The sequence below is a fragment of the Acinonyx jubatus genome, chromosome C2 (assembly GCF_027475565.1).
Source record: "Acinonyx jubatus isolate Ajub_Pintada_27869175 chromosome C2, VMU_Ajub_asm_v1.0, whole genome shotgun sequence".
Lineage (NCBI taxonomy): Eukaryota > Metazoa > Chordata > Mammalia > Carnivora > Felidae > Acinonyx > Acinonyx jubatus.
In genome coordinates, this window is record NC_069384.1 from 7,943,119 (window position 1) to 8,231,476 (window position 288,358).

General features: G+C 42.9%; 2 protein-coding genes, 1 long non-coding RNA gene and 2 pseudogenes across 9 annotated transcripts; 4 read left to right on the top strand and 1 right to left on the bottom strand.

Annotated features, from left to right (window-relative positions):
- The first annotated feature begins 248 nt into the window (after positions 1–248).
- On the top strand, positions 249–3,347 carry LOC128315111 (uncharacterized). Of its 2 annotated transcripts, none has more exons than XR_008297538.1 (2): positions 249–689; positions 828–3,347. It is a non-coding gene; the product is annotated as an uncharacterized LOC128315111 (long non-coding RNA). The 2 variants fall into 2 exon arrangements; XR_008297539.1 differs by having other exon boundaries at positions 249–440.
- On the bottom strand, positions 2,085–152,176 carry DYRK1A (dual specificity tyrosine phosphorylation regulated kinase 1A). Of its 4 annotated transcripts, none has more exons than XM_015063163.3 (12): positions 152,158–152,176; positions 97,766–97,851; positions 42,836–43,032; positions 36,440–36,559; positions 34,246–34,434; positions 29,966–30,113; positions 25,555–25,841; positions 22,852–22,998; positions 20,420–20,560; positions 11,208–11,514; positions 10,362–10,486; positions 2,085–5,423 (listed from the first exon to the last, which is right to left on the bottom strand). In XM_015063163.3, the coding sequence occupies exons 2-12, from the start codon at positions 97,773–97,775 to the stop codon at positions 4,803–4,805; spliced, it is 2,292 nt and encodes a 763-aa protein (XP_014918649.1). In that variant the 5' UTR covers positions 97,776–97,851; positions 152,158–152,176; the 3' UTR covers positions 2,085–4,802. The 4 variants fall into 4 exon arrangements, with proteins under 4 accessions (XP_014918649.1, XP_026897417.1, XP_026897416.1 ...); XM_027041616.2 differs by lacking the exon at positions 152,158–152,176 and adding an exon at positions 150,709–151,052 and having other exon boundaries at positions 36,440–36,532; XM_027041615.2 differs by lacking the exon at positions 152,158–152,176 and adding an exon at positions 150,709–151,052.
- A 47,042-nt stretch (positions 152,177–199,218) lies between these two features.
- LOC113594454 (uncharacterized) lies at positions 199,219–199,303 on the top strand (annotated as a pseudogene).
- A 3,486-nt stretch (positions 199,304–202,789) lies between these two features.
- LOC113594460 (uncharacterized) lies at positions 202,790–202,969 on the top strand (annotated as a pseudogene).
- A 25,990-nt stretch (positions 202,970–228,959) lies between these two features.
- VPS26C (VPS26 endosomal protein sorting factor C) lies at positions 228,960–277,680 on the top strand. Of its 3 annotated transcripts, none has more exons than XM_027041618.2 (8): positions 228,960–229,169; positions 253,725–253,868; positions 255,029–255,178; positions 262,513–262,593; positions 265,982–266,056; positions 270,844–270,994; positions 271,235–271,387; positions 277,462–277,676. In XM_027041618.2, the coding sequence occupies exons 1-8, from the start codon at positions 229,113–229,115 to the stop codon at positions 277,548–277,550; spliced, it is 900 nt and encodes a 299-aa protein (XP_026897419.2). In that variant the 5' UTR covers positions 228,960–229,112; the 3' UTR covers positions 277,551–277,676. The 3 variants fall into 3 exon arrangements, with proteins under 3 accessions (XP_026897419.2, XP_026897420.2, XP_053076532.1); XM_027041619.2 differs by lacking the exon at positions 277,462–277,676 and adding an exon at positions 273,968–274,679; XM_053220557.1 differs by lacking the exon at positions 265,982–266,056 and having other exon boundaries at positions 277,462–277,680.
- The last annotated feature ends 10,678 nt before the right edge of the window (positions 277,681–288,358 follow it).

Here is a 288,358-nt window from a genome sequence, read left to right on the forward strand (position 1 = left end):
CCGTGGAGGGCGGGGAACTCCCGACACGAAATTCACACGCCTGAATCCCCACCCCTCCGACTTCTCTGGAAGAGGACATCATCTCAAGGTGGGAAACCACGAACAACAAACCGCCTTCAGGTCAGGAGACCACTAGGTGTGCAGTCACAGGTTTCCGCCAGCCGAAAACTTTCCCACGTCCGAAATGGCCGAAGACCCCCCCGCACCCCCCCACCCCCCGGAGTCCTGGTGTTCGCGGACCCGGGAAATCTGAAGAGGAGTTTCGCTCTCACAAAAAAGGCCGTTACCGTGCTACCACGGGTCTTTTTGCAAACACGAGCGGCACAATGCAAACTTCCGGAAAGCGAGGGATACTCGCCCCTGGTTATCCCGCGTGTGCTGAAATCTGAACGTTTTAGTTGGCGACGTAGCTTTCTTTTTGTCTTTGGACAAGATTTAGGGTAAGAAAGTGGAAACAAATTAATGACGATAAATACCTGGTGCTCACCGAAAGTCGTGCAAGAGCACCCTGGTGCTCACCGCTCACTTGGAGCAACCGAACTCGGGCGGGACACAGGCTGCGCGCCCACCAGCGAGAAAGACACACACACACACACACAAACCGATGGTCCACTTACCTTGCTCAAAGGAGTCTGCACAAAAAATATCTAGTGCTTGAAACACAGGGACATGTAAAACTACGAGGCCAGGTGACCCCCAGGGGGACGAATGTCGGACACAGGGTACTGCTATGCATTTTGAGGGACAAAGAAAATAAGCTATTTTCTTCGGGTCTCTTTTCTTGTTCCTTGTCCTAAAAATTACTTACTGTTATGTTTTCACCCTAGGAAATGAAGTCTAGCGAAGGAGATCCAAGATTAAGAAAATGAGAGCTTCTGCTCTACTCTGACACCAAGGGCTTCTCAATGCAGGGGCCACCTGCTGTCCCTGGGAGGGTTCTAAGACATCTGAAGACCATCTCAGGATACCAGAATGGGCCCTGCCCGCCCGCCCTGCCCAAGCCTTACTCTTAAAATTTCACACTGTCTTCATATATGGCACTAAAAACCAACCTCTGGTATCTGGAACAAACCATCTGACCTATCAGTTCTGGTCACCACTACAGAACTGGACATAAAAACGAGTACTGAGCTTGTATTCTGAGAGCAAAGCAAAGGCCAAAAGGAAACTGGAGAAGTGCCCTGGAAAACATTTGGCATTTGCTATCCTGTCTTTGTATTTTGTTTATGTATTTTTGATCATATGACTTACTGCAACAGTCAGTTTCACAACACAGGAGCTGAGGAGGAGGGTACAGGGACAAATGCAACAGGCATTTCGTGGGTCTTCTAGAATTACCGCAGCCTTAAGGATTTTTACAGGTCTGCTTAGGATTTTTGGAGTCTGATCCCATCTAAAACGTGCCACTTACCAAAGTTAAACAAAATGCTCAGATCCTAAGAAAAAAACTAAAGCCAGGGTTTTTTTTTTTTTTTTTTCTTTCTGATGAAGTCTAACTTTGTGCGGCCAACTTGCCTTTTACGGAATCACATTTAACTTTTTAAGTTTTCTGCCTTCCTGAAAGCCACCCTCATATATACTTACATATTAATTTGTAAAAGGAAAAGACTTTAGGTTACACGTTAATTCACTGTGGCAGGAGTTCCACACTCCACACAACAAAGTCCCTGATTCGCCCCCCTACGTGGATCTGGGGAAGGAGGAACGAGATGACGTGTATCTCCTCGTTTCCCAGAAGGTCCAACCCTATTAAAAGAAAAACCACTGAGCCCTCACATCCATTCTAAAAACTGCAAGCTATTAGCACTCTGAATAGGAGAGAAACTGAATATAGTAATCACTCATATAAAGAAATGATTTTGAAAACCAAAATGATCAAAACCAAAACCTCCAGTTTTCACTTTCCGGGATTTGGGAAGCCTAGGTCCACGCCACTACCATTTCCTTCTTACACATTTGACCAAACTTACACTCAGTATACCTACCAGATCCATTACCTGGACCAGGTTAATTGCATAGGAAGATTTTTTTTACTATGTTTACATCTTTCTTAATTTTAAAAAAGCATAGTAAAGAGTCTGAGGACAAATTATTCAACTGTTTATCATACATAAGACCGCATGACTATGATACAAAGGGGGGTTCTTTTTCATTTAACGTTACAATATACACAGCAAGTCCGGACCAGATCTTACAATCTGCACACAGGTATTTAACCTTTTCCATGCTGTTTATGTTTTACAATGCACAGAAGTCCTGTAACCAAACCGTGTAGTAAAGCACACAAAACTGGACTGTAACATAACACAGTATGCAGAAGCATTGGATTTTATGATTTCCTTTATGTAAATAGCGGTTTAAAAACTGCTTTCGTTTTTGGTGCTTGCTAAGATGTGGCAACCAGCACAGAAAAAAATGACCTGACCCATATAATATCTTCCCCTTATAGTCCTAAACAGCAGTAACTACTGATTCCTTTTGATATTGCTATACTCAAGATGATATCCTTTTATTCACTGTAAACTTTTATGAACTACCAAGTTCAAAAATCATCCACAGGCTTGACATTTAATTACAAAATAAATATGGATTTCCTGATTAACAACAAAAAAATTTTGTGGATTATAAAACCGGTATTTCCAAGTTTCCATTCACATTCACATAGTTTTAAGCCTTTCTTTTTGTCACTGTTTACATATAAAAACCTGCTTTTTGTTCAGAAAAAACTGACCTAGTCAGCCACATGGAATTGACCAATAAAAAGTAATGTGGTGTTCTGCTGAGTTGTTTTAAACAGGGTTATCGGCAGAGGTAGATTACTGCTTCTTTCCTAGGCTTCTTTTGATCCTGGACAGATAAATTACTTATCTTCATTCTCCCAATTCAACCGCTCAAAAGTATAACACCCTAAAATTGGTCAATTTAAAATGGGAACACAAATTTAGCAACTGCCAGACTGTGTTACATTAAGGCAGCATAATCTCAAAACTAGGCACCTGTTAAACACCAGCCTGTTCACTTCAGGTCACGCATGAGAGTTTTGCTTTACTCGTGCTGATATTTTGGACCTGTTGGTGCAATCAAGGTCTTGCTTTCAAGTTTACAAGTAGGTTAATCAGGAATACAAGCATCGACTGCTGGTTCCATAGCTTCTGGATCCAGTGTCCCTTTACCTTCAGAAGCCTGAACACATTTAGAATGTAACAGATGCTGTCATCTTGAATTAGATGTCAATCGATTATGTTCAGAACACAGATTGCTGTAGATGTATTGGCTATGGATTCAACAACAGTTCCAGTTTTGTTTAAGCAATAGTACAGCCATAATTTTCAACTGACATTTAAAAATGGTCTAGTTACACCTTGTGTCAAAGTGCAGGACTGCTACATTATTGGTTACAGACATCTATGTGCTATAAAAACAGCTTTGGTACAATAAATTATCAAAAAAGAAAATAAATTTTTGTAAAATTCACAGCATAATTGTGAGGCAAAAAAGCAGTCACATAAAATTCTGCATTTTTTAAAAATGTTCAGGATGAACAGAAGACATCTTTGTGCAGAAGAAATGGTGGAGATACCACGTGCCGAGAAAAAAAGCAAAAACGAAACAAAAAAAAACAAAAACAAAAAAAAAAACAAAAAAAGTAAAAAGCAGGAAGGGACACAGCTGTAGCTATTTCCATCAAAGCAAACCACTACTTCTGTGACCTTCAACCAATAAGGAAGTCAACTTTATGACACACGCAAAGTGACCTTGCAATACCTTACAATTAGTGGGTCACAAAAGTCTATTTTAAAAGAAAGGCCTCTTGAATTACCCATTCTCTGTGTTTTCAGCATTAAGGACTGTCTGCAAAAGCATGTCCAAAAGTGATTGCATCTGAAATGGTAGGCTCTTCTAATTTCGAGTCCAAATCCATAAGGCCAAAGGTTATCCCAAAGACCACCACTCAGACCTCCCCAGGACTGGCCACGACTGACCCGTTGATTGCTTCTCAGTGCACCTCGGTTAGGAGACCAGTCACGTTCCATTACTATCTACCGTGGCCTCTCCAACAGGAGACCCACGGGATCCCATGTAATTGCTGCTTTGCTCCTCAGTAGGTTCAGACAGGAGAGTTCTGATCCCCGCCACTTAGCATGCTCACTGTGCCTTACAAACAAACTCCAAAACAACCGTCCCTTCCATACAGCTGAAGGTGATGTTTGTGTCAGCTGGAGGTCCCTCTTCCTTACAGTACTGCGTTTCCGTGCCCAAGTGTGTTTAGAGGACTTAAAAACCCAAATTTCCCACCCCCCACCCAAAACAAAACAAACGAGGGGGGGGAGGGGGGTAAAGGGAGGAAAAAGGAAAAAACAAAAAGGAAAAAAAACACCCTCGTGGGGCCCTTTATGCAAATTATGTGCAGTGCCTTTTTATTTTAAAATTAGTTGGCAAATGACCAAGACCAACATCTGAACATTAACTTCTGTGGAACAGAAAAGACAAAAAAACCCACTACAGCTGGGGTGTGGCAAGTTAAAATGGGGGAGGCGAAAAGAGGACACCTCTGCGCTCTCCGTGACGACGGGTTTGTGGACATGGCTCTTTGAAAAACTTCATTGTCCCTTTGCAATCTTTTCAAGTTAAAAAAAAAAAAAAAAAGAAAAAGAAAAAGAAAAAAAAAGTCAGCTTTGCCCTCTTGTAGCGGTTCAGTGTGTTAATCTCCTTCTGATGCAAGCAGCTTTGCACTTTGTTTTTTGGAAAAAAACACCACTTCTATAAAAACACACAAGAAACAAACTCAAGTTTCAATTTAGTCACGAGCTAGCTACAGAACTCTGTTGCACACAAACTCCTGTCATGGGGGACTCTTCTCTGTCAGCTCCTTGCCTCATCGTCAGATGTCCCTCAGTCATGTAATGTGTAGAACCTGTATTAGCAGAAAATTGGTACGCTGAATGTCCAGCTAGGCCAGTCTCTTGGCGGGGATTGGAGTAGACGGTCAAATTAACGTCCATAGCTCCATTCTGTCCAAAGTCCAAGGTGTTAGCAGCCACCGGGCGATTCTGGTAGGCCTGGTTGCCTTGATTACCGGTAGAGGAGGAGGACGTAGAGGAAGAAGTAGTTGAGGAAGACAGGGATGTCATGGAGTGGTGACTATGGCCAACCTCCATAGAATCCTGGGTAGAGGAGCTATTCGTTGGAGAATTGTAGACCCTTGGCCTGGTCCGGTTACCCAAGGCTTGTTGTCCGTGGTGGTGGTGGTGGTGGTGGTGGTGGTGATGGTGATGGGAACTATTTCCATGGTGATGATGCAATGCATTCTGTTGAGGGGCTACATGAAAGGTTGTTTCTTGAACGGGATGAGTTTCAACAGTAACCTGTGTAGGAGCTTCAGTGCCTGACCAACCAAGGGGAGCAGGAAATTGTTGACGCACCTGTAAGAAGATTTTCGAAGCATTTATTCAGAGTACTGTTTCCAAGCTTTACTTAATCTTCAATCGAAAGCTAGGACACCAGCATTTATGTTAATTAGAGAGAGGGGATTTTTGAAACTTTTAATGTGTCAGTTCTAGAACACAAAATCCCGGGCTGCCTGGGTGGCTCAGTAGGTTGAGCATCCGACTTTGGCTCAGGTCGTGATCTCACCGTTCGTGAGTTCGAGCCCCGCCTCGGGCTCTGTGCTGACAGCTCGGAGCCTGGAGCCTGCTTGGGATTCTGGGTCTCCCCCCTTCTCTCTGCCCCTTCCCCGCTCACACTCTGTCTGTCTCTCTCTCTCTCTCTCTCTCTCAAAATTAAACATTAAAAACAAAAAAATTAGAACGCAAAATTCCAAGTTATGTTTGAGTGAACCAGTATTTCACTGTGAAAGCTGCAATTTTTAGCAAGCTATACCCATAAACAGGCTCATGTATTTCACCGGCCACTTTCTTTCCTGGGATGCATTGTTTATGCCCGGGATCAGCAAACTTTTTCTGGAAAGGATCAGATAATAAACATTCTTGACAGGTTCGAAATGAATTCCTGGCTTTCCCGTAAAGCCCCTCTTCTTTCCATCTTTCCCGTTTCAGTAAGAGCACGCTTTTCATCAGCGGCTCAGTAACTCCTGCATCCACACCGTCAGCAGGCACCAGGGAGCGTGCCTTCGAAACGGCTCCAGCCTGGCCGCTTCCCTGGTCTCCACCACCATCCCTTCTCCCAGGCTCCTACCGTCCACCGCTCACCCACACTGCACAACCGCCTCCTAAATCAGCTCCCAGCTTCCATCCTTGTGCCTTTTTTCCAATCCATTCTTCGTAACAAGAAAAATCTTCTCAAAACACAAATCCAATCACTTTCCTATTTAAATTCAAATCCTTTAATGATTTCTCCGTGCACTTGTTAGAAAAACAAAATAATGCAAACTGCATAGGTGGTCTGCCTCGGGGGCCACCGTTCGCCTCGCCAACCTTGTCCTCCAGCCATCCTTCCTCTTGCTACCTGGGCTCCAACACCGGGTCCTCCTCCTATTCCTCCACCCGGTAGTCGTATCTTTCCAACGTCTCAGGGCATCTGTGCCTACTGTTCCTTCCTGCCTAAAATGCTCTGACTTCTAATTTCTGCTCGGGTGCTTCCTTCCCATTTCGGTTTGAGTCTTCTCTGACCACTCTGGCTAACACTGCCTCAACTCCTGTGGCAGCAGCTACCAGTTGTCCACAGGGCGGCACTATACTTCCCAGCCTCCCCCGTCCTCAGGTATGGCCACGGGACTGAGTTCTAGTCCGTACAACACGAATGAACGTTTTGATGTTTTTATGTCATGGCCGGACCTGGCCCACCAACACCTCCCACACCCCGCCTGGTGGATGCCAGCAGACAGCCAGGCCCTAAGGGCCGGAGTTATTCGCCCAGGACACGGGAGACAGCCATGCCACTGACCGCTACCCAAAAAAGAGACTCCATACTCCCTTTGGCTACCATATTTTGTGGGGTCTATTATCAGCCTGGCTCACTCAAATCCTCATGCATCCCACCCAACAAATCGCCATCCTAGATCACATCCTGATACCTTTCATCAGCAGTACTTGCAATTTCTGTTAATTTGACTCATTTTGTTTATCTACTCTGTCCTTATGAGCTGGAAAATATGTCTTTTACCAGGAGCTGACATAAAGCGTTTCTTTCTCAGCAGAAGTGGTCTGGAGAGTCAAACTTTAAGATACACCACTGAAAACAATCCAGTAGAAAAAGAGGCAGAAAGTTCTCAGAAAATACTGATGGCTCTTAAACTACAACACTACTCAAATTCATGTATAAATAGAAAATAAGCAGGGTTGCCTGGGTGGCTCAATTGGTTAGACATTGGACTCTTGATTTTGGCTCAGGTCATGATCTCACGGTTTGTGGGATTGAGCCAGCCCCGCATCGGGCTCTGCACTGACGGTGTGGAGCCTGCTTGGGATTCTCATTTTCTCTCTCTCTCTCTCTCTCCTCTCTGTCTCTTCCATAAAAAGTAAATAAACTTAAAAAAAATTTTTTTAAAGAAAAAAGAAAAACAAATAAGCAAAATAAAAATATCTTCTGTCCAATACCATTTTTCATTTCAGACTGATCAAAGGTGATCACCCCCCACCTCCCTGATTGTTTCTCCAAAGTCTTGCTGGTGGAAGGCTACACTGGCAAAACTAAATGGAGAGCAACTGACAGCAATTATAAAATTTACAGATCACATCGCTCTCTGACCTGCGATTTCACATTTAGGGGTTCCTATCACAGGTATACTTAATGTGTATGAGTGATAGGTCTGTGGCATTCTACCATCATCTGTAATAGTAAAAAAGACTGGAAATTAACAGGGGAAATGACTTATGGAATATCTAAACACGGGAGTATCATGTGAAGAAGAAGGAAGAAAAAGTTCTCCAGGTACTGATGTAGAAAGAGCTCCAAATATATATTAAAAATACACATAAAACATATAACAACCCCCCCCAAAAAACAAGCAAAAAAACAAACTCAAAACATCAACTTGTGCATGGCACGCTATCGTTTGTGTACAAAGATTAGGAATCTATATCTGTATGTGGATATGCATACAATATCTCAAAAAGGATACAAAAACCAATAGCGACATTTAAGTGAAGGTCTGAAGTGTAAGTGGCAGTGACCAAAGCCGAGAGAGGGGAAAAGTGTTCCAGGCTGAGCACAGAACATGTGAGAAACAAGAAAGAACGTGGTATATTCCAAAAAAATGACAAAAATCCAGTAAGACCAGAGCAAATAAAGAGGAGAAAGAATGCCCTGAAAAGGACCAGACCGTGGCAATCACTGAGACCTTCGCAGGAAGTCTAAATTCCCTTTTAAGTAACAAAGGAAAAGCCAAACACTGGTTTAAAGTAGGGAAAAGCCGCATCAGACTGCTTTACTGAATGTTCATGTGCCTGCAGAGAAGAAAATGGCGTTGACTGCTGAATGGAGTTAGATGCTGGAAGACCAGGTTAGAACATTTTTTATAGTAAGGCGGGCTGGAGATGGTTGTAGCAATGGGATGAAGTGAAGAAAATAAAAGTACATTTAGGATACTCAGAATTCACACAATTTACTACTTGATTCAACTGTGGGATAAGGGAAAAGACGAGTCAAGGATCAGCTCCCCAACCTAACCCCCAGGTGTAAGGCTTGAACAAATGGGTGAATCTAGGGCCATCTGTACGAGGAACACAAAAGAGAAACAGAGGCCCAGGGCTCAGGAGCAAGGCCCAGGTCAGAAATGAAGCTGGAGGAGGGACCTGTGCCAAGACGGTACTGACGCATCAGACAGGGTGGGCGAGGTCAACCGGCAAGTGGGCAAGCCTTGGGAACATCCGTGTCTACAGGGTGGGCAGAAGAGAATCCAGAAAAAGAGACAGGGAAGGAAAGGCCAGACAAGTGAGGGAAACTCAGGGGGCATCCTGTCAAGGGAAAAAGAGGGAAAGTGCTTCAAAGGGCAGGGAGGAGCCAAAATTGTCCACGTGGGTGAGGAACAAAAAAAGACAAGCCTCTGAATGCCCGGCACCGGCCTCCTCAGTGGCGGCCGCAGGTGACACTTGCAGCAACGGTGTCCCCCACCGGAGCAGACCGAGGAACTCTTCACGGGCCCAACACAGCCACCACAGGCTAGCACGACGTAGGGCCAAACAGACACCAGACAGACACGGGCCAGGAGGAGGGCTGGCTCCAGCTGGGAGAGACCTGGGGGGATCAGATGCTGACAGAAGAGAATCAAGCAGATCCAGGAGCCAGAGGCTGAGCAAGAGGTCAGTTTCTAAAAAGAGTAGAAGGGGCATTGGAAACAGTGCCTACAGAGAACGGGGGAGACACGAGGTGATGGTGCCTACAGAGAACGGGGGAGACACGAGGAATGGCGAGCCCGCCTAGAAGCTGGGCACTAGGAACTGGCAACGACACCGACCATGCCAGCTTGCTGCTTGTGGTCTTCTCCCGCAGCCCCAGCCACGAGAATGGGGCGTGATATTCAGCAACCTGTCCTGACTTCACTTTTACCAAATGATACGCCGGCCCCTCGTCACACAGCACCGTGACACAGTGCCCAGTGGGAGTTAGTATTTTACAAAGAGTATTTCATAAATATTTTTACTACCAACATCTGCTTCATCCCATTAAAAATACCCGATTACAGCCTCTTCTTTAACACATTTCAAAAACAAACGAGGGGGGCCTGCATGGCTGTCGGTTGAGTGCCCAACTTCAGTTCAGGTCACAATCTCACCGTCCGTGAGTTCGAGCCCCGTGTCGGGCTCTATGCTGACAGCTCGGAGCCTGGAGCCTGCTTCAGTGTCCTGTGTCTCCCTCGCTCTCTGCCCCTCCCCGCCTCAGTCTCTGTCTCTCAAAAGCAAATAGATATTAAAAACAAAAGCAAAAGCAAAAAAAAACCCCAAATAACCCCAAAACAACATGGAGGTGAGAGACCACAAACTGATCCGGAATCAAGGACCATTAGCGACCAAAGATCACAGGAAGCGGTCGGAGCACAGTAATGAAGAGCACAAGCCAGGGAAAGTTACTGAACCCATCAAGGGTCAGTTCCCAAAGTTAAAAGGGAAACTCGAACAGTGTTAAGGCTCCAAGTGCTACTGTCGTAAATGAGATAAACACAGCGAGTAACAACTGGAACAGTGGCTGGTATGCACCCAAGAAATGTTAGCTGCTTCTACATAACGAGGGAGAAAACAGCAAAGACGTGCTTCCTTAGTTACGGACAGGGCACAATTCCCTACACACGTGGAAGCTACTGAGACCCCGTGGGGTAAACGGCACGACCATCGGAAATGCGCTTGGCGCCCACCACGGCCCCGGCCGGCTGCTGCGGGGCCGGGCCTCCACGGCGGGGAGCTCACCTGGGGACTGTGAGTCTCACAGTCCATGGCCTGGACGGCAGCTGTGAAGTGCCCGCCGCTGTGCCGGTGCTGGTGCGTCGGGTCTGACCTGGCTCTCCCACTGTTGCTCGTCCCCGACGATCCACCTTCGGGATCACAACACAGTACTTGTAAGTCTGAAGTTAACTTTGCTCAAGTATGTGTTCCAACACTCACTTAACACCGAAGGTACGGCACGAACAAAAAGCTGTATGAACCTCAAAGCGTATCAGGAAGTCATCCAATTCTCTAAGGTCTTTCACACCGACCAGTGAACTAATACACGACAGTCTGGTTTGGGTTAAGTTAGGGGAAAGTTCAAGCACGTGAACAAAGTATTTCTACTTAAGAAACCAAAGGAAAACTTTGGCTAAGAGGGGCGCCTGTGGGGCTCAGTCAGTTGAGCGCCCAACTTCGGCTCAGGTCATGATCTCGCAGTCTGTGGGTTCGAGCCCCGTGTCGGGCTCTGTGCGGACAGCTCAGAGCCTGGAGCCCGCTTCGGATTTTGTCTCCCTTTCTCTCTGCCCCTCCCCTGCTCATGCTCTGTCTCAAAAATAAATACAAACATTAAAAAAAAAAAAAAACATTTAAAAAAAAAAAAGAAAGAAAGGGTTTCGTTTCCAACTGCCAAGCAGAATTTATCACAGGTAATTAAGTATCAGAGCTTGGGGACAGGTGAAATGTTTTACTAACTACAAAGGGTAGATTTAGGTAAAACAATTCCTCCCTATCCCCACAACCAATTCTTCAAAGACTTTACAGTAACCCCCACCTTGGAACAAAAATAAGAAACGCTTCCAGGCCTCCCCGAGTATCAGAAGGACCGACCTGAGCTGGAGGACGTGCTGGAGGTGGTTCCGGAGGACTGTGACTGCTCCATCGCGGGACTCGTGGACACGCTGTTACTTGTGTTTGTACCTTCGTCAGCTGTCTTCTTGAAAAAACTGTGCTGCAGGGCATAGTAAGGTTGAATTCGAGTTTTGGGGTCATAATCAAGCATCCTTAAAATGAGGTCTTTGAACTTCAAGTAGTCAGCCACGGTATGACCCGATTCCCCAGCACGACGCCCACCAGGTCCTCCTGTTTCTACTCCGAGAATATTATGAAGTTTACGGGTTCCTGGTGGTTTATACTCCTGAAGAGAAGAAAGATAAAAAAAAAAAAAAAGCTTTCTCTAAATGTGACGGAGTATGTAAAAGCCTGCATAACTTCAAATATGCTTAGATATGTTATATATTGAGACCTTTATTAAAAAGAACGCTTTATACTCAGATTCTCTGGATTTTCACACATTACTATTCCAAATGCGCTTGTTGTTGGAGAAATTCAAAATAATTTCAAGACCAAAAATGACTATAAAGACCACGTAGCCCAGGGGTCAGCAAACAAAGGCCTAGCCTGGGCTGTTTTTCTATAGCTTCAGCTATGAATGGGTTTTATATTTTTAAAGGTTGTAAAAACAAACAAACACAACCACATAATATGCAATAGAAGCCCACAAAAGCCTTAAGCTTTTACCTTCTGGTGCGACCGCTGCTCCGGCCCAGTGGTCTGAATCGCTTTTCTGCCTGATACACGTGACCTTGGATGCACTTCCTTTCCTAACAGTGGCTCTCCAAAGCTGTGGTAATCACTCCAAGTGAAGATTCACTGGTTTAACCCTACACGCTCAGATTTACCGTTCTCATTTCGTTTATTTATTTATTTATTTTAATTTTTTTTTAACGTTTTATTTTTGGGACAGAAAGAGATAGAGCATGAACGGGGGAGGGGCAGAGAGAGAGGGAGACACAGAATCAGAAGCAGGCTCCAGGCTCTGAGCCATCAGCCCAGAGCCTGACGCGGGGCTCGAACTCACGGACCGCGAGATCGTGACCTGAGCTGAAGTCGGACGCCCAACCGACTGAGCCACCCAGGCGCCCCTCATTTATTTTTTTAAGTAATCTCTACACCCAGTGTGGGGCTGAACTCATGACCCCAAGACCAAGAGTTGCATGGTCTTCAGGATGGGCCAGCCAGGCGCTCCCCCACCACTTTCATATTTAGATAAAGAAATTAAAAGCATTTAGAATATGCTGAGTAATAAATTAACACGTGTTGAGATTTTTCTGAAAACTCCTTTTTTAATAGATGGTGGTAGAACCCTTAAGATGCTTATGAATATTGAACTTATTCAGAATGGCATCACCGATTTTTGCTTCTAGTGACAATGCAGAAATTCGTAAGAGACCACGGCTCTCCCTCTGAAAGCAAAAACAAGCCAGCAGGTAGGCCACAAAATCATTCCATTTAAAAAACCCATCTGAGTGCCAAGAACTAAACAAATCAGAGTTGACTGAATTCTAGAAAATGAGAAGCCCTTTCTAGGAGAGAAGAGACCTAAGGTGAGGGAAGGGGGTAAGAAGAATCCAGCCCAACTCTGAACCAACTCCTGGCAGTGTGGACAGGCCCAAGGCGGAGGGCAGGCGGAGAGCCCAGACATGAGGCCCCAGGGAACTGAGCAGCAGGACGGACAGACTGCCTGGGGCAGCAGGGCTGCAGAGAGAGCACTCAGGTCTCCACAGACACTGCTTAAAACCTAGGAAGACAGTGGAGAACAGAATCTAGGTGGAGCGAGCAAACAAACAAAGCAAGGCCCAGATTCAGGTCAGCTACAAAGGAGATGGACTGAGTCCCATATGACGGAGTAAGAGGTGCATCTCTTTCTGGAGGGAGGGTTTACTTCCATCACAACTGTTCTCAGATACAAAGTCCAGCGTGCATTTAAAAAACTACAGACACAAGAAATTTTAAAAAGATGGGTCCATAATCAAAGTGAAAAAATTAGAAGACCCACATAAGTAAACCACCCAGATGCTGAAACTGGCAGGCCGGCATTACAAATAACCATGATAAACAAACAGGTAAAAGAATTTAGTTCCAAAGGTGCACATGTGTGAATAGATGGGGGGGTTACAGAAGACCAAATGAAACCTTTCCCTGAAAGGTAAGTGGAAATGCGGAAATGTTAGAACTAAAATATGCAATATCAGAAATCAAGAATTCACGTAATGGTTTTAACAGCAGACTGGACTCAGCAGAAGAAAAAAAAAACCAGTGAGTCAGAAGACAGAGCAAAGGAATTATCCAAACTAAAACAAAAGAGAAAACAGCATGAACAAACTGGAGACCTCTGAGATCACGCGGAGCCTGTCACACACATTTCAGTAGAGGACCAGAAGGAGAAGAAAGACTGAAGCAACAGATACTGGAAAAGATACAGTCTTAGGAAAAACTGACGAAAGCGATCAACCCACAGACCCAAGAACTTAGCAACTCCAAGGAAAATAAATACAAAGAAAGCTATACCTGGAGACATAAGAGTCAAATTATTGAATAACTGAACAAAAACAGAAAACATTAAAATCAGCCAGAAGGAAGGGGGAAAGGGAGAAACATTACATACAGGGAAGGACACTTAGAAAAGCCACTGGCTTCTCTTTAGAAACAACGTGATACACAAAGCAATGTTATAACCTCTTTTCTCTTTTGCTGAAATGTCAACCTAGAATTCTACATCCATGGAAATGTCCATTATCTTCCTTAAGAAAGTAAATAAAGATATTTTCAGATAAATAACTGCTGAGAGACACCATCAGCAAAAGTTATTCCCTACAAAATAAAAAAGTTAGATGAAGTTCTTCAGGCCGGAAGCCAAGAAGGGTGGGAAGGAATCAAGAACATACATAGGTAAACAGAAAAGACCTTTTTAGTATCTTTATTTTGTGTGTGTTTCAAAATTTCTTTAAAAGTCCCTTTTTTTTTTTCAACATTTATTTTTTTATTTATTTTTTGGGACAGAGAGAGACAGAGCATGAACGGGGAAGGGGCAGAGAGAGAGGGAGACACAGAATCGGAAACAGGCTCCAGGCTCTGAGCCATCAACCCAGAGCCTGACGCGGGGCTCGAACTCACAGACCGCGAGATCGTGACCTGGCTGAAGTCGGACGCTTAACCGACTGCGCCACCCAGGCGCCCCAAAAGTCCCTTTTTATTTAAGCAGTCGATGTGTCTGCTGTGAGGGTTATAACATATGCAGAAGTGACGTATGATGCCACGTGCACAAGAGGTAGACAGTTAGACAAAAGGGCATGCTTGATCGAGTGGTGTTATGTGAACGTCAACTGATGCATTAAGGGTACATATAACACTAAAAATTACACACAGGGTAAGAGCTAAAGGGTCAAGAGAGGAGATGAAATAAAATACCAGAACACCAGAAAGTACTCCACTGACCCAAAAGAAGGCAGGAAAGAAGGAATGGGGGGAAAAGGTGAGACAGAGAACAAATATAACAGTTAAAACCTAAACTTCCGAATAACTAAATGGGTTAAAAACTGAACGTGAAAAAAAGAGACTATCTGACTGGATTAAAAGGCTTGACAACTAAATGTTGCATACAAAAGCCGTATTTCATATATAAATACAGACAGATTTGACGTTAAAGGGCACAAAAAGTACAGACTATGAAAATGTTACGAATAAGAAGGTTGGTACAGATAGTGTAATACAAGTCTGACTTAACAATTAGAAATATTACTAGAGATAAAAAGAGACATTTCATCATAATGAAAAAGTCAATTTATCACAGTCACAACAATACTAAATGGGTACACACCTACTAAGAGAGCTTTGAAACACATAAAGCAACGAAAGGGAGATTAAGACAAATCCAGAATTATCACTAAAGGTTAACATTCCCCTCTGTCATTGATAAAACAAATATCCACAGGCAGACACATGTACACACACATATAAAATAAGGATATAAAAGATATGAAAAAAAAAAAATCGAACAACCTGACCTATACTGACATCGGTAGACCACTACACCAAACAACTGTATAAAATGCAATTCTTTGCAACGGCACACAGGACATTCACAAGGTGAGATTACCTGCTATATTCTAAAACAAGTCTCAATGAATTTCATTTAAAGGAGTGAAATCATGTTTTCTGACCCATGATGCTACTGAATTAGAAATCAGCTAACAATAAGATACCTAGAAAATCCTCAAATATTTTGAAATTATACAACAACATTCTAAATAACAATGAGTAAAAAGAAATCACAAGGGAAATTAGAAATGTTTCAAAATCAATGAGACTTAAAATATTTCAAAAGTTGCTGCATGCAGCTAAAGCAATAGTTAGAGGGACATTTATACCATTAAATGCTATGAGAAGAAAGTTTTAAATGAATGATCTAAGGTTCCACCCTCAGAAGCTAGAAAAAGCAAATTTAGCCTAAAGTAAGGAGAAGAAAAAGAAATAACAGAGAAAAGCACCAGTGAAATAGAAACAAGACGAAGCAACAGTAAAAACAAAACAAAAGACTGGTTGTTTGAAAAGACTGGCAAATTTGACAACCACTAGCAAGAGTAATGGGAGAAAGGAGAAAACAGGAATGACCGATATTAGGAATACAAGAGAGACTTTATCACTACAGATCCTCTAGAAACTACAAAGATAATAATGAAATATTAGGGGTCATTTTATGCTGACAAAGCCAACAACTTAGATGAGGACAAGTTGCTTGAAATCCATACCTACCAAAATGGACTCAAAAAAGAAACTCCAAATAGCCACATATTTACCAAAAAATGTGAGCTACAATTAATAACCTTCTAACAAAGAACATCTCCAGTCCTGATAGCTTCATCGATGAACTCTATTAAACATTTACAAAAGAAATAATGCCAATCTTATACAAACTCTTTCAGAAAAATCAAGAAAGAATACTTCCCCAATAGTTTTATGAGACCAGCAGAATCCTGGGATCAAAACCTAATGAAGGCATTATATTAAAATTTTAGACAAATATTCCTACCAATGTAGACTAGCAAACTGAACCCAGCAATATGTAGGAAGTGTGGTTTATCATAGGTTGAGCTTAATATTCTAAGAGTTATTGATGTATTTTACCACGTAACAGGGAAAAAACCATATGATCATCTCTACAGGTGCAGAAAGCATGTGACAACATTCAAAACCCACTCATGATTTAGAAAAACAAACAAGCAAGACACTTCCCTAAAAACACAGGAAACTACTCCTTCAACCCGACAGAGCTACAAGACACATACACAACGAACACCATACTTAAATAGGTATGCTTTCCCACAAGATTGAGAACACGGGGAGATGTCCGTTCTCACCAAAACTACTCAATACATGGAGGTCCTAGTCAGTATGATAAAACAAGAAAAATAAATAAAGGCATACAGATTGAAAGAATAGAACTGTTCATTTGTGGAGGATGTAAGTAGAAAGCCCTACAGAATCTAAAAACAAATAAAAAACTAGAACAAATATGTAAATGTAGCACGATCTTAGGATACGAGTTAATATACAAACTCAATTCTATTTCCACATATTTTCAATGAGAAAGTAGAAAACGATACTTTAAAAATGACATTTTAATGACATTTAACGATACTTTAAAAATTGTATCAAAAAATCAGAAATTAAATAAAATGAACTAAAAATATGTGTGAAATTTCTGCACTAAACCCTACAAAATGTTGTTGAGAAGAATGAAAGACTAAATAAATGGATAAACCATGATCACAGACTGAAGACACAATACTGTTAAGATGTCCATTCTCCTGGATGGACCCTTAATGCAATCCAAACAGAAACTCCAGCAAGATTTTTTTTTTTTTACAGACTTATAAGCTGATTCTAAAATCTCTACATAAATAAAAAGGACCTGGGGAACAGGGAGGGGAAAAAAAAAACTGAAACGGAAGAAAAGATGCTGGTGAATTTACACTACCTGCATTGGGGACTTCCCACACGGTACGGAACCAGCACTGTCGTACCGGCTCAAGGACTGATAAAGCAATGTAACAGAACAGGGTGCAAATACAAGCCCGCACAAAAAAGAACAGTAACTGAATAAAAGCACCCAGATTGACGGGGAAAGGCAAGTATCCAACAAACGATGCTGTAACTCTAAGGCAGGCATCTGGGGGTGTGAACATCAACTCCTACACCTCATTCCATCCTTAAAACTTAATTCGAGATGAACCCCAGGACTAACCATAAAAGCTATGATCAAAAAATCTTTTAATAGAAAGCACAGAATACCCTCACAAACTTGAGGAAAGCAAAGATTTCTTCAGATACAAAGCCTTCACTAAAAAAAGTTGACAAATTTGATTTCATTTGAAGATAGTAAAATTTCCCACTCATCAAAAAAACACCACTAAGAAAAGAAATAGTAAACTACAGTCCAGGGAAAAAATACGGACACATGTATGACGAAGCACTTATATTCATTATGTGTAAAACAAAAACAAAAAAAACTCCAACTCAGTTAAACAACTCAACAATAAATGAGTAAAAGACTGGAAAGATGGTCACAAAAAAAGCTCTACGAACGCTTAAAAAGCACATACCATTAGTCATGGGGAAATAAATGCAAATGAAACCGCTACGTACGTTCGCCCGTCAGAATGGCTAATTTCAGAAAGAGAGACCACGTCAAATGGGGAGGATGTCATACAACTAGAACCCTCATACTCAGTAGGGAAGTAAAATGATGAAAAAATTTGGAGAACTGTATTTTCTCATGAAGATCAACACACATATACCCTATGACCTGGCAATTCTACCTCTAGGCAATGACCCTAGAGAAATGACAACACATGTGTACAAAAGATTTATGCAATAATGTTCCCGGAGCCCTTATTCATAATAGTTCCAAACTGGAAACAACCCAAATGTCCACGGACAGGTACATACAGATAAACGACAACATTTTAATTCGATAGAATACTATGAAGCAGTAAAATGAAATAACTGTTGACACACACAATAGGCATGAATTTCCAAAAATGATGTTTGTTAAAGTGAAGGAAACAAAACAGTAAATACTATAGGACTACATTCATATGAATTTTGCCTATGAACAGGCAAAAGCTAACCTAGGACGAGAGAAATCAGAAAGTAGGGGTGGGATGACAAAGGGTCACAACAACATTCTGTTATCTTATTCTAGCTAGTGGTTATATTATTGTATCTAAACTATACTTCAACAAATCAGCATCTTAATTCTTCATCCACTTTCCCCACCAAAAACACATACACAGAGTATAGATATCATTACTAGGCAGCTAAAAGGGGCTCTTGACACATAGGTGAGAAATTGCAAGTAAAAATAAAATCACTGAGAAAATAAACAGTACAAAGATACCCAACGACAGCACACGCAATGAGTTCATACTTATGGTTAAACTCCCGAGTACAGCCTTCATAAAGTAATCGTTTGGTTCTGGATTTGAGTTTTTGGTTGGTGCAAAATTTACCTATGTCCGAAGACAAATACTTATTTTATACTTTAAGTTTCTTAAATGAGTTGCTAATTGCAACTAAGGGAAATCTCATAAAACCTACAGTTAAGTAAGAGGTATTAAATACAGGTTAAGATACTTTCAATTTTAAGAAGGGAAAAGATTTATCTACTCTTTTCTGAAATGCCCCCCCCCATAATTTTGTTAAAAAGTAATTATAGCTCAGTTTGGGAGAAATGACAGGTTTCAGCCCATAGTAGCTTCACTGTGGTTTTATAAGGCAGAGATGTGCATGGGATGGGATGAATGTTTTCTTTAGAAAAAAAGAAAAAACTGGCAGAAAAAAAAAACAACAAAAAACAAAAAGATTCCAAATGGAGAAAGCAGTAGCCGCCTGTACTGCGGAGAGAGAAAACACAAAGGAGGTTTCATGCCCTCCAACTCTATTTCAAATCGACTGGCTAGAGCTACCCTGAATGCTGGTGAAGCTAAGGATCCCCAGGCTGTGCTCTGGTTCAAGGGGAAAGGGGCCATGACTGAGAAGCTCGCTCCGTGGATAAAGGCAAAAGGATTCAGGATGCTTGTGTGGTGTTTGCCATCCCTTCCTTAGCGGGAGGAGGCTGACTGTGGCTGCCAGATATTGCCCTGCCTAGAGCTCAGAGAATAAGGCAGAGTGCAGTAAGTTACAACCAGGTATGCAAGTACAATTACGGATGTATTTTTAAATCTTCTAAAGAAAATCGTTTGGTATTAAAAGCCTACGTGAAGGTGAATTAAAGCCAAGAACCATCATCTTCAGTTCACTGGAAAGGACACCTGGTGGCAGCATCGCTAAAATGCAAGGGGCAAAACAAAGTGGCGCGGAAATCGTCCTAAGTGGCAACAACGTGTTTAAACTACAACCCCAAGGTGTCTGGTGCAAAGATCACACACCATTGGGTATTGATACATCACGTTCATCTTACACCAGAGACAAACTAGATTACAAAACACATGATTATTTTCACATTTATATAAAACAAAAAGTAGATCAGGATGCGAAACTGCCATCGTTCACTTTGTTAAACTGACGCAGTCTAGCGATCTGAAACCAGAAGAAAATTACTACAACAACCTAACATTTTGAAAACCTTAATTGCAAGGGTTTTGGACTGACATCCCTGCCGTCCATGCCACCGAGCTAGGAACCAGAACTGAAATCTGCCGAAGGATTACGGAGTCGGTTGATATTCTTGCCACAAATCGCCCAAGTCAAAAATTCTTTTCTCCCGTCGGAACTAATTGTTTTGAAAAAGCCGTTTACTGCAATCCTGACCTCTACTGCCCACAGCTGCAGTACTGTTTACTGTGACGTGGTTATATACACTCACTGTGACAGACAGAGGCTGAACTTTTGGATTCTACTGCTGAAATGAGGCACGGTGATTTGATCAGCTGTGTCACACGGCAGACATACGGTTTCCAACATGAAGCCTTAACTCTGCCCATTAAACACACACTCGTCCATACAGACGGTCCAGGGCAAACTATACCCAACTTTTGAAGAAAGCAGACGCCTACGTTATTAATGAAATTGTTAACGGAGACACTGATTTCAAGTAAATACAAAGTGAGCTACCAACAGCTGCGGTGAAATAAGTAACACAGGCTAAATAAATATATATGTAAAAATATAAATAAATAAATCAAGTTTCCCTATTTTACCCGTTTTCCATCTTTGGTCTTCTTTAAGTTCCAAGTGCCATCTGGCAACTTCTCAAAGAACTTTCTTGCTTTTGGTGCTTGGTCAAGAATGTGAGCAGGTGGAATACTCAGAACTTCCACTATTTTATTCATCTGATCTACCTGTATTAAAAATAAAAACAAAAACGCCTGTAACTTCCACTGTAGTACATCCTGCTTCTCCTCACCAGTTCATTCGTTCATCCATAAATTTTATTATTTTCTTTTTAATTTTTTTTGTAACGTTTTATTCATTTTTGAGACAGAGAGAGACAGAGCATGAACGGGGGAGGGTCAGAGAGAGAGGGAGACACAGAATCGGAAGCAGGCTCCAGGCTCTGAGCTGTCAGCACAGAGCCCGACACGGGGCTCGAACCCACAGACCGTGAGATCGTGACCTGAGCCGAAGTTGGATGCTCAACCGACTGAGCCACCCAGGCGCCCCTCATCCATAAATTTTAAACAGAGCATCTTGTGCGTGTCAGGCACTCCTCTTAGGCATTGAGCACACAATAATGAACAAAAGAGATACAGTCCCTGCCCTCCTGGAGCCCACCATTCCACACAGGGCAGGGCAGACAATTAAATGAACGCGTAAAATCAAATAACCATCCAAAAAAAAATCCCACAGGCTTAATAAAGTGTGGACCAAATAAAGTATATTTTTAAGTGCAGGTTCATTCACTCAAATACCAAGTGTCTCCTGTATGCTAGAAGCCATGCTCAGTAGAACATAGCAGTAAACAAAACAGATAAAAAAAATCCCTGCCAACAAGTTCGTATGATAGGGGAAGAGATCACTAATGAACAAACACATAATGAAGTACATTATGTCAGATGACGACGAAGAACCATGAGGAAATTCAAAGATGGAGGGTGAGAAGGGGCACTGCAACCGAAAGCAGGGTGTCACCAAGAAGAGGGTATGACAGCAAAGACCCAGGCAGGGAGGGAAGGAGCCACACGCTCCCTGGGGAAAGGGCATTTCAGGCACGGAGAAGCACTAATGCAAAGGCCTTAGTACTATGGGCCTGTGGCTACTGTTTCCAAGGGACCACAGAGTAAGGCTGCGTGCTGGTCCAGAGAGAGTGAGGGGAGGCAAGGTCGTAGAGAGAGCGCTGGAGTCACAGGCAATGGGGGATTCTTTGAACCACTCAAAGAACTTGGCTCTTACAATGGGTGAGGTGGAAGCCACTGAAGTTTCACATGATTTAATAAAATACAGTTAATTGTATCTCATTATGTTTTAGTTAGAATTAATACAATTGAATTTAATACCGTGTAAGCTCATGAGAAAGATCCTGATTTACAGGATAATATTAAGGATAACAAAACAATACCAAACACACACTATGCCAGTTACTGCCCAGGACTAGCTCACTACTCCTGTAGTTCAAGTGAATTAAAAGGATGGAAGGGACAAGTTTCCGACGCCATATTAAGAGTTGTATAGGGGCGCCTGGGTGGCTCAGTCGGTTGAGCGTCCGACTTCGGCTCAGGTCACGATCTCACGGTCTGTGAGTTCGAGCCCCGCGTCAGGCTCTGGGCTGATGGCTCAGAGCCTGGAGCCTGCTTCCGATTCTGTGTCTCCCTCTCTCTCTGCCCCTTCCCCGTTCATGCTCTGTCTCTCTTCTGTCTCAAAAATAAATAAATGTTAAAAAAAAATTAAAAAAAAAAAAAAAGAGTTGTATAACCCTGTGTAAGTCATGGTCTTTCTTTTCTTATTTATAAATGCATGGACTGATCAAGATCTGTAATGGTTAACTTTTCTTCAAAACACAAAAAAACCCACAAGGTTTTAAAGCCAATGGAAGTCCAAATCCTCTGACTACAAGAGAGCATGGCCTCTCCCGTGCCCTCTTAGGCACTGCCTCTGACGTTCCAACACCTTCTGAGAACAGACCGGAAACCCATGAATTAAAAGAAATACATATAGCCTGTAGCTCTAAAATTCTATAATCGTAATTCACCCTAAATTACTCAGATCAAATCTCATCAAGGCTGCCAGCCATCACTTCTTAAATTCTAAATCGTACCCTCAAAATTTACAGCAATGTTGACACTGTTTTCATAGTGGCCCTCGAGCCTTTGTTACCTTTTTCTGTTATATTATACTTAAAATCTGTAACATTTAAACCAAAATGTGTAACATTTTCTAATCTAACTTATTGTTCTCCTTATTAGCAGATGAAAAGATCTCGCGTCCCATCTCAAAATCCTAAACTCACCATTATAATAATTGAAAAACTTTTTAAATGAACAATATAAATTCAAAACTGACCCAACATTTGAATATTTAACTTGATTATAAGCAGACGTCTTTTCCTAAAAAAAATTTTAGGATTACACAAAGATTAAAAACAAAAGGGAATTATGAAAACAGAAACAGAATTTAGAAAGCAATCATCATATACCTCATTGGCTCCACTGAACAGAGGTTCTCCAGTGTGCATTTCAACCAAAATACACCCAAGGGACCACATGTCGATAGCAAGGTCATAAGGCATTCCCAGTAGCACCTCTGGAGACCGATAAAAGCGACTCTGAATATACTGGTATATCTGAAACATATTACAGTATCAGATTAAATTCCAACATAAGTTTTGTTTAATTGTGCTCAACACTGAATTAAGAACATTTATCTGGTATCAACAGAAAAAATAATTGGCTACCTCCTAAATTGGGGTTCCATTTACTGATTTCACCTTTATGCTACAAGTATCATCTAAACAAACATTTCAAGAGAGTGGTTAATCACACTGTGAAATGCAAAACATACAATTCAAGCCCTTTCATTTAGTCCAATCCTAACTGGCAATCAAGATACACCTTAAAACAATTATGTTTTGTTAGAGAAAAGACATTATTGAGAATAGGGTCTCCCTATTAATTAATTACTCTTTCCTGCCATGGATAGCACTTGGTTTGCCACTAATTTAAGGACTAAACTGTATTTTAATTAACCTACAGAATGTACTTCAGCATCAAGTCAAATAAACTCAGTACAATGTAAATGAAAATTCAGACATCTATTACTGTACTGGTTTCACAGATGTATCTGAGAAACACCCCCATATAAAATGCAACCGGAGGTCATTCCTGATCAATCACTTCTTCTCTGCCCTGTCCTCCTCCACCTCCATTTGAGAATTCTTAGGGAAAAAAATCTTGAAATGGATAATTTTCAATGAAGTAATCTGAGAATGTCTCTAGAGACCAATTCATTTTCAGCCATCATAAATTTGTATTTAGAAACATCAGGAAAGCAAACAAAGTTTTATTCAAAAAGAGAAAGAAAGAAACAAAATCCTCCTAACTAAAGCTCTTCACACTTAACAGTCCAATTAGGTGGCCAGCGGCGTGGTGCTTTCTCACGGATGCTTTTGTGGCTCCCACCTAAAACTCTAGCCGAGTCCCCAAAAACAATTTGATGCCCCATAAGCAGATCAACCCCAAACCTAAGGCCTTGTCAGAATGAAGAAAGTGAAATTCAAAGGGAGAGGTAAGAAGTATTACGTTTCCAAGTTTGTGGAGGGCCAACAGCATCGGTAAGCCCCAACGACTCCCTACATCTCAAAGGTCTCATTTCCCAGCTTACGTCTGTCACTCGTCTATTCGGTTTGGTCAAAGCAGCGGCTGGGTCATCTACAAGGTTGTGCACCCAAATCCCCTGCAACATGCCTGCCCGGCCACCTTCTGAGACGGAACCAGTAAGTGCAGGGCAGGGCAGGGCCGGGCCACTGGGTGTGCGTCTCAGGAAGGATCTCTCACTCTCACCTGACACGCTCACATAGTTTAAACCTCACGGAGCTAAAGGGATAGTTGTCTCAATTTGGCTGGAGAGGCACAGTAGTGTTTGATATTAGATCACAACACAGGATTTAGGTTTAAAAGGTGAGGGCGTAGAAATTTTCCAAATCTAAATCTATTCAAATGACGTTCAAGATGGGCATGTATTTCCCATTCACAATATACTTCATCCCCATCAACAATTACGCACATCTCTTGATTTTCAGAGGCATCTGAAACCCCAAACTTTGCTTCCCACTCCCCTAAATCTCAATCAGTGATCTACAGAACACTGCTACCATAAGACAAGTTGTAGAAAGTAACAAAAAGCCTGATAGTCCTGTTAACTGGCTATGAACCTCCACGATTAAATTAACCAGCCATGCTTAAAACACAAAAAGACTGTGCAACAGAAAAGTTCCACAGGATAAGAAATCCAATCGGGAAAAACAAAAAGCGGAAAGCCAACATGAAATAGTATCTGAAAGTCAGTTGTGGCCTTTCCTTTTCTCCCCCCGCTAAGAAGTGCAGTTTCAATACTTTCAAGTAAATAGGAACAGCGTCTGAAGTAAGTAAAACATCATCAAATGGGGATCTGACTTCCTTTCAAGAAGAGAGCAACCTATCACTCCTACTCTATATGCAAAACCCGCTGTTAAGGGTGGCTTTCATTAACGCTAGAAAGAATAGCAGGAAAAATCTTTCTTCCATCAGCCAAATCTAAATCCATTTATTGCTACAGACAGGTCTGTCTTCAGCAGTCTGAGAAAAACCAGTTTGGACATGTGTCAGAATGTATACAGGGCAAAAAAGATTTAAACTTATTTATCAACACAAGTATACTAACCAACTGTGTAATTTCTATACAAGATCACCATGTGTAATGTAAAATTACCTGTATTTTTCTTAACTTACCAGTTTTTGGAGAAACACATTTATCTTGATCTTTAGAGAAATATTTCATAGCAAGGATTCAATGCTCTAGTATTGGAATAGCCCCAAATTTATACTAAAACCTCTACTTGGAAAATACACAGATCCACGTAATATTTAATTCGCTCATCTCCTATTCTCTCTTTTAGGCACACAGGTCATTTTTTAAACCCCATTTTAAAAAACCAATACCTTCTCATTCAAAACCTAACTATTTGCATTTGAAGAGATACTTCCCCAAAATAGGTTTCAACACAATGTGATTCAAGCAGCACATTTTAAAGATAACCATCCTGTGATTACCTCTGAATTGTATACACATTAATAACATCTCAAATATCCACCTACACTTTTACCTAATTCTACTTTAATACACAGTCCTGAAATATACTTACCCTCTGCCCCAACTGACAGGAACTGCCAAAGTCAACGATCTTGATTGCACTGCGTTTGGGGTTACAAAGAAGGATATTCTCAGGTTTTAGGTCACAGTGAATGATACTAAGTTCTGGAGTCGCGAGGAAAAGCAGTGCAGTGCACATCTGTTGTGCAAACTTTCGTGTTAGGTTCAAAGAGACACCTCGAAAATTGGTGTTCCTCAACAAGTCATAGAGGTTGTAGGACAGCATTTCAAAAACTAAACAGAGATGGTTTCGAAACATAAAGTGGCGCTTCAAATGCACTGAAAGAGGAAGAAAAAGTTTCATTTTAAATTATATATACCAATAAGATGAGAATAATGTATGCATGCATGAACTCTCAAACAGTCTAACAACATTTCCACGTCAAATGTAGAGTGAAAACCAAGTTAAAATTTGGAGATCGGCATTCTGCACTAACAGCACATTCTGTAACCAGTCAGGAATATCTAGATTGTTCACCTGCTAATTAAACAGGTGTCGTGCCTGCCAATCAGCAATATAACGTGAGAAGTATCACCAAAATGCTTAGTTTAAAAAAAAAAAAAAAAACAAAAAAGAAAGAAATCAGGTCTGAAAACACACATAGCAAACTGACAAACAATACTGAGAATACTTCAGCGACTTTCTGCTCACTTCTATGAGAAAGTATTTTTTACTCCCTGAGAGCCCAACCTCACAACTTCATATAAAGCCCCACCCACTGGGATCTCCAGGTTGTGACCATGCTGCTGTAGGCGGCTCTCAGGCTCTGATATATATCCATATTCCACTTTGCTGAGCCTTGGATCTCACTAGTAATTTCCTGTAACAATTGTCAAAGGAAGGCACAGATCTTTTTTCTTTTAGGCAAATACAACAAGTATGTGAAAAGCATGCTTTACAAGAATTAGAGTTCATAATCAAGGCATTTGATTATGTTCATCAAACTGGTACATGGGTTATCTTGTGCACAACTGAAGGTTTGGGAAAACTTGAAAATAAAGCTCAATCACAAGAAGAAATTGTAAGCAGGCTCATGAATGAGAAAAAAAGAGTACAGAAGCCATTATATGCGATCAGTGTTGACCTCTAAAAAGGCTTAATACACACTAAATTGCTTCAAAGATTGTGCTGTCAGTATTAACACTGACTGCACATCAGATGAGGTCATTCAATAAAGTGCTGCCCCCTTCACTATAAAATTCTTATATATACCAAGCTGAACACTTGTTACTCAACTGGAATGACATAAAACAACCATCTGTCAAGGTTACCTTCATTTTGGTCTCTTAGTTTCATAAAAAAAACAGGTTTCTCTACAGATCTATCTGGAGTAACTATGACGGTATTCAATCTCTGGTCCCCAAAAATGGGGGATACATTGTGTGCTCCTGAATGGCCTCCCCAGGAGCAGGGCCCGTCAACATTGGTTTCACATCATTCTTGATACAAACAATCCAAAGCTGGGATAAATAATACAAATGCTAAACGGCTCTATAGGAGTCTACAGTACAACTCAACACTCTGAAAATAAAAAGAATCCTTAAAGGTTACATAAGAACGTATAACATCTGGGGCTCCTGGGTGGCTCGGTCGGTTAAACGTCCTACTTCGGCTCAGGTCACCATCTCCCTGTTAGTGGGTTCGAGCCCCACATCAGGTTCTGTGCTGACAGCTCAGAGCCTGGAGCCTCTTTTGAATTCTCTGTCTCCCTCTTTCTAACCCTCCTCTGCTTGCGCGCTCTCTCGCTCTCTCTCAATAATAATATAAAAAATTAAGAAAAATTAAAAAAAAAAAGAATGTATAATATCTGCTCTTAATCAGTGAAGCGCATAGGTTTAATACTATAAACAGAGCTCCATGGGCAAGAAGACACCCCAGCAACATGGTCAAGAGTTTTAATTTGATGAAGCAGTAGCCACAAAAAGAATGTAGAAAGTAACTGATGTCAAAATTCCAGTGTAATTACAAAAATTCCTTTAAGAAACTCTGTGATTACAAAGTTCTTCGAATGGAAGATCAATCCGCTTGGTTCCACCTGACTTCCCAATTCATTACTCATTTACTGAGTAACTACAATGGGCTGAGCACTAAAGACATTGTCAAAGAAAGCTCAAACACAAGTATATTTATGTATCTTTTTCACCGAACTTTGGGGATACAGTTGTGTTACCTTTTTAACTGAACTTTGTTGAGGGTCAGCAAGACTTTGCTCTAAACCTAAAGTGAATTTTAACTAGACCCATGACAGATACCAAATAATCCACGTGAGCAATTATGCTGCATGGTAAAGAAGACTTTCTTTTTTTAGTCTCAAAGACCTAGGACTACAAACTATTAGAATAAATGATTCTTATCAATCACTTCAAAACAAAAAGAAGTTACTGACATCACAAAAGAGCAACATGACTTTGAGACATCTTAAACTTTAAGTGTCAATTCTCCTGGCAGGGCTATGTCTAATTGTAAAGTTTTTGCTTGTTTTCCAATACAGAGCCTCAGTTTCTTGAGACACTGTGCATTCACCACCTTCCTAAATAAAAACTTAAAAAAAAAAAAAAACGCATCCCAAAAGCATCTATAATAATTGATGCCATTAATAATCATTAAAGTCAGTTTATTAAAAACAAATTGACAGCCATTATTATATACACCTGAATAACTAACATTTATTGAATGCTTACTGTAAATTTGCCATGTTTTCTTTCCGTAAGACAGAATTCAAATGTAATGCCATCAACATTTTCTCTACTACTTAAGCAAACACTCAAAACACAAAACACAAGAGTGAGGAGGAAGATGTTCACAGATTATAAGTCAAGTATCCTTCAAATGTCCTTCTTGAGCTTCTAAGCCCTTTGAATGAAAACAGGCTCAAATTTACACGTTATAACTGACACTGAACAGTAAATGATCAGTGAGTATGAAAGGTTTTAGGGGCACCTGGGTGGTTCAATCAGTTAAGCATCTGACTTTGTGGCTCAGGTCACGATCTCACAGATCGTGGGTTGCAGCCCCGCGTCAGGCTCTGTGCCGACAGCTCAGAGCCTGGAGCCTGCTTCAGATTCTGTGTCTCTGTCTCTCTCTGCCTCTGTCTCTGTCTCTCTCTCCCCCTCCCCAACTTGTGTTTCTCTCTCTCAAAAATAAATAAACAAACAAAAAAAAAGGGATTAAATAGACATGTTATTACTATGGATTATATCAGGTTTTCTCTACAGAGAAGAAATTAAGAAAAATTAATAATATTAAGGTCATTTTACTGTAACACTAGGGAATGAAGGCGGTTTCATAAAGGAAATCTGATCTTGGTATCTGAACCTTACATCTTTAAACATTTTTTGTTTCCACCATTTTGGGCACACTAAAGAATCATAATGTCCACTTATTCATAAAAAGATATTTATTAAATAAAATCTAACCTCATGTTTATCAAGTCAGGCCAGCATTTCTGGAAATGAGTTGCTATGTATACATGCCTAGAGAAACTTCTATAGTTAGTTGATCCTAAGGTCTCAATCTTAAAACTTGATGGTATTTTATATTTACTCTTGGTAGCAATTTGTTTCTTGGCACATAGAATAATGGGATCTTACAATCCTTGGCATCTTAGATTTGACTGAGAACAGTATTAAACAAGGTATATTCAGATGTTGTTGGGCCCATATATCAACTGACTTCACTATTTCCAGAATTTTTCTCTTTTTTGTTTTCAGGAAAAACACTGTAAGACAAGGAAACAAACACAGGGTCTAGATTCCAGCAGAGGTAGGTTCAGATGCTAGCTGCAGAGCCCCTGGGGTCCTGGGTATGTTACACTTTGTAAACACAGTCTATAATCTAAGGACCCTACCGCTTTCCTTACAGGACTACTCTATTACAGATGATGGAAGAAAAGCACAAGGAATATGATAGGAGTTCAAGAAATAGTGGCCATTACCTCTTTTCTGTTGTAATAAGTCTTAACAGCATCTAATGCTGTCAAACTGACAGATAGCCTGAGGAGGAGTCTGAGAACTTGGCTCAGACATTCCAAAACTAGTTCTATTATTGTAATATATTTGGCTTACTTCTAATTTCTGAGGGTAGGAGAAACAAAGTTGCTAAAAAGAGGACCCCTGGATAAAGTGCATCATTACAGCACACAAATGGCACTAGTAAGTTGCAAAACATGATACTATTCTTGTGTTTCTAAATTATACACCACGAGGAATGCACATTCCCCAAGATTTAGAATATTACTGCCAGATCGAGTAACCGACAAAAATCTATGCCCTCCAACAGAAATAAACAGTTGAATTTTTAACCTATCACTTTAAAAATTAACATATTCTCATTCAAAAACAACCATGAACTCAAACTTCTGGCCCATGTGAGGGCACATGGCTTTGTGTGCCTGTTTGTTTACCTATGTAGTATTTCATTTCAGTGTCATGTTTGTTCATGAGCTCAAGAAGTCGCACTTCTATCTGGGCTTGATTCAGAAAAGCCTTCTTGTTCTTTATTATTTTAATGGCAACCCATTCTTGCTCCACACGATCATATGCTTTTACAACCTAAAAGAGAAAAAAGATAAATAATTCTCTACTAATGGCAACAACTGCACGACATTCTACATTTAACTTTAATTGTATATTTACCTAATTCTCATTCTTCTCATCTCCCTAAGATGAGGTCCTGTTCGTTTCCATTCAGTCTCATCCATTTACTACTTTACAGTCAACTTTAAGTCAACCTTTTCAGTTACATTTCTTTTGTATCCTTACAGTATTTCTAAATATCCACAATATTGCCTTCTTAACAAAAGCCAGATTTCTCCAGAAACAAATTTACATCATGACAAGTGCTTTGCTTTTTTACCTTTTTTACTAAATGACACTATAAAACAATTCTCCTAACCTTTTAATGGGAGAAAAACCTGGTTTAAATCTCAAGTATATGTGTAAATTATTTATTTTTTAAAGTTTTTTTAATGTTTATTTATTTTTGAGACAGAGTACGCATGAGTGGTGGAGAGGCAGACAGAGAGGAAGACAGAGAATCCGAAGCAGGCTCCACGCTGTCAGGGCAAAGCCCAAAGTGGTGTTCAAACTCACAAACTGTTGAGATCATGACTTGGGCCAACGCTGGACACTCAACTGACTGAGCCACCCAGGCACCCCTCAGGTAAAATATTTAAAATAAGGTTCTGAGTCATTTGAAAAATGCAGAAAGCTTCCTAACCTTAAGTTAGATTTTCACAAACACGGGTATATAACAAAAGAATAGGTTTACTTAAAAAAAATAAATCTAATACAAATTACTCAGAAAGTTCCATGATATAAGGTAAAAGCCACAATTAGTGGATTTTGATAGTTTTAAAGTAGGAATCAATGCTAAGGAAAGTGGAGTGTTCATAAGCAAATCACCATGTACACCTCTCATCTTAATTTTACTCATTTAAAAGGACTTTCACACTACTAACAAAGAGAGTTACATAAAAATTAGGAAATCGGGGCGCCTGGGTGGCTTAGTCAGAAACATCCAACTCTTGATTCTGGCTCAGGTCATGATCTCATGATTTGTGAGATCAAGCCCCAAGTCGGGCTCTGGGCCAACAGGGTTGAGCCTGCTTGGGATTCTCTCTTTCCCTCTCTCCTTGCCCCTCGCCCATTCACGTACTATCTCTTTAGCACACACACAAAATAAACATTTAAAAAACTCAGGAAATCAATACATTGATAAAAGAGAACTATCCACAAATCAGAAAGAGCAATCTGATTAAATGCTAATTTATATTTATAATACATACAATCTGAGTAGGCAAGAGTTTTTATACATTTTCTAGCATATTCAGAAAGCCTGGAGATAGATGTAGGTAGAACTCCAGGTAATTCCAATTTGGAGGCTGAGTACCACTAGAGGAGAGGAAGAGAATGGAATGTATGAAGATTTACATCAGTCAAGGTTAAATATATCGTCAATGGTATATTACAAATGGTCCAATTAAAATCAAACTTGGAGGGGTGCCTGGATGGCTCAGTCGGTTAAGCGTCCGACTCTTGGTTTCAGCTCCAGTCACCATCTCGCGGTTTCGTGGGTTCAAGCCTCACATCAGGCTCTGTGCTGCCAGCTTGGGATTCTGTCTCCCTTTCTCTCTGCCCCTCCCCCACTTGCGCCATCTCTGTGTCTCTCAAAAAAATAAATAACTTGTTAAAAAAAATTTTTTTAAATCAAACTTGGAATGAAAAATGCAATTATTTCTGGTTTCATCCAATTCTAGAAAAAAGAGTATCTACTGTCTTTAAAATCGGAGGCTACCCCTATAAACATCTGACCAAGCGGTTTCGATATTCTTCTGTTTCACTGACTATATTGACGGCACCAAGAGTTGCAGTTCTACGCCCGGATCCTAATGGTCTCCAGGACAAAGGCCACTAACGGGCCCAACTATTTACTGACTTAGCAAATAGTTAACCGGCTAAATGCTAAAGCAATGGTTTCCAACCCTGAATTACACATTCAACAGGCAGCTTGAAAAAATACAAACGCGCAGAATCCAGCCACAGAGATTCTGGTTTAACTGGTTTACAGCCCAGGTAGCAGTCCTTTCCCCCCAACACCCCCCCCCCCCCCCCCCCGCCAAAGCTCCCTGGGAAATTTCAATGTGCAATCAAGACTCCTAACCATTGGCTAAAGAAATGAAGGAGCACCTTACTTGATAAGGATCTGGCAGAGTTCAGAGAAAATCTGATCAAGTCAGTATGGAAGACATTACCTGGTGAGTGACGGGTCCTGAACCTGAACACGCGTGAGCCTAAGGCAGGCATCAGTCTAACCTGATGAGATGGAGTTTGAGGTCAACGGGTCTCAATTTTCAATCATTTAACTATGCTCACTTGCTCTTAGGAATTAAAGTATGAGAAAATCAAAGTGAAGGGGAGGAGAAAAACATCACTCTGAACTCAAAGACTACATATTTAGGGAAAACCAAAAAACCAAAATGGAAAACGAAGTTTAGAGAGTCAGCTGTATGGCACAATTTCCATGGTGAACAACACAGGGGTTAGAAAACTGTCCTACTGAAGGCAGATGCCCAAGTAGCTGGTGTGATTTTCAAGGTGGAGCCAGCAATCCCTGGATCTAGGGTGCGTGCGGCCTTACTAAAAGCTGGGCCTCAGACACGCCTTTCCTTAGGAGACCCTGAGAGAGAAGGAGCTGCTTCTGACAAAAGAAGTAATACTTCATAAAGAGGGACTCCCCCAACACTGAGAAACCCCTAACTCAAAGAAAAAGAGGTTACAAATCAAGGAGAAGGTCCCTGAGTTCTTTACAAGTACTGCAACTACTTGGAATTTGAAAGCGGGAAGGGGCAGATACTATACACAGGTGGCACCAGGGCCTTGAAGAGCCACACTGGAATTACAGAGGCCTCCTAGCAACCTTGTACGTATTTCCTTACAGGTTTAATAGCTGAAGATTTTTCTGGGTCTTTTCTGGGTGGCTGCTAATGGCCCACAGTACATTTTTTGTCCTAAGTGTGATCAGACGCATGCACAGGCTGAAAAAAAGATACTATTTTTCCTTCTCTCAGAGCAAGAATGGGTAAATAGGAGCACACGGGTTCCATAGTTTTAAAAGGCCCCAAAACAAAACAAAACCATTTTTCTTTAAAGGTGGTTCAGGAAAGTCATTTTGAAACCCATTCTATCCTCATCACTGAAAAGTCCAAAGAAATGTTTGAACTGCAGGTTAGTGATGGCCTCACCACACAAAGGGCGTGAGGCAAAGGAGACTGGGATCAGCAGTAAATCACACCTCACACCAAACAGAGCTTGGGGACTCAATGAGATAGGACTAACAAGTGGGAGCAGCTAGCGGGGCAGGTCCACAGCCAGAGAAAAAGTTTCTTCAAAGTGCAAGGACGAAGGTGTGATGGCTCTCGGTCTGAGCACAACTGATGCAAGAGACCGCCATATTTAGGGTTTTGCGCTCTACGCTGAGGCTGGGTGGGCAGGTGAGGACGGAAGGGCTGTGGGTGGAGACGAGGCCAGGAATAAAGAGAAACACCGAGTTCTATTGGGGAACCCCTTCCTCTCTTTTCCTGCTAGAAGCTGCTAGAAGCTAGAAGCTAGAAGCTGCTGAATGATCCTTTCCATCACAGTCATGGTATCAGCCGTGCTGGTACTGTGAGAACGGGAAGAGGAAACCCTGAAGACCATGTGCCCACTTCAAGGCCTGATAACAGAAGGTAAGTTGAGAGAAAAACCAGGACACCGTCCCTGGCTTTCCCAGCCTCTAAAAAAGTGGCAGGGCACCTGCTGTGCCAACTGAACTCTTTTCTTTTTGAAGAGGAGTATCAGATAGGAAGGTAATTATCTCTTGCATCCATAGTGAAGAATCATCCAGAGACCATACACAATCCATATGAAAGGGGCAATACTACCTGTTAGCGATTCCGATCAACCCATGTATCAGTAAGGTAAGTACTTGATAGCTCTGGAAAGTAAATATGGGAAGTCTAATGGAGTTTTTAGAGCTGATGTAGTTTTACTGCCTTTGAAGGACCATGATAACCCCAAATACTTACATATCTGTTGTTTACATCTATTTACAGACATTGAAAGTGTACTACTGAGGAAAAGGCATAACAACATGATTCACTAGGAAGCTCTAATTTAGGAAATACAGCATTTTCCATTAAATTACCTGTCCAAAGGAACCTTTGCCTATCAAGGAGTCAATTTCGTAACGATCCATCCACTTCTCTCCGTTTTTTACAATATAATCATAGTTATCATCATCATAACCATCATTGTAAACCTTCCGCTCCTTCTTATGACTAGAATCGTCTCCCTGGCCCTGTTGGTGTCTTCGCTTCTTTTTTGCATAGTAAACCTGAAATGAGAATGTACCGGTGTTAAGTGTAGAATTTAAATCTTTGGGGGTGAGGAGGCGCCATGTGCACGTGCATGTGTGTGAGATATAGATCAAGAGTATACGTGAGACAAATGTGCCATCAGGAAGAAACTGATGAATTTTTATTCCTTAGAACAAATACAAAAAAATGAAATAAAGAATTTTCTATAGTTGCTATTTGAATTACGTAATGACACCGATATATAACCACTGAAAAACGTCTACGGTGAAATTCACCTTTAAATTATATTGTTTATACATCTTATCAACAGATGCTAAGTGACTAGTCAAAGTATCCCATTCAAGAAGACTAACAGAGTCTGATTTATATTGACTTCTTAAACTAGGATATAACTTGTATACAATGAGATGGCATAGCTTGTACGAGTGTAATATGAGGGATGGGGGCAGGGAGGGGGGTGTGTGTGTAGATACTGATGTAATCAACACATGCCAAACCAAATAAAGAGCTTTTTCATCCTATCAACTTCCTGCATCCCCATTTTATATTGGGTCTTAAGACAAAAGGTTTTAAAAATGAAAATTTAGATGGGTGTAAACTAAAATTTTCCTAATACAAAAGGCCGTCTGAGACACTCCGGTTTTTAAGCCTATAATAACGTAACAATTAATGAAAGCCGGCCGCTCCTTGCCCTTCCCCTTCCCCATACTAAGGGCCGTAAACCCTGTGGCTGATCACAGTTAGGTTCTTCTCCTTCTATCTATTTTTCTTACAAAATTGTTTCTAAAGCCAGTTAAAAAATTACAGGTAGACTAGGCAATAGTTCAAGTAATTGGTAACTAACTGAGGAAATTATAAATTACACTGCACAGAATAACACCAGAAAAATTCTAGTTTACAAGGTGCCAAAATGGTTAAAAACCTGCTTCAGCAAAGCTACTGGGAAACTCTGATTTCACCACAGGTTAACAGCAGCTTTGTTAGTAATCTCCCAGATATTAACAAACTGACATTAATGAACTGTTAACAATTTTCCAGATAATCAAAACTAGTTTGGCACATCTTTTCTAACACATTGTGTACAAAATCCAACGCAGAAATGTTCATCATTGAGTGCATACTAATCTTACCTTGCCACACTGCCACAGTAATACAACTATACTGGCATTAAACAGCATCAAACTGATATAAACTGTACACATGCATAAGAACATGCTTTTAGTTAAATGGCTCCAGAGCTGGAACGGGGCAAGCCTTTAGTATGAAAGGAGACAGGGCTCACATGAAGAGGAAAGGAAGCATAGACACATCCACTCTTCTCCAGAAAAGCTCATTTCATAATTAATTACGGAGCTAGAGCTGCGGCTAGAAGCAGATGGCAATCAAGCCAAAGGTCTAAGACACCAGAAAAAGAATTTTTGGAGCCAAAGGGCCAAGGTGATATGAGTAATTCCAAGTGCTATGTTTTTTACTCTATTTACATCCACCAAAAACGCTTTCAAATATTTACAATAAAGCCACACACATAAAAATTTAAAAGACAATTTAAAGCCACAGAAATAGAGACCTATCAAATAAAGTAGGCCAAATGCCTGTTAACTGGGTATTAGATCTCACTCTGAGTTTCCTGACATCCATGGCGAAAACAGAAAGACATATAATAATTTACACAAAATTCTAACATATGCATAATTTTACGGTGTCATTATTCCCTCCTTTTCTCCTTTCTTGCTTTAGAGAAGAGTTATTACAGAAACATGATCTCAGCATATATTAAATACAACTTGGAAAAAAGGGAAGTCATCCTACAATTGTCTTAATTTTTTGCAGTCCTTGTTAATATAGTTTTTTCTTTTACACAATTATATTACCTATAAATCATTAACACTCTGGTCTACACAATAATCATCAATATTGTAATCACTGGGAATAAAGTTTAGTATATTTAAAAAAGGCCACAAAGTAACTTTTCTTCCCTGCTCTATTGCAAGATATGCTATTAAAAGAAATCAGTCATCTTACCTCATTAATATGCTTATATGTTTTGATCAAGTCAACAGAAAGTTTTCTCAGGGGAGCAGTTGCTGGATCACGGAAGGTTTGGGGCATCCGCCTCTGTAACATGACAATATCAGGCATCACCTTAAATAGACAGAAAAGACTAGCACTTTAACTATACTGTACTGGTATAAATCCCCTCTCTTCTGTAACCTGTGTACAGGTATTAAAAAAAAAAAAGACATCTACATTAGAAGATCATGCATTCTCTCTCAGTTATCTCTTTCGCCTGGATTCCAATGAAGACCACTGGAACAAAGAAGTGAAATTAGAAGATAATGTGCCAGCTGTGGCTTTCGATCCCGTTCCCCAAATTAAAGTGGGATCACAGACACACCCATGAGTCCAGGAGACACACACGCCACTGCCCAAGAGGGCTTCTCCATCATACAAGGAAAAAGTTCTTCCGAATTATTCCTAAAGCCCGATCTGGTTGACAAAAGGCAAAGGCAAAGACAAACCCAACTTTCAGCTTCCTAGGACATGGTGTCGGGACCCGCTGGCACCACAAAGCAAGGCGGCCACGGGGCAAGACTGGAGCCCGGCACTAAGGCGTGCAGCCCCCCACACCCTCGACCCTGCCTTCTGACAAACACCTGCCCTGTAAGCAAGGCGGAAACCTGCGTTTGTTTCTTTAACAAAACATGCTCTCCCGGGTAACACGCCCCAGCTTACTGTCCGCATTCCCTCCCCGCCTTAGCACTTAGCACCACCTGACATACTATATTTACGCATTTACTGGTTCTAGTTTTTTCTCCTTCTTCTCCCATTACAAGAAAAACTCCATAAAGTCAGGGATTCCTTTGTTCAGTGGTGTATTATTCCCTTTGCCTAAAACAGCGGTGGGCACATACGATATGTTTCATAAATACCTGCTGAATAAACAAATGAATCCACAATACTGAAATCTCTACTTACAATTACACTAGGAGGGGACCCCAAGTAAGTTCCAGAGAACACTTTAAAGCTCGTGAAACTCTTTTAAAAACTAATTCCAACCACATTCTATTAACAACCTCCCCACTCGAATCCTAAACGGTGTCCCTTTTATCCTGTAACAGGTAGTCAGAGTTCGGCTGTGAGCTTCCTGCTAGATGGGAGGGGGACCAGAGCAGGGGCATCCTCCGTACATACATCAGGAATGCCTCCACTAGTGTGCCATGATCCTGGACTGTGGTCCCAACAGGGCTTCTTGCCATCAACAGATCCTCAAAACCGATGACGTGCATCAAGGTACCTACAGTCACCATCACCAGCCATTCGCGGATTCCTGTCTAGCTCTTGCAGACAGCGATGCCACAAAATCTAATGACTGAGCCAGATCCCCTGGCACAGCCCCTCTCCAAGGACACTCAGGTCAAGGTGAGGGGCTGAGAGACAGCAAATGCATCATACCAAGGCCTCACCGAAATGTCTGGCGTCTTGGGATAATTAACCACGTCAACCCACACCAACAAAACAGAGGGTTGGTCTGTAAGGTGATGGTGGACTTAAGAGTCACCATCCCCTTGGTAAGACAAGATGGGAGCGATCGTGGCAGTTTTCCAGGTGCATTTTCTCTAAAACTAACATTAACATTGGTTTCCTCTGCCTCTATACTCAAACTCTAAAAAGCTATTATCCAGAGAGTAATTTCACTGAATTACTGTAGTAGGCTATTAATTCATTCTCTGTCCTCATGATCTTTCCCTCCTTAAAGTTCGAAATAAAGTTTAAGGGGGTAAAACTCTCTTTGGTGGTTAGAACTATTTGTCTGCAAAGATGGCAGCAATTAATAAGAAAATCCAAAGTACTTAATTTTTCAAATATATGTTGTTTTATCTTGCTAAATATAAAGAGCAGGTACAGTGAGATGCACAGGATATTTTATTCTTATACTGTTCCTTGGAGATGTAATTTAATCGAGTAACAATACTGGTAATAAGCATGTCAATTATTTTTATGTGAATGAATGCTATAAGCAGTTAAGATAATGAAAAAGGTTTGCCTTAACATATTTCCTTCTTTATTTTTTAAGACCCTGGCAACGTTTTCTCATGCAGGGAATTAACTCGGCAAGACCATCCTTGGAGCACTGGAATGCGGCTAAACCCCACCATGAGATCTTACAGAACCTCAACCAGTGAGGTATTTCGTTACTACTCTAAGAAAAGTTTGGCGGGAGGCGTAGCTGCGGTTAGAAACAAATGAACGACTTAAGTAGTTGACAGTAAAATAAGAGAAGCAAGTACTTGCTCCACGCCCTGTCAGAAGCATACACAGATTTCTGCATCGCTCATGGAATCCTCTCAACGATCTCCTGAGAACGAGCAGTGTTCTTGTCACCAGCTTGCAAGTGGGAGACCGGAGTCTAGGATGTGAAATGCTCGGCCGGAGTTCCGCAGCTCGTAAAGGGCACCTGTGAGATGGGAACTGAGACCGTGCGAAGTCCTGGGCCCTGAACCACACAACACTGGGCCAGGAGCTCCTTCCTGGTCAGGGGAAGGCCTCAATTCTACCCTCTTGGCCGAGTCGCTTTTAGGCTATTTGTAGGGCAACATCACGGAGTTGTACTTAATAAATATCAATAAAATAAGCATGTGGATTTATTAAAATTAGTTATACACAAAACTGTGACTGGGTTCTTTAAATTTTTAACTTGTCCATATACAATTCCACTGGTGTTTCAAACATGGGACAAACAGAACCAGTGACTCCATCTTTCCAGGAGCAATTATGCTCACTCAAAAACACCAAAATCACACAATCAAGACAACAATTTCAAATGTACAGGACATACAAGAAATTCGACAAGTGATGGTTTTCCCACACTCGACAGGAGTGTGCGCTAGGTGCTTGCATTTTATAAAATATCCCCAACCCCTCCACAGTTGGCCAACTCTGTCTATGAGGCCAAACTGCCCAGCTAATTCTAAATACCGTGCTTTTCTTATATACTTCTTGCAAAAGAAGTTAGTACTTTGGGAGCATCTGTATATGTAAACCAGAGGTATTCTGCCCACAAACAATCAGCCTTCAGACCAGACTGCATTTCATTGCTTCAAATGGCACCTTGTACAAGCAGGTGCTCAAACTATGTGGAAAGAACAAACCAAGTAACACTCCCTCCACTAACTTTCACGGCGATTTCAGGCTCGGCAGCCAAATCTTCTGTGTTCTGATACCGTGCTGCCTGCTAGAGCACAAACCCAAAATTAGGAAGTGACTTTTCCAAACACTCGGTTACGCATCTATGCTAGACTCAAAGCTGAATCCTGAGCGTTTGACATTTTTTCTCCCTTTCCTGCTTCTTGTCACAAAAGCCAGGAGCACAGAGAGGACCGGAGCGAGCTCCCTTCTTCCCTGGAGCCGGAGAAACCCACACCCCCAGGGCTCATAGCTCCTGGACCCCTCTGGGCAAAGACACAGATCACAAAGCTCAGGAAAGCATAGTGTGCATCTCCTGCTTAAATCAGTTCTGAGAGCCCAAACTGTTTTTTTCCTGAAAAGATTACACAGCGTAAGCTCCAGGACGTTACTTAAAAATTGTCTTCTAGCTTAATAATACCTATTCCATCCATTTTATTTATATTTACCTCATAGTTTCATATAGAATGAAGAACGAGAAACCCACATTCTGCCTTTCTTGCTGTTTTGAGAGCTACTGAAACAGCTGAAAAGCACACGTAGGGCATACCTTAGTCTAGTCTGAGGACTGTGCAAGGTATGTGAAAATTCTAACAGCACAAAGGGACTCAGCAATCCCAACACCAAGCATACTTTTCTACAATTGCTTTTACTGCGTTGCTCTTGCTTCCTGAATTTACCTTTTGGACAAAACTGTTTAAAAACCTGTATAAAACACACCACTCACATAACCAGAAATAAAACGTTAAAGTTATTCGTTCATTTCAACTTACTTATATAATAAGCCTTAAAAACAAACAAACTAGGATGTTAACAAGAAATAACAGAAATCAAATAATAAAATTATCCAAGTTTACAGCCAGAGGTAAGTTTAGAGCAGTGTAGTCTAAGGTCCCCATCATACATTCAAGGAGCAGACAGAAGGGCCACCTCCTGCAACTATGTGAGTCAAGACCCCGGGCCCATGTCTTAGTACTTGCAGACCATATGCTACACCAGCCCACAGTTTCAGTGTTTTACGCTTCAGTTATAAGAAAAATCTCTTCTCGTCCGCCTGATTAGGTTCAGAAATTTCTGGACTATGGTAGAAATACCTGGCTGAATACTGTTATTTAAAAGACAGCCTTTTTGGGTCGCCCGGCGGGGCTCAGTCTTAAGCGTCTGACTCTTGGTTTCGGCTCAGGCCGTGATCTCACGGTTCAGGAGTTCGAGCCCCACACGGGGCTCTGCACTGACAGTGACACTGACAGCAGAGCCTGCTTGGGATTCTCTCTCACTGCTTCTCTTATTCTCTCTCTCAGAATAAATTTAAAAAAATAAATAAATAAAAATTTAAAAAGACAGTCTTTTTACATCATATGCATCCTTTAAAAACATTCTGTAACTAAAAAACAGAAATATTAAGTGAATTATTTCTGGCTTTAAAATAACCCACAAATAAGATGTCAGTTGTATCTCAAAACAGGTGCTGTGCGGACCGAATTACCTACTACAATTACCTACTACAACTAAAGGACTAGAATTTTTTCTAGCCCTCCGTAGATGCCAGGTGTCATACAACAGAAAGGGCACCGTGTCTAAGAAGAAAGAACCTGGGCTGCACCCCCAAGTCTACGGCGTCAACACCTGGAGAAGTCACAGGTGGGAGCTCAGGCCCTTCAGCTGGAAAACAATAAAAACAGGCACCGTGCCTGGCAGGCTGCTTTTGAACATGTGAGAAAGTGAATCCAAACATACTCTGTTTCTTAAAAGCACAGGTGATTCCTGAACAACGTGGGAGTCAGGAACACTAGCCACGCTCCCTGCGCAGTTGAAAATCCACACGTAACTCTTGACTCTCCAAAAATTTAGTCACTGATTAGCCTACTGTCAGCCGGAAGCTCTGCCAATAAACAATTAACACATATTTTGCATATTATGCCCTCTGTTCTTACTATGAACAAAGTCAGCTACAGAATGGAAACCGCTACTAAGAAAATCCTAAGGAAGAGAACATACATTCACGGTACCAGGCTGCACGTATCAAAAAGATCCACATCCAAGTGGGTCTGCGCAATTCAAGCCCATGTTGTTCAAGGGTCAGCTGCACAATGCAAACGAATCGCTGTGCTCTTACTATTTTTTGGATGTACCACAGAGCTGTCTTCTGGTACACACTCGCCAAGTTTGAACACTCGGACCACATGCTCCAATTCTCAAACACGCAACTTCTCAACTTACTGCGTAAAACAAGTTCTTAAGTCTTGCCATAATTCGTCTTAACTATGAATGTTATTCACATGCTATATATATTTTATGAATGTAAAGCCAGCTCAACTGTTGACAAAATTCTTCTTATAACACATACAAGGGTGGCCCCTCATCATGATGTTACTTAACTGAAGCCAGGTGCTCATTAAAACCACATACTATGGAATTAGAAATAAATAATCCAGTGTAAGAAATATATTGAAATTTCCCAAGGTTCTGATCATCACTTGATATATTAAAAGGCCTAAAAAACAGGGGCAACCCAAATTCCTAAGGGCCTTTTTCAGTGGTCATCACACCCTCCATCTAAGTGGGGAAAGAAACTTTACCACAACTATAGTCAGTACAAAAATTCTCCCCAAACCAAAAATCAATGTAGTGAATGCAGTTAATTCAGGAAATATGCAAAACACACACGTATATGTGTGCATACCAAGAGATTTCTGCGTTTATTCTGTTATACTGTCCATTTTATAAACAACTGCTGAAATCTCTAGTCTGAATATTAAAATGACCAGTGCGGTTAATTTGCATTACATTTTTCTCTTCTCTATCTTAAGGAGTTTCATATTTATTGCAATGCCTGCGCGCTGAAGTTGTTTATAATGGCATAAAATCCGCTCTGCTTAAGTTTGGAATCTGACCTGTTTTCCTCTAACTTATATTCTTCTCCTTAACCACCTTTCTATAAAAATAAGCTCTCAGTTTCTTTATTTTAACATTCTTTAAAATGAACTTTTCCCCCTCCCTATTACAGAAGGAGAGAATGTGGCTATGGTTGGTTTATAAGTGTTTTTTAATCGAGTGGAAGAGAGAGAAAAAAGAAAAAGCTGACAAACTTGAACGCAAACTTCCTGACATCCTATCTCGTCAATCCAGAATCTCGCGTATGGCACGAAAAAGTGAAAACCGTCAAGCCGTTTTTGCCTATTTACCATTCTACCACACTCCCAGCAAATCACTTCTGAAACATCACGCACTTACCTGGTTAGTGAGAGGTTGCTGAATCTGGTCAGAATAAGATAAGGCAGAAACCTGTTGGTCACTTATGTTTGGCTGGCGACGGTCACTGTACTGATGTGAATGGGGCATCTGTCCAGCCATCTGAAGGCCAGCAGCATGGAATGAAAATGACGGTGCGAGCCGAACAGATGAAGGTTTGCATGCTGAAGTCTCTCCTCCTACGAGAAGACAGTAAGTGAGGTTGAAAGGATGTATTTATATCCCAGTGTCCCCATCCTTTGACCTAGCTGACAGTCCTCTCCACAAGGACCTTAGGATTTGGGAGTTTCAGTAATAGTAAAAGTTTTTAAAACCACACACTGCAAACAAATAACTATACTCAACACAACAGTTCTAGATTCAATGGGATAAAATACAGTGACTAAGGTGTCTATAAATCTGTGGTAAGAGAAAATCTTGTCTTTTCATAAACCACTAGGAGTAACAACCCTTAATACTTATTTTCACATAGGAGGTTTCCATCGAGAACTTTGAGTTAAGTAAGTAATCTTTGATTTTCTGAGAAGGGCCTCTCCAGTGGATCAGCTCCAGAGAAACTAACTCAGACGAGATCGGGCGTGTTCAGGGTGCTGTGGCTGTAGACACAGAAACCAATTCAAAGGAACGCCCCTAGGATGCCGCTTCGCACCCACCGGGTGTACGCGATCGATATTCCAGCATCCCCCAAACCAAGTGAAAGATCTGTCCTCAACGTGCTCACCACCGACACGGGTCATTAACACCTGAGCATACAAATACACAGGATGCTGGGTTCCTCCAACTCTTCCGACACAGTCCCGAGAGGATCCAGACCCCGCAAGCTCCCCGCGAGTACAAACGGCCAATAATCATCCCACAGGTAAGGCTGGGATCACAGTCATGATTTTCACGGTAGAAATGGAAAATGAACACTTGGTCCATACAAGCATTGGGTAGCTGGCGAATAAAAGTTCATTCTTCCTTGAAAAGAAGACGTTTCTTCTTAAATTTAACCACACTTGTAATCTCAGACGAAAGCCAAAAGGTGAAGCGCCGAACCCTGGCCAACAAACCGAGGGCCCAGAATTCCCGTGCTGGCCTTCCTGAACAAACCAGCTAACTCCAACCAGACGACAGGCCATGTCGTTCAGCACCTGGGTACTTTTCCTCAAGTACTGTTTTTGAGACCTACAACAGCGCAGGCCCCACGGTAAAGAGCCCGGACGCTCGGCCAGGCTGCTGCACTTTGGAACCTGAGCTCCACACTCCTCGACCACGTGGCCTTGCACACCTCATTTCGGCAAACGTGCAAAGGCTGTGGGGACGGTGTGTAAAATACTCAGAACAGCTCTGGCGGCTCATGAATGGCCCACACCGGCCACGATGCTGCCCTGTGTCGTGCAGTAATGGCTGGTGGGAACAGCACCCGTTTGGCGGGGCGAACAGCCTCTTCCTTGACGGTCGCCTAGACTCCCCAAACTGGAGAGAGCAAAGCTCGGCGCCCTCCAAACACAAGTGCCACTTCTCTGCTCCACCAGAGCACACGGCACCGCCTTCCACCCAGTCACCCGGAACCAGAGCTCCTGCAGTCAGAGTTCTCTGCCCCCAGAGACCAGCCTCGGGCAAACAGCTGCCCAATCTGGCTGCCTCCACCTCCCATAGAACATTCAAATACAGCCCCTCTCTTCATCTCCATGAACCCCTGTCTCACTCAGAGGACTACAACAGATCCCCACGAGCTCTTTTTTGTCTTTATTCTGCCCATTTGCAGCTCTGGATCCCTTCAGTAAAATGCTAGAGTGACTCTTCGAAGCAGCAAACCTCGAGTCCTCTCCCCATTACTGAAACTGGAACATAACCTGCCTTGGCACGGCTCTTAGACCTTAGCTTCTGTCCCCTCCGTTACAGCCTGAGGTCCTTAACTGACCCACAGGGCATGATCAATAAATAGTTACTGAATAAGTGAAAGGACAATGCCACTATCATGATAGATGGGGTGATTTTCTAAACATTTCATTACTCATACTAAAAAAATACAGTCCATCCAGATACATGGAACAACTCTGTTCAGCTAAAAAACAAAACAAAACTGGGAATTTAGCCTAAGGATATAATCGATGACGTGCACAAAGACACGGAAGAATGTTTATCCTGGTATTGTCCGCAACCATTTAAAAAAAAAAACAAAAAAACACGGAAACCTAAATGTCAAATAATGGGGGGAAAAGGAGGCTTTACATCTACATGACAAAAATACAAAAACCAAACAAACTGGGAAGGAATATAAATAAATTTAAATATATATAAATAGGATTAAGTTCTTTGATATATAAATAGCTCTTATAAACAGTAAAAACACTAAGGCACTGAAAGGCAAGTTACTTAACCACTCTAGGTCTTAACTTCCCTATCTATGAAACAGAGATATTACTACACTAACCCTATTCCCTTAGGTTTATTATGAAGTTTTCAAAAAATAAGACACAAGAAAGCACAAATAATGGATCTTGGTACTTTACAAAATACTAGCTTCTGCTTCTACTACCAGTGTCATTATATACTAGGTTTAAACTCACTTATTGCAATATAGCAAAAAAAAGGATAAAAATCATTAGTATAGAGCTTAAATAATTATCAATTGAACTTGTTAAAGGGGAGAGGGGAGAAACATGGGCATCATCCCAGAAACCCCCCACATCACTCTCTGACCCCTCTCAATCAATACCCAATTCTCTCTACCCCAAAGTTGCTATCTTGACCTCCAAACCCAGATTAGTTATAACTTTATATAAGTGGGTTTGTTCACTTCATGTTGTGCCTATAAGCTGCAGTCTGGTCACGATCGTTACTTCGTGGTAACCCATCTGTCCTACTTCCGACCGACACTTGGATTATTTCCAGTTCAGAGCTATTATGAACCACGTCATTAGGACGAGTCTTGTTAAGGGTCTTTTGGCACATACAGAGATGCTGTTCTGTTGCTCTTCTAATTGCTGTAGTTTCTAATTTCTGTAGTGTTTTTAATTGCTCCGTTTCTCCCCTGGAAGTTTATGAAAGCCCCTTCTGCTCTGTTCCTTCACTGACAGCTGGAACCCTCAGTCTTCCTAATCTCAGCCACTGCTGGAGGTATGTGGTGGCTCTCCACCAACACATGAGCGTGTACAAATTTCCTGGTGGCTACGAGCAGCTTTTCATCTATTTAAGGCCGCTTAAAGATCCACTTAGGTTGCTTTTCCATTTTTCTATCAAGAAAGACTATTCCTGATACATTTCTAAAATTTAAAACATCCTATTTTTAACACATATTAGGTACGAGCCCTTTGTCGGTTATAAGTGGTCTGCATGGTCACTCTCTTAAGGGTGTTTTTTTGATGAGTACAATCTACTAATTTTATCAACTTTTGCTTTAGAATTCGTATTTTTGGTGTCCATTTAAGAAATGTTCCCTTATATCCAAGTCATCAAGAAATGCTGTTATCTTCTAGCAGGTGAGTTTTCACCATTCACATCTAGATGGGCAGTGCTCTTGGATTTGATTTCTGTGCATGTGTACCACAGGAATTCGGCTGCATCCCCCCCTCCCCCATAATGGACATTCAACTGACTCAGGACCAATTATTACAAAGACAAACTTTCCCTGCTGCTCTGCAAGGCATGTGTATCATAAATCACATGCCCGTGCATGCTTGGATCTGGTTTTGGATTCTCTACGCTATTCTACTGGATACAGACCTACCTAGATTTCTTTCAACCTTGTGCCAGAACCAGCTTTACAAGTTTTAATATCCAGTAGAGAATTCTGTACTTCCTCAACAATGGTTTGGGTTATTCGTAGTCCTCTCCATGTCCGTATATGGTTTAGAATTAGCTCCCCAAAATCACAAAACAAATAAACCTATGTTGGCATTGTGGTTGAAACGGCACACCGTCTCTCTTCAACAGTGCTGCTCGACAGAATTTCTGGCCATGATGAATTGATCGGCATCGTGTAACAGGCTGCCATAGCCACTAGCACTTCTGGACGTTTGAACGGTAGTTTTGCCTTCCCATTCCTTATTCTTCCCCCCACCTCATTCTTCTTGCCACTGTCCCTCGAACCCGGCAGTGCTCAGAGAGGGACACAGGTACTTACTTTCCTGTCTTATTCCCAATCTCAGAAAGTAAGCTTTCAACGTATCTCTAGTACTGCGGTTGATGTAGGTTTTGTTTTTCCTTGATGACCATTAACAAATGAATCAAGTTCCTTTCTAATCATAGTTTGCTAAAACCTTTCCCTCACAAATGGATGCTAAATTTTATTAAATGCTTCTTCTGCATCCATTGAAATGACATGAGTTTTCTGATCCCCTGTTAATGTGGTAAAATATACAGATTGATTTTTGAATGTTAAACCGACTATGCATTTCCTGGAACACAATTTGGTCATAATCATCCTTTTGTGATGGACTCACTGATGAAACCATCTTGACTTGGAATTTCCTTTGTGGGTAGTTTAAAAGCTAATAATTACTTGAAAGTTGTATTTCTTTAAGAGGACTATTCAAATTTTGTATTTCCTGGTATGTCTGGTAAACTGTATTTTTCTAAGAGTATGGCTCCTTCGTCTACATTTCATATGCACTGGCATCAAGTTTCATTACAGCCTCTAAGCTTTTCTATCAATGTAGGTGTAAATCTAGTGCTATCTCCTTCAACTCAGGACTGGCTAATGAGGCCATCTCCTATCTTTTGAGTTTGCTAATTTTATTAAGTATCCTCTCGTATGTGGGTTTTCTATTTCTGCTCTCGTCTTGTTCTATCAGTTAGCAAGAGAGGTGTATTAAAAATATCCTGGGGCATTTGGGTGGCTCGGTCAGGAACCGTCTGACTCTAGACTTCAGCTCAGGTCATAATCTCACGGTTCATGGGTTCGAGCCCCATGTGGGGTTCTACGCTGACAGGGCGCAGAACCTGCCTGGGATTCTCTCTCCCCCTCTCTCCGCCCTTCCCCTACTTGTACTCTCTCTCTCAAAATAAATAGATAAACTTAAATAAAAACCTTTTATCATCATAAACAGCCCTTCTTTATTTCCAATAATGCTTCCCTTTTTTAATATGGCCACACCACACTTTCTCATTCTTTGTGTGGTATGCCTTTTGTCCACTTTTCGCTGCCAACTTTCCATTCCCTTACATTTTAGGTTTGTCTCTTGCAAACAGTATGTACCTGGGTTTCATTTATGTATGTACACTTATAACCCTTCTATCTACTCCAACTATTTCATGTTCCTTTCCTACCTTCTGCTGGACTGAGATTTTTATACCTCCCAGACACACAAATTATTTTATTACTTTTTAGAGATCTTTTTTTTTTTTTAATGTTTATTTTTGAGAGAGAACGAGCACCTGTGTGGGGCTGAGGGAGGGGCGGGGGACAGAAGATCCGAAGCAGGCTCTGTGCTGACAGCAGACAGCCCGATGCGGGGCTAGAACCTATGAACCTTGAGATCACGACCTGAGCTGACGTCGGATACCTAACAGACTGAGCCACCCAGAGCCCCCACTTTTCAGTTATTTTATATATTACAGTATAGATTACCATCCTTGACTCATCAAACTCTCATTACTCCTTTAATTTGTATACTGTTGTTGCCTCGGGCATGTACACACACACATACAATCACGAAATATCAACAAATCATCCAGCATGAGTACAATCAGACTCAAGGATACGCTTTGAGGAAGGGATGGACAATTCTGTGACATCCAGATAGCTATGAAAGAAATACAAAGAAACTGACAGCTGCTGCTTGATTATTGTAACTATCCTCCCAAAATATCTGTTTCATTTTCTCAATCTAGATCCCATCAATTAGCGGATTAACTGCGTGCATTAAATTCACCAAGCACCGAGAGATTAACGTGACACTGTTTGGAGGTGACAATGCCACCCATGATCTAGAACAGTACTTCACAAACATTAATGTGCTTACAAATCGCCTCTGAATCTTGTTAAAAATGCAGGTTCTGATTCAGTACATCTAGGGTAGGGCCTGAAGGTCTACATTTCTAACAGGCCACCAGACGATGCCAAAGCGGCTCCAAACATCATCTAAAAAACAATTGCTTAACTTAATGAAAGAAAGCTATTTCCAACTAATCCAAGTGGCACATAACCCAAACCTCAGCTAGAATTGTGACTATACAATACACCATAGGGCTGGTTTCCCCCCCCCCCCAAGAGATTTGCCTTCCTGGTTAATTATTTGGGGCTTTTTATTATTATTAAAACACTAATACACACTCCTGTACGTAAGGGTGGTATGTTAGGTGACAAAGAATCCAATGTTCTTTTTAAATTTTGCTGTAGGTAATCAAAACATGGACTAACAAGAAATCACTTTATGTTTTTCACTTGTAGTACTTTTTTTTTTTAGCTACTTACTATACCATCTATCACAACTACTAACAGTCCCAGTGATGGGGCCTCGTAACTATGGTCTGTATATAGGTGTGTTTGCCACATGCTCACTGTCTCCTTTCTGAGTTCAACTGTTATGCGTGCAATGCAGAAAGATACTCAAGTTTCATTTCCTGCCACAAGTATTTAAGTTATCCATTCATTCATTCATCCATTCTTCTCCTATGACAAGATTCCATTCAGGAAGACAAACTAATACGAGAATTCCTTCTTTACCTGATTTTATAATCAGGCCCATCGCCACGGTTTTTAGTCTTTCCAAAGTTTCCCTCTTCCCTTTCTTTTCTTTTATGTTTATTTTTGAAGGAGAAAGAGAAGAGAGAGACAGGACGCACTAGCATGAGCAGGGGAGGGACAGAGAGGAGTCAGAATCCAAAGCAGGCTCCAGTCTCTGAGCTGTCAGCACAGAGCTCGACGCGGGGCTTGAACTCACGAGCTGAGCTGTGAGATCATGACCTGAGCCGAAGTCAGATGCTCAACTGACTGAGCCCCCCAGGCGCCCCTGCATCTTCCCTTTCAAGTCAAATGTTAAAAAGAACAAGGACTCAGTTCATCCTATGATGTTAATAAAGTGTTAGGCTGACCCGTAGGAAACTGCTAATCTTAGACCTCCTCTGGCCTACAAAACAGCCATTTAATATGGTTTAACGTGACATCTGTCTATACCATACTATATGTAATCCTTGTCCAACTAAACTAAAAATTAGCTTTAATATTTTAGGCTCAAGAATGTGTCAAAATACATGCTGTAGTATCAAGTCTTATAATATTTAATTCAAAATTATCTTCATAATCATTATTTGGAGTTCAGTACCAAAATAGTATTTTAAATTGCTGCCAAATAGTATAAAAGTATGGAAGCTGGAAAAAGTATGCAAGTGGGGTCCTGTGCGCATTTTTATATCCTTCTGAACTATATGGAGCTTTTTTACCATAAGTATGTTTTTCAATTTTCATAAAAATTTTGTTGGTAGTTTACAGGAAGGAAGGAAGGGAGGGAGGGAGGGAGGAGAAAAAGGAAGAACAACTAGCAGTAGCTTTCTCATTCCATTCCAGTTACGATGTTTCAGCAAACACCTAAACCAGGGACCATAACACTATAGAAATTAGCGGTGATTCTTCAGAGAAGCATTCCATGAACAGATCTGAGAGACTGGGAGATGGCGAGACTCAAACAGGCAGCCGAACACAGAGAGCACACATCAAAGAGAAAAGCCTAGGAGAAGACCCTCGGCAAAGAAAAAAGCCATTTATTTATCTCGGATGTGAGACCCACAAGTAGCTCCACCTGTAGCTAGCTTGAATTTCTTTTGTTGTTAATACGTTGATAGGGGACCATCCTTGTGACATCTTAAACCACATTTGATTTTAAAGAGAAAGTACGGTATTAAAGACCAAAAATAAACGAAAATAATCCAAGCTAATTAAAACTATAACATCCACAAAATGTGGAAACTCTTAGGAGGCCAAGCTTCTGAGACAGACTCCCCTGAGAAAGGAGGGGAGGGCAACCAAGATTATGTAGGAAAATGTGCCAAGATCACTTGCAACAAGGCACACCCATAACAAAGGAGAAGAATGTTAAAGGAATAGCTGACTGCACTTAAATGATGGCTACAAACACAGGTCTGTGATAAAGAGGGTAACTGGATAGGAGTCCATGAAAAAAGTTTTATTCATCAAGGTATCATCAGTACCAAGAACAGTGCCTGCCACGTGGCCTGCATTCAACAAATATTTGTTCAGTGAAATAATGAACTGAATCTATCAGGAATATTTAGAATATGAAGAAATGGTTGAGAAGGGAGAGAGCTGAAGGGAGTAAGGATGGAAGAAGTATTTTTAAAATGAGGGGCTCATGAGTCAGAAATAAAGAATAGTCTAATCACCGCACAGGCTAGAGCTGTTGCTCGACAATTTCCCTTACTCGTTTTTATATCCCGAGCACATAGCACACTGCATGGCTCCACGGGTGTTAAAGAAATACATATTAAAGTAAAACTATGAAAATAAGATACTGTCAAACTACATTAGGGCTCCGTAAATTATCTAATGATAAGGAAAAATAGATTTTTTATTCCCTTCTAGTTAGTGGACAGTATATGTCATGACAAAATGAGTGTACATACATAACGTGTACACACACACACACACACACACACCTGCTTTAACCTACAAGCCAAAATAGCATATTCAGTTGTCTACAAACACGACAAATTTGCTCATGTAAGATCCAAATAAATGTTGAAATTTTTCAGTCTGAAACTTTAATTCAATTGTGAAGAATAACTGTGGGATAGGGATAAAAACACGTACTTTTAAAAGCCTATCACATCAATGCCTCGTAACTGACCTACCTCACGCACCATGAGCAAAACTGGGCAGCTGCACAAAAGCACTGTTTTCAGACCCAAGACGACAGGCCGTGCAGATCTGTGATCCCTGAGAAAAATGAAACAAACCTGGGGGGCCCCACACTCACTCTGGCTTTCTATCTGGAGACAATTTCCACAGTCCAGTGTGGGGAGAGGGGGCCCAAACACAACAGAGGGGTCTTGCTGAGTGGGGAGGATGGAGATGGGAGGTCCAGGCTGGAACTGGTAAGGCAGGCCACAGAAAGGAGGGAGCTCTGCACAGAAGGAGCTCCATTACCCTACACCTAGAAATCCCCTTGATTCTTTGGCCAAATACTAAGCTGCCCAAGTGCTGGGTACAGGTTCCTGCGGGAGGCGAGGCAAAAAGCATGCGCCAGGAGCTAGGAGCTGAACAGCTATTAGAACTCGCACAGCACCAGGAAACGTAAGTGCTCCAATCGGCTAGGGTGGAGAAACCCAAAAACACCACGGACATTTAAAGCAGACTTGCCCCACAAAAAACATCCAAGCTTCAGCAGTAGAGCCATCCTGGCTGCCTTCTGCCTGTCCCAACAGACACTGAAACATACCTTCAAGAATCAAGACAGTGTGCAGCCTGCCAGGGCAAAATTCAACACCTTTCAAAGGACAACAAAACCCAGAAGCTCAACTACCTAGTATTTCTAATGCCTGTATCCAATCAAAAATCACTAGATAGAGGGCGTCTGGCTGGCTCAGTCAGTAGAGCATGCGACTCTTAATCTGAATTGTGAGTTCAAACCCCATGTTGGGCATGGAACCTACTTAAAAAAATTAAAATCACTAGGCACACAAAGAAGCAGAAAAAGGAGGCCTGCTTCAGGAGGAAAACAAATCCACCTATAGATCCAGAAATGACAGAAATAATGAAATTGGCAGAGGAAAAAACAGGCATACAAAGGCTTCAAAATAGAAGGAAAATGTAGACAAAATAAGAAAAAACAGCAAAATCTTCTAAGTTTATTTATTTAAACAATCTCTACACCCAAGACGGGGCTCCAACTCACGACCCAGAGATCAATAGCTGCACACTCCTCTGAGCCAGCCAAGTGCCCCCAAACAGCAAAACTGAATAAAGAGAAAACTATAAAAAGGAATCAAATGGTAATTCTAGAAATAATAATTGAAATGGGGATGCCTGGTTGGCTCAGTTGGTAGAATGTGCAACTTTTGATCTCAATGTCATGAGTTCAAGCCCTACGCTGGGTGCACAGATTACTTACAGAATGAAAAACTGTGAAAAATTCACTGGATGGATCAAACAGCAGATTAAACACTGCAGAAGATCAGTGAATGTAAAAACGATGCAACAGAAATTAACCTAACTGAAAACAAGTACAAAATACAATGTAAAAAAATAATAATAAATGAGACAAGCATCTAAAACCTTCACAACAAAATCAAGCAAACATTCCTATCTAGAGGAAGTATTAAAAGAAAAGGAGAGAAAAATTGGGGAATGAAAATTTATGAAGAAATAACAGTTGAAAATTTTCCCAAATTCAATGAAAAGTATCAACCCACAGATCCAAAACCAATCAACCCAAGCAGTATAAAAATACACAGGAGCATCTGAGTGGCTCAGTCAGTTGAGTGCCTGACTCTTGATTTCGGCTCAAGTCATGACCCCAGAGTCGTGGGATCAAGCCCTGGGTCAGGTTCTGCACTGAGCACGGAGCCTGCTTGGGAGTCTCTGTCTCTGTCTCTCTCTCTGCCCCTCACCCTGCTCACGTGTGAGCACCCTCTCTCTTAAAAAAAAAAAAAAAAAAAAAAAAAAATGCATGTGCACACACCCACACAAAGGCACTCAATTGTTAAAAGCACTGATGAAGAAAAAACCATAAAAGCAGTCAGAATGGGGGGAAAATACACATTCACATACAGAACCACTGACTTCTCATCAGAAACCATGCACACCAGAAAAAAAAAAAAAACAAAGCAACATCTTAAAATGATAAAAGAAGGGGCGCCTGGGTGGCTCAGTCACTTAAGCGCTGGACTTCGGGTCAGGTCATGATCTCACCGTTATTGAGTTCGAGCCCTGCACAGGGCCCTGTGCTCACAGCTCAGAGCCTGGAGCCTGCTTCCAATTCTGTGTCTCCCTCTCCTTCTCCCTCTCCCTCTCTCTCTCTGCCCCTTCCCAGTTCACGATCTCGATCAATCTCTCTCTCTCTCTCTCAGAAATAAATATACAGTAAAAAAATTTTTTTAATTAAAATGATAAAAGAAAAAAACCTTTAACCTACAATTCTGTATCCACCAAAACAAGCCTTCAAAAGGCGGGCAAAACTCTTCCACAGACAAATGAAAATAAAAAAAGTCTTCAGTAGCAGACTTGGCACTCCAAAAATGTCCACAGTTCACAGAAGGAAAATGACACCAGACAGAAACGGAGATCCACACTAAGGAATCAAGACCAACAGAAACGGCAGATACGTAGACAAATAGTAAAGATATTTCTTGTCGGTAGTGTTAAGAGAGAACTCACTGTTTACAGCAAAAATAACAACAAACTGTAGAGTTTACATCATTTACAAAAGTCATGCAGATGACAATCACAGCACCAGGTATAGGACAGATCAAAGGCAAATACACCACCGTGTAAGTTAAGGGTGCACATGCTAAGCTCGCAAGCAACCACTAAGACGGACCAGATGGACAAACAGACAACTGGAACACACAAAAATCTTACTTAACTCTACACTAAACGGGTCTTAACCCTTTCAATTACCGAAGGCAAATTACATTCTTGCAGCAGAAATAAGAAGTCAAGAACTTATTTTTAGGAATAGCATCTGGAACACACACAAAAAAGATGAAAACAGCCACCCAAAATATAGCTGCTGGATTCCGTAAATTATTACACCATACAAGGTATAACATGTAATATGTTTATATTTATATGGCCCCCAATATTCTAAAATTATAAAACATTTTTAAGTGGTAAAAATAAAGAAGCAGATAATACCTCCTGGTATTTTATGGGTTATCAATAATCATGAAAATTCCAGGTAGAGAAAGCAATATTTTTTTTCTTACAGTACCCAGAATATAAACATGTTTCATCAGTAATCAGCCTATTTAAATAAAAGTTTTCCCCACTTTGTCAGAAACAAGGTGTTAAGTAACCTTTGATCCTTTAATTTCTAGAAATAAGGTGGGGGAGGGGCCTTGAAACAAAAAACAGGTAGACAAAGATACAGTGTCTCTAGACATAAACTTAACAGGTGAGATTAACCTCTTAAGAAATCAAGTCCAACCTCTTGGAGAAAATAAAGATCTGTGACTGTGTAACTCAACCTGGTGGCTGGTTGGTGGCCGGTGGTGTGATCGGAAGCCCAAGGTCTACCTCCTAGTGCAACGGGACTGAGACGTAAACCCCACCAGGACGTCCCCCTTCGTCCAGCTTTGTTCACTGCTGAATCCCCGGGACTTACAACAGTGCTCAGCACACAGAAGAAGCTCCAGAAGGAAGTGCTGCCCAAGTGACTAAATGAGCAGTTGAACATAAAGAGCACAGACAGTCATAAACATAAATGTGCACCCGCCGTTTGTAAAGTGAATCTGCCACTAGAAAATTTAGAAATCCCAGAACAAGATGGAAGGTTATTAATACGCTGCAATATATTAAACATAGAAGTTGCAGAATTTTAGGTACGACTACCTGATACATGATTTTAAATAACTGTGACGAAACTTTTGGAAAACTGAAAACAGATACTTTACCAGAAAAAACATATGTGAAAGAATGTATTCAACACGACAACTGAAGTAGTATCGGTCGCTTGTACAAAGTGTTCACAAACATGCTGTTGAGGCAAATGCCGTAAAAAAGTTTATCTTCATGACTGCAGTCACATGATCCTTGCTGCCTTATAATTGTCTTAAATTTACAAATACTGTAACTACCCCCCCACACACACACCCCAATCCTTTGGGAGAACATAGAAAGTGAATTTGTTTCTAACCGAAGTTTAATTTTAGATGTTTCACTGGACAGCCTTGCAGAGGGGCAGAAAAAGATGCCTCCTGGACTAGCAGAATCCAGGTAACAGCACAAGGGAAGAGCTAATGAGCCAGGACCCGCTGAGGCAGCCTTTTCAGGAAATATCAGTGCCATCACACCAAACCCGTGTGTTGGTCACATATACAAGAGCTGAATTACGGGAGTTTCTTTCCAGCCAAGGATTAAAATAACATCATCAGGGGCGCCTGGGTGGCTCAGCTGGTTGAGTGTCTGACTTTGGCTCCGGTCACGATCTCACAGTTCGTGGGTTCCAGACCCACGTCTGGCTCTGTGCTGACAGCTCGGAGCCTGCAGCCTGTTTCCGATTCTGTGTCTCCCTCTCTCTCTGCCCCTCCCCTGCTCATGCTCTGTCTCTCTCTCTCCCTCAAAAATAAACATTTAAAAAATATATGTATAAAATAAAAAAATAAAAAAATAAAATAAAATAAAATAAAATAAAATAAAATAAAATAAAATAAAATAATAAAAATATCATTAATTCGACGGGTAACCAATCAGGCTAACCTGAGACCAAGCCGCTAAGAAAAACATCCACAACCACTGTTGAGAAGATCTAGAAGATCAGGGCACCTGGGTGGCTCAGTTGGTTAATTGTCTGACTTCAGCTCAGGTCATGATCTTGCAGTTCATGAGTTCAAGCCCCATGTCAGGCTCTGTGCTGACAGCTCCAAGCCTGGAGCCTGTTTCAGATCCCGTGTCCCCCTCTTTCTCTGCCCCACCCCTGCTCACACTCTGTTTCTGTCTCTCAAAAATAAATAAATGTTAAAAAAAAATAAACAAACAAATAAATAAAAGATCTAGAAGATCTACACAAGCTGTGACACTAGCTCCACCAAGCATCCAGACGAACATCAGAGAAAATGGGCAGGTGACCGAGGCCCCGACTAGACGGCAGGTCCAAAAGCCAGCCTCTTCTTTAAGGGGAGGAGGCACCCTCTCACCGCAGCCACTCGGGCCTTCAGGAAGTTCAACTTCCATAAACACTCCTAGTGTTTTACAAAGATGATGTCATTCGAATCGACAAATTTATTAGTCATATTCAAAGAACGAATTCTTCCAAGCAAGCTGAGAAACTATGGCTCTGACCACATGGTGCGGCTGACCCTGAGATTCTGGCGTGGCTTCCAGTGAGAGGAATGACACCAGGGACCCTCCCCAGCTCAGCACGATCGGTCTCAGTCTCAGAGCGGTCTCTCACACAGGCCCCACCAGCTCAGGGACCCTTACTTGTGGTTTGGCGACTCCAGTCACCTGCGCCAGGTTATCGCAGCGGTCACCGGCACGCCAAACAGCAAAAGGGCAGCCAGACTGGCAACAGCATGACAAGTGCATTCGACGAAGGCCACTCCCTACTTGCAGTCAGAAGAAAGGGTTTTCCCTCACTTCTCCCAGGTCAGTCATCTGTGGGACAGCTAAGGGGGAACACTGGAACAATCCAGACAGGTAAGTGCAGGTTCCAAGCTGTTCATAATCACTTTTGTCAAACCTTCTGGTCCCGGGCCCTGCTTTCTACATCCCTACAGATTCCTCTATAGCATGCAAATAGCACATTCATTTAGAACACAGAAAAAAATGAGGAATCCATCCGGAACATTCATCTTGCGATCCTGACATACACTGGACTAGAATTTAAGCCCTCCGCTCGCCTGCCTTAGCACAAGCATCAAGTGCAGCATGGCAACAAACAGGTCCCTTTCCTCATACATGAAATAGAATTCGTCATCTAGTCCAATCACGTAAATCCAAAGCACAGAGGCCTTCCCTTGTACGATGCCATGGATGTGAAATGTTACAGACTGTTGCCAGAGAAAGAAAAGGCTGCTCAGCAGTCTGTTGAGAGCTTAAAAGAGGCACTTTAAAGAACGGTGGTTAAAATCTGTTTCTTTTTTTCAAAAAAAACTATACAAAAACACAGTAAAATGCTATTTATCTAGAAAAATGTTAGAATGTTATGTATACACCCACGTGCACACACATGCATATAAAACTTGAATTACCCAGAGATGGGCCCTCTCCCACCCTGTTCCAGTTTTCTTCAGATCTCCTGACCATAACTTTGTCAAGGCCTACGTAAGGCACACTAAAGCTGCCTTCCAAAAACCTGGAAGTACAGAAAGAAGAGAAACTATATATTACAATGCATCTAAAAGCTGAAATAGTATGAAGCCATTAAAAAGCTGAACACAGCCTGCTTAGCTGCCTTGCCCTCGAGGAGGAGCTGCTGTGCCCAAATACGGAAAGAGGCGGATAGAAATAGGCAGGAACGTCACCTACCACAGGCCGCCCATCACCTTCGACTATGCCACAACCACGGCATTTTAAGAAATGTCTGAAGATGCTACTAAGTTTCAGGCACAGAAGGTTTCTTTGGAAAGAAAGCTGCCTCAAACGTTCCCTGATCTTTATACCACAAGCAGGCACAGCAACAGCAGCCGGGGGGGGGGGGGGGGGGGGGGGCGGGGGGGCGACCCAAACCACAAAAACTCAACCCAACACATTAAAAAAAAAACTTTCCTTTCTCCTATCCCAAGCAGAAAAGAGAACCATACACACACCCCTCACTCTTTTTTAGTTCTGGCTAAACAGCTGTAACATACAAGATATTTTTAAATCTAGTTAAGTACTTGGGTACCTATATTGAATTGCAGCATAATACTTAAAATTACCCGATGAGGCAATCATTTGGCTTTGTGATTCCAATTAAAACACTGTATATTTACGGGATTTTCCATTACAAAATGGCCAAAAGGCAAGATATTCATCTGACCAAAGACACTTTAAAAGTTAGGCATTGAGCAAACTGTTAATAACCGTTCAATAGAGGTTATAAAATTTAATAACATAAAAAAAGGTAACCAACCCTTCACTAAAAATATATTTATGTGGCAAATAAATACATCATTTTAGGGCTCATCGTTAGTTTTCCTCCTTCCAAGTCTGCTGTGCCAAAGTGCTTAAAACTTGTACCTGAGTTCTATGCCAGATGGAAACAGTACGGAACCCGTTACTGTCCAAAGTATTCTACAGTATCCTTAATACATTCTCTAGTAATACAATTAACACCGAGATATGCCCCTCCCTTCAGAAAGGACAAAAGATGCAATTCTCACAAACAAATAATAAGTATATGAGAAAAGTAACTGGAAGTCAAAAAGTCAATCAATAATAAGTAACAAGGAGACTTCATTTTTACCTCTCCAACAGGCAAATTTTGTTGAGAGTACCCTGAATAGTAACTGTATGGATAAAACAAGTTTCCATGACCCTTTACTGGAATACTCTTAAGTAGTCAGAATTTTTAAAATGTAATGAAAGTAAAGTTAGTAATATTCACTGAACTTTCAGTCCGTGCCAAATACTGTTCCAGTATGCCTTGGTACCCCCAGAAGCTCTATAAACGGGGTGGCATCATTATGGTACTCGTTGCATTTTACACAGAGAGAAGCTCCAGTCAAGCAGCTGGAGACGGGCCCCAAGTTCCCAGGTTCACACGTTAAGAAAGCCAGACTGACTGCGTCTCCAGAGAACACTCTCATCGCCACCCTGAGCCAGGCCCGAAGCCAGGAGTGAGCGGAAGAGTGCTCAAGAGACATGGAAACCCCTCCTAAAAAGTGAGACTGCTGAAACCCTGCAAAGGAGCGAAGAAAAACTGAACCGGCGAGGAAAACAGGGGCCAGGAAGCGGCACCCAGCCTGCGTGCCCCTTCCCAAACACACCCTGCTTGAATTCAAGTGAAAACGGACCAGTGGGTGGCTGTGGCAGAAGAGAGAGGAAATTACACAGGAGTCTAGAGAAAACGAGTAGACTTCACATCAAGTTTCACAAAACAGAAAGGCCAGTTCTCTAGTGTCTCTAGTTTTGTAAAGAGCCCATGCAAATGTCCCGTGGGAGAAGGCAAGACTAGGGAGCGGGCCACACTCGGGCGCCAACCTCCCTTCGCAGACTAATCTTATGACACACTCCCTCCCTCGGAGGCACCCCCACACTCTCTCAAGCACACCCCCCTCCTCCTCTACTTCCAACCTGAGTGCCTCAATCACTTTGCCCCATCCACTTTCACTTGTCTTGCAGGGAGTTCAAATGTCGCCTCGACTTTGGCTTGGAGAATACAGACAAAGGAGCAGGTTAAGGACAGAAGGGCAAGCCGGGCCCAAGAGTCTTCTTGCCAAGCTAAGGAATTCAGACTGTGTGAAACAGGTTAAGAGAGTGCCAGGGAAGGTGTGCCAGGAGCGACACAACTCCAGTTGTGGCTTTGGTTCTAGCCATTCACATTCTAGAGTGTCGAGATGCAATTTTGCCACTTACTGCCTAGCTACTGTGTGACTTTGGGTAAGTTAATAAAATCTGCGCATCCCTTTTCCATCTGCAGAATGAGTTAATAATAGTGCTTGCACCTTAAGATTATTATGAAAATTAAAGAGCTAATGTTTAAAGTGGTATCTGGCACATTTAAGTACTCAGTGACTGTTCTATTATTTAAGCTGATCATAACAGAACTGGTGTGTAATAGGGGCTAGAACAGGGAGAGCCCACAAGCAGAGATCAATCAGGGACTTATTTCAACAGTTCAAGCACAGGACTGTGGGAGCCTTCAGGAGGGAGGGTAATGATAGAAAAGGAAGGAGACATATGAACAGACCCTCGGAGGTAGAGGTGATGGGACCCGAGTGCTCGTCTAAATATGGAAGAGAGGAGACAAGCCAGATGCAAAAATGACTCAGAGGTTTTGAGCCTAGGTGACTGGGAAACCAGCGATGACGCTCAGAAAGGCAGGCAAGGGTACTAAGCTGAATGACGATAGTTCCTTAAACGTATTATGATCTGAACTTTAAAGACTGACTCCTAGTATTTCGCACTTTATCAGGCATGTGATAGTTAAAAAAACTTTGTTGAAAAGAGAAAGGAGAGTGGGGCGCCCAGGTGGCTCAATTGGTTACGCATCTGATTTTGGCTCAGGTCACGGTCTCATGACTTGTGAGTCTGAGCGGGCCCTGTGCCGACAGCACGGGGCCCGCTTGAGATGCTCTCGCCCTCTCTGCCCCTTCCCCACTTGCGCGCGCGCGCGCTCTCTCTCTCTCTCTCTCTCTCTCTCTCTCTCTCTCTCTGAAAATAAACTTAAAAAAAAAAGAAAGAGAAAGCGGAAAAAGTACAAAAGCATGAAAAGAGAATGAAAAAGGTAGAGCCAAGAAAAAGAAAACTGGCCCTGGGAGCAGCCCGTGTAGCAGCTACATGACCGTGGTGGGATGCCCCACGTCCAAACAGCCCCTCTCCGCGGGAGTATCATCACTCTTCATCTGGGGCGGCTCCAAAGTACATGCATCACTCTCCTCTCCTGTCTCCAGAGCACTGTCCTGGGGAGCCTCTGTTTCTGACTGAGTAACCCAACCTGCTCTAAATGCCTGGGCAGAAAAAGAGGTTGAACGCCCCTGAATGACCACATCCACAGTCGCTTCCAGCTCCGGCATCACGCGACATGCCTGAGCAGACCACCGTCGGGAGTGTACGAAGATGTCACGCTTCCCAGTGAGATGAGCACTACGTATCTATCTACACACACGGAGAGGCACCCAACTCCGCGCAGTCAGGAGCCTACCTCCACCGTCAATACCAGTGATTTTGTGGTCACTGGATTTCCATCAAGTCCTCTAGGTTTGGGGCGCCTGGGTGGCTCAGTCGGTTGAGTGTCCAACTTGACTTCAGCTCAGGTCATGGTCTCATGGTTCGTGAGTTCGAGTCCCGCATTGGGCTCCATGCTGCCGGTGCAGGGCCTGCTTGGGATTCTCTCTCCCCTCCGTCTCTCTGCCCCTCTCTGCTCATGCTCTCTCTCAAAATAAATAAAAATAAACTTTAAAAAAAATAGTAAAAATAAAGTCATCTAATCTTACCTCTTAAGTTGTTTTGCACACCACACTTTTTGACTCCCTGCACGATACCACACAGGGACATTGTGCCAATGACTTAAACATTTTAATATTAGAACCGTTGATGTTTTCTATTAATCCTACGGATATGTTCATAATTTCTATTTATTACAATACTTTTAAAGATGATCCTTAAAAGCTTTGTTTACAACATCAACGCCTGACACCGTGAAGCCGTAACCTCAAAAACTGGTGTTACGTTTCTCTGCCTCGCTTTGTTCAGATTCGTTACATCCAGTGACCTCCACGAGCATCTAAAACTACTACAGAGGTGCTCCCATGCCTACGTCTCCCCCCAAACAGAACTTTACCTCCCATGAACAGTACGCCCCGTAACACGAGACACTATGTAAAATGCTGTTTAAGAACCCAATGTATGTAAGGGCTGAGGGATAATGTGGGGGAAATAATAACTGCTCTACATCCCAACATGTACAGTACATAATTTTATAATGCCAAGTATCATCACAACGCTGAAAATCAGATTGGTTAATTTTTAACACAGAAAATACTTCTTCTCATAGCTGAATGACACCAAGGTAAAAATGGTGATACGTGCCAGTAACACTTCTTCCTAACCTTCCACCTAAAAAGATGTTTTCCTTTCTTTTACAAATGTTTTTCTAATGACATACATCAGTTTTTGGTACACAATATAATGATTCGGTCTTTTCTGTTTTTAAGTCGCTAGAGAAACCACTTTTGAGGCTTTTAAAATAACCCTCCACTCTCTAATACCTAAAATGAGGGAAAGGAATAGTTATAACACAATCCAATCAGTTTATGCTAGGGGCGCCTGGGTAGCTCAGTTGGTTAAGTGTCTTGACTCTTGATTTCAATTCAGGTCATGATCTCACCGTTCGGTTTGTGGGATCGAGCCCACTGGGCTCCACACTGACAGCACGCAACCTGCCTGACAGTCTCTCTCTCCCGTCTTTCCCTCCCCTGCTCGTGCACCCTCTTGGCTCTCTCTTCCTCAAAATGAATAAACTCTATGCTAAACGAACTGGATTTGGGCCTCTTAAAATGGAATCAAAGAATATACCTCTTCAAAGGAGAGGAGACAGCAAGACAACTCTCCTCCACTACCGGGGCTGCAGAATCTACTCCCGACCACCTCCTCAGAAGCGTCCTCCATCAATTAACCCCTCTGTCTCCTGTCACCTTCCACCTCTCTCTCCCCGGTTCTATCAAACACAGAAACAGGCCCTATGTCCTCACTATAAAAATAAAACCCTTCCTCGAATCTACATGCTCCTTTAACAACCAATCTATCTTCTTCTAATTCATTTACTCACTCATTCATTCAACAAGTATTTACTGAGCCCCTGCTATGCTCTAGACCTGAGCTGTCCAATACAGTAGCCACTGGTCACATATGGCTAATGGAGCACTTGAAATGAGACTAGTAGGAATTGAGATGTGTTGCAAATGTAAGACACACACAGGATTTCAAGGACTTGGTACAACACACACACACACACACACACACACACACACACACACACAGAATGTAAAACATCTTATAAATAACTTTTAATTTTGAAATACTGTATTTTAAATATATTGGGTGAAATAAAATATATTACTAAGGTTAATGGTACTGTCTGTATTTGCTGTTTTTTAAACTGTGACTCCTGGAAACCTTTTTTTTAATACTTATTTAAAAGAGAGAGAAAGAGACACGCACAAAGAGACAGAGTTCATGCATGTGGAGGAAGGGCACAGGGAGGGAGGGAGGGAGGGAGGGAGAGGGAGAGGGAGAGGGAGAGGGAGAGGGAGAGAGAGAGAGAGAGAGAGAGAATATCCCAGGCAGGCTCTGTGCTGTCAGCACAGAGCCCAACGCGGGGCCCAATCCCACAAACCACGAGATCATGACCTGAGCTGAAATCAAGAGCTAGCTGCCCAACTGAGTGAGCCGCCCACAGTACAGTTCTAGACAATGTCTGTGGCATTAAGGACATAATATGAAGATGAGCCAAGTCTCCAGCCTCCGAGAGCTGGTATTTTATTGCCAGTGATGGGCGGAACCCTCAAACAACAAACGAGTGAACGTGAGCATTTCAGAAAACGGTGTTCTGAAGGCAGTAAAACCGAAAAAGAGAAAGTGGAGGGGGGAGGGGACCACACAGCAGCACAGGCCTCTCCCCCTCCATCCCTTACAACAGAGAAGGCAGCCAGGCTTCCTGTCGAGTCCGACCTCCGCAGACCGCCGCCAGTGGCCGTCTGGAACACGCACGATCACAGATTCCAAGGCTCCAAGGCTCCAAGGCTAAGCTGAGCTTCAGGTGGAAGGCACGCTCGCTCCGTCAGCCGCGCCCACCACGGCTGGGGAACAGGCACGAGGGCCAAGTACGACCCGCTTCTATCTGCCAGCGGCGTCTCCCATCCATCCACACAGGCTAGAAACCTCTGCCTTGGTCACTCTCTCACTTCCGCCTCCCTACGCGCCCGCACGCACACACGCAATCACACCACGTTCTGTGGCTCCAGACTCAGAAACGTCTCACAAAGCTATCTGCTCGCTTCCGTGTTCGGTCAACTACTTCTCAGAAGAAAGTGAGACAGGGGTCTCTCCAGTAACTGCTCCTTCTCTGGTCTCCGCGCCTGAATTCCCCCCAATGCCGTCACCTTCGTTTCCTCAGAAAGTTTCAAAACCTCCAACGCTTTCAAACCCCAGAGCTTCCAGGTTGAGGCGTTTACACTTCTTGTCTCACGGACCGCCTTTCTCTCATCTGTTCTCTCGGCTGCACTGACGCTGCTCCCTGTCAAGAGGTTCTCCTCTTTTCTGCTCCTAGAAATCCTGAACTCACACTTCAAGACCCAGATCGAATGTCAGCTTCCCTAAGGAATCTTCCCAGAAGCTTGGAGCGAACTGCTCCCCGGCTCCATTCTTCCCTGAGTCTTCTGCCGTTTCCACAGCAAGCGTGCTCTGTGCCCAGAAACGGCACCACCTCACAATGAGAACCCAGAGGGAAGGTCTGGTCTCAACTGCGCACTCCCCTAACGACAGCACTGCAAAGGCTTCACGCGGCCACACGATAAACGAGTGCGTGCGTGAAGCCGACGACGGCCTCTGCATCCCCTGCCCACGACACTCTCACCCCCTCGTCTGGAAGAGGCACTCCTCATGGGTGCCCTACCGCCCTGGGCTGGACTACTGAGAGCACCTCACCCAAGCTCTACGCAAATGATTTCTCTGCTCACCCACTGAACTATGGGAAGGCTGGGATATCTCACTCATCTCTACTAGGCGAGCACATAAAGGCACCCAATACATGTTTACTTAACGAGTGGATGAATAGATCCTATGAGTTATCGACTTCCCCGTCGCAATTTACATACAGAAGAGGCACCTGCTACCCAGAGAGGTTTAGGGACTTGTCCAAAAAGGTCAGTGGCCAAATCCAGACTGGAACACAGTCTCCTATCATATACCATAACATGGGACCGTATCCCCTGATGGAAAGGTCCTGAAGTGTTCGTCATTCCTTGGTCATGCATAATCTGGGCACTCACCACAGTTTGCGGGTATCATGAAAGAAAAAATGAAACAAAACAAAACTACACCACCGACTACAAAAGCCAAACGGCAACAAAAATTCACTCTTCCTTACTCCTTGGTAACCAGGGCTTGCTGGTAACCAGAGCTTGAACAGTCAAATGTTCCCGTTCAGTCAGAGTTTAGAAACTTGAGGGGTCACTCCTGCAAGATGCAGGGACACTGAGAGCATAATCACACAGATACTCACCGCAAAGTGCCGGGAATGGCACCCCCACCAGACGGGCCTCTGGCTCAACCCTGGCTGTGTGTCCTCTGCTGCCTGGCTCTTTGGTTCCTACGTCTTTTTCTAGCATAGGCTCCAGCTTTCTAATCAATTCTGGGGCAAACGTATAGCCCTCCATGAAATTCACATTCTTCTACCCAAGTTTAACTGAGCATCAATTTCTGCTGTCTGCATCCAAGAACCTTGACTATCACATATAAATGAACAATGAACCATCACCCCCACCCCCAGAAAAAGATCATGGTGGGCGGGGCAGAGGGGATGTTATTTAGCAGAAACACGGGAGAATGAGCAAAGGAACAATGACAGTTGTAACTACATAGCATAAATCAGTGTCTAACTATGTTTAGTCACTTGCCATATGGACTAGACTGCTCATCAATAACCAAAGGCATTTCTTTTTCCTGACTGATGCAACTCGCCTCATTCAGCTTCCCTGCAGCTAGCCTCCCCTGCAGCTAACATGGCCCTGTGACTAAGATCCAGCCAATCAATGGAAGATCAACGTAAGTGATGTGTGGTGCAACCAGGCCTCACCCATAAAAATCTCCCCTGTACACATGCTTTTTCCCAACCCAGTAACTGGAAGCTAAAACCCAGGGTGATGACCTGTGGATACTTTATGTATAGAACACATGAAAAACCACCACCATCCCTGAATAACTGTAGAGAGCAGGACAATCTTCCCCTGGGGTAGAAGTCAGTGGGCTGTTACATGAGTAAGAAATAAATGTACAGATTTAAACCACTGATATGTTGGGTATTTTTACTACATCTGGTAGCCTACCAAAATGAATACAGATATTAATATCTACCTAGAAAGGCTAGTATATACTTCAATATTCTTTCCAAGTTTGAAAACACTGATCACACGTATGCCACTTACAATTAGTAAGGGTCTGCACTAATACAAAATTACCTCCCTAAAGTTAAGAAATTTGTTTTTGATTTTGAGAGGGTAGACTTTTTCTTAGAGAACAGGTACAAAAGCAGAGGGTGAGACAGAAAGACTGACATGAGCCTTCAAACCAAATTAACCCCTGTTACTGATATATATCTGTTTTCAGTATCTGAATTCAAAAAATCTCAGTATACAATTTGTTTTTCCAGAAGAAATCATGACCTATTCTAGAAGCATGTTCTTATTTTCTGTAAGTTTTCATAATGAAAACACAGTTATAGTATAAAAAGTGCTACGTACTCAACAGCTTACTTGGGGAGTTTTAAAAATACAGAAGACACCCTAACCTCTAAAGATTTGGACTTTCTTAGGTCTGAAAGGGGACCAGACATCAATATTTTTCAAATACTTCCCAGGTGATCTGGTTACAGGGCCTCTCCATCAGAACAAGAATTTTGAGTCAGATTTGTAAGATTTAAAATAGTGATGATTATGGGACACCTGGGTGGCTCAGCTGGTTGAGTGTCTGACTCCTGATTTCGGCTCAGGTTACGATCCCAGGGTCATGAGATCAGGCCCCGCATCGGGCTCCACGCTGAGTGTGGCACCTCCTTAAAATTCTCTCTCTCTCCTTCTGCCCCTCTCTCCCCTGTTCGCATGCTCTCTCTCTCTCTCTAAAAATAGTAATAATAATACGATAGCGATGATTAATATTTGGTATAAGGGATAGTTTTAAAAATCTACAGTGTCTACTCATCAACAGAGAAGTTTCTATTAAAATCCTTTCTGCAATATTTTACATTAACAAGTAACAAATACTCAACTGTGCAATCATTATTCTTTGCATTTTGAGGAACAAAGTAAACGAAGAAGTCACAATGTGAAGATCAGAAATACAAATTTTTTTTGAATTATTTGGAAGAAGGTAATACAGACAGAAAAATCCATCTCTTAACAGCTCTTAATAACTAATACTTCTGAAAAGTGGGACCCTAGGGAAACAAGAGCAGCTTTCATTATCTACTTTATACATGCTTTTATTACTTTATCATTTTAACGCGCAGCTTTTAAATCACCATACACAACTCACACTTACTAGAAAACATCAACAATAAATGCTCTCAGAAAACATAAGAGACTCCCCACCTCAAAGCAAAATTAGTCACCCCCTACCTCTTGATTTACCACAGCGATCCATCCCAAACCCAGTGGACAGAAACTACCCCTTCACTCCCAAAGTTCCAACCATCTGTCATCACTGCTGGCTACTCAGATCAATTTTTATTTTCTAGCTTTGAAGCTGAACCGTACCTTCAAGAACAATGGCTGTCAAGGTCTTGAGCAGGGGTCAGTCAATTTTTTCTTAAAGCCAAAGTGTGAATATTTTAGACTTCGTGAAGCATAAAGTCTCTGTTGAAATTAATCAACTCTGCCCTTGTAGCACAAAGGCAGCCACAGACAATACCTAAACCAGTGAGCGTGGCTGTGTATTTATCAAAAAGAGCAGCAGGCTGGATTTGGGATCTTGAGGCATCAGAAGCAGTAAGGTTAGTATGAGCCCCCTGAAACTATCGTTCATACACACACACACACACACACACACACACACACACACACGTGTATATATTTATACATTACACCTAGTTACATAATAGGAAATATTGTAGTTAGGTAGGTAAATAAAACACGTGTTTGTGTTATTGTATCTTTCACCCCATCTATAATACAAAGTCCTTAAGGGTGGAACTGCTGCTTCATTCACGGACAAATCTTTGGTGAATGAGCATGTAACACTCAAAAACCATTACTGCCTGACTCAGCTCATGAGACTCAGAACACAGATTGAGGAGGGGGATACAAGAGTTAACTTCTGCTATTAGAAGACTAGAGAGATTATCACACGTAAAGCTGTGCCCTCTCTTCCCCTCCTAAGCCATCGCTGTCATGAACGAGGAGGACAAGTGCTAACAAGGAGGCATGGTCACCTAGACTAGTATCTACTGCTAGAACAGTGATTCTCATCAAAACCATGCACAAGAATTACAGACAGAACACCCGCAGGGCAGGAGCCCCTCCCACCTACCCTGGACACTATGCTTCAAGAGCAGGAAGTAGGGGTGGCCACAGTGCCTACAGCATACAACAGGCACTGAGCAAATATGGTATTAAGAAGCATAAACAGGGGCACCTGGGTGACTAGTCAGTTAAGCATGTGACTTCAGCTCAGGTCATGATCTCACGGTCCGTGAGTTCGAGCCCCACGTCGGGCTCTGTGCTGACAGCTCAGAGCCTGGAGCCTGCTTCAGATTCTGTGTCCCCCTCTCTCTCTGCCCCTCCCCTGCTCATGCGCGCGCACGTGCGCTCTCTCTCTCTCTCTCTCCCTCAAAAATAAACATTAAAAAGAAAATAATTTTTAACACACATAGTTCAATGTATTTTAGAAAAAAGTTAATATGCCTTTGTTTTTAGAGATCCTACAATACTTGAGATAAATAAAATGAGGCAGTGCAATGTAATCTATTTTATGCAAAATGAGTGAATTGAGAGGACAAGTGCTCGGGAAAACTTTTTCCAACTTTCAGTCCTAAAATGTTCTTCCACATTAACTGTTGAGAAATATGGAGACTACGTACAGGTCACTAGCAGGGATTTTCAGCAACAAAATTTTCCTGCATATCTTTGCATTCTTTTCCTAATGTCTAAGACATTTCTGATAGCAAAATCTACTCAAGGTTTTAAAAGCAAAGAAGCCCTTACCCCCAAATGAACAATAATGTTAAGACTGCCAATACTGAGGGTTGCCTGGGTGGCTCAATCGGTTGAGCGTCTGACTTGGGTGCAGGTCATGATCTTGCTGTTCCCGAGTTCGGACTCCGTGTGGGACATCTGTGCTGTCAGCTGGGAGCCTGGAGCCTGCTTCCGATTCTGTGTCTCCCTCTCTCTCTGCCCCTCCCCCACTTACACTCCGTCTGTCTCTCTCTCTCTCTCAAAAATAAATAAACATCAAAAAAAATTAAAAAAAAAAAAAGACTGCCAATATTGACACTAAATTCCCACCTCTTCCTTGGCTTTGTGACAAAATGGACAGCAATTACAAATCACTACTTTCCCGTCTGGAGCTGCCTGGGCTTTCATACACACAACTGTCATTCCCCTACTCCAAGTGGGAAAAAAGTGTAAGTGGTTCAGGATACAAGAACAGATTTTCAAGATCTTATGCATGACTGTGATTGTCACTATAAAATGGAATAACCCACAGATAAATGTATTCATCTGACACAAGTCAAATGAACCAGAAGTCAAGCACTCCCTTGGAGAGAACACCCCTGACCTTCCTCACAAAACACTGCACCTCCCCCTACTGTCTACTTGTTTAGCGGTTTGCTGTGTAGCTCTATCCGTTAGAATGTGAAGTTCCACGAAAGCAAGGGCTAGGTCTTATCTCCTAGTATATACCTAGAACCAAGACGAATTCTTGGCACAATAAATGCTCAATAAATATTTGTTGCTTCTATCACACACCATTTCATTATTTTAAACCAACTGACATCTATTCCTTCGTTACTAACTGATCAAAAATAGTTCCATTATCTTCAGGTGTACATTCTGTACGTTGTCGAAATCAACAGAATTGCTTTCGATTTCTTACTTTTATTCCCCTTCTGTAAGTGACAAGTGAGGCTGGTGTTCTAGTTGTCTGATAGTATTACGGTTTCTTTATGAAAGACTTAACACATTAAATGAGCAGCCTGAAAGAAAAATATCAGAGGCAAGCCTAGATGACCACCTGAAAGCACCATGATTACTGCTCACGTTTGAATTCTAGCTCCGTCACTTACTACCTACATCCTTCGGTACCTTTCTTAGTTTTCTGTGCCCCAGTTTCCTCATCGGCAAGACAGAAATGATCCTCCCAGTATCACCTGCCAGTTCTCTAGCCCTTTCGCTCCTGCTGTGAACACTGGCAGTGCATCACCTACCCAGGAAGCCCCGCTCTTGATTCTATCATCCGTCGCGCTCTCTTTCATGGTAAAGCAAGGCCAACATTCATCAATTCACTATCCGTTTCTGAATTTTCTGCAATGTGAACTCAAGGAGTTGTCCCTTATTTCATCCACCTTCACCACCACCCCACCCCAGAAAGAGAATGCCTTTACCTGACACTTCCCGTTTCTACTAACAATACTCTCCCACCCGGCCAGGAGTCACATCATGCTTCTTTAACTCTTCTTCATTCCCTCCCCTGAAGGACTAATCATTCTTCAAGTTCTGTCTAGGGTTCCTTAGGAAATTCCTTTGTACGCATCTTCTCTGTTCTCCTATCTCATAACTCTTCACAGAAAGTAAATTCCTTAAGGACAGGAAGCAGATCTGATATTTTCAACAGGTCTACCTAACACCTACTAAAGGATTCTGTACTGAGTAAGCTCAATGAGTACTTGTATAATAAATTCATGCATGTCGGACCTGCTGTGATCACCTAACTGGTTCCCTAACTCCAGATTCCTGAGCCTCCAACTCTTCCTAAATGTTTCTTAAAATGCTTCACTCCTACAACTTGTCTGCTTAGACACACTTCTTAATATAGTCAGTTCAAGTACCCACTAGTTATAAAATATTACAGGCGGTACTGGGATGGGAGCAAAGAACTGGAATCCAATTCCAAAAATGAGTCCTCTCCAAGTTGTTCAAAAAAATTACAAGTCTGTGCAAGAAACAGCCATGTAAATACTTATAATAAAAGGCACAATAAAAATGCCTCTAAATATGATTGATTAGAATTAGTAGGGTCTTTTTAAGTAAGATAAGCAGAGGAAAGGAAAGCAGGCAGCCTAGGAGGAGTGAAAAACAAAACACTCTAAGAACATAAAAGTGGTAGTTCAGGGGAGGCAGTTTAATTACAGGTTTAACTGTGTCCCCTCAAAATACATGTTGAAGTGCTAACCCCAAGTACTTCAGAATGTGACCTTACTTGGAAATAGGGTCACTGCAGACATAACTGGTTAAGATGAGGTCATTAGGGTGGGCCTTAATCTAGTATGACGGGTGCCCTTATAAGAAGACGACGTTTGGACAGAGGCATGCACAGAGCAAGTACCTCACGTGAAGATGAAGGCAGGGATCCAGATAACTCAGCAGAAGCCAAGGAATGCCAAAGATTGCCAGCAAACCCTGAAAAGCTGGGCAATAAACACAACCACCAGGCTAGCAAGCGAAGCATCAAGATAAATTACACAGGGTAGTATCTTCACAGGAGGGAGGAATAATTAGATTAAATACTTGCTGGTCTCACCTACAAAATCTCAGAAGTGTGACTCAAAAGACTGAATTATTTTCAAATAACCTATCCCAGAAAAAAGGGTCAAGAAAATCTGTAAGAATGTAAAAATACTCAGCACTCAACAAAGTTAGAATTCACAAATGTCTGGCACACAGTCAAAATTACCAGGCATGCAAAACACCAGGAAAACGCAACCCATAACAAGAGAAAAAAATTCATCTGGAATCAACACAGCTCTTACAATTCGCAGCTAAAGACATTAAAACAAGTATTATAACCAAATTCCACATACTCAAATAGATAAAGGGGAATCACAGAAAATGATTTTTTAAGACACAAACTAAACATGTACAAATGAAAACCACAATGTGTAAAATTAAAAACACTGGGTGAGATTAATATATTAGACACTGCAGAAGAAAAGATTAGTGAACTTGAAGACACAGCAATAAAAAGTACTGCAGAATTTCAACTGACTGCTCCACACCTAAAATAGCTGTCAAAACAGAAAAAAGGACGAAAATAAATTTAAGACATTCCTCAAGTTCTGGGACAACCTCAAATACCCTAATGAGTATGTAACTTAATTTCCTCATAAAAGAAGGTAAGCAGAAAAAATGCTAAATGAATTCACAGCCAAAATATTCCAATTTTGAAAAAAATTACAAATACAGATCCAGAAACTCAACAAATCCCCAGATCCAGAAACAAAGAAAGCTACATCAAGGTACATCATAATCAAATTGCTCTGCTTAAAACTGATGATAAAAAGAAACTCTTAAAAGCAGCAGGGAAAAAAGAAACATATATATATATAGAAAGGAAGGAAAATGAGGAAAGAATTCTTATAAGAAACAATGCAAGCAAACAGAGCAGCACCTTTAAATTCCTGAAAGAGGGGCACCTGGGTGGCGCAGTCGGTTAAGCGTCCGACTTCAGCCAGGTCACGATCTCGCGGTCCGTGAGTTCGAGCCCCGCGTCGGGCTCTGGGCTGATGGCTCAGAGCCTGGAGCCTGTTTCCGATTCTGTGTCTCCCTCTCTCTCTGCCCCTCCCCCGTTCATGCTCTGTCTCTCTCTGTCCCAAAAATAAATAAACGTTGAAAAAAAATTTTTTTTAAATAAATAAATAAATAAATAAATAAATAAATTCCTGAAAGAAAAAAAGTTATCACCTAGAATTTTTATACCCACTGAAAACATCTGTCAAAAACAAAAGAGAAATAAAAACACCTTCAGATATACAAAAGGTGAAAGAATGTGTCCCTACTAGGCCTGCACTACAAAATATGTTAAAGGAAGCACTTATGACGAAGGAAAAAGAGTTCAGATATAGAGAGGAGCTAAACAAAACAATGAAGAACACAGGGAAAGGTATCTACAGGGGCAAATGTGTAACAGTTTTTCTAGTAAGTTAAGTCTCGTTAAAAGAGAACTATTAAACAACATTAAAAATAATGTAGTGTGGCATTTGTAACATATGTACAAATAAAATCTAGTTAAAGACAGCTGAAAACTAGTAAAAGATAAATGAAAGCACACGATGGTAAAGCACACTACATGTGAAGGGATGTGGTATTATTTGGAAGTACACTATGATAAGATAAAAGGCAATCACTAAATTAAAAAACAAAGAGTTAAGTAAGCCAACATCAAATCATAAAAAAAAAAAAATCAAAACATAAAAAATAACTCAGTTAATCCAGAGAACGCAGGAAGAGGAAGTGGGGAATAAAGAACAGATGGGACAAATAGAAAATATACAGCAGTGTCATTTAAACCAAAACATACCACATCAGTGACTTGTTTTCTACCTTAATAGAAAAAATCCAAATGAAATTCAAAGTGAAAGAATAAAAAAAATAATGAACATCCAGAGTAGAAATCAATGAAACAGAAAACAAAAACAACACAGAAAAGTCAATGAAACCCCAAGAACTTCCATGAACAGAAGATACAAAAATACTAAACAAAATTATAGTAAACGGAATCCTACAATCTAAAAACAGGGGACAATATGGGGCATCTGGGTGGCTCAGTCAGTTGAGCGTCCCACTCTTGATTTCAGCTCAGGTCATGATCTCTCATGAGATCGAGCCCCAGCTTAAGATTCTCTCTTTTCCTGGGCATTTGGGTGGCTCAGTCAGTTAAGTGTCCGACTTCAGCTCAGGTCATGATCTCCTGGTTCATGAGTTCGAGCCCTGTATCGGGCACACTGCTCTCAGTGCAGAGCCCACTTGGGATCTTCTGCCCCCCCCCCCCGCCCCCCTCCACCCCTACCTTGTCCATGCTCTCTCAAAAATAAATCAACATTTAAAAAAAAAAAAAAAAGATTCTCCCTCTCCTTTTGCCTATCCTGCTTGTACCTGCATGAGCACCATGCTCTCTCTCTCAAAAAATAAAAATAAATTTAAAAAGAGACAATATATTATTACCAAGTGGCCGTTATTTCAGAAACAGTTTGGCATTCAGAAATCAATGTTATTCACCAAATTAACTTAAAAAAAAAAAAAAAACCACACTGGTGAATCTCAACAGATGCAGGAAAAAAATGTGACAAAACCCAACAACCATTCTCAATTAAAAAAAAAAAAAGACCTTTAGCAAACCGGGACTTGAAGGTATCTTCCTCAACCTGATAAAGGGCAAAGACTAGCACCACACTCAGTGGTGGTGACTGAATGTTTCTCTGTTAAGATAAGGAAAAAGACCAGCCTCTTTCATCACTTCAATTCAACATTGTATTCTATGTTCTTTATGTATTCTACATTCCATGGAAGTTCCAGCCAGTGCAGAGAGGCAAGAAAAGAAATACAAGGTAATCAAACCGGAAAGGGAGAAGCAAACTGTCTCTAATCACAGACAACAGAATCATGTAGAAAATCTCATGGCATCTACCAAACAGCTATTAAAGATAAGCGATTCAGCAAGCTGGGCGCCTGGGTGGCTGTGTCAGTTAAGCACTGGACTTCGCTCAGGTCACATTTTCACTGTTCCTGAGTTCGAGCCCTGCGTCGGGCTCTGTGTGGACAGCTCAGACCCTCCAGTCTACTTTAGATTCTGTGTCTCCCTTTCTCTCTGCCCCTTCCCTTCTCATGCTCTGTCTCTCTTAAAAATAAATAAATATTTAAAAAACATTTTTTAAGTGATTTAGCAAGGTTGCAGAAAACAAGATCAATATACAAAACTCAGTTGTATTCCTATGTACCAGCAACTACAATCAGAAACTAAAAATTAAAAACCACTTATAGTATCAAAAATATGAAATACTTAGGTATAAATATGACAAAAATGTCACTGAAAGACCTGCACACTAAAAATTAGAAAAATTAGAGAAATTAAAGAAAAATCGAATCAGAGGGAGAGTTACACCACGTGCATGAGTCTGAAGAATCCATCCTGTCAGGATGTCAACTTTTCCCAAAACTATCTACAACTCAACACAATCCCAATCAACACAGAGTAGTCACAATTTTAAAAAAGAAGAAAACTGTAGGACTAACACTGATGTCAATACATGTTACTAGGCTATAGTAATAAAAACTACAGTATTGGCATCAAGATACACTAACAGATTAGCAGAACAGAAAAGATGCAGACCCACGAATGATTTTCAACAAGGATACAAAGGTGGAGAGAGAACAGTCCTTTTGCCACATGGTTCTAGAATAACTGGATATCCATTTCCAAAAAAAAAAAAAGTGATCTTTTAGCTACCCCTTGCAGAACCATAACAAATGTTAACTCCAAATGGATCACAGACTTAAATGTAAAACCTAAAACTATAAAATCTGTAGGTAAGGGGGAAAAAAAAGAAAACCTTTTAGATCTTGGGACAATTAGGCAAGTGTTTTCCAAAGCATGACCCATAAAAAGATCAAATCAATAAATTATACTTCAGGGGCGCTTGGGTGGCTCAGTCGGTTAAGCCTCCGACTTTGGCTCAGGTCATGTTCTCACAGTTCATGAGTTGGAGCCCCGCATCGGGCTCTGTGCTGACAGCCTGGAGCCTGGAGCCCACTTCCAGTTCTTTCTCTGTCTCTCTCTTTCTCTCTGCCCCTCCACTGCTCACGCTCTCTTTCTCTCTCTCAAAAATAAATAAACATTAAAAAATTTTTAAAGACATAAATTACACTTCATAAAAATTTTAAGTATCTGTTTTCCAAGATATTTTTTTAAGAAAATGAAAAGGTAAGCCATGGACTATGAGAAAATCTTTGTAAATCACATTATCTGATAAAGGACCTGTATCCAAAATAGATCAAGAATTCTCAAAGCTCCACAGTAGGAAGAAAAGTCAGACAAAGATCTGTACAAACACTTCACCAAAGACAACATATACAGAGCAAACAAGCGTGTGCAAAGGTGTTCAACATCATTAATCACTGGGAAACACGAGTGAGATATCACTACACAACTATCAAAATGACTAAAATTAAAAAGAATGACCACACCGACTCCTGAAATCATTGTTTCACTACATGCTAACTAATTTGGATGTAAATTTTAAAAAATAAAAAATGAAATTAAAATAAACTCAAATAAAAAAACTAAAAATAAAAATGTATATGTGTGTGTGTGTGTGTGTGTGTGTGTGTGTGTGTGTATATATATATATATAAAAAAGAATAACCACACCGAATATGGCAAGATGTGGAGGAACGAACCGAAAGGCCCTCCACAATGCTGGTAGGAATGCAAGCTGACACACCACTTTGGAAAACAGTTTACCAGTTTCTTAAAAAAGGAAGCATACACCTGCCATATGATCCAGTCATGCCATTATTAGGTGTTTTCATCCAAAACAAATAAAAACATGACCATGCAAAGACTTGTACGTTAATATTCACGGCAACTTTATTTCTAACAACCAAAACTGTAAAATGAACTCAATGTCTTTTAAACAAGCGAATGGTAAATTTTTGTGATGTATCTACACAACAACTACTCAGTAATAAAAGAAATGAATTACCGACATGTACTACCATCATGGATGAACCTCAAAATGACTGTGCTGAGTGCAAACCAGACAAAAAAGGCCAACCAGACAAAATGATTCCACTTATACAAAATTCTAGAAAAAGTAATGTGTACTGACAGAAAACAGACCAGCCGTCACCTAGGGATTGGGGGGAGGTGGGAACGAACAAGAAGCAGAACTACAAAAAACTACAAGGAAACTTTTGAGGGAGGAATGGATATGTTCATTATCCTGGTGGTGGTAAAAGTCTCACAGGTGGTACATGTGGATTTAAAGCCATCAAATCGTGTATTTAAATAGGAGGAAGCTTATTATATGACAATTATAACACAATAAAGCTGTTAAAAGAAGCTGTAGCCCATCCAAAACAGGACTTTTTATAGGCACACCCTCTCAAATCTGCTTCTTCGACAGCACATCCCATCTCATGTGATGGCAACTCAAACTTTCCAGTCACAAAGATCAAACACCTGGAAATTATTCAATGTTGTGTTTTAGTATTTTAAAATCAAAGAAATGTCTATTCTGAAATTTGTCAACATTCATAGAAGACATGTCTTCGTAAAACTGAAATACTGCTTTAAAAAGAATTTAAAAATCCACTTTTTTTTTTTTTTACAAGAGAAACTTGAAAGACCGTGCCATCCATCCTTCATGGCCCTCAATAACCGTCTCTTTACCATCAACCTTAGTCAACAAAATGTTCTGAAAGGGCCTCCACCTTCAACTAGATAGCATCAGCCACACCCTACTGACTTACACTGTCACCTACTAAAATCCTATCCATTACCCAACACCATGGGAAATACCACTTCCACCACGAATCTTTTCCTAGTCCTGATCCAAAAAGGATTACTCCCACTTCCGAATTTCCACTTCTCTTACAGTGTGCATACTCTGCCATGTGACAAAGTTGTGTACAGACATACCTCAACCACCATTCTAAATTCCCCGAGTCCAAGAGTCTATGTTCCTTCAACTATGTAGGTGAATGAAGTATATATGCCTAGGAAAGCATTTGACAAATCAAATGTTAATGTTTAATTGCTTTTATTCTTTCCAAGGCTGTAAGACTGTCCAATGAGCTTATCCATCTAATTTAACTAGACTCTTAAAGACAGAACAAGTAAAGGGGTAAAAGTTCGTAGACTTGACAGACATCTAAATTCACACGAATTATTTTTGGTGCCATCTTGTATTTCACTGCTTTAGGGCCAAAAGGGAAGGAGGAAAAGAAGTTAAAAAGTCCTATGCTTTAACCAACAGACACAAAAGGGAAAAGCACTGCTTGCCACCAAACAAAGTGAAGAAAAGCCAAAGAAAATGAGAGCTAGAACACTACAACAGCAGCTCTTATTTTAAGGGAAGGACAACCAGCCTGCCTGGAAGCCCAGGCATTGAAATATCTAAGACACTGGGGGCCCTTGATCTATCAGTGTGACCATCTATATTGGACAAATGAAAAACACCAGAAAAATTACTTTCATTCAACTGCTATCTATTCTTCACACTCAAGTGTTCTTCTTTCCTATTACTCTCCAGCTACTTGAATCCTAAGCCATGTTTAAAACCTTAACACAGGTGGTTCAGTCGATTTTGGCTCAAGTCATGATCTCAGTTGGTGAGTTTGAGCCCCGAGTCAAGCTCTGTGCTGACAGCTCAGAGCCTGGAGCCTGCTTCGGATTCTGTGTCTCCCTCTCTCTCTGCCCCTCCCCTACTAGCGCTCTCTTTCTCTCTCTCTCTCAAAAATAAATAAAACATTAAAAAAAATTAAAACCTTAACAAGTTCTATGGGTTTCCTCTTTAAGCCTTCCCCAAACACTCAACCCATTCCCCATGTCCCTATTCTTAAAATGCCTGATTTTTTGTTTCCTGTACTCTTCTGGATAAATCCTTATGGCACTTTCTGTATGAATGTTTTCAATTTTATCTAACTTCGCAAGTATTTACCAAGTATTTATTCTTTACCTCTTAATGTTCCTTGAACAAAGCACTGAGTTTTGTATTTCCTACAGAATCTGCCACCTACCAGCACCCGATAAAGACTCAATGTAAACCAAAAAATATATATAGTACAAGCAACAGTTAAAACATCTGACTTAAATTAGAAAGGCAGTAATAGCAGGAGGTGGTGAATAACACCTGATCTTCCAACTGAACAGAAGAACATGAACCAGGAGTTCGAGTTTATGCTATTTGCTAGATTACATGGGCAGTACAAGACAAATTCTGCCCCAAAGCTTGCAGCAATTTATGAAAAACAAACATGTACCTTTATGAAAGGTTAACATCATGAGAAAAGTCAAGTATGTTACTTATTGCAATGGTACTATTTCTCATCTGGAATAAAAAATGGTCAATTTTATTTAACGGGGTTTTAGAAAACCTGTGCATAGTGCTGCTACCGGAGTTATATTTTGAGACAAAGCTAAACATTTCCCTTTTACGCTCTAAAGTATTTAATTAGATGAAGATTTTATACAACTTAGCTTCTGTGATATAATATACATATTTTGGTTACAGGTATTTAGCAGAGCAATTAAATCCTTATTTCCACTTCTGTTCTAAAATCCGCCTGCCCGCAGTGAGTGGGAACTGCTGCAGATCATTAAACACTCATTTATCAATGTCTCTCACCGGGCAACACAATGCAGCAGAACAGCACACAGAAACCATCCAGAACCCCAGCAACAGCGGCTAATTAGCATAGCCTACCACTAAACCGACACCATATGATTGGAAGTGTTAGTGGGAATGCTAGCCAATCAAACTAGGTTATGCAAATAGCCTATTTTAGTTGCCAGGGCAGAGCTACTTCCAATTGTCCAATAGGAAAACAAGCAATAAACAAGAAATGAAATTGAGCTTTGTCACATTTTCAAGTTGCTGTTAACACTTTCAGGTTTAGAGCAAAATTAACAGCAACTGTAAAGGATGAGAATCATATTTTACCTTCCACTCCAAAAGCAATCCAATGGTAATACACACAGAATACAAAGTAGTGTATTTGTTATCATTTTAACTTTTTACTCTAAAGATGAGTTTTTCTAACAGAAGCTGCAATCAACATTTCAACTTTTCCCCCACCTAGTCAAAAGCAAGCGTTATGTAAATGTCTTTCTATACATTTAAAAAGATTCTCAAACATTACATTTTTGAGGAATCCTACAAAGCATATTTATTCTATTATGGGAAGGCTAAATGAAAGGTGGGTATAACAGAACACATGGCTTGCTAGAAGTCTTAAATTTTATCAGACTGAAGAAAAATAATATTTTGCTTCTGATTATGACACATTACGATATAACTTCAAAAATAATTTAAAAATAATAAAACCCAAATTAAGTATTAACCTATAGGGCTTAGGATATGCAAATTGGGACCAAGTAAACAAGACTCTTCGGAACCAAGTTCAACTAAGATATAAGCATAATATAAACACGTTATATTCACATGTAAATTTTCTAATAAGGAATAAAACATTAAAGAAAACCTCTGTCAGTACATACTAACAACTACAAAGATAATTTTAAAGAACATCAGTGTTCAGACAATTCTTAGTTGTTGAGAGAATTTCTTCAATCTCACATATTCAGAGAAATGCTTTGAAACATGTCAAGGAGACACAGTTCCCATTTGTGCCTTATAATTCTATCTTCATAAAAGATACAATTTTATTTTAAAATAGATCAACTTGTCCCACCTATCCTAGCAATTATCTCCTTCTAAATGGAGTACAGATTCATCCCATACCAAGGAAGTTAGTGATTTTAAAATCTGTTTTTCCGCACAATGTCTGTAAATGTCTCCAGAAAGACTTTCAGCATTTGAAAACTACACTGAATTAGGACACAGAGCAGATTTTGAGCACGAGACTGAAAGAAAACAGCATGTTGGCCCTATATCACTGCATATTATCTTCCCCTTTAAGAAAACTGAAGCCACTTCACCATCTTCAAGCACCCACCACCCATAATTGTCTCCTAACTTCTTCTCATGTTCTCTCCACTTAGAGATTCTGGATGAAAACCACTTAAACTCCAATAAAACCAAACCAGAGTCAGCTTCTTGGAGGAGAGAGATCAATTACTGAACTTTAAAGGTGGAAGAAAGCTTAAAGATCATCTAATACTAACCTCTCATTCTATTAAAAAAGAAACTATGCTTTTTAGAAAAATAGTGCATAAAAGATCCTATCTATAGATGAAAATCAAAGCCCTCTCAAACCATCTTCAAACAGTATCTATGAATAATCAATAGATCAGTCAGGTATCAATAAGCATCTTGGTTTACCCGCACATACGAAAATTATATTTAAATATAAGCTTTCAAAAAAGAGTAGCTCGGAATCATTCCCCATGCCATCACCTACAGCATCTACTAATCAAGGCTTAAGAAAAGTTTGAAAATCACTCTCAAACCCAAAGCATTTAATCCATTCCCTGAAAGACTCAATGTCACTTCACTTCAACTTTAGGCATCATCTGGTGTGTTTAACTACTTGGAATGCTTACAAACCTCCTTTAATAGTAAGGACAAAGGCAAGAAGAGAAATAAGAGAAAATTTTTAAATCAATTTAGCTCACATTTTTGTCCATGAGCCTTTAACATTTTGGCTAGTTCTCCCAGGTTCAGGCTTCTCTTATTCCCTCCACATTGGGAAAGCAATCCTAAGACTAGCTTCCAATCAACATCAGTAAACAAAGCATTTTCCATGTAAACAGGAATGTTTCCTAGTCCACCTCTTAAACATTCTTCATATCATGAAACTTTCCTGTCCTTGAAGGGGGAAAAATTAAAACCTTGGCACTTTTATTTTCTTTAGTGGCTTAGGGACCCAAGGAGACATCCTCTGCCTGGTTACAGGTACTCCAGGATAAAACACCCTGAATTTAAAATGTTTATCGGGGCGCCTGGGTGGCGCAGTCGGTTAAGCGTCCGACTTCAGCCAGGTCACGATCTCGCAGTCCGGGAGTTCGAGTCCCGCGTCAGGCTCTGGGCTGATGGCTCAGAGCCTGGAGCCTGTTTCCGATTCTGTATCTCCCTCTCTCTCTGCCCCTCCCCCGTTCATGCTCTGTCTCTCTCTGTCCCAAAAATAAATAAAAACGTTGAAAATAAATTAAAAAAAAAATAATAAAATGTTTATCAAAAAAATTTTTAAGCTACTTAAATTGTGGAGTTTAGTTTAGGAAAGTGTCAATGACTAGTACTATCAGATTCCAAAATTAAACACTTAAAATGTTTAAAAAGTTAACTCACTAAATAAACCTTCATTACTAAAATATATTTTAGAATTCAATTCCTACTAAAGGAAATAAGTTTTCTAAGAATAATTTAATCATTAATTTTTTAAATACAGTAACCCAATTACATTCTCCCCTATATGGTAAAAAGAAATATATTTAAATAACTTCTCATCGATAACTAATGATGCTCAATATATATAAAAAGCCTCCAACCTCTCAATGTCTGAACAGGCCATTATTAGGCCAAATAATAAATCATCCACGATTTTCTGAAATGACATCATACCATAACGATTTTGTATTTTAGGGAGATATACAATGTAACTTTATAATTCTAAAATATGGCAAGTAGATTAATTTGAAGCCATCTAATCTGGAAAAATATTCAAACATTTTTGGGCAACTACTTTAATCAAGTTTGTAAAATCTCATTCCATAAAATGAGCCTGCCACCATTCTGTTTTGCTAACCATCTTTTACAAAAGATTAAGCCAAGTATCTGTCGTCTCCAACTTAAGAGGAATCTCCATGCTTTCTTTTACCCCCTCCTTCTCATTAAGTCCACTTATAAAAACAGAAGGTAAACTTTTATTTAAATCTGTATCAAAGACATAAATTTTTAAAGCCTGGAATATTCTTTACCCTTGTGGATCAACTATTTCAATGTGGGGTATGGTTTCATCTTCTTCCTCCTTCCCCTGATGAAACAAAAAAAGACTCCTAGAACATTATCAATACTCGTTATTTTATATTAAATGTATTTTTGCTCCCTCATCCAAGTACTGTGGAAATATAAAAGTTGACTGATCAGGCCTTTATTTAACTGTTACATTAACGCATATCGCTAAAACAAAACAAGATTCTCACAAATTAAGTTGAGGGTTAAAAACTCATTTCGCTTTGTGCTTATCAAGGCAATAAAAGAGTTTCATCTTTGTTAAGTGCCTTCACCTTAAACTGTATTAAATATTTACTTGTCAATTTCCATGTCATGTGAAAGCAAGAGGACAGATTTATATTTATTCTTATTTTAAAAATGAACAATAAAGGGGCAACTGGGTGGCTCAGTCAGTTAAGCATCTAACTTCGGCTCAGGTCATGATCTTATGGTTCCCGAGTTCGAGCCTCGGATTGGGCTCTGTGCTGACAGCTCAGAGCCTGGAGCCTGCTTCGGATTCTGTGTCTCCCTCTCTCTCTGCCCCTCCCCAGCTCACACTCTGTCTCTCCCTCAAAAATAAATAAAAACATTAAAAAAAAATTTTTTTAATGAATATGAAAAATTCAGTTTATTTTTTTTTAGTAATCTCTACACCCAACATGGGGTTCAAACTCATGACCCCAAGATCAAGAGTTGCATAGTTGGGGCACCTGGGGTGGCTCAGTCGACTGAGCAGCCGATTTCAGCTCAGGTCATGATCTCCTGGTTTGTGGGTTGGAGCCCCACACGGGGCTCTCTGCTGTCAGTGTGAAGCCCATTTGGATTCCTCTGTTCCCCACTCTCTTTCTCAAAAGCAAATAAACATTTAAAAAAAAAAAAAAGGTGTTGCATGCTCTTCTGACACAGCCAGGCACCCCTGAAAATTTCACTTTCAAGAGCTTTGCATGGGAAGCACCTGAAAGAGAAAAGCAGTCATCCTCCAAAACTCAAGGTAATAAAGAGAGGCCATGTATCTGTTCATGGGGAGGTAAAACATGTGAACAGATCAGGGACAGAGAAAAAAGTGCTTCCAAACAGAGCCCAAACCAAAAGTCACAAAGGCAGAAAATGAAGTACAGGTATTGACTTTCAACACGGCTGCTTCTCACATGGGCAAGTTTAAGTGCTACACTTAAAGTATACTACTTAAAGCAGGAATGTTTTCCTGAGACCCAAAAGGCCACCTACTTCTTTATACAGTTGACCTTTGAACAAGGGTTTGACTGCACAAATCCACTTATACATGATTTTTTTTTTATAAAGAGTACTGTAAATGTATTTTCTCTTATGATTTTCTTAGTAACATGGTCTTTTCTCTATCTTACTTTAAGAACACAGTATATAATACATACAACATACAAAACAAAACATGATAATCGATTGTTTACATTACCTGCAACAATTCTGGTCAACAGTAGTAGTTAAGTAGTTAACGGTAGTAGTAAAGTTCTTGGAGAGTCAAAAATTATACTTGAATTTTCGACTGCATCATTCGAGGGTCAACTGTGCTATCCGAATTCACCAGTAAACAGAGAACCAAGGCCATAATTGGAATAGTGCTTTAAAAAAATCCTCTTAGACTACCAGCCAGAAAAGAAATCAACACCACACCTAGAAGAAGTTCAGCTTCCTGAGATGGGAGAAGAGGGTCCTTTTAAAAAAGAAAATCTAGAGCACTAGCTAGACTGAGCATACTTATTCATATTGTCCATAATATCCACCAAAATGGTAGTAGGGAGTCACAAAAATAAAATCAATTAATTAAAGCACAGAATAGGGACTTGACAGTAAACCAAAGATTCTGACAGATTTCTTCAGGACAAAAGGCCAATGGGATCATACCAACGATCAAAGGAATGTCAGCCCTCCAGCTGAAAGCTGGCACCAGAAACCACAGTGGAAGTGGTAAGTGCCATCCTGGGTGAGAAAGGAAAACTGGAGAAAAAGAAGACAACTATCTGCCACATGGTCACTCCTCTCCGGGTGCCTCTAGGAAGTACCCACTAGTCAACACACGGGGTCTCAGCCACTGAAACACAGGCGCCCCCAGGCTAAGGCCAAAGAAAGACCCTGTGAGGATACTAAGTCACGTGCCTAGGAAGGGCTAGATGGGCAACCCAGCAGTCCATACTTCTCACTGGGGCCTCCTCAATCTGGCAATGGACAAATGAGTCCTTCTTGCCAAGACCCCAATTCACACTTGCTGAACTGAAGCCTGCAGGTCCAATGGCTCACCATAAACACCCAACCTGTCTGCAGTCCTCTCACAGGGGGAGAAGCTGACATGGCAGAGGAAGTGAAGTTCTTGAGCTGGGCAACAGGGGTGCACAGGTATTTACTATTAGAATACTATTAAAAAAAGGGGGGGGGGGAGGGTCATGTATAGACCAAAGGTGACAAGTGTCATAAACAATTACTCTGCATCTGAGGCTTTTAAAAAAGTTCTTTCTGGTGAAAATTCAATGCATATCAACTCATACAGTATCAGACAATTAAATCCTCTTACAAAACCAACCATTATATTGCCAACACCACACCTCAGTCCCAGGGTTAGCATCTCACCTACGAGTGGAACAAACTTAGTGACACAATATTTACATCTCCCTCTCTCCACTTCTCCAGGACAGTTTTTTGTTTTCAATTTCCAAAAGAATCTCAAAAACAAAACATGGGATTCAATTCTAGTTAAGGAAAGGTGCGTAAAAGTGTATATATACTTATGTACATACAATGTAAAAGTGACCATCTGGTGGGTAAAGTCTGTGACGTAGTTAAGAAATGTAACAAAGGTCCTAAAACCCTCACCGAGTATCTTGGGAAATCAAGAGAAATTGTCTAAAAGTGATGGATCAAGAAAGAGAGGTTTAAATCAGTTTTATAAAATTTTAGTCATAATCAACAGAAAAAAAACTTTTTTTTTTTTAATGTTTATTTTTGAGAGAGAGAGAGAGAGAGAGAGAGAGACAGACAGACAGACAGAGTGCAAGCAGGGGAGGGGCAGAGAGAGGGAGATACAGAATTGGAAGCAGGCTCCAGGCTCCAAGCTGTCAGCATAGAGCCCGACGTGGGGCTCGAACTCACGGACCACAAGATCATGACCTGAGCTAAAGTTGGATGCTTAACCAACTGAGCCACCCAAGCGCCCCCAGAAAAAAAACTTAGAAGACGACAAATTGGCAGGAAGAAAAGCAGCACAGAGAGCTATTCGATTTCGTCTTTCTGGGAGGACAGTCATTAGTTTTTTAAATAATAAAACAGAGCTATAAACACATTACTGTATTTAAAGTTACAGAAGTAACCAAAGGAAGAATTGAAAAATTCAAGCTCAGTCAGTTAAATGTCCAACTTCGGCTCAGGTCATGATCTCACGGTTCATGGGTTCCAGAGCCTGGAGCCTACTTCAGATTCTGTGTCTCTCGCTCTCAGTCCCTTTTCCACTCAAGCTCTCTTGTCTCTCTCTCAAAATAAAAATAAACGTTAAAAAAAATTTTTTTAATTAAAAAAATAAAAATAAATGAAAATAAAAATTTAAGATTAAAAGCGTTTTTACCACTAAGGAGAATAAGGAAAACTGATTATTTTTTCCTTTCATAATGAAGTACTAGCATACGCATGTAAACTGAGTTAATTACTGCTTAATATAGAGGAAAAGTACAAATATGAATTTTTAACATGTCAGCTGAACATAGCCTAAAAAATACTACTTCTAATAGGAGGAAAGAACGCTGGTTGTAACGAGCAGGTTAGAGAAACAGCAAATATCCAACACATTTTTTTTTTAACTTTTATAACTTTACAGAAAGGAGATCTAGGTTTACAATAAGATAAATATTTACATTTTCAAGTGTCTGCTTTTTGGAGTACTTGATTCCATGGAGTGTATTTCGGGGATGGTGTATAAAAATGGGAGATAAATCTGTGTTTCTCTCTAATCTAATCTCTAATACAGAGATCCATATAACGATATAGATGCTACACGTTTTTTTAAATTTTTTTGTAATGCTTATTTATTTTTGAGAGAGACAGAGACAGAGTGTGAGTGGGGGAGGGGCAGAGAGAAAGGGAGACAGAATCTGAAGCAGGCTCCAGGCTCTGAGCAAACTGTCAGCACAGAGCCCGACGCAGGGCTCGAACTCACAAACTGTGAGATCATGACTTGAGCCGAAGTCGGACGCTTAACTGACTGAGCCACCCAGGCGCCCAAAGATGCTACACGTTTTAAAAACACTAGCATGAAGGATATACAGGTCTTGACCAAACTAAAGAAAGACTACAAAGTAGCCTGATGTCAAATATCAAAGGAAAAGGAAGACAAAACCTTTTAGAAAGAGGTAAAATCTTAAATTACACACCTTTGGAGAAAGTAATCTACAATATCCAAATCTTAAACCGTAATAACTTTTTACTTCGGCTTTCTTAGTTTGGGCTTTCCTTTTACAGCTTGTTACTTCTTAAAGTAAACCACAATTTATTCAAAAATCTTTTTAAACAGTGGCCAAATCTACCCATTTTCTAAAACTACAAAAACTAAACTTCATCAAATTATTCCTAGAACCAAAACACATATTTTATTTCACTTGAATTTACAATTCAAATCACTGTTGTTAATACACATTCTTCACAACTCACACTTGCTTAAGAACAATGTTCCTTTTTAAAGCAGCAGTTACTTCCACAGACTTTCCAGAAAAGCTAATACAGATAAGCTTATTATATTTTATTGAAACCAAAGAGTGAATTATTTATGAAACTCTTGGGAATCTCTTTAAAAGAGGAAATACAATCCAGAAAATAAAAGGTCACCACCATCAACAGATTATTAATGGGTTTGTTCTCATTTGTTCAAGAAATATTTGAGAATCTATTATGTCCCAGGTGTTACACTAATAAGACCTAGTTTCTCCATACAGAAACTTTAAAATCCTGTATAATGATACTGGGAACAAAAATTAAAAAGACAAATGCAAACTGGAAAATGTCTGATTGGCAGTAACTAAGTAACTGGTTAAGAGTCTAGAGTCACGCTTGCTCCCAGGTTTGAATCCTAGCTACATTCACAGGATCAACCTGGGGCAGGCCCCCTAATCCCTGCTGGGCTTATCATGCCTCTCTCAGAGTTACCATGAAGAGTACACGCATTAAAAAAATGTAAATTGCTTGTAACAGTTCTTGGCATTACAATAAAGCTTCAATGAGGATCTCTTACAAATTAAAACAACAACAACAACAACAACAACAAAAACCTCAAAAAAATACCAGCAAAGAATATTGAAAGGAAACTCACATATGAATAACATAAAACATAACACATGAATAACACAGAACATACTCGGTCTCACTAACATTCAAACATGTGCAAGGGAAAATAATTAAGTTACTGTGTCTATCAAATTAACAAACATTTTGAAATCGCCAGGATTCTAGAGCATGGGAAAGTTCTGATGTGTAACTGGTAGAAGTGACAATTGTACTTTAAAACATATTTGAAAATATGTATCATAAGTCTTTTAAAATGTACATATCCTTTAATTCAACAACTACAACTTCGAGGAATTAGACCTAAGGCAATAAATCAAAGAGGAACAAAAAGACTACATAATAATGTTCACTTAAACATTATTTATGAACTAATTAGCAACAATGGGGAATAGGTTAAATAGTAACTAATTTGTAGAATACCAATTAGCCATTAAAAATGATGCTATAAAAGAATATTAATGATGGAGAAGTGTTGAAATTGTAAAAGACTATAAAAAGTAAGTAAAATATGGCCCCGATTTTGTTTCTTAAATATGGTCTAAAGGAGCCACAAAGCACACGAAGTAAATCTGAATGTTAGGATCACTGGTGACTTTCACTTTCTTCTTTAAAGAAGTTCTACCTGAACTTGAGTTATTTTTAAGTAACAGTATGTAAGCTGGATTGTGGTAGTGAGAGCTGCACAAAAGTGCTAGTTCAACAAAAACTCAAATTTACTCATAAAATGAATAAATTTTTATGGCACATAAATTATGTCTCATGGAATAGTTACACACACACACGTGCGTGCGCCCCCGCCCCCCCCCCCACCTTCTAAGAAAGGTGAGGGGATAGGAAAAAGTCCCTGCTGTCAAAGGAAGAAAAAAATTACAAACATGTTGTGTCTTACTCAATGGGGAAAAAGAAGAGCTTAAGTATTTCAGGTATCTTTCAATTTTGAAGGATATTGTTGAAAAATATAATAACTGCAACAAGATATTCATGTAAAAATGGATGTTATACATTCATCATTTCATAAGTATGAAAAAGCAAAATGTTAATTTTCATCTATCTTGGTTCCAAGAATAACACCCTTTACCCATCAGTTTTTCCCCTTCCGCCTACCCTGCTCCTGGAAATGCTTTCTGCCTAATTCCACAGTCCAAATCATAGGCCACAAAGTAGCATAATCCCAATAATAGATAAAACAGTCCTTCAACACAAATTTTAAGCTATGTAAATGAGATATGAATTCGAACGGACTGTTAACTCTGGTAATACAAGCCTAACATAAAGTTTGAGACATTAACGTGTAATTTGAAAAGACATCCCAATTTCTCAAATTCAGGAGAAATTTAAGAAAATGCAAGCCCCCAATACACATAAATAGTACGGTAACGATTGGATGGGGTGAGAACACTAATCATAAAAATAAGAGCACATCTCCTGGGCATGCGCTATGTACACACCATGTACTCTGTGTATTACAAGGTATTCTTACCATCGTTATGCTTCTAGTTCTCCACAAGAAACAGGTTTAGAGCTCTGTACTTTGTTCTGATAGTTAGTTCTATATTAACATATTTCTGGCATAGCCAGCCCCAAACCTCTTCTGTTTTCCTTCCCTCTCATTACGTGTCTTGAGTTGAAGAAGTAGGCCCCGCTGATTCCCCTACTTAAAATCCTCACCAAAATTTAATGAGTAACGGTCTCCCCTAAACTGTCCTCTCCTCCGAGCATCTCATTTGAAGTACTACCCTTTTACTCCCCATGAAGAACTAGGAAGCAATCAGCAACTTTCTTCTTTCATTTTTCCAGTTATTTGAACTGCACCTTCACTGCAGAGAGCACGGGCATTCTAGAACACACTCACAGATAACCATCATCCACTTTCAGTTCCACAAGCATCTGTTTAACGCTCCCCTTCTATCCATGTCCCTGCAGTCTTTCTGGGTTGCCCAAGTTTATTCTCCAGTAGAGTCCTCAAGAAGTGCTCAAAAAGAAACCAAAGTTCCCCAAATTCATACCTGTGTTCCTAACACTTTGTCTGTTTTTATAGTTTAGTCCATTTAGCTGGATATAAAATTCCAGGCTTTCTTTTTTTGTTTTTGTTGAGAATACTAAAGGTTACCCCACTGCTTCTGGCATAAAGTGTTACTATCAAAATCAAGTAATCTAATTATTCTTTCCCTTTATTTTTTTTTAAATCCTTAAAAAAAATTTTTAATGTTTTTTTTTTTTTGTTTTTTTGAGAAAGAGAGAGAGAGAGAGACAAACAGAGCACAAGTTGGGTAGGCACAGACAGAGGAACACAGAATCTGAAACAGGCTCCAGACTCTGAGCTGTCAGCCCGGCGGCCAGCGTGGGGCCTGAACTCCCGAACCACGAGATCATGACCTGAGCCGATGACAGATGCCTAACCAACTGAGCTACCTAGGCACCCCTATTCTTTCCCTTTAATAATGACTTTTGTCTTTGCCTAGATACCCCAAGAATCTTTTTTTTTAATCTTTACTTTTGAGAGAGACAGACAGACAATGTGAGCGGGGGAGGAACAGAGAGAGAGGGAGACACAGAATCCAAAGCAGGCTCCAGGTTCTGAGCTGTCAGCACAGAGTCCAATGCAAGGCTCGAACTCACAGACTGCAACATCATGACCTGAAGCAAAGTCAGACGCTCAACTGATGAGCCACCCAGGTGCCCCACCAAGAATCTTTTAAGTCCAGTAATTTTTAAAAATAGGTCTACATGTTGGGTCATTTCTGGACCCATATAACACAAGTATACAACATACCTTTTCAAAATGTGGTGGCAAATCCTTTTTTTTTTTTTTTAATTTCAGGAAATTTAACTTTTAGTATATATTAAGTTTCATTACTTTTGTTCTTCAGGATTTCTTATTACCATATGTTGAAACCTTACTGCCTGTCTTTAATAACTGTCACCTTTTTCTAGATGGTTATTTTTCTTCAGTTCTTTTTTAATTTTTTTTTTCTATTTATCTCCAGTTCGCTAAAGAAATTCTTTATTGTGTTTGTTCACTCTTGTGTTCCTTCTAAATTAGGCTTCTAGATTTTTATTAATGACTTTCTCCCCGTTTCTTCAGTTACCACCACATTTCTAGGATTTCTATCCGGATTTATATTCATATTCGTATCGCTTTCTAAATTTGGGTTTGTTCTAAAACACTAGGTTATCGTTTTCATTAGCTTTATGGACATTTCTCGCTGTCACGCTTTCACTGTCTGCACAAATATTACTCTGCTCCTTATTCCTTTCTTCTTACAAAAGCTCTGTGGGAAATATGACTGCAATCCTTGCCTGTTGCTCATTTTCATGTAAAATAAAAAACATTTATTTTTACTTTTTTTTTTTTAAAGTTTACTTATTTGTTCTGTGAAAGCAAGAGAAGCCATGAGCACGGGAAGGGGCAGAGGCAGAGAGAGAGAGAGAGAGAGAGAGAGAGGGAGGGAGGGAGGGAGGGAGGGAGAGAGGAAGAGAGGGAGGGAGGGAGGGAGGGAGGGAGGGAGGGAGGGGGAGAATCCCAAGCAGGCTCCACGCTGTCAGTGCAGAGCGCAATGCAGGGCTCAAACCCACGAACCATGAGATCCTGACCTGAGCCGAAATCAAGAGTGAGACACTTAACCAACTGAGTCACCCAGGCACCCCTAAAATAAAAAAACTTAGAAAACTGAAGAACTTTTCTGGCTTTGGTCCTTTTAGGTCTCCATGAAGGGTACTGAAATACAGCCTCGTAAGTGAGATCTCCTGTGTGTTCACCTTCCCTCACTTCATCCGACCTTTTTTCCCTTTGCCCCACCGTCGCCATCCTGCTTATTTTGGGTTCCGTTCCCAGCAGTGTCTCCTCAAGTGCAGGGCTTTGGCCAGGAAAGGAGCTTCAACTGTCTTTGAAAGCTCATAGGCACCAGACGGCTCTGACCCTCAGAACTCGCCACACGCCCCATACACCCTGGAAGCTTGAAAACATCTTGGTCTCCCCTCCTGTTCTCAAACTTGCTGGCCCCCCTTTCCAGGGGTTTTTGCTGGCGATCCAGCTGGAGATCTCCTGTTCTCAGGCCCTTCAGACGGCCTGCTGCCTCCTTCTGTACAAGCACAGACACCATGCACGTCTTGTAGTTACTGGAGATTGGCCCTCACCCACTTGCATTGGGGTCTGTGGGGACACCGTTCACTTCATCTTGTAGAGGTGGTGTCCACGAGGTATCCGTTTTGCTGTTCCAGTTACTTTGTTTTTAGAGAAAACTGTGGAGATTCAAAAAACTATGTCCTGCTGTCATCTTCCCAGAACTCAAACATTCTTTGGAGATACGTATAGTAAGTATCCCTAAAGTCTAAAATTAACAAATGTAAGTTTATCTGGTCGCATCTGGGTCTTAGAACAAAGGCCCTAAGGACTAAGAAATTCAACTCTGCAATGTGGCTACCCTTAGGTTGCTCATCATTCCCATAAATATCGTATGTTCTTTCATGTGATATTTAGTCATATCATCATTAACTGCTTCCACGTAGCGATTAGAAGCTGAAATAATACAAACATGAAATACTAAAGGGAGAGGAGAGGGAAGATAATGTGGAAGTCTTAAAACCATTTTAAGAAACGTATTAGAGCAGGCGCTCACATTAAAATATTATTTAGGGATAAGGATGGCGAAAGTTACTATTTTTGCAAAGAATTCACCAAGCCATTTTTATGTCCCAGGAACCCTGCTCAACAGACACAGGGTACACAAAGAGAATAAGCCATAGCCATCTGACCTTGGGGAACTGTCAGACCAGGTGGGACAAAACAACAGTTAAGCGAACGAGTGCAAATGCCATAAAAGCATTAAATAAAAAGGACTTGCTAGAAAGATAGAACCTGGGAGGAGAATATCTACCGAACTATTAGCTTTGTTGCCTAATTGATGCATTTCTTCTTTTTTTTTAAGTTTTATTTATTTAAGTAATCTCCACACCTGCTGTGGGACTTGAACTCACGACCCCGAAATCAAGAGTCACATGCTCTTCCAACCAGCCAGGCACCAATGATTACTTTAGACATTTCTGAAGAACTTAAAACTTTTTCCTCTATTGAGTATACACTATTACTTTTGTATTTCCTAAAATAGGAGATTCTTCTTTTTGTCAGCTGAATTAGAGTTATTTTTAACTGTAATACTCAACGCTCACAAAGATATATCAGAAGACACACAATTCATGTAATGCGAGTGGGTATAAATTGGTACATATTACCAAAGAGTTTTCTGAAAAGTTGTATCAAGGGCCTTAAAAGTTTTCAAAACTCTATAACCCAATACTCACACTCCTAGGACTCAATTATAAGAAAGTAATTTAACACATAACCAAGCATTTGTGCACAGATGTTAGTACTTTAAAATAAAAAAGGAAAGGAAAAATTTAAAAACAATGTCAAATAGGAGATACCCAACTAGGAAATGATCACATAATGAAGCATCCTCAAATCAGCACACTTTAAAGTGCATTTCTAAAAGTACTTCACCCTCAAAAAAGCTACAGTTCCGAATGCTCCAGATTTGCTTCAAGTTTCAAGTGATCTGACAGCAGATCACTAACTTAGCTAAGTTTTCGATGACACAGGGGAATATTTATGATCCAATGCTAAGCCAAAAAAAGAATATGTAAATAACATAAAATACATTCTAACCCAAGCACACCATCCTGAATGTCAAAAATGGCACAGAAAACAAAAACTTGAAAGGAAACGTGCCAGTGTGAACTGGACAGAACTTTGGGTCTACTTCCTCCTACTTCTCTCTATTCTTACAAATTTCCAAATTTCTTCAGTGTCTGTGTATTACTTAATAAACGGGGAGAAAAAGTAACAGACTGAGAGCAAAATATAAACCCACTGGATTTACCATTCACCAAAAACAATAAATTTGTTGAATTATTAGAAGTGGAATCTGATTGCCCAGGGTTAAGAAATGAGTAGAAGCTACAGAAAGGAAAAACATGAAGACCAGATGCACAGGGCTGTGTGAAGAACAATCCCAAAAGGAGGCAAACTGGCAGTTATGTGCCAAAATATTAAAATGTGCAAACCCAATGCGCCCTACATCTGAATGAGATTTAGAAGTTCATTTTTTCTTTTAATTTACAGATCTGACTTCTAACTGCTACCCTAATAATATGCCATACTCCTAGGACTATTAAATATGCAAACCTTGCCCTAGAAAACTCACATTTTACAATGAATTAGAGGGGTGCCTGGGTGGTTCAGTCGGTTAAGTGTCCAACTTCAGCTCAGGTCATGATCTCACAGTTTGTGGGTTCGAGCCCCGCATCAGGCTCTGTGACAACAGCTTGGAGCCTGGAACCTGTTTCGGATTCTGTGATTCCCCTCTCTGCCCCTCCCCTGCTGGCACTCTGTCTCTCTCTCTCTCAAAAATAAATAAACATTAAATTTTTTTAAATAAATAAATAATAAGATGAATTAGTGAATCTAAAGTTTCAAATTCTGCCATATTAGTTTTAAGCACTTAAATTCATACGCTTAAGAAATATGACAAAGACCCTATGAGCAAATCAGCACAATTTAAAATAATTTCCAAGGCATTCCACCTAAAAGAGTTGTAGTTCTATATGTTCCAGAACTCTTTCAAGTTTTAAAATGACTAACCTATCACTATTGTTCGACAATCTTAATTGTTAAAGAAGACGATGCCAACATCAAGAATGGTATCGACTGCTATATCCAACAGCTTTCCACAAATTATGTTCCACTGGATACCCACGAGCATAAATAACAAATAAGAGTGGGAGGTCCTTTTATCCAATAAACTGGAAAAAAACATGCAAGAGCTTTTATATTAATGTACACCAAAATCTCTGAGGCAGTGCATTTTCCAAATGCAATCTCAGAAGTAAGTGATTCTACATCTTTTATTTTTTTTAAGTAGGCTCATGCCCAGTGTGGAGCCCAACATGGGGCCCGAATTCATGACCCCGAGATCATGACTCGAGCTGAGATCAAGAGTCCGAAGCTCAACCAACGGAGCCACCCAAGTGCCCCTCTGCATCTTGAATAAGTGAAACGTGGTTACCTCTTAATTCAAAAGGATAAAGAATGCTCCGAGGCTCCGAGGAGGACGGTGTGCTTGGGTAGACTGTCACTCATCTCTAACGGGAATGAATGGGAGGGCAGGGATGTGCGCAGAACAGCCAGCCAGGAGGCAGCCACGGGAGTCTGGAGCTCAGGAGAAAGGAGTAGGACACGAAAGTAGATTCGCGAAATGTCGGCATGTGGGGGTCAGGTGAGGGCCAAGTACTGTGAATGCTGTTAACCAAAGAGAGCTTTCTGTTTTTACTCTAGATGCCTTGAATTCAATACAGAAGTTTTAAGAACTGATGACAAATATCCACTGCAGCGTTTGTTTACATATCTTCCCACTTCCCCAGCTGAACGGTGCCATTAGCTTCTAGGCACAGGGTTCCTTGTGGGCAGGCCACCTATCACGGTACGTTACAGTACCCGGTACAAGGCAAACGTGAGCCCAACAGTTGTTTGGCCACAGATAATTTTTTGTCCCCAAATTTAAAAACAATTCAATTTTACTTCATTTATAGTCTTATTTTTAAATATGCAAAAAGACCCTCAAATCTAAAGGGTATGAGAATACCCATATACACAAGTACTAGAGGTACATCAAAGTTTGACTTTAGCTTGGTGCTCAAGAAAAATCTATTATTAAAGCCTTTGCTTTTGAAAGACCAATCATCAGTCAACACCTAGTTCAACACACTTTCTAGCAGCTCTGGACCCACACCTAACCACCCAAGTGGGATGACAGAGCAGGGCATCGTAGCATCTAACCAACAGAGAGAGTCAGTGCCATGAAAGCCTAGGGAGAACAGAACACCCACTTTCGAGTATGCAGCAGCATTCCAGAAATAGCTTTCACGGAAGAACTCCTCGTGAGCGTTTGTGTGGTCAAGTTCTATCAGGTGAAGTACAATAAAATGTGCGCACAGGAACACAAGAGTGACTGCTGCCTTAATTAATGATGATCGGGACAGCTGCTAACTTCGTGCTCAAAAACAATTACTAACCTTTAAGTCATTAAAAGGGAAATACAGCAACAGCTAATACATATGTAGAGAAAGTCAGATCTTCCTTCTTGAGTTTTTCCCTCATAAGCCGCTAAGTGTTGATAACTTTTAAAGAACACAAGGCCAAATGAGAGAGCCCGCATTAGATCATAAATCGAATCGTCGTAGAATTTTTGTGTTCCGGCATTCATAAAAGTGACTAGGTAACCTTTATAATAAACTGTTTTTACTCTTTAGACACCTCATGCCATCCATAAGCCTTTCAAGAAAAAGGGCTGCTTGGGAACCCTTTGTATCTCACTCACAGAGATTAAAGGAGAAAGAAAAGAGCAACTTTGCCACGACCTCAAAATTTCATGCAGGAACATCTCCAACCAAAATCATGAACTATTCATGGATAAATCCTGGAGATATCCCACAAATGCCTGGTGTCTCTACTGACCTCGGTTGAAAGTGAACACCTACTTGGGAAAGCCAATGTGCCCTATGGTGCCCGACAAGCAACCCGCGGGCCGACAGTGCTGAAAACTGTTCCGGCACCAAAAGGTCAAACTTATAAAATCGGACGACAAAATTTTCATCAAATTCTAAAGTTTTTCTCCGTAAATATTCCTACTCATTTCTCTAGGACAGTGACACTCAGCCTCGGCACCACGTTGACTTTACGAGCCCCTCAGCCAGAACGTGTACACGGGGCAGCTCTAGGGCGCACGTCTGAGAGACGGATCAAAGAGGATCACCCAGTCACCTTTTACTTAAAAAAGAATTACCAGAAGATTCTGTGAATCCCGCATTAATGTAAAACATTATTTCATCTACAATTTCATTTAAAAATATACTCAAAACACATTTCTTCATTCAAAATAGTAGAGACATTTTTTTGAATCCCACTCTAAAGTCAAAAAGGTAATTTTTTCCTTTAGAAAGCATAGATCACCAAAAACAAAAACCAGTCACAAAAACTTTAAGAGCTACACCAGTAATGCAATTAAATCTCTATGTAAGGTTTATGTCATTACTTCTTTCCCAGTTAAAGACCACATTTTCAAACAGTTTATAAACATAATCCAATAAGACTATCCTGACAAAGTCTACAAATATAAGGCACTTGGTTCAACAAAAAGCCTCACAATCAGTGTGATTTAAAGAATATACAAGTTTAAAAGTTACCACTTTATCCATCAGCCACCCTGTAGTTTCAAGAGTGTGAACACAGCCATAGATGGGCTAGCCTCCATTTTTCCATTTTCCATTCATAAGATCACCTCAATTAATAACTCAATCAAAAATACTCTTTCAAAAATGCCTTTATACTGCTTCTCCCATGTAAATACAAATAACAAAAGGATGAAAGGAAAGAAGGAAGGAAGAAGAGAAAGAGAGAGGGGTGGAGGAAAGGATGAAGGAGGGAACAAGGGAAGAAAAAAACAAAATCCCAGACTTTATTTTTCCAAGGAATCATACATATGGGTATAATATCCTTACTTTAACTGTCAGTCTGAATTTAGATACACGAACACCTACTCCGTATGTCCTTAAAAGATCTGCTCAATCCTAATGGGGAGCTGAAGGAAACATGCATTCAACCATAAAGGTGAATATTTTTTTTGTTTTTGACAGAAGCGCTTCAATTTTACCAAAGTATTAGCCAACCAACCACTTTTGAAAAAGTCAAGTACTAGCAATTACTATGCTGTACTTGTGTTAATACCACACTACTCAGTCACTAATATCAAACAGATTCCCAAAGTCAAGTTTATTAAATATCACAACTATCTTTGTATTTATCGATCTAAATATAATTCCCCCCACTACGATGTTTATCAGAAAGCACCCACATTCAAAATACAGCACCAGTTCCCACATTCGCTCAGACAGCCATAGCTTTACTGTATTTCAAAACTTGAGTCACCTGTATGCATCGTCTTCTTTCAAGTCTCATATCATCCTGATGGGGTGGGGGGAGGGAGGGAAGAGTCCAGCAGCAAAACTATAACACTGTGTGAAGAAAAACAGATTATGATAAGAGATAAGGATGCAAGACAATCACCCCTAATTGAGGAACATCTAACGTAACTACAATCCCCAAAACACAGATACAGTGACTGTAAACTTGTACACTAACATTTATTAAGCTTACTTGAAAATAATTTTCATTAATGAAAATCCGTTATACATATATATAATGTAATGTATTCCATTGCCAGGGAGAAAAGGTTTCAAAAATCTGTCTACCACCAATGAAAACTTCAGGCATTTCTAGGTATGAAATAAAGTCAATATTTCACTCTTCTATGTAATTTATCTGGGGGGGAAATGCACATTTTGTAATATCCCTCAATTCACAAATCAGTATGAATGTGAATTCACTTCTCATCATGGCTTACTATCAGAGGTAGTTCGATTTGCCTGACGGTTAAGATTAACTTGTCAATCTACCAAGGTTATTTGTCAATGAAGTTCTGAGACACTGCTCAACTGCCCCCACCTAAGCCCACAGGCCGCTTCTGCTCCCCAAGTGGCTTCTCTTACTTTACTGTAAGTCTTGCACCGGGCTTCCTATTTACTGCTTCCATTGGTATTTCACAAATGAGCAGCAAATTTTATAGTGACTGATGGGAAAGCAATGGCAACCGCAATGTTATCAGCTGAGAGCAGGTGATAACAGACGAGAGACAAGGACAAGGACAGGCTACAACCTAACTTATAAATGAGTTCAGTCTACAAACCTACTTTTTCAACGGATACTGTGGAATTCAGTAAATATTACTAATGAAGTAATGCTGCTCACGTTGGCCAAGTTCCCAGGCCAGCCAAAAGAAACTTAAGTGATACTGAAAGATATTATTGGTCATGGGCACTGAGGACCCCTTAGAATACAATTGCAGATCCTCTCCCTATCTGAACAAAGTCTAAACTAGGTTGTTTTTCTTTGTTAGCACTCTCTCCGATCCTGATGTCTGTAATTCCCTAAATTTTACATTAGGGAATCCCAATCATCCTGCTTCCTAATCCTTTCTCCTAAGTAAGTTCTGTGTTCCTAAATTATTATCTAAAACTTCTACTGCCTCAGTGTGATTCACGTCAGGTATGTGACAGAAAGAAATCAACTAGACTGAAATAATTCACTTTAATATTTGCAACTTTCAACAAGAATGTGAGTTAGTCCAAATGAACCCCTAATTGGTAGAATTCTAATCATATTACAAAATAAAGGTAAAAACAACCAAGCTTGTTTGAAGAAAAACGTTTGTAGGCAAATGGTCACAGATTTTAATGTGTATTTATTGCCCTCAAATATGTCTGCTTTTCACTCATTTCTCCTTCTATTTTTGAACTCCCAAGTTCTTTGAAAGCTTGACATTTGTACTCCAAATAGCAGCAACTGGAAAGAGCAGCTCGGGGACAGAGGTTTAAATGTATGAATTATCTGTAACTTAGGAACCGCCTATGTCCAAAATCACTACCCACATTCCAGACTCCACTTCTAAAGAACCACTCTTCCAGTTTAGATTCTACGGTAAAACCTCAGACATGGAACCGACTGGTGCCCACTTTGAGGGGGTGGGTATGGACAGGTAGAGGGATGAACACTGAAGTACTATCTCAAAATAGTTTTATTTAAAAAATAATACTTGAAACCTCAAGATTAAGGATTTTTACATCAAAGACATACTCTTCTAAAAATTTTTCACTCATGAATGGTCAAGTCTTTACAATTCCAGCATAGACCATGGAGACAAGAAATGTGAATTAAATCTCTAGCTATGAATTATACATATACTATCAAATCTCTTGGGTTCTCAACATCACATTCTTCACCTATAAAATGTTAACTTACAATGTTACCGACACTTTGCCAACTTCAATGGTTTCAAAAGGATAGACACTGCTGATACGAGAGAAAAATACTTCATACTTCATAAGAAAAAAAGCAAAAGCAGGTAAAGCATTAGCAGTCTTTTTATTCTACTAAAAGCAGTTAGAAATTAGCAGATTATTCCATCACTGTATTAAATATCTAAAGGTAAGAAATGCGGGCAGGCCAGCGGCACAACGGACTACGTATCTGAGGATCGGAAGAAGCATGCCTCAAGCCTGTCCGATTGAGAAAAGTCATCCATTAATCACCACTCATTTGAAAAGCAGCCTTTAGCAACAGGGAAAGCATCTCTACAAGTTACGAAACTTGCTGAGGACACACGCGGCAACCAAACCGTCATCTACTGAGCGATACTAAACTCCGTAAGTCTTGACCTTGGACTACTTGAAATTAAGATTCTACCGATAATTCCATATATCCTTCAGGCCGGTCACTTTTCAAAAAAAATCTGCTCCTACGAGGTCAGGGTTTTATGACAATAAGTAGGTAACAGCGAACACCAGATGGACTTTGCAAACGACAAACAAAATTTTCTTTCTAAAGTCTGAAAATCCAGTCATATTTTAAATTCTTCTGAGAAAAACCCACAGTGAATTTTTCACCTTTCCCCCTACAAATGGAGTCATTCACAAATGATGGCGCTCAATTAGATGCTAATGAAAAGCCTCTACTCTCCCTACCACAGGAACTTCCTATAATCCTCAAGATCTTTTAGAGTATGTTTTAGCAAACATTTTGCCAAAGGCAATAAAACGGTCTATGAACAACCCAGAAACTGAGCTTAACTGATTTTTGAAGCTAAACCTACAAACCATTTGTTTAGTTGTCTGAAAATCACTGCATGAAAGTAACCTAGAGCACATCTGCAGAGACAGAATTTCAACGCACGGAAGTTTAAATGCACGGAATGCCCAGGTAGGCGTCAGACTCCATCTGTTAGTACGGGTCTCTCTCTACAGAGGGAAGGAGGGAGGGATAAGGTGAAGGAGAGCGAGGGAGAACACTGAGACACCTAATTAAAAGCAGTGACGGATTGAGATTTAGAAAATTAATGCTAATCCTCAAAGATCAAGATCGGCAAAACTGTGTTTGAAATGAACACATTAGCTTCATATGGCAAATCCAGATTAACTCAGGAGTTAATGAACTAAGTGGAAGATACAACGTCTCCTCTCTGATGTCACAATGTTTTATAATGACATACAACTAAAACGTGTATGCAGTTTCAAAATAAATTAGTAGGTATATCACAAGCAGCAGGTGAAAAGAATCAGCCCGACACAGGCTTCGGAAGTACTGGTAGGGACTGTTTTATTTCTTAAGCCGTGTGGAAGCACACAGCTATTTTTTAAACATCTTTTAAATTTGCATGGTATGTATATTCGCACATGTGTATTTCACAATTAAAAAACTTAATCCAGGGGCACCTGGGTGACTCAGTCAGGTGAGGGTCCGACTCTCGATTGTGGTTCAGGTCATGATTTCATTCATAGTTCGTGAGACTGAGCTCCGCACTGGGCTCTGAAAGGACCATGCAGAGCCTGCTTGGGGTTCTCTCTCCCTCTCTCTCTCTGCCCCTCCTGCCCTCTCAAAATAAATAAACTTTAAAAAAAAAATTAGGGGCGCCTGGGTGGCGCAGTCGGTTAAGCGTCCGACTTCAGGCAGGTCACGATCTCGCGGTCCGTGAGTTCGAGCCCCGCGTCAGGTTCTGGGCTGATGGCTCAGAGCCTGGAGCCTGTTTCCGATTCTGTGTCTCCCTCTCTCTCTGCCCCTCCCCCGTTCATGCTCTGTCTCTCTCTGTCCCAAAAAATAAATAAACGTTGTAAAAAAAAAAAAAAAATTAATCCACGTGAAAAAATAAAATATAATACACAATAGGATTTAAAAGGGCAATTTAGATAGTTCAGAAGACGCCAATCTGAAAATAAGCTACCCACTCCCAAAACAGAATAGGCTACAAAAATGAAATCAGGGACTACAATGATTCCATGCATTGAAATTACAACATGATTATCTAAAAACTATCCTGTGACTGGTGTTCCTTGTAAATTTCTGTTCATTTACACTAACATTAAGGAAAAGACAGAAGAAATGTCTTCTTTTTCCACGTAACAATTTTAGGAACACGTTTTCTAGAGTCATGATAACCAAAGGAGTCAAAGCAAAAAGAAAAGTTTTAAATATGGTTTTGATAACCTAACACAAGGAAAAGAAATCTATTAATTCTAATTCCCAATAAGATGACCAAATAACACAGACAAAAAAGCATTTTCGCTAACCAGGATTTCAGGTGAAATCCTTAAAACCAAGACGATTTAGGACTCCACCAAAACCCCTAGAAACAGTCACAGTCTTAAAAAAATTAAGAAGGCAAAAAGCACAGGAGAATCCCAAAGAAATCTTGTGCAAAACGACAGGGGAAAAAAAACGTTCGCTCAACACTACGCACCAACCACTCGACTGAGACACTGTACACAGGCTGACACACTTCGTCTCCTGACAGCCCGACAAGTGGGCAATGTTACTTCCATTTCATCAATGAGGAGAGCAAATTCAGAGATCAGCCTACCTGGCCTAAGGTCACAGCTTGTGGACTCTGGTCTCACACCAAAATGCCCCTCGTTAATAAGCGCTGAAACAGTCATGAGAAAATTACAAAGAGCCAAGAATCAAAGGGTGTCTATGTCTGATTTCTAGACCCCATACTCAATCTTCCACCTCAACCGTCCCAAACATAAAGTACAGTTCATAGGCAGTAAATTAATTTGTAAAAAGCATTTCAGTTCAGAAGAACAGAAAAGAAACTCTCCTCTAGTCTAGCAGAGAAAATCTGATCACAGCATATAACGGACTGATATATAGATTCCCTTTACCAAACAATATTAAAGGAGGCAAACTAAAAAGAAGGTATAAACCAAAAGCAGGTAAGTCACTACAGCATCAACACCTTGGGCAAGATAAAAAAAAAAAAAAAAAGAAGGGTTACAATTATAGGACTCCAATGGCATACTGGAAGTGAAGGTACCTGAGATACATACATGTTAAAGGAAAGAGGAAGATGTGATTTCTCATGAAACTATGTGAAAAAAACACAACCCTGAGTAAACATTAAAGAGAAGGTTGAAGAACTAAGAGCTGAGTGGATTACATAAACGTGGCCCCAAATTTTTGCTACTTCAAGCACCAAGTTACTTAGCCTCTCTGGAGCTATCTACATCTGGGCTCAAATGCCAACAAAATTAGGCACTACTTGTATACAACAATACATACGGGAAAACAAGAGGGAAATGCCTCATGTGCATATTACTTGTAACATAATGCACTGACAAATGTCGTTTTTAAAACCAGAGAGGAGGGGCGCCTGGGTGACACAGTCGGTTAAGCATCCAACTTCAGCCAGGTCACGATCTCGCGGTCCGTGAGTTCGAGCCCCACGTCGGGCTCTGGGCTGATGGCTCAGAGCCTGGAGCCTGTTTCCGATTCTGTGTCTCCCTCTCTCTCTGCCCCTCCCCCGTTCATGCTCTGTCTCTCTCTGTCCCCCCCCCCAAAAAAAAAAAAAAAAAAAGTTGAAAAAAAATAAAACCAGAGAGGAGAGACTGACTAGAAAGTTTCTGGGAGGAAGCCATGATCAGTAAGCATCAAGTACAGGTGCCCTGTCACGAATTCAAAATAGGCCAACTACCAACATATTTACATCTAGTCTAAGTTCCTCAAATTCTCAGACCACAAAACTTTCCAGAAACCTAATTCCTACTATGAGAAAGTGACTACCAAATAAAATAGATACTAAGAAATATATCACAGGCGAACCTAAGTTCCAGAAGGCTCATTTTTAAGATAGCAGGATGAAAGTCCACCAGTATTATAGTTATATGTGGAGCTACATGGGCTCTTACAAGGTACCGGGTTGGCTGCCTCTCTCTGCAGAGTTCCGGGCCCACATTTCCACCCAGTAAACCAGGCTTGAATGTGCCAGGCATTATTGTTTCCTGGTTACCACTGAATAGATGTCTTATCTTTACTGTACACATATTTTCCTTTAATTCACTTAACTCCCATAAATAATTATATAAGTAAGTACTATTATCCCTGTTTTACAGGTGAGGAAACTAAAGCCCAGAGAAGTGGAGTCTCCACAAGTTGCACGAGACTAACGGTAAAGAGAAAATTCAAATCCAACCAAAGGACTCCAAAGCCAGTGCTCCCAGGAGCATGTTAAACTGAATTTACAATCTCCTCAACCTTCTCCCCTGCTCAAAACAAAAAGGGGGGAAAGACCAGGCAGGACTGGGGGGAAAAATCCATTTCTCCTCCTGTATTCCCAGTCTCAGGTTACACGTGTCACCGTCACCCCCATCTCCCAACTAGAACCTTAATCACCTAGGACCTCTTTTCTATTGCTTGCAACACACATCCACTCCGCAAATTCTTAGGTCGGGTTCCCCTCAGAAAGGTCCAGCTGGCCTCATCGCTCCACCTCTTAGTGTTCCTGCCACGGTCAAGGCCCTCCCGGTCCTATCTGCCCTCCCTGCTCCAGTCTCCCCATACAGCCCACTCTCATCAGAACTGCAGGCCTCAAAACATGCTGTCACCATTCCAGCCCAATCACGATCATAAAAATGACCACTTGCCAGCAGGCTGTCCTGAAGCTGGAACTGAACAACGATGGTCTTCTCTCCATTTAAAATTAAAGACCTCAGGGGCGCCTGGGCGGCTCAATGGGTTGGGCATCTGACTTCAGCTTGGTCATGATCTCACGGTTCGTGAGTTCAAGCCCCATGTCAGGCTCTGTGCTGACAGCTCAGAGCCCGGAGCCTGCTTCACATTCTGTGTCTGTCTCCCTCCCTCTCCCCCCACCCCTCTCCCTCCCTCTCTCTCAAGAATAAACATTAAAAATTTTTAATTAAAGACCTCAAGGGGCGCCTGGATGGCCCAGTCAGTTGAGCATCAGCCTCTTTATTTTACCTTGGGTCATGATCCCACAGTTTGTGGGTTCAGGCCCCACACCGGGCTCCACACTGGTGGTGCGGAGCCTGCTTGGGATTCTGTCTCCCTCTTTCTCTCTCTCTCTCAAAATAAATAAACATTAAAAATTAAAAAAAGATTAAGGACCTCAAATTTTTCTCCCATCATTTATCTGAAATAAGCAGACTGCATTTCTAACTATAAAACACTACATTGTTCATTATTTTTTAAAAAGGGAATGAGAAGAAACTGAATAGGAATAACCAAAAGCCACACAAAATTCCGATATCCTATGGCATCTCTGCTCATTTTTTTCCACACCTTTACATCAACAATTTGTATCTGCGGCACCTTACTCTATGCTTGGAGCATACACCCCTGCACTGACCTAAATTTACTTTAAACAAATACCTATTGGGGGATATTTGGGTTATTTCCAACTTCCCACAAGCATCAATTTTGAGCCTTGGAGGCTGTTTTCACCCACTTGCTAATTAAGGAATTAAAAAAAAAAAGTAATACGAACACCGAGACTTTTCCAACCGCTACTGCGGATGTGCTTGCTTAAAGACATATTTCATATCACCTACACATAATGTACTCAAACCTTCTATTATTCAAACCGATCCCAGGGCATAAAAGGAATTAAAAAGGAATTAAGGGACTTCTAGGTGCTCTGAGATTCACATCAGAGCGAGATCTAATGCTTAGTTATCCCTAGTGACCACCCCCCCCCACCCCCGCCCCGCCACCAACCTGAACAGCTGGGTTCATCTCATTCATTTATCTGTTCCTATCAGACACAGGACTCTCAGGAAGAGTGTGTGTTCAATCGACAGCCTGCAAGTCCTTCTCATGACTAGTTTTTAAGAAGAACTCTGGAAAACCACTCTGCTCTATCCTTTCTGATAGCACTGACTTTTTTTCTACAGTGGTCATATATATTTATATGACACACACATACAATTTTACTTATAAAACACACATTACGTATAATTAATTTACATAAGTGCACGCACACATATACTTAGTCGGCTGCATGTACCTTTATACATATATAATTATATACAATTTTATAAACCTCTGCTTTTAATTATCTTTACATTTCCAAAATACAGAAAAATAACCAGGCCCAGAAATAATCAAAAACACACACTGTTATTAGTAGCTTACATCTTCCTTCAACCAGCCCGTGACGATTACTAAGAGTAGTAAATGAGTTTAGTTTCACTTCTTTTTCCCAGCCACACTTTTAAGAAAATTCCTAAAATGTGTGTGGCCTCGAGGCCCCCATGTCTCTTTCACCTGTAGCCCCAACCTCAGGTGTTACCTGCAGCCTCATCCCCTGCCCCCTCCACTCAGTTCTCGATCCATCTCTCCCACCAAAAGAAATACTTCAAAGTCTTACTCTGAACTAACAATGCTGAAGTCTTTTCTCCACACTCACCTCCCGCTCAGTAGCTATTACAACGAGCGGCTGGGTGTCGCCTACAGTGCCATGTCACTACCTCAACTCCCCACACTAAAGACGCACCCTCACCTCCTTCCTCACAGAGCTCACCTTCCCATCTTTGTCCCTAACACCAGCACTCTTCCAGCGACATCACTAGAAACTGACTTCTTTAGCTACTTGAAGTGGTCTCACTAAGTCCTGGCCAATTTTCAAAATGCTTCATGCCTTAATTCTTCTCCATGCCCACTGCCACCACCTTGGTCTAGGTCCAAGTATGCAATAATGCATACTTGGTATTCTAGATCCTCCTCGAAAGCATCTGCTGGGCCTGGTGGTATTCTCAGAAACACTAAGGGAGGTTCTCAAAACTCGACTGCAGACTCCACACCCAAAGATACTGATTCGGGAAGCATGCAGAAGAACCCAAGCTTTTTTTTTTTTTTTTTTTTTTTTAAATCCAGGTGATTTCTGAGCACAGCCCACTTTGGAAACCACCGAACGTAAAGGCAGCTTATCCCCTATCTCAACTCATCTGGCATATAGCGGCCACACAGATCTTCCGGAAGCACAGCACTTTCAACCTGGATTTAACTTACCCTCTGTAACTTAAAAACATTCGCTCAAATCTCATTGTCCTGAACACAGAGTGTGGCATGGCATTCTATAAAATGCCGTTTTGCCTCCTTCTGCACCGATGCTCAAATTATTCCCCTACCTACGGTTTGCCCCTTCTTCGCCTAACCCTTTACCTAAATCCTACCCATCCTTCAAGACCACCTCGATTCCCCCTCATCCAGCTGTAAGCCACTCCAGCCTCTCCTTGAATTTGCACTTAATGACCCACCACCATGCTCTGTTGGTTACTTCTGTTATACTCTTATTCCAGTGATATTATCTACTGCTTGGTGAGTTTCATATTTCTATTTTATCATGGTAGATGTTCAATAAACACATCGGTATCATGAAAAACAACATGGAAACTATTCTATATAGAAAAAGTGAGTTATAAAGCAGGATGCAGACACCATATGATTACATTTTTAAAGGACAGAAAAATAGTTGTGTGCATAAAAAAATTAAAATAAAATAAAATAAAATAAAATAAAATAAAATAAAATAAAATAAAAACCTGACAGTTTATCCATAAACCATAAATAGTAGTGATCTCCAGAGAGAGGAACTGAAGAAAACTGTTATTCTTATTTTTTGTACTTTCAAATTTTCCTTAAAGGAATATGCATTTTGTCATGAAACCAAATCTTCCTAGAATCCTAGACCTTAAAATCTTAACCTAGAATTTTTTTTTTTTAACCAGCAGAAATCCTGTGAAAAGGACCGGCATGGATATCAGCAGTCACACTGCCACAATCTTAATACTCATGACTTGTTTGTTAATGTTAACATTTCCCAGCCTTTATACTTCAAATTCCATTGGCGTCACCGGGTGGATGTTCAACTTCCGGGACCCTGTTCACAGCTGTGCAAATCGATTTTATACATGAACATGCTACTTCTCTAGCTGTACAGGAGTGGCGTTTTGTTTGCGCTCTCGGTTTGTCCTTTCAATCAAAACTACAAATCTTAACATAGTGTTACTGCTCTCTTATTTCCACATGAGACCAGGAGACACAGAATTGGTGAGAAAGCTGAAATTAATTTTAAAATAAATTTTAGGAATAAAGGTCTGGAAAAACCTTTAGAACACCATCTTAAGCACCCCTTTCTTCTTAAGCAGAAAAAAAAAAACCCTAACAGTGAAAATCTCCCATCTCAAAGATTAATTCTCATGACAACCTATAGCAAAATGGTCCATCCGTAGTTAGAAATTCTATGCTAAATTCCCCTAGACAAACTTAAGTTCATGATGTTTCTCCTGCACACTGAAGAAACGGAAAAGAGCTGCACACAGCCTACAAAACCCTCTTCATGTGCACAAACGCTCCTCGGCTTTCCTCCAACTGAACACGAAGACACTCGACGTGTCTTAAACTGAATTAGCCAGCCTCAGTCCATTTCTCCTGCTCAAGTCTCCTGCTTTCTCAATGTGTGATCTCCAAATGTGTACACAGTCTACTTAAACGTGAGCCTTGCAACACTAAGTACCGCTCCCACGCAGTGTTCCTTTCTTCACGCGGCTCTGATATGTGGTCCACTTGTGGTCTATTATGTCTCATGTTCCATCTCTAGATGGATCCATTTCCAGATTTCATATCTAGAAATCCCTTTCATGATAGAAAATACGACATCTTTATATACAAGTCTCATTAAAAATAATTTAGAAATCAGAAAATAAAAGATTTCAACACTAAAAAGACAAGGTGACAGAGGTTATGGTACATTCACATGACAAAATATTATGTCTCTAAGTTAAGTTCTTACGATAACTGCATGACTTAAGGGAAAGAGTCACACACTGTATCAAAAGAACACAAAACCTTCCCTCCGAAGCACAATCTCAGGAAAGTAAAATAAATACACTGAAAAATCTCTGAGGAAAAATATAGAAGATTAATAATGAATGTCTCTGGCTAATAAAATTCTCGGTGATTTTTAAATTTTCTTCTTTATACTTCTCTGTCCATCACAACTTTTATAAATAAGCACATCTCTTATAATCAGTCACAAACAAACAAACAAAAAGGCCCAAGAAATTCAACCGACACCTTAAACGTGAAAGCCATCGTGCTATCTATAGCTCACAGCCACAACTACGAGAACCACCTCCAAGTACACCCAATTTTTAAAACTCCAATACAGGTAAAAAGCTCACGCTAATGAACTATTAAAAGTCTTTATTTTTTAAAAATCAGTTGATACACTGGCAGGTTACTGTCCGCAATAAGACCCAAAAAGCACCTAGTGTCGCTTAACTTCGTGTTGCCGACTCAAGGCCCTGCAGCCAGCCTGCCCCAGTTTAACTCCAGGCTCCACAACTTAACGGGAGGGCTCGCGCCAGGTTCCAACTCCTAGATGACTGCGTGTCCGTCCTCACCCACAAGGTGAGGATAATCCCGCAAGGCTGTTATTATCAGTGACACCGCCCGTGCGAAGCATTCACAACACTGCGGTCAGCTGTGCCGAGCGGCTCTCTCCGCCGGCGCGTTTCACGCTACTGCTACCCCTCACCTTTCTAGTCTTCTCTCCTACCATCAATTTTCCCCAAGCTGACACTCCAGCCACGACGGGTACGGCCACGTTGTTGCTGGGGGCTGTTCCACGAGCTTTCCTCATCCCGCTCTGGGTGTCCACACCAAGCTCCGAGCCCAACACCAGCGCCACCTTCCACGGAAGTCTCCGGCCCACGCTGCCCGCAGACCCCTCTCTCCACAGCCCTGCAGAGCAGCGTTTACACCGAGACTCTCGGGCCTCACGCCACTGGCCTTGGACTGTAGCTACCTAACTGCACACGTGCCGGCTTCCGGCCCCGGAAAATGGGACGAGCCTTGCTCATCTCGCCTTTGGGGAAGGCCAGCTTCCTCAACTACAGCAGACTCGCAATACACAAGAGAAAAACCACGATCATCAAGCCGCGTCATCTCCTAAAACACCTGCTTCGGGTTGCTTTGCTGAAACGAGTGAGTTAAAACTCTTCAGTGTTTAAGACTCGACGAGAAGTACAGTTAGGTGGTACACGAAATCTAGTGGTGCAGCAACGGAGTTCACCATGGCTGGCTTAGTTCTAGAACTCACTTCAGTGCAAAAAGCACAAAATCTAGCGGTTCTACCACAGAGAATGTTGTCTGTGCTGAGAAATATGGGATTATCAACTCCACACAAAGCCTGGGCACAGTTTTATTCCTGTTAAACACCAGAACTCTTTTTTAAAAAAGAATAATTTGGGGGCGCCTGGGTGGCTCATTCGGTTGAGCGTCCAACTCTTGATTGTGGCTCAGGTCGTGATCTCATGGTCGTGGGATTGAGCCCTGTGTCCAGCTCCATGCTGAGCGTGGAGCCTGCTTGGGATTCTTTCTTTTTCTCTCTCCCCCTCCCTCCCCTAATCGTGCTCTCTCTCATTAAAAAAAAAAAAAAAAAAAGAATTATTTTTAATTACGGTATTACTTCTACTGAAAATGCTCAAAAACCAGGCGGGCAAAATCCTGATCACTGCGGAAGCAAGGATGACAGGGACATGACGGTTCATTATGTTACTCTCCCTATGTATCTCTTAAGTTTTCCATAATGAAAAGTTCCTTTAAAAAATAAAGGGGTGGTCGAGTCTGGCGTCGGGCTCCGCGCTGACAGCCGGGAGCCTGGAGCCTGCTTCGGATTCTGTGTCTCCCTCTCTGCCCCTCCCCTGCTCATGCTCTGTCTCGCTCTCTCTCTCAAAAATAATCATTAAAAGTAAATAAATAGAAGTGATGATATATGAAAAAAGTATTAGAAATACAATTCTTTAATCCATACAATATGTGAGCTACTTGACAAAAGAAACTAAAAGAAACTGAAAGATTCTGCTATATTTTATCACAAGAGAGCTTACAAACCAACCGTTAACTCAGCAAAATTTGCTTTTCTATTCTTGTTTGTTTCTCTTTGGCGAGAGGAGAAAGGGGTTAAAGTAGCCTGGGAAACTATTTTCTATAAAATATTTTTAAATAAATCACTAACAAAGATTTACCTATGTAAGTTTGGTTTCTACACAATTTTTCCAGAAGCATTCATTGTGTTACTAAATGTACAGCTGTGGTGTGAAAATCCAGGGAGCTAGGTAGAAATCCCCTTTAGGATATCATCAGCTACCTTCGCAAGATCGATACACCACCAACTCCCTAGTGCCAAAGTCCCCAAAACAGATGATCCCACTACTCTTTTCAGCAACTACCAGCATCCCCCAGCCAGTCCTGGAGGACAAAACCTGAACACTGTAACAACTTACCCCAACATTTCCTTTTGCTACCCACAGTCATGTTCTTCATCTTCCTACAGTTTTTATATTATGCAGATAGCACATTTTTCCTATCTAATATACATGAATTCTATAGTAACATCAAATTTAATTATCAGACAGTTACAAGGACTTCAATTTCACCTCATTCCAATCAATCCTTTAGCAGATGTGGAAACCAAAGTCTAGAAGTTATGTGCCTTACTTAGGATATCTGAAAGTAAAATAAACACTGAAAAAGATCTAATGATCAATGATAAAAGTCAAATAATACTTAATTGCCATTTTAACCGAGCATTTAAACCCCACTGCTACACAGAAGTATGTACAAAGATAGCATACGTATGTAATGACAACAAAAGCATACTTATACATAAATGAAAATACACAGGAAAGAGTCCAGAAAGATGAGCTGCACAGCTGTAAGAGCAGTACCTCTAGTTAGGACAATGGGCCTGGGAAGGTGACGGGGTGGGGGTGGGGAGAAGTCAAAAGAGAGACATTCATACATCTGTACACACTTCAGAAGTATCATCCTTTACACTTATAGAAACAAATGAAAAATAATGCCAAATAACGGCATATACGCAACTATCCTAAAAATCAGATGATGTCTTGACATAAGGAGACTTTTAAATTCACCATTTCTTCAACGATCACGTGCCGAGTACCAGAGACACAAGGGCACAATTTACTGTCACTACGCCTGCCCTCAGAGAACTCATGATCCAACGTGGGAAACAGACAAAAATCACAGTAATATAGGACTGCAAACTGGGCTAACAGATATGAAATATGAATTACGAACAGAATATAAAAAGGGGAACCAATTTAGATTTGAGAAAGGAGTGTCAGAAATACTCCTGCCAAGAATATGACAGGAGAGATCTGAATGTGTAGTCTTTGTTTCCGTACAGCTTCTCAAGCTCACAATTCTTTTAACTTCTAGATGCACACAATGAGTGGCAATGAGAAAACCTAAAACTTCTGAGAAAATAATAGATGGATGGGAATCTGGAAGGACCAAGGCTGATCAGCCAAGATCAGTGAAAGACTAGAGGAACAGTGAGTAGATGCCTTCAAATAATTAAGCAAGTCTCACAATTATGGAATGAATTGACTAGCTTCCTGTGTTTCAAGAACACAGGACTAACATCAGAAATAAGTAGAACGTTACAGGAGAACACGTGGAGAAAGAATAAAAGAATGAAGCCATCCACTAATGGGGAGTTCATGAATGGCACCCCCCGTCGCTGCATGTTCCTGCAGAGCCTGGGACCCATAACACCTGCCTCAGCCATGACTCTAACACTAAGCAGGAAGTAGAATTCGATTACTCTAGAGTCCAACCCTCTGGCCCAAAAGCCCACATCATTGCATTATTTAAAAATGTGCCCGCTCTATGAAATATAACCAGGGGAATAGCTACTATTTTGTAAGAACACTTTCCTCCACTGAGCCTGTTTTGCCCTTGTTCTCTGAGGACAACTTCTCAACAAGGCGGAAGGAGCTGGAGTCCAAGCAAAGCACGGGGGTCCTGCTGAGATGTGAAGTAAAGATCTCAACAACGGAAGCAGCTGGAATCTTGGTGGACAGGGCAACAGAGAGAAGGAAGCTGTGCAAAAGGGGATCCAAGAGGACCAGAATTCACATGGGCAGAGTGAGTCTACTCAAACCTTAGCAAAGAGCGACTGCTAAGACGTTGAGAACAGAACAGAAATGATGGAGAATGAGCAGGCGTAGGCATGTGGGGAGTCCCTGCCCAGGCACCGTGGAAAGATCTAATTAGTATCTTATAAAGGTTCATTTAAATGTGTCAACTTGACTGGGTCATGAGGTGTCCAGACATTCGGTCAAACATTTTTCTGGGTGTGTAGTGAGGGAGTTTCTGGATGAGGTTACCATCTGAATAAACTTCTTCCTAATGTGGGTGGCTTCATCCAGTTAGCTGAGGGCCTGAATAAAAAAAATAAAAAGGCTGACCCTCCCACAATAAGAGAGAACTCCTGTCTGACCACATTGAGCCGGGACACCAACCTTTTTCCTGCCTTTGGACTCAAACTGAAACACTGGCTCTTCTTAAGTCTAGCTAGAGCCTGTGGGTTTTCAGAATGGAACTTAAGTCATCAGCTCTTATGATTCCCAGGCCTCTGGACTCCAACTCAAACTACACCATCAGCTCTCCTGGGTCTCTAACTTGCCCTCAGCAGATCTTAGAGGACTTCCCAGTCTTGATAATCAGGTGAGCCAATTCCTTATACTAAATCATGTATCTCCCTTTGGGTCTATTTTACTGGAAAACCAGGACAAACACATACTCTTAACTTCCTTTCCTCATTTCAAGACTAAGGGCCGAATCTCCTAGAATATAGCCTATGAACCAATAGTAATAGTGTCTAAAACCAAACCCAGGGCAAGATATGAAGGAAGACTCAGTTTGGAAGTCATCCCCCCATATTAGAGGGGATTCACCTTGAGCTTTCCATAGATCTTGCAAAATACAGTATAAAACCAAATATATATAAATTCAAAGTAACCAACCAGCCTTCGAGAATAAACATTAACACACTTAACAAGAAGAAAATAATATTTAGTCAAATATTAGTAAACAAGCAAAGGAAAAAACCATGTGATCCACAATCAAGGGGGGAAAAAAAGGAGTCAATAGAACACCAACCCCAGGATGGACCAGATGTTAGATTTAGCAAACAAAGACTCTAAAGCAGATGTCTTACACAAAGAATTGGAAGAAAACACATAAACTTTAAAAAAAATGCCCTTTAATGTGTGAACAGAGAGAATTATCTGAACAGCAGAAAAATTAAAACTACAAAAAATAAAAAAAAAGGAATTCTAAGAGTCAAAAATATAGTAACTAAATGAAAACTTTACTGGATGGATTTTAACAGCATACTGAAGACAGCAGGGAAAAAAAAAAATCAGTAAAATGAGAGGTCAATAGAAATTACCCACTCTAAAACAGAGAAAACTGGGGCGCCAGTTAAGCGTCAGGTCACGATCTCACGGTCCGTGAGTTCGAGCCCCACGTCGGGCTCTGTGCTGACAGCTCAGAGCCTGGAGACTGCTTTGGATTCTGTGTCTCCCTCTCTCTCTGACCCTCCTCTGTTCATGCTCTCTCTCTGTCTCAAAAATAAATAAACATTAAAAAAAAAATTTTTTGATAAAAAAAAAATAAAACAGAGAAAACTGGAAAAAAAAAAAAAAAACCAGACCCTCAAAGACCTACAGAATATAAAATGTTCTGACACATGTAAGTGAAATCACAGAAAACTGTGAGGAGCAGGCAGAAAAATGTGAAGAAATCATGGCTAAATACCTCGCAAATTATAAGCATACCCAGGCACATCATGGGCAAACAGCTTAACACCAAAGATAAAACCTTGGAAGCAGCCGGAGCACAAAAAGACAATACATATACACAGAAGAACAACATAGTAAAATCAATAGCATCTCATCAGCAACAATGGGAGCCAGAGGCTGGACCACCACCCTTCATGTGCCGAATGACAAAAAATGATCAACCCGAAACTCCATGTGCAGTGAAAAGAACCCTCCAACACAAAGGTAAAATAAAGACATTTGCAAGATTGTTCAAAATCGGAGAGAATTCTCTGCCAGCAAACCTACCCAATGAAAAATGCTAAAGAATTTCTTCAGACTGAAGAGAAATGAGAGTGGATGGAAACACAAATCGACACAAAGGAATAAAAAGTGTCTGAAATGCAAATAAGTAAATTTTCATAAATATATTTTGCTTCTCATAATTTATTAAAAGACTTGTTTAAAACAAAAACTTTTAAGTTGGAGTTTAAAACATGTACTCAGAACTCGTAAAAATTGTATGCTGGAGTTTATAATGTATAATGTAACATATGTAGCAGTAAAAACCATGGCAACAACTGTACTCAGCGAGAGGCAGGTTAAACAGACACGTTTATGGTTATCACATTTGGGAAATGGGTTATGAGAAGTGGAAAGTGTCGGTGACTTTCACACTTGAAAACAGAGATGCACTGCCCTCAAAATACAGAACACCTTCAGAAGTCCCTGTGAAGATCTCATGCACAGTATTTACAACACACAAAAAAACCTTCCATCACAACAGAAATCCAACAGATAACCCAAGGAACTAGAAATAACAGGAGTAACTAAAAAGATCTTCAAAATATGTATCTTAAGATGTTCAGAGAAATAAAAGACTACTTTTTTAAAGGCTGACAAAACAACAGGCAGGTTCAAGAAAGAACCAGGTTTTAAAATTAATACACATGGGTGATCTGGGTGGCACAGTCAAACAGCTGACCCTGGATTTGGGCTCAGGTCACGATCTCACAGTCCTGAGATGGAGCCCCACACTGGAATCTGCACAGCATGTGGGGCCTGCTTGGAATTCTCTTGCCCCCCCCCCCCCCCGCTCCCACTCACATGCACACTTTCTCTCTCTCTCTCTCAAAATAAATAAATATTTAAAAGTAAATAAAACCAAGGGCGTCTGGGTGGCTCAATCGGTTAAGCGTCTGACTTCAGCTCAGTCATTCGGCACATGAGTGCAAGCCCCGCATCGGGCTCTCAGCTGTCAGTGCAGGGCCTGCTTTGGATCCCGTCTTCCTCTCTCTCTCTGCCCCTACCCCTCTTGCTCTCTCTCTAATAAACACACACACACAAAGTTTTTATATAAATTAAATTAACACACACACACACATTTATGTCCATGACTAGCTCACAACTTCAAAAACCCTCCACTGACACCATCCACTCTAAGTGCGAACATCTTTTCTTTTTTTTTAACGCTGTTTAATATGTGTGTTCATAGTTTATCCACAATGAGCTAGCTGTATTTGTCCAAAATTAACTAAAACAAAGGAGCAGAATAAAAAAAAAACAGTCCAACTATAACACATTTTCAAGTCTTATATAACCAAGCCACATTAGAAAAAGTATAATCATAGTATATTTTTCCCTCTACCCTGCAATCTGCACCCTCTCAGTCATTAAAATTCCTAGATTGCTAAATTAAGTGCCAACAATTTAATCATTTGCCTAAATTTAGATTCATTTTTAATAAATGCTTGATAAAAATTACCACTGTCAGCTTGAGCCAGCCCTAAAAGAATAACCCCCATTATTTAGAGACAAGTAGCTTAAAACCATTATTATAAATGACATGCAGCGTGGTGAAATTTGGGGTGAAGACTCCCAATTTGGATCCCAAATCTGGATCATCAAGCTAACACGGAAATGTTACAAGACATACTATGAACTCTTACTGTAACGGGAAACATACTCATGAGAGATCTAAAAGTTACTGTTTCAAAAGCCACCTTCCTACTCTTCCAAATAATTTATAGGAGTGGAAGTTGAAAGATGTCACCCCCCAAAAACTATCCACATCCTTTCCTCTGAAACCTATAGGTGTTAGCATATTTGGAAAAGGGCCTTTGCTAATGTGATGATGAGTAAGTGAAAGATCTCGAGCTGAGGAGATATCCAGGTGCCCTGCCTGCCATCACAGTGTCCGTGAAAGAGAAGGGCAGGGGGAGATTTGACACAGGAGAGGAAAAGGTGACGTGACCACACAGGGAGAGACTGGAGTGCCGCCGTGACCAGCCGCCAAGGAATGCCAGCAGCCTCCTAGAGACGCCTGAGGAAGCACAGCCACGGCCCCGCAGACACTCTTGAGTTCAGCCCAACGGTACGGATTCCAGACTTCCGGCGTCCAGAACTGTGAGGAAATTAATTTCTGTTCTTTTAAGCCACTAAGTTTGTGGTGATTTGTCACAGCAGCCACAGCAAACTAACACAAGAAAGACATTCTATAAACGTCACCTCCGAACAATGTTCCAATCTGTATTTGTCTTCCTGGATCATGTAAAAAAGTGTGTTTCATTTACGGGCACCTCTCGCTCGGAAATGATCTGCAATCTTACCGGTTTTTGGTAAGTTCATTCAAGCTTCTTGACAATAACCAGGGGTGCCTGGGTGGCTCCGTCAGTTAAGCGAGTTAAGGTTCAGGGGATCCAGCCCCACATCGGACTCTGCGCTGAGAGCACAGAGCCTGCTTGGGATTCTCACTCTCCCTCTCTCTCTCTGCCCCTCCCCCACTTGCTCACTCCCCCTCTCTCTCCCTCTCAAAATAAATAAACTTTAAAAAAACAACTCAATAAATAATAAAGACAACCGCTAGGAGACAGACCGTGTAAAATCCCCCCCCCACTCATGCTCATCAAAACCCGATAGGGAGCCCCCCAACCTGGAAGAGCTCGAGCAGGTCTCCCACATAACCTAACGCGAACAGCAAACGCTAAGGTGCTGTCAGTAACGCGAGGGCACCAACCGTATCTTTCTCCTTCTCACTACTTTAACCCTAACGTTTGGCACGCTGTCAAAGAAACCAACCTTCCCATTTCCCGTAGAGACTCACGGCCACCAAACGCCGCCTGTTTCCCCTCCCGCTCCTCCCGCTCCTCCCTGGCTACAAGCCCCGCAGCTTCCTACTGAGCCCGCATCTCCAGCCGCAGCATCCCGCCCCAGGTCGCCCGGGCGAAAGGTTGCCCGGGCGAAAGCGAGGCAAATCCACCAGGCCGAAAGGAAGGATGGGTCTGAGATGTGCTGTGAAGCCGCCCCCCCAGGAACAGCCACGTTTTCGATTACCCGCGCAGAAGCCACAGCCGGCGCCAGCACCACCAAGTGCTTCTAGGCTCTGAGACCCACGCTCCTCCCACTAACGAACCCGGCCCGTGCCACTCGCGGGACCGCTGGAACGGCTACGGTGACACGCGTAGGGCCCAGCACAGGGTCCGCACCATCGAATTCATTCTGCCTCCCTCTACTTCAGGGAAGGGGGCGCATCCGTAACCCCCGCAGGCTGGTCTAGCATCTCATCTGCCTCCCAGGTCCCAACACGAGGGGGGAGAGGAGTCCTCCGAGGACCTGCCGGAGGCTGCTCTCTCTCAGGGAAGGGGGAGAGAAGAGGGAAGTCACTCCCGTCTCCAGCCGCGCCCTCCACCTCGCCGGACCTCTCCCTTCCTCTGAACGCGAATATCCGAACATCGTACTCAGATCCTGCCCTGTTATGGCTGCAGGATTAAGTCTTTAAAAAAAAAAAAAAAAAAAAAAGTTCCTAAGAACATGATCACGTTCTGTCCGGAAGTCTTCTCTATGAGGTTGTAACTTCCCAATGGGCAGAGACCGTGTCACATTCAGGCCGGCCTCGCCAAAGAGCAAAGCTCCAAATTGCCCACACTGATGACACCGAACGTGGTACTTAACTGAAGTCATCAAGTTGACACATGGTATCTTAACCATGTGGAAACAAAAGTACGTAAGTTATCTGGCCGGCTTGTTCCCCTGTTGGTAGTTTCGCTGGGAGATAACTTTTTCTGAATCCCCGTTCAATTAGGCAGTATCAGGAAACCCAGATTTCTACCTTATAGTTATTTCTGGAGAGAACAGCACTTACCCCTTGGGTCTGTTGGGCAAATAAATAAGCTCGATTCCTGGAACGGACGTGACTTATAACACCACTCTAAATTCCCTAAATTCTGGATGGTACTTTTTAGTTGTGAAATAATTACAAATACAACTCATTTCGTGCTCTCTGAACCCTATGAAGCCACATAGGTATAATTTTGCACTTTCGCGTGTGAGGCAAGTGAGGCACGGACTATGTACAGCCATGGTCCCCAGACGCCTCACAGCTCCAACAGAATCACCCTGAGGGGCTGGCTAAAAATTCAGATTCAGAAACCTAACCACCAGCACCTCCAGAGAGTAGGGCCAGAACACCCATTTCGAAGAAGGGCCCTAAGGCGATTTTGACACAGGGCCAAATTTAGGGACTTCTGATAAGAATTCAGAGCCCAAGAGGCCCAATGGTATGTATTTAAGAAGGAGCTTCCTTCTACTGGGCTAGCTTACTGAAATGAACTATGGGCTACTCCTCCAGAAAACAGAGACGTGGTCTGTGACTGAATGTGTACCTGAATGTTCCTATGAACACAGAATGCCCCACAGATTAAACAACTCTTACCTAGCTTGTACTCTGAGGAGACAAAGGTGTCATCAGTTAGAGCTGGTTAGTTTTAGGTTTCTGGTTAATTTTAAAACTTGTCTTTTGATATATTCTACTTAGCATTTTAACCCATCACTTGCCAAAACTTCCTCTTTATAGTAATTACATAATTTTTTGCATATTTTTTTAATAAAGACCTTAAGTAAAAAAGCTTCCCCCAAAAGTATACTAAGAAAATTAAATAGCTTCACCTACACTATCTGTGGCAAAGACAGTCCCCTCCTTCTTCCATAATTGTAGCCAAGCCCATGGCTGCCCAGAGAGGTTACATTTCCCAGCCTCCCTTTCGCCTAAGTATGGCCATGGGACAAAGTTCTCCCGGACAAATGAAAAGTGAAAACAAGGGTGGGGTGCCACCTGTGGGCTGGAAGACACGGAGTGAACACTTCTGTGTCTCTCTGTAAACTGGGGCAAGGACAACACAACTGACAGCCATACCTCGGGGTCTGGTGGCAAACCAAGATAAAAGAAACCCGCGTCTCTGAAAGACCAACTGAGGCAGTCACCCCCACCAACCAGGCCATTCACCTCCAGACGACTCTGTTCTTGGGGCCATCCATTAGCCGGCTCTCAGTTACAGCAGCTTAGCTATGTACCCTGCTGTCTGTGTGGCAACTGGAACGAATTCCCTCTCACAACTCCATCAACCTGACGATATTTCTAATGTGGTCACGATATTGGGTAATAAAATCCTGGACCCTGAAGGGCTCTTAAAAGATCATCTACAAAATAACTCAAGTTTGAAGACAAGGATCCTGATGGCTAGGGAGAGTCAAAAGCACGGCAGTAGGAAAAACACTGGCCCCCAACATTCCTCTATCTTCCCAGTTCATTCTTCCTTCAACACTATTCTACAGAATGGATTCTAAAGTCGTAGAAAACAGGGGCGCCTGGGTAGCTCAGTCGGTTGGGCGGCTGACTCCGGCTCAGGTCATGATCTCACAGTTCATGGGTTCAAGCCCCATGTCGGGCTCTATGCTGACAGCTCAGAACCTGGAGCCCGCTTCGGATTCTGTGTCTCCCTCTCTCTCTGTCCCTTCACGCTCGCACTCTGTCTGTCTCTCTCTCAAAAGTAAATAAACATTAAAAAAAATTAAAATTTTAAAAATAAAATCACAGAAAAGAAAACTACATTTTTCAAAATAACCTGTGGATGACTTTCATTCACTGATTCAACAGATAATCTAGCCCAGCATCTTGTCAGCGGCCAAGCAATGTGTTTTCAGGTGAATGCAGATTTTACAGAGGCCTTCAGCTTTCTGGATGTACTACTTCTTTAACTCTCCTGAGCCTGCACAAATTACACAGAAAACAAAACAAGTACAAATAATGTCAACACTCCCTTGAAGGACCCAGAAATACCAAATCAAAATGTGGGAGTTTTCTTTACAGAAAGTAGTATATTGGAAACTCCTCTTCTACTTCTCCCACCACCATCCTCTCATACTCCACATCTTTTTGGAAGACTTTTTTACCCTAAGTAACCTCTACACCCACCGTGGGGCTCGAACTCACAACCCCAAGATCAAGAGTTGCATGCTCTACCAAAGGAGTCAGTCAGGCGTCCCCACAAAAAAGCATTTCCATTTATACCTAGCCCAAAACAGAGGAAAAGGCCAGCAAACCCAGGGAACAGTACTACTCCGACACTCCTCCTCCCCACCCGCCCCCCCACCCCCCACCGTGAACAGGGCCACTGGAGGTCCTGCCTCCCACCCCTCGCAGCCCTCCTCCCCCACCACAGCCTGCACCACAGAGGAGACAGAAGCAAAGGGACAGGCCTCACTCCCTCGAGACAGGAACACCTCTTTCCTGTGGCATACAAGGGATCCTGGCGAGCTGTGTGTTAACAAGCTAAATAACACGAAGAGTTTTTGCTAACAGAGAGCTAAAAGGTTTTTAAATCCCAGAACAGAGTCCATTCCAGCAGTGCTTTGTTCATAAAGATAAAAATCAATCTACTTGGATGCAAAATGCCATAGAGTAAAATGTTTCCATTCTCTAGATATTTTAAAAGAAATTCCACTTAACGTCAGTAAAATCTTAGTCTTAAGAAACATTAGCCAGGGGTGCCTGGGTGGCTCAGTCGGTTAAGCGTCCGACTTCGGCTCAGGTCACGATCTCGCGGTCCGTGAGTTCGAGCCCCGCGTCGGGCTCTGGGCTGATGGCTCGGAGCCTGGAGCCTGCTTCCGATTCTGTGTCTCCCTCTCTCTCTGCCCTTCCCCCATTCATGCTCTGTCTCTCTCTGTCTCAAAAATAAATAAACGTTAAAAAAAATTAAAAAAAAAAAAAAAGGAAACATTAACCAAATCATATACTACAGTTTCCCAGGATTGGGCGGGGGGGGGGGGGGGGGGGGGGTCACAGGTCCTGTGGGGCAGGTATGATGTCAGAATATTTCTCACAGGACGATATTTCTCAACCTTTTTAAAAGTATTCCCATCCTCAGAGGTGGGGGGGTGGGGGGGGAGAGAACTAAATCAAATTTAAATTAAATTTCTCCTTAATAAGAAAAATGAAACCTGAAATATTTTGTCAGGTAGGGTTGACTTTCAGAGGGCCACAAACCATCATTAATACCTAATTTTTTCACTCCCTCATCTCCAACAATTATTACCCTGGTGGGGGTGATATTACCCCCCATGGAGAATGCATTGCTCCTCAGACTTGACATCACCCAGATCCCTTCTAAGACCTCTGAATATGCTAAGTCTGGGGTCAACCCCCAAAATCTGCACCTCGCCTTAAGCTTTCCAAAGGATTGATTATACAGTCTGTGGGCCACAATGCTTCTGATGAATTTCCGTGGTCATACCCAATGCCTGGTAGCAGAATGACCTCAAAATAGAATCCAGATGAGAGCCATTTAAATGAAATAGCTGTCACATCCTGCGCATTAAGGAAAAAGAGATCTGTTTGGGTTTCTTACAGAAGATCTGAGGAGGGTCTACCTCTTCTTTCTCCGGTATGTAAGACAAGCACAGGATTACTGGAGAAAAGCCAGAGGTGTTTTATGGACTGTAACATGTGACCCAAAAGGAGATTTATGTCACCTATTTCACAAAGTACATATTCAAGGTTTCTATCTAGTACTTCGGTACTTTCGCTTAGGTGTAAATTGGGGCCGAGCATCCCATAAAGTACTCATGATCTTTTCTTCCCCATCCCCAAATGTGGATTTATGAACCCTACCCATACACAGTCTAACTGAATTTGACAAATTATACTAACACTACACAGCTATCTGAGCAAAGCTCTAACAAACACTGCATTATCAAACGAATAAGCCAGTAAGATTAGACAAAACAAAAAGAACAGAGAAGTCATCTTTTTTCCCTTCTCCCCTTCAGAAAGATACTTGTTCGTGCGGTGGAATGTTCTTTGGTGGCCCCAATAAGCCACTCTTGCCAGTGACCACATCTTACAGTCTCCTCCGCCTGAATCGGGACGGGCCCAAGACTCACTGCAGGACTGAAGAAGCTGGCGACGATGACACTGTGCCGGGTCCGGGCCTAAGGCCTCAGGGGGCGCAGCAGCTCCTGCCGTCGGCACCTCTAGAATCCGGTCGCCACCTCTGAAATCCAGTCAACCACGTACAAAGTCCAAGCACCCCAAGATCACGCCGTGAGAAAGCGCGTGTTGGAAGAAACAGCCGTGCAGAGGAAGACACACCAGACACCGTCCGTGTGAAAGACAAAGTCATCTCAGACTCTCCAGTCCCCGCAGCTGCCACGCAGCATGGAGGAAGAAGCCCTGCCCAGATTGGAAAATTGTGAGCGAAGAAATGGTAAGCCACCAGGTTTGGCCTGGTTTGTGAAAAAGCCATAGATAACCTCAACATTTTGCATGCAATCGCTTCTCGGCCTTTCGGCTAAGATCAAGTTTAACATTTTGTATGCAAATACAAAGGAAAATTACAATGTACCTGTCTGCAAAATGTTTGAAAGTAAGTATTCTAGATCTTCTGAAATAATTTATCTTCTTGGACTTGAAAAAAAGGCTAGTAAATTCTAACAGACTGTATTAACGCACTTCTTTGACAAATAACACAGGCGCTACCAGATGGCTAATGCTGGACAGAGACGGGGTCAAGGCTCCACCTCAAGACTAGAGACCTCCAGACACATCCAGAAACAGAACAGCTGATTTATTAAACTGCACTAAAAACTAACCCGTAGATGACCTCTTTCAGAGTGTATGGAGTGGAGGTTTTGAAACTGATTTGTATCTTTACATAGAGTCAGTGGGGTAAGGAAGAGTATTGTTGCCTACTGTTAGGAAATGACAATCATGGGTAAATGTCAATCTCTATCAACGAGTTTGGAGAATCACCGAGAATATTATACACGATGTGCCAAGCATCCTGGATACCAGGAAGAAAAAAAAAACCAGTCTTGCCCACAGCAGTTCAACTTAGCAAAGGCCCCAAATACAAATAATGGTATTACAAACACTTTCTAGAATAAAGCTGTGTACACGTAAACACAAAAGGAACTAACGAGAACACAGAAGATGGAGCTGTTCTTTCTACCCCATTCCTGCCTCCTTCCAGGAGAGTTAGGAAAGACTAAAGGAGAGGACATCTGAGATGAGAAACTAAGGTTATGGAAGACCTCCCCTCAAACCCATCCCACAACAGCTGGAATTTAAGGATTCTAACGTTGGTCCCACGAGGGGCACGCTTATCAGCTTTGTTCCCCAAGGGTCTGTAGCATCTAAATCAGGGCTGGCCACATAATAAGATACGCAAATGCCTGTTAAATGTCGTTGAACTCCTATGGACCTTGGGCAATACCATAGCATTCAGCAGCATTTATGTAAGATGAATAGTGGTGTACAGAGTTGCTTTGAAACTTATGTAAGATACCATATGATACCATTAGGAAACGAAGGTGGATAAAAGCAGTTTGAATGGCATTATTTTAGAGGAAGTATTATTTATTTAATGTACCAAGCACCCACTATATGCCAGGATCTGTGCTCTATGGAAAATTTGTGAAAGAAGTACAGATAATGTGCTCCAAATGAAAGTTCAGAGAAAAGGAGAACGCAACACATGTGGGGAAATGTAAACTACTTAAATAGCTCTACATGGAACAAATACGGTAGGGCTGCAGAAAAAGAGATCAGAAAGGTAGGCAGAGGTACAACTACAAAGAGAACCTGAATACTGGATCTTCATTCCATGGAAATGAGAATCATGAAAGATTATAGGCTGTGGAATAGCACAATCAGGGTGGAAGGCGAAAAAGGGTAGCAGTGCAAAAGATAATCAAAGACAAAGAGCAGTGCAAAAGATCTGAGGAATATTACAGCTTCAATAAATATACATTCAACATAGACGGTAATCCATGCATTTACCTTTGCTCTCTCACAAAACTCCAATGAATATAAAATCTACTTAAAATCAATAAAGGGAAATAAAACAAGAAAGACAGTGATGGAGAAACAGGTTTTTAGACAGTGCAAAGAAGACGGACTGTGGTAGCGGACTTAGAGGAGAATGAAGGAAGCCACAGAATGAATGTTGACACTTGGAAGTACCAAGAAAACGAGGCACCCCGATCCTGGAAAGGTTCAGGACACACACATATTCTCTGGCTCTGTCCACTGAGAGCCTGGGAGCATACACACCTTGAGAGCAGTGAGCATACCTAATGCCCGGCACTTGCGTATTAAATGCCATTTCCACGAGAAGAACCAGAGCTCTAGGCAGAGTTCTCCAACTTGACTCAAATGCACGAACCACTGAAGAAAAATTTACTAAACTGAACTTCATTAAAATTTAAAATGCTCACTCTGAAAAAAACTGCTAAGAGGATGAAGTGACAAGCTACGCGATACGCTACGGACTGGGAGAGAGCACGCGCAGACCACACAGTGAACAAAGACCCCGCACCTAGAATACGCGAAAGAACTTTCATAACTCGACAGCAGGAAAAAAAACCAATCCAATCAGAAAATGGGCAAAAGACATGAACAGTTACTTCACCGAAGAAGTGAGAGCAAATAAGCACATGAAAAGCTGTTCACCATCATCTGTCATTAGGGAAATGCAAATTAAAACCGCAACAGGATATCACTACACCTATCAGAACAGCTAAATGAAAAACAGTCGTAACACCAAATGGTGAGAAGGATATTGAGAAACGGGATCCCTCGTACTTTGCTGCTGGGAACAAAACGTGGTACGGACACTCTGGAAAGCAGTCTGGCAGCTGCTCACAAAACTAAACATGCATTCACCCTATGACCCAGCCATCTCAATCCCGGGCATATACCACCAAGAAACGGAACACTTACGTTTATACAAAAACCTGTACTCAAACGTTGAAAGCAGTTTTATTCATATTATTACACAATATATTGGAAAACAACCTAAATGTCCCGCCAGAGGTGAGCGGCTGAACAAACTTGGTCCATCCATACTACAGAATACTACTTGGCAATAAAAAGAAATTAACTACTGATTCACTCAACAACAAATGGACCTCAAGGGCATTATGCTTAGTTAAAAGAGTTGATCTCAAAAGTCTACACACTGTATGCTTCCATTCATACAACATATGGAAATGACAAAACCACAGACATGGAGAATAAACTGATGGTTGTAGGGCTGTTGGGAATTCAAAGGGATTGGATAGCAGAAGAGAGTTCTTATAAAGTGATGGAGCAGCTCTATTATCTTGATTGTGGGGATAGGTACACAAATCTAGACATGGTATAAAGTTACAAGGAACTACACACGCACACACGTAGGTTTAAAGAACACTAAAAACTGAATAAGGTCTGTCTGTTGTCTAGTTAACAGAAATGTACCAGATATGTCAATTTCCTGATTTGGGTATCCTGGTAGAGCTAACACAAAACTCACCATTGAGAGAAGCTGGATAAAGGAGGTACATGGGACTTTAAACTATGTTTGCAACTTCTTGTGAGTTTATGATTATTTCAAAACAAAGGATTATTTAAAAAATAAAAACAGGGCTCCTTGGAAAAATTGTCCAATTCCAATTCCAGACTGAGACAGAAGTTCAAGATAAGCCTGCAAAGTGCTCAAAACATATTGGAGACATGCCAAAAGGGCACAGACACCAACTTGAAGGAGCTTCTTCTAACAAAATCCTGGACAACTGGAGCATTAAAGTAAGTAACTAACTACAATTATGGATTATTACCCATTACATAAAATAGAAAATCAGGTACCCATAGTGATATAAAATAAGTGACTAAATTAGAAGTCTGATTACTAATAATGGGCTATTTACATAGTCTCAAAGTACCTCTACACAAAACACACACTAATTACAAGGGCGGGGATTAACTTTAAAATGAAGAAGTCTGAAGGCACCACCATAATCAAGTGATCAAAGTGAACATTATCAGAAAACAGGACAAAGTGAAATCATATGGCACAATAACATCCCCCCCCCCCCCAAGGATGTCCACGTCCTGATCCTAAGAACCTGTGAACGTGTTACTTTACAGGGCGAAGGGTTGAATAAAGGTTGCAGGAGAAACTGAACTTGCTAATCAGATGACTTTAAAATAAAGAGATTAACCAGTATCATCACAACAGTCCTTAAAAGTGAAAGAGGAAGGAGAGGGAGACGACAGCAGACGATGGACAAGGTCCAAAGCGACTACTCTGAAAATGGAGGAAGAAGCCAGAAGTCAAAGAGTACAAAGTACGGACAGCCTCTAGAAGCTGCAAAAGAAGGACAGACATTGTCCAGCAGAGCCTTCGAAAGGAATGGAAGCTTGCTTGCACCTTGATTTGAGCCCAGGTGAGATCCATTTTGGACTTCTGAACTCCAGAACCGTACTATAATAAATTTGTGGTTTTTAAGCCTCTCAATCTGTGGTAAGTTGTTACAGCAGAAACACAACGCCAGGAGTACACCACCTAACTTCTACGATATTCCTACCAAGATGCTTCACGTACCATCTAATACAAAGAAACATCAGACAAACACGTGTGCATAGGTGACTCTAAAATAACCAGCCTGTATTCTTCAAAAATATCAACGTCATAGAAGAAAGAACAGATGAGGAACTGTTCTAGATCAAAACAGTTGAAAAGACATGACGATAAAATGCATAAGTAATCCTCGACTGTATCCTCTTCCCATAAAGAACACTCCCGGGACAACTGCCGCAACTTGAATAGGGGGGTCTTAGGGATCAGACAGCTGTGATGTATCAATATTAACTTCCTGCCTTTTGTGGTGGTATTACCGTTACGTTACGCAAGAGAGTGTCCCTGTTTGTAGGAATTACGCGCTACGATATTCAAAAAGAAAGAGACATCATGTCAACAACTTTCTCTCAAGTGGTTCAGGAAATAGAAGTTACTTGTATTATACCTGCAACATTTCTGAGTTCATTTCAGTAAACAAGTAAATAAAATAAGGCAGCAAGATCTCAAATTGCAGCCCAAGCTCTGTCCAGGCTGGCAACTGCCATGTCTGCAAAGAGCCCAAAGGCATAATCTATGGGGGACGTGAACAGACGCTCTGGACCTGGAGACATCCAGTGCAACAGAGAACAGTTTTGAGGCGGGAAACCAAAACCGAATCCATGAAGAGTCTTGACACAGAACTGTGAACTCCAGTTCCCCTCCCCAATTCTGCCTCCAGAACACCAGCAACAGGAGTATCCCTTCCCTCTCCCCCAGGCATGGGGACAATCAGGCGACAGCCAGAGGCCTGGAGTGAAAGCACTGGGGACACTCCTATTCGTGGGTTCCTCCATCTCCACACCAAGCCTTCAGTAAAGAAGCCAGCCTCACACCTCACAAAGAGCTTCCATCCACTTTACCACACCTTACCCTGAAGTAAAAGCCACCAGCCCGAAAACGGCCAAATATTTGAGGAAAGGTGCCAACATTAAAGACAGAAATCAAAACAAGCAGAAAAATGGGAATCCAGAGGAAACTGAGGCAATGCCACAAAGAGGGAAAACCACCAAAAAAACAATGGTGTTAAACTATACTATCATGTGCTTGAGGAGGTAAAAGAATACATGTTATCGTGAAGTAGAACAAAACGCTAGTTTAACAGAAAACAAAACAAACAAACAAAAAAGGCAGGGCACCTGGATGGCTCAGTCGGTTAAGCGTCTGACTCTGATTTCATCTCATGGTTTGTGGGTTTGAGCCCCTCCACCAGCTCTGCACTGAGAGTGCAGAGCCTGGTTGGGATTCTCAATCTCTCCTTCTCTCTCTGTCCCTCCCCCACACTCTCTCTGTCTCAAAATAAGTAAATAAACTTCAAGGAAAAATAAAAAGCAAAGAACAAATGATAACCCTGATGGAAGATAAAAGTTGAAAAATATCTCCCAAGAAGAGTAAGAATTAACAAATAGCAAATAGACAAGATAACCAAAGTGTACGTCACTTGAGAAGACCAAAGAAAAGCAGTTATCGAGGAAAGCATACAAGAAACTTACCCATATCTGAAGAACAGGTACCTCCAAAGTAAAAGGATGGGTCCAACACAACGAAACCAGCCACCAAAGCACATCACTACAAAACTTCACACCAGACACAAAGAACAGATCCTTAAAACTTCCAGAGAATGAACAACAACAACAAAACATGGGGGAGGGGTCATACAAAAAGGACCAGAATCTACTAATAAATTAATGGATGTATGTAATATGTAATGGCTGCCAACAGAGTCGAATATTGTGTCCCTCCCAAAGGAAACCGATCACCCACCCATGGAGTAGTCTCCCTACCTACCACCCTCCTCCCAACAAAAAACAAAGAGAAAGCATTACATATGGAATGTTATCAAGCCTTAGATCTTATTACCAAGTACCAGAAAATACAAGGGACAGGGGAACATGTCAGTGACACCACAGGGATTCACTCAACATCTAGACTAGAGGTAAAACAAGATAGAAGACACCGTTTCTTCAACAAAGTCAAGGAGGGGAAAAAAAGATGCAGAGGAGCAATCAATCGATTAAGGGACCTTACTTGGTTCCTGTTTGAATCACGCGTTTTAAAAACATACCATTATGAGGCAATCCAGGCCATCTGAACTCTTACTGGATATGTGAAAAATTACTGTTAATCTTTTTAAGGTATGATAATGGCACTGGGCTTATAGTTTAGATATCAGCCCTTATCTTTTAGAGATATATACTGAAATATTCACAACTGAAATCAGATATCTGGGTTTTTGTAAAAACTCAAGTGAAAGAGGGGTAGGCAGGAATACCGGTTTTTTGTTTTGGTTTTTTTTTTTAAAGCAGCCATGAATTGATAAATGATGATGCTGAGTGACAAGTATCTGGAAGCTCATTATGTTCTCTAACTTTTCCATAGTTTTTGTTTTAATAGAATCCAGAATACAAATTATATCTGCTACATGCAGCTAGAAGACCATGAAGTAATATACTCAGAAGTTTGCAGTAAAACCTATATTCAAACTACAATCCCATACCCAACCAAAACTTCTAATCAGGAGGGAAAACAGATTAAAGATACTTTCAGACAAGGTCTCAAAAAATTGACCTTTCATGCACCCTTCCAAAGGAAGCACTGAAAGCTGTACTCCAACAAAATGAAAGATAAAAACAGGAAAGGTAAAGGTCAGAGAACCAGGAAACAGAAGACACAACCCTGCTGGAGATTTGCAAAAGTAATACTATTAGGCCCAAAGAGCAAGAATTTCATACAGGCAAGGCTTGATGAAGGGTCCCCTAAGAAGATTCTTGTGGGGACAGGAGAACTAGCTATCTGATATGTTTGTGCAAAAAACTATATTGAGAGCCTAATGGAAGGTATGGGAAAACTCAGTCACGCGGACCTAGAAAACAAAGCAAGCGGAAATACAATTGTTAATTCCAGGAAAAACAAAACTATACAAGGAGGGAAATGTAATCATAGTATACAATATAACTCCATAGTGAACTTACATAATCATAAATACCAAATGTTTAATGAAAAAAAATGTAACTATAATGGGTAGATGGAAAGAGAAAAGTATTAAGGCAGGGTTAAAGTTAAATGTTCACCTACCTTAATAGAAAGTCAACAAATAATATCTAAAATTTTAAGCTAAATACAAAAACAGAGTCAAGATTACCTACCTAACCTACTCAGCCTCCAACCTCTCCTTTCTTCCTTTGTAATAGAAGCGGTTTTCGTTCAAGACCCACGTGCACATCACCCCAGTTAGGCACGTGCTCAGGGGACGGTGTAGCCAGCTCCACGATGATGCCCAACTGGTTCAAGGTAACCCCATTTCCCTTTCTAGTGAGTGTTTCAGAAACAGTCATACAACCCAGACAAGTCTACCGAAGAGTTTCTGGGCAGTTTCCACATTCTTACACAGCTACAAGAAAGAGTTCTCTCCTCTTCCTGTGGACACTGTTGTGTCTGGATACAACTCCTCAAACTGCTGCAGCCACCTAATTAATCTGTGCATGGAGCCAGCGAGTGACTCGAGGGGGGGGGATGGAAAAACTGGGTCCCTGAAGACATTACTGTGCCACCAAATCAATTAGCCCTAGAGGCCATCCTACCTCTGGACTTCCAACTGAATCTAGTCTGAGTCCGGATCTCCGTACCAGCATCCAAAAGCATCCTGACTGGTACAATAAGCATATCAGAGAGGTGAAGAGAAGAAACCAAGAGCTGAGGTAAAAGAGCTCACCAACTAGTAGGCAGGGCACGCAGGGCCACGAATATTGCAGATGAGCCCAGATCCCGTAAAGACCTCGGGACCTAGACAGCCTCTTGTATTCTACCGTGCCCGTGTAGACCCTGAGGTGACAACGTTTGGGAAGACCTGCTCTAGGGTGCAGGACTACTGAGGGGTGTGTCTGGGGACAACTTTTTTCATTAGAAACCTTTCATTAGTATTCAGTTTGGATTATACGCATGTTAAACTAAAAATTCCTTTTTTTATAATTTTTGTAAATGTTTATTTTTGAGAGAGAGACAGAGCACGAGCAGGAGGGGGCAGAGAGAGAGGGAGACAGAGAATCTGAAGCAGGCTCCAGGCTCTGAGCTGTCCGCACAGAACCCAACGTGGGGCCTGAACCCACGAACCACAAGATCATGACCTGAGCCAAAGTCAGACACCCAACCTACTGAGCCACCCAGGCACCCCAAAACTGAAAATTCTGAAGAAAACTAATGCAGTAAGCCGAAAAGAGACTAATCTGATCTCTGGAGAGGTCATTAACAATAATGTGAAGAAAGAACTTAATTGAAGACTATTTCAGAAACAAAACTCAAGAGGGTTTGGTAGTAAGAGTAAATTTAAAAGTGACAGGAGAGGAACCAAGACTACAAAAATGTTTCTTCTTTGGGGACAGAACTCTACTAGATCACCCAAAGTGAAAACACAAATTATTTTTTGTTATACATTACACTGGTTGGATTACACTAGCCGCTACCTACGAAACTCTCAAGTTTTACAAGTACAGTTGACTCTTGAACTACATGGTTTTAAACTCACGGGTCCACCTAAATGAGGATTTTTTTTCCAATAAATACACTGGAAAAATTTTCTGGAGATTTGTGACAATTTGAAAAAACTCACAGATGAACTGCAGAGCCGAGAACTACCAAAAAAATTAAGAAACACGTATTATTATACCCAGTATATAGTACGTATAACATACAAAATATCTGTTCATCAACTATTTGTTATGGGTAAGGCTTCCAATCAACAGCAGGCTATTAGCAGTTAACTTCAAGGAGAGTCAAAAGGTTTATGTGGATTTTCGGGGTGCCTGGATGGCTCAGTCGGTTGAGTGACTTCAGCTCAGGTCATGATCCTGGTGAGTCCAAGCCCCACGTGGGGCTCGCAGCGGTCAGTGCAGAGCCCGCTTCAGATCCTCTGTGACCCTCTCTCTCCGCCCTTACCCCACCCCTCGCACTCAATAAATAAAATAAATAATTTTATATTATTATAATAAGTAATAAGTTTATATTATTATAATAAATACATCTCAATAAATAAAACATTTAAAAATAAATAAATCAGATCTCTCTTTAAAAAAAGGTTTCTGTGGATTTTCAACTGCACAGGGGGGTTCAGCAACCCTAATCCCCACACTGTTCAGGGTCAACTGTAATTTAACTTGGGAAGCTGAGACACAGTATAAAATAATACCAAATTCAGCCATGTATTAAGGGCCAAGCAAGATTCTAGTCCTAGACACAAAATGCACACAAAATACACATGGTTTCTGCACTCATGAAATTAACCTAGTATCTGCTAACAACACAGTCCACAGAAGCAAACACTGAATAATAACGCTGAGTGAGGGCTGAGCCTGGTTTGAATCCTACCTTACCAACCACTACGAAAAATTACTTCAACTCTAAGCCTAAATTTTATCATCCATTAAATAAAATACTACCTTACTAGGTTGTGGTAGGCGTATACTCACACAGTGTGCTGAGCACGCTTGAGAAAGACTGTCCTTCCGCATTACCGGGTGACAAGAGGGTTTGCTATAACATGCTAATGGGCATGGTGAAGCTTCAGGAAGGCAATTTTCTCCGAGCGGATTTCCTCCACACCACAGCATCTTGAGGACGGGTCTGCAGAGCACATTTACAGAGAAGAGAAGCTTCCTACCGTGTACTCTGCTTCGGATCCACCAGGAGTGATTTTTATTAAGTCTTCGTCCCTTAGGCCTCTTAGTTCTCTTGCGTTTTTTTGGTTTTTTTAACCACTAGTTAGTGTCCACTCTGGAAACCCTTACCATCAGTTTAAAGACTACTATGCTTCAGTCTCCCCATGCTAGCTAGCGGGCAGGGCACACAGGACCACGAATGTTTCTAACCACTTATCTTTTAGGCTGAGCACTCCAGTACCTGCGAAAACAGAGTACGGTGACACTAAAAACGCCTTCTCAAAGCAACAACACATGCATTTTCACCTCATTCTTTCAGTCACTCAACAAACATTTATGGAGTCTTCTATGTGCCAAGCCCTGAAGACACAGCAGTGAACAGAACAGACCCAACCCTTGCTTTCAAGCAGCTTAGGCTAAAGAAAGCAGATGCTACATAAATAAATAACCTCACAGCTATAAAATTCAGGTGGAAAACGTGTGAAGCAATGAGAAGAAAAAGTTCACGGTATTTTAAACCTAACGTAGACAGGAGGTTAGAAGGAGTCAAAGAGGAATCAGAGAAGGCCTCCCTAAATATATGAGATCTAAACTGAGACAGAAGAGATGAGTAGGAGCTGGTAGCATAAAGTCCTGAACACTTTATACGCATTCACTTACTCTTCACGATACTATGAATAGTAGACACCTATTATCCCAATTCTATACAAAGGAAAACCGAGGCTCAGTTTACACAGCTAGGAAGAGACAGAGCTAAGATTCAAAGCCAGGTTTCTAGATCAGACTCCACGGAATGCACTCTTCACCACTACACACTGGACAGACCTAGCATGGCTCCTATGACACGGCCTCATGCAGTTCGTGGCCTCGGGGCATGGCCCGCTCCTTGACCCAGGGCCCGGGACCTTGCTTCTAACCAATAGAATGCAGGAGAAGTGATAGGACGTCACTTCTGCAGGTATGATACATAAGAGTGTACATCTGTCTTGTGAAGAGATGACACTCCCCTTTACTGCCTTTGAGAAAGTGAAGTGGCCCTGTTGGAAAGGACCATACGGCAAAAAACTAAGGGCACATGCCTGCTAACAGGTAGTAACAAACTGAGACCCTCAGTGCAATAGTAAACAAGAAACTGAATTCTACCAACGACCAAATGAGTCTCAGAGATCTTTCCCCAGTCATGCCTCACATGTTACCAGAGCCCCAGCCAACATCCTGACTGTGGCCCTGAGACCCTAAAGCAGAGGACCCAGCTAAATTGTACCCAGGCCTCAGACCCCCAAAAACTATGAGATCATACCTGTATGTTTTAAGTTTCTAACTCCGTGGAGAAACACTGTTACATACCAAAAAACAACTAAACGCTGTTGCATAATAAAGTTCGTCCATCATACCCCAGTGCTTTACTGAAATACTGATTTTCAACTACTCTTAACTACACATCAAGCCAAATTCAGGTAGCATTCACAATTGTTCTTTTTAAGCAAAACTCACGTATGAAGGTGCCGACGTTAACCATAATCTGACCCTACATTTCATAAAGCCATCTGAACTACCCTGTTTGCTAGTTCCATTATCCCTGTCATTTCTGTTTCTATTGAGTTTTCTCTTCTAGGTCTTCAAATTCATTAATCTTTTCTTTTGTAATGTCTAATCTGCCATTAATGCCATCCAATGTATTTTTCATCTCGCACATTACTTTTCACCTCTAAATGGTTTTATTTGGGTCTCTTTTTCACCTTTCCAGTCTCTACCTTTTTAAACATATGGGATACAGCTACAATAACTGCTTTAATGCCCTTGCCTGTCAATTCTAACACCTTTCAGTTCTGGGTTAGTTTCAAATGACTGATATCCTAACTATAAGCCAGGTGAACCTGCTTTTACACATATTTAGGAATTTCTGATTGGATGCTGGACATTTTAAACTGTTAAGTATTAGGTTTTGTTATATTTCTTTAAAGAGTACTGGACTTTGCAGGCAATTACATTCCGTTCAGATTAGTTTGTGCCTTTCGAGGCTTGTTTTTAAACATTTTCCAGTGAGATCTAGAGAAGCCTTTATTTGAGGACCAATTTGGCCCCACTACTAAGACATGACCCTTCTGGAGTCTCAATGAACACAGCATTTAACAAGAACTTTTGTCTTCTGGCTACAAGGTACTCAAATTATTTCCCAGCCCTATGTGAGCTCTGAGAATTGTTCTGCTTACAGTTTTCCAGTGGATTTCTTCCCCAGGAACTGTTCCTTTATGAAACTGCACCCTACATGTGCACAGATTAATCTTCAATCAATCATTGAAGAGGACCACTAAGACTTATGCTCTGCCCAGCTCCCTTCTCTCCAGAACCCTGCTCCTCAAAACAGAACCATTCTGCTGGAGCAGAACCCCAACTCCAATCTTTGCTTCCTCAACTCAGTGAGGCCAAAGGCTCTGTTTGGGATCCCCCTCCCTGCACTGAGATCTGAAAATTGCCTCCAAGAAGAAAGCTGGGCCATCAAAGGGCTCACCTCATTTGCTCCCCATCTGTCAGGGATTACAGTTCTGTACTGCCTGTTGTTCAATACCTGAAAAGAGTTGTTTCATGTATTTTGTCCAGTTTCCTAGGTGGTTACGGAAGGTGGGTAAATCCAGAATGTACTGCCTCATAGTCAAAAACCCAAGTCACGACTCCTGACAATGATTTTAAAGTAAATGTTTTATAAGACACATCTCCTAAACCTACCCACACCCCGTTATCTATCACATTACCCCACCTTTATTTTTATCATGGCATTTATCACTCTTTGCCATTGTTATTTGCTCTCTTGCTTTCTCTACTTTTCACAACAGAATTAAGCTCTGTGAGGGCAGGGATCTTGTCTATCTTGTCACTCCTGTATCCCTAATACCTAGAAGAGGCAAATTCAAATCAGCAAATTCATTAAATCAATAAGCAGCCTGCATGTAACTATTTCACTTAATATACATGAGCTCTTCCCACTAATAAATTCTAATCTAGATGCAAGTAACCCTGACCCTGGAGTTTCTTGGAATTGTCAATTACCTTAATTAGCATCATGGAAGTAAAGGTTCTTAGTTGCAAACAAAAGAAACTAACTCTGGCTTTGCTGAAACTGAAAAGGAAGTTATTAAAGCATATTAGGCAACTCACAGAAAACCCCAGGAGGGCCAGACTAGAAGGCTACATAATGAAGAACACCCAAAATTCAAACCACAGATCTGGTCCAGTGGAGACAACACTGGGTTCAGTCACTGCAACGAGTACAGATGCCAGTGACACCAGGAACCAAACGCCACAGCTGAATCTTTGTCACTGCCCACCTCCGGGAAACAGGTGCAGCTGCCATCCCCTTGCACTGCAGGACACAGATTTTACAAAGTGTCTGCTTCTGAAAATCACTAGCTTCTGAGGTAGTGGCCTGGAGGCCCCAGGTCACACGACCATGTCCCAACTCCAAAAGATGCAGAGAAAGTGAGCAAATTAGGCTTTCAAAATTGAAGATTTCTACTTCCCCCCAAGACCCTTAGGATAAAGAATTCCTCAAATACAGAAAGCGTTTAGGGGTGCCTGGGTGGCTCAGTCGCTTGAGCGTCCAACTTCAACTCAGGTCACGATCTCGCGGTCCGTGAGTTCAAGCCCCGCGTCGGGCTCTGGGCTGACAGCTCGGAGCCTGAAGCCTGCTTCGGATTCTGTGTCTCCCTCTCTCTCTGCCCCTCCCCTGCTTGTGCTCTGTCTCTCTCTGTCTCAAAAATAAACAAAACATTAAAAAAAAACCGATTTTTTTTAAAAAGCGTTTACACATTTTTGTTTATTATTGGAAAAAACGAATGAACCAGTAGCACAAGGCATCAATCCCAGTATACCAGAACTTGTATCTATTTCTTCAATTAATGGATTATCAAAGCTCTATGTTTCTCTCTCTTTTCTCTCTAAATGTTTAACTTTACGGCACTTACCCGTTCAACTAAGTTTTCTATTATCTGGAGGCAGCATATGCAATCTGCTATGATGATCCTTAAGCAAATTTACTTCCCTACATCTCAACCTTCTAGCTTATAAAACAGGGATACGACCAACCACCTTGTAGAGTGGCTGAGAATATTAAAATAACTAATAATGAATATGTATAGTGTCTGGCCCATAGCAGGCAATCAATTAATAATAGCTACTGTTACTATTATTATTGTTAAATAGCTTATTTTTTAAGAGAATAAATTCACTGATCGACATTAACTTTTTTAAAAAGCTACCAACACCCTGAAGATCTAAATTTCTATTTTACATGGTACTATAAATGTTCCCCCCTTTACCTCCTTCCTATGTTATCAGAGATAAAGCAACACGTAGCTTGAAGGACACTTAACATGTTGCCACCAAAAACAAGTTCAAGAAATAAACAAAAGGAGGGAGGGAAGGAGGAAGTGCTCATGCTGAACGTGTTTCCTTTACATTTCTCTCCAGGGAGCTCCTGACTATACTGAAAAGCCTCATGAGGGCAAGGACGTGTATGTCCGTGTAACTCACTCCCAAGGGCCTAGCATGGCACCAGGCACAGAGAGGAGAGCTTCAATAGCTACTGAATAATTCTGAGTATGTTTTCCTAAATATTTACAACAGACCTGTCACCGAGAAAGGTTTCAGAACTATTTTAAACAAATCCCTTATAAACTTTTAAAAGCTCATTCACCTGGGGGCACCTAAGTGGCTCAGTCAGTTAAGCGTCCGACTTCAGCTCAGGTCGTGGTATCGCGGTTTGTGGGTTCAAGCCCCACGTTGGGCTCTGTGCTGACAGCTTAGAGCCTGGAGCCTGCTTCAGATTCTGTGTCTCCCTCTCTCTCTCTGCCCCTCCCCTACTCATGCTGTCTCTCAACAACAAACAGATGTTAAAAAAAATTTTTTTTAAGGCTCATTCACCTGACAAGATCAACAGCTTCAATAATTTTCTAACTACGAAACTCATTCTTTAAAAAAAGAAAAAAAAATCCATCCATACAATGAACTTTCCCTAATCATTTTCATCCTGTTGTCCAAACTTGAAAAAGTTAAAGCCAAAAAGCATCCAAACAAATCACCGTCTCCACTTTTCCGTCACTTTTTAGATGAAGTCAAAGCTAGCACTTATTTTAAATGTGAACCCAACATTGGCTACTGCAAATGCCAGACTGACATTCCAGAGATCACTGGAGAATGAACCTCACTCTGCTGGCTAGGAACCGTGAAGAGTATCCAGGCTGATTCCCTCCACAATTTTTAAAACCTCTCCAGATGAACACTAAGGGCTGTACCTATTTCAATAAACTACGAAAATGATGTGCTCCTTTAATAAAGAAGGCACAATCCAATACAGCATAGTCAAATAAACTTTAATAAAAAATAAAATGGCACGATGTTTCTATTCCATATTCCTAACATCTGGCTTCTCACAAACAGTAGGTATTTCACAGGCATTGTTAAAGGAATCCAGGAGCAAATAATTCTTTTTCCTGGCTACATGGTTTTCCAGTCCTATCTTTAAGAAGACAGTTCTTGGGTCCTTGAGACCAAATAGTAAAGATCAAAACATGTAGTTCATTGATTCACTCAACAAATAAATGTTTACTTGGTGCTCAGTATGTGCCAAACACTTGCCAATCCCAAAGAAGGGGGGAGGGGGCCAACCACTGCCCCTTCTCTCTGAAAGGCATTAGTCAACTAAGCACTAAAAAAAAATTATCAAGTGTAATAAGCACTATAGAGAAAAATACAGCAAGACAGGAGATATTAAAAACGAAGAGGTGGCAGGGGCTGGGGGGCAGCTTTCCCTGACAAGGTGACATCTGAGCTGAAAGTGAAGGAGGAAATAGAGCGGACTTCAAGAAAGGGGAGGACTACCGGCCGAAGAAGGAGCACATGCCCAGACGGGGTCTGGAGACCCGGAAGGTAAGAGTGTGGAAGTGAGCTGGGGCCACACCATCCAGTTGCGGGGTCCTGTGACTAGCAGGAGTCCCAATGTACCATTAAAAAGCTGTTCTCGGGGCGCCTGGGTGGCTGAGTCGGTTGGGCAACCGACTTCAGCTCAGGTCATGATCTCATGGTCAGTGGGTTCGAGCCCCACATCAGGCTCTGTGCTGACAGCTCAGAGCCTGGAGCTTGCGCTCTCTCTCTCTCTCTCTCTCTTCTCTCCTCCCCCCGCCCTTGTGTTCTATGAAAAATAAATAGACGTTAAAAAAACAAAGTTGTTCTTGCTCATCATTTGCTCAGATCACTCTTTCATTCCTGCCCATGCTATTGAACTTTCCTTTTTTTCTCGACTCTCCCTCCATGCCTGCATCCTTTCTGTGTCTGGATCTTCGTCTTACTCAGCAAGAAGCCTTCCTCCAAGCGGTCTCTCCTGAATCCTCAGGTTCCTGTCTTCAATTTCTTCCCTCTGCATAGCTGACTGGAATACTGCTGAGTAACCGTAGGCCTTCGGACCAATTCTTAGGTAAATTCACCTAGCTTTCCTGATGTTTTGAACTGTACCATAGAACCATTATAGGGAAGTTGAAAAGGTGACATTAGATAATAGTATGCTCAAATGAGATCCTAATAATTTTCCTATCACTGCTACTTTGAAAAAACTTTTACAAAATCTTTTGTACCATGGAAGTAATGTCATTCAGTAATGAATGTGTTCGATGTAAAGATGAAGTTAAAAAAAAAAAACAAAAAACACCGAGATGACAGTTGTTCTTTTCAAGGAGAAATGATCAAATCGGAACAAATTTTTCAGCACACAGAATTTGTCTTAAAGACTAGAGTCCTATTTATATTCAAATAAACTTTAACTCAAAGTTAACTGCCAAAAGAACTCTAAAATGAGACCAAAAAATTGACCTTCAAAAGGCAACACCAAAATCACTCAATTTCATGGACTCTGTGTTCCCTTTAATGAAGATTCATGTCTACCCTAGACTAAGTCCATGAGCCTACTCTAGATAGAGATCCCAAAAGATCTCCCACCAGATCCTGACTCCCATCAGGACACCCACAGTAGGCTTTGCTGTAGCACTGACGCCCAGGCCCCAGTTCCACGTATGGCACCAGGAGGTACTCCATAAATAATCCCGAACACCTCACGAGATAAATACATTTTAGATTATTGGTATCCTGATAAGGATACACGTGAAAAGAAAGAGAAGATGAGACTTTTCAGGAAAACACAAAGATACTCTGTCACGTGTTCAGCTACTCTATACTTTGCAAACCACGTATTACGATACAACCTTTTCCTTTCCAGAGTCACACCTTCTAGCATTGCCTTCTCCCACGGCCCTATTTTTAAGCTCATCTTTAATGGTGCTACAAATGATTTCCAGCTGCCCTTAATGGAAGCCTGACTACACTAATAATTCCATCTTCTGTTCCTTGACAGTTCCTTCAGGCCTTCGGGAGGAAACGTTCTCAACCGTCCCGCGAAACCAATCATTCCGGTACCGTACTGCTACCTAAGTTCAATTCTCTCCTTTCTATCTCCACAAATTTGGCCACGCTGCTGTTTGAACACAGTGATATTCACTTGTCCTGCTGAAAAGTAAATAACTGAGAATTTTCAAGGCGCTCCAAACTTGGCTCTCCCATCTGACTTGTACCTTTTACCTCTTCGTATTCCTCCAAGCCTATACACCTAGAACGAGCTACCTTCCAGGCAGGCCCTGCTTCTCTCACTGTCATCTCCCTAACCCAGACCCATCATCACTGCCCTGTGGAAACTCCTTCAATTGCCCCAAATCAAATGCCTCACAATCTGTAAGACCCATCACTGTCATTTCTCAGTGCAACCGTCCCTATCCCTCCTCCAGGATCTCCCTCTCTCTCTCTCTCTCTCACACACACACACACACTGATACTCGGGGCTCACGAATCTGTCATTGTCCAGTCACCCCTCACTTCCCCTGCTACCACAGGTCACCCACAGGACAGCCCCCAGCAGACTGCCAATGCCCCAGGTTCCACCAGGACTCAGTCCCTCCTCCTCAAGGCTCACTCAAACCCCCAGAATCCTTACTTCTCTGCACTCTTCTAGTCCTTCACGTGTCAACTCCTCTCCATGTCAGCAGCCGTGGTCTCTACTATGATAACGGTGCCTGCACCCAACAGCTATGGCACCACTAACAGCACAGCTAACCAGATCTCACCCGCCTCTGTGGTCAGAGCTCCTACCACCACGACGCGCATGCCTCGTACAGAGGCCAGTCAAACGTTTCCTCAAACGATGAGGAACAAGAATCCCCTTGCACAGTTTATCAAAGCCTCTACAATTACAAGCATCCACCGGTTACCAGAACATCCATTTTTCATTCAACAGAACACAGAAATGCAGGAAAATCAGAAAATATTTTTAATTATGTATCCGACAGAGAATAAATATTTCGTTTTCTAAAGTACAAAACTCCGAGTACAACTTAAGATGTTCAAACTCACTCATAATTAAAGAAATGCAAATCCAAACAACTGAACACCATTACTCACCTATTAAACTGACAAAGATTTAAAATTCTGACGACACCAGTATTGGTGAGATCTGGAAAACTGAACTCTCAGACCCAGCTCATGAAGTAGAAATTGGTGCTACTTTTGAGAAGACACTTTCGCAAGACATATTGAAATGTGCATATACTTGGTGAACCAGTAATTTCCCTTTGAAATATGTGATCTAGGGCTAGTGTTCTAGAGAACACAGTTATATGCACAAGGATGTATACTGGAACACTTTAAAACAAAAATACAAGAACAAGTCAAATGTTCTTTAATAGAGATTGAGTAAATTGGGGTACATCCATAACACGGAATACTCCCTAACCGTTTACAAACAACAAGCAAATATCATATGGCCGATAGGGAAATACGGCCCAAAGAGATCAAGACACTTAAGATGCAAATCTGTGTGTCTGGCACGATCCCATTCGCTCTTAACTGCAGACACTATACACACACACACACATCCATCACAATGTGCACTTTAAAAAATAAATAGGATCAAGGGTGCCTGGCTGGCTCAGTCGGTGGAGTACACAACTCTTGATCTTGGGACTCGTGAGTTCAAGTCCCACACTGGAGGTAGAATTTCCTTAAAAAATACTAAATTTTAAAAAAATAACAGGATCACACTGAACACACAGCTTTGTAACACACACATATAATAAACGTTTAATGTATATATATACAGTTGCACCTACATGCACAGGACATTTCTGGTAGGAAAACAACAACTATGACCTACGGAGCGTGAGGTGAGGGTGGGGGGGTGATAAGGCACCATTCTATAGGGCTTGAACTTTTTTTTTTCTTTTTTTTTTTTATATCATGAGGACATTATTACTTGGTGATCTTTAGGGAACTAAAATTCCCTAGGTCATCAGAACGATTCCTATATGTTTGACATGGTATAAGACCGCCCCAAAGGAATGATGAACGCTAATTTAAAAAAAAAGCCTTCTACTCCCAATCAAGCAATCAAGTGGTCTTCCTCAAAATTATCCACAGTTTCATTACCAACACTCTTAGTGACAGGAGACCAGCAGTCAGTCTAATACCACCAACCTCTGGCCACCAGAAAAGCCTCCAGCAACCTTTCCAGGACTTTACCACAAGCTGACACTTTTCAAAGACATGCCCTTCATTCTCCTCCGGCAAGGGCACACGTGCCCTGTTCTTCCCCCCACCCTTCCCACAAAGCTCTCTCATTAGTACAGGTGCTCATCTCCAATTTTTAAAATGACAGCCAGCTAATTCATAAGAATAAAGTGTTAACTTGATATACAGATAAAGCACATTCCTCTGGGAATATTTCCATCTTAAATTAGGGAATCCAGCTCTTCGCTTCATCTAAAAGAATGAATTTGACAATGAGAACTGCAGATTTTGAAAAAGAAAGTAAGAACGGGGACAAGACCTACTTGGTTCCTTCTCCTCGTGCCTGGCAGGCACCTACCTACCATCTCCCCTCACGCTGCCCGTCCACGACCCTGTCCACTACAGCACTGCGAGTAAGGACACCTTATTCAAAACCTCAACTTCCCACCTTTAAATATTCATCTGACTACCTCTATTTGTTAAAAGGACAATTAAGTGATCCAACCATTCACTACCAATGAGCTCACACATAAAAAAAAACTATTTGAGAATGACCCATATCCCTATAAAATCCCAATGCAGTTGGTATTTCGTCCTCTCTTGCGTTTGTATGAAGAACAAAGAACCAGGAGTCGGGAAAACATACACCAGCCCTGGAGACCAGCCTATTCTGGGGCACTGGTTACTCATTTAGCTTCTTTACATCCATTTCCTTCCCTAAAATGAAGAAGATGAACTCTATGAATGTTTCTCAAAATGTTTCTACTGTACCAGGATTACCTGGAGTCCTAATTAAGAAAGTAGACTCCTGGGGCGCCTGGGTGCCTCCGTCCATTAAGCTTCTGAATCTTGATTTTGGCTCAGGTCATGATCTCACGGTTCGGTTCGTGGGATCGAGCCCCGCATCTGGCTCCACGCTGACAGTGCGGAACCTGTTTAGGATTCTCTCTCCCTCTCTGCCCCTCCTGTGCACACTCACTCTAAGAATAAATGAAAGAAAGGGAGGGAGGGAGGGAGGGAAAGTCAATTCCAGAGCATCATCCCAAACCTATAGAAAGAGAAGTATCTGAGCTTGGGAAATCTCACAACTCTGAGAAGTTCTCCAGAAGCCTGTTTGAGAACCGTTAGTTTCTCAGGTCTCCACTAGATCAAATAATAACACTCTCTAGTTCAAAGGAATCCTAGACTCTCTTTGTTCAAACCCACAGAAACTTAAGAGGAACATACTTGGATAGTAAACTTCTTTCTAAACATCACTGCTATCATCCTTACAACTTCAGGGGCTCAAACATTTACTGAAAACCTGACAAGACACAGGTGTTATTCCAGAATTGTCTGCTGAGAGTATGAGTATGAAAACATACCATAAGAATACCTACTAGGAAACTATGAAAATAAAACTCAAAAGCTGAGACTCCAAATACTGGTTACATAAAATACAGTCACAGCAATCAAGAACCATGTTTCTATTAGAAAACAGTGTCAGTAAAATAACGTGCCAAAATTCCTTCACTACTAAAAGTTTAGCTACATGTTTTCTAATCTGACCATATATGCGTATATTGCAGATACTAAATAGTGATCTATTTAAATGTGCACACCACAGTTCAAAAGATTAATGACCAAATATGGAAAATAAGTCTTATTAATTAGTGCAGTAAGTTGTCTTTTCAAGGTTTATTTCTGTATGTTTCTTCCAAAACATTTCAAGGTGTGACAGGAAATGCCTCATAATCCCCCCCCCACCACCATTCTCTTCTTCAGTAGAAACAGATTTTCAACCAACCAGCTACCCTGCCAGAGACCACATATCCCAGCCTCCTTTGCAGCTAGCCACCTGACCAAGTTTGGACCAACAGATGTGAACAAAAGTCACATATGCAACTTCCAGGTTTGTCTTTAAAAGGAGATGTGCTTTCCCCACATCTGTTCCTAGATGGTGGATATGGTGGGGAACGGTCTTCTACCATACAGAAAGTGGGGTTTCCCTAAGCACAGGGAAGGAACCAAGGTCCCCTCTACCATGGAGCCACCACATTAGCCTTAAAATTACTTCCAGGAGAGAGAAATAAACTTCTTGTTTAAGCTACTGTATTTAATCAGAACAAAGGCCCAATCTTGTATTCTAATTAATGCATATAGAAAGTTTAAGTGTATAACAAATATTAATAACTTCTTACTAATTCAATAAAGCTGAAACTCTAATTATAAATTCTTGGGTAACCCCACCACTGAAATTATTGCTACTGTACCAACTTATGTTTAAATGGCATTTTACACTTTTGCAAAGCACCTCGTTACAGTATCTCATTCCACAGTCTCAAACTCCTGGGCAGGGCGGCTGGTGCTGTGCACGTCTGGCATATAAAACACCCAAGCCCAGAGAAGCTACTCTGCCCAAGACTGCACAATTATGGAGTGGTACTAGGACAGGACTCGGCAGATAGGTTCCTCTTTCCATCCTCTATACACATATACGTCTATCTACCTCTGCTGTACTGGAAGGGTGATCAAAGAACTATTCCTGTCCAGGTGGATGTTACCACCTAATGGAGAGAAGAGACAGACATTATATAAGTAGAACTGTGAATATATACGAATAATCGTACAGCTATCTGCAATAAGAGCTATTAAAAAAAAAAAAAAAAAAAGCAGAGTCCCATAAGAACGCATAGCCAAAGAACCCTACCTAGACTGGGGTTTGGGGGAAAGCCTCTCTGAAGAAGCAGCATTTATCCTGGGACCATAACCATGAGTATGAATGGAGGAGGAAAAAGAGGGAGAAGCGAGAGGAGAAAGCTATTAAGAACTGTGCATGTGTTGCCCCAACCTTCACAAGAGCCCTATGGGAAGTCACAAACCCCGTGTTACAGAGGAGGAAACCAATGCTTAGCAAAATCACACGGCCAGTGAGTGGCAGGACCTGCTGAGATTCCGGATCTGCCTGACTCTGGAGCCTCTGCCCAGCACCATCTCACAGGCCTGTACTCTGTCCACAGGACCACGCTGTCCCAATGGCCATCTATAACTAGACATTATGCGCATTTTGGACGGGTGTCAGATGCAAACCCTAACCACAAATATCCATAAAACTTAAAAAAGAAAAATCAACTCTTGTCATTGGAAATTTGATATACTCAGAAAAATTACAGGGTTACTTAATGAACAGGGATGTTATGTAAAATAAAAGGGATGTTGAAAACCAGATTTGTTCCATGTTAAACCAGATCCCTAAGCTCCTCCCCACTGATTTACACAAGCATTTTAATTATGGGAACAGAAAATTCATAACAATTCTAAAGTAAAAATACATTTTAAGCTATCATGCAGTATTACATATGAGCATATATCCCTCAAGCAAAAGGTAAGTACCTTGTCAAAACTTTAATGGTACTATAAATTTTTCAAAATCTCCTTCTAGGGGCACCTGGGTGGCTCAGTTAAGCATCTGACTTCAGCTCAGGTCTTAATCTCAGTTTGGGAGTTCAAGCCCAGCACTGGGCTCTGTGCCGACAGCTCAGCACCTGGACGCTGCTTCAGGTTCTGTGTCTCCCTCTCTGTCTGCTCCCCCCCCCCTTAAGCTCAGTATGTCTCTCTTTCTCAAAAACTGAATAAACATTTATAAAGATTTTTTAAGGGACACCTGAGTGGCTCAGTCAGTTAAGCATCTGCCTTCAGCTCAAGTCATAGGCTCAGGTCATGATCTCACCATTCGTGAGTTTGAGCCCTGCGTCGGGCTCTGAGCTGACAGCTCTGAGCCTGGGGCCTGCTTTGGATTCTGTGTGTGTGTGTGTGTGTGTGTCTCTCTCTCTCTGCCCCTCCCCTGTTCCTGCTCTGTCCCTGTCTCTCAAAACCTGAATAAAAGTTAAAAAGGAAAAAAAAAAAAAAGATTTTTTTAATAAAGTAAAAATAAAATAAAATAAAATAAAATAAAATAAAATAAAATAAAACAAAACAAAACAAAATAAAATAAAGTAAAATAAAACAAAATAAAATAAAACAAAAATCCCCTTCTAGAACAGAGGTGCGTAATTCTGGTAGAAAAATCAACTGTCAAAAATCCCAAAAGTGGTTCTACATTAGCACAAAGTATGCCCACCAGGAACCACATCACTTTAGACATTCAATGTACCGTAAGTTATTATCTCCAAAAGAAAATTTTAACTCGTTATACAATTCTGAAAGGATTTCAAAGCAAAAGCTTAACTTCTAAAAAATGTTTAGCTGGCCTATATAATGCAATACTCCCAAACCATGTTCTTTCCGTACACTAAAAAATGAAACTCAGGCTGCCTGTAGCCATTAAGTTAGGAACACAACTTGTCTTTAATTACCTAATACGAATCTTTGATTAATTATTTTGTCCTGTGAAGCCACCATTTCATTTTCACATAACCAACGATAAACTTCACAGCTCCAGCTTAACACTGCAGGCAAGATTTCAAAAAATTTATTCATTTATGGGCAACTGAGAAGTTTTAGATAACCTGAAATAATTTGATGATTCTTTTCCAAGTAAGTAAACAAAAACTTTAGCCTCCCAAAATTTTTACTCAAAAACTGTATAAGCTGTGGTTAGGAATTACCACAATTTCTCTAGCCATCAAAACACTGACCAACGATGAAGATAATACACGGTAAGAAGTCTTTTAAAAGGCACAGGGGTACCTGGGTGGCTCATTCAGTTAGGCATCTGACTTCAGCTCAGGTCATGATCTCAAAGTTCATGAGTTTGAGCCCTGTGTCCATCTCTGTGCTGACCGCTCAGAGCCTGGAGCCTGCTTCAGATTCTGTGTCTCCCTCTCTCTCTGTTGCCCCCCGACCCACTCATGTTTTGTCTCTGTCTCCCAAAAATAAATACATGTTCAAAAAAAATTTTTTTAAAGGCATAATCACTGTGTATACTCAAGTCCCACAATACCTTGACAAGGCCAACTGTGTTAGCACCAAGTTTCAGGTGACCGTGTTTGATAACTTCAAGTAATATTTTTACTTGTAAATAGAAAACAGGTATACCGGGGCGCCTGGGTGGCGCAGTCGGTTAAGCGTCCGACTTCAGGCAGGTCGCGATCTCGCGGTCCGTGAGTTCGAGCCCCGCGTCAGGCTCTGGGCTGATGGCTCAGAGCCTGGAGCCTGTTTCCGATTCTGTGTCTCCCTCTCTCTCTGCCCCTCCCCTGTTCATGCTTGGTCTCTCTCTGTCCCAAAAATAAATAAACGTTGAAAAAAAAAATTAAAAAAAAAAAAAGAAAACAGGTATACCTACCAAAACACTCAACAGAAAGTAGGGATTCTTAGCTCATAGCTGGAATTACTGATAAGGGACACAACAAAACTGTAAGAGCAATAAAATTCTGTGTAAGTGCTAAGTTCTTTATAAAGACTCTTCCTGGAAGTTTCTGCGTTTTGCTGGGTTCAAATGTTTCATTTTTTTTCTTGGGGCAATGAGAGAAATTGCTTGGGGGTGTGGGCGTAGGAAATGTGAAAGTTCTTTGAAGTGAGAGAGAAGCTAATTCTGAAGCAAAAAGATTGGCACCTTTATCACAAATACAAAGAAAGTCAAAAATGAAGACTCCTATTAAACTTACTTTTACTAAGCAATTCCCTTTGCACTCATAATAAAGTTACTTCTATCCAAATTTTCTTCCCCAAACTAGATACTTACCAACCATAAACACACATGTAAAAACATCCCTAGTAATCTAAGTAGCTAAACTGTTATTTAAAAAAAAAAAGTTTTCAAGTAGTACCCAAAATTCGATACAAACTAGCATATTCGTTTTTTTGCATATTAGTTTCAAAACAAAATGCAAGCCAACGGTCCTTCTATAACTTCTGTTGTAAGTTGTCTTTGACTTTGCTTTGGCAGATAAATATTCACAGCACTATAAAAACCTATGTATGTAAATTCTTTAAATACCAGTTCCCTAACCACCCCCCCAATCTTTAAGTCATCAACACAATAACTCTCCATAAACTGAAACCCACAGGACAGTCATCTGACAATATTCTAGGAGGTAAAAATATACTAACCAAGGATTTTTTTTTTTTTACTATACACATTCCCAAACAAGACACTGCATTAAAATGGAGTATTTTCATTTACTTTGAACATTAGTTCCCCTAAAAGACTGGACTAATGGGTTAATTTTTGAATCCCAACACACAGTAATTCTGTGTATCTCTTAAGTTTCTAGTAAGTCCCACCAAAATGTCTTTAAAACATGTTTAAGAATCTTATACCCAAATTCCTTATAACAAAGATCCCACCAGCTCATTTGGCCCACTTCCCATCCCCTACCAATAATGACCATCCATTCATTCAAGTCTGTTCCTTCAAATCATAATCATTTTTAGATTTTAAAGCGTGCCTGCCTCCTTACACAGAGGTGACCCTAGAATAATGACTTTCTAAGCTTATGCCTCTTATGAACTTTTTATACTGTTTTACAACAGAACTTGGTACACATGTTAACAGGAGTCCTTAACTTTCTGATAAGGTTGGAAGTGTAAATGAATTTGGACAGCCAACACAAGCACCGGGGCTATTTCAAGACGAATCTTCCAAAAGCACTGGGGTACTTTAAGTGTAAGTCATGTGTATATTAAAAATCTTAACTGTAACCGAGTAAACTTTTCTCTTAACTGCTGTTTCTTTGAAACTATCTTCTAGTCTCACATTTATAGTCTGTCTGAAGATAATTATTTCTCTCAAGGTAACTGAACAATCAAGACATGACAAATTTAGGAAAACAAAACCTAAAGGTAATTCCACTGAATTATTAGAACTCCCCCAAATCAAATTAAATATATCCATTCTTAAACATTTTGTATATGTAAGGTACAAAAGGTCATACAGGAAATCTATTCAAAGATTTAAAAATTCCTAAAAATAACTTTACACAAAACTTTCTCATGACTCATCAATACTTAAGTGATGCCTACAGTTAAGTGTGAAGAACAAAACGCACCAAAAAACATTTCTTAATTCCTTCCATTCAAGAACTGCCTACATAGTTGGGTTTTTTTGGGGGGGGGGGGGGGGAGGGTGGAGGGAAGATCTGACAAGTTTCTTTAAGAGGGTCTCCTTTCAATCTTTCCACTTCCGCAAAGACGAAGTTAATTCCATGCTCAACACTGCCAGGGGCACAATCTCTGGGTTAGAACCCTGAGTCATTACACACAGATCGCTCCAAAATTTGCCAGTGTTTATAATAATCGGTTATAACCTAGTGATTATGAGCCCAGGCTGGCTACAGACTCCTGGCTCCTGGAGTCCCAGCTGTTGACCTTGGATGAGTCACAGCTCAGTTTCCTCATCTGTGAAATGGGTTAACAGTTCCTACCGATAGGAAAAGCAAGTTCATACATGTAAAACCCCGACAATACTGCCTGGTAACCTTCATCCTAATCTTTAAAAAATGCGTGTGAAAACAATGCCATACGGTGTATTTTCTAACAACTTGGGCGGAATTCAAAAACCAAACGGTGCTGGCATTCAAATGCTGCACCTAGATTACGAGGACCATATAATCTAGTGCTGGACGAAAAGCAGAGCCCATTAGCCAGAACCACTCACTAATTTTGCCATTTTTAACTAGTTCAGACTAGGGAGGGGCCTTTCGAGAGGTGTTAAGAAATTCGGCAGCTTTGGTGGATCCAAACGAGAGCGGGTTTGTGCCTGTAAATAGACTTGTGAAGTTTTGTTGCAATAGCCAGGTATCAATTATAATTTACGCATTCTCAACCACCAACTCCTCCGGCTGCTAAACAGGTCATTACTCCACCTCGAGTGGCCGGGATCACTTGCACTCACTGCACAACTTCGGAGCACGCCGAGTGCCCTCGCTCCGGCACACACCCCAAGGGCCGCTGAGGGACCCGGCTCCCGACCTTCCCCGGCGCCTCGCCCAGCAGCCAGCCCCATTTTCTTAACCCGTGCATTGTCCTTGCGGAGAACCCCGGCGGATCCCACACTGGTGGGGACCGAGAGGAGGGACGAGGGAGGAGCTGGGGGAAGAGGATGAGGAGGAAGAGGAGGAGGAGGAGGAGGAGGAAGACAACCTCCTCCCCTCCGCTCGGGCGACCAGTGAAGGTCTGGCGCTTTCTCTGGCCCCCAGGACCCGGCTCCCGGGAGGCCGTGGCCCCTGCTCCCACCCTCCGCAACTTTCCCTCCGCTCGCACCCGCCTCTCCTCCGGGACCGGGCCTGTCGGGCTCCCTCCCCCGGCGGCCGGCCCCGGGCCGCGGCGCCTCCTCCTAAAATGGCAGGTCCCTCCCTCCGCCCGGCCGGCCTCGGCGCGGACCCGGCTGCAGGCCGCGGGGGGAGCCGGGCGCCGGGCCGGGCGGGGCCGCGGCCGGGCCGGACACTCACCGGGACGATGGCGGGGCGCTCGCGCCGCTCCCTCCGGTGAGTCTCAGCCTCGGGCTCCCGCCGCTGCGCTCCCGCCGCGGCCTCCGCAGCCAGCGCCGCCCCGGCCGCTTCTCTCCGCCCCCGGCGCTCCCGGCTCCGCGGCCGAGCCGCAGCCTTCTCAGTCTCTCTCCGGCTCCGCGGTTCCAGCGGCGCCCGGGGCCGGGGAGGCGACAGCCCCCTCCCCGGCAAATACCGCAGTCCCCGGACCCCGACTCCCGGCGGCGGGGCCGCGCGGCCCGGCGCGGCGCGGAGGGCGGCGGCGGCGAGGCCGGGCGCCGAGTCGCGGCCGCTCCCGGCGGCTTCTTCCCGAGGAGGATTTTGTAAATCTCACAAAATGGCGCGCGCTCCAAACCTGCGCAGCGAGAAGCGCCGGGGCCCGAGCGGCGGCGGCGGCGGCGGCGGCGGCTCCTCCGCCAGGAGAGCCCGAACCGCCCGCCCCCGAGTCCCCGCACAGACAGACAGACACACACACACACTCACACACACACACACGCACGCACACTCGCCCTCGCACACGCTCACTCACACACACTCTCACACTCACACCGGTCCCGCCCGCTCGCCGGCGGCGGCAGCGGCACCAACAGCAGCAGCAGGAACAGCAGCAGCAGAAGCGGCGGCGGCGGCGGCGGCGCCCGCACCCCCCGCTCGAGGTGTCCGCTCCCAGAGCCCGACCTGGGCCGCGATCAGCAGCAGCGACGGCAGCAGTCTCCCCGAATCCCCCCGCCGCTCTTGCCGCCGCCACCCCCGCCTCACTCCAATGGGGCTTTTTATTATTATTCGGGCGGGAAGCGAAAGGGTTTAAAAAAAAACCAACCAACAAAATGGCGACGGACCGACCCGGTCGCTATAGCAACTGTCAATCAAAACGCAAAACCCCGGCTGACGTGCTGACGTCCTCCTCCCGCCCCCCGGCCCCAAGCCGGCGGGCGGGGCCTGTTGCTCGGGCAACGGCAGATTCCGTTCCCTCCTTTCCCTCTCCCCCTATGTCCCCAACCAACCACCCAACCCCCTCAGGTCACGTGAAGGATAAATTCGGAGCTCGGGCCCGCTACGAGTGTCAGAGGAGGGCGCGTGATTCGCTCGGGGGAGGGGAGAGGAGGGGGACGGCCGGGCCGAGGGAGGGAAGGGAAGCGAAGGGGGGCGAGGCGGCGGCCCGGCCTGTGCGCGAGCGCCCGCCGCCTCCCCGGCCTCCCGGCCGCGCCCCGCCCCGCCCCGCCCCGCGCCCGCGCCCGCGCCGACTGCGGCCCGGGGAGCGCGCGCGGCCTCCGCGCCGCCGCCCCCGGAACCCCGCGCTTCCGCGTCGTGCGCCCGCAGCCCCGCCTGCGCCGAGGGGGAGGGGGCCGGGCTCTGCGGCCGCGCGGGGACCCGGGAAGCCCACCCCCTGGCGCCCGGGCCCGGGGCTCTCACCTTCATCCCCGGGGAGCGCGCCGGCCGCGGGAGGGGGGCCCGGGTGCGCACGGCCGCGCGTTTCAACTGTTCTTCGAAGGGTTCGCGTGCCCCCCTCGCCGGAAAATGCCCACGGAGGCCGCGGCGGGGGTGGGGAAGAGGCCGCCTCCGCGTTTCAGACATCTCAGGAATTCCGGACGCTTCGCCCGAATCCGGGATGCCCCTGCGGCTGACACCTTGATTAAATCCTGCCTCTCGATTTTTGCGGCAACCAATGCCAACGATCAGATATTATGCACGGAGCCATCATAAAAACTTTTTTAGGCTGTGCACGCTCTCCCAGGCTTTCCCACCTATTCCAAACCCCTCCCCACCTTTCTGGGCGCAGCCTTTCCTTCTGGAACGGAATGCCCCCAACATTCATCCTCTTGAGCTATTACTGTATCCTGGTTGCCCAACTCCCTGTTTTCCTCTTTGATGCACCATCTCCGCTTCCCGATTCTTTTCGCCCACCGCTCTTCATTAATATTCTGGCTTCCGTGCGTTTTTATTTTATATACCCCTTCCGCCTGGCTAAATATCGCTAGGTGTGCTTCCCAGGCATTAAAATCTAGATATGCTAGTAGCCATGCTGTGCTGGCTACATTGTAAGCAGTAGACAGCCACTGGCTAAAAATTATATTCTGTACCAATGCTAACAAAATGGCACTTAAAAATGTTACGCTAAAAAGGATGATAATAGGTGTTATTTTACACCAAGTCACAAATTTATTGATTTCTAAGCTTATTTTCCCATCATATAATAGTGTTCCAGTTTTTTTAAGCTGTTCACAAATACATTAGCAACAGATACGATCTTGGTGTACAGAAAGGCCCCATAATAAGTACTGGTCTCTATCCTATGTGACTCAAGGAAAGATACTTGCTTTAAATGATTTACAACAAACGTTTCCCTCCTACACTTATCAGAACATTGGTATAAGGCAACAATTCAAATTAGCCAGGCCCTGAAAAAAATCAGACTAAACCTCAAATAAATTAGCTAAAAAGTAGTCAGGCAAATAGCTTACTTCACACTGATTCTCCATGTTATCAAAAGTTCACTTGGGGGGCACCTGGGTGGTTCAGTCAGTTAAGCATCAGACCCTTGGGTTCTGCTCAGGTCATGATCTCAGGGTTCTTGGGTTGGAGCCCCACTTCCTCCCAGGGCGCAGCCTGCTTGGAATTCTCTCTGCCCCTACCCTCCCTCTCTCCTCCCCCCTCCCCGCCCCCGCAAAAATAAATAAATTTTTTTAAGTTCTTTTGGATTGCTGCTTCTCAAAATTGACTCACTAATGCAATTAAAATCCACATTCAACTTGATTGTTTTTGAAGGAAGTAGCCAAGCATGTCCCTACTGAGGTGAAAGATCCTACCTTGATTCTTCCCAAGCTCACACTTCTCCTTACACAACTTACACAATCAACTTCTTCCTCCACTGGCTCGTCTTCTCCCTGCTCCCCACCCCACCCTGACTCACCAGTTTCACTTCTATCAGAACACTTAAGCATTTACAACCGGTAACACTAGATTTGAGTCAAATTTTTATTGCTGGTGATGAAGGAAACTTGCATAATTAAACTTCTAGGTAACCTGCAAAATTTTATGGCAATGTCTCAGGAAATGTGTCCTTGTCTTCAGTCAAATCAATCTGGAAGATCAGGTTGAGGCAGAATCTTGAGCTAAGATCAGGTTGAGGCAGAATCTTGAGCTAATAGTCATGCATCATAGAAAGCATTGATGGTCTTCATATCTAGAAGGCTATACCCCTTCTCCCCAACACCCCTACCCCCAGCCTGACAGCTTACACAATATTGATCAATGAACTATCGTGTCCAGCTTGGAGTGCTGTAAAATTAGTTTTATATAGGGCTTCACCTAAAAAGGAACATGTAAGTTGTACTGACTCCAAACAAGTGAACACAGGTAGGCAGGAAGGACTCTGGTAGAAATGCCAGTTCAGTGTTGACCAGGTTCATCACTGTCATCTGAGACTTAGCCCTAGCAGACCCAGTGGCAGATATATCCAATCATAGAAGTGAACCTCTAAAAGCAAAGACCCCCCCCCCCAACTCACAAATAATAATAGCCTCCATTTACCCAGTACATTCTGGGGTAGCTCCAATCTCATAGCAACATTACATCCCCACTATACAGATGAGAAAATAAGTTCTGAGTAATTCAAAAAACTTTCCCAAGGTCATAGCCCCAGTACCTGCTAAAGCCAACATTGAAACCCAGGTGTAATTGCAAAGCCCATATTCTTTCCACACCAAGATGGCTCAAGAGTATTTGGAGATTGGGTTCTTACCAGAGGTAATCAAGAGTAAGCCCTAATCGAATATGACTTATGTCCTTTTAAAAACGGGAAATTTGGACAGAGACAGAAACACACACAGGGAAGACAAAGGAAAACACCTTCTACAAGCCAAGGGATAACTGCCAGAAACTAAAAGAGAAGTTGGGATTATTGCTCACAGCCTTTAGAAGAAACCAACCTCCTGGGGTGCCTGGGTGGCTTAGTCGGTTAAGCGTCCAACTTCAGCTCAGGTCATGATCTCACAGTTCGTGGGTTCAAGCCCCACATCGGGCTCTGTGCCCATAGCTCAGAGTCTGGAGCCTGCTGTGGATTCTGTGTCTCCCTCTCTCTCTGCTCCTCCCCCACTCATGCTCCGTCTCTCTCTCTCTCTCAGAAATAAACATTAAAAAAAAATTTTTTTTAGAAGAAACCAACCTCCTGACACCAGAATTTTGGAGTTGTAGCCTCCAGAACTGTGAGGCAGTAAATTTCTGTCCAGCCACCTGGTTGGTGGTGCTTTGTTTTGGCAACCCTAGCAAACTAATTCACAGATCCAAGCCAAGATGCCCGGATTTTTTGTTTGTTTCCCCTTGTGTTAATGACCAATCTTGGTGGTGCACCTACTAAGCCCAGGAGTTCACTAGTTGGAGCCCTGCCAGGAATTAGAACCCAAACTTTCCAAGGACACACTAACAAATATTCCTATCTCTGCCCCTCCTACCAGGTGAGAAGGTGGGACTATTGACAACTTATCCCTGCACAGTGGTGTGGCTGCAATCTGACACCCATGCTCTTCTCATAGACTTCTGAATGAAGGTCCTTGATTGATCCCTTTATACAAGTTTTACTGTTTGCTCTGAATTTAATAGTAATTCATGTGTATAAAACATTAAAAACAAACAAAATAAGACAAGAGACGGGCATTATTTAAACTGACAATGGTAGTATGTTATGAACCAAGAAGTTAATACAGTTGGCCCTCGATCAACACAGGGTTAGGGATGCAGACACCCCCTTCCCATTACAGCCAACACAGAGAACTTTTGACTCTCCCAAAATTTAACTCTTAAGAGTCTATTGTTGACCAGAAGCCCTACCAATAACATAAACATACAATTAATACATATTTTGTATGTCATGTGTATTATAAACTGTATTCCTACAATAAGCTAGAGAAAGAAAAAAATTTTTTTTAATTTTTTTAATGTTTACTTATTTTTGAGACAGAGCACACGGGGCAGAGAGAGAGGAAGACACAGAAGCTGAAACAGGCTCCAGGCTCTGAGCTGTCAGCACAGAGTCCGACACGGGGCTCGAACTCAAGGACAGCAAGACCGTGACCTGAGCTGAAGTCGGACACTCAACCGACCTAGCCATCCAGGCGCCCCAAGAAAATTGTAATTTTTTTTTAAAGATTATCAGGGGCTCTCCCATTATTTTTTTTAATTTTGTTAATGTTTACTGATTTTTGAAGGAGAGAGAAACAGAGTGTGAGGGGGCAGGGGCAGGGGCACAGACAGAGGGAGACACAGAATCCAAAGCAGGCTCCAGGCTCTGAGCTGTGGGCACAGAGCCCGACGTGAGGCTTGAACCCACAAGCCATGAGGTCATGACCTGAGCTGAAGTCGGGCGCTTAACCAACTGAGCCACCCAAATGCCACAAGACAATTGTTTTTAAAAAATCACAAGAGGGGAGCCTGGCTCAGTCGGTTAAGCACCCGACCTCAGCTCAGGTCATGATCTCAAAGTTTGTGGATTCAAGCCCCACATAAGGCTCTGTGCTGACAGCTTGAAGCCTGCAACCTGCTTCAGATTCTGTCTCTCTCTCTCTCTCTCTCTCTCTCTCTCTCTCTCTCTCCCCCTCCCTTGCTTGTACTCTGCCTCTCTTAAGAAATTTGCTTTTAAGTCACAAGAGAAAATACATTTCCGGGATCAGCTGTACTCAGTTCTCTACATCAGAGATCCAAAAAAAATAAAAGTGATATATGGTCACTGCAAACAGTTTTATGAAATGGAAAACAGTAAAGAGGTACAGATCATTCGTAGGTGTCCCCAGAGATAAACCTTATTCATATCTTCATATTGACATATACCCTCCCAGACATTCTTAGGAATGAATGCATACACACATAGAGGTGCATTTCATGCCTTCTTTACTTACAATTCTGTTATGAACACATTTTTCTGTTAATCAGGTAACATTGAGGTGATTGTTTCAACAGCTGCAAGTATGCTATCAGTTGAGTGGGCCATAATTCATTTAACTGTTCCTTTATCATTTAAGGAAGTTTTCCCTTTTTTATGACAACTAAAGCTGTACAGAGGTGCCTGGGTGGCTCTGTCAGTTACACATCCAACTCCTAGTTTCAGCTCAGGTCACGATCTCACGTTTTGTGAGTTCAAGCCTCACGTAGGGACTTGGGATTCTCTCTCTCTCTCTCTCTCTCTCTCCCTCTCTCTGCCCCTCACCCGCTCTCACATTTTTTTCTCTTTCTCTCTCTCTCAAAATAAATATTTAAAACAAATAAATAAGTAAAGCTGCATAAACATCACATAAATACATTTAACACGCCTGTCCAGCTATTATTCCTCAGGGTGAGGTAAGGGCATACATCCTTAAAAAGCTTTGATTCCTGTTGCCAAAATATCCCTCAGAAGCGATTTCACCAATTTGCAGTCGTAAAAAAAAGTCATGTGTGAGAATGACTTTTCCCACTCTCTACCACTCTCTTGTTTTAATTTACCTTTCTTTGATTATTTAAGGTCTTCTGTCTTTTATATGTCTATTGGCTATTTATTCCCTGCCTGTATATATATTCATTCCATGCTCATCTGGGAGAGAGGTGGGATTTTATTGATTTTATTTTTCTAATTTTAATTTTTCTATTTCTATTTTTTTTAACTTTACTGCAAAAAAAGAAATAAAAGGGAACAAAGGAAAGGAAACTGGAAAGCTATATGTAATGGTTAGGCTAGTGTTAGATGCCCATCACCCTGATTTATCTGTGGCCATCTCTATTCCTGTCTCCCCGGGGGATCTAACCTGGACCTTTTCCCTGCCTCAGCCTCTGCCCTCCCCCTCCTACCTCCTCTTGATGAGACCTTTGACCAAATGCTCCATTCTCCTAGCATCAGGAGGTTGCTTACAAGGTTGTTCGATGCCAAGATTTGGATCTAACGGTGCCATCTTTAAAATTTTTTTTTCAACGTTTTTTATTTATTTTTGGGACAGAGAGAGACAGAGCATGAATGGGGGAGGGGCAGAGAGAGAGGGAGACACAGAATCGGAAACAGGCTCCAGGCTCCGAGCCATCAGCCCAGAGCCTGATGCGGGGCTCGAACTCACGGACCGTGAGATCGTGACCTGGCTGAAGTCGGACGCTTAACCGACTGCGCCACCCAGGCGCCCCAAACGGTGCCATCTTTAAAAAGGAGGACAATATTCATAACTTCCTATCATGTAAGAACGTTTACCGAGTATTATCGCACGAATTATAGTTAACGTTTTCTTTTCCTGTGACATCAAGATAAAGGCTAAATAGAAAATGTGAATGGTTAAATAGAATATGTAATAGTATATATTTTGCACTGTTTGAGAATAGCTTGAAACAGTATTTAAAAAAAAATTTTAATGTTTATTTATATTTGAGAGAGAGAGAGAGACAGTACATGAGTTGGGGAGGGGCTGAGAGAGAGACACACAGAATCCGAAGCAGGCTCCAGCCTCTGAGCTGTCAGCACAGAGCCCGACGTGGGGCTCGAACCGCAAGCTGTGAGATCATGACCTGAGCCGAAGTCAGTCAACCGACTGAGCCACCCAGGCGCCCCGAAACAGTATTTTGCAACATTTTGGCAAGACTTGAAAAGGAATGCACTTTAATATCTTGATTCATAGGTATATAATAGCTTCCTCAAAGTTAACAGGTTGGGAGAAAATGCCCTAATGAAACTGAAAAACAATTAAGTACGTGGAATTTAAAATTAGGTAGAAGACACAGAAGTCTACAAAGGTCACTTACTTCAACGCTTCGTTAGCTCAACAATTCGTGAGTTGGGGATTATTTTCTTGGCTTTTTAATGTAGCTATGTAATGGACATCATTTAATATTCCTACAATGTTTACTGATATGTGCATTTCCTGCTACCGTCTTCAACATTTTTGCTGTTTTGCTTCTATCCAATTCAAAAGACGTCTGTGATTGTGGCAGTGGCGTCACTTTATTATACTGCATTTGCATGCCTGTCTCTTAACCACCAGCGTGCTCGTAGGGCAAGGATCCTACATTTTCAGCCTTTCATCCACTACCACTGTATCTGGTCCACCATAAATACAATATCGTTTTGTATTTTTTAAATGAATGGTGAGCTCTAGCCATTTGCTTCCTATTTTCCTCCATCCCATCTGACGTTTTAGGCAATTGTAAAAATGTAGGGGAAACTGTCCAGCGATTTGTACAGAAGCAGGAAATGTTCTCTTCTGATCTTAAAATGGATGGGATTTCTCCAGCACAAGAGGAAAGATTGTTGCAGTCAGCAAAGCCAGCAAAAGAAAATTCCACGTAAGAGATCCAGTTCTGTTCGTGATCACCATGGACCTAGTTAGTTCTACCACCGCAGTGGTTCTCAAACCAGGGTTCGTGCACAGTCTGCAGGTCACCCCAGGTATCTCCAGTTTGAGAAACTATAAATTCAGGCATTCTCAGTGGACAGAGATTTCAGAAGGACCTCTGTGTCACTGACTCTTTTTTTTTTTTATTTAAAAATTTTTTCTTTAAGGTTTATTTATTCATGAGAGAGAGAGAGAGAGGGAGCGAGACAGAGCACAAGCCAGGGAGGGGCAGAGAGAGAGAGGGAGACCCAGAATCTGAAGTAGGCTCCAGGCTCTGAGCTGTCAGCACATAGCTTGATGCAGGGCGTGAACTCAGGGAAAGGCGAGACCATGACCTGGGCTGAGTTTGGACACTTAACTGCCTGAGCCCCCCCAGACGCCCCTGTGTTGCTGAGTCTTTTAACATCTATATAGCTGCCTGCCTGCACTGTTAGTAACTCAGGGGCAGGGCCAAATAGTCAAAAGTCCATTTATGAAGGAAAGCAAACACGTCTGTCTATTCCCACATCTGAATTTACTTCCAGACTCTTAAAAGCAAAAATTATTGGGGGCGCCTGGGTGGCGCAGTCAGTTAAGCGTCCGACTTCAGCCAGGTCACGATCTCGCGGTCCGTGAGTTCGAGCCCCGCGTCGGGCTCTGGGCTGATGGCTCAGAGCCTGGAGCCTGTTTCCGATTCTGTGTCTCCCTCTCTCTGCCCCTCCCCCGTTCATGCTCTGTCTCTCTCTGTCCCAAAAATAAAATAAAAACGTTGGAAAAAAAGCAAAAATTATTTATTACATTTCCTTCTTAAATATGTAACACACAGAATATAGAGGACCAGACAAAAGGAGCCACTAATCCCATTGCCCAGATAATGTTTAATTTTTTTAATAAAAACAATTCAAGTACGTGGTTTGAAAAGCGGAAAACAAAACAGAATAAAATAAAAAGTAAAAGCCCCCTCCTAGCTTCCCTGTCTCCTTTCTCTGTCACTCTCCTTTCCAGGGCCACAGGGACTTTTTCTCAAATGCTGTGTCATTTGAACAACCCAAAGGGCTCTCTTAGCTTTCAGGATAACATTTCTGTCTTTCTTTTTTTTTTTTAATGTTAACTTATTTTTGAGAGAGAGAGAGAGAGAGAGAGAGCATGGGAGGGGCAGAGAGACTGGGAGACACAGAATCCGAAGCAGGCTCTAGGCTCTGAGCTGTCAGCACAGAGCCTAACACGGGCCTCAAACTCATGAACTGTGAGATCATGACCTGAGCCGAAGTCGGACACTCAACCGACTGAGCCACCCAGGCGCCCCTAGGGTATAACATTTCTACTACTTATTAGTGTGTCACGATCTAACCCCTAGGTCCTTCTTGGCCAGTTGAGACCCCAGAACATAACTGGCTCTTTTCTGCATACTCTTCTCCCCCCTGGAGGGCCTTGTTCCCTGGCCAAAGCCTTTACCTTCCTATGTTTTTATTGAAAGCTCCCTTTTCCGTCAGCCGGGAGAAAAAGAAGCTCTTCAAGAGCAGAGACCTAACTCACTTGGCTTTTTTTTTAGCCTCCCCTCCCCCATGCTTGGCATATACTAGTTACCAAATAAATGTTCTGGTGAGAATAAAACCACCACAGAATTGCAAGACAGCAGGAGGTGGCTTCAGTAGGCAAGCGGCTGAAACCAGGAAATGGTTAAAACCAAGAGGAATACACTTCTTCACCCAGGGCTTGAAAGGGGGTGGCCATCTGCTTCCGGCTTTCCTCTCCCTCCCACAGTGGATGCAGGCTTCCTGAAGACCTGGTGGGGATCCTGACTGGGAGGGTTGTCAACCCACAGGAAAGGCTGCAGTGGCTTCAGTGAAGCACGGAAGGAGTGTGACTTGGGGGGTGGGGATGTCACTGTCATGGTACCTTCTGATTTACTCTGGCTAGAAAGGCGGGTTGGCGGGGGAGGGTGGGGAAGAGGAGGGATGGAGGGTGGAGGGGAGGGGGGATGGGAGGGTGGGGGGGTCAGGGATGGTAGGGGTGCAGCAGGGAGCTGGTCACCTGAAGATGCTGCCAAAATGGGACCTTGACATTTCCTTCTAGAATGTCTAGTCCGAGAAGGACTGGGATGAAGGCAAGAATTCAGGAGGAAGCAGAAAGCAGGAACCAATTCCTGGGTGACGTGCTGTGCAGCGAGGCAGGTAGAGTGGAGGGCGAAGCCCAGGGGTCCAGGGTTCTGAGTTGAAACGGTCCAATATATTTGAGGTATATGATTTCAGACCACTAAGGAAGGACACTCTGTCCTGGGTGGAAGTCACCTGAGCCATCAAAAGCTCGTAGGCTATCAGAATGGGAAGAGCCAGGCCCTTAACCTGTCCAAACCCTAATCGTGAAGTCGCTGCTATGGGCCAGAAAAAACACACAGGAGACCTTATCTGTTAACTGTATGGCGACATGCTGGTCACATTCGTCATTGAAAAGATTTTCATTTTCTTGCAGGAAAGCGGGGCATAGGCAATGTCCTGTGAATCTGGACTTTCTAGAAGAGTTGGTGACCTTAGTAATCATCAGAGCAATTGGGAAAAAAGTGGTTGTAGGGATGAAGAATGTGGGGATCTAGTCTAGGGTCAACCGCATCCCAGCTGTAAGGTCCTGGGCGATTTAGCCTCTCTGGATCTTTTTCCTCGTTTTAAAAGGGGGATTCTTATAAATAAAAAAGTAGTAACAGGAAAAATAAAAAGATAAACGGGGATTCTTTATCATCTTTGTGAACTGTCAGTCATTATGCAAATATTGGGCCCTGATATATAGAATAAGCACATTGCATTCAAATTTTCACTTCTGAAGCCTTTCCCAACTGGCTTTCCCCTTCCAAAAAAAATAGGTGAACAAGTGACTTATTCCACACTCTCAAATGCTCCAGTCTCTCTAAACATAGTTAAGGCATTATATTCACAGACGTGATCTTAAGCCTGTGCTTAAGCATCTTCACCAGCTGGAAACTCACGACTTCCTGAAACTAACCAGACTTTTGACTGCCCTTGGCTGAGGAAAGTCTGTCTTTATGCACCAGAAATTGATCTCCCCAGAGTTTCCACCCACCCGAAGTCTTCCCTGTTGGCTCTTCACAGACCAAGTCAAACTCCTCTTAGAAATGCCAAACTTCGGGGTGCCTGGCTGGCTCAGTCAGTGGCGTGTGTGACTCTTGATCTCAGGGTTGTGAGCTCAAGCCCCACTTGGATGTAGAGAGTACTTAAAAATGAAATCTTTAAGGGACGCCTGGGTGGCTCAGTTGGTTAAGCATCTGACTCGGGCTCAGGTCACGATCTCACAGTTCATGAGTTTGAGCCCCGTGTTGGGCTCTGTGCTGACAGCTCAGAGCCTGGAGCCTGCTTCGGATTCTGTGTCTCCCTCTGTCTGCTCCTCCCCCACTCGTGCTCTGTCTTTCTCTCTCTCAAAAATAAACATTTAAATAAATAAATAAATGAAATAAAATGAAATCTTTAAAAAAATGGCAGCCTTCAAATGTTGCAAGAAAATTGTGATTTCCCACCTGAGTTTAAACTCCTTGGCTTCCAACATTTGCTTATCTCATCTATTTCCCGGGGCCAAGCCCCCACACCTCCTTCACAAGCTTCAAGGATTTCGTCAAGTTGAAACATTGAAAACAACCTAAACATCCAGCAGGGGAGCCTCGGTTTAAAAATGTGGCATATCATGGGGGCGCCTGGAAGGCTCAGTCATTTGAGGGCCCAGCCCTTGATTTGGGCTCTAGTCATGATACCAGGATCGTGGGATGGAGCCTTGTGTCAGGCTCCATGCTGAGCATGGAGCCTGCTTAGGATTCTCTCTCTCTCTTTCTCTCTCTCATTCCTCTTCCCTCTTCCCCCACCCTCTCCAAACAAAAAAAAAATTGAAAAACAAGAAATGTGGCATACCATGTCAAAATAGAACACATAATAAAAGAATATTTCATGACATGAGAAAAATGATCACAGTCTGTTAAAAGATAAAGGAGGTTATAAAGTAGTAGTATTTAATTTTGTAATAAAAAGTGCATACTTTTTTTTAAAGTACATTATTAAAATAAATTTTTGTAATATTTGTCATTGGGTAGTGCAATTTCAGGTGACATTTATCTTCTCTGTGCCTTTTTTCAAATTTTTTACAATCAATTATTGGTAATCAGGAGAAAAAACAGGCTCTATGTCTCTATAGGTTCTAATGGCCCAGGTTATCATAAAATAGGCTTCTTCCCACTTCTCATTTCTGGAAAAAAAAAAAAAAAAAGGAACAATGAGGCCAGAATACCACGAACCTGGTGGACATCCAAGAAATATTGGTTTCCTTCCTTATTTGCTAGGTTCTTTTTTTTTTTTTAATTTATTTTTGAGACACAGAGCATGAGTGGGGGAGGGGCAGACAGAGAGGGAGACCCAGAATCCAAAGCAGGCTCCAGGCTCCAAGCGGTCAGCACACAGCCGGACGTGGGGCTCCAACTCGCCAACTGTGAGATATGACCTGAGCTGAAGTCCGATGCTTAACCAACTGAGCCACCCAGATGCCCCTTTATTTGCTAGGTTCTTAGGAACTACTTTCATATCCTCCCTTCTTACTAATCTTTCTCTCATCTGCTTTCTTCTTTTTATTTATTTGAGAGAGAGAGAGAGAGAGAAACAGCACAAGCGGGGAGAGGGGCAGAAAGAGACAGAGACACAGAAGCAGGCTCCAGGCTGTGAGCTGTCAGCACAGAGCCTGATGCCGGGCTCGAACTCACGAACCCTGAGGTCGTGACCTGAGCTGAAGTCGGACGCGTAGCCGACTGAGCCACCCAGGCGTGCATCTCTCGTCTGCTTTCTGTGACGTGTTTCAATTTTCCATGTGACATTTGCTGTACCTGCAGCTTTGTCCAAGCTATTGATTGGAGGTCCCTGATAGTCAGTAGCTCCAACAACAAAAAGCAGACACATCTCTCCATAAGGGAGAAAAGTATGAAAGGAATGTCAGTTCCAACACTTTGCAGCATTTTTAAGCCCGAAAAACCCCAGGATATATCTTTTTTTTTTTTTTAATGTTTTTTATTTATTTTTGAGACAGAGAGAGACAGAGCATGAGCAGGGGAGGAGCAGAGAGAGAGGGAGACACAGAATCCGAAGCAGGCTCCAGGCTCGAGCAGTCAGCACAGAGCCTGATGCGGGGCTCTAACCCACAGACTGTGAGATCATGACCTGAGCTGAAGTCGGACGCTCAACCGACTGAGCCACCCAGGCACCCCACAGGATATATCAAAGCCAGCTGGGAGTTAATAGTTCCATCAATACCCATGACATCGTATTAGAGTACGGCCTATTTTCTGATCCCTGGATCTGCAAAGGGACCGAATCCTTTGCCCTGGAGTGAGAGTGCAAGTGTGCACCGTTCACGACTTTGTATGTCACAAGTTTTTGTCAAGAAGGAAATCCAAACAGTGAGTGGTTAAACATCAGTAAATGAGGAAACAACAACAGCGACAACAAACCGGAGGTCTCAACTTGTCAAACCAGAACTAGCCTTCATCCTACATTCTTCTCTTAGATGACACATTCGGGCCTACAGCCGCCATTTTTTACAAACCGAGTTATAAGTTGCCACATGTATTGACTCCACATGTATTTGAATACCTGCACTGTGTCAGACACCCTGATCATGCGGGAGATACAAACATAAATTGGATGGGGCTCCAAATCTGAAAGAGTCAGAGACCAGTGGGGAAGACCAGCCATGCACCAGAAAAACTGTAATATGGCAAGTTCTGGGATACAAAGGAGGGGGGCAGATGACCCTTGTCTTGGGGAATCCCAGGTCCATAGTCTGAAGCATTTCTCTCCATATAGTCTTTTTGAGTTTCCACCTCACCCTCCCACACCGCCCACACCCAGCTTTTAATGATTCACTCTGGAATGCCTGGTAGAGAGGTGATGAGAACTGCAGAAAAAGAAAGAGTTTGTATAAAGACTGTTTCTCATGAAGAACTTCAGGACAAGCCACCCCAACGTATGACTTTTGGTACATTGATTCTTTTGAACGGAAGGCACTGAGGAACAGCAGGTGCAGGGCCGACCCTCTCTGAAATCCCTCATCTGCCTGGAGACATCTCCAAAAGGAACTGGGTCATCTATCCCCTCCCAGGAGTGTCTTCAGCAGGGAAGATAGACTCTCATCACTGGAGACATGAGACTAGAAGAAACTGTCATGCATCCCATCTAGTCTTCTGAGGGCCCCTTCTGCTTCCCTAAAGTCATCTGCCGTCCCCTAAGTTGGCTACACCCCCCTCATTCCCCTATTAAGACATACATAAGCTTTCAAGTCTCACCCACCGTTCACTACTCTCTTTTTTCCCTACGACGCCCCGTGTGCCTTATATTAAAAGTGAATACATCTGTCGACCTTTTCTGCTGTGAATGTGCCTGTTGTCTGTCTATTTCATACACCCAGCTACACAGCCTAGGAGGGTAGAGGAAAGTCCTTCCTCCCCTACAGGGGAACCTCCAGGTTCCAAGACTGCTGGTGACACCGGGTTACCTTCGTGGCTGGTGGTCTTTCCTTCAAATTGCTGCGAACGCTTTGTAAATTCTCTCTCAAAACCCGACAGAAGGAAGGCAGAAGAGTGGAGAGGCCCCCGGAAGAGGCGTCAGCTGGCCCGTGTGCTACCACTCTGCAGTTCATTGGTGCTTCAACTTTGGGCAAACCTCACAGCCCCTCTGGGCTGCCATTTCTCATCTGTGCAAAGGATGGGGGTGGGGTGGGGAGAGTATACGGAGTCATCTCTCAAATTCTTTACTGCTCAAAAACTCAATGAGCTGGTTCCTGAAACTTGGGCAGAAGCAAGAGAACGTATTTGTTGCATCATTTGTACTATGGGCACATTCGATAGCTGGTTGGAGACCTACTGGCTTGGTGTTTCCCTTTAATGGGCTGCTTTCTAATTGCTTTTCCTCTTTTTGAAATGGGTATTAAGGAAATATCTGATTTTTTTCTTTCTTGGCTTACAGCCATGACTTCTTGTCCCAGCGTTTTCCAAGTCTGTGAATAATGATCTGGTTTAACTTATGGATACCCTGAAGGTAATAACACAAATTGCTCATGATTCCGTTTTGCTTGTGCTTCCCCGTGCAAAGTTCTCCCCGTCTAAAACACTCTGGGATGAGAACTTTACCCACAACACTACTTTAAATGTACACAGACCTTTCCACTAGAGTGTCTTTCACATCTCTTATAGCAGTGATCAACACAGGCTTTAGTGAGGAGTGAGGAAAAGTAAACATCTTCAGTAGTGTTAGAAGGGCTGTTTAAAACAGATTTCTCACTTTAGTTTTCATTCTCCAGTTTCTTCGTGGCTAATGTATATAAACAATTGATTTCGGTATTTTGACCATGTATCCCACAGCTTTGCTGAATTCACTGATTAGTTCTAATAGACTGTATAACTCTCTTTGGATTTTCTGTGTATACAATCATCTGTGAATAACACTTTGACTTCTTCATTTTCTTTTTTTTTAAGTTTATATATTTATTTTAAGAGAGAGAGAGAGAGCACAAGCAAGGGAGAGGCAGAGAGAGAGGGAGAGACAGAATCCCAAGCAGCCTCTGCGCTAACAGCATGGGGTTCAATCTCACCAATCTTGAGATCATGACCTGAGCCAAAATCAAGAGTTGGACGCTTAATTGACTGAGCCACCCAGTCACTCCTTTCTTTTCAAACTATAAGCTTTTTTTGTCCCTTACTTCTTCTGCTCTTACACTGATTTGAACCGCCAGTATAATGTTGAAGATAAATGGTGAGAGCAAATGTTTTTTCTTCCCTGAACCCAGAGGGAAAAGCATTTGCTATCTCACAATTCAGAATTTTTGTACATTATCCATAGGCCTTTGTAGATACTCTCACCAAGTCGGGAAATATCCTTCTCTTCCTACTTTACTGAGTGTTTTTGTGACTGATGGGTATTGAATTTCACTGAAGGACTCTTCTGCATCTATTGAGATGACCCTTTGGTTTTTCTCCTTTATTTTGTTAGTGACTTTTTAGTTAATAATAGCTTTTCAAATGCTAAATGTACTTGGTAATGATGTGCTAACCTAAATTGTTGGATTTAATTTGCTAATATTTTGTTTAAGATCTTTGCATTCACCAGAGATATTGGTCTATAACTTTACAATGTTTTTGTCGGGTTCTATTATCAAAGTTATACCACCTCAAAAAATGAGTTAGCGAATATCCCCTTTCTCTCATTTCTGTGAAAAAGTAATATAAGATTAGTATCATTTCTTCCTTAAATTTTCGGAAGAATTTACCAGTGAAGTCACCTGAGCCTGATGTTTTTATAGTGGGCCTTTTGTTTTGTTTTGTTTTAGTAGACTTTGCACCCAGCTCGGAGCCCAACATGGGGCTTGGCCTCACCACTCTGAGATCAAGACCTGAGCTGAGATCAAGAGTTGGGTGCTCAACCAACTGAGCCATCCAGGTGCCCCTATAGAAAGACTATTTTTTAATAATAGATTCCATTTCTTGAAAAGATATGAGAATATCTATATATTATGTTTCTTCTTGTATCAATTTTGATAAATGAATTTTTTCAAAAAATGTCTCCATTTCACCTAACCTGTCAACTTAACTTTGTTTTGAATGTCCTTCTATTATGCTCTCAAGTCTGTAGGATCTGTGGTGATATCTCAGTTTTCATGACTGATATTAATAATTTGTATTTTCTTTCTTTTTTATTCATCAGTCTGATAAATGTTATATTATTTTTATTAATCTTTTTAAAAGACCAACTTCTGGTCTTGTTGATTGTGTCTATTGTCAGCCTATTTTTCCATTTCACTGACTTCTGCTCCTAAGTATTTTATTTCTTTCTACTTTCTTTGGATTAAATTTCATCATATTTTTCTAGCTTTTTCAGATGGAGTTTAAATAATTGATTTTCAACGTTTCTTCTAATTTATGCGTTAAAGCAATACATTCTCTTTTAAGCATTGCTCTCGCTACATCCTCCATATTTTGCTAGGGGCGCCTGGGTGGCTCAGTTGGTTAAGCATCCAACTTCCCCTCAGGTCATGATCTCATGGTTTGTGAGTTTGAGCCCCACGTCGGGCTCTGTGCTGATAGCTCAAAGCCTGGAGCCTGCTTCGGCTTCTGTGTCTCTCTCTCTCTCTCTGCTCCTTGCATGTGTGAGCACATGTGCGCTTTCTCTCTCTCTCTCAAATATAAATAAATAAAAACTTTTAAAAAAGTATTATGGTTTGAATTCAAAATATGTTCAATTTTCATTCTGATTTTTATTTGACTCATGGGTTAGTTAAGAATGTGTTACTTAATATTCAGATATTACTGGTTAGTTTTGTTTTTGATTTCAACTTTAATTTCACTGTAGTTAGGAAACATGCTTTGTGTGACTTCAGTCTTTTGAGATTTGTTAAGACTTGTGTGTCACTGGTGTGCTTGAATGGCTCAGTTGGTTAAGCATCTGACTCTTGATTTCAGCTCAGGACATGATCTCAAAGTTCATAGGTTCGAGCCCCACATCAGGCTCTGTGTTGACAGTGTAGAGCCTGCTTGGGATTCTCTCTCTCTCTGTCTCTCTCTGCCCCTCCCCTGCTTGTGTTCACATGTGTGTGTGTGCACATGCACACATGCTCGCTCTCTCTCAAACTAAATGAGTTATTTATTTATTCATTTATTTATTTTTGAAAAGACTTGTACATCAATATACAGCTCAATGTATGATTTATTTTGGCAACTGTTTCAGGTGCACTTGAAAATAGTGTTACTGGGCAGTTTTGGGGTGAAATGATTTATAAATACCAATTGGGTTGATTTGGCTATCAATGCTATTCAAATCTACCGTGATTATACTGATTATTCTTGCTTGTTGTATCAGTTATTGAGATCAGAAATTGTGGATTTGTTTATTTCTCTTTAATTTCTGACAAATTTTGCTTTTCATATTTTGAAGATATACATACATTTAGATACACATACATTTATGATTCCTCTGTCTTCCTGTTGAATTCACCCTTCCGGTATTATGAAATGTCCCTCTTTATCACTAGTAGTATTTCTTGCCTTTCCATCTACGTGTGTGTGTGTGTGTGTGTGTGTGTGTGTGTGTGTGTGTGACTAATTTGCCAGACCAACCCAGTGTGGAGCCTGATTTGGGGCTCGAAGTTACGAACCGTGAGATCATGACCTGAGCCGATATCAAGAGTTGGACACTTAACTGACTGAGCCACTCAGACTCCCCTTTTTCTGACTTAAAAAAAAATGTTTGTTTATTTTGAGAGAAAGTACATGCAGCAACCAGGGGAGTGGCAGACAGAGAAGAAGAGAGAGAATTCCAGGCAGGCTCCATGCTGTCAGCCAGAGAACTGTGAGATCATGACTTGAGCCGAAATTATGATCTGGAAGCTCAACCGACTGAGCCACCCAGGTGCCCCTTTTTCTGACTTTAATAGTTTAAATGGACACAGCTTCTTAATAGGCAAGGAATTGAATTGCTACTGAATAAAAATCACATGGAAAAACCATATTTGCAGGATAGGCATCTTGTTAGTGAGAAAAGTTGGAGCAGAGAGACTCAGCATTAGGAACAGCACTGCAGAACTGACTTTTGGTCATTGGGAGAAATAAAAGTGGAAAGAGTGCATCCAGGCACACTATCTAATATTCAGAAACATAACCTTGGCCCCTCCTCCATCTGAACCTGTGTTTGTCCATACAAAACTTAGTCTACTCAGTCTACTTCATCTCAAAGTGAATTAAAATAGGACTGATAGAATTATATTGTCAGAAGTACATGAAAAAAGGAAAAAAATGACAAATGATGAACATTAGATAGAAAAATATTGCCGTAACGAAGATGAACACTGTGAGAGTAGATGAAAATCGAACAGATAACACTGAACTACAAAAGCTCAGTGAATGTGTTTCTCCTACAATGCAAAAGTGCAAATAGAGATATAAGTGGCCAGGAAAAATGCCCAGATAACCCCCCAAAATGAAAGCTTAGAAAGGAAATTGAAAAAAAAAATGCTGGAAATGAAGGTCAAACTGAGAGCAACACAAAGAAGAAAGAACATTGTGGAAAGCGTAAGAATGGAAATGGAACATAGGAAAAAGAAGAGCAAGAAACAAAATAAAATAAAAATGAATAAATATTTTTAATGGATTAGAAAGAATATACGGAAGACCAATACCAGTAAGATCCAACATACATAACCTTCATCCCATTAGAAGAAAACAAAACAAAACAACAACAATGAAGACAAGGTGGAGAGCGGAGAGTATACGAAAAAATATTTAAAGATACAATTCAAGAAAACTTTCCAAAAATAAAAGAGGACTTTATAGAGTATAAGGAAATAACTTGTTCCAGGAGGAAAAAACACACATAAAAGGATAAACATTAGTACATTATCTCAAAGTTTCTGTTCTTCAAAGATACTTCTTCAGGCATCCTGTAAAAAGATCAAGTTATGTAGGATGACCACATAATTTGTTATTTAACTGGAACAACTGAGGGAGTCAAAATGGGTTATTAGTTATTAGTTGTTACATTGGTGCAACAGCATGAACTGGGGTTGTCTTTGGTAACCAGATGTATAGATAGCCATTCTCCTTATAAGAAGGAAGGAGTACACGAACCCCAGACTTTTTCACAACAGCAATTAATGAGCATTCCTGGCCTCCTCCAGGGAAGTGTATGCAACCTCAGAATTTCACACAGGGACTATCGTTCCCATGAACGCTTTTTAAAGAAATTACTACAGAATGCAATTTAAGCTAAGATAGCATGACCACATATAAAGCAGTGATGAACACTAAGCCCATGTAACTATATGACAAGCAGGGAGACTGTGCTCATCAAATAGGATAATAACACTGAAACTCCGGAGAATGTAAAAAATGAAATAACTCAGAAAGCCTGTGGGCAATGTGGAAAGAGGGTGGGAACTGTATTTCTCCATCCTTTTTATAACCAGAAATACAAAGATATCATTTAGAGTCAATAAATGAGGGATCAGCATATTTAAAGACATAAAGGTGAACTTCAAAAGAAAACCTAGTGATTTAGTAGAATTGCATGGTAGGAGGAAAAGGACAGGGAGGAAGAATAGTAATTCTAACATTGCTTATAGTGAGGGGTCAAAATATGACATCTAAAGAAAAAAAATCATCTCCATTTGGATCACTAAGCCAAACCGTCTATAAGAGAAATACCTAAAACAGAGTGACTCAGCAAGGTTCACCTGTTCATTCATTAGTATTTATTGTCCTACTGTGTGTCAGGTGTATCATAGGTGCCCGCAAACTACCCATGAACCAAAACGACAAAGCTCTTACCCTAAAAATGCTTTGTTTTAGAAGAAGGAGACAGATAATAAACAAGAAAATATACGGTGTATCAAATGACAAGGAGTCCTACAGAGAAAAATTAAGCTGATAAAGAAGTGGGGATTGAGGAGAGCTGTACGGATGAGTAATCAGGGAAGCCAGGCCACATAGGATTCTGCAGGCCATCAGACAGACTTTACCCTCTCTCTGTGTGAGATGGAACCCTCTGGAGGGTTTTGCACAATGGTTGCAAATCAAAGAATCCGTAAAGAAATATGAGGTAAGCGCTAAAGAAAGATAGCAGGTAACATGATTTTTATTTCACACATTGGTTAATTCAAGGCAAAAAAAAAGAGACAAAAAAAGGATATTTTAAAGGCATTAACACCCACAAAACAAAAATTACTAGAAACATAAGGAATGAAACAGAAGACTCTCTCTGTCTATGACAGGTCAAATTAACAGAAATGAATAAGTATGTAAAAGATCTGAATAACGTAATTATTGAGGTAGATGAAAATGATACATATACTGTATTCTCACAACAAGCTGCTTTTTAAGTGCTCACAGAACATTCACAAAAACTGATAACATATTAGATCACAAAAAAATCTCAATTCTTCTCCCCATTTAACCAATAATTCCTCAAAATAGCAATAGCACAAAATACCAGTTCCTAATCACAATGTGGTATAACTAGATATAAATAATACACTAAAAACCAAAAAGGTGCTACTTCCTGGAAGTTGAAAAATTCTTTCATAAACAACATTCGGGTATAAGAGACACAACAATCAAAACTGCATAATATCTAGAGAAATAATCACAATAAAAAAAACTAAGTCAGAACTCCTGAGATACTGTTAAAGCGTAACTTGAAATGCGTTGCTCAACTCTGCAAATGCATAGGAAACCAGAATGAATACTTTTCAGGGTGCCTGGGTGGCTCAGTCAGTTGAGCGTCTGACTCTTGGTTTTGGCTCAGGTCATAATCTCAAGGCTTTGTGGGTTCAAGCCCTTCATCGGGCTCTGGGCACTGGCCGCGCAGAGCCTGCTTGGGTTTCTCTCTCTCTCTCTCTCTCTCTCTCTCTCTCTCTCCGCCCTTCCCCACTTGTGCTGTCTCTGTCTCTTTCAAAATAAATAAATAAACTTAAAAAAAAAAGAAACGGACACTTTTCATGGAAAATGTAAATTAACAAAGTCGACCCCAGAAGGGACAGGAAACTAAAACGACAAAGCCTCTCACAAAAAAATGCCAGATGGATTTAACCATAGGATTCAACCCAATCTTTAAGAGATAGATAATGCCAATGCTATCTAAATTGTCCTAGATTGCAAACAAGATGTCCCCAACCTTTTCGGCAATGATAGCTTAATGTCAAAACAAAAACCCAACTACAGTTGCATAAACAAAATGACAGAGTAGTATCATTTAAAACTGACAAGGTGGGGCACCTGGCTGGCTCAGTCAGTAGAGCATTCAACTCTTGATCTCAGGGTCATGAGTTCAAGCCCCACATTAGGCCTAGAGCTTACTTAAACAACCAAACAACACAAACAAACAAACCTGATGAGGCAGGAATTCTAAATAAAATATCAGACAAACATTACACGACTATTTCAATGAACATGTGGAATACATTAAAGAAAATGAAAAGGTGTGTTGCTATTAAAAAATCTATTAAGACAATTTACAATATTAAAATATTCAAAGAGAAAATAATTGGTTGCTTCTATTGACAATAAAAAAGCATTTGATAGCAACCACTTCTGGTTTTATCAAAATATTCTCACTACAATAAGGGGCGCCTGGCTGGCTCAGTAGGAAAGAGCATGAGACTCTTGATCTCTGGGTCTTGAAGTTCCAGCCCCATGTTGGGTGTAGAGATTACTTAAATAAATAAATAATTCTGGGGCGCCTGAGTGGCTCAGTCGGTTAAGCAGCCACCTCACCTCAGGTCATGATCTCACGGTCTGTGGGTTCGAGCCCCACGTCAGGCCTGTGCTGGTGGCTCAGAGCCTGGAGCCTGCTTCCGATTCTGTGTCCCCCTCTCTCTCTGCCCCCTCCCCTGCTTGTTCTCTCTCTCTCTCTCAAAAATAATAAAACATTAAAAAAATTTTTTGTTAATAATAAATAAATAAATAAATAAACAAATAATTTAAAAAACATATTACAAAGCTACAGTAACTTTTAAAAAGAAAAGGGTGGGGTACCTGGGTGGCTCAGTCAGTTGAGCATCTGACTTCAGGTCAGGTCAAGACCTCACAGCTTGTGGGTTCAAGCCCCACGTCAGGCTCTGTGCTGACAGCTCAGAGCCTGGAGCCTGCTCAGATTCTGTGTCTCCCTCTCTCTCTGCCCCTCCCCCCTCACACTCTGTTTCTCTTTCTTTCAAAAATCAATAAACATTAAAATTTTTTTAAAAAACAGAGGAAAAGGGTGCATTTCATTTAACAGTTGGTTATTAATAACAGTAGTTGAACTGGGAAAAAATACACTAATAACAGTAGTTGAACCGGGAAAAAACACAAAAACCATGGCAATTGGCTTGGAGTGTTGGCACTGGAGGGAATTGGAGGGATTCGAGAAACAAATGGGGTGACTGGGTGGCTCAGTCGGTTGGGCGTCCGACTTCGGCTCAGGTCATGATCTCACAGTCCTTGAGTTCGAGCCCCGTGTCAGGCTCTGTGCTGACAGCTCAGAGCCTGGATCCTGCTTTGGATTCTGTGTCTCCCTCTCTCTCTGCCCCTCCCTTGTTTATGCTCTGTCTCTCTCTGTCTCAAAAATAAATAAAAACATTAAAGGGCACCTGGGTGGCTCAGTCGGTTAAGCATCCAACTTCGGCTCAGGTCATGATCTCGTGGTCCGTGAGTTCGAGCCCCGCATCAGGCTCTGTGCTGACAGCTCAGAGCCTGGAGCCTGTTTCGGATTCTGTGTCTCCCTCTCTCTCTGACCCTCCCCCGTTCATGCTGTCTCTCCCTGTCTCAAAAATAAAATAAACGTTAAAAAAAAATTAAAAAAAAACATTAAAAAATTAAAAAGAAAAAGAAACAAATAAGAAATAATATATAATGAGAAGTACTATGTTTTCATAGGACTTGGTGATTGATTGTATTGTGGAAGGGAAGCGGGGTGGGGTGTTGGAGGAAGGGGTGAAGGAGAAATTGTCAAAGGTGACTTCCTGGTACATGGTGGAGCCATTTCCTGAGCCAGGAAATACTGAAAGAGGTAGATTAGTGAGGCATTATTTTGAGTTCAGTTTTGGATCTCCTGAGTTTAATCCAAATGGAGATGTTGAATAGACAGTGGTGTGTGCCCAAATGATCTCAGGAGAAAAGTAGAGATAAATTTCTGAATTTCTGTGTGTTCAAATGGCTTTTGAAGCCATGGAGATAGATAAGAGAGGTGTGAAGGGAGAGAGCCCAAGATAAGTCCTCTGGAATCCCAATATTTGAAGGTCCAAGGGGGGCGAGGGAAGGGACTTGACAAAGGATACCGAGAAGTGGTGTTAGACAGAGGAAGAAGACCAGAAGTCGGTGGTGACACGGAAGCCCAAAAGATCAGATTATTTAAACCAAAAACTCTTCAGGATCTCAATTATGTGCCACATACATTGAGGTGAATTGAATTGAATTGAATTGCATTGCATTGCATTGCATTGCATTGCATTGCTGGATTCACTGAAGAAGAACTGAGTCAGAAGCTGAATGGTATTGTAAAAGCATGCTGCTGCTAAATAAAGCTCAGTTCTTTACACTCATGGCCTCCCCTTGGCTATTCAAGGTCAATAGCACAATTGATTGTCTACTCTGGTCTTTCTGGAGGACTTAGAGGTGGCCTCCCAGCCCTGCTCTATACACCACCTCAAGCAGCTACCACAAGCTAATCAGACTGGCCCACAAGAGAATAGATAATACCAAACTGTCCCTCTCACCTCTCACTTGGTTCTCCTCATCCCCATCAGCCATCCAGCCGGTGCCATTCATTTCTAGAGGATCCACCGGTTCTTATCCCTGCCTCTCCACTTGTACCACGGCCACCATGGGGCTGAGCTTTCCTCTCGTGACCACCTCACGCTTCCAGCTTGGTCTTCCTGCATCCCAGAGTGTTCTCTGTCCAATTAATCCTGCAAACAGCAGCCTTCAAATAATCTTCTGAAAATGCAATTTTTTTTACCATCTTAAGCACCCGTTCAGAAATCTTTGGTGACTCCATACAGCAAACATAGTTCAAAATCATGAGCATGACGCTCACAGCCAGCATCCACCTTTCCAGTCACATCCCTTGTTCTTGCCTCATGCAAACTTCTAGCCTGTCAAACCATAGACCACAGCCGCGAGAAGTTCTCTTGGTGGTTTCTTATCTTTATTTCTTCTTCACATTGTTCTCTTTCTTGCCTGGAAAACTCCATGCCCACTTGAAATTCTACCCATCTGTCAAGGTTAAGTTCAAATCCTAAATCTTCTGTGAAAACTTTTCCAATTGTCTCTGCCCCGCTGCTTCTGCGATATGTTAGTACTAATACTCACTTGGCTTCCCATCTACATCATCTGTCACCTACTTTGAGCATATTTTTTGGTAAATCCTAATGACACTGTAAACTCATTCAGGACAGGACACCTGTCCTCCTCTGTAGTCTTCATAAGAGACACCACTGCATCTTATTCATTGTAAGCTTCAAACACTAACTAGGTAAACAATATCCCCATAAAAGATTTAACATAGAAAACAGCATTTTCGGGGTGCCTGGGTGGCTCAGTCGGTTGAGTGTCCGACTTCAGCTCAGGTCACGATCTCACGGTCCGTGAGTTTGAGCCCCGCGTCGGGCTCTGGGCTGATGGCCCAGAGCCTGGAGCCTGCTTCCGATTCTGTGTCTCCCTCTCTCTCTGCTCCTCCCTCGTTCATGCTCTGTCTCTCTCTGTCGGAAAAATAAATAAACGTTAAAAAAAAAAAAAGAAAACAGCATTTTCTTTCTTTTTAAAAGAACTTTTTTTAATGTTTTTTTATTTTTGAGAGAGAGAGAGAGAGTGGGCAGAGGGGCAGAGAGGGAGTGAGACACAGAATCTGAAGCAGGCTCCAGGCTCTGAGCTGTCAGCACAGAGCCCAACGCAGGGCTCAAACTCACAAGCGGTGAGATCATGACCTGAGCCAAATTCAGATGCTTAATCGACTGAGCCACCCAGGCGCCCCTAAAACAGCATTTTCTAATACATCCTAATCACAGTGAATCACTCCATAGTCTAATCATAGCTCCTAATATGAAGAATCAAATAAAATCTTCAATCAAAGAATCTGAATTTTACTATTTCTACAACGGCATCCTTTTTGGGAGAAGAAAAGAACTTTAAAAAGTTTTAAGTATAAAAGTTACCTCCTATTTGTCAGTTGGAGCTTTCTCGTGTCCTACCGAGTTAGCGCTATTAACTGTTTGACTCTACTATCGGATGTCAACTTGTTGCCAAGACCATTGGGCTTAAATGCTGGTTTTAAATGTTTTCTTAAGGGGGTAATGAATTTTACAATCAACATTTGCAAAATACCCTATGCTCCCAGTGGCAAGTTTTCATTCATGAATCTTAAAGCAGGTTACCTTAAAAAAATTTTTTTTAGTGGAAAGAATAACTGACACACAGTGCACAAGTCTTACGTGACCGGCTGGAGGAATTTTCACATGTGTGTATCCTGTGCCATCAGCACTCAGATCAGCACATAGAGCATTTTCAGCCCCCCAGAATGCTCCCTCCTGCCCTCTCCGAACCAGTATCTGGGTAACCCCCCTGCTCCGTTTCCTGTCATGATAGATTTTGCCAGTTTTTGAGATTCACAGAAGTGCTATCATCCAATCAGGATTCTCTCGGGCTGTTTTCACTCTACGTCTGTGTTGTGTGCTCTGTAGTCTGTTGTTTTATCATTGCTGAAGTCACATTACCTTTGTTACTGTACACTTTTTTTAATTGACAATTGTTTGTTTTTTTAAGTTTATTCTCCTTATTTTTTAGTGATCTCTACACGCAACGCGGGGCTCAAACTTGCAACCGACTGAGCCAGGCATCGCTGTTACTGGGCGCTTTTTGCTGCAACAGACGATAAATTGACCATACATGTATTTAATTAATACGCTGATGTTTCCTTTGCATTCACAACATTTATCTACATTTTATACATTTAGATGTACTATACCTACGGGTTTAAAATTTCTTGTTTTACCCCCAAGTAATAGCAACTGAGCAAACAGATGACCCATAGCAGTTATGAAAAGCAAAATCCGGGAATATTTTTGAACAACATGATCAATGGTTTTTACCTTAATGACCTGGGGAGAAATGTAAGAATATTACTAGTATGGTCTTTAGTGTTTACTTTAGGAAATGTTGGTGAGTTTTGAGGATAGATTGTCTGCAGATGTTATCTTAATTATTGAATCTTAATTATTGATTGATTAGGTAACACTAAGCAAGTTAAAACGTCTAAGTCACCTTTCCCACACTGCTTATGTTTGGCCAGGAGAATATAATCTTTTTAGTGCTCTGAGCATCACAGAAAAATCACCCCAAATCCAAGTTATCATCATATTAGTTGGCTTTCACTAAGTTAGGTTATAACTAACAAATAATCCCAATGCTACAACATAACTTTGTTCTAACAAGTCTCTGCGGCTTGCTGCGGCTGATCTCTTCTTCATAATACATGTCTGCAATCCGAGGCTCTGCACCGCGTATTCTTTATTTCAGGACCTGGGCTAAAAGCAAGTCTCTCTTGAGACATGCCTGACTCTACATAGAGGGAAAAGAGATGCGATGGCTTCTAATGCTTCTTCTTCTCTGCGACAAACCTTTGGCTGGAGCAAGTCTTATGGCCGAGTGTGACCTACAAGGGGAAGGAAAATCCTGCAGGATGAGTCCCAGGAGATTGGAAGTGAACATATTGACTGAGAATTCAGTCTACGTCAGGCAGTGTCATAGTATCATCATCACTGTCACCACTATTACGCATGGTCTATGCCATATGAGATTTTGCCTCCATGTTCCTCTGAGAGCCTATGGAACTCGGCCACCTGTCTACACAAGGGTGGATAATTTAAAAGCAATATGTGGATACCCCAACATGTAAAAACATTAACTCATTTTTTAGCCTTTCATGCAGGTGTACAAATCTTGGGTAAGCAGCCATTGCGGAAGCCAATTCATATCCAAAGCCACAACTGACACCAGCAACTGACCTTTCCAGAAGGAGTAATAGTACATTCGAACCAACAGAGCTCCTGCTGCTTGTGTGTTACCTGGCTATGGTTTCAAGAATAAATGAGCTGAATGAGTCCGAGTGACTGCCAAATAGCCTGGAAGATGTTCCTGGTCAAATTGACACAAGTATATCCTGATGGAGAGATATTTATGATGTTAAGGTATGCATAAGCACCTATCCCACCTGTCCAAAGGTGAGATGATCATGCTTTAGAGAGAATGAACTCAAGGTCACCTTATCATTCGCGATCAGTTTGTCACTAACTGCTGCGTGAAATTGATAGGTAACCTTGCTTGACTTTGTCTTACAGGAAACCTGCAAGGCTGATATGAGTAATGAATGCCCTGTTTCTATATAATTCCCAGGTCAATACTGTGTATTGGCTTTTCTGATTGGAAGCTATGTTGTTTAAAAGGCAGAAAGAAGCACCCTTGAGAAATATTCAGAGATCTTAAGGTGTTGGCAGTTGTTATCAATAGAGGAGAATGAACCTGGTCTTTTATCCAGTTATACTTCTTTTTTTAAATAAAACTCAGACAGAAAGGGGAGGGTGGGTGCCCTGGCTGGCTTAGTCAGTACAGCATGTGACTCTTAATTTTAGGGTCATGAGTTTAAGCTCCACACTGGGTGTGCTGATTGTTTAATAAAGAAAATAAAGTTGATAAAAAGAAGAAGAAGAAGAAGAAGAAGAAGAAGAAGAAGAAAGAAAGAGGAAAAAAAGGGAAAAAAAAGAGAGAGAGAGAAAAGATTGGTATAGAACCAGTTGTGGTTCAAGATAGAGGTCAACAAATTTGTCTGCAGAGGGCCTGATAGTGAATATTTATGGCTTTGGGAGCCATCCAGGCTCAGTCCCAGAAACTCAACTCTGCCATTGGAGTGTGAAAACAGAAGATACATAGGCAAGAGGATATGGTTGTGTTAAGCAAACATACGTACAAAACACTTTATTTACAAAACACAACCTTCTAGAATTCAATTTGGCATTTGGCCTGCGGGTTGTAGTTTACCCACCCTCGCTCTAAGATAATGTATGGGGGCCTGCCATAAGATAACCTTTTGATGACAATGTTCTAGGCATTCTAGAACTCTTAAATAGGGAGTAAATGCAGGAAAGGAACTATGACTTAAGCAAGGATGGTAGTTATGCCTCAGTGCTTTGGCCCCCCAGAGAGAACACAGTCTGGGTAATACTGCTAGAAGGGAGCATACCTTTTCCCCACTTCTGTTTTCCATAGTGAGAGCTTTTCCTCTAACACTAGAGAGGTGGAACCATTATTTAGAAGATGAGGTAGCGTGCTTGGCTCAGCTCTGCCCTATTTCTTCTTGAGAGGAAGTTGCTTACAAGGACCAAACGTCCTCTGCTGTGTTCTCATGCCTACACAGTACCCCCATAGAAGGAGGCTTGATCCCATGAAGGACTCCCTGGGACTAGGTAAGAAAGACTGCCCAATCTGAGAGTTAATATTGACAAGCTAACTTGTGGAATAAGCCGAAAGCTTTGTTTGCTAACGTGGCCTCCATTATTCATAAGATAATAGTTTGGTCCTCATTGTTTTTCTTCAAACTCTTTACAAGTCAAGTAGGGGAGGGTGGCATTCATTGGGTGCCAACTAAGAGGCCCCAACATATAAAACAACATTGTTTAATTTAATACTTTCACTTGAGAGAGGCAAATAAAATACTTTAAGTCAGGTTTCAGACCACCAAGATAAAGGTATGACCAGAGGTGAACAGAGTCTTACTGAAACTGCAACCCAACCCCAATCCATCTCAGTTCCCAACTGGATTGAGGTGATTAGCTCTTCACCCTATATATTTCACATAGGAAAGATGAAGTCCTGGAGCCTCTACAATCCTTTTATATATAATGTCTGACATACAGTAAAAAAATAAATTTTCAAAGAGACAAGACCATATAGTTAATAACCAATAAAAACATAAATAAACAACTGATGCAGACCGAGAAATATTACAAGTATCGTCGTTAACAGACAAGGACTTTAACCGTGAACACCGTGTAAAAGTAAATGGAGGAAAAGATGGATAAAATGGGTGAAACATGGAGACTTTCAATGTCGAATTCATTTGTAGATGGAAATCTGTAAAAAGAAACATGGACATTTTTGGACTGAAAACAAAATTGCCGAAATTAAGAACTTATGGGAAGAATTTAACGGAAGACTGGCGTAACGGGTGATAGAAATAATAAAATAAAATTGAGATCAGTAGAAAAAAAAAATCCAAACTGAAGCTCAGGGAGAAAAAAGCAACAGACTTGGCATAAAACATTTGTGGGACACAGCAAAAGGTCTCACAAATGTACAACTGGAGTCTGAGATGGAAAGGAGACGTAGAATAGGGCAGAAGCCATAGCTAAAGAGATAACGCAGGAGCATGAAAACATTAATCTATAGGTTCAAGAAGCTTGGAAAACTGCAAGCAGAATAAATAAAAAGAAATTAGTATTCAGTCACATTATGTCCAGATTACTAAAACCAAAAACAAAGAGAAAACACCATTTAGAGTAAAAAACATATCTTTAAGAACCTACAATTAGACTGACAGCTGATTTGTCAATGAAACTATGGAATCCATAAAATAATGGAGCCACATCTTCAGACGGCTAAAAGGAGAAAGAAACACTGACAGCAGACTTCTATACCTAGTGAAAATATCCTTCAGAAATGAAAGCACATAAAATCATTTTCAAACAAAAATGGGGAGACTTTATTGCCGGAAGTTCTGGATTCAATAAAATGCCATAGGAACTTCTTGAAATTGAAAAGAGATGATCACTCAAAGGAAACTAGAACCACCAGCAGCACTGAAAAGGCTAAATAAGAGAAAATATAAAGGACTGTTGACTGTATAAACCAGTGACAATCCCGTCTTAGGTGTTCTCTGCCATCCATAGGAGGATAATACATGACCACATTAGCACAAGGAGCAGGAAAGGAGTACAAGAGTTATGGTGTCATGAGGCTCCTGCATTTAGTAAATGGTAAAAGTACGAATTCAGACCCAATTGTATAAAGTCAAGGGCGAATGATGAGATCGCTCGCTAAAAATTATATAAGAATATTTAGCTTAAAAGATAATAGAGGAGGGGCTCCTGGGTAGCTCGGTTCACTAAGCGCCCAACTCTTGATCTCAGCTCGGGTCTTGATCTCAGAGTCATGAGTTCAAGCCCAGAGTTGGGCTCCATGCTTAGCATGAAGCCTACCTAAAGGAAAAAAAAAAAGATAATAGAGGAGAGAAATGGGGCATTATGATGGAGATGATAAGAGTGGTTATTTCTGTGGGGAGAAGGGCACAAGGAAGGCTGATGGTATGCTGGAGATGTTCTCTATTTTGAGCTGGGTGGTAGTTATGAGGATACATTTAAATTATAAATGAATGTATGTTATATATGCTATACACACCTTATCCTACTATTAGCATTTACAATTTAATACACATAATTATATAAATGTTACAATTAATTATAAACATATGAATATATCATATAATATGTATCATATGATATACACTTTAATATTTATATACATTTACATTATATATAAATATGATATATTTATATAATAGCATATAATGTACATAAAATATGTATTTTTTTAAAGATTTTTAAAAGTTTATTTATTTTGAGAGAGAGAGAGAGCAAGCACAGAGGTGGGTCAGAGAAAGAAGAAGAGAGAATCCCAAGCAGGCTCTGTACTGTTAGTGGGGAGCCTGAGCAGGGCTCGAACTCACAAACTGTGAGATCGTGACCTGAGCTGAAACCAAAAGTCGGACACTTAACAGATTGAGCCGCCCTGGCACCCCTATAATATACATGTTTACATATAAATTCACACTGAGCTGTACTCTCATGGTTTGTGTACTCTATTATGTGCAAAATAAATCTTAATAAAAAATTTAAATATGTCAGCAAAATAAGAGAAACATTGTATCCATGAAACAAGAATAGGATGCTTAAAATGGAACAGATTGGAGAATAAAAATGAGCCTTTGAAAACTGCAAATATGATAGATATAAATATATCTAATAGCAAAAAGAAAAGAACAGTGAAAGAGCTGAAAGATTAAGTCTAAAGTATCTCTCTGAAAGTAGAACAAAAACACTATGTCCCACAGGAGAAAAAGGTAACAAAATTAGAAGCTCATTGTGGATGTTGAATATCTGGCTAACAGGAGTCCCAGAAAGATAGACCAGAGAAAGTGGGGGGAAAAAGGAAATTATTGAATACATAGTTCAATGAATTTTCCCAGAACCAAAGAACACAAGTCTCCAAATGAAAACTTCCACCGAGTGTCCGGCACGATGAATGGAAAGAGACCAACATCAGAGAACACCATGGTGCAATGTCAGGACATCAGATAGAAGAAAATATCCCAAGAATTTTTAGACAGAAAAAGAAGGTCACCTACAAAAAGTCAGGAATTGGAATGGAATTCAAGTCCTCAACAAAACACAGACAGCTATGAGATAAGGAGGCGAAAGAAAACACGCGATCCAAGAATCTGGGGATCTAATGCAGAAGAGACACACTGGGGATTCCCAGCTCGGTGATGAAGCAAAGTCCCAGTTAATAATTGTGCAGTAGGCCTGGGGGCATGCCGTACGGACCCACACAGGTGGTCAGAGAACTCCACACCAGGCGTCCTCACAAAGAAAGTGCGACTGATACAGATTATCTGGGGAAAGATGGCATTGAGTGGGATTTTACAGAGCTGTTATTTTTAGGTGAGAAAACACTTAATGGCTCCTAAAAAGCAAAGCAACTGAAGAAATCAAGCAATTAAGTCCAATAAAATAGGCAGTTTTTACAATACAGGAACTGTAATTGTTGTATACTCATTAGTCAGTATATGGCCCTATATCATGTAGTAATAATAGTGAGAATATCGAATATGGAACTGAATGCAAGAGAGCTAGCATCGTCTCCTACTACACCAGAGAGTTATTAGATCTAAAATTGTAGGACCCAAGAAATAACAGTATCTGGGTTTATTTTTAAGTTGGGAGGTAAACACAGAACTGGCAGCTAAATGCATTGAAAGCAGGTATCGTGGGAAACAGGAAGTGGAGGCAAAGGGAAGACCGCATTTTTTGTAATGAGACTTTTTGCCTTAAACCGTTTTCTCTTTTATTTTGAAAAATGTCAAGTGTATGTAAAAGTTCAAGGGTACAAGGAACACCCAGATACTCTTAACCTGGATTCCACATGACCTTTATCTCTCCCTTATTTTCTTTTATTTTTTTCTGAACCACTTGAAGTGAGTTGACAACATCACAATACTTCCTTCATAAATACTCCAGCTGGTGTCTCCTGAGAACAAGGACGTTCTCCTCCACGCTCAGAATATCATCATCACATCCAAGGAAATGAACACTAATCCCTTGTGATCCCCTATGTGGATTGTTGTACAGTCTACAGTTAAGTATTCTCCATAGTCTCCCAAATCCTGTTTATATATATATATATATATGTATATGTGTGTGTATATATATATATGTGTGTGTATATATGTATATATACATATACACACACATATGTATATGTATATATATATGTATACGTGTGTGTATATACATATACACACACACATATATATATATTTTTTTTTCCATCAGGATTTAATCAAATTTCACAGTTTGCCTTTGGTTGTTTCATCTCTTTGGACTTTTAAATTATGGAATAGTCCCCAGTGCCCAGGTCTTTCTTGTTTTTCATGACACTGACTTTTTGGACGGGACTCTAGTTGTTTGGTAGGATGGGTCACATGCTGGAGGTTTCCTCATGACCGGATTCAGCTTCCTATGGAACTGTTCCCAGGCACTATTATATTACTGTAGAAAACAAAATCAAACGGAAAAAACGGAGATGGTATTTGTTTACATTTATTGAAAAGACGACTCTGTTTCTCTCTCTCTCTCTCTCTCTCTCTCTCTCGGTCACCTTGGGCTGGAGTTTGCTGCCTTCCCTGTGTTAATTGGGTCAGCATGTGCTCACTGAGTGATCTCTGACACAAGTCACTCCAGGAAGCAGGTTAAACACCTTTTCTCAGAGAGGCATACATTTTCACAGCTTTTCATTTGAAATTTGTTCCCAGTGGGGATTTTTCCCCCTCATCTTCCCAAGAAATTCTGTGACTGAAAATTCGTGTGTTAGTTATCTCAATCACAAACGGAAGTTGTTTCTGCACAAATCCCTCGGTAGCTGAATGGATTTGATTCTCCTGTGTGATAAAGCCAGATCCAAAGGCAGCACTGTAGGGACGTGGGTTCTGTGCCCAGATCTGCCATTGACACCTTGGGTGACCTTGAGGAAGCCCTTGGCCTCTCTAGGCTCCAGTGTTCTTATCTATAAAAAGAAGGGGGCAGAACAAGTTGATAATGAAAGGTACCTTTCAAAGCATGATTCTGAAGGGAGCAGAAAGAGAGGTCAAGGGCGGGTAGCCACCCCACACCTGGTGGATGGCCCTTTTTACCTTCCTGGAACTCAACTCAGACGCACTCTCCACCCAACAGGTCCATCTTTGGCTGTGATCAGGAGACAAATAGGTGGGGGAAGGGCACAGAGAAGAGCAGATCAGGGGCAGTGGTGTAAATACCACTGCTAAGGGGGTGGAAGAAAACGCCGCTTCCAGGGTCATCTATGTGATGATAAATCGCGAGACAGAAAAATAGTCTAAGACACAAGTGTAATGTTAAAAGCAAAAGAAACCTCAAAATATTCTTGTGAAGTCCTCAACAAACACTTAATAAATTTAATGATTCAATGGCAAAGGACCTCAGGACACGCTCCCCCAATATGTGCCCCTTTGGAACACTGACTGTTTTGAGCTGAAAGCTCTGGAAAACAGCAGATACAGAACAGACCCTCTCTGATTGCCCTCATCTGCCTGGAGACATCTCCAAAAGGAACTTGGTCATCTATCCCCTCCCAGGAGTGTCTTCAGCAGGGAAGATAGACTCTCATCACTGGAGACATGAGACTAGAAGAAACTGTCATGCATCCCATCTAGTCTTCTGAGGGCCCCTTCTGCTTCCCTAAAGTCATCTGCCGTCCCCTAAGTTGGCTACACCCCCCTCATTCCCCTATTAAGACATACATAAGCTTTCAAGTCTCACCCACCGTTCACTCTTTTTTCCCTACGACGCCCCGTGTGCCTTATATTAAAAGTGAATACATCTGTCGACCTTTTCTGCTGTGAATGTGCCTGTTGTCTGTCTATTTCATACACCCAGCTACACAGCCTAGGAGGGTAGAGGAAAGTCCTTCCTCCCCTACAGGGGAACCTCCAGGTTCCAAGACTGCTGGTGACACCGGGTTACCTTCGTGGCTGGTGGTCTTTCCTTCAAATTGCTGCGAACGCTTTGTAAATTCTCTCTCAAAACCCGACAGAAGGAAGGCAGAAGAGTGGAGAGGCCCCCGGAAGAGGCGTCAGCTGGCCCGTGTGCTACCACTCTGCAGTTCATTGGTGCTTCAACTTTGGGCAAACCTCACAGCCCCTCTGGGCTGCCATTTCTCATCTGTGCAAAGGATGGGGGTGGGGTGGGGAGAGTATACGGAGTCATCTCTCAAATTCTTTACTGCTCAAAAACTCAATGAGCCGGTTCCTGAAACTTGGGCAGAAGCAAGAGAACATATTTGTTGCATCATTTGTACTATGGGCACATTCGATAGCTGGTTGGAGACCTACTGGCTTGGTGTTTCCCTTTAATGGGCTGCTTTCTAATTGCTTTTCCTCTTTTTGAAATGGGTATTAAGGAAATATCTGATTTTTTTTCTTTCTTGCCTTACAGCCATGGCTTCTTGTCCCAGCGTTTTCCAAGTCTGTGAATAATGATCTGGTTTAACTTATGGATACCCTGAAGGTAATACCACAAAATGCTCATGATTCAGCTTTGCTTGTGCTTCCCCGTGCAAAGTTCTCCCCGTCTAAAACACTCCGGGATGAGAACTTTACCCACAACACTACTTTAAATGTACACAGACCTTTCCACTAGAGTGTCTTTCACATCTCTTATAGCAGTGATCAACACAGGCTTTAGTGAGGAGTGAGGAAAAGTAAATGCCTTTGATAATGTTGGAAGGGGTCTTTAAAACAGATTTCTCATTTACTCCTAGACTCTGAAATTTTTCCTAGGTCCTGAGAGCCATGAAAGCCTGGAGAAAATAGAAGAGGAAGGAACTCGGATGTATAGTGCTTTTTCAAACAGGGGATAAAATGCTGAGTCAACCAGGTGGTCTCTGATTCTAGGTCAGACTTACCAGGGGGTGAGGATTGAGGAGAGAGAGACATATGGAGGCAGCGCCCCAAGATTTAAAAGTCTTAGGAGATACATTGGGGCATCTGCCTTTGGCTCAAGTCATGATCTTGTGGTTCTTGAGTTTGAGCCCGCATTGGTCTGTCTACTGTCAGCACAAAGCCTGGATCCTCTGTCTCCCTTTCTCTCTGCCTGTCTGTCCCCTGCTCATGTGCTAGCTCTCTCTTTCTCTCTCTCTTTCTCAAAAATAAATAAACATAAAAAAAGTCTTAAGAGATACATTAATCAATCACAATGAATGGACTCAAACAGCTTGTTTAAAAAATTATAAGGGGCGCCTGGGTGGCTTAGTCGGTTGAGCGTCTGACTTTGACTCAGGTCATGATCTCATGGTTTGTGAGTTGGAGCCCCCATCGGGCTCTGTGCTGACAGCTCGGAGCCTGCTTCGGATTGTGTCTCCCTGTCCTGCTCCTGCTCTGTCTCTCTCTGTCTCTCAAAAATCAATAAACGTTAAAAAAAAATTATTCTTATTTTAAGATGCTCTACTCATGTTCTTTTTGGAAAGTTTGTATCTTTTAGGATAATTCTTCTAACTGAACTGATAACTGAAATCATAATGATGTCTGGTGATCGCTTCAAAATAATTTGAGTTGGGAAACCTGGTGGGGTTATAGGTAGAAATAGATGGGCCAAAAGCTAATGAGCATTGAAGCTGATGGATGAGTCTGGGGAGTTTGTGCTATGAGTCTTCATTATCTGTTTGAAAATTTCCATAACAGTTTTTAAATAACTACCAAGAAAGCAAATCTTCTCACAACAGAACAACAAGGGAAGCGAGAGAAGCCAGGGTTTGCCTGTCCCGTTTTACACTAGGCACCCCTTTGGGGTTTTGGGGTAGAAATAAACTCTTAGAGTTTGAGGTAACCGTGAAGAATGGAAATGGGAGAAGGAAGAAGGGTCTCGATGCTTTTATATTCCCCAACAATGCTAATATCGCCACACATTCGAATAACGTTTCACAGTCTCACGTCCTTTCTGTCTCACTGGATCTTGGAAAAACCTGGTGTGTATATTCGTTGTCATCTATGACACCTGATGAAATGTCGTCATTGTGTTGTGTTCGTGTTTGTTTTTGTTTTTGGATGATTTACTTTAAACCTCTGGAAATAGACTCTTGCTTCTTTATTAGTCTCATAGTTGATACTTACAGATTTATTTCCTGTTCGAGTTTTGCGTGGAAGACAGCCTGCAGGTCTATTTACGATATTAGAATTCTTAAATGCTCCCCTATCGTGATTTGGAGCAGTTTTCATTTTCCTCTTAGCTTCTATTTGGGGGGTGGTGTACAGGGGAAAAGCCATTCTTATTTCCTTTGAGCCCACCCAGCTCTTTTATTTTGTGTTTCCCCTTATCTCCCAGGCTTCCAGCAGGAGTTGTGAAGCCATCAGAAGCGTTCTGTTCTTTTAAATCCCTTACCAGCTTTTCCTTTATTAGCCACATTATCCTTTACCTCTTTCCTGTGACAGCTTTTGAAACACAAATTGATGAAGCCATGCCTTTTGTTATTTAAATATCATACACATCAACATTTACAAGTGTATTACAAGAAGATTGAAACCCAATACCCTACCCTAATTCTGACAAACGTACACATTTGAAGAAATACCACTTTCCTTTCCCCCTTTTTTGTGTATCTCGGGTTCCAGGATTCTACCCTCCTAGCGCGTGAAACTACCAGAGGCTCTAGTATTAGAAAATCCAAACTAGTCACAGACCTTCCACGAGGTCAAGGGCAGTAAACACCTTATCTTTATAAGGGCAACACATTCTTAAGTTAATACGAAGGCCTGGATGTATTTTGCCAGCATTGGTCTTTATGCAATCACGGGACCACCGTTTAAGGGTGCAACGAACTTCTATGCCATAGGAAGATCATCCTTTAAGGGTCTCTAAGCCGAGCTCTGGTGGGGAAGGGATCCCTTGGGTGAAGGCTTCCCTGGGCTCCGACAGGAGTCACCCTGTGACTCTGCAAATATTAAATATAGCCACATGAATCACACTACAAAATTCCAGTCCTGAAATCTGGTGTCAGGCATAACAATTTGTTCTCTCTTGCTCATGAATAACAAAGAATCAATTGAAGAAATTTTGGCCTGTCTAAAGAATACCCTGATGTTTTTTTCCTCCCTGGAGGAGACACATTCTGTATTTGACATGACATATGCTTCTCAAGTGTTATTTTGTTTCATTAATCTTTGAACTAAATTGTCAGTCCTTGTAACTAGAAAGACATTTTCCCCAGAACCCTCCTGACTCATGCTAAGGGTACACAACAGCTGATAAACTCTAGTGACCTCTGAGGAGACAGATGGGCTGTGTGGCTTTCAACACCCACGTGGCTTTCTGGACCGTGGGTGACAACATAACCCAGGTTAAAACGTTCGGCAAAAATGGGCAGACCTTTTCCAGACGTGTTAAGTCGAGAGCAGGGGCTGCATTAACCGGTTCTACTGTTCTATCAAATCTCTTGGTTTTAACTTTCCTCTCCCTTATTCTTTCTCATTTGTTTATGCCCGTGTGTGTTTCTCTTAATAATTACAAAGTAATGCAGGCTCATTGCAAGAGTAACAACAGCTAACATTTATTGATGGCTTCTCAGGTGCCAGGCACTCTAGGAAAAGCTTAAAACTCACCTCACTTCATTTTCAACAACTCTTTGGGGGAGGTAATATTATCTCCAAATTACAGATTAAAAAAGCTTGGACGTACAGGACTCAGAAAGTTTATCACCCATTCATCCTTCCTGAAAAAATTTCCTTTGGGGAAAAAGCAAGGAATCCAAGAAAGAGAATACAATTCAAAACATGTAAAAGTGGTGAGAAAAATAAAGCAGTAAAATGTATACTTAAATCTTAAGGTTAAGAGATTTAAGAAAGGGTTTTAAGAAGACAAAACAGAGTAATGGGAAAAGAACTTAAGTGATAAACTGGAACTAAAATTTCAGATTATGGCTCCAAAACATGAATTGCTTAAGATCTTGTCTTGTTTCCCCCCAAAAGTTACACTGACTCATTCTAAGCGCTGGTAGAAAAGCGTTATTAAAAGCTTTCATGAAAATTGAGGGCCATCTCCTGCAATTGTCAAGGTCATCAAAAACAAGGAGAGACTGAAAAGGAGTCAAGTCACAGCCAAGAGGACAACTGAGGAGCGGATAAAGAACATTTGACAAAAGCTGAAGTATGAATAAAGTATAAACTCCATTTAACAAAATGTCTCAATATGGGATCGTTAATTTTGACAGACGTGCCATGTTGAGTATACAGGAACTCCCTGTACTGTCTTTGCCATTTTTCTGTAGATCCAAAATTACTCTAAAATAAACATTTTATTAAAAAAAATAAAACCAACCTCATACAGGTGTTGTAAGGATTAAATGAGATAATCAATACAGAAAGATCTGTGCAGGGACTAGAATATAGTAGTTATGTGAAAATGTTGGGGTTCAGAGCGAACAGTCGAGAAAGAATTCTTGAGGCATCTTCACTGCAAAAAGGGTGGTTTGATTAAAGGACAGGGACAGGACCCGGGGGCGGAAAGAGCTGCACTGGGGTTGTGAGGAGTGACTGATTATTTAATTTCAAGTTGGGAGGGCGTTAGGGATAGTGGAATTTGGAAGCAAGGTTTCCAGGACCTTGAGGGACTGGCAGCTATTAGGAAAAGGTCATTTTACCACTGTCTAACAAAACCTTAGTCCTGAGACCCTTCAGATGTAGATCAGTGGGCCATATACTTGGAAGATGATTACTAACGTAAATCTTGGGGGCTAGAGAGAAAGGAAGTTTCCAAAAGAATTTTTATATGTTAAAGGAGACTTACAGGATCCTGGACGTCAGGCTAATGTTAAGCTAAAGTGTTAACATTGAGGGAGTTGAGCTCCTAAAGGAAGGTCACTCTGCCTGTCTCAAGGACTTGTCAATGGGCTGTAAGTTGTAAGGAGATTTTATTTATTTGTTTTTCTTTTGCCTTTGTTCTCCACATCAGTAAGTATTCAGTAAATATGAGTTTTTACTAATGATTAAAAAATTAAGGGCTGTCAATAGAAGAAAAGGAATAGAATGCATATTTTTCCAAACTATGGGAGAAGTAGAAGACTTAAAGAAAATTCAAGAACCCGATAAAAATAGAAAAGTTAAAGAGCAAAGAAAGTAATGTAAATAAAAAAACGTAAGGGGGTGCCTGGGTGGCTTGGTCAGTTAAGCGTCCGACTTCTGCTCAGGTCATGATCTCACAGTCTGTGAGTTCGAGCCCCGCATCGGGCTCTGTGCTGACAGCTTGGAACCTGGAGCCTGTTTCGGATTCTGTGTCTCCCTCTCTCTCTGCTCCTCCCCTGTTCATGCTCTGTCTCTCTGTCTCAAAAATAAATAACGTTAAAAAAAATTAAAAAAAAAAAACGTAAAATAAGACACAAGGACTCAGTAACTACAGTAAATGTGAATGAGCTAAACTCATTATTAAAAAGCAAGTGTCCACACTCATTAGGTTGGCTACTATCAAAAAAAACCAGAAAATAATAAGTTTTGGCAAGTAAAATGTGCTGCACTCAATTCCAATGTGGGGCAGGCAGGGAGGGGTTCCTGTACAACCACCAAGCAATGAACTCAATTCTGACAGTATCTACCTGGAGATAGCATCAGATCCCACAAGTTAAGGGTTGTGTCTCACAGACTAGCATCCCCTCCTTCAGATGCCAGCCACAAGACCAGGCTGTCACCTGTGCTTCAGTTCTTTTGACCAGAGATGGGAGGTTCCAACAACCCCTGCCTTGGGTTCCATTAATTCCTAGATTGGCTCACAGAACTCAGAAAAACATTGTACTTACTAGATCATTGGCATATTACAAAAGATTGTAACGCGGGAGTAGCCAGATGAACGAGATGCATAAGGCAACATGCCCGGAAAGGGCTCAGAGATTTCATGCTCTCTCTGTGAAAACCAATTTCCCCAAATCTCCATGTGTTCACCAACTCAGAAGCTCTCCCAACTCACTCCATTTGGATATTTATGGAGACTTCATTACACAGGCATGATCGATTAAATCATTGGCCATTGGTGATCAACTGAGTCAATTGATCAAGGCCCTCTCCCCTTCCTGAAAATGAAGGGAGTGAGTGAACTGGAAGTTCCAACCTTCTCTAATCACAAGGTTGGCTCTACTTGGCAACCAGCCCTCACTCTTAGGTGGAATCGAAAAGTCACCCCATGAACATATAAAAGACACCTTTACTGAGCAATAAAGAAGTTCTTTAGTTAATTCCGGAAAAGGGGGTGAAGATACACACACACACACGCACACACACACGTGTGTGTGTGTGTGTGTATCTTTCCTCAAATATATATTTGTTCTTATAAATCACAATATTATGGTGAAGATGTGGAAAATTGAAACACTTGGGCATTGGTATTGGGAATGTAAAATGATGCTACAACTATGGAGAACAGTATGACAGTTCCTTACAAACCTAAAAATAGAATGACCATATGAACCAGCAATTCCACTTCTGGGTATATATCCCAAAGAGTTGAAAGTAGTCTCGAAGAGATATTTGCACACCCATGTTCATAGGAGCATATTCACAATAGCCAAAAATGGAAGTAACCCAAGTGTTCACTGATAGATGAATGGACAAACAAAATACAGCATATACATACAACGGAAGACAATAGTATATACATACAGAATGAAGAAGAAAATACATTCTGACACATGCTATGGCATGGATGAACCTCGAGGATATTATGCTAAGTGAGACGACCTAATCGTAAAAAATGTTGGGGGCACGTGGGTGGCTCAGTCGGTTAAGGTGAAGAGTCTGACTTTTGGTTTTGTTTCAGGTCATGAGCTCATGGTTCATGAGTTCAAGCCCCATGTGGGGCTCTGCACCGGCTGTGTGGAGTCTGCTTAGGATCCTCTCTTTCCCTCTCTCTCTGCCCCTTTCCCTCTCTCAAAAAATAAATAAATAAACTTAAAGTAATGTTGTATGATCCCACTTATATGATGTTTCTAGAGTAGTCAAATTTATAGAAACAAAAACAGAATGGTGGTTACCAGGGGCTGTTGGGAGGGGAAATGGGGAGTGGTTTCATGGATAAAGAGTTTCAGCTTTGCAAGATGAAAAAGTTCTGGAGATTGGATATACAACAGTGCAAATGTACTTAACATTTCTAAATGTTAAGTATACTTAAGTATACTGTATACTTAAAAATGGTTAAGAGGATAAAAAAAATTATTTTTAATTTATGTATTTATTTTGAGAGAGAGAACATGCACTTATGAACCAGGGAGGAACAGAGAGAGGGAGAGAAAGAATCTCAAGCAGGCTCCACACTGTCAGTGAACAGCCAGAAGTGGGGTTCAGTCTCATGAACTGTGAGCTCATAACCTAGAGTGAAATCAAGAGTCGGATGTTCAACCGACTGAGCCACCCAGGCACCCCTGAGATTGAAAATTTTATGTTATGTGTATTTTACCAGAATTTAAAATTTTTTTAAAGAGAAGATTCTTAGACTGGGTGAAAACATAAAAATGCATCAAGAACATTCTGTGTCACCAAAGAAAAGGAAACTAAACAACAATGAGATATTGCTACATACTCATCAGAATGGTGAAAACCCAGAACACCGACATCACCAAATGTTGGTAAGGATGTGGAGCAGCAGAAACTCTCATTCACTGCTGGTGGGAATGCAAAGTGGTACAGCCACTTTGGAAGGCAATTTGGCAGTTTCTTGGAGAACTAAACATACTCTTACCACAAGATCCAGCAATTGTGTTCTTTGGTATTTACCCAAACAAATTGAAAACACGTACACACAAAAACCCATACACAGATGTCTGCAGCAGCTTTATTCATATTTGCCAAAATTTGGAAGCAACCAAGATGTCCTTCAGCAGGCAAGCGGATAAAGTGTGGTCCATTCCGACAATGGCATATTATTCAGTGTTAACATCAATGAGCTATTAGGCATGAAAAGACGTGAAGGAACCCCAAGTGCGTATTAGTAAGTGAAAAAAAAAAGCCAATCTTAAAAGGCTATTTATGGTATGTTTCCAAATATATGACACTCTGGAAAAAGCAAAACCATGGGTATAGTAAAAAAAAAAAAAAATCAGAGGGGCGCCTGGGTGGCTCAATCCGTTAAGCGTCTGCCTCTTGATTTCAGCTCAAGTCATGATCTCACGGTCTGTGGGACTGAGCTCCGCACTGGGCTCTGGGCTTACAGCACGGAGCCTGCTTGAGATTCTCTCTCTCCCTCCCTCTCTCTGTCCCTCTCTCTCAAAATAAATAAGTAAACTTAAAAAAAATAAGTATGCCAGCAAATAAGACAGAAATGGAGTTGCCATTTAGGACCCACCTCGGGAAGTCACATGGTAAAAATACTCAATTGGTCAAAGCCATCCCAGATCGACCGGATTCAAAGGGAAGGATAAGACCTAATCTGGTGGGAAGACTAGACTGGTCACATTTTAGAATGTCTTGCCGGATGGAAGGTATTTTTGCAGCTATCTTTGGAAAACACAATGTGTGACATAATAAAAATCAATAACAATGCAGAAGATTTGAACAATGCTATTAAACTGATGCAATTAGCTTATGTAGATCCCTGCATATATGGCTGTTAAGTGCAAAATACCCACCTTCTGAAGTATTCATGATGTCTTTACCAACAGCGATATATGCTGAGCCATAAAGCAAATCTCAACAAATTTCAACGGGTAAGAATTATATAGAGAATGTGTTCTGATGCGCGACCTGAGCCAAAACCAAGAGGCATACACTTAACCGACCGAGCCACCCAGGCGCCCCTAAGTCATGGGGGCTAAATCATGATTTTAAAAACAGCATGTATCAAAACTTGTGAAACTTCTTCATGTTGCCACGTTGTGGTAAGCGGTACCAATCTAGCCTTCCCACTCTTCCCACTCAGAAATGGCTAGAAAACTTTAAAATATATATAAACTAAATGCTGTCAGATATCACACAATACGCAGTGCTGGACTATGAGGTCTTTAAAAAATTTTTTTTAATGTTTATTTATTTTTGAGAGAGAGAGAGAGAGCACAAGCCCATGTATGAGCAGGGGAGGGGCAGAGAGAGGAGAGAGAGAATCCCAAGCAGGCTCGGTGCTGTCAGTACAGAGCCCGACAGGGGACTTGATCCCAAGACCATGAGATCATGACCTGAGCTGAAGTCAGACGCTTAACCGACTGAGCCAGCCAGGTGCACCTTATTATTATTTTTTAAATGTTTATTTATTTTGAGAGAGAGCGCAGGGGAGGGCCAGAGAAAGAGGGAGAGAGAGGATCTCAAGCAGGTTCCACACTGTCAGCACGGAGCCAGATGCAGGGCTTGATCCCATGAACTGTGAGGTCATGATCTGAGCTGAAACCCAAAGTGGGCCACTTAACCGACTAAGCCATCCAGGCATCCCTGTCTCTCCAATCTTGTTGCCACAATTTGCCTTGTGTTATCCCCTCTCTTATGGATCTGAGAAGAGTTGTTAATTTTTTAGTCTGTTCGGCTTTTTACTTATTAGGATGGAGTGGTGGCTTACCAAACTTCTTACAGGTAGAACCAGAAAGGGTTAAGTCTCCCTCTTTCATTTCTAATACTAGTAACTTGGGTCTTTTTTTCTTGGTTGGCTTGGCTAGAGTTTGGTCAGTTGTATTCATTTTTTTTTTCCAATGTTTGTATTAGAGAGAGAAAGACAGACAGCCAGTTTGTGAGTGGGGAAGGGGCAGAGAGAGACAGAGACAGAATCTGAAGCAGGCTCCCGGCTCTGAGCTGTTAGCACAGAGCCTGACGCGGGGCTTAAACCCATGAACCGAGAGATCATGACCAGGACCCAGGAGCCCCATGATAAGTTGTATTTTCATTTTTATTCAGTTTAAAATATTCTAGGGGCGTCTGGGTGGCGCAGTCGGTTAAGCGTCCGACTTCAGGCAGGTCGCGATCTCGCGGTCCGTGAGCTCGAGCCCCGCGTCAGGCTCTGGGCTGATGGCTCAGAGCCTGGAGCCTGTTTCCGATTCTGTGTCTCCCTCTCTCTCTGCCCCTCCCCCGTTCATGCTCTGTCTCTCTCTGTCCCCCCAAAAAAATAAAAATAAATAAACGTTGAAATAAAATATTCTAAAATTTCTCTTGAGAATTTCTTCTTTAACCCATGTGTTATTTAGAAATGTGTTGTTTGCTGTGTCTCCCTCTCTCCCTCTGCCCCTCCCTCCCTCTCTCTCTCTCTCTCTAAAAAATAAACAAAAACAAAAAAAAAAAAGAAATGTGTTGTGTAATGCCCAGATAGTTTAGGATTTTCCAGTTATCTTTCTTTCGTTGATTTCTAGTTTAATTCCACTGTGGCCTGACAGGACGCTTTGTATGATTTCTATTCTTTTAAATTGGTTGAGGTCTGTTTTATGGCCCAGAACATGGTCTATCTTAGTGAATGTTCCATGTGAGCTTGAGAAAAATGTGTATTCTGCTATTGCTAGATGGAGCAGTCTATAGTGGGCTTAGAAATAAACCCATACAGGGGCGCCTGGGTGGCTCAGTCAGTTAAGCGTCCGATTTCACCTCAGGTCATGATCTCACGGTTCGTGAGTTCGAACCCCGCGTCGAGCTCTGTGCTGACAGCTCAGAGCCTGGAGCCTGTTTCGGATTCTGTGTCTCCCTCTCTCTCTCTGACCCTCCCCCGTTCATGCTCTGTCTCTCTCTGTCTCAAAAAGTAAATAAACGTTAAAAAAAAAATTAAAAAAAAAAAAAAAGAAAGAAACCCATACAATTATACATGTTTATAAACGTGTGTCCTAAACTACTCTACTCGGGAATATTTTTGCTTGTTTTTGGTTTGGTATGTTTCTAATGTTAAGGCTTTACAATACTAAAGCAAAAAAAAAAATTATACAGTTAAAACAAAACAAAATAAAAAACAAAACAAAAAAAAGAAATAGACCCATACATGTGTGGTCAGTTGGCATAAGAGGGCAAAGACAATTTGCTGAGGAAAGAGTGGTCTTTTCAACAAATGGTGCTGGGACTCTAGACAGCCACATAGAAAAGAACGAAGTTAGAGCCCTGCCTTACACCAGATACCAAAATTAGCTCAAAATGGATCAAAGACCTGAATGTAGAAGCTAAAGTATGAAACATCTAGAAGAAAACATAGGAGTAAGAAAATCTTCATTACCTTGGATTTGGCAATGAATTCTTAGATATGACACCACAAGCACAAACAACAAAAGAAAAAACAGAGAGATTGGACTTCATCAAAATTAAAAACTTTTGTGCTCCCAAGAAAGTTATTAAGAAAGTCAAGGGGCACCTGGGCGGCTCAGTCGGTTCAGCATCTGGTCTGGATTTTGCTCAAGTCATGATCTCACGGTTTGTGAGTTCGAGCCCCACATCTGGCTCTGCACTGATAACACAGAGCCTGCTTGGGATTCTCTCTCTCTCCTTCTCTCTGCCTCTCCCCTGCTTGCTCTCTCTCTCTCAAAATAAATAAAGTTTAAAAAAATTTAAAAAGTATTTCTTTCTGAGGGTCCTAGGCCAAAATATTCAAAGCCATTGATTTAATATCTGAAGTTATTGTGTGAACATGCTAAAACAGGTGCCACAAAATGTTTCTTACGTCTGACCTTGAGCAATTTTACCTTTTACCGTGTTAGTCCCAAACAATTATATTATGTATAACTGTATTAGACTTTGTTTCACAGCCAGTTACATCTATAGAAATACAACCCATAGAAGAAATTATGGTTTGAAAAGCCTTTCTATTTTTCTTTCCTTTTTTTTAAAAGTTTATTTATTTATTTTGAGAGAGAAACAGCACGAGTGGGGAAGGGATAGAGAGAGAGGGAAAGAGAGAAGAATCCCAAGCAGTCTCCATGCTCTCAGTGTGGAGCCCGATAGGGGGCTTGAACCCATGAAACTGTGAGGTCATGACCTGAGCCAAAACCAAGAGTCTGACACTTCACCGACTGAGCCACACAGGCATCCCAAGCCTTTCTGTTTTTCTTTACAATATTTAAACTCCTTTGTTGAATAGCTAGATGAAAATTTAAATACAGTTAAATATTTAACATACTTAAATATTTTGAATATTTGAATTTCCTTAAAACATTATTTTAAGGTCTGAAATCCGCAACTTAACTGACATTTACCTTGGGTTGGGGATGAGAAGTGATGGAGGGCCTGATCTAGGTTTTACTTCTTATTATACAACCTTGTCTATAAAGGAATACGGCTCCATGGAAAAGTGATGTCAACTATTAATTGGTTTATTGACTCGGCTATAATATTTGCTTTATTTTCTCATGGCGTAAATATTCCATAACAAAAAGATTTTTAAATGCTGTCCTTGTAATTCTAATGTTTTAGTGCCATTTAATTCACGAACACCTGAGATGTAACTAAGGGGGTCATTAGGTTCTTGAAGGGAGAAATGGTTTTTGTTCGTTTTTTTTTTTTTAGTCTTGACGCATTTTGATGAAAAAAATGTCCTTACTATGACCTCCTGTTTCCATGAGATAGAGAGCGGGTCTTTAGTCTTTGGAAGCAGAGGAGCCCGAACTTAGACGGTAGAATACGTTGTTTTGAGTACACATGTGTCATACGAGAGCAAAAGCCTACCGTGGAAAGACCAGTCAGGAGGGCAGTATTGCAAAGTCCAATCAAATGAAACCCCTCCCTCAATCTGAGAAGTTGTGCTGTGAAAGAATGGACGTTCAGACACTAAAAAAGGAAACTGAAGACTCCTGGTCTCGGAGGTGGGCCCTCAAATGTGTCCACGGTGTGAGAGTAACTGTGAAATCAAGACAGCAATCGGTCAGGCAAGGAGCGGATGGTCTCCTTGGGTCCTCTGACAGACAATACTTTGGCCACCTTGAAAACGGGTAGGCCTGGAGGTGAAATGGACAGCCACACTCAAAAGGAAAACTAAATATTCCTCCTCGGATCCAACCCCCCCACAAAACCCACTCTTAACCATAATGAATATATAAAGAATCATCAGACACTCTGGAATACTCAACAGGCACCCTCCCTCCTCCTCCCTCCTACTTGCTCCTCTAAATAAGAAGGTACGCACAGATACAGTGAGCTTTTTGGAGACGTTGGAGAACTCTCAAGATGCTTTATTTTCTGACACGCATGCTTTCAACCTATTTGGAAAACGTTCTACTTAGAGCAATGTTTCTCACCCTTAAATTCACCAAATAATTTTTAATAAAATAAAAGCTACTAAGTATATTGTGCTCGCTGTGGCAGCACAAATACTAAAATTGGAACAATACAGGCAAGATTAGCATGGCCTCTGCACAGGGGGACACACAAAAAGCTACGTAGTACAGGGGCGCCTGGGGGGCTCCATCAGGTGATCCTCTGACTCTTGATTTTGGCTCAGGTCATGATCTCACGGCTCGTGAGTTCGAGCCCTGTGTCGGGCTCTGTGATGACAGCACAGATGCTGCTTGGGATTCTCTCTCTCTCTCCTTCCTCCCCCATAGTCTCACACACACACACACACACACACTCTCTCTCTCTCAAAATAAATAAACAAACATTTAAAAACAAAACAAAAAACACTACTAAGTATATAGTTAAATGTGGTTTGTTTAAATTTGAAAGGCAGCTATAGATCTTAGCATATTTTATTTTGGATTGCATCAGAGAGGAGTTGAACACAAGCTCTGAGATGTTATTTTCATTCAAAGGAAGGGGGGGTCATCCACAGCCAGCATGTTTTTATTCACATGCTAGGTACATGCTGCACAAGACCCATTCCCGTGAGAGGTGACTGCCTTTGGAGGCTTACTTTTAAGATCGCTAATTTAAGGAGTGTCTTTTTACTTTTGAGTGTCGATAGTTTCGTGTTCTTTCAGAGGTATTCCCCTGAAAAAATTTCCATCCTTATTTTTAGAGTTTCTTATTATGGAAAAATTGAAATATATGCAAAAGTAGACAGACTAGCACAATGAACCCAAGTCACCTAGATTCAACAGTTATCAGGTCAAGGTCAACCTTGTTTCATCTATGCCCTCACCCACTTCCTGCCTTCCAGTATTGTTTAGAAGCAAATCCTGACATCGTATCATTTCAGGCGTAAATATTTCAATATGTAACTCTAAATGACAAAGATTCAGATTCTTTTTTATTTAATTAATTAAGTAAGTAATCTCTACGCCCAGTGTAGAGGCCCTGATTCACCACCCTGAGATCAAGAGTGTGTGTTCTTCTGATGAGCCAGCCAGGCGCCCTGACAGATTCTTATTTCCTTTTTCTTTTCTTTTCTAAGACTTTATTTTTAAATGATCTCTACACCCAATGTGAGACTCAAACCCACAACCCTGAGATCAAGAATTACGTGCACCACCAACTGAGCCAGTCAGGCGCCCCAAGAATTTTTTTTTTAATAAAATAAATCTATAGTTCCATTTTGCACCTAAAAATTAATAATGATTGTATAATTTCAAATACAGGCGACGTATTACATTATAGATAGTAATTCAAATCAAACTGGGTTTTTGAAAGCTCTCATTTTGTACCGTAAGGAAGACGTTGTGGTCTGCCTTCCTGTCTCTGGAAGGAAGGGATTCGAGAGTTAAAGCAGGACAGAGATAGGCAAAGGGAAATGTGATCTTACCTGGATTAGTGAGGACTCTGACTGCAGGTCAGAGCTGGAATAAACAACCATAAGAGTCTCTTTTCTTCCTTTCTAAATGTTTTATTCATTTTTGAGAGAGAGTGCACTATAAGGGGAGGGGCAGAGAGGGGGGATAGTGGATCTGAAGTAGGCTCTGTGCTGACAGTAGTGAACCCAATGTGGGGACTGAACTCACGAATCTTGAGATCATGACCTGAGCCGAAGTCGGACGCTCAACCTAGTGAGCCACGCAGGCGCCCCAATGAAACTCTTTATTTCGATGATACTGGAGTATCTGATGGAAGGGAAGTACAGGAAATCAGCAGGGGCTCAGAAGGGATCTGAACTGAGAACTGGGGTGGAGGCACGCCAGAGGGACCCTCTGCATCAGACAACTCTCCTCTTTCTCTTTCACCTATATTTCATTCCTCTTGACTGGAAAAACAGCTGTGTGAAAGCCCCCGAATTTTCTCTCTTTCTCTGTATGAGAAACCAAACAAAACTGGGATGGGAATATCTTAGTAATAATTGCAAGTTTCCAGGAAAACCAGCTCCGATTGGGCCAATGTGGGTTAAGTGTCCACCTGGGTCCAGTCGGCAGTGACTGATGGGGGGAGTGTCACATGTCACAAACATGGCTGCCAAAGTTTCCCCATGGTCTGGTGGGGAGGCGAATCTCCCAGAGAAAACCAAGGGCCATTGCTCACGGACTGGGTTGTTACCGAGGAAAACCAGGAGCAGAAGCATCTCTGGAGCTAAGGAATCAATGGTGGATCACCGTGTGCAGGGTCTCACAGACAGGAAGGCATTCCTCCTTCCTTATGCAAAAGTGGACAGGTGTCCTCACGAGCGAAGAGGTTCCGTCCTGGGCTGGGTTGTCAAATTCAACCAACACTGTGCTTCTCTCCCCCTCAACAGTGATCCCAGAGTGAGAACCACCCTACAAGCCAGTGAGTGAAGGTTTCGTCTACCTCTAGCTCGGTCATGTCCCATGGTGGGTGGGAGCTGGGAAGTTGCAAGAGAAAACCCTTTCAAACTATGCCCTCCGACCGTCACAGGGGGACTCCTCTACCTGAGAGCAAGGCTAAGAGCCAGGTAAAGAGGAATGCACACAATGAGATGTGGATATGAGACAAAGAGGTTTGGAAAGAACCAAAGACTAAAGTCAGCTGAGGTGTTTAACGCAAGGCCTGGCTAGGCATCTTCATCACTTTCATTGGGTCCTACTTATTCCTTACTCTTTCTTGTTTGCTTGCTTTCTTGCTCTCTCTTTCCTTCCTTCCTTCCTTCCTCCCTTTCTCCCTCACTCCCTCCTTTCTTTCCTTTTTTCTATTTCTTTCTTACTTGCTTTCCTTCCCTCTCCCTCCTTTCTCTCTTCTTTATTCAGTGTTCCTTCGTCTGTGTTTTGAGGATCAGCAGCAGCAATCGCCTCGGAGGCTCCTGCAAGATTCAGACTCTGGCCATTGTTCCCAGACATTCAATTTGGTCTTGAATGGGCCTGGCCTGGGAATCTGCCTTCACAACAAGTCAGGAGATTTTAATGCACACCCAAGTTTGAGCGCCACTTGCTGTGGACAGAAACATTAGTCAAGTTGGCCCCAGAATTTTCCATTCATTCCCATGCCTTTAAGCAAGATGAATTTTCCTAATATAATTTCCCTACATTTCTGTGGTGATGGAGATGTGTGGAGCCAGCATACCACAGTTGTCAGTGGAGGCATTCAAGTCTACACCCTAAATACCTCTCCTCCTGCCCCAGGAGCTGCCCTAAACAGCTGCCTGGTTCAAGAAAAGCTCCCCCAAACTCTCCCGTTCTCCAAGATGAGGGAAGTGGTTTCCCTCCCATTCCCAGATGAGGGAAGTGGTTTCTTTGCCTCTCTCAATTTAATGTATTAACACTCTTGAACATGGCATTGGTTGGCTAATATAATAACAAGCATGTTTATATAGAAATTGTCAATTCTAATTTTTGAAATGTCACCAAGCCCAATTTGATATAACATCATCTAGATTTACACGTCAAAGTGCCCTCCTCGGGAGAGAGTCTCCCCCATGCGAACGTATGATGGCTACCATGAAATTATAGGCAAGGCAAGCTGGTTGTATAAAGTAGTCTTGGGCTGGTCCTGAAAGAACCATTTCTTTTCGTTTCTTTTTTTAAAAAAAAAAAACAGCTTTAGCTTTATTTTCAGCCTTTTGGCTAAGATCAAGTGGAGGATCTGTTCTTATCAGTTTCATATCTGATACGTCCTCTATCCAAGGACAATGCATTAAATGGATTTTAGGAACAGGTAGATAGAATAGGAGATTGCTCTGCCCACTCCTCCAGGTACAGTGCCCCCCTGTCCGGAGCTTCAAACTTGGGATAGCTGGGAATGCAAGCTGGTGCAGCCACTCTGGAAAACAGTATGGAGGTTCCTCAAAAAACTAAAAATAGAACTATCCTACGACCCAGCAACTGCACTACTAGGCATTTATCCAAGGGATACAAGTGTGCTGTTTCTAAGGGACACATGCACCCCCATGTTTATAGCAGCACTATCAACAATAGCCAAAGTATGGAAAGAGCCCAAATGTCCATCGATGGACGAATGGATAAAGAAGATGTGGTATATATATACAATGGAGTATTACTCGGTAATCAAAAAGAATGAAATCTTGCCATTTGCAACTACATAGATGGAACTGGAGGGTATTATGCTATGTGAAATTAGTCAGAGAAAGACAAATATCATATGACTTCACTCATATGAGGACTTTAAGAGACAAAACAGATGAACATAAGGGAAGGGAAACAAAAATAATATAAAAACAGTGAGGGGGACAAAACAGAAGAGACTCATAAACAGCGAGAACAAACTGAGGATTACTGGAGGGGTTGTGGGAGGAGGGATGAGCTAAATGGGTAAGGGGCACTAAGGAATCTCCTCCTGAAATCATTGTTGCCCTCACTATACGCTAATTTGGATGTAAATTTAAAAAATAAGATTAAAAAAAAAAAAAAGAAACGACATAAAACTCTAACAAAAAAAACAAACAAACTTGGGGTGGCTTTGGGGCATCTGGCTGGCTCAGTTGGTACAGCATATGACTCTTTATATTTTTTTTTTAACGTTTATTCATTTTTGAGAGACAGAGCACCAGCGGGGGAGGGGCAGAGAAAGAGGGAGATGCAGAATCCCAAGCAGGATCCAGGCTCTGAGTTGTCAGTACAGAGCCCGATGCAGGACTCAAACCCACGAACTGGGAGATCATGACGTGAGTTGCAGTCGGCTGCTTAACTAACTGAGCCCCAACCCAGATGCATGGGATCTTGGTCTTGGGACTGTGAGTTCAAGTCCCATGTTGGGCAAAGAGGTTGCTTAAAAAAAAATTAATATACCATAAACTCACCCATTGCAAGGATACAGTAGATGTGTTTTAGTGAATCTCTACATTTACACACACATTATGAGTGAATCCAGTTTTCTTTTTTTTTTTTTTTGAGGTTTTTTTTTTTAAGTTTATTTATTTATTTTGAGAGTGAGAGAGTGAGCAAGCGAGCAGGGGAGGGGTAGAGAGAGGGGAAGAGAAAGAATCCTAAGCAGGCTCTGCATTGTCAGCGAGGAGCCTGATGTGGGGCTCGAACCCAGGAACCGTGAGACCACGACGCAAGCCGAAGGCGGATGCTTAGCCAACTGAGCCACCCAGGAGCTCCTGTTTTTTTTGTTTTTTTTTTAAGTTTTATTTCTTTTTGAATCCAGTTTTCCAACACTTCCATCCGTCCGAAAGTCTTCCTTTGCCTGTTGGCAGTCACCCCCTGCTCCCACCCGCAGCCCCGGGGCAACCACTGATCTACTTCCTCCACAGTTTTGCCTTTTCTAGAAATTTTCTAGAAATAGAATTATAAATAGAATTGTAGTCTTTGTGTCTGACTACTTTCACTCAGCAAAATGCTTCCGAGGTCTAGCTCAGGCTGTTGTGTAGACCAAGAGTTCATACTTTTTCATTGCCGGGTAGTAGTCCGTGTAAAGGATCATTTTAAGGCCTTCATTTAAAATGTCTTCACATCGGTATGATTGGAACTTCTCTATGACTAGAAACTCCAAACCTAGACGATTTCTTGCCGTCTCTGTGCCAAGAGTGGAGAGGAGGCCTGCCCGTCATTTCAACTGTACCAGGTGGCAGAGAAGATGAGAGGATCGTTTTCTGAGTGTTGCTTCAACATTCAGCTTGTATGCTCAGACTGCAACCTATTTTTCAGTAGAAAAGCAGGCCGTGTCTTTTCCAAGATGTAACTGTTGAAGGCAAGGTGTTTCTGAAACATGCTAATATCATTGCTCAGGGAAGATTTATAATACGCCTGTGAGCTTAATCACCCTTTTATATGTATTTTACTACATAAGAAGATCCATGTAAGACTACATGATCTAGGGGCACCTGGGTGGCTCAGTCTGTTAAGCATTCCACTCCTTTTTTTTTTTTTTTTTTTAACGTTTATTTATTTTTGAGACAGGGAGAGACAGAGCATGAACGGGGGAGGGTCAGAGAGAGAGGGAGACACAGAATCTGAAACAGGCTCCAGGCTCTGAGCGGTCAGCACAGAGCCCGACGCGGGGCTCGAACTCACGGACCGTGAGATCGTGACCTGAGCCAAAGTTGGACGCTTAACCGACTGAGCCACCCAGGCGCCCCCAAGCATCCCACTCTTGATCACAGCTCAAGTCTTGATCTCAGCGTTGTGAATTCAAGCCCCACCTTGGGCTCCATATTGGAGCCACTTAAAAGAAATTTTTCTTTTAATTAAAAAAAAGAAGAAAGCCAACTACATGGTCTATCGCAAGCATACCAGTCTGTGGCACACATGTTTTATAGTTACCTTAATTCTTGGATTCCCAGGAATGGGCTACAGGTCCTAAATGAGCTAAAACTGTGATATTCTGTGAATGTGCTCCATGCATCTATTTTGGAGTGCATGGTCTCTGGTTCGAATATCTTTGTGCATATATTGCTTTGGAAATACTTTCTCAGCTTCGGAGGCATTCTCCAAACACTTTCCGACATAGCCCACATTCCAGGGTGTTTGCAGAAGGGCTGTCGCTCTCCCCCCACGATCCATTTCCGGCTGCACAGCTGAGTGGCCCAAAGAGGAAAGAGTATCTACTAGTTTGGAGAATGTAGTTCAGTGGGCCCTAGAGGTCTTTATTTTTAACAGTATGATTAAACAATATTTCTGACAGCACAGGAAATTAGACACATGCTTATGAAGTGCTTCTTTTGAAAAGGGCACGATGCCAGGCTAGAAAGCAAGGATTTATAGACTTCATTCATTAAAAAGACATTTTTGCAAATTAAAAAAAAAAATTTAGCAAATTTTTAAAAAAGAATTTTGCTAGGTGCGGTGGGAGGTACAAACGGGAGTAATTCTCGGCTTCAAGCATGTACCATCTGAGGAGGAAATGGACTTTGGCGTTATTCCTCAGGCGATCTGTGTTTGTCGATGGACTTTAGAAACCTACGTGTTCTTTCCTTTGGTTTGGTTTGGTGTGACAGAAAAATGGTTTCTGAATTATTCTGGAGACAGAAGTCTTTTGCTTCACCAGAATACAATCAGAAGAGCAGGAGTTAAGTGGATCCAATTGTTCTGGGAAGGTGCATTTAAACAGGTCTGCTGCTTAGGAGATCATTTGTCTTTTGTGTCCCAGGAGCCAAAACAACCTGGGTGCTGATTCCGGCTTTGCTGGCTTTTTGTTTGTTTGTTTGTTTGTTTGTTAATGTTTACTTATTTTTGAGAGAGAGAGAGTGCGAGCAGGGGAGGGGCAGAGAGAGAGGGAGACACAGAATCCCAAGCAGGCTCCAGGCTCCGAGCTGTCAGCACAGAGCCCGACGCGGGCTTGAACTCATGAACCTCGAGATCATGACCTGAGCTGAAGCCGGATTCTTAATTGACCGAGCCACCCAGGCACCCCCCTCCCTGCCCCGGCTTTGCTGTTAATTACCAGGGTGATCTTGGCATCTATGTGGGTTTCCCCAGGGTCTTGGTTGTTTCTCGTCTAGAAAAGGAGGACACGTGTGGCTATAAGTTTTTAGGTTCCTGTCAGCAAGAAAATTCCACAAGGCCTTTTTCACTGGGAAAACAAATCCCTGGCAAGCTCTTGCCTAATAATTACTGTTCGGTAACCCTCCTAAGGCTTTATGACTTTTCTAATCTTCCGGCGTTACACATTTTTTTCTTTCCTTGGGTTTGTAATGGAGCAAAGTTAAGAAACATGTCGTTGATACATATTGAGGTTTTAAACATTGACCTTTGCCTGAGTAGCAATGAGAAAATGAACGTTTGTGTTTCTTTAACATATATATACACATAGACACACACACATACCCCTTCTACCATGAAAATGAGAAAATCGAGTCATTAACATAAACAAATGAGAAGTGAGACTTTGGGGTTTGAGTGTGATTCCTCCCACCCTCCTCCAACCTCCGATACGAGACTGATAAACCGTGAGGCTGGTGGTGGGAGTCACCTGATGCCATGTCCCAATGTCCCGCCATTCTTAAATAAAGGAAGGATAAAATCCCTGTCTTCGTAATGTAAAAAAGTAGTCTTTGTTCATCTTTTACGTTTTAACAATTAATTTCTCAGCCATCTGCAAAAGCTGTGATGAAGCTTTAAGAAGAGCAAAGGATAACAGAACATCAAAAACATAGAAATGAAAGATTCAGTGCTCACCCTGCCTCCGTGTACGTGACGCGATGCAACTGGGCATAGGGCACCCTGGTACATGTTGATAAAATTCAGATATCGGGTTTTAAATCCGTAAGTCTTCATTCTCACCAAACAAATATCTGTTCTTCAATTTTAAAAAGACGTATCAAGAAAATCGACCTCGAAGTTTAGGAGTTAAGTCCAATCTCCAATTCGTTAGTCATGGAAAACGTGATGATCAGATAATCAGAAAACAGTCCCTTCCTATCCTCAGCTGAAAATGGAAAACGAAGTGCCTGTGTGTGATACGGGCTCGGGAAGAAAGGCCGGGGTCACAGCGAGGCAGGAGCAAGCACAGAGAGGCAATGGCCAGGGAGGATCTGACGGCATGGGGGGACTTGGATTAACGGTGAGTCTAGTAACAGGCATAGAGTTTTGCAATCTGGATGTAAGCAATACAAAAGGAAGTGTCAAAGAAAAAAAGAAGAGTGAGTTTCAAGCAAATGCTGAAATTAGGTCCTGCTGCAAACGACACAAAGCCCAATGTAACAGTGGCTTAAACGTGATTCCGATGTTTTCTCTAAACAGTCACGTGAAGAGCGCCTCCATCAACAGGAATCCAGGTTCCTTCCTCCGGTTGCTCACATCCTCAACATAAAGCTTCACCTCGTGGGCCAAGACAGCCCTTCAAGCCCCATCTAGGCAGGAAAATAAATGCCTCTATTCAAGGATACTTCCCAGAAGTGGCAAATACTAACTCCACTTATATCCCATTGCCTAGAATTTAGTTACATGGTCACGACTGGGGAAGTTGGGAATCTGGTGGAGGTTGAGCTCTTTTTAAAGATTAAAAAAAAAAATTTTAAGTACAATCTACCACCCACCATGGGGCTCCAACTCACCACCCTAAGATCAAGAGTTGCATGCTTTAAAAACTGAGCCAGCCAGGCACCCCTGGGTTTCTTGATTCTGGGTACTTTGTGCTCAGTTAAAAATTGGGGTTCTAGGGGCGCCTGGGTGGCTCAGTTGGTTAAGCATCTGACTCTTGATTTTGGCTCAGGTCATGATCTCACTGTCATGAGATCCAGTCTTGCTTCGGGCTCCATGCTGAGTGTGGAGCCTGCTTGGGATTCTCTCTCTCTCCCTCTCTCTCTCTCTCTCTCTCTGCTCCCCTCTCAAAATAAATAAATAAGCATTTAAAAAAATTGGGGTTCTATTGTGCAGAAGAGTGCATCTGTGTAGTAAAGACATTTACTTTGCCCGGAAAGCATTTACACATTTACTGTGTAGTAAAGACATTAACTTTGCCCGGAAAGCAGTCTGCCCTTGTCCTCTCCTTCCAATAGGTTGTTAAACTCCACTGGACTGTGTAGATTGGGGGCCGCCATGCTGGAAGTCCATGTCATTCAAGGTCATTTAGGATGAGGTGTTTGGGTCGTGAGGTATTAGTTCAACTTCAAGAGGAGCTTGGGGGATGCCTGGGTGGCTCAGTCAGTTGAGCATCCAACTTTGGCTCAGGTCATGATCTCACAGTTTGTGAGTTCAAGCCCCATGTTGGACTCTGTGCTGACAGCTCAGAGCCTGGAACCTGCTTCAGATTCTGTGTCTCTTTCTCTCTCTGCCCCTCCCCTGCTCACACTCCATCTCTCTCTCTCCCTCCCCTCTCTCTCTCTCAAAAATAAGTAAATCATTAAAAAAACATTTTTTTTTTTTTTTAAAGAGGGGCTTGGGACTGGGTGGCTCAGTTGGTTAAACCTCCGACCTTGGCTCAGATCATGATCTCACAGTTCCATGAGTTTGAGCCCCACGTTAGGCTCTGTACTGACAGTTCAGAGCCTGCTTGGGATCCTCTCTCCCTCTGCCCCTCTGCTCGCACTCTGTGTGTGTCTCTCTCTCAAAACTAAATAAAAAATTTTTTTTTAAAAAAGAGGGGCTGGGGACTCACATCAGATATATGGGAAGCCAGCACGATTACAGGGTGGAGCCCCAACAGAACACGTCTCAGAGGGTGGACGGGCTTCCCCGGGTGGCAGTGCCCCACATGTGTCTTCACGCATCGATGCCGGGAAAGTATGCTGCCCGCGACCCCACAGGGAGAGGACAATGGAAGATCCACCCTGGGTACTTTCCTGGACTCTGCCCTCTGTACGCCTTCCCTTGGCTGATTTTAATCTGTATTTTTGTTGTTCTTCTTCTTAACTGTAAGTATGGGTACAGCAGCTTCGAGCGGGCTCTGTGAGACTCTCCAGTGAACTATTGAAACTGAGGACGGTTGGAGGAATCCCCCTAACTTGTAATTAGTCTCAGAAGCGAGAGTGGTTTTATACGGACTGTGCTCACTCTACCTTCAGAGCATCCCAACCCTGTCCTGGGGATGGCACAACGGTGCAGAGGGCAAGGCTGTTTGTGGCCAGAGGCTCTGTGCGCTCTGGGCCTTACTTGTCTGGCCTGAAAATGAAGGTACTAACATCTGAATAAACTTGTAATTCAGTCGGGACATCCCAGCACACTGCGATGAAAGATATTCTGCTATAGAAGAGGGGGGAGAACATTGGAAGAGAAAAGGAAACCACCACAAAACCCACTTGCCTTCGGCCACCCACGTATTTATATACCCCTCCTCCCACACGGAGTACAGATTTATACTTTTTGCAAAAGCAACAACCTCAGAGTCCCATCTAGGCATATCCTTCAGTTCAAAAGCCTGCGTCTTGGGTGGTGTCCAGAACTCTCCATTAGTGCAGAGGGCTCCTTGTGGTCTGGAACGCGTGAACCTATAGAAAAGTGATCTGCTTCAAAATAAGCAATATACAATGATGCAGTAGGAAAAGTAGCTCCAGTGAAAACTCCCATTGGAAAGGGGAGTCACCGAGGACACCCAGCAGTCCTTGACCCACAGCAGGGATCAAATCCTGGGGGAACGGGATTGGTGGGGGCCCCCTTCTCTGGCAGTACAGTAAAGTATTTGGACAGTGCATCCGAATACCTTTGGCTCTGGAACAAGATTTCTTGCCTAATATCCTCCTGGCTCCAGCCTGCAGGGGGACCTCCTTGTCCCTCATTTTCAAAAGCCCCATCAGAAGTGAGCTTTAGAGATTATTTGCTGCCTGAGAGCGGAACAGATACAGGGTCCTAAGAATTGCTTTAGGGATTGGTGGACTACTTTGCAGTTTCTTTTTTTTTTAAGTTTATTTATTTATTTTGAGAGAGAGAGAGAGAGAGAGAGAGAGACAGTGTGTGTGTGTGTGTGTGTGTGTGTGTGTGTGTGTGTGTATGCATGAGCAAGGGAGGGGCAGAGAGAAAGAGAGAGAGGGAGAGAGAGAACCCCAAGCAGGCTATTCGATGTCAGCGTAGAGCCCAACACAGAGCTCGAACAGACGAACGTGAGATCATAACCTGAGCCGAGATCAAAAGTTGGACACTTAACCGACTGAGCCACCCAGGCACCCAAGTCTCTTTATTAATATAACTAATACCTTCACAGATCTCCTGGGTTTCTGATATGCTTGTTTCTGGTATGTTCTACTTTAGGACTGCCAGATTTAGCAAATCCTCAGAAAACACAGGATTTCCAGGTAAGCCTGAATTTCAGATAAACAATGAATGATACTTACAAGTAGAATACTTGAAATTAATTAATTAATTAATTAATTAAAAGAGAAGTAAAATATTGGAGACACCTTTACCCTAAAAAACCATTTGCTGTGCTCTCCTACCCCCTTCTGTTCCATCAAATTACAGTCCCTTCGGATCCGATGAAATGGTGGGCGTGGTTACAAAGATAACACCCATATAGTGATGTCTGCCTCTGGACTGGCTCTCACTGCTTGGCAGGAAAACCGAGATATAAAGGTCTTTGTGAAATTAGGAGGCCTCAGTAAAGCCGCCTACCCAGGCTGCCTTTGCCTGGGTTATAGAAGCTTGGGTTTTTTAATTCAGCAAGACTCCAAATTATCAGTTTATGAGTCAAATGAATTGTAGAGTCCAGACAGAGGAGATTTCCCAAGCAGAACAAATTCCCCATTCTGTTTCTAGGCTGCCTGGCTTTTTCCCGAGTTCCCCTCTCTTTTGGACTTTTTGGGAAGTGGCAGGAAGCAGCCGAATGTGCCCCAGATTCTGAAATTTTCCAACCATTTTTTCCTAACGTTCTGCCTTGGTCAGCAGGCAGTGTGCCTTCTAATGTAGCAAGGGGAACATGGCACCAAATGTCTCATGGCCATGCGCCTGCCTGTGAATCTTCGTCACTCAACTGCTTAATCAGTTCACCATCTTTTAAGTCCTGTTAGGACTGGAGCCAGCTGCAGATGTCAGAGGTCACGAAATAATAGTCACCGAAGTGGGTATATTAGTTTCCTATTGTTACTGTAACCAATTGCTACAAACTTAGTGGCTTAAAACACCACACGTTGGGGGCACCTGGGTAGCTCAGTTGGTTGAGCGACCAACTCTCGATCTCGGCTCAGGTCATGGTCTCACGGTTTATGGGATCGAGCCCTGTGTCAGGCTCTGTGCTGACAGCATGGAGCCTGCTTGGGATTCTTTCTCTCCCTCTCTCTCTGCCCCTCCCACACCTAGTGATAAGGGTGACTGAGAAATGTAGACATTATTCCAGACAGATACCTGCCCAGCTAAAATAATTGGGGTTTCTACTGCTACAAAGGAAGAGGAGGGTATCTGTTGGGGGACCCCTAGTAGTCTCCACTGCTCCTGACTAAATTTCTAAGAAGATATGTACATTTTGGGGTTGAAAATGAACTTAATTCACATGCAACTGCGCTGAGTTCCAGAAGGCAGACAATTTTTACCTATGACTAGTCTCATGCAGATCTTTGGAGTAACAAGCATCCTCTGTGTAGCACTGAGACCATGCTCCCTTAAAAAAAGAGAGAGAGAGAAAGAAAGAAAGAAAGAAAGAAAGAAAGAAAGAAAGAAAGAAAGAAAGAAACATACATGTAAATACCTTCCAGGGAATAAGAACATGAAATGGAAGTTTGATGATTCCGGAAATAAACACAGGAGACTTTCCTCCAGAACTTAGAGTGAACCAAATGATCTATCAGTTAGCAGTGAATGGGTAATTTGAGTTCTTACTGGACAGAGGTGTGGTGGCTGGAGGAGGTGCATCTCAGGGCCGAAGTGAGGCTCCAGGACGTGGAGAACCAGGAAGTGGGATGGGGTTTGGGTGAAACTGGGACCCTGCCTCCTCATCTATAGGTAGAAGCCCTCTTGCTCTCCCAGCTCACACCCCTTCAATAATCAAATCACATCGGGGCTAGGCGCTGAGATGTCCCCTCTTGACCCACTTCTCTTCTTCTTTCTTACATTATTGCCACAACTGTTGTCCAGTCACCGTTATCTCTTGCGAAGATTTCTACAAACATCTCCTAACTGCTCTCCGATATATTCTTCACATTGCCGCCAGAAGTATCTTTCTAGAATGCAAAGCTGATCAGTTCATGTTATAGGTTGAACTGTGTCCCTGCAACGACGATATGTTAGAGTCCTAACCCCCAGGACCTCAGAATGTGACCTTATTTGGAGAGAGGGTCTTTGCAGAGGTGATCAAAGTAAGATGGCATCATTAGAGGTCCTACAATAATAACTCTTCGTGCTGCTGGAATTGCTTGCTTCACCTTCTTTTCCCTTCTAGGCTGGACGCTACATGAAGGGAAGACCTTATCTGTTTGGTCCCCAGTGAGTCCTCAGGATTTAGCATAATAAATAAATGTGAGACCATTGACCAAATGAATGAATATATATTTTCTCATAAATTGTGTATTTCTATTTCCAATTTTACCCCAACTTTTATTTTAAAACTTTGAAACATGGAGTGGAGCTGAAAAAATTATATAGTGAACAGACATATGCCAAATATCTAGATTCTAGAATTAATGTGTGGCTATGTTTGCTTTATCACCTACCTATCCATCCACTAATCTTCCTTATTTGAGTAGGAGTTTGAAATTTAAAAAAATTTTTAATGTTTTTTTTTGAGAGAGAGAGAGAGACAGACAGACAGACAGACAGAATGTGAGTGGGGGAAGGGCAGAGAGAGAGGGGGACACAGAATTCAAAGCAGGCTCCAGGCTTCATGATGTCAGCACAGAGCTTGGCCTGGGGCTCAAACTCACAAACTGTGAGACCATGACCTGAGCCGAAGTCGGATGCCCTACCTACTGAGCCACCCAGGTGCCCCTGAGTTTGAAAGTATAGATGCCCCCAAGGTCCTTGCAAAATGTCTGCTCAATTTGGTAGATATCCCTAGGACAGCAGACTAGAAAATTCCTGAAAGCTATATCCTAGTCCTTTGTGCTAATGCTATGATCATGTGAGTTTTTTAAAAAATATATTTAATGTTTTATTTATCCTTGAGAGAGAGAGACAGAGACAGAGCATGAGCAAGGAAGGGGCAGAGTGAGAGAGGGACACAGAATCCGAAGCAGGATCCAGGCTCCGAGCTGTTAGCACAGAGCCCAATGCGGGGCTTGAACTCACAAGCCATGAGATCACAACCTGAGCCTAAGTCAGACGCTCAACCAACTGAGCCACCCAGGCGCCCTGATCATGTGGGTTTTTGACTGGAATTTTAAAAGTGGAGCTCTTAGAATTATCTAGCATTTTCCTTATCCTAGATGTTTACCTATTTCCAGATTAGGTGTATACCTAGCATTAACATCGAAACTGTTTTGCATGAATATAGAAACTGCCCAGGTAAAGCAGGAAGAGCTCGGTGATGACAGAGGAGCTAAATCCATGGGGCTATAACTGAAATCGAACAAAGGACACTTCATCTGGAGGATGAATCCCCGGGTGCAGCCGTTGTCCTGCTCAGTCAGGGTCAGAGAGGGTGAACCAAGATGTGGAACTTCCCTACAGGGCTGTGGTGGTACCAGATACCTCCTTGTCACCCAGCCCCCCTGAAATTCCAGGAAAACCCAGTAGTCTCTCAAGGACACCAGAGCACAATCCTGTAGCTGACACAGGAGCCAGAGCAGGGACCAGGCTGCTGTCATGTTTAAACCTCAGTGAGTCCCGGGGCACCTGGGTGGCTCAGTCGGTTGAGCGTCCGGCTTTGGCTCAGGCCAAGATCTCATGGTTTGTGAGTTCGAGCCCCACGTTGGGCTCTGTGCTGACAGCTCGGACCCTGGAGCCTGCTTCGGATTCTGTGTCTCTCCTCCTCTCTCTGCCCCTCCCATGCTCATGCTCTGTCTCTCTCTGTCTCTCAATAATAAATAAACATTAAAAAAAAAAAAAGAAACCTCAATGAGTCCCATCCCTGATGTGCTCTTAGACGTTCATGAGGAATGGCAGGGAATCAAGTTAATTTTGTGATTTCCACCCCCCCCCCCCCCCCACTGCTCCCTGACACCATCTTGTTCTATTCTTTTCAGAGTTACTCACTTTACTCCACAGTTCGCATTTGGGGGGGGAGGGGCTTGTTTTGCATAAGTTCTAGCTACATCGATTATAAAAACTTTTTTAGTGGATTCACACTTTACTTTTAACGGATTTACAAAGTGTTGGGACATGATGGCCCACTGATGTGCTGTAGGGAGTTTGCAGGTGACCCATTGGCAGTGTCTCTGTGGGAGACGACACCCCACCTCATGGCAGGTAGACAGAAAGCAAACAGCACAAACGAGGAAAAGACCTGTGTGGCACCAAATGCTCACTCTACACAAGTTGAATTATCGGAAGGCTGTGAAAATGAAATTAATGTAAGAGATGTAACATGTGACTTTAACAAGTTGTCCTTCCTGCATTGCCTTTTGGATGACAAAAGTGCTCATGATTTAGTATTCACCGATTTGCCTATTTGAGAGAGATTTCAAATGTCTCCCCTATAAATGGTAAAGATCTCCCGTCAGGAAGAATACCCAGAAATGAGTAAATTAATCTTGTCTATCACTTAAAACAAGCCCGTCTTTGACTTGAGTTAGGAAAGCCAATATAGTCATGGTTTGCTTCAGATCATTTAAATCAGCTCCTGACTCTTGCAGTTGGAAAAATCCTGACTGCCCTTATCAATTAATTCCTCTTCCCTCTTTTAAAGTTTAATGGCTGCAGCTGCTCTGGAAAACAGTGTGAAAGTTCCTCAAAAAATTAAAAATGGAACTGCCCTACGACCCAGCAATAGCACTGCTAGGAATTTACCCAAGGGACACAGGAGTGCTGATTCATAGGGGCACATGTGCCCCAATGTTCATACCAGTGCTTTCAGCAATAGCCAAATTACGGAAAGAGCCTAAATGCCCATCAACTGATGAATGGATAAAGACGATGTGGTTTATATACACATTGGAATACTACTTGGCAATGAGAAAGAATGAAATCATCCCATTTGCAGCAACGTGGATGGAACTGGAGGGTATTATGCTGAATGAAATAAGTCAGAGAAGGACAGATATCATATGTTTTCACTCATATGTGGATCTTGAGAAACTTAACAGAAGACCACGGGGGAAGGGAAAGGAAGGGGAAAAAAAATAGTTACAGAGAGGGAGGGAGGCAAACCTAAGAGACTTAAATACAGAAAACAAACTGAGGGTGGATGGGGGGTGTGGGGGAGAGGGGAAAGTGGGTGATGGGCATTGAGGAGGGCACTTGTTGGAATGAGCACTGAGTGTTGTACGTAAGTGATGATCCATGGGAATCTCCCCCAAAAACCAAAAGCACACTTTACACACTGTACATTAGCCAATTTGACAATAAATTATATTAAAAAAGTTTAATGGCAAATATATTTTTTAACTTTCATAGTAAATATTTTAAAGATTTTGGTTTATTTTTTTAAGTAATCTCTATGCCCAGGGCGCCTGGGTGGTTCAGTGGGTTAAGCGCCCGACTCTTGGTTTCAGCTCAGGTCATGATCTCGAGGTTTTGTGAGATCGAGCTCCGTGTCAGGCTGGTGCTGGCAGCTTGAGATTCTCTGTTCCCCTCTCTCTTTGCCCCTTTCCCACTTTCACTGTCTCAGTCTCTCTCAAAATGAATAAAATAAACTTTAAAAAGAGTAATAATCTTTACGCCCAACGTGGGGCTCGAACTCTTAACCCCAAGATCAAGGGTCGCACACTCCACTAACTGAGCCAGCCAGGCACCCCTTAGCTTTAATAGTAAATACTTTAAATTTGATGGTACTTTTGAAATCATGCATATTTATGAGAAAGAACCATGTCCTAAATACCCCAGCACAGACATTGTTGACAGTTCAGGGGCGTCTCTTTCTCTGCTAGGTTTTCTGTGCTTTTTGTTTGTTTAACCTAGAGACGACTTAGGTCGCATGTGTTTTATTTGTTTGCCTGTTTTTCACAACTGTGATCATATAAAATTCTGAATTTTTTTAAACTTTGATTTTAACACAACCATTTTCCAATGTTAGCATGTGATCTTCGTAACTATACTTTCGAAGTCAACTTATAGAAGTATAATTTATATAAAACATATCTGCTGTGTGTGTATATATACAGATTTATGAGTTTTAACAACATAGATAACCTGCGTAACTACCTCCCCAATCAAGATATGGATTTTTCCATTGCCTTAAATGTAACCTCCTGACCCTCTGAGGTCAGCACCACTATGTCACAGCCCGACCCTCCCTGGCCACCTCTCAAACATCCCCTTATCTGTTTTATGTCATATTGATTAGTTTTACCTACTTGGAACTTACATTAAGTATATAGATTTTTATGGCTGACTTCTTTTGCTCAGTGTATCTTTGGGATCCATCCATGCTGTTGTGTGTGTCAGTAGCTTATCCCTTTGTATTGATAGTGTTTTATCGTATGGATATACAACAATTTGTTTACTCATTCACCACTTGGTGAACATTTGGGTTGTTTTCAGTTTTTCTCTATTATGAATAATGCTGCTATGAACATGTAAGTAGAAGTCTTTGTGTGGACATATGTTCTCATTTTCTTGCATAAACACTAGAAGTGAACATGCTGAGCCACTTATTAATTAGGCTCTTTGTCTTATTATTGGGTTTTAAGAGTTTTTTACACATTCTGATATGTGTACTTAGTCAGATATGTGTACTGTGAATATTTTCTCCCAATGTGTTGCTTGCCTTTTCATTTTCTTAGTGGTATATTTTGAACAGCAGAAGTATAATTTAGCATTTTTCCTTTTGTAATCCATGATTTTTATGTTCAGTCTAAGACTTTTTTCGTCTACCCTAATGTCAGGAAGATTGTCTCCTATGTGTTCTTTCAAAAAGTTTATCCTTATAACAATCAGGACTATGATTTATTCCAAGTTAATTTTTATGTATGGTGTGAGGTAGGGGTTGAGGTCCTTTTTTTTTTTTTTTCCAAATAAATTCTTCATGATTTCAAATATCTAGTTCAAAACCCTATGTTGAAAAAGTTTCTCTTTCCCAATCAAGATTATCTTGGCATCTTTATTGAAATTCATATGATTTTGTTGACTATATATGTATGGGTTTATTTCTGGATTCCCCATTCTATTCCATTGATGTATTTGTCTGTCTTTATGCCTTGACCATTGCTTTATCCTAGGTCTTAAAGTCAGGCAGTATAAATCCTTCAACTTTGTTCTTCTTTTTCAAAATTATATTTGCTATTCTAGGTCCTTTGCATTATCATATTACATTTTTGAAATGTTTATCCATTTTTTGAGAGAGAGAGAGATAGAGCATGTTGGAGGATGGGCAGAGAGAGGGAGACACAGAATCCGAAGCAGGCTCCAGGCTCTGAGCTGTCAGCACAGAGCCCGACACAGGGCTCAAACTCATGGACTGCAAGATCATGACCTGAGCCAAAGTTGGATGGTTAACCAACTGAGCCATCCAGGCGCCCATCATATCAATTTTTTAATTAGTTTGTCCATTTTTAAGAAAAGGCTGCCGGACTGTTGAGTGGGATTGCATTGAGTGGAAGAATGGACATCTTAATAACACTGAATCTTATACTTCATAAACATGGAATATTTCTCTATCAATTTACAACTTCTCTTTTCAGCATAATCATGTTTTTAGTGACATATAATATCTCACCAAATTGGAGGTATAGTTTACCAAATCTGCCCATTTTGTCATTTAGGTTGTTTCCAGTTTTTATTATTAATAATTTGCTGTGAACATCATGGCATTTAAAGATTTTTTTTCGAGGCACCTGGGTGGCTCAGTTGGTTAAGTGTCCAACTTTGGTTCAGGTCATGATCTCATGGTTTGTGAGTTTGAACCCCATGGCGGGTTCTGTGCTGATAGCTCAGAGCCTGGAGCCTGCTTTGGATTCTGTGTCTCCTTCTCTCTCTGCCCCTCACCAACTTGTGCTCTCTCTATGTCTCTCAAAAAATAAATAAATGTAAAAAAATTTTTTTAAGGTTTTTTTTTCAAACCTAGGGTTCTTTTCTTTTCTTTTTTTGAAAGTAGGCTTCACGCCCAGTGTGGAGCCCAACATAGGGCTCAAACTCATGACCATGAGCTCAAGACCTGAGCCAAGAGCAAGAGTTGGTTGCTTAACCAACTGAGCCACCCAGGCACCCCTAGCATTATTTTCTTGAGATAGATTTACAGCAGTGAAATTACTAGGTCAAGGAATATAAACATTTTAAAGGCTTTGGTATATATTACCAATTTTCTTCCTATCTGTGTTGTACCATTCACATTGCTATCACAATGAATGAATACTCCGTCAATATTGAGTATTTTGCTAATTTAACCTGTGAAGTGGAAGATTCTTTCTGGAATTTCTTTTATTGAAGGTAAACATTTTTCCATATGTCTGCTTACTCCATAATTTCATCTTTTGCAAATGTTACTCATGTCCTATTTCTTAGAGTTCTTCTTGTTTTTTTAAAAAAATTACTATTTTCTTTTATAGAGAGAGAATGAACAGGGGAGAGGGACAGAGGGAGAGAAAGAGAGAGAATCTTAAGCAGCCTTCATGCTCAGCGAGAAGCCCAATGTGGGGCTTGATCCCATGACCCTTGTATCACGACCTGAGCCAAAATCAAGAGTCAGATGCTCAACTGACTGAACCACCCTGGCACCCCATTTTAGAGTTCTTACATAGTCAAATGTTATCCCTGCTGGTAGTCAAAATTCCAAGAATGACCCCCACTGACCTTACCCTTGTATGATCCCCTCCATTTAGAGGGTGGGTGGACACGGGGCGTATGATGAAATATCATTCCCAAGATTATGTTATGTTATATGACACCATTAACTTAAAATTGGGAGATTTTCCAGATCAGCCTAAACTTGTTATCATAAGCCTTTTATTTATTTATTTAAAAAAAATTTTTTTAATGTTTATTTATTTTTGAGACAGAGAGAGACAGAGCATGAATGGGGGAGGGTCAGAGAGAGAGGGAGACACAGAATCCGAAGCAGGCTCCGGGCTCTGAGCTGTCAGCACAGAGCCCGACGCGGGGCTCGAACTCACAGACCGTGAGATCAGGACCTGAGCCGAAGTCGGAAGCTCAGCCGACTGAGCCACCCAGGCACCCCTCATAAGCTTTTTAAAAGCAGAAAGTTTTCCCTGGGAAGGAAGGAAGGTAAGATCGAAAGGAAATTCAAAGAGATTCAAACCACAAGAAGGATTCAACATGCCATTGCTAGCTTTGAAGATGGAGGGGTCCAGTGGAAGGATGAAAGACAGATCTCTACGAGCTGAGAGTGGTCCCTGCTGACAACCAGCAAGTGAGTAGGATCTCAGTCCAGCAACCACAAGGAATGACTTCTGCAAATAACCTGAATGAACTTGGAAGTGAGGCTTCCAGAGCCTCCAGATAAATAGCTCCGCTAACAGACACCTTGATTTCAAGCATGTGTGATCCTAAGCAGAAAACCCAGTTGAGCCCACCCAGACTTATATCTGATACAACTGTGAACTAGTAAACAAGTGTTATTTCAAATCCCTAAGGTTGTGGTAATTTGTCACACAGCCGTAGAAAACTAATGCATCCTCTTTAAACAAGACAGGATCTTTGCTCGTCATATTTGTTGCACATCTTTCCCATTCTTTTTATTATGGGTTTTCTCCCTTTGTGTATAGTAAAAATGTATATACATTGAATTGATTCTTTTGTTTTCCTTTATGATACTATTCTATCAGTCAATCTCCAGTCACAAAGTCTTCCCAAATCTACTCCAGCTCCACAGTTCCCCCCCCCCCCCCCCCAGTTTTTAAAGTTCAATTATATTTTCTGGCTCTTTATGTGGTTTACATTTTTACATTAAAATGCCTTTTTATTAAATGCAACATGTGTATAATTCTAAAGTCGAAATTGTGTGGCATGGAACATTCAAAGGAGTCTAGTAGCTTCCATCCCCACACCCACCCCATTCTGCCTTTTCTCCTGAGGTAAGCATTTACTTTGATCGTCTATTGCTACATCACAAACCATGTCAAAACTCAGTGGCTTGAAGCAATGGCCCTTTTGTTATCTCTCACAGTTCTGATGGTTGATTGAGGCTCAGCTAAGTGGTACTTTTGCTGGGCTTGCTTTGCGTCATTCATGTGGCTGTGGTCAGAGAGTAAGAAGGGTGGAATGTTCAAGACGGCTGCATTCATATGTGTTAGGTACTTGGAGGGGACAAGAGGAAGGCTGGTCTTAGTGGTGGGGGACTGGTGCTCTTTTTCCCTCCATATTGTCCAAGGCCTCTGTTTCTCCCTGTAGCTCATCAACATGGTCTCTCCACCAGTGTCTTGGGGCTCCTTCCATGGTTCTCAGAGCTCCCAAAGCACAAAAGCATAAGTTGCTAGGCCTTTTGAAGGCTCAGGCCCAGAACTCTCTCCACATGCTATTTGTTAAAGCAGGTCATATGTGCTAATATCTGTATGACATGGCCCAGGACCCTCACCTCCCCAGTTGCTCATTTCTTGTTGGAATTCTTTTGCTGGTTATTCTTGCTTATTTATCATTCCAAATAAACTTTATAATCAACATGCCTGGTTGCAAGAATAAAGAGTCGACGATATTTTTATTGGCATTGCTTTAAATTGATCAATTAAGCAGAGGACAATGAACATTTTGATGCTATTGAACCTTCTTATCCAAGAACATGGTATGCCTTTCCTTCCCTTCAAAGCTGCTGTCATGTCTTCTACAAGACTTCACTAGTGTTTCTCAAATAATTTTTCCACATTTCCCGTTAAACCTATGTCTAACTTGTTCTATTATGTCCTAAACTTTTTAATTTCAGTAGGTTTTTGGGGGTGGGGGGAAGAGGGTTATGGCAGGATAGCAAAATCTAAATTATCTTTTCACCTAAGTATAAAGCCATTCAGCCTAATATCATTTGCTGAATAATCCTTTGTTCTCTGCAGATTTATGCAATCTTTTACCATAAAATTTCATATATACTAACAAATTGGAATTTGTTCTGAGCTACTCTGTCCAATTGATCTTATGCCCAAATGATGCTGTTTTAACTCTTATTGCTTTACTATGTTTTATGCCTATTAGAGCTCTTTTCCCTACAATTAACTTTTCTTAAAGATATATAAATTCCATTATTTTTAAGAAAAATTGCCATTAAATTTCCTCATTAAAAATTATATTGAGAGGAATTAATTAAGCCTAAAAATTAATTTTATAAGACTGTACATTTTTTAAAAATTTAGATTTCCTGGTCAGAAGTACTGTGCATGTCTCCATTTTTCATATTTTATACACATATATATATTTTTTATGCTTATTTATTTTTGAGAGAGAGAGAAAGAGAGAGACAGAGTACAAGCAGGGGACAGGCAGAGAGAGAGGAAGACACAGAATCTGAAGCAGGCTCCAGGCTCCGAGCCGTTAGCACAGAGCCCAATGCAGGGCTTGAACACATGAACCAAGATATCATGACCTGAGCTGAAGTTGGGCACTCAACCAACTGAGCCACCCAGGCGCCCCTATCTTATATTTCTTAATTCAGCTTTGTAGCTTTCTTCATGTAACTCAAACATTTATTACATTCAAATTACTCTGAGTATTTTATATTTTTATTGCTATTGAACACACAATCCTTATTTTCATTTTATTTTCTGACTGGTTACTGCTGTTAAATAGAAATGCCTATTGATTTTTGTATATGTAGCTGTTTTAAAATCTACAGGCACAACACATAAACGGTCAAAAAAGTAACAGTCTTCATTTCTCTGTAAATTAACCTGATTTAGCTCTCCAGCAACCGTTTCTGCTGAGGGTGGGGAAAAAAAATCAATCTTACTAGGTAGTCGGAACTCAGTTGATACTATATTACATTCCCTTTTCACATCCCCATTCTCTTTCTTGCCTTCTCTCTGAAATAATTCTATCTGGGATGGGGAGAGGTGGATGGTTCAAAACTGTCATATATCTCGGCCAGTATCCCTGCTGGTGCAGTTTGTAGTCTCCTCCCTGTCCAGCCAACACTACGCTAGAGCGTTTTGCTAGAATAAGCCTGAGCTCTCCCCACTGCCAACTCAATTCGAAGCTCACTCTTGCAGGGTCTTCTAATCCTCTCCTCTTTCACTCAGGCTCTCTGCTTTTTCCTTTCTTTTCATAGCCCAGCCCAGCCCCATCCTCAACCAGGGTGGTGACTCCAGAGGACAGGCAGCCAGCCCTTGCCCCCAGATCGGTTTTGCTCTTTCTGTGCCTTTTCCTGTAGATCAGACACATTTATTTCATGTCTTTGGCAAAATGCTCTTTATCACAAATTCGTGATCCGGGGCATAAATCTGGTGGAGGGAGGGTTGGTGGTGGCCTACCTACTAGGAATTACAAGGGATAAAAAAATATACGTTGGCTAGTATTTCAAAAATAGTGTCTCCTTCTACTATGGGATTCGAACACACAGAAAAGCACAGAGAATAGTATAATAAAGCTCCATGCCCTCATTATTCAGCTTCAATAATTATCAACATCTCTCACCCATGGACCTGCTCTCTTTTTTCTTCCCTTCTTCGTGGAGTTAATTTAAAGCAAATTCCACATATCATATCATTTCACGTGGCCAAATATTTAAAGCCTTTTCTAATAATTTTACAGAGGAATCTTTCTTCGGTGTATCCGAAGGCTTTGGTATGAAGCATTCACACTTCCTTATTTTTAGTCCATTACTGTATTTTTATTTGCTCCTTGACCTAATGTATTTGGGAGAGTTTAGTTGAATTTCGAAATAGTTAAAATTTGGCTGGTTTAAGTATCTGGACCATACTTAGTTATTTGAATATGAGATTTTCTTTGTGGTATAGTATGCAATCAATGCTTACAGATAACTTGAAAAGGTGAATCCCCTGTGATTCCATTTCATTGTACTTAATTATTTAAAATCCTCTATACCTTTATTGTTTATGCACTCAGTCTCTAACAGGTTGTGTTTTGTTAAAATCTTCTACTAACTGTATCTACTACCTGTACATTTATCTTTATATGTCTAAATGTTTTTGGGACACCTGGGTAGCTCAGTCGGTTAAGTGTCCGACTTCGGCTCGGGTCATGATCTCACGGTTCATGAGTTCGAGCCCCGTGTCGGGCTCTGTGCTGACAGCTCAGAGCCTGGAACCTGTTTCGGATTCTGTGTCTCCCTCTCTCTCTGACCCTCCCCCGCTCATGCTCTGTCTCTCTCCCTCTCAGAAATAAACATTAAAAAAAATTTTTTTAAATATTTTTGTCTATATATTGTTGCCATATGTTACAAGTTGAATTGTGCTCCCACCAAATTCATATGGTGAAGTCCTAACCCCCAGAACCTCAGAACATGATTGTATTTGGAAATAGGGTCTTTACAGAGGTAATCAAATCAAAATGAGGTCATTAGTGTGGGCTCCACTCCAACATGACTGTGTTCTTACAAAAAGGGAACACTTTTTTTTTTAATCTTTTTTTAACATTTATTTATTTTTGAGACAGAGAGAGACAGAGCATGAACGGGGGAGGGGCAGAGAGAGAGGGAGACACAGAATCGGAAGTAGGCCCCAGGCTCTGAGCTGTCAGCACAGAGCCCGACGCGGGGCTCGAACTCACAGACCGCGAGATTGTGACCTGAACCGAAGTCTGACGCTCAACCGACTGAGCCACCCAGGCGCCCCACAAAAAGGGAACACTTAGGGGTACCTGGGTGGCTCAGTTGGTTACGCGGCTGACTTCAGCTCAGGTCACGATCTCACGGTTCGTGAGTTCAAGCCCCATGTCGGGCTCAGTGCTGATAGCTCAGAGTCTGGAGCCTGCTTTGGATTCTGTGTCTCCGTCTCTCTGTCCCTCTCTGGCTCATGCACTGTCTCTGTCTCTCAAAAATAAATAAAAATATTTTTTTAAAAAGTGGGGGTGGGCATTTGGAGACAGACGCACATGTGTCAAGAATGCCGGGTGAGGATGAAGACACACAAAGTAACGCAGCGTGAGGGGTCGCAGAGGAAGACCACCATCTGCAAGCCAGGGAGATGCACCTGGAGCAGAACCTTCCCTCACAGCCCTTGGAAGGAACTAACCTTCCTGCTGGAAGGAACTAACCCTGCTGACATCTTGTTTTCAGACCTCAGTCTCCAGAACCAAACAAGAGAGAATAATGTTTGTGGTTCCCAGCTGCCCATTGGCAGTACTTTCTGATGGCGGCCCCAGTAAGCTCATGTGCCATACAATTCTCCTATGGCTTTTACAGCGTGTGCCTTCACCATCAAGTTCTCTCAAATCACCTTTGACTGTAAGTTGAACTCTTGCTTGACTTTCACATTTCATTGGGAGTTCTTTGCCCAGTCTTTTCATTAAGACCCTCTGTCCCCTTGCACTAAGCCCAACGTTTGTTGCATGCACATATGTAGCATGGTGATTGGTGATTGCACATGTGAGCTCTGGATCAAAATGGTGGCTGCCACTTAGCTGCTACATGGCTTCGGGCGAGTCCACTAACCCTTCTGTGCCTGTTTTTCCCTTTTGTAAGGTGAGGGAGTCATAACTGTACTTATAAGGATGGAACAAATTAAAATATTTCAAGTGCTTAGAACAGTGCCTGATCCACAGCAAGTACTTTATATATATGTGAGTTGTTATGAATCACTTTATAAGAAGCACTGAGATCATTTTACAGAAGCTCAAAGAAGTTAAGTCAGGAAGCTGGCGTGACAGGATTGTTGCAGGCTGGTTGCCAAGGGGCAGGCCCTGAGATGGAGATTAATGTGCAGGAAATAAATTAAGGAGTGTTCCCCAGATCAACAGGTGTGTTGGGGGTGGGGTGGGGGTGAAGCAAGCAGGGTTGGGTTGGGCAGAGGGAAAAGTTTAATTGTGATGCAATCACAGGAAGGCTCCCCAGCCAATGGGCAGAGTGCTTTCAAATATGTCCACAGATTCTTTGATATTCCCTTCCAAAGGAGCCAAATTCCCCTTCCCTTGGGTGTGGGCTGGAATCACTCTCTTCTAACCAATAAAGGAAACGTAAATGTGAGAGAGTTCAGAGCCTAGGCCATAGAAGGCACTGCAGAGCTCCGTCTGCTCGCCCTGGTATGGGAGAAGCTGGCTGCCATGCTGTGAGGGCTCTTAAGCAGCCTGTGGAGAGTCCCACGTGGTGAGGAACGGAGGCCTTCAGCCCATAGCCATGTAAGGGCGCCATCTTGGAAGTGTATCTTCCAGTCCAGTCCAGCCTTCAGAGGACTGTTGACTTGGCTGCAACCCCCTGACACCTTGAGCCAAAACTACCCAGTGAAGTTCCTACCCAGCTCCTGAGTTCCTGACTCACAGACACTACGAGTTCAAAAATGTTTGTTGTGTTAAACTGCTAATTGTTGGAGGTAATTTATCACGCAATAGATAACTAATATAGGGATCTTGGGAGCTGACTTGTCCTTCAGAGTCGTTCCAAACTGGGGTGAAGGGAAGAAGTCTTTACGTTCTAAATTGACTAGTCATTACAGGTGGGCTGTCCCCCCCCAATTCCCTCCCCCACCCAAATGACCATGACTTTGGGCAATGCAGTTTTCCTCAGCTAAGGGCAAGCTTTAAAGAGTGAGTTTAGCTGACAACTTTTGAGAGCAATAGTCCCAGCAGCTCAGAAACACGTTCCTCAGTCCTAAAAGGTCTGAACAGAGCAGCACAGCCTCCACTAAAAGATGTTTAGTGGTCCGTCTCCTACAGTTCCAGAATGGGCAATACGCTCACAGCTGAAACAAGCATAGTGCCCCATCTTCCAACAAAAGATGCCTACACTTGGAGGCAGGTATTTTCCCCAGAGCTTAATAAAGAGCTGCAGTCAAGTCTTGCTTCCACCAAATACTTCCCCAATCCTCTCCATCTCAGTCGACATGGGGAGGGAGAGGAAGGAATAAAAGGAGGCAGTTGGCCTTGCAGAGAGTTCAGCGTTTCTGGTGGGGGGTGACGTAGAGGGGGAGGCTGCAAGGTAATCTCTCCTTGGTATTGGTGGGGACTACTGCAAGGAGAGGCTGGTCTTTCATTGACTCCTTGCAAACCTGTCTGGCCTACATTCTTGATTTATTCCTGCCTGCATTTTAGGAGGGAGCAAGAAGATTGAAGAGAGACAGCAGGGTGGAGAGGAGAGGCCTTGGGGCAGGTTCCAGTCCAGCCCTTTTGCGTGGCAAGGATGTGTATTTCTCATGGGTCACGCGGACTCCGTGGGAGATAAATGGTCTTGAGCCGCCTTGCTGAACCGTCACAAAGAGGCTGGGTGTACTACTGGGTGCTGGTAGGGGGTGATAAGAAAATATTGAGCTGGAGATAGATCTTCCATGGAAATGCATGGGAGGGAGAAGGCCCACCAGACCTTCTCATACGTGCCCCACGAAAGGAGTTTTGAACAAGGACCAGTTGTCAAGACAAGCAGGAATCAATTAAGAGAGAACTTTGGCAGTGGCCAGTTAAAAGATGCTTGCCTCAACACAGAAGCATCCAGGCCTTGAAGAGGACGCTGAAGAAGTGTCTGAGCCAGAAGCATGACTCGTAACTTCCCACTCCCAACTAAGGATCTGGGATCCCACTCATGTCCTGAGACTGGCACTTTGACGTGGTCTGATTTTTAGTAACTGAAACTGACCAGACAGGAGTATGCCCTAAGGTGTAGCTGAGGGATGGAGAAAAGATTCAAAACAACAATGACTGGAAAAAAATGGACCGTTTCATGTTTGGAAGCCACCACACAGAGAGGGCCCCAAAAGTGATTACACTGACAACTGCTGGAACCAGAGCTCTTTGCTCCACACCAGCATTCCGCACAACTTGTGTACAACTTACAAAGAGGAATAACAACATGGCCTAGCGGACCTCAGGGGATAAGAAATGTTTGGTTGTAAAGTTAAGTAGAAAGCAGGTTTGCAGAAGCAGACAAGTCTAGGATGTGGATCCCTGTAAGAGGTTTCTTTTCCTGTTTCCCTGCATTGTCTACTGAGATTGAGATTTACCAGTTGGAAATGCTGGGAGTCTAGTGGAGAGGGATTCATTTCTTGAATTGCAAATAGACTAGTCTGTGATTATCAAGTCCCTAATGAATTGTTTTAGAATTGCTGAGTCTGAGTTGCAGGAAGACATCCAAGACAGAGAGACTGAAGCCCTGAGGGCAGAGAGGAGCTGAAACCGGAGACCTGAATATTGGGAAATACCACCTTGTATCACCCTTCAAAAGCAATTGTAGCTATAGCACCAACAGTGTCGTCCTATAAAATGCCTTAAATTCTCAAGAGGGAGGCACCGGTCACACTAATTCACGAAATCGTTTTACGGAAGATTTCTATCGTCATCCTGTAACTAATGCACATTGAAAAACAAACATCAGAACTAAAGAATTTAAGAACAAAAAGCACTTCACCGCATTGCCAAAATAACGAAATGTTACCTGCCTGCTTATTGGCAAAGCCCTCATTTAAAACATCTACGAGGAATTTTATTCGTCACGGCAAAACGTTTCCTACCACTTTATTGCTGCCCTGCCTGGAGGCCACTCCCCCCAAAACCAATATGTCTTGTGCCTGCTTCAGTCGGCTCCGTCCGGGAATGAAAAACAGACTGAGCAGGTCCGCTTCGGCTCCGAGGTTCCCATCCGCGCGCGCTGCCGGCACCCAGGGCCTGCGGGCCGCGCCTCCCCGCATCCTGCGCACCGACATGAATATTCAGCCCCCGGTTCCAGGGCGCGCGCCGGGGGAGTACCCACAAGCCCCCGCGGCCCCGCCCAGCCGGCCTCCGGGGACTCAGAGCGGGGCGAGGTCACCTGGTGCTCCCCGAGACCTTGGCCCGCGGCCCAGAGGCAGGGGCGGGCCAGGCGGGCCGCCTGCCAATCGGCGCCTTGCGGGCCGGGAGCGCGGGGCCGCGGGCAGGGGAGGCAGTGCCGCAAAGGCGAAGACGCCAGTCTTCAGAACCCTCGGGAGAGAGTGGGGGAGGACTAGAGACGGCGAGAGGCAGGAGACTAGGGAGGGAACTCAGTCCTCAGTTATCACCACCTAAAGGCCAGCATAGCTCAGCGCCCCTGGGCCGCACAGCCTGACGGGAGCTTCACTTACCCCGCAAAGGCAGGGCCCGCGCTACGCGACCTCGGCACCACCCCCCCCACCGCGGGGCACGCCGGGAGAGAGCCGTTTTGGAGGGTATTTCCGGTGTTAGGACAGTCCTTACGGAAAGGGTGGGGCCGGCCTGGTCCCGCCCCTCACGCCCAGCAGGGGCGGGGTGAAGAGTGACAGCCCCTCGGCCCGCGCTAAGGCCCGCCCCTGCACCGGAAAAAGGAAGGCGGGGGAGTCGATCCCGAGAAAGGCGCGACGTCTCCAGAAAAGACAGCTAGCGGCAAGGGAAAAGGGGCGGGCCCGGGTCGGAGGGGCGGGGCGACTCGCCTTCCGCTCGGGTCACGCGCGGCAGGAAGTGCTGCCGGCCGCGGAGTGCTCGAAATGGGGACCTGCCTGGATATTAAGATTAAGAGAGCGAACAAGGTTTATCACGCCGGGGTAAGTAGGGTGGGCGGGCCTGCAGGTTCCGTCGTCTGCGGGGCCCCGCGCACTTCTGGGTGTGCCTGGGCGGGGCAGAGCGCCCCTCCAGGTGCGTCCCCGCCAGGTGTGTTCCGCGCGCGGCCCGCAGCCCTAAGGAGGGCACCCCGGCCGGAGTCGTCACCGCGTCGGCGGGGCTTGCGGGCCGGAGGGGCCGGCGCCTGGGCTGCAGCGTTTACCGTCCGGCCTCGTGAACATCCGGCTCGGCCTTGGTTCCGGAGCTTGAGCTGTCCAGTGAGGGCCGAGGAGCTCGGTGACCACCTGCCCCGTTCCTTCGCTCCCGCTGTGACTGCAGGGGTCTTACTGAACGAAAGGCAGAATTCGCTTTGAAAGCAGAAATACGCACTTCGGACCCCGGTCAGCTCTAACACCGTACAGAAGTGACTCATTTCTCCGGTTTTATTGTTTGAATGATTTACAGAAGGAATAGCATATTAAAATGCAAGTACAAAAAATAAAAATCTTAATTATGGCACTAACAAGTTTTGTGCCTGCCATTCGCCACTTAATCTCCTCAGTCCTCAGTTGCCTTATTTGCAAAACGAGGGTGATGCAAGGTTCTTGTAGCTCAACCCTACTCTGCAGTAGAATCAATCACCTTGGGAATTTTAAAGTATGATAGCCAGGGTCCCACTCCCAGAGATACCATTGATTGTAATGTGCAGCCGGTGTTAAAATCCCAGCTGGCTTGCACTGTGGAATAAACTTGCGAGTAGCAGTTGGTCACATTAATGCAGAGCAGTCTCAAAAAGGATCGAAGACCAAGCAAAGATCATGAACAGAGGCTAAACCTTTTGAGTGCAACACAGCTGGGGAAACCTGATATTTACACAGACTCAAATGGTCACCCCCCAGATTGTTAATGTCAAAGGGAAAAAGCTACCTTTATAATGGAGGAATCAGGTTATCAGGACTCCAACAACAACCAACAGTGAGCATCACCTCACTGCCACCACTAGTGACACTGAGGTTTAGTTCTGGCATGATAATAAAGGGTCTGGCCTGATGGCACTGAAAAGCAAAAGCCCTTCGATGTGATACTCCTACCAAAAGGGTTCAACTTAGATCAGTTCGTAAGGAAACAATCAGGCATTTCCAAATTGAGGAACACTCTGAAATAATTGGCCTGGATTCTTAAAAAATGTGAATGTCATGAAAAGCAATTTTTCTAGATTAAAAGAGCCTACAAAGATACGACAACTAAATACAGTGTGCAATTCCTGATAAATAAATTTGGATATAGACTGTACGAAGAATAATTTTGTATGGGTGTTAAATTTCCCGACTGGGATATTTGTATTTTGGCTATGTAGGAGAATGCTCCACATACTGAAGTCTTTAGGAGTAAAGTGTGGAAATAACTAGATTTTAAATAGTCCACCCACATATTGTGTGTGTGTGGATGTGAGGAGAAGTGGGGCAAAGTGTTAATAATGGAGGACTCTGATCGAGTCTACCTTGTATTCTTTTTTTTTTTAATCTTTTTTTTAACATTTATTTATTTTTGAGACAGAGACAGAGCATGAACAGGGGAGGGGCAGAGAGAGAGGGAGACACAGAATCTGAAACAGGCTCCAGGCTCTGAGCAGTCAGCACAGAGCCCGACGCGGGGCTCGAACTCACGGACCGCGAGATCATGACCTGAGCTGAAGTCAGATGCTCAACCGACTGAGCCACCCAGGCACCCCTTGTAATTTTTTAATAACAATTTTATTGAGATGTAATTCAAATACCGCAAAACTTACCCATTTAAGGTGTAGAATTCAGTGGTTGTAACATATTCACGAGGTTGGGTGAATAATCACCGCCATGTAATTTTACAACATTTTGATCCACCCAAAAAGAAACCCTCCACCCATTAGCCGATACTCCTCATCCCCTCTACATCTCAGCCCCTGGCAATCACAGATCTACTTTCTGTCTCCATGGACTTGCCTGTTGTGGAAACTTCATATAAATGAATCAAACAACATGTAGCCTTTCATGACTGGCTTAATTCACTTAGCATGTTTTCAGCGTTCATACATGTAGCGTATGTCAATCAGTTCCTTGTCCTTTTTATGGCGGACTAATATTCCATTGCATGGATAGACCATGTTTTATTTACCCATTCATCTGTTGATGGACATTTAGGTTGTTTTCACTTTGGCCTTTATGAAGAATGCTACTATGAACATTCCTGTACAAGTTTTTGTGTGAACATACGTTTTCATTTCTCTTGCATATACACAGAGGTGTGGAATTGCTGGGTGATACAGTAATTTTATGTTTAACGTTTTGAAGACCCACCAAACTGTTTTCCAAAGCACTGGGACTGCTCTACTGTGTGTGAGTGTTCCAGTTTCCCTACTATTTTGTATTCTTGGAACTTTTCTGTGGCTTGGAAATTCAGAATAAGAATTGGGGGCAGGCAGTGGTAGGAGACTATATACATTTTGCCTTAATCATTTTCATTTCATTAAAAAGTCAGTACATTCTATTCAGAGATGTTGGGCCAGCTGAGATGTTTTCTGTGGCTTTTAAATAATGGCACAAGTAATCGAAGGTGCATCTAGAAAAGCTGCAAGAAATGAAGTGGTGAAGTTGCCCCAGCTGGAAGTCTTCCACATGTAGGACCAGGCCTCGTGGGTGGCGGAGTCGAAGGTGGTGTCAGCTTTGCACAGCTACTAGTGCACATCCCTTAGTGCCGTTAATGGGGAATAGAACCTGTAGTTGCTGGCTTATGGCGGTTTTAATTTAATTAACGTTTTATTTATTTATTTATTTATTTAAAAAAAATTTTTTTTTTAACATTTATTTATTTTTGAGACAGAGAGAGACAGAGAATGAATGGGGGAGGGTCAGAGAGAGGGAGACACAGAATCCGAAACAGGCTCCAGGCTCTGAGTTGTCAGCACAGAGCCCGACATGGGACTCGAACTCACAGACCGTGAGATCATGACCTGAGCCGAAGTCGGCTGCTCAACCGACTGAGCCACCCAGGTGCCCCATTAATTAACATTTTAATTTAATTAACATTTGTTTTAACTTAATTAACAGATTTTTTCACTTTTATTTGTTTTGAGAGTGTGAACGTGCATGAGCGTGTGGGGGAGGGCAGAGAAAGAGACAGAATCCCAAGCAGGCTCCACACGATCAGCACAGATGACACAGGGCTCAAACCCACGAACCGTGGGATGATGCCCCGAGCCAAAGTCAGACACTTAACCGACTGAGCCACTCGGGTGCCCCCCTACGGCAGTGTTTCTTAATCTTGCATTGGGAGACCGTACATGGTGAGTAGAAGAGAAAAATCGAGGTAACTTCTAAACAGATGGTTGCTGTCTATGTTTTTAGAAGCCAAAGGAAGAAAAAATGTTACTACACTGGGCAGTCTAATCAACCAACAAAAGTATGTATCTGGACATATGTGCCTGTGACTCAGATGTCAGACTCCGTGATCTGTGATTCAGGATAGGTGGAGTAGGCCAGCACTGCTATGGCGGCTTCCTAGGCTCCAGCTGGCAGGACCCTTGCTGGCCAGTTGCTTGATGCTCTCAGGGCCTGTGGACAGTGCGTGTTTCAAGCATAGTTTGGGTCCTGGTTGTGTGAGGGGTGGCCTCTTTTTCCCACTCTCACTGGCCGCAAGGGGAGCTAATCACATACAAGTTTTCGATTTTCCCTGCACATCTCAACAGCGTTGGTAAAGATTCCGTTACTCAAGATTTGACTCCTCAGTGGGTCACCAGAGCACAGTACCTGTAACTGTCATTGTTTGACGTGGCTACCACCTACATTAGCCCGATCCTTAGGTTGTAAGTGATTGTCATTCATGCAAAACATGTTTGCCTGTGTAACCACATAAAGCGGTCTTCTGTTCCACTCAGACGTACTTGGTAAGCACTGGTATAGGTTTGTTAGGCCGTATCACTCCGTTTTACTGATGAGGAAACTGAGGCCTAAGCAGGTTGAGAAACTTGCCCAAGGTTACCCTACTCGTGACAGCCTGGATTCCAGCTCAGGCCAGCTAGCTTCGTCCATCCAACAATCTTGCTATCCCGCCTCCCTAAGAGTGACTGTTTTTGTGCAACATGGTTGAATTTATAATGTAGAAATAGTTGTTATTAATTTCCTAAGAGTGCTATAAATAGTATTATAATATTTCCATTTAAAAAACTATGACTTCTGGGGCGCCTGGGTAGCTCAGTTGGTTAAGCATCTTACTCTTGATTTCAGCTCTTTGTTAGATTGAGTTTGGGATTCTCTCTCCCTCTCTGCCTGCCCCCCTTCTAGCTCTTTTCTTCCTTCTCTCTCTCTCTTAAAATAAGTAAATAAACTTTAAAATAAAAAAATAGGGGCGCCTTGGTGGCTCAGTCTGTTAAGCATCTGACTCTTGATTTTGGCTCAGGTCGTGATCTCACAGTTGGTGGGTTTGAGCCCTGCTTCGGGCTCTGTGCTGATCGTGTGGAGCCTACTTGGGATCTCTCTCCCTCTCTGCCCCTCCCCCATGTGCACGTGCACTCTCTCTCTTTCTCAAAATAAATAGATAAACTTAAAATAAAACATAAAAAAATAAATCAGAACCTCTCCCCTACCCTTAAACCATGGAAACCACTGGTTTGTTAAAAAAATTTAAAAAACAAAAACTATGACTTCTACTCAGAAGAATGTACTGATTCTGTTACTGTGCTTTTCAGTATTTTACTTATCATAAAAGCATTTGAAAATGGCTTTGATTCTGCGGATACCAGAGAACCTGAGTTACCTTGGGTTTAAAATTGGCAGTCGGGTTTTTTCCTAGGGAAAAAAAAAAGTTTTTTCCTATTATTGACAAAATGATAGACTTTAAAAAGTCACAGTTGAATCATTTAAAAAATAAAAATGTAATTCATGCCACGTTGACCACTTAACATTTTATAGAAGGCTGCTGAGTGAAAAGCAAGTTCTGCCTCCTCTCCCCCTGCTTTTCTGTACCCTGGAGGTATCCCCTAGCAGTGCATGTACTAGTCCAGGCATTGCCTATGAGTAATAGGTGTACATGTGCATGCACTCACACACACACACACACACACACACACACACACACAACCTGTTCTTTCTGCTTAACAGTGTCTCTTTGTCTTGGATACCTGTTCATATCACCACATCCCCATCAATCTCCTTTTTTAGTTGTTACTTAATCTAAACAAATTTATTCACCCCGTGTCTTTGGCCTCATGAGGCTTGGCGGTCAGAGAGAGAGATGGGTAACTATATAAACGAAAGGTGAGAAGGAGCTCAAATAGGAGCGTCTGTGGCAGATGAGCACAAAGTTGGGCATCCGCATTTCGGGCGGGCAGTAGTAGGGCCCTCTGGAGCTCACTGGCGGTGATGTTTGCACCTAGCTTTGAAATTTAAGCACTGGTCTGGGGTCTCCCTCCCCACCGGGCCTGTTCATTCCCACCAGGAGGAATAGACAGTGCGGCAAAGTGAACAAGAACCCGCAGACATTTGCAAAGCAGTCTGAGTCCAGTAAAAAGGTTTCGGACTTTTTTTGTAGGCTTTTCCAGTGACTTCTATAATCCCATTTGGCAGTAATTTTTTTTTTTTTTTTTTTTTTTTTTTTTAGAGTGCACGAGCAGGGGAGAGGGAGAGAGTGAGAAAAGAGAGAGAGAGAGAGAGAGAGAGAGAGAGGGAGAGAATCTTAAGCAAGCTCCACACTCAGCACAGAGCCCCACACAGGGCTCGATCCCACCACCCTGGTACCATGACCTGAACCAAAACTAAGAGTTGGACGGTCCACCGACTGAGCCACCCAGGTGCCCCCACAGCAGTTTTTAAAGGGGATTTCACTTTATCATCTTTCCAAATATTTCCTCTCTTTTTCTTGAATTTATTCTGCCTTTTTCCTGTTGTTGTCTTTTATGTTCCTAACTTGACTGTTTAGCATATCAGATTAGAGCCTCCTTTTAAAAATGCAGACATTTCCCTCTAAGGACTGCTTTAGTTATAGCCGCAAGTCTGCTCTGCCTACGCGCCGCCCGAAGACACGGCTCCAAAGGACCCCACCAAGACTGCGTGGCACAGCAACCTCACACTCTGCAGACATGGCAAGACCGCCAAATCACTCTACCACCGTGTCGCATGAGGTGTGATTTGTGGCATCTCATACTTCATAATAAGATGTTACTACAATATCTTCCAATTTCCACCATGGTTTTTCCTCTGACACATGAATTGTTTAGAAGTGTGTGTTTTCAATTCTGTTGTAAAAACAATTCTCACTCATAGACTTAGAATAATTCTTTTTTTTTTTTTAACATTGTATTTTTTATTTTTTAAGAGACAGAGAGGGACAGAGCACGAGCAGGGGAGGGGCAGAGAGAGGGGGAGACACAGAATTGGAAACAGGCTCCAGGCTCAAAGCTGTCAGCACAGAGCCTGACACGGGCCTTGAACTCACGAACTGCCAGATCATGACCTGAGCCGAAGTCGGACGCTCAACCGACTGAGCCACCCAGGCGCCCCGACTTAGAATAGTCCTTAAATTGCAAATTTGAATTTTAGAAAATGCCTTATGAGAAGAGTGCCTTGAACTGGAATGTGAGATCTTGGTGGAGCAGAGGTGTTGGTCCGGTGGTCAGGAAAAGACTTAGTATCATGCCATGTTTTCTGTAACTCAGTAGTAACCTGTAATGCATTAGCAACACCTTTTATAGGTACCTGTATCATTGCACCAGTTAAACTTGTTGCAATTAACTTGTTCTTTGAATCTTCCTGACTACAATACTGTTTTGTTGACATTTATATACCTAGGGCCGTCAGTACCTGCCTACTCAGTAGGCACTCTAAGACTTTATTAAACGATAGTTGAAGCCTTTAAACTAAATTCATAAAGCTAATAGTTTTCTAAATGCATCGATCAGAAATGGAAAGCTATGGTTTCATAGGTATACTATAGATTTTCCTTTATAATTACAAATAATACTCTAGGCATAAATTCTAGACAGTTGTTGGTAAGATTGTTATTTTGGCATAGCCCCAGAGCTATGTGCGAACCCTCTCCATTATTTGTATCTGCTTTAGGACTATCGTTCTTATGGTTTTTTTTAATGTTTACTTATTTATTTTGAGAGAGAGGATGCATGTGAGCGTGAGCCGGGGGAGAGGGCAGAGAGAGAAGGAGAGTGAGAATCCCAAGTAGGTGCCACACTGTCAGTACAGAGCCCGATGCAGGGCTCAATCTCACGAACCGTGAGATCATGACCTGAGCCGAGTTTACGAGTCAGACGATCAACCAACTGAGCCACCCAGGCACCCCTATGACGATCATTCTTAAAAGAATGATTCAAATAAATATGGGAGTGGAGACTTCCAAATTCCTATCAACGTGATTCTCTTCTCTGCAATTCAGAAACAGAAAATAATAGAAAGTGGTCCAAAATTTGATCTGTGCCTTTATCACAATTTACATAGCGCAGAGTGAGTAGACCTTCCTCAGAGCTTAAAGCAGCATTGCCGTTCCACTCTGAGAATCCTTCTCATTGAGTTCAGAAATTTGACTAGTGTTTCCCAAGCCCCATGTATATCTGATACAAGATAATCATTAATATGACTTAAAAAGAATTCCCTAATTCCATATTTCCAGTGAACATTCTGATATCCCATGAGAGCACTTAACTAAAATTGCTTTATAATAACATATACTAATATGGCCCTTTCCAGCTTTAATCCCCACCAACACTGAAGAATGCCCCCATTTTATGCCTGAGAAGACTGAGGCTCAGAGAATTCAGTGACATACACTGATGAGAGGAAATATTTGAAATCGGGCTTCTGTACGCCTTGTCTTAATTTTTAAGGCCTTAATTTTTCTCAGCTGGAGGGGGAAGCTGATACCTACTCAAAAGTGTTATTGCAAAATTAAATGACATAATGTTTTAAGACATTTACTGTAGGCTCTGACCCTTAGTAGGGGCTCAAATGGTACGTGTTGGTATCGCGAGGTTTTTCGATAGTGTCTGTTCACACGGAATCGCTGTGTTAGTGCACTTTCCAAGTGGCGTACAAGTAAGTGTTGTATCAGATGCTTCTCACATCGTCAGATGTCTCTCCACCATGGACTTGGAGGAAGGAGGGCCAGTGACCTAGCAGCCCCGATAGGGAGCCCGGCAGTTTTGGGCACTGAAAGCTGAGTGGAGTGTTGGTCTCCCTGTATACTCCTCACACGGTGCAGTAGATGTGTTCTTGATCAAAAAGTTTGACTCCGTTGCACCATAAATTATTGTTTTCAGTGCACCGGGGAAGTTTATTGGTTGAAAGAAACTTGCAGTAAATCTTTTGGTAACGTAAATACGGTTCATTTGTTTTTATAAATTCAGAATGTTTTATGTTCTAAAATCCCGGCACATGTACTCGTGAAAGTGATGCTGTTAAATAACGTGCTTGTGCAAAACATAAATAAGAGCTTTGCTCTCTGGCATAGCCAGGTCACAGTGACGAGGGATTTGTGCCCAGTGCGCTGATTACTGTAGCGTGAGAACCGCTAGGTTTCCATCTTGTCTTACTCGGCTTGCATGTACTTTCTTGTTACAAAATTAAAGAGGGAAAATCCTATATGTAACAGTTCGTTATTCTGAGGAAAAATTGCAGGACTGGAATGGAATGGAGAAAGAGCCCCTTACTGTACTTTGTACTGCACGATTCTTGATGCACGAATGATCAGTTCTGGTGAATGCTGATGCAGGTACTTAGGGTACAAACATGTAGATCTTTGAGCCAGGAGGGGTGAGTAATCCTAAGACATGTGGGGGAGGTCTGAACCTTTTAGGAATCTCTGTCGTCTAAACGTTGAGTGGGTCTCCTCTAGAATAATCGAATGCTCCTCCAAAGGCCTGTCTCCTGAATCGTAACCTAACCCTTATGTAATGCATGAGAGGCATTTTCAGAATTATCCAAGCCTGTTTGAAAACTGGGTGCAGTAAAATGATTCATGTAGTTCTCTAGTTGGTGTTTGTGACAGCGGGTTTTGTACTGACCTGAGCATTAGGAAAGCCTGCTTGACCGCTCTGGGTGTGCCGGTTTCTAGACTCGGCAGCAGCCGGACGAGTGTCAGCACGTAGGGCCAGGCCGCCCTGACTCCAGCAGGGTGGTTGGGTTTCCTCTGCCTTCCTCTGGATGCCGGTCCCCAGTTCGGACCTCCTGGCCTTGCATCATCTTGGATTTGCTGGTGGAACCAGCCGCACCCTCCCCGTGGGCTCAGACCTGCATCTTTGCCTTGCCTGCTTCCTGCGGTGATGGTCCCCCAGCTGGAGAGCCAGTAGCATGGGCAGGTTTGGGGGAGATGCCACCTCTCTCCCCGTCTCGTCCCCCGTCTTGACTCCGTCCCACTACTGCCCCAACCTGAGTCAACAGAGCCCTGCTGGGCTGTTCTCCAGACTTCAGGTTCAGCTAACCCTACGGATAGACGGTCCCTGCTATGTCTCCCTTACCTCCCCGCTCTCGGTCCTCTTGCACCTGTGAACCATGGGCTGCTCACCCCCTCAGCTTTGAGCTGGACCGACTCCCTGGCCCTGGCTCTCCTCCTACTTCCATCCCTCTTCCTGCACGTCTGCCCACCCTGCTTGTCCTCTGCCCTCTGAGCACAGGCATGTTCTAGAAAAGCTGTAAGTTGAAGTCTGTTTTCCGTTTGCTTCCCACTTCCATTTCAGCTACACCGCGGGAGTTTTTATCCCCGCAGCTCTGAATATCTCTTCATCTCATTTGGGTTTTTTTTCCCCCCTGAATCAAGTAGTTGTTACACAAAAATGCAATTCTTTTAGTAGACAAATCAATGGCCTCACTCCCACCCCCTGTTAGTTTTCTGGGCTTCAGCTGTTTCATTCAGAAAACAGTCCCTTGTGAGCCACTGGGTGGGTGGGCTGACCTGTTTCCCCTCCCCATGAGCGCACAAAGCCTTGGAAGTTTCCGAAGAGCATTATTAACAAATTAGCAACTGAGGGTCTCGTGCCAGCAAGAAAAGGACAGTGTTCTGAAGCTCAGAAATGAACTTGGCCCTGTCTAGATGGATGGTTGAAGGAGACGTAGGTCACGCGGTGCGTGTTTGTGAGCCACTGTGATTCCCACGTGTGGCTGGAGATGCAGGGTGCTGGGCTCTGGTGTGTTGGGATTGTTCCTCTCCGGCTGTGGGGTTCTGGGTCCTTCCAGATGCTTTCCACAGACAGGTAAAGATCCAATTTTTGTAAAAGACTTTTGTGAAGTGAAGAATTCCTTTCAGTTTCAATTAGTGTCCCCTACCTGCACACAACACTTTCCGGATAGTTTTATGGTGAGCAGCTCTTAAAAAGACTGTGTTGGTCTTGTATTGTCCTTATTGAAGAGAACAAGTCTACTTTCTTACTCGTAGGTAGAAGAAAATTCAGGCTCAGAGCCACGGTGCCTTTCTTGAGGTGATGGAAGATATATATCCCGTTTCATCCCCAAAACTAAAGGGAGTGTTTCCTTATAAACAGCTCAAGAAAATGAACAACATCGTTTAGAATGAAGATTCCCCCCCCCCCACCCAAATTTAAGCCTTGAACCTCTTATGTTAAATTAAATCTTATATAGAACTCTAACATACCAATTTTTGTAAGTATATGTTTTATAAGCATATAAAATCAGAGCTTTTCTCTTTGAGGAGGTTTCCCCTGGCTTCCCTGACTCATCCTCAGATCCCAAAGTGGCTGCTGAGGCGTCTGCATAGGCCTGGGGCTCAGCGTTTCGCAGCTTGAAAGGTACTGGTTGTATGATGTAATGACTGGCCACAGCCAACAAAGTTGAAGTTTTGTATCATCCCATTTTATTTTGTCTTAAGCAGAACTTGAAAGCTCTATTAACTTTCACATATAATGCAGTGGGTGCAACCAGGCTTAAAGCATTTTGCTTTCATTCACTGGAGTATTTAAAGAATAATAATAAAAGAGGTACCTTCCTACTCTACACGAGATTCCAGACCCACCCTTGCTGGTGAGTCTTCTGCCAGTTTCCTCCTTGACAACCCGCTCCCCTGGGGTTCTTGGGCCAGTAGTCCCAGCAGAAGCCCGTGGGGCCTGGCCACCTTCACCGTTGTTCTCCTTACCGGTGGGTGATTAAGCTTGCCGTGGGAAGAGCTGTGTGAGATTGTCAGTAGAGCCTTTGATTCTTGCTGGGAACCTGAACCTGGTCATGCTCTCCTGACCCCGGATGCTGATGCTCTGAAAGGGCTTGCCTCTGAGAAACTGTGGGCTCCCACCAGCTGTCCTCCTGGCTGTCGGGCAGGTTCTCACGGTGTGTGACATTGGCACACGGGCTTTCTAATGATGGCTGGGCTCCGTTCATCCCCAGCACCCCGCCCTCTATGCTGATGTGCTTCTCTATGCTTGTGGTTTTCTGTCACACACCTGGCACGATGTCAGCCAAAAATTGGCCCTTCCTCTGCTTCTCAGAAAAGATCGTTTAAGACCATTACTCTAAAACCCGAGTCATCATCTTTAGGAAAGGAACAGAAGTCCCATCAGTGGAAAAGTAAGGGATAGAAGGACAGAAATTCCTCCCTTCAATAATAATCAGGAAAAAAAAAGCCACTTTTTTTTTTTTTATTGAAAAAAGATCTGGTGGTGTTAATTTGGCCATGCGTTTCAGATCTTTCAAAAAAAATTCTATTTTATAAATTTAAAAAAATCTATGTTTTCCCTTGCTAAGAAAATGTAAGGAAGAGGAAGGAGTATCAGATGAGAAGTAACATTCCCTGTCCCCCTCCTTCACTGCCCCGTAAGCGCCCGAGAATTAGCCCGTGACACTCGCAGCCTCCCGCTGTGGCAGACAGTCTCTTTGGGCAGGGTGCCCGGGAGCCACTGGGCCGCCTGGAGCAGAGGCTGCTGCTGCGTTGGGAAGCGCGATCGGTCGGCCCTGGGCTCTCTGGCTCCGCTCCCGCCTGTGGGCCCTGCTCCCCTCACCTCTCACCCTCTGCTCCCGGGCCCGGGCTCTGCCTTGGACTCATGCTACACTGTTGATGATACACTGTTGATGTGTACGTTGTTGATGTACTGTTCTCATTCCTATGAGAGTTCCCTCTGCCTGGGATTCAGTTTGGTGGCTTGTTGGAGTTCATTATGTAAGCGGGCTGGCTGTTCAAAGCGTTTTCTTTGGCCAGCTCGCTGTATTCCTCGGTCATTGCTTTGGCGTATCATCAGGCCAGCTCCCAGCCTTCTGTGACGGGAGCTCTCTGAAGCTCTTGGTTTGTAGTCTGGAGTCTTTATGTTCCCTTATGCCAGTAGTTGCAGACAAATGTCAGTGTTCCCAAGTTTCCGTGAGTTGTACTGTTCTTGAAATCTGAAACCCAGTCATCTCTATTAAGTCATCACTTTGCTAATACGTAGTATCCAACCCCTGAAACCACACAGCTCGCCGGGATTCTAAGGTGACACTCCTGTCCTGAAGACTCGAGAAGGTTTCACTTTTTGTGACTAGTGTCGGCAATCTTATTTTGCCCCTTCCGGAACTTTTACTCAGTGGCTCAGGTTTCTTTTCCAGACTCAAGAAAGTTTGGGAACTGGAAATTTCAGAGATGTCTCCCTCGGACAACTGCCATGAGTTTGTCAGCGCATTTTACTTAGTATCTACACCTGTACTTCTATACCTAGAAGTACGGAAGAAACCTGCTGTCTTTCACCGTAGCAGTACAGCATCAGAATGCGGTACTAAAATGCAAGCCTTGAGAGAGGGACTTTGTCTCTTTTGTCCCCTGCCCTGTCCCTGGTACCTGGAACAGTGTCTGACTCCTAGAAGGCATACCAAAAATGTTTGTTCAATACATAATGATATTATTTCTGCTATTTTGGCAATACATATGTGAATGTAAGCCAAACAAGTTAGTATCTCAGTATTTTGTTACCGTTCTGTTGTCAGTGAACTGATTGATTTTCATCGATTTTTACTTAAATATTAATCACTTTCAGGGGTGCCTTGGTGGCTCAGCCGGTTAAGCGTCTGACTCTTGATTTTGGCTCAGGTCATGGTCTCGTGGTTTGTGAGTTCGAGCCCTGCATTCGGCTCTGTGCTGACACTGCAGGGTCTGCTTGGGATTCTCTCTCTCCTCTCTCTGCCCCTCCCCTGCTCATGTTCTCTCTCAATAAATAAATATTAAAAAAAATCTTTAAATATTAATCACTTTCAGACTGTGACTCTGTTGTCGAGAAAGTAACATGTATGGAAGAGGGCATCTTTTGGGATGACCACTGGGTGTTGTATGGAAACCAATTTGACAATAAATTTCATATATTAAAAAAAAAACGAGAGAAAGTAGTATGGCTGTATTTCCGTCTCTACTTAATGATCTCTGTGGGTTTCTTAATTGAGGTTATCACATACAATAGATCACTCTTCAGCGAAGAGTTCTTTTGAGACGGTAACCACCACCACAGTCAAGATCTGGAGCAAGGACACCTGGGTGGCTCAGTTGGTTGAGTGTCCAACTCTTGATTTCAGCTCAGGTCATGATCTCATGGTTCGTGGGATCAAGCCCCACATCAGGCTCCGTGCTGACCATGTGAAGCCTGCTTGGGATTCTCTCTCCCTCTCTCTCTCTGCCTTTCTCCTGGGTTGCATGCATGTGCTCTTTTTCTCTCTCTCTCAAAAAAAAAAAAAAAAAGACCTGGAACAATTCTGTCACTCCCTGAAACTCCCTGTGTCCTCTGTAGTCAACCTCTTCTCCCCCCTCAACCCCCCCATCCCCACCCCAGCCACTGGCAAACTCTGGTCCGTTTCAGTCCCCTATGGTTGCCCTGTTCCAGAATATCTTGTAAGTGGCCTAATTTTGATTACACGATATGTAGCCTTTTGAATCTGGCCTTATCGTGTAGCATAATGCCTTTGAGATTCATTCAAATTGTTGTATCAATAGTTTGTTCCTTTTTATTGCTGAGGTGTCTTCCCAGGTATAGATGTACCACTGTTTGTTCAGCCATCCACCTGTTGAAGGACATTTGGGTGATTGGAATAAAGCTACTAGAAACATTTGCGTACAGATTTTTGTGTGGACATAATCTTTCATTTCACCTATAAATGGGGTTAAGTAGCATTATAGGTTTTAATGACAGATCGGAGACGGTACAGTCTCTTAAATTCTCCTTTCTAGAACTACAGTAAACACCACATGATACTGGCCATTACTGACTATGTGGTGACCTATCTGGTGATTCTTCTGCTTTTCAGACAAGATGGAAAACAGTTGTGATACAGAATAGTGGAAATGGGGGTACCTCACAAATTGAAATCTCCCTAATGTTTCTGATTTCTGTTTTCCAAACAGAGTGGGTCTTTGAGTGCTACTAAGAAAGAGTAGTGTTTCAGCAATTGTCTTCACGATTAATTGTCTAACTTGCATTTTCCCACCTGGCTCGCCGATTTACCTTACGATTTTGCTGTGCATTTGATTCTCTCGTTGGTAAATGAAAGGACAGCCCATTATCGTTGTGCAAGATCTCTAGACCAAATGTGGTGTGAGAATCCCAGGGTGGTTCTGAGTAGTGCTGCAGCATTAGGAAGGAGGGACTTGTTTGGATACACAGAGGTCTCTTGGGAACAGTGCCGGCTCCTCTGGGACCATCAGAACGGAAAGATACTGGAGAGAGAATGGCTGAGGCATCAAGTAAGAGGCCTTTGCCTCTCTGGCAGTTGTGTTCAAGTCCAAAGCAAGAGATAATCCAGCTGTGACTTTCTAGCGTACAGTCTTCAGATCTTTTCCCAAGGCGAGCAGGTTATCAGAATTTAAAGAACTTAGAGTCTTTGTACATTTACGTCCAGAGGCCACCCATTCTAGGATTGATCTTACTTTAAAATTGATTTATTACGTTAATAGTTAATCAGTTCACATGGTTGAAAATTCATGAGTTCCAGGATGGACGCATCTACCCCTCACCATCCATCAAGGTCCTCTCCATGGGGCAACCAAAAGCTATCTATTTCTTGTGATTCCTACCAAAGAGATTCTATGCATATATAAGTAAATCATACATATGGCCTTTCTCTCCCCCCTTTTTTTTTCACAATGGTGCAATATGCATCCTTAAAAAAAAATAATAACCATGTATATACTAATGTGAACGATTTCCAAGGGATTTTAAGGGGAAAACCACCATTTTCCTATTGTTGGAATTTAGGTTGTTTACAGCCTCTTGTTATTACAAACAGTGTTGTAGTGAGTAACCGTGTTCCTGAGTCATTTCACCTGTGCTGGTATATCTCAGGAAAATTCCTAGCTAGGAATTGCCAGCCCGGGTGTTAGTGAAATGTCTTTGGTATTGCCAGATGTTCCTTATGAGGTCATGGTACTCCAGACTCCACCCACCCCAACATCTGAGAGTACCCATTGCTGCCTCCCTTAACACAACACAATAAAATATTTTGATCTTTAGTAATCTGATGGAAAATGGTGGAAAATATTTTGATCTTTAGTAATCTGATGGAAAATGGTGGAAAATATTTTGATCTTTAGTAATCTGATGGAAAATGGTGGAAAATGGTACTTAGGATAGTTTTATTATTTCTCCTATTACTGTTGAGATTGAGCGTATTTTCATGGGTGTGGAATAGATAGCCTTCTTTTTCTGTGAACTCTTTGTTCCTATCATTTGCCCATATTTAAAATATTTTTTGATGTTTGTTTATTTTTGAAAGAGAGAATGAGAGACAGAGTGCGAGTGGGGGAGGGGCAGAGAGAGAGGGAGACATAGAATCTGAAGCAGGCTCCAGAGCCCGATGCAGGGTTTGAACCCACGAACTGCGAGATCCTGATCTGACCCAAAGTCAGACACTTAACCGACTGGGCCACCCAGGTGTCCCATCGTTTGCCCATATTTTAATTTTTCTGTTGTTTATCTTTTCCATTTATTTTTTAGGAGTTCTTAAAGTATTAGAGAAATCATCAGCCCTTTGCCTTTTACATGGAGTTGCATTATTTCCCAGGTTTATCATTTATGTAAATGATTTGCTCATAATCACTTTTATGAAACAAACTTTAGGTTGTATCTGTAGTCATATTTATTCAGAATTTTGAGTCATTCTTAGAAAGGCCTTCCCCACTTTGATATGATAAAAGTCATCCTGGATGGTTTCTTCCAACATTTTGGTTGTTTCTGTTTTTACCTTTAAGTCTTTGATGTGTTGTGAACTTTTCTGTGAACAAAGGTTTACAGTATGGCTCCAGCTTAATTTTTTTTCCAGGTCTGAGGCCAGTTTTCCAGTATCATTAGGTGACTTTTCCATCTTTTCCTCTGGATTTAAAACGCTTACCTTTATTATCTGTTAAATTCCCCTACTATCTGTGTCTATTTCTGAACTCGTCTATTTCCTTCTGTTGACCTTTCAGCCTGTACATGCCCTGCACCTCAAGTTGTGAATAATTGTGGTGATGTGACATCTCATGGGGCTAGTCTCCTTCTTTTCAACATTTATTGACTATTCCATAAGAATCTTCAAATCAGCAGCACCTGGGTGACTCAGTTGGTTGGGCTTCTGATTCTTGGTTTTGGCTCAGGTCATGGTCATGGTTCATGGGATGGAGTCCTGTGTCAGGCTCTGTGCCTTTGGCATGTAGCCTGCTTGGGATTCTCTCTCCCTCTCTCTGCCTCACTCCCACTTGCATGCACATTCTCTCTCTCTCTCTCTCTCTCTCTCTCTCTCTCTCTCAAACTAAATAAATAAGCTTTAAAAAAAAAAAGAATTTTTGAATCAGCTTGTCTGGTCTGTCTCACCCCACCAAACCCCCCCAAAAGAGAATTATTTTCTTTAGGATTCTGTTGCCTTTATAGACTTAACTTTGGGAAAGTAGACACACTTAGGGTGTTAAAACTTCGTGTTCATAAGTATGGTATGGCTTTTCATTTATTTTGTGCCCTCAGCTGTTTTAAGTTTTTGTCTTATCTGTGTTTTGGACATTTCCTGTTAAGTTAATTTATAACGTTTTAACTTTTGGGGGCACCTGGGTGGCCCAACTGGACGGCTCAATTAAGCATCTGACTTCGGCCAAGGTCATTATCTCGCAGTTCATGAGTTTGAGTTCTGTGTCTCGCCCTCTTTGCCCTTCCCCCACTCACGCTCTGTCTCTGACTCTCTCAAAAATAAATAAACATTAAAAAAAAAAAAAGCTTCCCATATAATATTTTAACTTTTTGTTGCTTTTGGAAATACAGTCTTTACTTCCAGCCATGTCTTCTCATTGGTGGTTGTTTTATACAGGATGCCTTATTAATTTCTCTGCATTAATTTTCTACCCAACTGTCTTCCTGAAATTTTCTTCATGTTGATAATTTTCAGTGAATTCTCTTGGGTTCTTTTAGGCATGCAATCATATTATCTGCAGATAATGACCATTTTACTTTCTACTTTTCAATTTTCATACTATTTGTCTAGTTTCATTATGTTAACTAGTAATTGTAGTACAATAATAGTGGTGACAGTGTTCATCTTTTTTTAAATTTTTTAAATTTTTTAGAGAGAGAGACAGAGTATGAGCAGGGGAGGGTCAGAGAGAGAGGGAGACACAGAATCTGAAGCAGGCTCCAAGCTCCGAGCTGTCTGCACAGAGCCTGACGTGGGGCTTGAACTCATGAACCCATGAGATCATGACCTGAGCCGAAGTTGGTCGCTTAACCGACTGAGCCGCCCAGGTGCCCTGATCTTTGTTTTATTCTTGATTTAAAGGCAGTGTATCTCATTTCCCATCAAGGCTGAGGCTGGCTTTTGGGAAAAGTAGATCTATTTTGTCATGTTAAGGAAGTATCCTTCTAATGTTACTAAGAATTTTATCGAGGACGGGTATTAGATTTTAGCAAGTGACTTTTGTGCATCTATGCAGACGACTGTATTTTTCTCTGGAGAGCTATTAATGCGCTGTATTAATAATTTTTCTCAATAATCGAGCTATCCATTCATTCCTGGACTAAATCTCACTTGATTATGATGTGATATTCCTTTAAGTTGCTCCTGGATTATATTTGCTAATATTTTATATACCTTTTATCTGTTTGGGAGTAGTTTAATATCAGAAATTTCTGCTTTTCATATATTTTGGGAGTGGTCTATGAATTTCTCTGGGCCTGGCGCTTTGAGCAGGGGTTTATTTATACCTTTCTGTACTTTTTCTAAGGTGACTGATTCGGTTTCATGGCTCCTTTGTTTAGGTTAATTGTATTTTCTAGAATGATAATTGACTTTATCAACTTTTCAGATTTACTTACATGCAGTTGAATAATGTGTTCTCCTATTATTCTTTTAATAACCTCTGTATCTCTGATACTTCCCTCTTATTTTGCAAATTTGTGCTTTTTTTTTTTCTTGATAGTCATTTGTTTTTTTTCCCCCCCTAAAAAAAACAACAGTTGAACTTACTTATGGGCCAGCTTGGTCAATTTTTGTAAAGGAACCACGGATATTAAGTGTGTATGTCAGTTTCCAGGGGGTAGAGTTCCACATGTACCGATCAGTCGTACCTCATTGACACGTAACGTAGGTCCTTTATAGCCTTTCTTCTCTTTGTCCTTTTATCCGTCATGAGCCAAGGGGGTAAATGAACACCTCCCACAACTAACGTGTTTCCCTCAATTTGTCCTTGTTTCCCCTGTGGTTCTTGCACTGCGTTTCGATGCTGTGTTATTTGATCTGCAGCGAGTACTGCCACAGGTAGTCGCTGTGAGTGGCACTGCCTTGGGTGGTACAGCGCCCTTCCGCTTCAGCCCTTCCTTCTCTGGACTCACCCTTGTCTGATGTGAAGATTACAGCCCGTGATTTATTTCTTCGCTTTTGCCTCACAGTCCTTTGCTTATCCTTTCTTCTTCTTTTAGGTGCTTCTCTGTCATACACCATAAAATTGGGTTTTGCTTTAAGATATAATCTGTATGTCTGTTTTTAATAGACGTTAATTTAGCCCATTTATTAATGCGACATATGTTTGGCATTAGTTCTGTCACTGCTGCTTTGTTGTCACTCGAGGGGATGGTTAAGTACCTTTTAAAACTTCTTCCTCTCTTATTTTCTTTGCTTTGTGTTGATTTTCTAATACTTTGGAGTTTTATTTGTTATAGTTGTTACCCTTACAACTTTTTATTGTGCCCCACATCTGCTATGTTTTAGACGTTATTTATAATTCCCTCTTGTGAACGGTGATGAGATGACTGTATTCCCTCTTTCCTTCTTCCTTTCTCTTCTACCAACTGGTCCTAGTTATTTACAAATATTAACTCTACTGGCATCTACCTTTGTTAAGTTTGTACTGTATGGTTTGATGTGTTAACTTTAGATCCTCACTGTCTAATAGAACTCTCCCCAGCGACGTGCATGTCCTGTACGTTATGACAGCAACTGGCCATAAAGTGGCTTTTAAGCACTTGAACGTGTGGCTAGGACGACTGTGGGGCTGAACTTTAAATTTTATTTGTTATTAACCTATATAAATTTGAATTTAAATAGCTACATGTGGCTAGTGGATACCATACTGGAGAGCATGGCTTTATTGGAGTATTTGTAAGTCCCCGCTGTGAGAGTCAGGAAAACCATGGACATTATGCCACCTGCTGCATTGTCTCTCCCTTCCTTCCCCAACTAGTGTCACTTAAGTCACTTCTACACTGTCAGGTATTTTGCATTCTTCTACCGTCATCATCGCGTATCTCGTCGTTAGAGTTGAATGGATTGAATCTTCACATGTTTGTTTTGTTTTTTTAAAGATTTTATTTTTAAGGAATCTCTGCACCCAGTGTGGGGCTCAAACCTGCAACCCCAAGACCAAGAGTCACACGCTCCACTGAGCCAACCAAGTGCCCCACAAGTGGGTTTTTTTTGACACGGTTTTTCTAGCCATCCCACAGGTGCATATAATTTGCAGTGTAGTAAATTCCTCAAGGAGGATTTTCATACAGAGTTCCCTGGGGTTTATTTGTTTCTGCACATTTAAAACCCTTTTCTACTGGAGTGACTGTTGAAGTGGGTATAAAATTCTAGGATCACTTTGTTCTTTGAGCACTGTGTCAGGCATTTTGCTGTACCTTCGTTTTGTGTCTTGCTCTGGAGAGTCTGTTTCCTCCCCTCTTGTGAGTGACTTAATCTTTCTGCCTGACTCCTAAAGGATTTTCTTTTTCGGTTTAGAATAATTTTACTGTACTTTGTCCTTTTTCTGACCATTCCTGATTCATTTTCCCTCTCAGTATTTTAAAATTGATCAGTGACTATGTGTTCTGTTCCATTCTTTCAGTTTTCTCATTTGGGAACTTTGTTATGCACCTGTTGGATGTTCCTCATAGTCTGTCCTATTTGTCATTGTTTTTGTGATTCTTTTTAATTCTTAAATTTTTATTTAATTTGAATTTTCTTATTTCTGCCCTGCATGTACTTTTTGCCCTTTTCAGCTTCACCCCCTTTTCTGTGGTGTTTTTGGTTTTTTCCTTCCACTTCTTTTCTGAGTTTTTCTTCTACCTTTATCTCTTTCTGTGGCCTCATCATGTCATTTTCCCTGAGCTCTTACAGCTCTGTTTTGTGCCCATCCTTTATAGAAGCAGTTTAAAAAGTTCATGGTGAAATGCATCTTCACAGTGTTCATCTGCTTGATGATACTGTTTTTCCTGGTGAATGGTCATTTATGAATATTGAATAATGAATATGGATCGAGGGCTTGTGGTTGCAATCACTCTGCCCTTGTGGAGTTTATGTTCCAGGAGTACAGATAATAAATAAGAGAGAATTACTTATGTGTATTTTATTGATTGATTAATTGATTGATTTTTGATTTAAATTCGAGTTAGTTAACATACAGTGTAGTACTGGTTCAGGAGTAGAACCCAGTGATTCATCGCTTACATACGACACCCTGTGCTCGTCCCAACAGGTGCCTTCCTTAATGCCTGTCGCCCGTTTAACTCATGCTCCCTTTAGCCCACCCCCCACCCACCTCCCGTCTAGCAACCCCTGTTTGTTCTCTGTGTTTAAGAGTCTCTTATGATTTGCCTCCCTCTCTGTTTTTATCTTATTTTTCCTTCCCTTCCCCTATGTTCATCTATTGTGTTTCTTAAATTCCACATATGAGTGAAATCCTACGATATTTGTGTTTCTCTGCCTGATTGACTTATCTTAGCGTCATACCCTCTAGTTCCATCTACATTATTGCAAATGGGAAGATTTCATTCTTTTTGACCTCGGAGCAGTATTCCATTGTAAGTGTGTGCATATACATATATACACCACATCTTCTTTATCCATTCATCAGTTGATGGACATTTGGGCTTTTCCCATAATTTGGCTATTGTTGATAGCCCTGCTATAAACATGGGAGTGCAGGTGCCCCCTTTGAAACAGCATTTTTGTATCCTTTGGATACATTCCTAGTAGTGTAATTGCTGGGTCATAGGGTCATTCTATTTTTAATTTTTTGAGGAACCTCCACACTGTTTTCCAAAGTGGCTGCACCAGTTTGCATTCCCACCAGCAGTGCAAGAGGGTTCCCCTTTCTCCACATCCTCTCCAACATCTGTTGTTTCCTGAGTTGTCAATGTTAGCCATTCTGACGGGCACGAGGTGGTATCTCATTGTGGTTCTGATTTGTACCTCCCTGATGACGAGTGACATTGAGCATCTTTTGATGTACTTGTGTGTATTTTAGGAGGTGACATGTGCCCCAGAGTGGAGTTGAGGTGGGGCTGACTGTTGGGGAGAGGGCGGTTTTGGACGGCACGGTCTGCGAGGGCCTCACTAAATGGGGCCATTTGCATGATGACTTCATAGAGATGAGCGAGTGAGTGTTGAAGAAAAACGATCCATGACACTTGTTAAAGATGGTCGGGCAAGCTTTTTCAAGGAGGTCTTCTGTGGTGGGCGCAGGGGAGAGAACAGGCTCAATTCTGAGCACGGTGTAGGTAAGGAGTGGGGGTGGGGAGGAAGAGACACGGGGACTGAGTCCAAGTGGGGATTCTGGCTAAACCAATCTAATGGGACTCTTGCTGAAGGCAGGCCAGGTTGACGGGGTCTCATGTGTTGGGCCGAGGGCCCCGGGTGAGGAACCTGAGCAAGGGTGATCAGATATGGGGGGTGGCTAAAGCAATTAGCAGAATTCTTGCTACAGTCAGACATTGCAGAGATGAACACGGGAGTCCAGAAGTTGAGGCCTCGTTGAAAAAGAGCTCAAGAGAAGCTGAGTAGAGTTTGGTCAAGGAGAGGATTTCTGTCACAAGCCGTGTGGGTATGTGCAGGAGGAACATCCAGGTTGGGGGGTGGGGGGGGGGGGAAGGACATGTGCAAATGCCCTGAAGTTGGAATTTGCAGGCACCTAAAGGGCTAGCAGGGGGGCCAGTGAGGGAGGATTGGAGTGAAGTGATTGAGGGGGAGGGCTGAGAGATGAGGTCAGGGAGGGGGAGAGAGAGGAGAGAATCTCAAGCAGGCTCCTTGCGGTCAGCACGGAGCTTGACAGGGGGCTCAAACCCACTAACAGTGAGATCATGACCTGAGCCGAAGTCAGGAACCCGATGCTTAACCAACTGAGCCACCCAGGCGCCCCTACACTTGGACAAATTCTATATCCTTCTTTTATTGGCAGGGATTGAACAGACCCGTATATCATAGGAACTCCTAACTTATCTACTATTATATTAATTTTGTATTCTCTCTACTGCGTTCTTTCTGAATTAAATCAGCGAATGACAAAAGAGTCCCTTGGGTCATAAATTATTTACTCTGCTTACTTCCAAGGTACTTTGCTTCTTTTTCCTTCTTATGCCATAGGGATTAGGGAAGGAAAGGTGCTACTGATTATAATATGCCAACCAGTGGTCAGCCCAGACAGACCCTGCTCCTGTGAGATTAACTGAAAATGTTGTGATTAGATAGGAGCAGACCTGTCCCAGGCATGACTGTGTTGCATTAGGTGATAAAGTTCATGCAATTGTTTTGGCTCATTTTATTTCTTGGATACACTAGTCAAGTAGATTTTTAAAAATATACTAGTGAATTTAAACTTCTAAAAATTAGATTTCTGTTTAATATGGGTTGTACAAGAACTAGTAGAATTAATTTTAATTAAATTTAATAAGATTTTTTTTAATGTTTATTTATTTTTGAGACAGAGAGAGACAGAGCATGAACGGGGGAGGGTCAGAGAGAGAGAGAGACACAGAATCGGAAGCAGGCTCCAGGCTGTGAGCCATCAGCCCAGAGCCCGACGCAGGGCTCGAACTCATGGACCGTGAGATCGTGACCTGAGCTGAAGTCTGACGCTTAACTGACTGAGCCACCCAGGCGCCCCAATTTTAATTAAATTTAAAAGTTAAATTATTTCAGAGGAGTTTTCATTTAAATTTGCCTACGTACTTTTTATGGGGGAGTAGGAAACAAAAACAAAATACTTAGCATATTTAAGGGACATAGAGTATTCCCTGCTCCCCAAGTTCCATATACCATGAGAACTTGGTCAAAGGGTTTTCACTGGATGACTAGAGGAGATGGAGAGGTTTCAACATCAATAGGACAGATGGTTTTTAATGTTTTGATCTGTGGGCCCGTTTTAATTTTGCTGTTTTCCTTTTTTTGTGTTGTTGCCCCCAGTTTTCTGCCATCATATCACCGCTTGACAGACGCATGCTGTTTCTGAAGGTCATTTCAGAAACACATTGTTTGAATTTATTGTGGATTCTCTTTCCGCTCGGGTGGATGCTATTTAATCTCAACTTCCTTTTCCACCCAAAACCCCCATAGCAAATTGAGACTGTCGAGTTCAATGGCAACAGGAAGAAACTGCCATCCAGCCGAGAGTATAATGTCCATATTCTGTTGCTCAGTAATTATCTTCAGGCAAATGAATACACGATCTGTTGTGAAATCGTTCTCAAATGATTTATGATCCAGAGAATTCTGGGCTCGAATGTCCACAGAGTGAACCTGGACGTGGAGAGACTGGGGAAGACCTGTAGTGAAAGGCTGGGTTGCACTCACGTGTTGTGTGGACAGGCTCGAGACCCCCCCCTCAGTGAGGCTTCCTGGGCAGAGAGAGCGCCATTTAACAAGAAGTTGTGTTAAATTACGCATTTGAAAATGTGTAGTCGTTTTAGCATAATCGGGAAAGAACCCAAAGAAAAGGGTCTTACTTGATCGTATTCTTTCTGAAGAAGTCATTATACGTGCTCATGTGTAACATGATTGTGAATCTGCCATTTGCCTCAGGCCCTTGTCTTTGCCCTTTTGAAGTCAGACATTTGTTGGGATTCCCCCAGCTGGGAGTGCGGATGTGTCTGGAAGGGGGCGATCGCATGAGATCCCTCGCCCGCTCCCCCCCTCATGCTCCCCAGCAGTGTGCACCCAGCTAATTGTCCATGTAGTTATCCGTGGCCGTCCGGCGCCCCCACCCGAGGCTGTGCCTTCTCCATCCCAGCATCCAGGCCTCTGATCTGTAATAAGTGCTCAGTGAATGTCTGCATCTTTGAACAAATCCTTAAGGAGACCTATTTTGGCTAATAAGGTGAATGCAAAGGAATGTTAATTTGGTGGCTGTCTCTGCTTTCCTAGGAAGTCCTCTCGGGCGTGGTGGTCATATCTGGCAAGGATTCAATCCAGCACCAGGGAGTGTCTCTGACAGTGGAAGGAAGTGTGAACCTCCAGCTCAGCGCCAAGAGCGTGGGTGTGTTCGAAGCTTTCTATAATTCTGTTAAGGTAAGAATGCTCAGGTTGCACATCTTTTTTTAGTCCATTATCCCCGTAATTGTGGGGTTTTTTGCTTGCTTTTTGGCTTTATTGTTGTTACCTGTCGTTGTTTTGTAAGGTACAGTGATAGTCATACTTTTAATACTTACTAGTCAAACTGAAAAAAATACTCCGATATTTTGATTCTGAATATCTCCTGCGATTGAAAGTCTGTTTTTATTCCTAGAAGATAGGACGAGGAAAACTATAAGTGGTCTAAATTCAGCCTTTCAAGAGACCAGAGCCCTTCTGAGACGTTGTGCCTTTGGCTCTGGCACTCACCTTCCCAAAACAAAACCGTTACTTGATATTCAGATAAGATGCAGGTAGGGCAGTGGCCATTCTTTCCTTTTTGTCATTTTGGGTAGAGGTCTGTGTTCCGGAATATCAACTCTTTTTCCGTACTTATAGTTTCCGTTTCCTGAAGGACATGTTAACTCTCAGTGTTGAGAGGGAAGGAGGTGAGAGGAGAGAAGGGCTCTTGTTGCCCGCGTTCAGATTCCGGCCTTCCCACCCTCTTCCGCAGTCTCCCTGCTTTCCTCCAGCAGCACTTTGAGACTCACTTCAGAAGTCGGAGATCTTCTGAGTGATGCTAACCCAGGGCTTGGAACACATTAACTACGGTGTGATGGCTGCCTTCAGGCAGGTTCCCAGTGTGATGCAGAGGCACGCAGGGCTGAGGCCGGGCGGGCGGTGGGCAGGTTCCCGGGAGGCTGGTGTCCGAGGCAGGTGCCGGCTGGTGAGAAGCCCCGGTTCAGGTGGTGGCCCTCCTGGCCACTCATCCTGACTGTGCTGCACCTGCTTCTTCATTCTGAAGGTCAGAGTGCCAGGCAGGAGGTTTGTTAGGATAGTTGACTGAGCTTTTTGGGGAGAGGAAATACCGCTTCAGATGTGCCCCAAACATCGAAGCATCCAGTACCGTGAATGAACCATTATTGTGCCAGAGACTTGAGCCAGCTGTGTGCTCACCTGCAGATACAGAGCTGTGCGGCCCAGGACACCGGGAGGGGGGGCACCCAAGGGCTCGTGGCTTGCGGCTCTCAGGAGATCATTAACGGACACAGTAATTTGGAAGTACATCTAGAAGTGCGTGTTGATAGATGGAGTTGTTTTTTTTTTTTTCTTTACAGCCTATCCAGATTATCAATAGCACCATCGAAATGGTGAAGCCAGGAAAATTTCCCAGCGGCAAAACAGAAATTCCTTTTGAATTTCCCCTGCACGTGAAGGGCAACAAAGTTCTGTACGAGACTTACCACGGCGTGTTTGTCAACATTCAGGTGAGCGCTTCCTAACGCTGTGGGGCTACCTTCACGGCTGTTCCTCTGCAAAACGGCTCCGTGTCTCTTTCACTGAAAGTTAACAGACAGACCCAAGAAGTTGATGTTGCAGTTGTTGCCGAGACCTCCTGTGTGTATTCTATTTTGATTTCTCATTTTGCTTTGCAGAACACAGTTTGTGTGCGGCCGTTAGTTTTGATAGAAATCCCAGAGGACCCGTGCTACACGGCTTCTTTGAAAAAACTCCGTTGTTTCTTTTGGCCCCCACTCAGGCCGCATGGACACCGGGCGAGGGGTGCTTTTATTGTTTGGTGATAGATATGCCCTCACGTCTCTCTGGCACCCGCACTAATTGTCTATTTTCTACGTATAAATATCTCTTTGTTAGGTATCCAAAGGCTACTACTCTAACATAGGCTTGTATTCTTTAGTGAACAAACCTTGTAAATGAGGGGAAGTGAATTTATGACTTCCTGTCTACCTCCGCTAGCTCAGGATGCCTTTCACAGCCACTATTGTGTCAGGCACAGTTTGGAGTCATGACTCAGAGCGAGCGAGAGAGCCTTTCCTTTATTCAGTGGAAAGAAAGGTACTTTTGTGATACCAGCTCTGCAGGGTTCCCCTTGCTGGATGAGACAAAACCATCTTGTCTTACGTACGTGCAAGAGGGCAGCAAGTTGGGAAGTTTTTTGATTTACTGAGTTTTAGCCGATAATTCGGTCTTGGTAAGTCCCCATTCCCCTGCCTCAAATGTAACACTTTAAAAATGCAACACTTTAAAAATGCGGTTCCTCAAGACACTCCTGAGAGTTTTAACTAAAGGTCTGTCTACGTGTGAGTTCCATGAAGTGCTTAAAAGATGGGCAGACAAGAACCACGTGCAGCCTGGCCATACTGTGCTGCACGGAGTATCTTTCTACAAAGAAAAACTGTATCTAGTCCTTTGTTATTGGTGCACCTGTTTCAGGCAGTCTGTATACTGAAGGCTTTGGACAGGCCCGTAGGAAGTACTTGTAACAGTGGGGAAGCGTCTAGATTGGAAGGAACCTGCCTGCATAGACATGAGTCCTCTGGCCAGCTTTCTAGGCTGGGAGCACTTTCACTGTATAAGACCATAAATGCAAAATGCCTTTTTAGCAAGACTGAGACCATCTCAAACGTTTATTTGGAAATCATGTTTGTTCTCTTTCCAGAATCAGCATCACCGCACTTTCCTGACATGGTAGCTCTTTAATACTGTTTCTTTAATAACATAAGCATATGTTCATTAGAAACCCAATAGAATAGTGTTCAAGTTTCAGTGGCATACTTCTTACTTCCTCCTATGTTCTTTGTTTTTGTTAAAAGATTAATTGTTGGAAATCAAATTGGAGGGCCGCCTGGCTGGCTTAGTTGGTGGAACATGTGACTCTTGATCTCGGGGTTGTGGATTCAAGCCCTACGTTGGGTGAAGAGATTACTTAACAAAATAAAATCTTTCAGGGTGCCTGGGTGGCTCAGTGGGTTAAGCATCCATCTTCGGCTCAGGTCACGATCTCACGGTTCGTGGGTTTGAGCCCCAGTGTCGAGCTCTGTGCTAACAGCTCAGAGCCCAGAGGCTGCTTCGGATCCTGTGTCTCCTTCTCTCTCTGCCCCTCCCCTGCTTGCGCTCTGTCTCTCAGAAATAACTAGAATATTAAAAAAATAATAATAATAAAACCTTAAAAAAATCATATTGGAAATTTCATTCTTTTCCAGATGTTGCCAGGAAGGGCATGTGGATCTAACGGCATGGGTTTGAACCGTGCGGGTCCACTTACTTGTGGATATTTTTGTCAGTACATACAGTCCAGTGCTATAAATGTGTTTTCTCTTCCTTGATTTTCCTAATAACATTTTCTTTTCTCTAGCTTACTTTATTGTAAGAATATAGTATATGATACATATAACCTAACAAAATACGTGTTAATCCACTGTTAATGTTATCACTCAGGCTTTTGGTCAACAGTAGGCTCTCAGTAGTGATGGTTTTGGGAAGTCACAAGTTACACCTGGGTTTTTGGACTGGTGCCCCTAACTCCCCATTGTTCGTAAGAGTCAACTGTACATAAAAACTTGTGTACTTACGTCCCGCGTAGCTGTATGTAAGTTGGAAATTCTTTAAAATGCCGTTAGAGGGCTAACATGTGGTGAATTCTTTTAGTAAAGTGTATACTCTCCCAACCCAACCTTTATTTTGGCCCTAAGATCTTACCCCTTGAGGGTTAACTTCAGAATGCTACAACCTGGAATTCTCTACCTCCCCAGATATCTCACAGATTTCTAAAGATGAGGGGATTTCCTCTTATCCTAACCTTAGATTTATAAGAGCTTATCACCTAGATTCAACATTCATTAGAATTTTGCCACCTTTGTTTCATCTGTATGTATCCTTCCCGAATCATTTCAAAGTTAGTTACAGAATCTCGACACTTCATCTAGAGGCACTTCAATGTCCATCTCTGGAAAATAGGGACATTCTCCTACAGAATCACAGTTGACATTTTCACACCTATCAAAATTAACAGGAATTCTCAAATACCATCTCATTCCCAATTCATATTCAAATTTGTCATTGCTTCTTTTGAGAAAATACACTTAAAAAAAAGATTTTATTTAATTCATTAAAAACATTTTTGTAATGTTTATTTTTGAGAGAGAGAGAGAGAGACAGAACATAAGCGGGGGAGGGGCAGAGAGAGAGGGAGACCCAGAATCCGAAGCAGGCTCCTGGCTCTGAGCTGTCAGCACAGAGCCTGATGCAGGGCTTGAACTCGTGAACCGCGAGATCATGACCTGGGCCAAAGTCGGACGGACGCTCAACCTACTGAGCCACCTAGGCGCCCCAATTTAATTTATTTTTTAAAAATGTTTATTTATTTTTGAGAGAGAGAGAGAGCATGAGAGAGTGCGTGGGGAAGGGGCAGAGAGAAAGAAAGAATCCCAAGCAGTGCAGAGCCCACAGCGGGGCTCAAACTCAAAACCCTGAGACCAAGAATCACACGCTCCACCGACTGAGCCAGCCAGGTGCCCCTTGAAAATATACTTTTTGAGCGAAACTAGGATTATGGGTTTTTTAAATCTGCTTTTCATTGATCGGTTGATTCAGTCATTGGGTTTCTAAAGATGGGTCTTTTGCTAGCCTTCTTGTTTTATTAGCAGAGCAAGTGCCTCCCAGAGTCCACGGTAACCACTTGAGGTCACAGGGCTGGCCTTTGCACCATCGCTTACCACGCTTACTCTGCAGATTCATGGGCGGTTTACTTTGGATAGAAGGTGGTGTTAAACTAGATAGAAAGTGTTATTAAACCTAGTAACATCCTCTTTCTCAAATGACGTGGGCACAAAGACATTTTACACTTATAATTTGAATTGTGTTGTAGTAACATATTGTAAAAACAGTAAAAACCATAAGACAGAATAAAGGGTTTAAGATGCAGCCAGTATTAAATTCGCAGCTTGCAGGGTCTGGGTTTCCTTGTGACTCCTTAGACGGAGGCTCAGCAGTGTTGGCCCGTCTCCTTCTCAGGCCTGTTCTCACCTTCATGATTAGATCATGCATACGAGAATCTGCCCGCTTTCCCTAGTTGTCCTTGGTGCGCCTTTTCTTTTAAAAGGTATGTAAATCGTAGGCAAGTTTTATTATGTCTGTTCCACTCATGTGGCCATACTAACAACGTTTTGTCCTATAATAACACAGCATAGAGCGGTGCTAACATGTCTGAATCGCAATTCAAAATTAGTTTGTCCAGATGCCAGTCATTCTTTGTCAAGTTCAGAATATCCTTTCTGGGAGTCTGCTTCAAATCTGTTGGCTGTCTTCTTTCCTCTTCCTGTTGGCTCTGTGTTTACTGACGGTCATAGAAGATCCAGTCTTGACCTCCTTCTGGAGCCCTGCTCAGTCTGACCGTCCTGACCCCCTCTGGCCTGCGGAAACTCCTACCACCTGGACCATTTCTTCACGATTGGGCAAGAGCGCGATAAAGCAAAAAGACAGAGGGCTTCGCAGCAGACAGATCTGGGCTTGAGTTATGTGTTGTGTAAAGATTCAGAGCATGGGTTTTGGCATCCGGCAGGTGTAAATTCATATCCCACCTCTGTGACCCCGAACAGCCTTCATGACCTCCTCCTAGGGGATTAATGAGGTCTTGGCATGAAGTGCTTAGTTAGCTCAGTGCCTGGCACACGGAATGGTCCTAAGTCCGTATTTGTTGAATGATTGAATATAAATGAGGTATTGGTAGCCGTCCTTGCATTATCCTAACAGTTCTATTGGAGTTGTTAGAATTAACTGAGATGGTGCATGTAAAAGAATTAACATAATTCCTGGAACAAAACTCAGCATGTTCCTCTTCTCCGCCTTTCTCCCCACCCTCGCTTGTTAGCATCTGCCCCATGTTACGAATTATTGCCTTCATACTTAAAAGCATTCCGTGGCCAGAAGTTGATGCCACTTGTTCTCACTCCTTTGCGAGTGATGGAAATCCAGTTCAAGCTGACTTCGCCTAAGAAAGGTATCAGATCACAGAGCCAGAAGTGCGGGAGGCCAGTTGGGTCTCCGGCTCCGTTGTCTTCTGTGCAGGCCTCATTCTCAGCTGGGTTCTTCCCTGGCCGCGGCAGAGCTGGCTGCTAGCGTGTGGCTGGCGTATGATCTACTGGATTGGCACCCCAGCAGAAAGAGTTGTTTCCCCGTAGCAGGCCTGGCTTACCGGTCACTTCCAGGAGGCTGATGGGAGGTCAGCTCTGCCAAAGCCCTGAGACTAAAAATGAGGAAGGGGAAGTTCCCACTGGGAAAAGAATGCAAGAGACCAGGCAGGTCCAAACAAAATGTCGCCCATGCTAGACAGTGTGTGGGCTGTGTAGGAGAAAGACAAAACACGTGTGTGCATACACACAGACTACACACATACACACATGTTGTGTGCACACACACATATACAGATCTAACAGTACCAGGCCTCACTGAGCTTGTCTGGCTGGGGAGACCAGATTGAAATCTCAAAAGAGAATGTGTGTGTGTGTGTGTGTGTGTGTGTGTGTGTGTGTGTGTGTACACACGTATATATACATCCCTTGTCTACAAAGATCTTTATATAAAGATCTACAAAGATTTATATCTATATCTGTATCTATATATCTATATCTAAAGATCTTTGTAGACAAGGGATGTTTCTTTAGAAAAATGTTTTAGGGGCGCCTGGGTGGCTCAGCCGGTTAAGCGTCCAACTCTTGGTCTCCGCTCGGGCCATGATCTTACAGTTCTTGAGTTTGAGCCCTGTGTCAGGCTCTGCACTGACAGTGTGGAGCCTGCTTGGGATTCTCTCCCTCTCTCTGCCCTTCCCCTGCTCATGTTCTCTCTCTCCCGAAATAAACAAACAAATTTTTAAAAATGTTTTAATATCCCAGTAACACCTTAAATATATAGCAACTCCTTGTATAATATGGACAGGTCGTTCATAATAATGTAGCTTCTTGATTCAACCATGCATGTAGTCCCAGTTATATAAAATATTTTGAACATAATTCTAAAGTTTTTCCTGGATGATTAAAACAGTAGCTGACTTTCTTCAATGGGGTTTATGTGATTTTTTTTTTAGATTAGCATGAAGACAGTGATCATGCTATAGATTTGTTACCAGTGTGTCAACCCACAGACAAGAACCATGTGAAGAAACAGTCCCAGGTCAGAGCTCTTAGCTCAGGGACCGGCCCCACAGAGGGGCCCCCTCTCCCTTGGGTAGAACCGGGCCTGTCTTGCAGGAGGTACACGAGCAGTGGCTGGTTCAGAAAAACAGCCCAGGCACAGCAGAGAAACTGAACACGGGTTAAAAGCTAGCGTGATGCCACCTGCCTTACCCGTTCCCGTCACCTTGCACTCAGGGTATGTCTGTGTATTGGCAGATGGGGAACGGCTGAGAGGGAGAACAGTTAAGATCGGCCATGCATCGACCCCTGTGGAAGCTGGCTCCTGGATACGTGGGGCGTCTTTATACTCCTCTTTACTTTTGCATATGGTCGGCTTTTCCAAAATAAACATTTTAAAAGATTTCCCCTTCTTTATTACTTCTTAAGGTTAAAATATGGAGAGCTAGGGGTGCCTGGGTGGCTCAGTCGGTTAAGCGTCCGGCTTTGGCTCAGGTCATGATCTCACGGTTTGTGGGTTCGAGCCCCGCATCGGGCTCTGCTGGCGGCTCGGAGCCTGGAGCCTGCTTCGGATTCCGTGTCTCCCTCTCTCTCTCTCTCTCTGCTCCTTCCCCGCTCACACTCTGTCTCTCTGTCTCTCTCAAAAATAAATAGACCTGGGGCGCCTGGGTGGCTCAGTTGGTTGAGCGTCCGACTTCAGCCCAGGTCATGATCTCGCGGTCTGTGGGTTCGAGCCCTGCATTGGGCTCTGTGCTGACAGCTCGGAGCCCGGAGCCTGTTTCAGATTCTGTGTCTCCCTCTCTCTCTGACCCTCCCCTGTTCATGCTCTGTCTCTCTCTGTCTCAAAAATAAATAAACATTTAAAAGAATAAATAAATAAAAAATAAAGATAAATAGACCTTAAAACAGTTAATTGAAATGTGGAGAGCTAGTTTTGAGGAGCCCTGGAGTCTTAGACCTTCAGCACCGTCACCGCAGAGTCCTCTCTTCGCTAAAGCCGGAACTCCTGGGTGCAGGGTCCGACTCCCATCTTGCTCCGTCACCCGGCGCCGTGCTGTGCACACGGTGCCACGGGCAGCTCGCTTCTCAGGGGCAGTTCGTGAAATGCCAGACGCTGTCCTGGGGCTGCTTGTCCTTCCTGTGTGTTTTCTAATCCTTGGGACAAAATAGCTGCCACTTTACTAAGAGCTGCTATGTGCCAGACCCTGTACTACGTGCGTGTCACACATTATCTCATTTGGCCCTTGCTGCAGGCAGGCACTAATATCCCCATTTTAAAGAGATGCCTCCTCTTTAAAGCTCAGACGGGTTGTCTTATTTGTCAGGGTTCACACGCTAAGACAGACAGCTGGATTTAAAGTGGCTTTTGCTTCCAGGTGCACATTCTTTCCGCTCTCTGCCTCTTATAGGTGAGACTCTGTGCCTTTGCACCAGCGGGTCAACTACGGGGCGGCCGCAGCATCACCCGAAAGTGTGTCTTTGCTTTTGGTCTTTTTATAGAAATGCCTTTACTTTGAGCACTGGCTCCCCCAGTTATGTATATTAGGTTCATATAACACAGTAGTTGGACCACGTTTCCCTGAAAGTTGGCTTTCTCGGGTCTTTGGATAAAGTTCCAAGGTGGAAGCAGACCACACTAAAACGGCATTTTCTCGTCCGATTTCGCCCTCCAGTATACCCTGCGCTGTGACATGAGGCGGTCTCTGTTGGCCAAGGACGTGACGAAGACCTGCGAATTCATCGTTCACTCCGCTGTAAGCTGGGTTTGGGGCTCTGCGCGTCATGATGGGACTCTCCCGTAGCGTCTGGTCTTTTCCCCCGTTTGTAGGCCAAGAAGTTAGCCTGGTGCTGTGTCGTGGCTGCTGGGGAAGAGACTCCTGGGTTGGAGACAGGGACCCTGGTGTCTTCCGGCAGGATCAGAACCCTGCAGGGGGCCGTGCCTCCGCTGAGAAACAGCGGGCAGGGGCCCACCTCTGTCATAGCAAGCAGCAGGCCTGTTTCCGAGGGACGCATCTCTTCCTTCCTCAAGGTCATGACGGCCACACAACCCAGGGCAGTGGCCCGCCTCAGACAAGGGATGGTCAGGACCTTACCTTGTTGGCACGCCCAGCGAGAGCACACAGGGACCTTCGGGGTCAGGGTGGGTCGCTGCTCCCAACGCTTCCTTTTTTTTTTTTAATACATGTTTTAAAATGTTTTATTCATTCTTGAGAGACATAGACCATGAGTGGGGGAGGGGCAGAGAGAGAGAGGGAGACCCAGAATCCCAAGCGGGCTCTGGGCTCCGAGCTGTCAGCACAGAGCCCAACCCGGGGCTCGAACCCACAAACCATGAGATCACAACCTGAGCCAATGGCAGACATTTAACTGACTGAGCCACCCAGGCGCCCCTCTCCCAGCACCTTCTGTTACTATTTTGCAGTGACAACATATTCTTTATTTTATTTATTTATTTATTCATTTAAAAAAATGTTTTACAACATATTCTTTAAAATTCCCTTTCACGTGCCGACTGAGGGAACTGGATCCCTCTCCCCTGTGGCTGTTGGCGATTCCGGGTGAATTCAAGGTAGAGTCCGCAGCCCATCTGTGCTGTTCCTTGGTCATCGTGCAGAGCCTCACGGTGACTGGCCCTGTCCGCCCTAGGTGTGACACGTGTGACGGATGTCCACAGCATTGGATTCCCTTGTCTCCCCGGCCTCTCTGCAGGCCGTGTCGTCCGTCCCTTCCCTGGGCTGTGTGCTCACACCTCCAGGTCAGGGCCGGCTCCTGCTTTCTCTAGGCCAATGGCCGCCTAGACTCAGATTGCAGCGCATCTGCCTTTCATTTGATCCTGAGCAGTTTGGAGTCGGAGGTGGCCAAACTGGGGTTCCTGGAGGCGCCCAGGTGAACGGGGTCTGGACGTGTCGGCGCACGTCTGCCTGGGCCGTCCCCGGGCTGACCCGGGAACACCGCTTCTGAGGGCCTCACCGGGTCGGGTAAGGCCCGTGCGTGTGCTCCGTGAGCGAACGGGTTCTGTGGGGCTGCGGGCCGTGTCAAGACGGCACCAAACCGGACAGACGCAGAAGCCACTAGCTTTCCCTGACTCTCTTCCCTTTGTAGGTAATTGCGCAAGGCGCCGCGTCCTGGGGACCCCACACGTTTCCCGTGGTCCCTGCCGCGTGCCTTAGTAAATGGGGGCTTCTACAGAGTTCCGCGGGGAGGCACGTTGCTTTTGTGGAAAATTTGCAATTGTATTTCTTTTGTACTGTTATGAAATGTCCATGGATGTCTTTTAGTAGTGGTTACATAAAAATGTAAGACTTAAATCTCTCGTGCAGAAGATTGGCAAAATCACCGATGTCCTTTATTTCCATCATTTTTGTAATTTTTTTTAGGACGTCTAACATTTATCATTAACCCCTTATTAAATTTTTAATAATCATTGTTTAAGTATTTTTTAGTGATAATATATTATATAAAATATTAAAAATATATTCTTTTTTTTGGAAGTCATGTGATTTAGGTATTTTCCTTTTTTGTATCAAAGGTCTTCACAGGGAAGCAAAAAATAATTTTTTTTCTTTAATGTGGATTATTCCGTAAAAGAGACATATACCCTTTTTATGTCTTTAACAAAAAGAACCTCCAGCTTTGTGAAGGAGAATAAACCCAAATTCAGCTCCCTGCCCAGAGCCACACTCCAGGCCAGGTCTTCCCTGACCCCTGACCCCCAGCCTGCTCCTGACTGCAGGGCCCTGTCAGAGGTCAGCTCAGGGCGGGCACCAGTGGCAGGGCCGTGTGGGGCTTCCTCCCTGCTCCCGGCAGCTTACCAACACCCAGCCTTCAAGGACCGTGTTTTTGGGGGCGCCTTGTGGCTCAGTTGGTTAAGCGTCCGACTTTGGCTCAGGTCATGATCTCACCGCTCGTGGGTTCGAGCCCCACGTCGGGCTCTGTGCTGACAGCTCAGAGCCTGGAGCCTGCTTCGGGTTCTGTGTCTCCCTCTCTCTCTGCCCCTCCCCTGCTCATGCTCTACCTCTCTGTCTCTCTCAAAAATAAATAAACATTAAAAAACTAATAATAAAAAAAGAACCCTGTTTTTGGGGTGCCTGGCTTGCACAGTTGCTGGAATGTGCAGCTCTTGATCTCAGGGTTGTGAGTTCGAGCCCCATGTTGGGGCTTAAAATCTTAAAAATAAAATCTTAAAAAAAACTACAAAAATAATCCTGTTCTTTTTTACGAACGATTTCATGAGAAGGATAAAACCATGCTGTGATCTCTAGTCGACAAGTTAAATACTCCTTTAAATGCCGTGAGGAAGAATATATCCACTAAAGACTATGTTCATGAACCTATTAATAAGAATATTGCATAGAATACGCCTTTGGTAAATGAGTAAACTTGGCATTTTGGCTCCTGGCATCTGGGTGTCAGTGGCCTTTGGATCCCAGCGCCGCAGCGGAATCCGCCAGGCAGGCCCTCATGAAGCTCGGCGGTGCCGATGGGTTCCGCAGCTGTGTGACGTGGAGGTGACCGTGCTTGGCTGACGATGGCAACATTTAGGATTATTTAATGGGAGTGATCCTCCCGGTGGACATTTGGACGGCTGGGTGGCTCACAGTGCCGGCCTTGGAGCCAGACCACCCGGGTTTGAATCTCGGTTCTGCCACTTGAGACCATCTGAGTTCTCTGTGCCTCACTGTCCTTGTCTGTGAAGTGGGGCCAGTGACCGTAACAGCACCCCGTAGGCTCGTCACGCTCAGTCAGTAGCACATCAGAGGTACTTGGTATCAGCTCTTATTCTAAGAGCTTTAACGTGAATACCTTCCAATAATACTACCCTTGGTTCTTAGGTCTGATTTTTAATTCCCGGACCTGAAAGGGACCTGATAGGTTAAGAAAGTGGTCCCTCATTTTACAGATGAGGAAACTGAGTCACAGGGGATGAAGAAATGTGACAAAGAGCACAACGCTGTCTTTCGGCAGAGCTGTGTTTGTAGAACCCAGGTGAGCTGCCTCGCACTGCCAGCTCCACCCCCCCCCGCCCCCCCGCCCCCCGATCCATTCTGCTGCCTTTCATCTGTTTAAAAACAGAAAGGGAAGTTGGACCCGTGGAACCCTGGGCCTTCAAGCAGCTGATGTTGGTTTTACCTCTTGTTTTAGCCTCAGAAGGGGAAGCTGACCCCGAGCCCTGTGGACTTCACTATCACTGTCGAAACCTTGCAGAACGTCCGAGAGGTACGTGCACTTCCCACTTGAAAGCCAGAGATGTTTTCTTGGTGAATGGACCCCGCAGACCGTTGACCAAGGGTTCCTTCTTTGGGTATGAGGTCATCAGCAAGAGTAACGTTCTGATTATCTCTGTACCCAAAATAGCCTGGATTTTTCGTTTGACTTCTTTTTTTTTTTTTTAATGTTTATTTGTATTAGAGAGTGTGTGCGTGTGCGTGCGTGAATGTGAGTGGGGGGAAGGGCAGAGAAAGACAGAATCCAAAGCAGGGCTCCAGGCTCCAAGCTGTCAGCACAGAGCCCGACTAGGGGCTCGAACTCCTCACAGACTGTGAGATCATGACCTGAGCTGAAGTCGGCCGCTTAACTGACTGAGCCACTCAGGCGCCCCTGGTTTGATTTCTTTTTAAACTCGGTAACTACTTGGAAGAAGAATGCTTTTCAGAGGCTGCTCCGGAAGCCTGTATGCCCACCATGGTCCCCCCCTCTCCTCCCGGTTCTATTGTGCTGCAGTCAGAGCCCCTTTTCCCTGAGTCCCGACCACCCCTGCACCCCTCACTTCTTAGCTGGCCACCTGCTCTCTTGTCCGAGGGCCTGGCTCTTCTTCCCTGCTGTCGTCCCGCATTCTGCTGTCCGGACCCTGTCATCTGGGTTAAAGGCAAGTCTGGGAGGCCTGGGGCACAGGAGCGGTTATTGGCCTCCCTGAGGAGGCAGGGGTGCGTCCTCAGGTGCCTCTCAGAAAGTCCCTTTACCATCTGGAGGGGACAGGACCCCCATGGCCCGGTTGGCTTGTACTCTCACAGGGATTTGAACGTGACTGGACACGTGCAGGGAGTGCAGGTGGTAGTGACGGGCTGAGGCTGCGGCCGCGGCCCGGATCTCACTGCCCTGGTCCCTCCCCGGCCTTGGCTGTTCAGCCCGAGAACTACCCAGTGGTGTCCCAGTTGGCGCTCATGCTCTTAACTGGTTTGTGTTTCTTAGGAATCTGAACAATACAGAACCAGGTGACAGAACGGGAGAGGGGAGGGGGGCTGAGTAGATCCAAGAGCATCTTGTAAAGAGCACCCAGCCAGATCCTTTGAACGAGTTTGTTTTGTTCCTTCCATCGTGTCCTGCGTGTACCTTAATGGTACCTTAATGTTTCTCTTTTTGCCTGGCCTTGGTCTAATTGATTAAGGTCGCAAGGGTTTTTTTTCTGTTAGCGTACTGTTACTTGCTCCTTTTTTCTCTAACATCCTGTTTCTGTTTTCCGGACAGTTATCCCCAAATGTTCAAACATGCAGAGACAATCATGCGTTTCAGTAACAACACGGAGAACAAGAACCTTCTGCTGGAAGGTTTATAACATTTTCGCATTTTCCTCCTACCACACCCTCGTTTGTTGAAATGGTCTGAAATCTAAGGTCCGGTGTGTCTGTTTCATTTTTCTCAGTGTTAATTAAGCCTCTGTTGGCTTAGAAGCCATTTCTCATAGTTGCCTGAACTATCACAGGCAGGATTTAACTGTCATGCTTCGCTGGAGGTGTCACTGTGGCCATCGCTGCCTGTTGCTTCCTCTCCCATTCTCGTGTGTCTTCAGTTTATTTTCTGTGTTGCTGGAGTACATCCTAGAGTCATTCTTTCAGAAAGGGCGAGGAGTGAACTTACATCCTTGAGTGTCTAACAGACACTAGACACTGAAACCCTAGTGTGTCCAGGTCGAAGACTCTGGCTCTAATTTCATTTGCCCTTAGAACTTGGGAAGTAGCTGCCTGGTGTTCTGGTGCCTCGTGATGCTGATGATGACCTGATCCCCAAATTTGTGCGAGCTCATCTGTGTCTCCTCCCTCTTCCTTACCCAGCCCTGAAAACTTCCAGTATCTCCCCATCCTTAGCATTGTGGAACGTCTAAGCCCTGGCCCGGATTTTGATGTTTCCTTAGTCAGTGTGCCTGCTGTCTTTCCTTCAGCTCTGTGACCATCTCTCAGTGTCTCTTAGACGTGTCCCAGCAGAGTCCTCGGCTCGGTCTTCCAGCTCACTGATTTGCTCTTTGGTTGGTATGGAGCCCAGCTATTGAGACGTTTGCTTCGGGCGCCTGGGTGGCTCAGTCGGTTGAGCGTCCGACTTCGGCTCAGGTCACGATCTCACGGTCCGTGAGTTCGAGCCCCGCGTCGGGCTCTCTGCTGACGGCTCGGAGCCTGGAGCCTGCTTCGGATTCTGTGTCTCCCTCTCTCTCTGACCCTCCCCTGTTCATGCTCTGTCGCTCTCTGTCTCAAAAATAAATAAACGTTAAAAATAATAATAAAAATACTACTACTACTACTACTAAGAGCAACGTTTGCTTCCGCAGCAGTGTGATTCATCTCCAAGCAGTTCCTCTCGCAAGATAGCGCCTCTTCCTGCAGACACACGGCCCTTCATCTCTCTTCCTGGTGATCCTGTTTGCTGACGTCGGCCTCTTTTTCTTGCTTTTATTTTCCTCAAGTGTCTGTTGGTTTTGGGTGTCAGCTTATGTTTATATAAACGAGGATCAAACGTGTGTGGCCTTGTTAACCAGACTCTCTGTCCTCAGCCCAAATGATAATCTGTCCTTGTGGTTACACACGCACACTCTACCTGAGGAGCTCTGCTGTACGGGAGGGGCATTCGGCCCGTGGGCTCTCTTTGAAGGTGTGCAGGTGGCTTGTCTTCTGGGGTCAGAGCCTTGTCGTCCTGCATTGTGGCCGTAAATGGGGACACTCGCCCAGCCTGCTCTGGGAGCGTCCTGGGTGGGAAGTCCCCCTCGAGGGGGACACGCTGACCCCAGGGGCCGCCCATGGCCAGTTCCGCCGTCCCTGTGACTGCCCCGCCCCGACTGCCCCTTCCCCGGGTGGGCCCCACCTCTGACCTCAGGGCTGCCCAGGGCCTGCTGGGAGCACGCGTGTGCAGAGCTCTGTCTTCTAACCGCAGGACGTGGTTCCCTGAGCCGGGAGCTTCGCTGTCCGTGCGCTTTTATTCACAGAAACACTTCACCGGGCTGGTCTTTCTCTGTGTAGCTTGTTTTTTTGTTTGTTCGTTTATGCCAACGTCATGTCCCCGGGAGGAGGGGTAAAGTGAATTATTAGTCAGAATCTTTAGCTGGGCGTTGAGAGCTTTTCTTTTTTGCCAGTTGCCTGAAAGAATTTTAATGCAGACTGCTACTGCTTTTTAGTTTTTGGAACAAATAGCCTCTCTATAGTTATTTTTAGAACTTTGTCTTGATTCAAGTCTTTTTTTAGAGCTCTCTGCCCTTGGGGCCAGCAGGTCCCTGCACCCCAGTTCCGGCGCTGCCCGACAGGGGAGACCAGTCACGGCCACTGCTGGCCCCTGAGGTGTGGCTAGTCTGAACTGAGATGAGCTCTGGGTGTCAGGTCCTGACTGGATTTCAAAAAGAAAGAGAATATAAATGTAATTAAAAAAAAAAAAATTTTTTTTTTTTTTAACGTTTATTTATTTTTGAGACAGAGAGAGACAGAGCATGAACAGGGGAGGGTCAGAGAGAGAGAGGGAGACACAGAATCTGAAACGGGCTCCGGGCTCTGAGCTGTCAGCCCAGAGCCCGACGCGGGGCTCGAACCCACAGACCGTGAGATCATGACCTGAGCCGAAGTCGGACGCTTCACCGACCAAGCCACCCAGGTGTCCCTAAATGTAATTTTTAATATTGATTATATGTGGAAGGGAGAGTTTGGACGTTTTGGTTGGTTTTAGCTGTTTCCTTTTACTCCTTAAAATATAGCTACTAGGACATTTTAAATTACGTGGGTGGTTCCCATTGTGGCTGCATTTTGTTTCTGTGAGACGGCAGTGCTCCAAACCCCACTTTAGTAACTGGGACCAGCGAGGTGAAGGCTTCTAGAACAGCTACCTCTGTTTATATCCACTTCCCACAAGAAGTCATCATCCACCTGTGACCAGGTTCTTAGGTCTACAGAGGAAGCATCCAGAAGGTTTAGTCAAGCATTGATGACAGTTGTTTTCTTTAAATGCCCTTGAGGGGTGCCTGGGTGGCTTAGTTGTTGGAGTGTCTGGCTCTTGATCTCAGCTCAGGTCTTGATCTCATGGTCATGAGTTCAGGCCCCGCATTGGGCTCTGCACTGGGAATGAAGCCTACTTAAAAAAACAGTAAATAAAGAAAAAATAAAACTAAATGTAAAAAATTGTTTAAATGTCCTTGAAATAAATGCCTTCGCTTTTCAAAATTGCATAATTGGGAGCATAGCATTTTTTTTTTAATGTTTATTTTAGGGAGAGACAGCATGAGCAGGGGAGGGGCAGAGAGAGAGAGAGACAATCTGAGGCAGGCTCCAGGCTCCCAGCTGTCAGCACAGAGCCCGACACGGGGCTCAAACCCACCAACCCTGAGATCGTGGCCTACGCCGAAGTCCAACGCTTAACTGACTGAGCCACCCAGGCCCCAATAATTGGGGGCATTTTTAAGTTGATTATTTTTTAAAAACCTTTTGGGTGTATGTGTGACCGGTTGCCCGTGGCCGTTACACGCTCTTGGCAACTTCCTCGGGCGTTTTTAGGTCGTGTTGCTTGGCAAGAAGGAGCTTTCCAGATCTGATCTAGGCGATCGGGACAGCTCCGAGGGAGCCGGCATTCTGTGCGGGCCGTGTGGACGCCTGGTGTCTGCGGGCAGCTGTTGAGTAATTCAGTCTGTTAGCTGACTCGACCGTGGGTTTTACGAAAATTACCCAGCTTTGTGTTCGGTTTTTATCTGCACCGAGTGACTGACTGTGGAGTGATCTCCCTTGGCACCTTCGTCCCTGACGTCTTGCTTCTGTTCGTCGTAGAGAGCCCTGCTCCCCAAGTTTCTCATCAGGGGCCATCTCAGCTCAACCAGCTGTGTCATCACGCAGCCGCTGACGGGCGAGCTGCTGGTCGAGAGCTCGGAGGCCGCCATCAAGAGCATAGAGCTGCAGCTGGTCCGCGTGGAGACGTGCGGTAAGGGCCCTGCGGCCGGCGTGCCGAGGGGGCAGCGGGCGGAAGGGCGCGCCTCCCGCTTCCGGGACGTGTCCGTGTGAGAAGGCGCCACGCGGAGGGAGGCGGCTCGAGTCGCGTGGGGCAGACGGCAGCGCTGGGTGAGCGGGGTGACACAGGTGCTCATGGAGGCCCCGGGGTCTCTCGCTCGGCCCGTTTGGACACCCGCTGTGTCCTGACCGCTCGGCGGCCCGCCTCCCCCAGGGTGTGCCGAAGGATATGCCCGAGACGCCACGGAGATTCAGAATATTCAGATCGCCGACGGAGATGTTTGCCGGAGCCTGTCTGTCCCCATATACATGGTCTTCCCCCGGCTGTTCACCTGCCCTACGCTGGAGACCACCAACTTCAAAGTGGGTAAGCGCGCTGGCTCCCTGCCCCGGGCCTGCCGGGGTTCTCCCGCGAAGGCGGGGCCCGCAGAAGGGCCACCGAGTGCCTGAGGCCCAGACCCACACGGGTCTGCTTGGGGCGGGCTGGGCCCAGAGCACCCAGTCCTCCGGCCACTCAGCAGGAGCTCCCCGAGAGGCTGCCGTGCCAGCCCTGACCGTACACGTGAGCGGCGCCGGCCCTCCACGGGGAGACAGAGTGGCCCTGGCGCCGTGGGGCAGGGACCGTGGGTTCGAGAAGGAAACTAGCACAGCGGGGAGCAAGCCCGCCGTGTGCGTGAGGAGGTCAGGCAGGCTCCTCTGATAGGCTGGCGTTTGGGGGAGACTCGGACGTGACCATCAGTGTGATCACCGTGAAGGCTGCTGCCTTCCACCAGCTGGCGGCGTCTTGGTCATTTTCCGTGACGAATATTTGTGAAGCCCCTTGAGTGCTTTTACCTGCCATGTGACATCATAACAAGCATGTCGTGGGGTCAGGACATCCGTGGCAGGAGCAGAGGGCGCCAGACTCCGCTGTTTGCCAAACACGTACAAGGACGGCGACGTCTGCTAAAGACAGCGTGGGGTCAGATCTGACCCGAGCTAAGCTGCTGTGACTTTTTTTTTTTTAATTAAAAAAAAAAAATGTTTTTTTAACGTTTACTCATTAGTGAGAGAGAGAGAGAGAGAAAGAGACTGAGCATGAGCAGAGCAGGGCAGGGGCAGAGAGAGAGGGAGACACAGAGTCCAAAGCAGGCTCCAGGCTCTGAGCTGTCAGCATGGAGCCCGACGCGGGGCTCAAACTCCCCAACCCTGAGATCATGACCTGAGCCGAAGTTGGACGCCCAACAGACTGAACCACCCAGGCGCCCTGCCGCTGTGACTTTTCTCACAAAACATGTATATGATTATCAAATAGCTGGTGTGTGCCCACAGCAGGGAGGGCAGGGCGCCAGGGGCTGGAGTGCAGAGCGAGCGCCCTCCGCTGCCCGCTTCCCCCCGCAGGTGCCCCCCTGGCGACCAGCGTCAGGCCCCCGGCACACTGCCCACGGCGTCCTAAAGGCCGTGTTTTACTTCAGCGTACTTTGATTTCAAGCCAGAAGGAGGAGCTTATCTGTTGCTTTCTCACTTGGTTTTTCTACATAAACTTCAAGAGCTCTAAACATTTTTGTTCTTCTGTGCTGTATTTTAAGCACCTAACTTTTTGCATGCTGTTTCTATCAGATTTAGAAAGTGTCCATATAACATGTCATGCGAGCCTGCGATTCTTCCATATAAATCACGCCCTCAGTCCTTCGGCCGGGACAGCAGTAATGCTCTTCAGACCTGATCGTGAATTTCGTGTGGTTTGGGGCTGACAGGCTCCCGGACACCGGTAGGGACTTGGTGGGGCTCACAGGCCGCCGGACACGGCTGGTCGGGAGCGCACGCAGCAGAGGGAGGGCCCGATGGCTGGGCCCCGCAGCTCCCATGGGCCCTGGAGTTGCCGTCCATGGGCCCGGCAGAGGTGAGGCTCCGGGCATCTGGCTGGGGGGTGGGAGCGAGCTGTACGTCCCAAGTGTCCAGCGGTACCTGCGTGCGCCCCCTTCAGCTTTGCTGGTGCTGACCACACGTGACCCAGTGCTCTGTCGGGCCCGGGTCCTCCCTCGGGGACCGGCTCAGGGCCCCGGAGCCTGGGCGGAATGGCTGTTCTGCCCCGTGTTCTCTGCCGTAAGGAAAACCAGCACCAGCTCCCTGACCTGGGCCTTCCCGGCCTGCCGGGCGTCCAGCCACGCCGTGCCCCCTCCAGGGAGGACGGCAGGGGGCGGGGGGATGGGGGAAGACGATGGCCACCAGAGTCCCAGCAGGCCGTTCGAGTGCCATGGCGATCGTCACCATGAGGAGAGAGACGGGGGGCGCTGCTGGCCCACAGCTCCTGCCAGGGCCACCCCCTCCCCCCCCAGGAAGGCAGACAGACCCCCTCGGGGACACTACCCTCAGGACTCCAGCCACGAGGGCCTTGGGTGAGGTGACTGCAGAGCCCCTTCCCCAGCCGAGCTGCCTTGGTGCTTGGCCCTGGCCTCTTGGCACGGAGCTCCCCGCTCACACACCGCTTTTGCTGTCGTCAACGAGAGACCGTTCTTTGAACCGGCGTCTGGGGTGAATTAACCCCTCCCGCAAAGAACAACAGTGAAACCGCAGTCTCTCATTTGGGGCGGGAGACAGGGACCCACACAGCTGGCCAGTTCCCAGTCGGTTCTTCCATGAAGAACTGTTGGGAAGGAAAAAAAAAAAAAAAGACTATGAATGAGCAGAAAGGATTCTAGAAGATTCTCTCTGGTAAGGACAGAGGATGAGGAAAGTGTGGTTGAGAAGCTGACCTCTTCCTGTTCCAAGGAGAGAAGACAAATTCCCCTAGAGAGCGTCCTCCCCGGTTCCCCTGGAAGCTGAGGGTGACCGTCGCGGGTCGCGGGCACAGAAGCCTGTGCAGTCCGGGCTGCCTGTGCGCCCCTCACCTTCAGAGCCGGGCGGTGGGCGTGTGGCCTCTGCTGCGGGGGCAGGTGAGTGTGACGCCCGTTCTTTCTTTTCTCAGAATTTGAAGTTAACATCGTTGTGCTTCTCCACCCGGATCACCTCATCACCGAGAACTTTCCGCTGAAGCTGTGCAGGATGTAGCCCAGGAGCGGGCAGTGTGGACGGCGGGAGCGGCGGGGCGGAAATGCGGCTGGGGGGGCCGACCCATGGGAGCCGAAGCCCGCAGCTTGTGCTTCCTTTCTCGATGAATCTGTGTCAGAAACGGAGCTGACCCCCGACCACAGTCGCCGTCGAAGCTTCTGCTTCCAGTGCTCGCCTCTCGTCAGACCTCTTGTTTAAGACTTAACAGGACTCCGTTGTTTTTGGCCAGATCGCTTGGCAGAAAGCAAAGCTTCCTGGGACTCCTGACTTAACTGCCCCCTTGTAGAGGCAGTAAAACTACAAACAGCCGTTTGTGCTTGGCCGGACAGTGGGATCCCTGAGGCCGAGGAAACCTGCCGCACCGAAGACTCCCCCGCAGCAAAGCAGCTTCGCCGGATGGTCACGGGCAAGCTTCCGGCTTATGACGTTTGTGGATTCCGCCCGCGCGGGGCTGCGGCGACGGGGTCTGCGGATCATCCGCGCGGGGCCGCAAGGCGGCATCCTTTAGAACGGTGTAGCATTTTTTCCCGACTCTGTTCTGCAGTCCTTTTGTAACATTTTTCATAACAACTTCCAAGTTTTGAGGGAACTGGAATAAAGCGTCCCTTCCTGGCACGGGAGGAAAAAACGTCTGTCTGCACCTGTTGTTGCTGGGTGGGTTCCGAATGGCAGGAGACCTGTGCCCGGGGCAGTAGGCGAAGACCCTCTGCGGTGGGTGGTGCTGGGAAAATGCCCCCAAGCCCGTGACGGAGGTGCGTTCGGTAAAGCCACGCGGCTCGCGGAATGTGAGCCTGTTGCGACGCGTTTCTTCCGTCTGATCCAGCCATTGTTTCTGTTGGTCCGCAACGAACAGGCCTCAGAAATAAGCCGTGTGCTTCGCACGTTCCCTGGCCTCCCTGACGGTCCCTCCGCCCGGTCAGGCCTGAGCAAGGCGGCCGCTGACCACCCCCCCACCCCCCCCACCCCCGCACCCGGCCACGCCGCTCTCTTCCGCGACTGCGTCCTGCGACGGGTGAAGCCCAGGACGCACACGCCTGAGTCAGGCACCGCGTTATCCTGGGGCTTCGCCAGCGAAACTGACAGCGCTTATCCACGGAGTCATTCCGAAGCTGGCTCCCAGAGAACGCATTTCCGGTTTATAAATCGCCCTTTATGCTCACGTGACATTAATAATTGTCTTTGATGATGTGTTTAGAGTATCAGAAGACAAAGAGGCCATACTTTCTGGGAAACTTCAAAGGCAGAAATCATTTTTAGTGAAAAAAGAAAAAAGCTAACTAAGAATTCTGAGAAAAGGTTTGGGATGTATGTTGCTATAGAATTTCTTTAGTTGACCGGTTTTATGGATATAAATATGACGACTGCCCTTCTTAGGGGCTATTAGCTCAAGACCTGCCAGCAGCCTGGCCGCTTTGATTTTCATCTCATTGGATCCCGAGCGGCCCAGGCAAGGGCCTCAGGCTGGCCATCTCCTTCCCCTTCCTGGCCAGACACCTCCCGTGGCTTTTTAAGGGAAACACAGATGTGTAGATATCTCGGACAGCGGCAACCACCCGGCTACTGTCCTGGCTGGCTGGGGCCGGGGTATCCGCTGTCAGGTGCCCGGGGCTGCCAAATTCGCCCGTAAGGGCAAGAGCAGAGGAGGGGGAGGGGAAGGAAAGAGTCTGAACCGTGAGTGCCTACCTGTATTAATTTGGAAACGCTCCTCGAGGCAAGAACGCACTTGGGCCGTCAGAGATCGGCAGGCGAGGGGCCTGGCTCCAGTTCTCGGCCATGTTGTAAGTTCCGGCGTAAAGGCAAGAGGTAGATCAGAAATCAGGTGTGAAAAAGCCATAGCGTTTGTGCCTGAATTCGTCCAGTCGATGTCCTGAGCCTACCTGCTCTGGTAGCTGGTGCGGAAGAACACCCTGGTGCCCTGTCTGCCCCCACCATTGGAATCTCGTAATTCCCAGTCTGGGTCTGAATTCTCCTCTTAAAGCTTGGGGGGTGGGTGGGTGGGGGGTGGCGCCTGGGTGGCTCCATCTGCTTCAGATCCTCTGTCCCCGCCCCTGCCCCTCCCCCACTTGTGTGCACCTGCGCATGTTCTCTCTCTCTCTCAAAAATAAATAAACGTTTAAAAAAGTATTTAAAAAACTTTGGGGGAGAAGATTACCTCCACGTGCAGGCAGAGATGCGGGCTGTGGCAGATGGCTACACTCTGGGATCCCACGATCCCTTTCAGAATTTTTTTTCCGAAATAATGTGCTTCCATGAACCCAAGGCCACCTGAGTAGGGACTGACTTCCAACTCCTTTGCTGCTCAGTGTGGTTGTGTGATAAGGTGGCCGTGGGCCCAGGAGCAGCCTGCCGCCCAGCCCAGCCTAGCCGGAGCTCAGCGCCCTCGGGGATGGCGGAGAAGCGGGACACCCGTCCCCGAACGTGTAAGAACAGCTCACCTCCCCACCGTCTGTGGCCACAGGAGGAAGGAAGGGACACCTCTCCAGACCCCCAGATTGCCGGGAGGCTTGGCAGCCCAACCCCACCCCAGAGCGGGTGGCGGGAAGGGCAGGAGCCGCACACCGGGGCCTGGGCCTGGTAGCGCCGGAGGTACCCACGCGTGTGCAACAAACATCTTCGTGACCCCCCGAGCTGCGAGATGGCTTCGAGGCTCTCAGGGGTCCAGAACCCTGCTTGGGTCGGCTGGCCAAGTGCCAGGATGGGAGGAAGCCCAGTACCCCTGGAAGCCGCCATCGCCACCCATCGGGTGGCCATGCCCGGCCCCACCCAGGAAAACTTCCCTGACCCGAGTGGAAGGACCCAGGGCTGGTTTTCACGGTTACTGGTCAGTCGATTAAAAGGACTAAGTTGCTGGTTTCCCTGGAGAGAAGGGCCGGCTTAGCACCAAGAGTGAATTCAGGGAAGACAGCTGCACGGCATCCTTGTATCCTCCACTTTGGGGGGGGAGCTGCAGCGGGCTCGCGAGGGTGGGCTCGAGGGTCTTGAGCCGGCCCCGACCCGTCCTTGAACCTTGTCAGGAGGTGCTGCCTCCGGCGAGGCTCCTCCTTTCCCTCCAGAGGGTGCGCCTTGAGCTGCCTGCTCGGGGTGGGGGTGGGGGGTGCTCAACCCTGGCGATTCTGAGTCACTGGATGTTGAGATACCAGCCGTGGGGGCGCCTGGGTGGCTCAGTCGGTTGAGCGACTGGCTCAGTTTTGGCTCAGGTCAGGATCTCACAGTTTGTGGGTTCGGGTCCCGAGTCGGGCTCTGTGCTGACGGTGAGGAGCCTACTTGAGATTCTCTCTCTCCCTCTCACTCTGCCCCTCTCTCTCAAAATGAATCAATAAACTTAAAAAATTTAAAAAAAAAAAAGAGAGACCAGCGGTGGCTCTGGGTCTAATGGGAGTAGGAGATATGTGAGCGTTTGTTGTCGTTTAGGATCTGGCCCCTTCCACAGTGCTGTGCACGTATCATTCAGCCGAATGGTGATCCTCGGAGGAGGGAATGGTTACTCTCCGCGTGGCTGATGGAGGGATCAGAATTGACGGAAGGCACCGCCCGCGCCTCCCCGCCTCCCGGGGGAGCTCTGTTTAACGAGGTCCAGTTTTACCTGCGCCAAACCCCAGGCCACCCTCACCTCGCTCGGTGCGGGCCTCACTGTGCCACGTCAGCGACATGCTTTTCTGCCCTTTTCCTCCTGTTCCCTGTCCCACGTTGGCTGCGTCACCGTGTCGGCCGAGGGGAGCTCAGGGCTCTGCTGCCTTTGTTCTCAGTGATGGCCTCCGTTTTGATGAGGTGAATCAAAGGAAGATGAAATCAGGAGACAGGAAATCGTTTGCCGCTGGATGCCGTTAAGGAGTGAGGTGAGTGACAGAAGACCCACAAGTCCAAGACAAATCATACTCTCATCCTGATTTCCTTTCTGGAAAGTGAAAATGTCAGGGAATGTTCTCGACCAATTCAGCCCACTGTAGTGTCTTGTAGTAATGACCTCACAGTGGCCTTGTTGAGGGGGTTCTGTTATCCCCACTTCGCAGCTAAGCAAGCTGAGGCCCAGAGAAGCTGTGAGCTGCCCGAGCCACATTGCTCTGTAGGTTTCCTGGCCCGATCATCCGCCCCCACGGCCCCGACTTCCCACACCAAGAGAGAATTAGAATAGCCATTGCCAAAGACGCACGTGATCTTGTTCATGGGGGGCCACCTGTTCTTCATGCACCCCTGCTGTCAAAGCCACTGTTTGTAATTGCCACTGGTTGTCAACGAGGCAGAAGAAAGTTTTGTGTGGAGAAACCTCTGTCCATGGTCAGGCTCATCCAAGCTAACGGATGTTGGGACCAGCGTAGAGCTGAAAAGTCACAAGGCAGGGCAACTGCTTGGGAAAATGCTCCGAGAAGAGAAGGCCACTTTTGGGCATGAACAATTCTGGAACGCCAAGGTGGGCAAAACTAGACACTCGGGCAGAAAAAAAGTGCGTGCGTGTGGGTCCAAGAGGTGGAGGTGAGAGTAAGTCTCCTGGGTCAGTGTCTTCACTCTGACCACCAAAACCTATTTATACTCGAGACTGTCAAGAGTGGCTGGAATAGTCAAAGAACGTGACTTTACTAAGAAACCTAAGGGTACCTAGTTTACAGACTCAAAGCTGACCCATCTACACTTACACAAAATGCAGTGAAGTGATGGAGGGAGTAAAGGCAAACCGGAGTGATAGCTCAGTGAGGAGTCGTGACACACAATTCTGCTTTCCTGAGAATGTCGCTGGTAGAATGGGGCCACCTCGACCCCCGCCAGGTTAGGCAGGATTCCAAGTGCTGCGGGGTTTTTCACATCCAAACCCAGCCAGGCCCTCTGAAACCTTGCATTAACATACAAGCAGCATACTCTGGAGGTTTTAAGTACTTAGAAAAGTACAAGACATCATTTGCACCTGTGTCTGCAAGACTGTTGTCAGATTTTGGGAGCACCCCCTTGACCAAGACCAAGGGGGCGGAAAAACCAAAATATTGGATTGCCTGTGATCGGCATCAACTGTCATTTACTGCAGCGATGCCTCTGTTTGGTTCTCTTGGCAACGTCCAGCAGGGGCAGGAGGCTGGGGTTCCCTGAAGTAGGGTTTGTTAAACAAGTGCTCCGTGAGATGGGATGTTGTCACTTCCTTTCTCAGGGGTCACCCATCTGGGGGACAAAGGACTAGGGCTTCAGAACCATCACTTCTGGGTCTTATGTGACGGGATGGGACCGGCTTTCCTGTTTTAGACCAGCAGCCACTGATCAGGCCCCCTGAGGGAGGCTGGGCCAGCAGCCCAGACATGTTGCTGCTTGATGCACCAAGAAAAGGGTACGTACAGACTTAGTTGACGAAAGGTTGTGGAAAAGAGCAGAAAACTAAAATCAAGTATTCATTTTAATTTTTTAAATGTTTATGTTTTAATTTTTTTAATGTTTATTTTTGAGAGAAAGAGACAGAGTGTCAGTGGGGGAGGGACAGAGAGAGAGAGGGAGGGAGAGACACAGAATCCGAAGCAGGCTCCAGGCTCTGAACTGTCAGCACAGAGCCCAATGTGGGGCTCGAACCCATGAACCGCGAGTTCATGACCTGAGCTGAAGTTGGACACTTAACCAACTGAGCCATCGAGGCACCCCTCGTTTTAGTTTTAAAATAGTTTTCAACATCAAAATGTATTAAAACACAAAACACAAAAAACAGGTAAATTCAAGAGATGAGTATTGATTCCCTGAAGTGTTTACCACCATCTTCCTTTATATCTTACAGAAAATAAATATTTTTTTAATGCATGGAAAATTTGCAAAAATCAGGTATACATTCTTCCAAAAAAGAAAGAAAATCTCAATAAAATGTTAATAAGTAGAAATTGCCCAAGCCACACAGTCTACCATATTGCAATAAAATTAGAAATTAATACCAAAAGAAAAATTCAGTATAACCATTTGTAAATTTTATAACATTCTTCAAAAAGAAAATCAGAACTTTATTTGCAGACCTTTTAAAATTTAATGAAAATGAGGGGCGCTTGGGTGGCTCAGTAGGTTAAGCATCTGACTTCTGCTCAGGTCACAATCTCATGGTTCATGGGTCTGAGCCCTGAGTTGGGCTCTGTGCTGACAGCTCAGAGTCTGGAGCCTGCTTCAAATTCTGTATTTCCCTCTCTGCCTTTCCCTTGTTTGTGCTCTCTCTCTGTCTCAAAAATAGATAAGCATTTAAAAAATTTTTGGGGGGCGCCTGGGTGGCTCAGTTAAGCATCTGACTTCATCTCGGGTCATGATCTCGTGGTTCGTGGGTTCGAGCCCCGCATCGGGCTCTGTGCTGACAGTTCGAGCCCCGCATCGGGCTCTGTGCTGACAGCTCGGAGCCTGGAGCCTGCTTTGGATTCTGTGTCTCTCTCTCTCAAAAATAAATAAAAATATTAAAAAAAATTTTTTTTAATTTAATGAAAATGAATATACTATATGGCAAAGAGCTTTGCACAGTGACTAGTGCTGCAGTCAAAGGATAATTCATAGTCTTTTTTCTTTAAGGTTGTTTATTGTGAGAGAAAGAGCAGGGGAGGGGCAGAGAGAGAAGGAGAGAGAGAATTCCAAGCAGGCTCCATGATGTCAGCGCAGAGCCCAATATGGGACTTGATCTCACAAACTCTGAAATCAAGAATCGGATGCTTAACTGATTGAGCCATCCAGGCTCCCCTTAAGTGTTTTTATTATTACAATGGAGAGAATGAAAACTAATGAGTTAGGCACTCCTGAGTCTAGAAAAGCAAGAACAAAATAAGAATGACAATAAGGGGCACCTGGGTGGCTCAGTCAATTAAGCATCGGACTTCAGCTCAGGTCATGATCTCACGGTTTGTGAGTTTGAGCCCTGCACTGGTTGATCTTGAACCCTGCTTCAGGGGAACCCCGCTTCTCCCTCTCTCCCTCTTCCTCCCTCTCCTTCTCTGTCCTTCGTGGGAATTCTCTTTCTCTCTCTCTCTCTCTCCCCCCCTCTCTCTCTGCCCTTTGCTCACTTGAGCGCCCCCCTCAAAAAAAAAAAGTGATGATGAAAGCAGGAATTGATTGATATGAAAGCAAAAACACTGGAAAGTTTATAACTAAGTCCAGGAGTTGGTACTTGAAAAGACTGATTTGCTTAGCAGAGTTTCTTTTTTTTTTTTCCAATATATGAAATTTATTGTCATATTGGTTTCCATACAACACCCAGTGCTCATCCCAACAGGTGCCCTCCTCAATACCCATCACCCACCCTCCCCTCCCTCCCACCCCCCATCAACCCTCAGTTCTCAGTTTTTAAGAGTCTCTTATGCTTTGGCTCTCTACCACTCTAACCTCTTTTTTTGCTTAGTAGAGTTTCAATAGGACAAACTAAACACAACTCTTGATTTTGGCTCAGGTCATGATCTTGAGATTTGAGTTCGAGCCCTGCTGGGCACTGACAGTGTAAAGCCTACTTGGGATTCTCTCTCTCCCTCTCTCTCTCTCTCTGCCCACCCCCCTTCTCTCTCTCTCTCTCTCTCTCTCTCTCAAAATTAATAAACTTTAAAAAAAGAAGCCAGTGTATCATGACCAGGAAGGGATATGTGTGTATGTTTACAATAGGAAAAGGCAGTTCAACACTAAGGAATCTGTTGACATGATTTATCACATTAATCAGTTAAAGGAAACCATCTTAATGGATGCCTTAGGGTATATATTCTTTAATGTTTTATTTTGTATTTTATTTTGTATATGTTATTCCAACATGTACAAAAGGAGAGAATCATATAGATCATGTCAGATCCAAAGGATATGTATTCTTTTTATTAACATCTTTATTGAGATATAATTTAGCAACCATAAAATTGACCCATTTACAGTGTATAGTTTCATTGTTTTTTAGTGTTCTCACAGAATTGTGGAACCACCACCACCATCTAAACTTAGAACATTTCTTCACCCCAAATGGAAACCCTGAACCTATTAGAGTCAGTCACTTCCTGCCTTCAGCCCTGAGAAACCAGTAATTTACTGTCTCCATACTTTGCCTCTTGTGGACATTTCATATAAATAGAATCATACATTATGTGGCCTTTTGTGACTGACTTCTTTGACTTTGTGTCGTGTATTTGAGGTTCATCCACATTGCAACGTGGATCAGTAGATCATTATTTTTTAAAGTTTATTTATTTTGAATGAGAGAGAGAGAGAGAGTGGGGGAGGAGTGATAGGGAGACAGGGAGAGAATCACAAGCAGGCTCTGCAGAGGCTGTCAGCATAAAGCCCGATGCGGGGCTCAAACTCACGAACCGTGAGGTCGTGACCTGAGCCGAAATCAAGAGTCAGACACCTAACCGACCGAGCCACCCAGGCGCCCCTATAGCTTGTTACTTTTTATCGCCACATAACATTCTGTTGTATAGCTGTACGATATTGTGTGTATTCTCAGCTACAGGCATTTGGACTGTTTCCACTTTTTTGGCAATTAAGAAAAATACTGCTCTGAACACTTATATGCATAGAAGCCCTTTGTGGACATGTGTTCATACTCCTCTTAACTCTCCATGTAGGAATAGAAGCTGAGGGTCATAGGACTCTTTGATCTCTTAAGGAACTGCCAGACTGTTTTCCACAGCAGCTGGACCATCTTACATTCCCGCCAGTAGGGCCCCAGGGTCCCCATTTCTCCACGTCCTCATCACCGCTTGTTATGGCCCATCGTTTTATTGCAGCCATCCCAGCAGGTGTGAAGTGGTATCTCATCGTGATTTTGATTTTGATTTCTCTGAGGACTAATGATATTGAGCATCTTTGCATGTGCTTACTGGCCGTTTGTGTGTCATCTTTGGAGAAATGTCTATTCAGATCTTCTGCCTTGTATTTAATTGGATTCTTTGTCTTTTTATTACTAAGTTGTGAGAGTTCTTTCTACATTCTGTTTACAAACCCCTGTTCAGATATATGATTTGCAAGTATTTTCCCCCATTCTGTGGGTTGTCTTCTCGCCATCCTGATACATAATTTAAGCACGAAAGTTTTAAAATTTGATTAGTCCAGTTCATTCATTTTTTCTTCTCTTGCTTGAGCTTTTGTTGTCATATCCAGGGACCTACTGCCTAATCCAAAGGCCGTGAGGATTTACTCCTGTGGCTTTTTTTCAAAGAGTTTTATAGTTTTAGATATCAGATTTATGTCTCTGATCAATTTGAGTTAATTTCTTGTATGTTGTGAAGTAGAGATCTAACCTCATTCTTCTCTATGTGGATATCCAGTTGTCCCAGCACCATTTGTAAAAAAAAAACAACACTATTTCTCCCCATTGAATTGTCTTGGCACCCTGGTAAAAAAAATCAATTGATTATACACATATGGGTTTCTGGACCCTGGATTCCACATTCCATTAATCAATGCGTCTATTCTTATGTCAGTACCATACTGTCTTGGTTACTGTAGCTTTGTAGTAAGTCTTAAAATTGTAAAGTATGAGTCCTGTGACTTTAATTTAATTTATTTTTTATTTAAGAGAGAGAGAGCAGGGGAGAGGGACAGAGGGAGAAAGAGAGAGAATCTTAAGCAGGCTCCATGCTCAGCAAGGAGCCCGACGTTGGGGGTCGATCCCACGACCCTGGGATCATGACCTGAGCTGAAATCAAGTCAGACACTCAACTGACTGAGCCGCCCTGGTGCCCCAAAATACAGTTGATTTTTATATATTGTTTTGTATCCAGGATTCTTGCTGATATTAATCACTAACAGGTTAATTACTAATAATAGGTTAATTAATTACTAATAGGTTTTTTGGGAGGGGTAGATTCCTTAGGATTTTCTATATACTAGATCATGTCATCTGCAAATAGAGTTAGTTTTACTTTTTTCTTTCCAACGTCGTCTTTTATTTCTATTTCTTGCCTAATTGCCCTGGCTAGGTCCCCCAATACAATGTTGAATACAAGTGACGAGAGTAAGTGCCCCTAGGAATACTTCTTAAAATCAAGATAAATGTATGTATTGCATATAGAAAAGCTCAATTGTAAAGATATCAGTTATCAAATTAATTGAAATTTTTTAATATTTAGGGATGCCTGGGGGCTCAGTTGGTTAAGCGTCCAACTTTTTTTTTTTTAATGTTTATTTTTTTGAGAGAGAGAGAGAGACAGAGTGCAATTAGGGGGAGGGGCAGAGAGAGAGGGAGACACAGAATCTGAAGCAGGCTCCAGGCTCTGAATTGTCAGCACAGGGCCTGATGTAGGGCTTGAACCCGCAAACCATGAGGTCATGACCTGAGCTGAAGTCAGCCGCTCAACTGACTAAACCACCCAAGCTTAAATGTCCGACTTTTGGTCACGGCTCAGGTCATGATCTCACAGTTCATGGCTTCAAGCCTTGCATTGGTCTCTGTGCTGATAGCGTGGAGCCTGCTTGAGATTCTCTCCCTCTCTCTCTCTCTGCCCCTCCCTGGCTCATGCTCTCTCTCTGTCTCTCTCTCAAAAATAAATAAAAATAAAAATTTTTAAATTTTTAATATTTAACTTTATTCTAATATAAATCTTAATGTAATATTTTCTTTGGATCTAAAGTTCATATGGAAGAATAAGTATGTTATTTTTTTAAATTTTCTTAATATAATTTATTGTCAAATTGGCTTACATTCAACACCCAATGCTCATCCCAACAAGTGCCCCCCTCAATGCCCATCACACACTTGCCCCTTTCCCATATCCCCCATCAACCCTCAGTTTGTTCTTTGTATTTAGAATATTCAATAACATTTCAAAAATAAAGGAAAAAATGAAAGGTAATACCGAACCAGATTATTAGGTAGTATGAAAAAAAAAAAAAAACCCAAAAATTAAAACAGTATGGTAGCTGTGCCAAAAGAGACAGGACAGTTTACCAAATATAAAAGCCACAGTTGGACCCAGGTGTATAAATAAGAACTTAGTATTGAGACAAGCAAGGAATATGAAGTTAAAAACGTCATTCAACAGTTGCAGAAGAATTGAGAATATTATAAGTTGTGTTAAAAATTGTATTGCTGGGGCGCCTGGGTGGCTCAGTTGGTTGAGCGTCTGACTTCAGCTCAGGTCATGATCTCGCGGTTTGTGAGTTCGAGCCCCGCGTCGGGCTCTGTGCTGACAGCTCGGAGCCTCCAGCTGCTTCGAATTCTGTGTCTCCGTCTCTCTCTGCCCCTCCCCCACTCAAGCTCTGTCTCTCTCAAAAATAAATAAATATTAAAATTTGTTTTTCCAGTAACCACCTCAAAAGGAAGTAAATTTCAAAGGTATAACAATGTAAAAGTAAATAATGACATAACAGTACCAGAGAAGATATAGTAAGTTGATGAAAAACTGAATTCTACACCTGAAACGATTACACTGTATGTTAACTAACTGGAATTGAAATAAAACTTAAAAAAAAAAAAAAAAGAAGATATAGATAATATATAACTTTTATGTGGTGAAACCTTTAAAATATGACAGCAAGGACAAATGTCATCAAGAAGAATATTGATGGTAAAAACCTTCAATACATAAAAATTTTCTGGAAGTTAAAAGAGGAAAGACAAATTAGGAAAACTATCACATAATGACTTGCAAGGTATGAATATCATTAACATATAAGAATAGTCTTACAGATCAGTAAGAAAAGTATGAACGCCCCAAAAGAAAAATGGGTCAAGATATGAATAGACAATTCACCAGAGGAAAAACATGTAGCCAATGAACTCATGAAAAAAAAAAAGGGTCAGCCTCACTAATTTCTTCATTTATGCAAACATGTATTAGGCAATACGATTTATTAGCCATTTTTCTGGGATACCCAGTGAACAGGGTAAGAAGCATGGTGTCTATGAAAGTTAAAGGTTCCTAAGTTCTCTTTATTAAGGGAGACGTGGGGACAAGATTATGTAAGCCCTTTCTTTGATTCAGAAACATATGAAATCAGATACATGAATCTTTTCATTGAAAGAAAAATGGTAATGCCAATCACATGGCCTAATAATCCTCTGCGTGTTCAGGCTCTACGTTACAAATTTCTGTTCTTTCCTCACAGTAGAAACTAAGGATACAAAATAGTTATGACTCAGGGAGATAAACAAAGAACTTGTTGTCAATGAATCAGGTTGAAACTAGCAAGAAACACTAAATAAACCTAAAACCTGGCTCTGCTCCATCATAACTAAATTTTCTGTGGTGTGCCTTTTTGCTAAGCAGTATTGCAAAATCATAAATAATCGTTAAATACCTGCAATGTATTATTTAACCTCTTGGCTAAAATCAATTGCTTGATATAATAAACATTTTTTTTCAGATTTTAAATTTAAAAAATGTAAATAGTGTTCATTCGTGAATTATGTGTGCGTGATTTTCACCTAAACTGTAAATGAAATCACCCTTTTCTCTTGCTCTTTGTTCACCATCAGCCTCTAGTTTTTGTGATACAGCTTCCATGATTTATTATCTCCGTTTTGCAAAAGTGTAACAGACATAAAGAAATTAAAGTGTTTTACACACTAAGGTTAAATATATCCCAGATCTTCGTTTACAGATCAACCTGTATGTTCTCATGGGGTTTAAGATGCACATTTTTAAAACAATGTTTAGGAAATTCAGCTTCTACTCATGAAGGGGAAGCTGGTACCAGACTTGCCTTTTTTTCATAAACAAATAGCAAACTAGCTAAAATATAGTAAACACCTGTGTTTAAACATTAGGCTAGTCAGTGCAGGACTGACATCTCTGGAAAGAGGGAAGCACACACAAGAGTCCTAAGAATGCCGAGGCTTTGCATGTGGGCCGTAGCACATGGAGGGGGGACTGAGGAGGACATGTCATTGCAGAGTTGGGGAATCGGAGATCAGAGTTTGGGTAGACTGGAATGGCTGGAATTTAAGTTTCAGAACACTGGAGAGGAGAAAGATACATAGAGAAAAAGCTCCAGAAATCTGAAAGGAGTCCCCTTGAACCTGTGGCTGAAAACTTAGTCACATATCATGGGGTTTTGGAATGGGGGGTGGGGGTTGGAGCCGATGGCCAAGAAAGAATTCTCAAGACATCTTTGGTGCAAGAAGGTGAATTTATTAAAGCACAGGGCAAGACCTGTGAGCAGAAAGGGCTGCACTGGGGTCATGAAGAGTGACTGGTTATATACATGGAGTTGGGAGAGGTAAAGGCAAGAGGGAGGCCTCCAGAAGGACTTTCATGTGCTAAAGAGGACTCCTAAGTTACCTGAGGCCTTGCTATTGACAAACTAAGGTTGTTCTTCCTCTAGTAAGGCACTAACATTAGGACAGTAGGGGTTCCTGGAGAAATGTATACTCTGTATTTCCCCAAGTATTTGTCGATAGCCTGCAGGTTATAAAGAACTTTAATTTTACCTGACATTTCCTTCTTGCCTTTGTTCCCCACATTACTGTGAAGGGGGTTGATATTAGGGGCTCCAGGAAACTGAGTCTGTAGGTTTCTGGAGATTGGTAAGATTGATATCAATAGATTGATAATCTATTGATAAGATTGCCTTTTTCTTATAATTTACTAAGATATTTGTAAACTGATGGAGACTCATGTCCTGTATGACTGTGATCTCATCAGTTAACCATTTGTTTTCTTTCCTTTCCTTCGTTCTTGGGCAGCCAGGAGAGCCTGAGGAATGTCACACACATCCCACCTAGGGGAGGGGGATGTGTTAGCTTATATGTTGCCCCTTGCCCTGTGTTCCTTCATCAATATATATGTAAGGTGAATCTCCAAAAGTCAAGGAAATGCCAGGTGTCTGTAAGCCAAACTGTTTTCAGAGCTGACACAGTGCTGGGAGGCATGTGAATTCCAACCAGCCAGAGGGAATATTCCAGAAGGGTCATGCATAATTAGCAGGGCTACTCGAAACCCATCCCACCAAAGCTTAAACACAAGTCTTAATGGGGTCAAGTTGATCTTCAAGAGTTTAACTATCAGCCAAAATGAACTCAACACTCTTTAAAAGAAGACAGACTCCAGACCCTCAGTTGGTATAATACACAATATCTAGTATCCAGTCAAAATTACTAGATACTCCAAGAGGCAGAAGAATGTGATCCATAAACCGGAGAAAACTCAGTCAAAAGCATAGATCCAAAATTAGCAGAGAAGGTCAAATTAGCAGATAAGCAACTTAAAACAGCTATTAAAAATATGCTTAAGGATTTGTGAAAAACATAACATGATGAGAAAAGAAATTGAAGGGGCATCTAGGTGGCTCAGTTGGTTAAGCATGTGACTTCTGCTCAGGTCATGATCTCATGGCTCGTGAGTTTGAGCCCCACGTCGGGCTCTGTGCTGACAGCTGGGAGCCTGGAGCCTGCTTCGGATTC

What these genes read in the sequence shown, in the direction of transcription:
- VPS26C (XM_027041618.2), top strand. Translation starts at nt 229,113, where the DNA reads ATGGGGACCTGCCTGGATATTAAGATTAAGAGAGCGAACAAGGTTTAT. An exon ending in ACAAGGTTTATCACGCCGGG is followed by an intron (nt 229,170 to 253,724) that starts GTAAGTAGGGTG and finishes CTGCTTTCCTAG; the next exon opens with GAAGTCCTCTCGGGCGTGGT. An exon ending in GGTCCGCGTGGAGACGTGCG is followed by an intron (nt 270,995 to 271,234) that starts GTAAGGGCCCTG and finishes CGCCTCCCCCAG; the next exon opens with GGTGTGCCGAAGGATATGCC.
- DYRK1A (XM_015063163.3), bottom strand. An exon ending in GCAAAGGTTCCTTTGGACAG is followed by an intron (nt 30,114 to 34,245) that starts GTAATTTAATGG and finishes TTTCTCTTTTAG; the next exon opens with GTTGTAAAAGCATATGATCG. An exon ending in TGTTCAGTGGAGCCAATGAG is followed by an intron (nt 20,561 to 22,851) that starts GTATATGATGAT and finishes TTTTTAATACAG; the next exon opens with GTAGATCAGATGAATAAAAT.